The following is a 288358-nucleotide window of genomic DNA, read 5'->3' as shown; positions in this document are numbered from 1 at the left end:
TCAAGCCTGTGGCTGAATTGCACAATTGTTCAATCCCAGCTTTCCAATTTGGCTAAATTGTGTGATACTGAGCAATTAATTCAATTGACTGGGCTTTCTTTTTCTTGATCATCACATTTTAAAGAACTCCAAGATAATTCACTTCAGAATGTGGGCTACACCAAACCTCTCACATATATAATTTCAGAGACTGTCATATTGTTTCACCTGTGTTCACAATATCCACCAAACACAGGAGAAACATATCAAATGACTTGCTGCTTGGGTTACTAATGGTCATCAGGGTAGAGGGGACTGTTGACAGACGTTTCTAACTTCATTATTAGATACTTCTGCGTCTAATAATTTGCCTCTAAATGCAGTGACAAAATCTAATCTACGAAAATGTAATGCTTCCAAATGTCTATAGAGATGCCACTTTTTTAATTTTGAAGACCCTCTATATAGAGTATGCACAACATGTGTTGCTTTGCGCTCTGGATTTCAGAGCCACGTCACACTCTTGACTCCATTCTCCCTATTAGTGTGCTGCGTTGTATGCCTGTAGTAAGTAATACAAGGCTCCTGGGCAGTGTTTAATTTGAGCCGGTGGTTTCAGGTGCTCAGCACCAGCACTTAATTGCCGCAACCTGCATTTATGACAGCTGCCACATGGTGGTGCTGTTTGTGTAATTTAAAGATGAGCAGAAAAACAGTGGTATGTTAATTTAATATGCATTAAAAACAACTAATGCCTGCCACCCAAGCCAATCTTATAGGTTTTGTGACCTCGAACAGTCTGAATTGTCACACTTGTAGCAGTCTGAAGGTTAGTAGTTGTGTAAGTACAGTGGCAATGTGCGGCGCAAACTGCGGTGGCCTCCTGACGAGGTCCTTGGCACTTGTTTTTTTTGCAAACAAAGGACTGCTCTTGGGCCTTAACAAACCCATTAGGCTTAAGAAAAACCTGGATAGTTGTTGAGTGTTGCACATTATGCTGTTGGCAATCACTTCTCTTTCTTTCTTTCTTGATGCATGAGCACTGCTCTGACTGTATGCTTAAAATGTGCAAAAATATTAATCAATAAAAAGATTTAAACAAAAAAAGAAAAAACCGGGATAGTTAAAGAGTTTCTGATTTTGGTGATGATTCTCATGTTTTCCTTATAACTGCGGCTCCAAGTGTGCTTATAATAATGAATCAGCTTTCCACACTGCAACACTGTGCCTACATGCGACCATACACAACTGTACTCTTGGACCACTGGAATTATGGGATTTTGCCGCTGCAGCATATTTTGAATAATTATTTATTTACCATGTAATTCATCATCTGCCACATAATCTGCAGATTTTAGGGGGAAAAATTGCTTCTAGCTCAAAAGGATCAACATATACTAAAAAAACACGGCAGCATGTGTCTCCCTACAGTGGAAGGCCCTTTGCGAAGTTCGACTGGGCCCCTTTCTGTTGCCTTTTGATATGTATTTTAGTGCTAAACTGGCAGTAATGAGGTAAAACCTTTGCCCAGACGCTTTTAACCTGCTTAAAAATGACAGAAAAATGAAGTAATACTATCACAAAATGTGTCGCATTATGCTGCATAATTGGGATTTTCCTGCCACATAATTTAATCAACCCTGTCGCATACTGTGGCCCTCCTCTGTCACTTAATTCCTGTGGCCCTGCTGTACGCTCACCACCTGCCAACAACTACACACCTTCACAGCAAAGGCGTGTGAGCCGTGTCTCCGCTTTCTCTATTTGTCACCAAAGGTGTTTTGAGGTTATTTGCTCACAGGAAGTAGTTTGTGTGATGAAGGTGCAGGCTGTGCGTCGATCCTAGGCCTTGCATGGGAAATGGGCCCTCCCACCGAAGAGACAGCCGGTGCCAAGCATTGACTTTTCAATGTCCCCTGCGCGTTCAGCCTTTGCTGTTTCTGCAGTTGTGAAGTGAGAGATGAAAAGGAAGCATTTCCAAACCCTCCCTGGCACAAGAAACGCGACTGGAACATTTCAGGGTTTAGGAACAGGAAACCTCCCTAAATGAAAAAAGCTGGCTGAGTGAGCTAGCTGGGACCCGGATTATCCACACTGTGTGTGTGTGTGTGTGTGTGAGCATTGGCAAATGTACTTCGCCTCCTGGTAATAATGAGTCATGGAAGCCTGTGGTTACTTTCTGGAAGGGGCTGGGCGAGGCTGGGGAGGAGACGGGAGGGGCAGAGTGCAACCCTATGTGCTACTTTAAAAAAAAAGTCAGTTGGTTGTAAACTGTTAGTATTCGAAACAAAACAGGGTGGGGCTGAGCTCACAGCTACTCTTGTGGAAAGGCGGGACAGTGACAGTGAGCTGCCTCGTGCCTCTGCTATGGTACGGTCCATGTAGGCAGCCCGTCAGAGGGAAATGGCTATATTTACTTCAAAGTGCGCAATTAGAGTCACTGAAAATGACACCATGGCACCCATGATTACACTGTCATTGAAAGATTTGTATTTTATTTTACTCTGCAATTAATGTTGACAGGGATGTTTTGCCAGTGTATGGAAAAAGTCCGGCATCACTGTTTTTCAGCTCCCTAGACTGTGACACTGGTCTGGAGTCCCTTTCAGTGCGCGTGCTGGGTGGCGTTTTTAACTTGCACATGTGGCAAAGCACCGATTAAATGCTCCTATAGGGTGCCCACATTTTCAGACCTAAATAAACAGAAGGTCATGGGGATAGAAAAGGGGCTCTGTTTGCTGCACAGCCCGCCATGGTTAGTATGTATATATTATATATATATATATATATATATATTTATTCACTGAAAAAACAAAGGTTAAATTGACGTTATATTTTGGAATTGTAATAATAATTGTAATACGATCTTACTTGACATTAAAAAAAAAAAAATCACAAAAAAACCCAAAGGTTAAAGGATGCTATAGTTAGGTGAACATGTCAGTTAACACATACCATTTAAAAAAACATAAAGCCACTGAAATTGTATTGTATTGTTTTGTAATTGCATTTGTATGGCGCTTACTACCCCTGACGAGGCGTCAAAGCGCTTTTTTGACGAGTAGCACACTACTCTGGGACCCATAGAGGATTAGTGTTGAATTAGTATAGTGAAACATGCAAGTACATTTTAAGTGCTGGATAGGTTAGTCAGTTATTTAGATTCGGAATGATAGCAGAAGAATAGAAGAGGAAAAAAGGTTAGTATTTATATAGCGCTTGTTACGCCTGATGTGGTGTTGAAGCACGCTACTCCGGAAACCCATAAAGGATTAGTGGTGAATTAGTATGGTGAAATATGAAAGTAATTTGAGTGGTGGATATTAGTCAGTTATTTGGAGTGAGAAGGATAGCGGAGGGAGAGAAGGGGAAGAAAGGTTTGCATTCATATAGCACCCGTTACCCCTGGTGGGTGTTGAAGCGCTTTTCTGGCGAGTAGCATGCTGCTCCGGAATCCATAAAGGCTTAGTGTTGAAAATTAGTATAGTGAAATATGAAGTAATTTCAGTCGTGGATATATTATTCAATTATTTGGATAGAGAAGGGTAGTTGGCGGGGTAGAAGAGGGAAAGAGGTATTTATATAGCGCTTGCTACCCCTGATGGGGTTTTGAAGCGCTTTTTTGGCGAGTAGCACGCTGCTCTGGAACCCATAAGGATTAGTATTGAATTAGTATGGCGAAACATGAAATTAATTTGAGTGGTGGATATTTTAGACAGTTATTTGGATTGAGAAGGGTTGGGGAGGGGTAGAAAGGGAAAAAGGTTTGCATTTATATAGCGCTTGAAAACCTGATGGGGTGTTGAAACGCTTTATTGGCAAGTAGCACGCTACTCTGAAACCCATAAAGGATTAGTGGTGAATTAGCATAGTGGAATATGGAATTTGAGAAGTGAACATGTTAGTCTGTGTGTGTGCTTGTGTTGCCGGTCTGACTGTAAATCCTCTTTTTTCCCGTGTACCCCGTACGTGTTCCCCCTGAGTGCCGTGTGCCCCCTCTCGCCGTTCTTCTTTTTTCAGCCCCCTCCCTCTTAGGGTTTTCTAGGCCTTCTCGCCACTTTTCCAGGCCACCTCGCCGCCCTTTTTTGCCGCCTTTTTTCCAGGCCTCCTCGCCGCTCTTTTTTCCCGCCTTCGGATTCCCCCGCCTACCCGCCCGCCTCCTGCCTCCCAGCTGACCCCTCCTCCCCGGCTACCCTTAAATGGCGGCCGCTGCGAGGCAGACGTAGCAACCCTTGACCCTCGGGTAGGTCGCTCCCCTGCTCACGCAGCGCCACCAGTCCCTGACTGCCCTCCTCACTGTTCTCCTCCTGTGAGTGTGTGTGAGTGTGCTCCCTCTTTTCCCGTGTACCCCGAGTGCTAGTGTTGCCGGTCTGACTGTAATCCTCTTTTTCCCGTGTACCCCGAGTGCTTGTGTTGCCGGTCTGACTGTAAATCCTCTTTTTTCCCGTGTACCCCGTACGTGTGCCCCCTGAGTGCCGTGTGCCCCCTCTCGCCGTTCTTCTTTTTTCAGCCCCCTCCCTCTTAGGGTTTTCTAGGCCTTCTCGCCACTTTTCCAGGCCACCTCGCCGTCCTTTTTGCCGCCTTTTTTACAGGCCTCCTCGACGCTCTTTTTTCCCGCCTTCGGATTCCCCCGCCTACCCGCCCGCCTCCCGCCTCCCAGCTGACCCCTCCTCCCCGGCTACCCTTAAATGGCGGCCGCTGCGAGGCAGAGGTAGCAACCCTTGACCCTCGGGTAGGTCGCTCCCCTGCTCACGCAGCGCCACCAGTCCCTGACTGCTCTCCTCACTGTTCTCCTCCTGTGAGTGTGTGTGAGTGTGCTCCCTCTTTTCCCGTGTACCCCGAGTGCTTGTGTTGCCGGTCTGACTGTAATCCTCTTTTTCCCGTGTACCCCGAGTGCTTGTGTTGCCGGTCTGACTGTAAATCCTCTTTTTTCCCGTGTACCCCGTACGTGTGCCCCCTGAGTGCCGTGTGCCCCCTCTCGCCGTTCTTCTTTTTTCAGCCCCCTCCCTCTTAGGGTTTTCTAGGCCTTCTCGCCACTTTTCCAGGCCACCTCGCCGTCCTTTTTGCCGCCTTTTTTACAGGCCTCCTCGACGCTCTTTTTTCCCGCCTTCGGATTCCCCCGCCTACCCGCCCGCCTCCCGCCTACCAGCTGACCCCTCCTCCCCGGCTACCCTTAAATGGCGGCCGCTGCGAGGCAGAGGTAGCAACCCTTGACCCTCGGGTAGGTCGCTCCCCTGCTCACGCAGCGCCACCAGTCCCTGACTGCTCTCCTCACTGTTCTCCTCCTGTGAGTGTGTGTGAGTGTGCTCCCTCTTTTCCCGTGTACCCCGAGTGCTTGTGTTGCCGGTCTGACCGTAAATCCTCTTTTTTCCCGTGTACCCCGTACGTGTGCCCCCTGAGTGCCGTGTGCCCCCTCTCGCCGTTCTTCTTTTTTCAGCCCCCTCCCTCTTAGGGTTTTCTAGGCCTTCTCGCCACTTTTCCAGGCCACCTCGCCGTCCTTTTTGCCGCCTTTTTTCCAGGCCTCCTCGCCGCTCTTTTTTCCCGCCTTCAGATTCCCCCGCCTACCCGCCCGCCTCCCGCCTCCCAGCTGACCCCTCCTCCCCGGCTACCCTTAAATGGCGGCCGCTGCGAGGCCGCGCAGCGGACGCGCGCAGCGGACGCGCGCAGCGGGCGCGCGGCTGGCGCGCCGAAGGCGCGCCTAAGGCAAGCCCGTCTGCGCCCGTCCGCGCCTGGACCGCGCCCAGTGCCACAACCCCTGGCCCCTGCGACCTCCACCTCCCCCGCCGCCCCCACCTGACCTACGACTCCGCCGTCCTCACCGCTCTCAACCCTGGCCACACGCCGGGCTGCTGCCACGCCACCCCAAAGCGGACCCACGGACCCTTCACCTGCCGCAACTGACATTTCACCTGCCTACGAACTCACATCGCACCCAACAGGAACGACTCGCCCGGAAACAACCTCGACTGCATCCTGGTCAACACCCGATCCGCCCACAGGCACGCCATCGAACTGTGGAACCTCATCGACTCTACAAACCCGGACATCGCCTTCCTCACCGAGACCTGGATGAACCCCTCCTCGGCACCCGACATCGCCATAGCCATCCCCGACGGCTACAAAATCATCAGGAAAGACCGCACCAACCGCACCGGAGGAGGCATCGCCATCGCCCACAAGAGCTCCATCCGCATCGCTACCTACACCGACGACTCACTCCCCGACGCCGAGCACCTCCACTTCTCAATCCACAGCGACCCCAAGACCACCCTCAGAGGCACCCTCATATACAGACCACCAGGACCACGCACAAAGTTCAGCGAAGACATCGTAGACTTCATCAGCCCACACGCACTCCCGTCCACCGACTACATCCTCCTAGGGGACCTCAACTTCCACCTGGAGAACCGCACCGACAACAACACCACCGCCTTATTGGACAACCTCACCAACCTGGGACTGAAACAACTAGTCAACACCCCCACCCACTACGCCGGACACACGCTCGACCCCATCTTCTCCTCCAGCAAACACATCTCGTTCAGCCACACCACTGAACTCTCCTGGACAGACCACAGCTGTGTCCACTTCAGCTTCAAGAAGACCAACGTACACCACCACGCCCAACAACCACCAAGAAGACAGTGGAACCGAATCACCACGGAACAACTCGCATCAACCCTCTCTCAGAACCCACCCACCAGCACTACAGACCCCAACGAAGCCGCCAACAACCTCACGAGCTGGATCTCAGACTGCGCCAACCTCCTGGCCCCCCTGAAGACCCAAGCAAACAAAAACAACCACAAGAAAAACTCCTGGTTCACCCCCGACCTCAAGGACTCCAAAAAAGAATGCCGCACCCTCGAGAAGGCCTGGCGCCTCAACCAAACCGACGAGAACATGTCTGCCCTCAAGAACGCCACCCGCAAACACCACCAACTCCTCCGCGCCGCACGAAAATCAGCCTTCCAGAACAGACTAGACAACAACGCCCACAACAGCAAGGAACTATTTGGCATCGTCAAAGAGCTCTCCAACCCCGACGCCGAAAACAACTCCATCCCTCCCTCACAGGACCTCTGCGACTCCCTCGCAGCCTTCTTCCACCACAAGATCACCGACATCTACAACAGCTTCACCACAACCAACACGAGCCCTCCACCGGAACCCGCCACCGACAACACCACCATCCACACCTGGAACCCAACCACCACCGAGGAAACCACCCGCGTCATGAACTCCATCCACTCAGGATCACCATCCGACCCCTGCCCGCACCACATCTTCAACAAAGCCAACAACATCATCGCACCCCACCTCCGAGACGTCATCAACACATCTTTTACCACCACCACCTTCCCGGAGAACTGGAAACACGCCGAACTGAACGCCCTCCTAAAGAAACCAACAGCAGACCCCACCGAACTCAAAAACTTCCGGCCCATCTCGCTCCTACCGTTCCCCGCCAAAGTGATTGAGAAAATCGTCAACGCTCAACTCACCACCGCCCTGGAAACCAATGACTCACTCGACCCCTCACAGTTCGGCTTCAGAGCTAACCACAGCACCGAGACCGCCATCATCGCAGCCACGGACGACATCAGATCCCTGACCGACAAAGGAGAAACCGTGGCCCTCATACTCCTGGACCTCTCTGCAGCATTCGACACGGTCTGCCACCGTACCCTGATACGTCGCCTCAACAACGCCGGCATCAGAGGCAAGGCCCTGGAATGGATCATCTCCTTCCTCTCCGGAAGAACTCAGAGAGTCCGCCTCCCCCCCTTCAGATCCACAGCTACGGAGATCATCTGCGGCGTCCCCCAAGGATCCTCCCTCAGCCCTACCCTCTTCAACATCTACATGACCCCCCTGGCGAACATCGCACGTAAACACGGACTCAACCTCATATCCTACGCAGACGACACCCAGCTCATCCTATCCCTCACCAACAACCCCACCTCAGCAAGAACCAGACTACACGAAGGCATGAAGGAAGTAGCGAACTGGATGACAGACAGCCGGCTTAAACTGAACACAGAGAAGACGGAGGTCCTCATCCTCGGCCCTACACTCACCGCCTGGGACGACTCCTGGTGGCCCCCCGCCCTAGGCAGCACTCCCCAACCCACCGACCACGCACGCAACCTCGGCTTCATCCTGGACTCATCCCTCTCCATGACCAGACAGGTCAACGCGGTGACCTCGGCATGCTTCAACACTCTCCGCATGCTCCGCAAGATCTTCCGCTGGATCCCCACCGATACCAGGAAGACCGTCACCCACGCCCTCGTCACCAGTCGCTTGGACTATGGGAACACTCTGTACGCCGGCATCACCACCAAGCTGTAGAGGAAACTTCAACGAATCCAGAACGCGGCCGCACGACTCATCCTGAACATACCCCGCCACTACCACATCTCCGGACACCTGAAGAAACTCCACTGGCTCCCAGTCAACAAGAGGATCACCTTCAGACTCCTCACCCACGCACACAAAGCCCTGCACAACCTCGGACCAAAACTCATCAACCACCTCGTCTCCTTCTACACTCCTCCTCGCACCCTACGCTCGAGCGGACAAGCCCTGGCAGCCGTACCTCGCATTCGCAAAGCCACCGCCGGAGGCAGGTCTTTCTCTTACCTAGCAGCGAAGACCTGGAACTCTCTTCCCAGCTACCTTCGCGCCATACAAGACCACCTCCCCTTCAGAAGGCAGCTCAAGACCTGGCTCTTCGAGCACTGACCCCCCCCCCCCCAGTGCCTTGAGACCCGTACGGGTGAGTAGCGCGCTTTATAAATGCAATTGATTAATTGATTGATTGATAGTGGATAGATAGAAGATTGAAGGATTTTTTTTTCTTCTTTTTTTTAGGCCATAGCAGTAGGAGGAGGCTTTTGGATGAGTAAAAAGGGGTTTTGGAGGGGGAAGAGTCAGAGGGAAGAGTTTAGAAAGGTTTGTTTTGGGGGATGGGTATTGTAAAAGAGTTGTCAGATGATGCAAGGAGGGGTAGAGTAGGAGAGAGTCTAGACATGGTTATTTTGGTGATCATAGTAGTGGTATGGGGTTTGGGATAAATGAGAGAGTGGATGTAGAGGGTATAGTGATGGATGTATAGGGTGAGAGATAGGGTAGTGCATTTGAAAGAGTAGTAGAAAGATGTTTGAGATGAGTCATAAAGTTGGGCTAGAAGATATATTGAGAAAAGTTTAGGCTGAGAAATAGGGTAGTGCATTGGAAATGCCAAATTAGAAGAAAGTGATAAATATATAGATCCATAAGTACATTGAAAGTATATAGATTCATAAAGGAGTTAAGTATATGTAGATTAAAGTTATTGGTAAAGGTACAGGATGAGAAATAGGGTAGTGCATTGGATATGCTTTTTCATATGAGGGAAAATTTGTTGCAGCGTTTTTATAGTGACAAAGCTTGATCTTTCTAGTTTGTCCACTTGGGCATTTATCAACAGGTTGGAGTCCATGGTCATTCCGAGGTTTCTTACTTCCTTTGATACTTAAGACGGTGATCCCAGTTCATCTGAGCAGGTCGCAAGCGGGTCATAATGTTTCCAATCGCCACACGGGAGTATTTCCGTTTTGGAAGCATTCAATTTCAGATGGCTCCAAGTCATCCACTGATCCACGGCTCTGAGACAACTGAAAATTAGGAATTTTCCAATGTCTTTGGGGAATTCCAGTTGAAGGAGAATTTGTGTGTCATCTGCATAGTTATAGCACGTGAGGTGAAATTGATTGATCAGTTCCGGTAATGACTTCATGTAGATGTTGAAAAGCATGGGCAAGATGATAGAGCCTTGAGCGACCCCTGCTTTTGTGGAGTATGGTTTGGACGAGAAAGGTGGGGTATGGATGACATTAGTTTTGTTTCGAAGATAGGACACGATCCAGTCTAGAGCAGTTCCCTTTATGCCGGTTTCATATAGTCTTTGTTTCAGAGTGTCATGGTCAACTGTGTCAAAGGCAGCCGAGAGGTCCAAGAGGAGTAGCGTAGCAACCCTGTTGCGGTCTACTGCATTCTTCAGGTCATCCCAGATGGCAAGGAGGGCAAATTCAGTGCCTCTTCCCGGACGGAATCCTGTTTTGGAAGTCTAAAAATATATCATTGACTTCAATGAATTGTGACATCTGGGTGAATGCTGCTCTTTCTATCAGTTTGCCCAGGAAACGTCCATTTGTAATGGGTCTGTAGTTGTCAGGGTTCAGCGAGTCCAAGTTTGTTTTCTTCAGTAAAGGCGCGTATGTGTGACTTTTTGAGTTCATCTGGAAATATTCCGGTAGTTAAGGAATCGTCGATGTTTCTTACTGGAGTGGCAGCAGAGGTTGTTAAAAGAATTGTCTTGAACGTTTGTGGTGGACAGGGGTCAGAAGGGCTGCCGGCAGGCCTGCTTGCTTTGACTAGGTCCATAAATTAATCGTGTGAGATGTGTTGGAAAGAATGGAGAGGCTGGGTTAGAGTATTCTTGGATTGTTGTTTTGTACAAGGGTTAGTGCTGGTGCTTTGTTTCTGTTTTAAGTACGAGTCCAAAGTGTCTGCTTTGTCCTTGTAATGATTTTCCAGTTTGTGTGTGAAATCTTGAGTAACAGGATAAGTTCCTTCTAGGCAATTTGGTTTGCGAAATTCATTTAGTATTTTATAGAGCTCTTTATTTGTACATTTAGCATTTTGAATTCTGTCTGAATAATACCTTTACTTAGATTTTTTGATAGCTGACTTGTATAATCTGTTAATTGTCTGTAGGTGAAATTTGTCTTGTTTGGCGTGTGTTTTGAGCCAAGTACGTTGCAGCTTTCTAATTTGTTGTTTTATGTCTTTTATTTCTATTTTTCTCCAAGGCGCATTTTTTATTTTGTTCTGTTGTGTGGTTTTGAGTGGTATTAGGATGTCAAAAGCTTCCTGTAGCCACACATATAGATTTTGAACAGAATGTATTGTTTCCAGATTTGTACTGCATGTTAGTTGTGTTTCTAAGTGTTCCAAATTGAGTTTGTTCCACGGCCGATAGGTGGATGGATATAAGGTATTTTTAGGTGAGTCGCTTAGTGTTGTTTTATTTTGGAAAGCAAGTGGTAGTCTGACCATGTGAGTGGAGTTATAGTTTGAAAGGTAACTAGTTCAGTATTAGCAAAAATGACATCTAGGATATGTCCAGCGATGTGTGTGGGTTTGTGGACAATCTGATGCAGGTTCAGTGCGTCTAGGCCAGTGATTATTGTTTTTGGATGGGTCATCTTGGGTTTGTCAAACCAAATGTTGAGGTCACCCAGAACGCATAGGTTGGAGTGTATTGTTATCAGGTTTGATACTGTGTCTAGAAGTACGTCTGGGAATGTCGCCTTGCTAGGTGGAGGTCTGTAAAGGAGCAGGAAGTTAAAGGAGGAAGACAGTGTAGTATTGCATCTTGTTAGAAGAGCCTCACAATTCTATATGGAGATGTCGTCAACATTAGTGATATGTAATGTTTGCCTGAACACAACAGCTAGACCACCTTCTTTTTTGCCTATACGATTTTGGGTGGTCGTTTGATAGCCTAGAGGAACGGCTTCATGCATGAATGAAGCCATATCATCTCCCAACCATGAGTCAGTTATGAATAGTATGTCTGATTTTGTATCTGTGAGAAAGTCGTAGATGTGATGCTTATTTTTAGAGAGGAATCGAGCATTTATTAGTAGACAGTTTAGAGAATGGCCTTTGGTGATAGTGAGACTTTGTTTTGTACAAGAGTGATCAGTATTGTGTGGGTTTGCAGCAGGTGTGTTTTTAGTGTTGGCATTAGTGTGTGTATGTGGTGGAGATGGTGTTTGAGAGGGAGTTGTTGTGCAGTGTTGTTTTCATGCTGTAACATAGTTGTGCAGTAGACATGGGGAAGCGAAGTTGTGAGGTGTGGCACGCTGCTTATAGTGTTTGCGTGTGTTTAGGGCAGAAGGTGTATGAGTCAAGGGTGGTGGTGCAGCATGTGGGTCATGTAGTAAGGTTCAAAATTGTCCAATGGATGAGAGGCAGCTAGAAGAGAGTTGCTGTGTTGCTGTATCTGTGGTAGGTGTGGTGGAAGAGAAAGAGAAACTTGGCATTGAAGTTTGTTCCTTTGTGTGGTTTGAAAGGTGGGTGTATGTTTGTATTTTGTGATGGTAAGTATTATGAGGTGTTGCGCTATGAAGATCTTGTTGTGCTGGTGTGTGATATGTTTTATTTTTTAGGAGAAGTGAAAAGGGGTGCTGGTGTATTTGTTTCATGCAATGGATTTGGTTGTATAGTATTGTTTGTGAGAGGAGGTTGTAAGGTAGAGGGGGTGGTGATGTGTTTATGAGTAGTGTATGTTGTGTGTAGGATGGAATTAAGTAGAGGTAAGAGTGTTTATCTTCGACTAGTTTGTTGCAAGAGTTAAAAAGTGTGGTGGTGTGCAGTGTATGTGTTGTGCGTTAGGGTTATTATGGTAGAGGGAAGAGGAGGGTGTTGGTTGTACAAATGATAGAAGGCTGATTATATGTTTGTTAGTGATAAAAGGTCGTCAATTCAATTCAGTATTTTTTTATTAAAGATTTGGAACTCCAAGAAGGTCCACATAAAAAATGCATGCATATTATTACACGTAATAAAACATAACAGTAGCTCCTGATTCGTATACAAAATAAAGTCAAAGTTCAATTTCGGCTAGAAGATCAATTTGGAATTAGCGGCAAGAAGAAGGAAATAACAGAACATCTCCTAAAATGTGCAAAGGGCAGAATGTATCAGCCAGTTCATATGCAAAACAGAGTCCAAAGTTCAATTTTGACTAAAAAGTTCGATTTGGAATTAGCAGCAAGAAAAAGGAATAACTAAGCATATCCAAACCTGTGCAAAAAGCAATTCAGTAGCAGCCAGTTCATATGCAAAATACATCCAAACTCCCACTTCAATTAAGTTTTCAAATTAACAACAAGAACAGAGTGGGAAACAAACGCAACATATCCCTATTGTGCAAAATAGAATGAATAGCAGCCAATCAGCATGCAAAATGCAATTTTAGAAAGGACGAAATACTAATACTTTGTAGAAAGTTGACAGATAAGGGGGTTGATTATCCAATTAAAAATATATAAAAGATTTAAAATATATACATAAACTCCTTAAAATAATTAAAAAGTTTTACGCACACTGCTTCATTTTTTGAACAAAAGAGATAATCTCAGGCTGATGCAACATTTTTTAATGCAATTTTGTAAGAACATAGGCCGAAGCCAACGATGACGACTCGAAGCCAATACTGGACAAACAAACCTAACATGGTCCAGGGTCTGAATGCTCAGCTTACACAAGTTACAAGTTTTTCCATTATTCAAATTCTGGGACCAGTTTGCTGTTAAGTCGTTTAGAGGTAAAAGATTAATGCGACATAAAATGAGCAAATGTCGAAATCTGTGTTCTAAATTCCAAAATTGGTAATTTTGTGCATTTCTCTGTGAGTTTGTCCAGGATATTAGCTTTAATCTTTCTTTAGAATTGCAAAATGTAATGTCTCAATTAAAGCTAATTTTTCCACTTAAGGTTTTTAGGAGAGATTTAAATCCTAATGGCGGGAGTGTGAACACTGGTTCTTCTTGTATACCAAAGATTTTTTGTGCAAATGAGAAATCATGGTAAAAAGAGTAATTACCAGCCTTAACATTGAAGATTTCATGACACATAAGGCCTCTTAGTGAATCTGGCTCGCTATTTTTTAACTGATATCCCCAGCGTAGAACCCTAGTTAGACCTGGGATATAGGAGCTTATCAAGCCGAATTCCAGTCTAATTGCTGCAGTTGGAACTGACGTGTTAAAATTCCTTATTTTACGTGTTATTTGACCTTCAATCCTATCTAAAAAACTCCAGTCCTTAACAGGGATTGATTCAATCGCATAGAGCAAGGTTGGGGGAATCTTTGCCTTAAAAACCATCAGTAGATGTAAAAAGTGTCTTCTGCCCATAGCACTGTAAAAAATACGCACACCATTTGCGTGGGATGTAGCTTTACAAGTGCTATGTTCAATATGAGGTTTGTTCTTCGTACTGCCTGTTAAAAGTTTCCCTAAATAAAGGTGTGAGTCTACCACCTCCAGCTTTTCAGGACCAATTCGCCACTTAAAATTACATGATTGTATTTTTTTAATATTTTTCATAATTAAAATTTTACTTTTAGAGATATTTATTTTCAAAAAGGGTTCCACTGTATATTTCTGTAGTGATACCAACTTTATATTCAACCCAATAGGGGTTAGATCCATTACTACTATATCATCTGCATATAAAAGACATGCAAAAGGCCGGGTACTTATCTTTGGTGCATCTCCCTCAGTTTGAGCAAAACAATCAGGTAAGTCTGCTATGTGTAGAGAAAATAGCAACGGTGCTAACAAGCAGCCTTGTTTCAAACCATTTTCTGTAGGGATTATATCTGATAAACCTTGATTTCCACCCATTAGTATCTGGCACCAAGTTTGCGAATGAAGTGCAATAATTAAGGATAGCAGGGGTGAAGGCAAACCCATTTTTTGCAATTTTCTCCATAATAGGGGTCGATCTACCTTATCGAAGGCTGTAGAAAAGTCTATGAAAGCCATGTATACATTTGAGTTACAAGAAATTGTGTATTTCTCATCAATTAATTTCAACATAGAGATATTATCTAGAGTAGAATGATTTTTTTCTAAAACCCGCTTGTTCTATTGGGAGGACTTTCTTCTCCGTCACCCATTCCGTAAGGTGATCGAGGATACTACGTGCAAATATTTTCCCCACCGCATCCAGTAAGGCTATTTGCCGATAATTGTCTGGGTGTGTTCTAGAACCCTTTTTGTACGGAGGTATTAAAATACTTCCCGACCAAGATGGTGGTGTCTTCCCCTGGGAGTAACAAAGATTAAATATTGGAGCAAGATAGGTAGCCCACAAAAGTGGCTCCTTTTTAATTAACGTCATGGGAATTTCATCAGGACCCATTGCTCCCTGAGGATCTCATTTTTTTAATAGCTCCGGCCACTTCATCGATTGAATGTAGGCAATTGGATACAGAAGTATTAGACTGATCGGGTGCCGCATTATTTAATCTAAAGGAATTAAGATTTGCAGAATACAATTCTAGCAAGTGTAGTTTCCATTCCTCTTCTTTTATGGGTATAGGGAGAGATTTTACTCTAGTGCCACAGCAGTCGGCAATTCATTCCCAATACCTTTTGGAATTATTTTTAAAGGCTGCCTCTTTTAGCTGTATCCAAACACCATATTCCTTTATTTGTCTTAGGGAGCATTTTTTCCTCAGTCTTTTCCTCTTTAATAGGTTTATTAAATTACTCACACAAAAAATTCAGGAACTTGGCCCTCACTAATTTATTCATTTCCCTATTTATAGTAAGCAATGGATTAGAATATGATCTCCGTTTAACTGGAGCATGTGTCAATTCGCAAGATTTAGCCAGGAGACCTATCTTATGGGAAAAGGCTACAAGTAGATCAGGTTGGATAGAGTCACACTCGACCGATATTAAGTGCGGCTGGTCTCTTATTAGTGTCGCTAAGTGCGCTTTTAATTTAGCAGTCGCTCGAGTGTTCCAATGAATTCTGCCATTTGTTACATTGAACCCTACTGTGTCACCTTTAAAATTCCAGGGCATATCTTAGTACAAGTAAAATCAAATTTAAAGCAAATCAGCATATGGTCACTGAAAACATTTCCCAGGACATCCATATTTGTAAGTTTACGGAAAAAATCTGCAGAAACAATTAAATAATCTATAATCGAGCTCCCATTTGGCGCCTTATGAGTGTAGTTTGCGGGAATATCTTTTTCTAGCCTCCCATTAGCAATTATGAGATCTAAACTTTTCAAACCTTCAAGTAATAAAACTCCTCTTTTATCTGTCCTGCTATTATTCAGAAATTGGGCAGTGGGCTATTTAAGGCTTCATTTTTTTCGGTGTTAGAAAATACCCTTATACTATGAGATGAAACTTTGGAGTTCAAATCTCGAACTAATAAAAAGGACGTGCAGTCTTCGATTTCTAGGGTAGAGGAGATAAAAAGGAATAGATCTTTTAATAGATAAGAATGCGATGCGTCGGGAGGTAAATATGCATTTATGATCAAAAGGGAGTCCAAGTGAACCTGGCCATCCTTATGATCTAACTTAATCGCTTGAATTAGGTTAGAGGCATGAAAAATGTCTTTAAATGACCAACTAAGGCTTGTACTTAACAAAATAGCAATACCTCCTTTAGCGTGACCTCTATTCACAGGGAGCGCAGGCCGGCTCAGCACTGTATCATCTTCGGTGGACCAGTTCTTTGTGATCCAAGTCTCTTGTAGACAAATTATATCGGCATTCTGCTCTTTTAAAAATAAGAGTTTGTTTTTATTAATGCTTAAGCCGGCTGCGTTCCAAGATATCACGTTAATATCCTTGCTAGGAAGAGATCCCACATTTTAGGCCTAAGGGTCTATTTGAATTAAGAGCGCCTGCAACCCAACTCCATTTCTTATCTTCCTCCTCTACGGGAAGCACATGCTGAATATTTTTCTCTGTGAGAAATGAAACCCTCCTACCTTCTTTACTGAGGAAAACCTGCAAAATACTCTCTTTCTCCATCATAGGTATGCCTCTTGCGGAGGTTTCTAGATCAATGTTAGGCAGCTTATTTTGGGCCACCTTTTTTAATGATAGCTCCACTTCTGGTAATAGAACATCAATGCCACAACAACGTAATTTATCGCTGTGTGCCATTATCAAATGGGAGATAGCTTTGGATGCAAATGTTACTCTTGCACCCCTAGGATTGTTGTATTTTTGAGCCTCCACCAGAGCTATGTCATTACTTTCAATCATCTGTAGGCCCGAAATTTCAGAAAAGCAACCCAACAGAAAGTTTCTATTCATATATAGCTCATGGTCAAAAATAAACAGAAAATCCAGGCTATATGGGGCAGGCTGGGAGTTAATACCTAGGCTAGTTACCTCAGAGGAATTATAAATGACATTATTACCAAGAGAGGAAGCAAATAGAGAAGCATCGGGGTTCAAAATACTCTGAACAATAGGTGTAACACTTCCATCTAATGTCACTGCATCTTTGGTAGACTTAATAGGTACACTTGAATTCAGCGAGGAGGAACAAGGACCCAATGGATTGTACTCTGTTTGTCCATCTTCTTTCTTCAGAACATTTAAATCCAGCTTTGGTGATATATTAAGGATATGGTTGGGGTCGAAGCATAACCGTAGTGACATTTTTTTATTTATCCTTCAGCGTTTTTCCCTCTTTTCCTTCGTCTTTTTCTTACAGGCGTTATTACTTTTGTTCTTGATAACATTTTCCTTAGAGGAACTTCCAACTTTAGGACCTTCCTCTATATGCCGCTTGAGGAATTTACACCAGTTTTTAGGAAAATAGGGAAAAACTTTTGAATTGTATTTGTATTTTCCGTATTAGTTTGCGGGCGGAACGAAGGTACGACCACTGTAGCTGAAGACTCAGAGTCGAAGAGCTGCTGTAGAGTAGTAAAGTGTAACTTATCAAATATATCTTCGTTTTCTTTCATTTTAGTTTTATTATTTCTACTAAAGTAAGGCTTACCAGCCTGGATGCCAAAGTCCCGCCGATTAACATGTGGAAAAGAGTCTATTTGAGTAGAGGTTAGCTTGTCACGGTCTTCCTTCGAAAGAAGGGGAATGGAAGATCCCTTCCCTGAATTAGACATACTGGGGGAAAGTACGCTAGCTTTAACTGGCAATAGTTTTTGATCAGAGGCTATAAACTTTGTCAGGGCCAAAACAGCGTCCAAAATAGAGTCGGAGTTACTTACTGATTTCTCCATTAGCGCTAGGATAGAAGCCAGCACTCTTTCTAGGCAAAGTAATGATTACGACATCAACATTTTTGACTCTTGAAGAAAGGTCGGGGATAATTCAGGAGTTAAGAAACCCCATGAGTCTAATAAGCTTGTTCCACTGGGTGTACTACTGAACAGTTGCAGTTTCACAGGATGATCCTGGGAGTAAAATTATGTGGCAGAAATAAGAGTCCTAGACGATTCTAGATTATGAGCGTGGGGCATTTTATGAGACTGATCTAGATTAATGTCAGGTAACGTAAAGTCTTACATTATGTGTTCTCCCGCTTTTGGGTCTGGTAGTGAAACTCTTTCAGGTTCAAAGATTCCATTTGCCAAGGAGTGAATAGTTAAATTTGCCAGCAAAGAGTCAGCCACCCTAGATTCCGAGTGTAGGACAGGGGGTCACCAGGCCCTGTGGGGGTAGCGTGACTCAAGCAGGTAGGCATCCAAGGGCTTACGTGTAAAGTGACCATACAGCACACACATCCACTGAGACAGGAAACGCACGCAATAATTGACACCACACAGTAGTTTGAATAAAACCAATCAGTTTTATCTAGATCAAGCTTAGGATCAAAAGCATTTCATTATGAATTGATTAGCAGTTCATTATGAATAGATTAGCAGTTCATTCCAACATCAAAACCTGGCCTTGAATCAAAGCGCGACACCTGGTGATCCTGGGGAGCGTCAAACACAGCGTTTACGCAAAGCGCTGCACATAGCGATTCAATAGCGCTTCTAAAACCTGGCATCTAATATAGCGCTGCACATAGCAAGGCAATAGCGCTTTAAAGCATGGCATTTGACATAGCGCTGCACATAGCAAATCATTAGCACTTTAAAACATGGCATTTGGCATAGCGCTGCACATAGCAAATCAATAGCGCCTTAAAACATGGCATTTTACATAGCGCTGCACATAGCAAATCAATAGCGCTTTAAAACATGGCATTTGACATAGCGCTGCACATAGTAAATCAATAGCGCCTTAAAACATGGCATTTCCTTCAAGCGTCAGAAATTGCAGTCCATTTTAGTGCTGCCCAGGGCATATTACTGAGTAGGAAATCACAGCGCTACTGGCAAGTATACTAGGCACTAAACGGGGCACTCAGTCTAAGGCGAGGTCCTGGGGCCCCAAAGTACCTTCTCCTGGGGCCCTTCAGAGGGCGAGAGGTGCTGGTGACAAAGGTCCCGGGTCCGGGGGAGTGCCGTGGCTCACTGGGCCTAATGAGGAATCTCCCCAGGGAGGGGCGAACTCTGGGCCTCTCTACGGCCTTCCGCCCGCCTCCCCCAGGGGTTACCTTGCTCTTCGGCCTTCTCTCGGCCCTTGCGCCGGGTTCTCCGTTAGGAGGGGATCCCCCCTCCTCACGTGCCTCTCGCTAGTCAGCGCTCTGCCCGGCGGGGAACTCGTGGCGGAATCTCCGGCCTCCCGGCAATGTCCGGGCCGAGGGCCTCCCCAGCAGCGGTGGGCCGGCGAGGTGGTGGGGGTTGAGGTGCGGGGCTCCCGGCCGGGCCAGACGTGGCCGGGGAGCTCCGCGGGGATGGAGACGGCTCCAGGGGGATTTCCTTCAGGCTTCAGAGGCCCGCTCCCACAGCCGCCAATTGCAGTGCGGCCTGCGGGGGCGCGGCCCAGTTGGCGAATCACACAGCGGCGGGGGCGTCGTCGCGCAGTCCGCCCCCGTCACATGATGGTGGAGGGCAGCTTCACGGCCTACCAAGGCCTTCCCCGAATTCCGGCGGCGTTCCTCAGGCTGTGACGGCAGCGGCGGGGCCCCGGGCTTCTCCGCGGGCCCCGGCGACAACGGGGGCAATCTTTCCGGCCCTGGGCCGTAGCGGTGAGTGCTCCTCAGGTCCCCTCAACGGAGGGGGGGTTGGAAATTAAGGGGGTGGCCTGCAGCTCGGGGGGCCCCCTTTTTCCCTCAGCGACGCCCCAGCTCGGGGCAGGTAGGCAGGTTGAGCAGGGGCAGGCCACACGCCCGTGGCAGAACTGGATAGGGGGGACCCAGGCAAAGTCAGGGAGCGCAGGGGCGTCACAGCGTTAGTACCTGGTCGATCCCCCAGCAGTTCAGTAGTAAGTTTCTGTAGTAAGTTTCAGTTGTAGGTTTCTGTGGTGAGTTTCTCTGTCCTTTTGGCGCTTGCTGGTTCTGACGCCCTTGGTAGGTTGGTTCCTGGGGGGGGGGGGGGTAGATTGAGTTGGTGACTAGATAGTTCCTAGTCAGGCTTGGTATGTTGCCCCTGGGTTACCCTCCCGCTGGGCCAGATCAGTGGGCTAGTTCAGGATCCCTCACTCAACTTGAAAGGCAGCACCTAAGCCCTGTCACTTTCAGTGGCATAAGTCCCTGACTAGGCCCTACCGCCTAAAACTCCCCCGGGTCTGCGTCGCCCCAACTGACTAAAAAATGTTCCCTCCTTTCCTTAAGTAGCCCTAGGTCAGGTGACCACCCTCTAAGGCGGCAAAAGCAAAACCCCACCCTTCTTCTAGAAGGTTCCAGCAAGTTCCAGGAGCTTCCCCACTCTAGCTATAGGACAAAAAGGCGGGCTGGTGTCGCAACATTGTTGTAGGGTCCCAACCAGCTCCTGGCAACTAGGGTGCTACTAAAAAGGCCACTCCGCAGTAGCAGGGGCCTGTGGCAGCCATCTTGGGGAAAGAGAGCACCTGCACCTTAACACTGATTAGCAGTGAAAAGGCGCTTGGAGACCTAAGGCCAACGAAAAAGGGGGTGGGAAAAATGAGGCAAGGGCAAAAATACAGGGAAGACCACCCTAGGGCTGACTGGTCTAACACCGAGTGTTGATGATCTGTAGGCCATGATCCCCTGATTCTGGCAGTAGTATGAAGGATACTATTGGTAATGGTTTTCCAGGAATCACTTTAGCCTCTACATGATCTTCATATTCTTTTTGGAAAGACTCTGGTATCCCTACTGATTTTAAACTTGTTTCTTTTTTAGGAAAAAAGGAAGGGATGATGTTGAAACTCTTCAAAAAATGTATTTGCCGTGAATTGTTCCGTAAGGGATTAGCACTAGTCTTTTTGCAAGCTTTTGTGTACACCAATCTACCAGAGCGTAATGTTTTATGGTCATATCTTTGTTCTTATATTTCAAGTTCCTTAACCAGGCCGGCCAGCTCAGCCAGAGAGATATGGTTCAAATGGCTCCAATGCGCTATTGCGCCGATGCGCCGCTTATGCTACACCGAGCGCTGAGCGCCGAGTTTCCACTCTCAGAGGGCACCTTTTAGCTCCTGCGTACCTCCAGTAAATCTTTTTACCATGGACAAATTACAGTTGAAGATTTTGAAGAAACCAATGACTGATAGGAACTTAGCGAGGTTGTAGCAAAATTGTAGTGGGGTTAGACAGGATCCTTGGTCCTTAGTTGGTTGGTTGCTTGAATGCTTAGCAGTTGGATGGCCTGAATGTTTTTGGGGTCTTGGAGGCCTTGGAGGTATTAAGAGGCTTGGAGTCCTTGAGAGTCTTGGAGGTCTTGGAGGCCTTGAGAGGCTTAAGATGCATAAAAAGTGCATAAAATGCTTGGAGTGCTTAGAGTACAAAAAACAAACTGGGCAAAAACAAGACGAAAAAAGGCAAAAACCAAGGCTAAAAACCAAGGCTAAGCCACAAGGGTGGGGGTGGGACAACATGCTTTACAATATCTCCTATGCACCCCGAGCCCGTCAGCCCCCTCTACCACTCCACCTCTCCGCTTCAGGCTCTGCTTTCACTTTTTTCACTCTTTCACTCTGCAGTTCCACGCAGCTCCACTGCTCCACTGCTATCTTCTAATTCATTTTAAAGTGACTTGGTGGTTTGCTGAGTGTTGAGTGTTCTCCTTGCCACCGCACTCCGCACATGCCCCGCCGCCAGCTGCACCAACCGCATTTCTCACTTTGCTCTCCGCAAACCAGCACCCACAGGGATCAGGACTGCCTGCAGCGGTGGCGATGGCAGCCCTTGGCGTCCCTTGGCCCTCAACTCTCAGCCTCCACGGCTCGGCGGCAGGCCCGCGGGCAATATAGGGCAGATATTGGGCAGTTTTCTGAATGTTTGTGGCCTTTACGGCGGCGGCGGGCTGTGACTGCGGCTTCGGCTGCGGTTGCTGCTCCTCCTCCTCCTCGTCACAGCGTCACAACGTCCCGTTACACCGTATCCGGACCTGCGTTTAAGGTATCAAATCAGAAATCTGCAGCCAACATGATCATGCACTAAAGGCAGGTCTGTTAGGAGTAATTAGAGCAGGGTGTGTGTGTCTGGATGGGATGTAGTTATGTATGGTGTTGAATGGTGTTGTGTTAATGATGAGTGGATTGGTTAGTAATATAGGATAGAGTTGGGTACTGTTTGTGGGTGATGCTAGGTATGTGTGATAGTTGGGATAGAAGGTGTATAGATGTGGTTTGGTTGGTTTTGTAGTGTATGCTGGTACATTGGTTTGTCATAGGGTTGTGTGTAGTGTACATTTGGTGTAAGTGTGTTACTATGTTTGTGGATGTGGATGGTGTGGGCTGGGTATTACTGAATGGGAACATGGGCAGCATTTCTGGCCCTGGTCCTCACCAGTCTCGACCAGGCTCAAACAGGCAACTGCCCTTGTCCTCTCCGCCCTCAGCCTCGACGCCCAGGATGAGACGCCCTAAGCGTTGGCCTTTTATAGCCCTAGTAATCAGGTGACCCTTTCAGACAATGGGAACCCTAGCCCTAACACTATCCAATCACAACACTACCCCTAAAATCTAGAACCAGTAGGAGCCCAGGACCTTACAGCCAATCTTAGCCCTAGTCCAAGCACCCAATCAGTTTAAAAACCCTGATCTCTACGTCCAATAGAGGCCCTAGCCCTACCAGTAGGGCCCAACCCAAGTCCGAGCAACCAATGGCACAGTAAGCCCTAGTCCCTACTTCCAATAGAAAGCCTAACCCTACTCTTAGTCCCACACCTAGTCCAGCAACCAATCACACCAGAAGCCCTAATTGCTACTTCCAATTAAAAGCCTAACCCTAACCCTAGTCCAACCCTAGTCCCAACAACCAATAACACAGGAAGCCCTAGTCCCTACTTCCAATAGAAATCCTAACCCTAGCCCTAGTCCCAACCCTACATTGACTGAATCACATACCCAGAAACCAATCAGAACCCTCAAATACCCAACCAATGAGGATGCCAACCCTAATCCAATAGAAACACCAGATACAACCACCAATCAGTGGACACATGTACCAAACAATAGCAGACTATGTAAGGTCCCAGCTACCTCAGACAAGGTTTGCTGTTATATAGTTATCTAGAGTAAATATAACTTGTGCCCTAAAGTAACAATAACTCGCACCCCTATCATGCATAGTGTGGTCATCAATGATGTCATTTCAGATATTGCCGTGAGATTATCAATTATGTCATAGATCATGTCATGAGGAATGTAAAATGTGATGTAATTAGCAAAGCATGGCGAGAGCGTGGGTTAAAGTTACTTTTGGGAATGAGTTATCATTGCTTGAGATAACTATGTGTATTTCAAAGCTTTTGTTTGTTTAAAATTAGGTGTTTAACTGACATTTTCACCAATTTCAAGCTTTAACTGTTTTTTTCAGTGAATTTCTAAGTTTTTTTTATATAAAGTGAGATAATATTACACTTCCTAACTATAACGTGACTTTAAACAAAAACATATCAGAAAATTCTATTTTTTAAACGTAACGATGTCGATTGCCATGCATGGTGTGGGTGAGATGCAGGTCATGGCCGTTGGGCGCACAACCCCCTACCCCCGTGCCTGGCTATGTAATGTAACAATGTAAAGGGTCTCATGTTAAGTAAGGCAGACCAACGGGCTTTGTCAAATACAAAAAGCAGGAGGTTTATTGGCTTTATCATGGGGTCAGCACATCAACATAGATAAAGCAGACCTATAGTCTCTGTCACAAAGTCACCAATAACTATATTCAAATGTATATTTTATAAATTTACATATTGCAATGTTTAATAAAAGTGATTGTCATCAAATATTTTCAATAAATTATTTTTAAAAAAGAACATATCTTTGAGTCTTATTTTAACAGTTTTCAGGCCCCAAAGTACAGCCAAAGAACCAACCACATGGAGGCCCTGCACTCCAGCGGAAGAGCATACTGCTCCAGCTCACAGCAGCGGCATAGCTAGACCTACTGCCACCTGGGGAAGCCCTTAAGTTTGCCACCCGGTGCAGGTAAGTGTGGGGGTGGAGGGGTGGTGGCCGACAGATGGCTTGTTCCAGAGGGGGGATGGGGTGGTGGCCGACGGGCGACTTGCTCGCGGGGGATGGTGGTAGTCGACAGACACGACCTCCTCACCTCTGCCACCCCTAAAGAGTGCTGCCTGTGGCGGACCTCCCTCCGACCCCTCCTAGCTACGCCACTGGCTTGAAGTGCTTTATAAAATATGGTAAGCTCTCCTAGGATCATGGATTCAATGACCCACAAGACTTACTGTGGTTTTCTAATGTTGCTGGAGTGGTTGCTGCACTACCTGCAGCCCCCAACACATTAAGTAATAAAGACTTGTGGTGTGCCTGCCCTTTCTAGGGGCATCACCAGGAATTAAAAAAGCACTAGGGCAGTATGGGGCACACCCATGCTGGAGCAGTAAATGTGAAATGAGAGACTACTCATTTTCATTTGTTCTTATACGGGGGAGGAGGCATGTGGTCCTCTCCCAAGCCTTCTATTGGCTCTGGGGACCCCATCCCACAGTTCTTCCATCCCAAGGTGCAGACATTTTATTTTAGCTTTTTTAAAGGTGAGGACGGTCTAGTTTCTTGGGGCTCACAGGGATAACATCCTCGGCCAATTTTTATTTTTATAAATAGAGGGGGAGAGGGTGGGGGAGCAACTCAAGGCCCCCCGTGACCCCATCCCCAGGAACAATTTTTCTTTTTTGAGGCGTGGGTATGCGACCCCCTCCCACCCTCCCAGACCCTCTCAAGGGCCCCAGGGGCCACATCCTGTCAGGCCAATAGAAGCAGTGTCTTGGGAACCACAAGCAGCAGGACACTACATTTACCAGCCTGCAAGAGCACGGGCAGGGAGAACTTAAACTCCCTGCAAATGCTCTTGCTGGCATAGAAATGCTGCTCCCATTTGGCAGGAACAAAGAGATGGGGACGGCTCTCATAGCACCACAAACAGTGCATGCTGAGGAGCCGACACTGGCTGCAGGGCCCTGGGGCTCCCACATAGGCCCCATGCCCACCAATTGCTGTGGGTGTCCCAGGTGGCACCGCAGCGCCCACAGAAACTGTTGTAAGGGGTAACCTCCCCTTACCAATTAATCTGGCCCCAGTTGATGGAGTCCTTGCACCCCTCCACTAAAAAACAGAATGCGGCCCGGGGGATGGGGTCCCTGGGGCCGAGGAAAAGTCTTTGAAAGAAAGGTGTGTATTCAACTTTTTTAATTTACAGACAAATCTGACTTGAATTTAGTCCAAACGTCTGGCTTCAGACAAGCCAGAGGCACAGAATCAGCCATCATAACCATTTGAGATGACCTCTGTGTCAAGTGGACAAGGACAGCGTGAGCGCCCTATTGCTCCTGGATATATGAGCAGCGTTGACAGTGTCCATTATCACACACTACTAAAATGACTTTGTGATCTTCGAATATGTGAAAATGTTCCAAAATAAATTGCTTCTCACCTCAGAGTCAGAGAAAGCATTGTATACCTACTAACTTTCACAAAAGCTCCTCTCACCGAACACTGTGGCATCCCTTAGGGGTCCATCTTTTTCCTCTATTATTCAACATTTACCAAACCTGATTAAATCATTCAACCTCACCTGTAGCAACTACGCAGATGACACACAAATCAATCTAAATCATTTTGCAAGAAGACCTCCATAACTCAAAGCTTGACACCAGTCTTCATGTGATAAACACATCAACGATGACTAACTACTGAAGTTCAACACCATATGGCCCAAGGAACATGAGACCGGTCCAACAACATCAAAAGAAGTCGGAAAGCTAGGCGTAACCATGGATTCAAACCTATGCTTGATAATACATTCCAACACAGTCACACAGAGAGCCTTCTACTCAATTAAAGCTCTGTGTCACATCTTCCCATACCTTAGATACCAATAAAAACTACAAGCTATCCTCGCACTCATAATCTCCAAGCTTGACTATGCTAACAAACTATACCTTGACACACACAGTCTCATCATTCACAAAATACAACCAATCCAATTTACAACCGCAAAACTCCCTCTCTGCCGTCCCCCAGGAAAACATGTCCTGCAATCACTTCACTGGCTAGCCATTGTCAGAAGAGCAGTGTTTAAGGCACGTCACTCTGCATTGTCCAGAGCGCCTCCCAAGGAAAAAGGACCACAACAACTACTATGAATGAAATCACCCAGTGGAAGAAGACCAACTATCTAAAGCTGAACACCACCAAGACCGAAATAGATCTTCGTGAGGAGCACATCACTGTGGGACTCCACCTGGTGGCCAACAGAGCCAGGACCAACACCCATCCCCACCACCCATGCCAAGGACCTTGGGATCATCATCAACAGAAAACATGACATGACCACACAAATTAATGGCATCACCGCCTCAAACTTCGATATCTTGAAGATGCTGAGGAAGATTTTCAAATGGCATCCAATCAGCACCCAAAACCCCAACATGCATGTCCTGGTCACAAGCAATGTCTTTGAGTCCTATAGAGGGTGTTCTAATAGTGCAAGCTGCACTATGAGAACACCCTCTATGACAGGATCAACAAAAAACTCACCAGAAGGCTGCAGGCCATTCCGAACTCAGCAGCCAAAATCACTGTAAAACCTCCTTCACCGAACTCTCATCACACCACACTTGAAGGAGCAGCACTGGCACCCCATTCACACTTTCATGGCACCACATAGCACTGGCCTAGCATACCTTCACAATCGCATCTTCTGCCACAAACTGTCCATAAACCTCAGTTTATCCTACTTGCACAAATCCCACGAATATGAAAAATCAGATCTGGCAGTCGAGCCTTGTCCCACATCACTCCTAAAGCATGGAACGACCGACCACTACATATTAGAGCCTCCTCCTCACTTCTTGAATTCCGCTAGAGCCTGAAGACCTGGCTTTTCAAGTGGTGCCACTAAGCTCTCGGTGTGCCTAGACTCACACCTGCTCAGCACCAGGATACTTCCCGGGTGATAGGGCGCTCTAAAAATCTGCATAAGATAACATAACAACATAACATACCAGTTAAATTCAAACAATACAGTTTACTGCGTCAAGATTGAACCACAAAATATCATACCATCTTACTATAAGAAACCTATAGGAGGTACTGCTTTCTCAATACAAACCGCAAAGCTCTGGCCCTCGCTGACAGTTAGCATTCAAAGGATTCTGGGCATACACACTTAAAAGAAAATTGAAAACACTGCCCGCTTCAGTACCATCATCATCATCAAATAACTTTATTTTCTATCACAAAGATCTTACAAAGTGCAAAGTGCAACATGAACATAAATCAACACAAGCAACAAAAAAACATTTTACCCGGTACAGAACGCGGCAATAATTAAAACAACAAAGAATTCAAAGTCATTGTACAGGACGTGAGCCTGAATTAGGTATGTACAGATTTTAAAACGTGAAAAAGACAGCTCATATAATACATCTAAAACGTTTGATCCATAGTGCATGCCAGAATCTGGACAGACCAAAAACGACCACCCTGCGGGTGTCAATGGCTAAAATTCTAAAAACCTCTAGGTAATGGCCAGGTCCAATTAGTTTACACAACGGAACAATCCACTTGCCCATCAAGCTTCTATAATGGGGGCAAAAAAAGAACAAGTGGACTATTGATTCGAAATTAGCCCTGCACGCTGGACACTGATCATCAGAGGGGATCTTACTACACCACTTTTTGTAGAAATGTTTGGTGGGTAGAGTTTTAAAGGGAAATTGTATAAATAGTTGACGTGCCAGGGGTGGGACAATTTTATCAATACTTTCCTCATAAAATGAAACAAATGTAAAACTCATAAAATCCTGGGTCAGTGTACCCACCGGTTTAGCCATCTCCCTTACCATAATGGTATCCCAGTATATCTCCTTGACCCTGCATTTTGCAATATGGGACAGTCCTTCGGGGGTGGACCAAAACTCCCCCATCCTGAGTCTCTTGAGTAGATTTTTCAAGGAGCTAAACCATGGAATTGAGTTTGCCTGGGATTGCTTCAGGAGATCAATCGTTGCTGCTCTATAAGGAGAAAGCTCATCAACCGACCACAGGCGATGCCAAAACATTAGCTGCTTGTAGGCCAACTTGTGAGCCAGTAGTTTTTGGCCCAGATCCAAAAACATAGTAGTCAAGGGGGTACTACTGGGAAGATTTAAGAGTGATCGAAGAAAACGGTTTTCTGAAGAAGTGAGAGAGTTTGTGTTCCGAATGCCCCACAATTCGGCCCCATAAAGAGCCCCCCCCCAATATTTTGGTATTGTAAATTTCCAGTGCTGGGGCCACTTTCCTAGACACTGTATTTTTATGCAGTTTACTTCAATGGGCAGTTTTCTGGATTAATGACAGTGGAACCTTTTCAACGTGTGACGTCCAATTTAGCTTTGAGGTTAAATGGATACCCAGATAATCAAAGGCAGAAACTTGCTGTAAGGGGCTACTTCCTACATACATTGGTCTTTTGGATGGTTTAGTATTTCCCTTTGAGAAGATCATATATTTCATTTTAGCCTTGTTTAGTACCAGGCCGTACTCCTTACAAAACCCAGTGAAATCATTCAACAACTGTTGCAGTCCAAAGGGGGATTTAGAAATGTGTAGGGTGTCAGCCATAAAGAGTAGGGCTGGTACTCTTCTCTCCCCTACTTTCAAAGCATCACATCCATCCCTATCTAAATATTCTACCACCCCATTTATAAAGATAGAGAATAACATGCATCCTTGTCTCACTCCACGTTTAACAGGGAATTGCTCAGTGAGTTGGTTGTTATCCCCCCACCTAACTTGAGCTGTGTTTGAGGAATGCAACTTAATTAAGATTTCTAATAAATTATGAGGTAGGGCCATCTCTGCCACTACTCTCCACAACTTGGCTATCGGTACTAGTTTGAATGCAGTGCACAGATCTACAAAGGCAACATATAGCTTACCCCCTCTAATACTGACCTCCCTCCAGTCAATACACAAAAAACAGAAGACCTGGTCCAATGTGCTGATGTTTGCACGGAAGCCTGCTTGAAAGTCACTCGGAATATGGTGCTCTGAGATCCAATCCTGGACCCGTAGCAACACCTGTTAGCAGAAAGTTTTCTGCACTGAGTCAATTAGATTTATAGGTCTAAAACTGGCTGGGTTGGCTCTATCACCCTTCTTGTAGAGGGGAATTATTTCCGCTATGTCCCACAAGGGGGGAATATTCATGCCTGTGGTGATGGCATTTGTTATCATATTAATAAAAGGGGCCCAGACAATTAAGTCTTCTTTATACAGATCGCTTGGAATTCGGTCGGGCCGGGAGCTCTAGAAGGGGTGCTAGAATGAATCGCCACCTGAGTTTCTTCCATGGAGAACACCAGGTCCTCCGTTGTGTTGTGCCAATTTTCCCCTGATGCTCCAAGTGGAGCCTCGACCTCAGTACTGTCTAGCGCGTAAAGACCTCCAAAGTGAGTCACCCACTCCTCTGGCTGAAACTGTAAATACCAATTTGGGCTTTCTACCGTTTAGCCAGTGAGCCGCTTGTTTCCAAAAGGATTTAGAGTCCTTGGCTATTGATGTTTTTTGTAGGGAGGACAAAAGTTATCTTTCCCATTTCTTCTTGGCTAACTCTAGTGCTTTCCTATAGCGTCTTCTACAAGCCACCAGATCAAAGTGAACATTAGTTTTTGCTGCCCTTACAAGATTGGCCTTGGCTTTCCTGCAGTCCTGATCGTACCAAACTGCCTGGTGTTCTTACTTAGGCTGGATCCTACTATAACCTTGTTTCTGCTCCCTGCATGGTTTGGCCAACAGATCTCTAATCTCGTTAAATAAAATGTCATGCCATGTAGTCAGTTCCTCAGCTATCGTCTCTTTAGGAAATTTAGACATCTCTTCCACCTCCAGGCGCACTTTACCTTTAACTGTTTCTAGAGGCTCTGGATGTTCCTCCACCCAATCCCATCTAATCGATCTTAAATTATTTGTGATGGACAATTCTCCCATATCCTTCTTCCCCCTGCTGCCCATTTCTGTTGCATTGCTACCCTGGTCTATTATGGAAAGGATCAGGGCGTTGTGGTCGCTATCTAGACGATTAGCCACTGCCATATCATGAACCAAAGGCCAAAGACTAAGAGCAACCAGACAATAGTCAATCCTGCTGGCAGAGCCATGTCTATTAAAAGTTAGCTCCCCTTGTTGGTCTGATTTTGTTCTGCCATTAGTGGCTCTCATATCATGTTGCAATGTTAGGGCCACCACCTGGCTGCCTCTCTTTGTCCACCTAACTGGGGGGAGATCCAGCTGTGGGACCTGCCAAACGCTGTTCCACTCCTCGGTCAGGTCTCGGGGGTCAGGGCAAAAGGTTCAAACATGCAATTCAAATCCCCCGCTACCAAAATTGGAGCACTATCAATCAATTCAGATAATGCATGATTTAGAACTTTGATGGTGGGGCGTGGCTTGGACGCCGACGGGAATGGCCGCCTGACTTTGGAGCTCCGCAACGCCGGGACGAACTCTCAACATGTACGGAGGCGTTCCTGCATTGTTTCCGTTTCTTCTTTCACTCCCAAACATCGGAACATAATGTGCACCTGGTGAGGTCTGGGGGCTCGCTCATTTGTCAAGAAATGCCTCATTTTCGGCGATTTTACTAATCACCTCAGCGCGTCCGCCATTTTGTGGTGATTTCACGATTCCACCGCGTTTGAGGGGAATGCTTCTTCTGTGGCTTGCTGCTATTCCCTGACCCTGTCAAGTCTGTCACATCTCCCTCAACGCTCCTGAGAGGTGAATTAAATTGCTTTTTACATAATGGTGGCGCATAAAGATAGATTCTGCACCAGAGACTCTCTTGCTGTGACATTTATACATCTTTAATGAAACATTGCAGAATTTGTTTTCTTCAGTCAAATCTCACGTGGCGCTAAACCTACTATTGGGCAATGTTATTTAATCGCCACTCCTGTATGTATTGTTTCTGGTGGCTGCGTCAAGGGGATATGTCATCTGGCTCCATGTGGTCTCTTTATTAATGCCGGCTTCTGAGACTTCCTGTGGCTCCTGTAAATGGATAGCTTCGTCCTGAAGACGTGATTGCCTGACTTCGCTTCCCTGCAGTTGCAATGTCTGCGCGCCGCTGAGGTGATTCCTGCTCTTTCTTCAGTCACTAGACTTTACTCTAGGCAACTAAAGACCTCTCCTCTGTGTTTTGCGCCCTGTCAGTGCGCTATCCTTCCAGCTCACTCCTCATGTTGGTGCTCCGCTCTATGTGACCTTTGCCTTCATGCCTGCCACATACACTGTGCTCCTCAGTGATGACTTACCTCAGTTCCAAGGCGTAAGACTCATTTTTCCGTATTTGTGCCAGTTCCTTTTTGCAATTATGCTCACCAAGTCTTAGTGCGCATGGCTTTCGTGCCCACTGGTGATCTCCTGGTTAGGATTGGAAACACCTCCTAACATCTGCTGGCATTACCTCTGGTCTGGGGTATCCTTATGATTTTTCCAAGTGTCCTTCACTACTCCTGCTGGTTGCTGGGCTCTTCAGATCGGATATATTGACATTTTCTGCTTTTGAGTGCTGGTTGTTGTGTTGGTTTGCTTCTTTGCCTCCTGTCACTGTCACAGGCACGTTTAGGTTTCTATGGGCAAACTACGCAACCCAAAGTTTGTCTTTGTGCCTTCGAAGACTTCACCGTCCTCCGCCTCTTCCTCACCAACAGTTCACTCTCCTCATCCTCCTTCCACAGATCAAATGGCGACAACAGCCTCCACCCGCTCTTCTCCATCACAACTTACCTCCAGTAAGTCTTCTCCTCCTGCCTCCTTACCCAAGCGCTTGAAGCAGGACTCCTCTCCTCCTCCATCCGAGTCATCTCCACCCTCTATATCTATGGAGTTGATACTTGAGGAGATTCGCGCTTTGCGCCCGTTCGTGGAGGAGACTAATACTAAGATGCAGCTTTTTGAGGCCAAATGGTCAACTATGGAGGCTCGTGTCTCTTCTGTGGAGCAGCAGGTTCCAGAGATTCAGTCAAATTCTCAACGTATCTCCTCTCTAGAAAAGTCTCTTCTTGCCCTTCAGCAACACACTGAAGACTTGGAAAACAGGAACAGGAGGAATAACCTACGCGTTTATGGCCTGCCAGAATCCTTGGAAGGAGATGATCCTGTCACGTTTTTCTCTTCTTTCCTTCTGAAACTACTGGACCTTCCCGCCACTACCTCTCTCAGCATCCAACGAGCCCACAGACTTGGCCCTCGCTCCTCCTCCTCAACCAAACCGCGAGGGTTCATCATCCTCTTCCTCAAATTTACTGATCTCCTTCTGGTCCTCTCTACAGCTCGAGCGAAGCGCCAAGTGTCCTGGATGGGTCAAAGAGTTTTTCTCTCTCAGGATGTCTCTAATGTCACTGCTGCCAGAAGAAAAGAATTCTTATCTCTTCGTCCCCCTCTGCGCTCTATGGGAGCCAGATATGGCCTCTTCCACCCCTGTACCTTCAAGGTAACTCACCAAAACAACACCTGGACTTTCCAAGATCCGGCTGAACTTAAGAATTTCATTCACATTCAAACTAATGCTGGCATGGACACATCCAATCCCCCTACTGGTTGATCATATATCTATTTGGTATCTTTTTCCCTACAGGTTCCTGCTGGAATTTTTTCCCGCCTTTGTTTGACTCTTCTCCTGCTTGATGTGATTGTATAATGGTTGTTGTTTGGGTTTCCTATTTTGTATACAATGTCTGTTTTTTGTACTGTTTTTCCTCCCCATGACTTCTGCATAACATGTTTCTTTTTCCCTCCCTTAGATTTTCCACTCGATAACCCTCTCATGTCCCTCTTCATGTCATACGGTCCGTCTTCCTCATATTCCGTCCTGGTGCGGTGTATTGCTCTCCGGCTTGGGGAGCTGTTCTTGTCGAATCCTCCCATACCCCATCGTCATCTTGTCATCTCCCTTCCCCCTTCAGGTATGTTTTCCTCAGTCATCCGTTTTGGATATGTACTGTCTCTCCTTCTGCTCCTCTTTTCCTCCCTTTTCCTTTCTTTCCTTTCTCTTTGCTCTTCTCTTGCTATGTCTCCTCACTTTCTTTTGTCTTGCTCTTTTCTCACACTCACTTGTTATTCTCCTTTATGGCGTTTTTGGTTCTATGTCTTTCCTATGTTCTTTGCACATTTTATTGTTATTTAATTCAAAGTAATCTCATGGAATGTGAAATGTTTTGTTAGCCCTATTAAACGGCAGAGAGTGCTTTCCCATCTAGCCTCTTATACTCCTGACTTAGTTCTTTTACAAGAGACTCACCTTTCTGAGGCGGAGTCTCTTAAGTTAAAAAGAGGCTGGGTGGGAACGGTTTTATTTTCTCCTACGTCTAACAAGAAGAACGGTGTGGCCATTTTGTGTCACAAGAAGCTCAAGTGTAAAGTTCTTCTTCAAGAAAATGATACTGAGGGTCGTTGGGTCTTAGTTAAACTGTTAATCAATTCAGTATCCTTGACTGTTTTTAATGTATATGGCCCTACTCATCCGGATTGTAATTTTTGGCCTCTAATAACTTCTAAGTGTTTTCAATACAGTGATTCTCTGTTCATTCTGGGTGGGGATTGTAATCAAATTGTTGACCCGTTTCTTGATCGCAAATCCTCTGCCCGCTTTACCCCCCACAAATCACATACACAGTTCCTTGACACTATTTCCAAATCTCACCTTCTTGACTCATGGAGACTGTCCCATCCTGACTCTTTGGACTATTCTTTCTTTTCACCTCCTCATGCCTCTTTCTCTCGGATTGACTACATCTTCCTTTCTCAGTCTCTTTCTCAAAATCTTCTTTCCTCATCTATAGAGCCGATAGTTATCTCAGACCATGCCCCCATTGTCACTGTTCTTGACCTTCTTCCTCCTCATCCCAAATCCTCCCGCTGGCGCTTCAATAATTCTCTCCTCCTGGATCCCCTCTTTTCTTCTTCTTTTCTTTCCTTCGCTACGGAATTTTTCCTACTCAATTCTGATCCTTCTTTACCCCCTCATGTTATTTGGGACTCTTTTAAGGCTACTGCTCGCGGTTTTGTGATTGACTTTGTCTCGAAGAAAAAGAAATCTTATCTTAAAAAACAGGAAGACCTTCTCTCCCATATTAAATCCCTGGAACATAAATTCTACACCTCTTCTACTAAATTGGTTTTACCAGATCTTATACGCGCCAAACTTGATTTTAACAAAATCTCCACTGACAACGCTTCCTCAATGTTACTCCGCAGTAGCGCCCGCTACTACGGTGGTCGCAACAAGTCAGGTAAACTTTTGGCCAACTACCTTAAGTCTCGCAAGGAGCGTAACCTGATTGATTCAATATACTCCGCCGATAATCTTCTCTTGCACAAGGAGCAGGATATACTCGCCCAATTTCAACAGTTCTACCAATCCCTTTATACTCCTGAGTCCCCCCCTTCGGCTGCTCTTATTCAATCCTACTTGGATAAAATTCCTGCCCCCTCCACTTCTCATCTCAACTTCCCTGATCTTGAACTTGATCTTTCCATTACCGAACTGGATAGCGCCTTAACATCTCTAACCAAAGGTAAATCTCCAGGTCCGGACGGTTTCTCGGTGGAATTTTATCTACATTTTTCAGATCTCTTGCTTCCTAAACTTCTCTCCCTCTTCCAATCCTTCTTTACCTCTGGCACAGCTGCCGGTACCTTTCACGAGGCTACGATCTGTCTAATTCCCAAAGAGGGTCGCGACCCGCAATTCTGTAAAAACTACCGCCCAATATCCCTTGTCAATGTAGACTATAAATTATTTGCTAAACTTCTTGCCCGACGCTTAGATCCTTTCCTCCCACATCTCATAGGTAAGGAACAATGTGGATTCGTAAAAGGCAGACTCACTTCAGATAACTCCCGCCTTTTTCTCAATGTTCTCAATAAGGTACCTTCTCTCAACTTCTCTCTAGCTGCCATCTCGGTTGATGCTGAGAAGGCTTTTGATAGAGTAGATTGGTCCTTTCTCTTTGCCTCCCTTCGTTGGCACGGTTTTGGTCCTAATTTTATTTCCCTTGTTTCTTTACTTTATTCCTCCCCTAAAGCGTCTGTTTTAGTCAATGGCCAGCTATCCCCTTATTTTCCCTTGCAGCGTGGCGTCCGTCAGGGCTGTCCTTTGTCCCCTTTACTTTTTGTCCTAGCTTTAGAGCCATTTCTTACGTCTATTAGAAACAACAGTTCTATTTCTGGCTTCCCTTATGACAAGACTCATTTGAAACTCTCTGCGTATGCGGATGACATTCTTTTGTTCATTTCTGATCCTGACCAATCTATTCCGGCCTTACTACTTGAGTTTAACTCCTTTTCCCAAGTTTCTGGTTACAAGATCAACTCTGATAAAACTGAGATCCTTCCTCTTACTAAATTTTGTCTTCCTCATCAGTTTTCGACCACTGGTTTTGCATGGAACTCCTCTAAAATTAAGTACCTTGGAATTTTGTTCTCTAATTCCATCTCTTCATCTATTCGGTTGAACATGTCTGCTGTACTATCCCGTATGGATAAGTTGTTCTCTTCTTGGAATCCCCTCTTTCTTTCATGGTGGGGTCGGCTGGACTCGATCAAAATGATGATATCTCCTATTCTTATATACATCTTTTCCATGCTCCCCATTCATATCCCTGACATCTATTTCAAACGCATTGATTCCTGTCTTTCTAAGTTTCTCTGGAATCATAAAAAGTCGAGAGTTGCGCTAGCTGTTCTCCGGAAACCGAAGTCCAATGGCGGAGTCAACTTTCCGGATTTCCGTCTCTATCATAAATCTTTTGCTCTCCGTCAGGCTTCTAATTGGCTTGTTCTTGCGCCCTCCCCTCTTGCTCCTCTTTGGCTTTCTATTGAACGCTCACTCCTCTCCCCTTTCTCTCTATCTGAAATCGTACATTTCACTGCTAAGAATTTAACCACTCCTCTACCCCTGTTCAAGCATACTTCTTCTCTTTTACATGCTCTGGTCCGTCCTGATCCGATCTCTCGTGAATCCTTTTTGGCCTCCCCTATCTGGTACAATTCGCTTATTCTTCTCAACAATCGTCCCATTTGTTGGACTGTGTGGAGAACAAAGGGTCTGATGTGGGTTAACCAACTCTTCGATGGTGTTCTTCCATGTTCTTTCCCTCGATTCCGACTTCTGTTTCACTGTCCCCAATCCTTTTTCCGCAGATTCTCTGTCCTTATGGCCATCATACTTGATGTTTATTATTCACTTCCCTTGTCATCCTCTCCCGTATCTCATTCCCCACTTCTTCAGATCCTGTCTACTCTCCCTAAAGCCTCTCTTATCTATAAGTTCTTCTCCTCCCCCAATCCGACCCGCTCGAAATCTAAATTGGAACTTGCCTGGGAGCTAGACTTGGGCTGCGACTGGTCTATAGCTATTTGGGATAAAGTTTGGGCCAGGTCTTTAAAAATTTCCCGTTCCGCCTCACTAACTCAATCCTTGTTCTTTCTATATCATAGACTTTATCTCTCTCCTGTTTCCATTTCTCGTTTTTCTCCTGATAAGGACTCTGCCTGTTGGACCTGCTCTGCTCCTAATGCTGATCTTTTCCATTTACTCTTTCTGTGCCCTTCTGCTCTCGCACTTTGGGATCAGGTGTGGTCCTATATCTCTCGTCTATTTTCTATCTCTATCCCATACTCTGTCCCTCTTCTTTTTTTAGGTAGTATCTCTGACACTCTTAATATTCCTTCTCGCTCCTCTGGTCTATTAGATCTTATGTTGGCTCTGGCTTTTCAACACATTTCTTCTAATTGGAAGGATCTCTCTAAGCTCTCTATACAGTGTTGGTGGAATTCTCTCTGTCACTATCACAGGCTTGATGTTCGTTTTGCTGCTGCCTCCACTCCTACCCTTAATAGAGATTTATTCTGGTTGCCTCTTACAGTATATCTTGACCGCATGGCTCTGAAATCGAAATCTATCTCTCCTTTATCCTCTGAGAATTTCAAACCCCCATAAGTGACCTTTCCTCTGTCCCTCTTCTTCCTTTCCTCTTCTCTACCCCTCTTATATCTTTTACATTTACATTTTACTTCTTTCCTGCCTTTCAACTATTCCCTACCCTTGGCTTATTTGCTCTTTCTATTCTACCTACTTTCTCTCTGATCTCTTCATTTATTCTTCTCCTAACGCCTCATACTTACTTTTCTCTTTCTCCTCTCTCTTCCTTCCCTTCTCCTCCTTTTTTCTCCCCTTTCCCCCTCTCCCTCCTGGTTGCCTTTAAAAATTTTACAAAATGCTTTTTAATTTTCCCTCAGGTTTCTTATGTTTAACACATGATGACCCTCTAATGTTTTTTCTCTTTTTGATTCTGTATGACAATGTTCTTTATATGACCTGCATTTTGTTGCTCACTATACTTTTTCTTCAATAAAGCATTTCAAACACAAAAAAAGAACTTTGATGGTGTTAGCATCTTCAAGGTCCCTGTTGTAAACATTATAGATCCTAATTTTGGGGTCACTGCATGTCTCCACATCTATAGCTAGGATATCGGGAGAATCTACATAGACTGGCTTTATTTTTAGGCCAAGAGCATTTTTGACCCAAATCTCCATGCCTTCCGATGGTCTCCCTTTCTCTTTCCTTGTAGCGTTTAGACGATAGGTGGAGAATCCACTCCTATAGGGGGTGTGTAGACTCCACGTTTCTTGGAAGAGTATCACATTGTGTGAGTCCACAAAAGAACCCCAATCAGAGTCAGCTAAAAGTTTGGTAATCCCTGCCACATTCCAGACCAAGACTCTTATGTGTCTGAGGTGAGCATTAGTATGGATATGGAGGATACTACTCTCAGCAGATGCTCCCCCTTACTCAATATTGGGGAGACCGCTGACCCCTACTCCTCTTAAGTCCACATTCAAATACTCAAAATTTTTCTTAACGTTTACAAACAGCCCTATTTCTACGGGGACGTGCACTTAGGACCCGGTCAGACTTTGGCAAGGAGGGGTTACATATTCATCTAGGGGCGGCAGTACTCCTCTCTACAGTCATATCTGTTCTCCTGCACCATTTGTTTTGGATGGGGACCCCCTTCTCATTGCAGACCTAGATGACCTTAATGGTTCTTGGTCCATTCCTGCCGTCAGTCTATATCTAATTAAAATGGAGGTGTTAACAATGGGGATGGTGCAAGAGTCAATTGACATTAGACCATCAACAGGGGCCATACAAAATAACGAGACTTTAACTATATCCTTTTGTGACCCCGGGACTGCTACTCGTTCGACATACTTGATGTCAACTCTCATGATTGAATAGCACTGCCGGGTGTCCCTGAACCAATAGCTAACCTTATTTTTGAGTGTGTCATTGTCTTCGTAGCCATCCTTTGGGAGTTTGGGTACCTCTGTTAGATATACTACTGGATTGTTATCCTGGTACTGAGGTCTAAATTAAAACCTGTCCGTTATTTTCCCTTTTCCTAATAGTCCCCCCCGAGGGGTCGGTTGCCCTTCTACTGTGGAAGTTTTACCCCCCCCCCACTGTCACCCCTACCTCCTCCCCACCCTGAAACATGCACTGAGGGCCCATCTGCTTGTTGAAAATTTGCATTGCTTCGGAAGCCTTTTTTGGGGCAGGTAGAACGATTTGGAATGATCCTGGAGGGGGGCATAGTGTGTTGTGTATAAACTAGAATGAGCAAATCCGCCTCCCTCCACCCCTAGTGACCCCAGTCATATAGATGATGGGCTCTTAGAGGTTGTAAGTGGGAATTCAGGGTCGGCCTCACGAACAGTGTGCTCGTCAGTGTTGCCCCTCCCTGATAGCTCGTTAACTTCCTTCCTCAAAGGCGCTACCTCATCTCTCAGGGAATAATCCAACCAGCACATTTTTTACGTCGCCTTGGCCAGCCATACCACCCCCCGTTTCACCATTAATCCCTGCTGTAAAAACCTCAAACCTGTTGGGACACTCTATTTGGGGTAAATACCCCTCCTCATTGGAGTCCTGCGAGTCACTAGAGGGGGGGTTAGATTTAATTGTGGCACAATGCCATGGGAGCTACTTCTAGTCCTCTTCCCTTTCTGAGGATTCTTAAACATCAAGGGAATTTGTCAAGCTACTTTTTTTGTGGGAGGTGGCATGGTAGGGGGTTCCTGCTGGGTTCTAGGGTTGGTCTCAGAGCTAACAGAATTTAATAGTTGGGAGGGAGGCAAAGGAGCGCCTGGACTGACTATCTCCTGGCACTCAGTGAGAAGGGACTCGATCCTATCCATCGCCTCGTGGCAGACTGCACCTGTACGCCTCTTTTTAGAGCGGGTCGCGCCCTGCACTTTGACCTGGCCTTTTCTTTTGCCCATCATGGACCCTCCAGGGTCGCCACTTGTTGCAGCAAAGATCAGGGATAAGTATGTAGAGAATGTGAAAAAAAGCACTGTCAGTATATATCTACTGAACACAATATCACAATATCTCAGTATGTACCCCCATATTACTCGTGCCCTCCCTCTACAGGTTCCCCTGATGTTCCACAAATGGCAACTTCCAGCCAAAATAGCAACAGGGAGGGGACAAAATAGCAGCATACTCTACGTGGTTGAAACAGTGTCTTGTCAACCGTCGGCTCTTCGGGATAACAGGCAGAGGTTTGAAGGGTACTCGACTTCCAGAACATCCACAGCCACAACCAAGGGGCAGCAGAAGCCCTGTGCTGCTTTTAAAGCGACTCCTGGCACTCTGGTGACTTACGGCGTTGTTGGCGGCGTGCGAGCTGCAGGGAAGGCTGGGAGTTGTAGGCACTGGCTCCCCCTATTTGGCAAAGACGGGCTCCGCATCAATACATGTCGACCCTTGTATGATACATCCCCGTACAGGAGAAAACAAACTAGATAATGGTAAAACCCTGTAATTGATAACACCATCTAGGGATAAGAACCATGTGAGGATACAACAATGACTATGAATGAAAACTGATGATTTAACTGGCCAGATTGGGCAATCTAGAACAAAAGCCGAGAACTGTACAGTAAAGGACCCTACACCCTAAGGGATATGACATGAAATGTTTTCCTTTTTGATGATGTGTCAGATAACCTTAAGTGTACTTGGTTGTGTTTTTAATATATTGAAATAATAATTCTTAGAAAATAGTGTAATGGTGTTAAATTAAAAATTTTAAAAATGAATATGCATAAAAATAAAAAAACAGTGTACTGTCAAAGAAAGTTGCTCTATACTGAATAAATAGAACTTTCACAATGAGACCCAATGCGGGCTAAAAAAGGTGGAGAGAAATTCTCTATGTGATTACGAGTAGTTCTGGTCAGTTACCACCGGCCCGCTATTAACAAACAACTAGAGCCATCCTTTCCAAGTGACCTGCAACTCTAGGGAATCTGTCTAACGCCGCTCTTATACCACTGCCAATCGCTGATGTCCCTTCCTAGAGAGTGGGGATTGGCATCTTAGGCCACTGTGCGACTGCATGTCACAGAGACGGGCAAAATAAAGCAGATTTGCGTGGGTAACATAGTGCCAATATCGGCAACACTCCTCAGTTCTCATACAGCTACATACATAAATAAACCACAAGACACTGTGTTAGTGGAGAAAATTGCTGCAGGTTTATTTGCATAACAAATATGCCAACATGGTGGGTAGCCTTGGCAGTACTCAGTTTCATTTAAAAAGGCTCTGAACAGAGATCAATTAGCATCTTCATCAAAAAGCATTGGCAACGCTAAAAGGCGAGACCCGTGGCTTTGTCAATGCCTGTTTCTTAAATAAGTTCAGGCTGGAAGAGCTTGCGGAATAAAATGTGTCGACAAATGTCCAGAGGGAAGGCACAAGGAGAGAAAAGGAACTCGTTGCCAGCCAGCTGCCGGGCAAGCAGCTGATGGTTGTGGCCTTTTTGAGATGAATGGGAAGCGCAGCCTGAAGGCATTAACAACCAATGTGAAAGGGACAATTGTTAATCCTATCACATGTTATGTGGAGTTTTGGAGTTCTCCATATTATATTATTTTTTTATTAAGTATATGCCACTAGGGGAAAAAAACAAGACTTGGTCGATGGATGGACAAAGTTTTCCATGTGATTCTGTGATTCAGGTTCTAGAACTAGGTGCAAATCAGTTTGACATCTTGACTTGTAAAAGCAAAACTTAGTTCACTATTTGATAATAGGTTTCAATGCAAATATGTCATTAAAGAGTGTACAAATTCAGTCAAATGTTCAGGTTTGCTGCAGTTCAGTTGCACCTTTTGGAGAAGTAGAGCATGGTCCTGGGGAAAGAGTGGTACAACTGAGGTGGGCGCCCAAAGAGCTGTAGCTTGAGAAATGATCTCAGTACCTTTTCCCTCACATTTATCTGCACTTTGAAACTTACACCCAAACTGGCCAGACATAAGTGTTGCAATAACCATGATAAAGTGCCCAAGAATACTCTTTCTTTCCAGATATTTTGAGGAAAGGGCTGTTTTGTACACTGAACATGTGGTATCCACATTGTCAAAGACGAATTTACAAGCCAACTTGTGCAGAATTCAGCTGGAAAAACCGGGCAATACTCTTGTAGCCACCCTAAAGCAATGAAGGAAATGGGCAGGTTGTGGTGTCAGAAAGTATGAAGCTGCTATAAGAGAGCAAGGATAATATTTCGCCGCGAGTTCACTAGACTGCGACAGTTTGAAGAAGGACTTTCAGAGAACTAAGTGCAGCCAGGAGTTCATGTTCACAGATTTCAAAGACAACCTGGAGGTAAACCAACCTATTGAGTATTGAATATACTGTACAAGTGGATATCAGCCATTGCAAGCACGTCCTTCTGTACTCATACACGACAGCCACTTGTATCTCAACATATACCAAAGTATTGACACTTGCTATGGCAATAAGGACACCAGTGAAGGGGTTTGTGGCTGAATTCTAGAGGGTAAGACCAGAAGGTAGCCTCCCAGCTTGATATAGTGCGTTGTTTGGTATTGTGGCATATCTTTAGCACTATCCTTCCTCTTGACGTGGCTACAAAGCGCTTTCTAGAAAGATGTGATAAGTAACCAGTACACTGTAGTGCATAGATGGAAGAAGGGTGCTGGTAGTAGTCAAATCTATTAGTGGTGACATTTGGTGTTATATGTGAGGTCCAGAGAAGGCCGAGGAGCATCGCCCCACTAACCAAATTGTCCCCAGAGATGGAGAAAAAAAAATGCTTTTTTTTCAAAAACCCGAGCCTAGAGTCGGGGGTAGGCTTTCTAGCAGTGATGAACAGGGCACTTTAGGTTTAAAGTGTGCATGTCTTTTTGGCCGGCTGCCTTGTGTCGGCCAACCAGACATGCACCGTTCAAACCTCCCTAACCCAGCTGGGATTGAGACAGCCTAGGGCTCCAGTGTCCACAGAAGCGCCGAAGGAGTCCGCTCCCTCCAATCCTAGCACATCTTTCATGCTTCATGAAAGAAGCACCAGGGTTGGCTACTGCAGTGCCGAAGGTGTCCGCTCCCTCCAATCCTGGCACATCTTCATGCTTCATGAAAGAAGCACCAGGGTTGGTTACTGCAGTGCCGAAGGAGTCCGCTCCCTCCAATCCTGGCACATCTTTCATGCTTCATAAAAGAAGCACCAGGGTTGGTTACTGCAGTGCCGAAGGTGTCTGCTCCCTCCAATCCTGGCACATCTTCATGCTTCATGAAAGAAGCACCAGGGTTGGTTACTGCAGTTTCCTCGTCCCACGTTGGAGCCTGCCTGCCTGGAGAAGACTCCAGTGAGGAGAACGTCGCGCCAGGATTGAAGGTAAGTGTAATTAAAAAAAAAAAATGTATTTATAACTTTTTTGTTTTTCCCTCCCGCCTCACCCACCCTCCTCATGCCAGCCGCCACAGTCCAGAACAAAGTTAAAAATTCTTCCATAAGGAACTTCCTTCATATTGTGTTGCTTGAAAATCCGGTCCCAAATTAATAAAATAAGAAACACTGATTTATTTCAATTCTAGTAGAGCGTGGCTGCTTTTACTCTGAATCCCCGAAGTCGTGCTCTCCTCCCCTCCCTGCACCCCTTCAGCTGCTCCCCTGACACCGCTTATGGTCCTTGGCACCACTCCTTAACTTTTATTAGCAGCAACTTTTCCTTTGAATGCCAACAACACTTTTTTAATCCTCACGTTTTTCCTGCCAGACTGTTTCTTGGCAAAAAAACAACCTCTAAATCGCATGCAAGCATTTCCTGTGCTTCTCTCGTTTGGATTTGCCGAAAAAATAAACTGACGATTGATTTGAATGAAAACAGTTGTTCGACAGTACCATTTTTTTGTCGTTTCACTAACGGCTCACCGGGTTGCTGCCACGCCCCATGGGACGAGCTAAAACAGAGGGGATACAAAAATCAAGTTAAACCAGACACTGCTGGGAATTAAAAAGGCTTCGTCCCAGACCCAGAGCTGTATTCGGTGCCAGAGAGTGTCGACAGAAGCGCTACTGTCGGAAACCGTTGTGTTTTCCTGTGGAGGACTTTAATGCGACATTGTTCTCTGCACAGTATAAGGCTCGTGGTGGCCTGCCAAGACTGGGCTGTACCATTTACACAACAGTGAGGGGACTGGAAGGCACAGCTGTGGTCACATAATCATGTGGTATTTTTCCTCATTGAAGCTCATCTTAAAGAAAAATATACATAATGTAAACTCGAATAACAATTTTTAATGCTGCCCATATTCTTTTTTTTCCTGCACACGACACACATTTTGCACATTTTTGGATGTTAACATCTTATATGTTTAGTATCGACGCCTTTCCCTGCTTATCGTATCTGCTTCTATGTACAGCGCTCTGATACCCTTATGGGTCAAGTCAAGTCAAGTCAAGTCAAAAGCTTTATTCGGTATGTAAAATACAACCATATAAGCAAGGCATGTAATAAATACAATATTAAAATACATAGCGGGCAAAAATATCTTATACAATAAGCACTATACATTTATGTATACAAATTCACCATTGCTGTACCAATCTGGTAGTCCGTTAAAATTATTATAGTAGATGAGAAAAATCAGCATTGGGTAACAAGTATATTATAACTATGCACAAAATTTTTTGTGCAAAAAAAGGCAATATTAAAGTGCAATGTGTATCCCTAAACAACTCAAGATAAAAGGGGCATAAGAGGGTTACGGACAGTACTACGTTAGAATAGAATGACAAAGTGCAAATTCTGCATAAAGTGACAAGTACATTATAACCGTGCAAAAGGTGCTGAATAGAGGGGCAATTTTGAAAAGCGTTAAACATCCATGGAGAACACAGAATTTAAAATGCATAAATGGTATAAGCGGTACATACTTAATGTGCAAAATACGCAAAACAATGGAAGCTAAGCAGAACAAATTATAGACTTCCTTATGTTTATACACTTTAACACATATAGTGCAACGCAAAAACAAATGTCAGGGCTTTCCAAAAACATTAAAAGCTTCATTGCTAATTTAGTGGTTCTAACATTATATTTTAAAAAGATAGGTTTAAGATAAAACTTCCTAAAATTACAATAAAATTTACAAAACAATAAAAAGTGACAGCAGCTTTGCTTTGAAATGTTATCACAAGGGCACAATGTATTAGATTTGATTTTCATGTGCGGGAATGAAACTAAGTGATGAACAATCCCGAGCCTTAAACGGGTTAGGACAAATTGATGAGAATTTCTTGTTACGAACGTAAGGTAAGCCTGAAAACCTTTCCTCAAGTTCAAATCATTATAAGATACTACGGTTATTAAATTACTGGACTGTCTCTCTCTGGCCGCATTCTTGTATGCTAGAAACCTCAGTTTTAGATCTTTCTTTGGTATCAATGCAGCTACTTCTGGGTTCAGATAAATATTACAGTCATATAGGACATTGAACCAGTAGTAAATATAGCTTAACCATGGTATACGTAATAAGTTGTCAAGCCTCAAGCAATCTTTAATAATTGATTGTGTGAATATCATCTCAGTTTTAGACCAGATGGAGCGCCAAAGTAATAGTGGACGTAATGCGGCTAAGTCAGTAATGAAGTCGATACCGACTTCCATGTGAGTTAATAAAGTCGAGGCTGAGGGGGGGGGCACTTAATAACTTTTTCAAAAACTTGTTTTCGTCATTCTATAAACAATTCACCTGATGGTGGCCCCACACTCCCGCCCCGTACAGTGCCGATGATACGCACCTGGCATTATAAATGGCCAACATTTCTTATATCCTTCTCTGCCCCAGTTTAGCTGCAAATCTAAAAATGCTACTGGTATTTCTATTCATCTTTAGTCTCACATTCTCATCCTCATGTGTCCATTTCCCATCTCCAGAGAATGTTATCCCCAGATAGCAGAATCTAGTAACCGTTTGCATCTTATCTTTATCAATGTAGAAGGTAGATTTGGATTTTACCTTCCTACCGCAAATCATGGCAAATGTCTTAGTTTTGTTGACTACTAGTTTCCTATCTTTAATAAATAACACAAATCTGTCTATAAGGCATTGTAAACCGATCTGTGTGCGTGATAAAAGTACCGCGTCATCTGCGTATAATAAAATTGGGATGGGATTACCTTCGATCATAGGGGCATCTGAAGATAATTTACTTAAAATTGAATCAATTTGGTTAATAAATAATGAGAATAAAAATGGTGCCAGTACACAACCCTGTCGGATACCTCTGGCCACTTTAAAAAAGGGTGTACATTCCCCCAAAGGACCATAACGAACTTTGCAAGATAAACCAGAATAAAGCCGTGCCAAAAAATAAATGCACTCCGTTGGGGCACCAAGTTCCAGAAGGATATCCCACAGGATTTTATGATCTACAAGATCAAAGGCACTACTCAGGTCTGCGAAACAAAGGAACAGGTTACCTTCCTTAGCAACAGTATATTTGTGAATAAGGAGGTCAAGATTAACCCACTGTTCCATTGTCCCCAGACCTTTTCTGAAGCCATATTGTGCCCTTGACAAAATCTAATTATCCGTGGCCCAAGTTTCAAGTCTTTTTAAAATGATTCTACTCATTATTTTTATCGAGGAATCTAGTAGGGAAATGGGGCGGTAATTGCTTGCCTCAGACTTGGAGCCTTTTTTGAAAAGGGGAATAATCAAAGACTGGCCCCAAGAAATAGGTAGCTGACCCTCCGCAGTAGCATTAAAAAATCTACTCAAAATGGGGGCCCACAAATGTAATTCAGATTTATATAAATCCAATATAAATCCAACGGGACCCCATCCGGACCGCCTTTACTATTACTTAGACCCTCGTAGACCTCATCCAAACTTATGTCTAAGGGTAATCTTGGCCATATATGATCGTGATCCTGTAAAAAATCTAAAACTAACCTATCAGGATTAAAAATATTTAAAAAGTGTTGCATCCATGAATTGCAGTCTACATGCGAGGTTATTTCAGGCACATTATTATTTTTCAAGAAAGGGCTATTTATAGTTTCCCAATACAGTTTACTATCTTTTGTGTCTGCCGCTAGGTTGAGGTTGTTCCAGGCCTCTTCTTGTAATGCTCTTTTCCTCTTGACGAGGGATGTTTTATAGTTGGCACGACAGTTTTTTATTCTAGTGGGGTTTTGTGGTTTAGTACTCAGAGCTTGTTTTAAATCATGCAAGGCATGAGTACAACTCTTATCAAACCATCCCATATTAATTTCTCTTTTCCCCTTATATGTCTTAGTAAGAAGACTGTCTATTGTTTCATTAATTATATGTAACTTATTAAGTATATTATGCGAATTCACCTCCTCGCCAAGACAATAATCTATCTCCTGTTTGCATTTCCTTAATACCTCCTGCAATAATTTATGTGGAACAATCCTAGACCACCTTATCCTCATTCCATTTGGTCTTACGGCTTCAACATGGTTAATATGGTTGTTAATGACCATTTGTTTGTTGCCCCAACAGTGTAATAGTATAGAAATACTATTGTGATCGCTTAATGTTTGCTCGTTAACCCATAAATTGGAATAAGCAGTGTTATTGGAAAGCAGAATGTGATCAATATGGGAATTAGCACCTCTTCCTGTGAAAGTTGGACAATTAATGTTTTCCCTATTTTTCATACAGCTTAACATGTCCAAATCAAACTTGGCTAACATCTTGTTTAAAGCCATACCATATGTACAGTGTGGAAAGTGTAAAAAATCAACGTCCTCCTTATTTCCACACTCCCTTCTTAACCCACACAAATTACTCATGGCATGAGGACATGGATTTATGGTAAAATCGCCCAGCCAAAGAATAATAGACTGGCAGCCAGATAGTACCTGAGTCCTCTCAATTTCTTTTTCCAACTGAATCAAAATTTTACCTCTATCAGCAGTAAAAACATTGTTATAAAAATTTATCAGTATTAAATCTTTGCCCTTATCAAACTCCAGACGCAATACCTGAGAGTAAACATCCACTGGGACGCAACTCTTAATTTTACATTGGTTGAGTTTAGTGGATACCAGAAGCAAAAGGCCTCCCTTAGCCCTTCCAGCAATTGAGCTGACCGCATTCAAACAGTATGATAAATATCCCTCAACAAAAATAGGTTCCTCGCACCAGGTTTCTTGAAGGCATATTATATCATAGCCTATATTAATGAAATCCTTCCAAAAAGGAGTGTCCAATTTTCTGTTCAAACCCGCAATATTCCATGTGACAACACTGTAGCCTAAAGTAAAGTCGCAATTAGCTACTACGCAGCCATTTGACACAACCACAGTAGAATCTAGATTTAAAAAAGTATCTACCGCAGATAGCTTTACTATGGTCCCGGTGGAATTGGGTCCCTCAGTTGCGTTATCTACTTCTGCTATGTTAAATTCAGAAGTAGGGGGGACTTGGGCAGCTACTATGTTAGGTGAATAACAAATGTCCTTATTACCGCGGGTCTTTTCTCCCTTCCGTTCATTAGGTTCAACACTTAATATAGGCCTTGTAGGGTAATTGGCCTATGCTGGGTTATTTGACAAAATGTGTCAATCAATGTCCTCCAGGGATTCGAGAATCTTAAATCTGTTGAATGTTGGGATACAAAAATTATGACGAGGTCTCAATGTTTGTACAAAACCGGTGTTACTTGGGTAGCTGGGTTCCAATAAATGCCTATAAAAATAGCCTAATGGTAATAAGGTAGTGTTAAATTCCCAGGCTGATGGTAATGGCGCATTCATAAGCGTGTTTTTGGCCCACAAACAAGTTTTAAAATTTATTATGATGCAGTCACCCTCAAAGTTTTTTCCAAGGGGACCTACCCATCCCACTCTCTGCGCTAGTATAATCTGGCTGGCCCCTACCATGGGAAAATTACAATTATTAGACAACCAGTGGAGAATTTTATTCTTCAATTGATCATGGTTCTCCACTTGCCCATCTTTTAATTTAGGGATATTAACCAGCACTGCTACATATGCGCTGCATTCCGGTGGTAAATTAATACAAGGAGGGGTCTTGCTGATGTTTGATGGAATTGTATATGCTCCCTTATCCTTGTGTGTTTGTTCTATTGGTAAGGTGCATGTATTAGGGTGGCCACCCTGTTGCTCTCTTATTATTGTGTTCCCTTCCGAAGGTGACTGTGAGCTTATGACTGGGTCGCCCCGAAGCTGGCTATTAGCGGGCTTACTTATGGGCACATTAGTTATTGGCGCATTAGTTATACCAGCATCCCTAACAGCAGTACCCTCTGATAAAGTTAGACTTTCTATACCTTTTGTCTTTAAGTCTCGAATCCCAATTTTGTCAATAGATCCTTTCAGTTTGTGAACCTCCCTGGTCAAATTATCCACTTTATCATGCAGTGGCCTAATAAGCTCGACTAATTTATCAAAAATTGCTTCCAGACTAGGGGTTTCCAACATATTTTGTTTAGCCCTTGTACGTGTGGTAACCTTGTTCTCTATTAAAGGCAATTTTTTTCCCTTTTTCTTTGGCATAGTACTCTGTCCTACACTTTTTTTCCGTGCCCCTTTTTGGTTTATCAAGGGTGATAATAATGGCTCAGGGCTATCTTCTAAGGCCGATAATCTGGGAGTGTTTGAAAGTATCGACTGAGTACTAACATTTACATCCTCTCTTTCTAAATTAATCAAGGCTGTAGGTATTTCGGCGTTGCGAGTGGTAGTATCGCTAAGATTGCCTTGGTTAATTGGTAGTAGTGCGCTTGAACTCATGGATAGTCTTTTTTCAGTCCTATCTATTTCTTGAGTAAGAGCACTCACTAACTGCTTTTACTAAGTAGGTGTCAATGGTGTTACATGCTGAATCAGCTGAAGCTTTGGCTCCCCGCCTAACCATGACCAGAAAAGGTGTAGGGGAACTTCTATCAGCACAGTATCACGAGCAACACGATACACTGATTGTAACTACTTGTAATTTGCAACTGGGATTAACTCAATACTTTACATGTCCAGTAGACTCAAACAACCAATCCAAGAGAGTTGGCCCGGCCCGACCTCTTTCGTCCTCTGACGGCCTCAGACGGCCCGCCCTTCAGACGGCCCGCCCTTTGCCCGGGCTTAGCCCGGCGCCGCCCGCGTGCGGTCCCGCGACGCCGGGAGTGTCCTCTCAATTTAAACGCCTCCTGGCGCGAAATAGGTGTTGGCAATGACGGCTTCCTGCCGCAAGGGATCGTGGGGCTTGTAGTCCCTCCCTCTCTGCGGCCGCGCCGATGGAAAGGAACGCGACGGCGGGGACAGATCCTCAAGGCACCAAGAGCACAGAGCAGCAGTGAACACACCAGTCAGGTAGGATCCCAGGATTATTTCAGCAGCACGCCTGCTCAGCCGGGAGTGTCCTCTCAATTTAAACGCCTCCTGGCGCGAAATAGGTGTTGGCAAGGACGGCTTCCTGCCGCAAGGGATCGTGGGGCTTGTAGTCCCTCTCTCTCTGCGGCCGCGCCGATGGAAAGGAACGCGGCGGCGGGGACAGATCCTCAAGGCACCAAGAGCACAGAGCAGCAGTGAACACACCAGTCAGGTAGGATCCCAGGATTATTTCAGCAGCACGCCCGCTCAGCCGGGAGTGTCCTCTCAATTTAAACGCCTCCTGGCGCGAAATAGGTGTTGGCAATGACGGCTTCCTGCCGCAAGGGATCGTGGGGCTTGTAGTCCCTCCCTCTCTGCGGCCGCGCCGATGGAAAGGAACGCGGCGGCGGGGACAGATCCTCAAGGCACCAAGAGCACAGAGCAGCAGTGAACACACCAGTCAGGTAGGATCCCAGGATTATTTCAGCAGCACTTATGGGTCATGTTCGTGCTATATAAAACCTTTCAAATAAATAAACAAAATACCTCCAACAAATCTCGAGGAAAAAAAAATTGCTCCAAACACAATGAGCTAGATACATAAAGTACACATACATCTCATTTCAACATAACACTTGCACATGGCTTAATTTACAAGAGCAAAGTTTACTTTTGCCAGGGACAAAATGTTAATTTGTGTGCGTACAAATGACTTACAAACACATAACTTTATACCATTGAGTTTTCAGTAATCATGGCGCCTCAGTGTAAGGGTCCATTGATGTTCAAACAGTATCAAACATTTTATTGTCACAGCCAAAGGCTGTGCTTGAATTATTAGCTTGGAAAATTAGATTTGCCCCTAATAAGCTGATCCCCGTAAAACATGTTCACACTGTACACAACTAGGATTTGTGAAAAAAATTCAAGTACATTAGCAAATTTGATTTACAAATATTTCTTTTAGTGACCTTCACTCCATATATATATTTTATGTGAGCAAGGCCACCCACAGCGGACTGACAGAGACATTTACTTCTCTCTGAGGCAAGACCTACTCCTAAACTAGGGAGGGAGCACCTCAAAATTGGTGGCGATGTCAAAAAAGGAGCTTCCACTGGAATAATACTTTCTCTATAAATAAAAAACATTGCCCAAACTGACTTTTGCTAAGTATTTACCTAAACATCACTAAACACCATGTAGATTTACGCATGTGGAACTGCTTACAATAGTCAAAGTGCTTAAATCTTCCAACTGTTGCGGCTTCTCCAGGGTACTTCTCTAATTCTAGGAGACGGCTCCTTCATTAGGGCGGAGGAGCGTCGCCCCACTGCTTTCTCGCAGTGTGAGAATCAGAAACATAAAATGGTAATAACTACCATTTTATGTTTCTGCTTCTCGCACTGCGAGAAAGCAGAACAAAAGGGTTTGGTTGGGGGCGGGTGGGGCTGCTCTGTGAGCAGGGCTGGTCAGGGGAGGAGTGGTGTGCCCACACCTGAGCGTGCATAACTGGTTTGGTTGGCCCTCTGCGGCTGCCCAAAGCAGTCATGCGCACTCTGCCCTTTCTCCATGCAGGCTGCAAAGCAGCCTACATGGAGAAAATGGCCTGCCCTTAAGCCCCTGGCTGGGCGGCGTCCCCACCATCACCAACGCTGCCATTGCAGTATTGTGATTGGCTTAGGGGAGGGGAGGGGAGGGCGGCTGCCTGCTTCCTGTTCCTGGCAGGAGAGCAGGAGCAGTGCAGGACCGGCGCCGAAAAAACACAGGACCCGGCCGGCGGACAGGTATGTTTTTTATTTATTTGTAAATTAAACAACCCCCCCACCTGCTATTAATGCCGGCGGCGACCTTTTCCAAAGGATGCAAGTCTATTTCAAACACAGCTGTTTTGTTTGTGAATCAAACCAAATTTACCTGTATCCTGTGCTCACTGTTCATCTGCCTTGGTTGTCTAAATTCCCAGTCTCTGAGGTAGCAGTATGAAAGTTGCAAAATCTGAAAAACTCAAAACCCCTTCCTGTATTAGTGTAAATGTAACCTGTTTCAGCCATATTTTCTTGCTTAAGCTAGCATTGCCCACAGGAAGCGTGTGTTTCTGACCTTGAATGCTTCTGTGTTTTGGCTGTGGTGTGAAAGGAGCTTGGTCATCCGAAAACTGTTTACATTTTTCTTACTAGTGAAGGTCATTTTTCTCTTCTCAAAAACTCAGCTAGGCATCTGCTGGGATTCTTTGTGAGAATTGTATCATACATTAAAAATGTGTGTATGTCGGGACACAGGTATATTTCCAGGAAGGAAGAGCTGAGGAGGCTGAAAAGAGCTGAGGTTGATGGACTTTTTTTGTGAAAGGTTCATGAAGATTCGTCAAACGGCGCCAAAGTTGTTCGCAAAACAAAAGACACTTTTCCTATGGAAACTTTGATCTAACTATACACAGTGGTGTCAGCCACTGTGTAATATACATACATATGTGTGTGTGTGTGTGTGTGAGTGTGTGTGTGTGAGTGTGATAGATAGATAGACAGACAGACAGACAGACAGATAGATAGATAGATAGATAGATAGATAGATAGATAGATAGATAGATAGATAGATAGATAGATAGATAGATAGATAGATAGATAGATAGATAACTAATTTAATTAACTTAACAGTACTTCCTATGAGGTGTTATTTTAATTCCCTGCCTCCATTGTTTTTTAGAGTAGTGTGCTGTAGTATACCAGAGGTTGGACAGATGTGGTGCTTGACTAACTTTAAAGCTCGACTGAGGTGCATTTCAGCCCACTGTAATACATTTAGGGCTGTAGTAATTTTCAAAGTGTATTTTGTGAATTGCAATGGTCTACTCTTGTGTGTGTGTGCTTTCTGTTAGCCTGTCCCTGCCAAATGACTCCTTTACTGTCCCTTAACCCCACCCATTTTTGAATTTTTATTTTCATTATTCTGAATACTCTGCTGATCCCTCCCACATTTACTACAAAGTAGTATACTAAGGTGCGTGGACACCGCCACCACCGTGGCAGAGATCTCCACTTAGAAAAGATTAGAGAGGCATAGGTCTCTGGCTGTAGGTTTGTGAATTGCATTTTGTAGCATGGGAGAAGTACTCGACTAGTACTGCTATACATACTAAAAAATCCAGTTTGTGAGCCAGCCTGACCTTTGCATCTCAGTGCTAGGGTGCTGGTTCATACAATGGTGCTTAATCGTTCAATGTTTCGGTTCACCAGCAGTGGACTGACTCTAGTGTGGGAGAGAAGCATTTCAATACTGGAGCTGAAATACAATGCAGCTGTATGCTTGTTTCTTAATCACTTACAGAAGGAATTTAAATTCACACAGTGTGTCTCAGATGTTGGAACAAACCTTTTCTGTTTTGTTAGTAGCTGTTTGTGAAGGTCGAGACTTAAAAGGATAAGTTTGGTGGATTGCGATGCTAAAAACCAAGAGTCCTACCTTTAAGAGTGACCCTAATCTGACAGCCAGTAGCTTTGATCACATACTCAAGATTAGTAGAAAATAGTGCCACGGGTTAGAGAAATACAGGAGGAGTTTTCAGTGGTTTCATAGCAGCTTTGCATGCATTGATGGAGCTTCACGCACAGGTCTCCATACACAAGCACTGCCAGAACTGTCTAGATAAAAGGACATCGCGGATAGTAATACAAGGCTGAACAACCTCTAGCAACAACCCCACTCCATTCTAGGACTTACCAGGTTCTGAGTAAGGAAGTGCGGTTCCATGCCAAGAGTACCGATAAACCTCTGGCAACTCAGAGAGCCTGAGGACTGGGAAGTGGATGTGTCAAGGTGACCCAGCGATGAAGCCAGAGGAATGTCATGGGAAGAAGCCCCGGAGGTACAAACCAGGTAGTTTCAGTCGCAACTGGTGCGGTTAGACAGCCGATGAAGGAGTGAGCAAGCCAAGTAAGGTAGACACTGCAGGGGGGTTGGGGACAAGGAAGGGAAGAGAGAAAACAAAATGGTACAACCAAACAACGGCGTAACAAAACTTAAGGCCCACCCCTGCAAAGTACATGGGGGGGCCCAAGCTCCGGACCCAGTCAGGAGCTATCAGGCCAGGGTCCCGCTGCCCATGCACAGTGTCGAAGGGGGCCCCCTGGAGCTCAGGCCCCACTGTACCACACGGGGCTGTGGGAACTATTGTTACGCCACTGCAGCAAAGGAAAAAAAAAAGTGAACAGGCTGATTTTGAGCCCTTTTATACAACATTCAGATAGCAGATAAAAGAATGAAGATAGAAAGAAAGTGTCAATTGTAACGTTTACTCAACCAATTTGACATAGTACAAAACAGTGATATAGATAGCGGTTTAAAACCAAAATCTAGGTTCACACCTGCTTTTAATTATCATTCTAACTTAGATGTTTTCTATGATAGAGTATGTAAGGATTTGTACAAACTGGAAACAAAGAAAGGATCAGCGTCACGTATTAATCACAACATTACCGCCAATGAACGAAAGGCTCTGAATAGACTTAAATCTGACAATACTATCGTCATAAAAGAGGCAGATAAGGGCGGTAATGTTGTGGTTATGAATCATAGTGACTACATGTCTGAAATCGCGCGACAACTTAGCGATACTGGTTGCTATCAGCAAGTTACAACTAATCCGATCAAGAATATCACTATGTTGATCGACACAAAACTATGCGGGTGGAGAGACACTGGGCTAATATCTGAGGATGAATTTAGATATTTGAGAATTGAGAAACCCAAGTACCCCTGCATCTATATACTACCCAAAATTCACAAGGGTGGTAATTTCCCCCCAGGCCGCCCAATCATCTCTGGGATTGATTCTCCCAATGAAAAACTTTCCGAATTCGTGGATCGGAAACTTCAGAAATATGTCCTAGACCTTCCCTCATATATTAGGGATAGCAAGGACATTCTGGGTAAATTCAATAACTTCCAGTGGTCAGATGAATTATGTTTTGTCACCATGGATGTGGTAAGCCTATATACATGTATTCATAAGAGCTTTGGCATGTTGGCTGTTCGATCGTTTCTAGATAGGGAATCTGCTGACCATCATGATTCCAATGAAATGATACTTGATATGATACACATCATCTTGAGTAACAATTTTTTCATACATGACAGGACCTGGTTCCACCAAATACTCGGGACTGCCATGGGTTCAAAATTTGCTCCCTCTTACGCCTGCCTCTTTATGGGGTGGTTTGAGAGGGAGTATGCCTGGCATAGACGTGCCTCCCCCTGGATGGAATACATCGTGTTCTGGGGGAGGTATATCGACGACATCATCATGATATGGACTGGACCCATGGAATCACTTCATGATTATCTAAACTACTTGAATGACAACCCCTTCAATGTGAAGCTCACTATGACATATAGTAAAGAAAGGATCAACTTTCTTGATATTGAGTTTTACATTAAAGAGGGAATGATACAAAGCTCCTTATACAGAAAGGAAACGGCTTGCAATGCGGTACTGCATGCTGACAGCGCTCATGCCGTTTCGGTCATCAATAACATCCCCTTTGGGGAGATGACCAGGATAAGGAGAAACTGTAGTGAGGAGGTCATATATCAGAAATACGTTTTGAAATCCAAACAACGATTTCTAAAACGTGGATATGACAGGAGGCTCCTTGAGAAGGCCAATAATAGAGCACAACGACTTAAGAGGGAAGACACCCTCCGAAACAAACCCATTACACTGACCCAAAAGAAAAAAGAGGGAATAATTAGGTTTACCACTCGGTATAACAGTAACAGTGGCCAAGTGTATAAGATCATAAAGAAGAATTGGAGCCTGCTTAAGGACATCCCGGGCCTTGAGGGACATTTGCCCAATGGACCGGCCATTGCTTATCGCAGAGGAAGATCCTTACGGGATATCCTTTGCACGAGCCATGTGACCAACACACTGACGACTTGGTTGCCATCCAAACCAAAAGGTTTTTTCACCTGCGGTTCATGCAGTATTTGTGTATTTGGAAAACATAAAATTACCAGTTTTACCTATAACACACCTAAATTACACACAATTACACATTTCATTAATTGCAATACAACCCATGTGGTCTATGTTTTGGGACGTAAATGCAATGTTAACTATGTAGGGAGCACAGTGCGTCCTTTAAAAATTCGTATTCAGGAGCACCGTAGAGCTATACTTAATGGAGATACCCGTTATCCCTTTAGTGAACATTATATGAAAGCTCATCCCGGTGACATGTCATTTTGGTTCCATGGTATTGACCATGTACCAATTAATATCAGGGGTGGTGACCGAGAGCTTCAAGTGAGGCAGATGGAGGCAAGATGGATTTGCCGTCTGAGAGCCACGCTTATGGGCCACAATACAGATAGGGAGTTTCATTACTTCCTGGGATAATGTACAGTGAAACAACATGTGACTCTAGGGCTATACTATGATATATTAATGTTTTCTGAAAGAAGTATACAAGAAGTATTGCGTCAAGTATCTGTTCACTTATGTCTTGATAATGTCTTGCTAATATATAGATGTTTTTATTTATTTATTATTTATTATTTGTTATTTTATTTATATTTTTTCTTATTCTTTTCTGGTACATACTTTTTCCCTCTTTTCTTCCCTTTGGCGACTATAATCTCTTAGATCTGAATCGAAAAATTGCATGGGAAGTACTAAATTTCATGTGAGGATACATTATGATATTCAAACTTTTCCTGGTTGTTATCCCTGCAATCCTTTGCATACTTTTCTGGCAGAGGCATCTATGACTTGGGGTGCTTGTTGGATTGGTTGTGGGGTTGGCTAGTTTATATGTCACTGGGTGAGTTACTTGCCGGTGTATGTCTGCCCTCGTGGTACAGTTGGTCTTGGATGATGTCTGCGATCGGGCTTTATTGACTGTTCGCTCCAGTATGGCCACCATTTTGGTGGGGTTAAAATTTTGGATTTTCTCTTGTTCATGCTTACTAGATGCAAACGACGTGATATGTGGTCATTTGACCGAGGGAGTACTTTCTTCTTCGATGGAGGATGTTCTTATTATATTTCTTCATTAATAATAAATAATAATGATTTTCTATTTTATTTTTCCTTTTTATGTAATTCATACAGCTATCGAACTGTGTCATATTATGTTTGTGGATCTTTGCATTATGAACCATGCCATTCCAATATGGCCACCACTGTGGTATAAAAACTGTTAGAACTACTCTTTGTTTATTTCCATGAAAACGTATGTGACGTGAAACGCGGTCACATGACTGATGGAGCGCGTCCTTTTAAATTCGATGGAGGACGATCTTCCTCCTTATGAAGATTAAGCAGCTATCGAACTGTGTTGCATGCAGACTGTCCTATATAGGTAAGTGTGAAGCGATGGACTTTGCCGGCACTCCATTATATTAAACGAGTACTACGTATCCTAGGCACGGGCATGGTTTTTTTTTAATTTAGCGTCCTGTGTTATTTTCTTTTAATTTTAATAGATATGCCATGAGGACTTCACCGTTACTCGAACCCTGCAATATTTAAGCAGTGTAATACGGGAGATTTATTGGATATATATTAAGGTGAGATCTTGGGTAGGAGTCTACCACTTAATTGGTGGGTGCATGTATCTCAACTTAAATTACACGTTATGGTAATTTTACATGAGTACAGAAACCGCACTTGTGGGTGTCTGTCTTTTTAACATTTAACTGTGGGTTTCATATATAATCAACTACTATTACGATTAGCCCGTCTTTTTCGTCTTTTCGCAGGTCTATTTCAATTATAACTTGATTTACATTTGACCTAATGAGAATCGCATAATATATTGTGTTCCCGATATAGGGACTTCTAAATAATCATCCTTATTTGGGTGTGATACCCATTGAACTCTCATTTTAAAGTGTTTTTTTCTTCACATCTCACTTCTATGTGTTTCTATTTAAATGGGCGGCTTCACATTTTCTATGTTTTCCCAGAACCATACGCACTGATGTTGTTTATATAAGATTATACTCTTGTCGGACATCCCTATTTGATGTTCTAGTGCACACCTTAGAAACTTGTAGTGAGGTAAGGACGACTCCATTTTGCTTGTTTGGCTATATTCCTTCCTTCATCGGATGGTTTAATCACGTTTGGTGCTTCCGTTGCTCGTGACGTTTCACTTTTTTTTATTGCACAACACTATGGCCCTTTCCTGGTTTTGTCTTTAAGGACTTTTTGGATTCACGTGTCTCATTGGAGAGGCTGGTCACAACAAGCTCTTTGTGTTTCCAGTTCTTTGTGGTCCAATTGTGGCTATTTCCCTCCCCCCCCCTTTTCCCGCTTTCTCCTGTTTATCCACTTTTCTCATTCTTCTGTCACGTTTGTTCATTTATTATTCTGAATTATCCTGCATCTATACTGTTTTCTGTTTTTCGACAATGTGATCTGTGTTTAATCACTGTGCATTGTTACATGTATTGCAAGTAGTCTACAATATTTATGATCGTATATTGGTTATGTCATATGTTGGCTTTCTTGTGGTTTCACTGCGAACAGGCGTTTATCACATTGAAATGGCAAAAACCTTGTTTGTGTTTTTGATTAATACTTGGGATTCATTGGTTACTGTTTGTGTCTTCTATACAACTTTCTGAGTCTGCCATGGTCTTTAAAGAATGTCGTTTTATTCCTCATATAATTGTTAGTGATGTTTATACGTTGTAGATTGTGATTTATATATGTATTTTATATATGTATTTTATATGTGTATATTTATGTGGGTGTTTCTGTAATTATGACAGCCCTGACGAAGTTCCCAAGGCAAAGGGGAACGAAACGCGTTGGCTGTGTGCCTGTCTTTTAAACAAGACTACGAATAAAGAAGAAACTTTTTCTACTACAAGTGTTGGTCCTTGCATTACTCGTGATAGAGTGCACCTTCCTTCTTTTGTGGATCAATTTTAACGTTTGTCTGAAACCAGACGATGTATATACATTTGAACCTCATACCACAAAATACCTGGGAGGAAGAGAAGCTTCATAATGTGTGAGCAATGACTCATGGAGACATTTAGTGAATCATTAGAAGCAGGATTTGTAAATATAGGGAGAACTTTGATGTGTATCTGCAGTGTTTAACGAAGGATAAAAAGTGGAGAGCTCTAAAAGGGGTGTTGCCTAAATAGTTAGTGCATCTCATAAACCTCCGCGAGAGGAGAGTGATATATAACAAAAGGTGTGGCCTGGTAAACATAAAGTAGAATCCTGTGCTTGACATATTCATACATGGAGTGTTACTGGACAGAGAATAACCAAAGCCGACAGGAAACAACATTGAGCAATAAGACAAGGCATATCCAGTGCTCAATTTGAGCCGGTGGTTGCCGGTGGGGGCCACCGGCACTCATTTTTTGGGACCAGCGCTTATTTATCTACTTGAGACATTTACAGGTAGATAAAAAGAGAAAAACAAACAAAACAGAAACATGGAGGAAGTTATAAGGAAAAGGGCATCATAAAGGGAGAAAGCATGAACCGGCAAGAGTGAGATAAAGGGACAGGGAGTGTGTGGCTGTGGATGAAAGAGGCAAGAGGTGGACTAAAGTCCACACAGCCTTGGTATGGGGCATGCCAACATTAAATTGCACTGGCCACGGGTTTCTGAGCAGAGGTTTGAGAAACAACTCCTATTCTTTTACAAAGTAAGCACTGGCACATATTTAAAAGTAAGCAATTATAACTTGATTATTCAGATATGATGAGATAGCATCATAGGAACTTGTACACCAATTGTAAACAACAGTGTCCACTGTGCTTCTTTATCCCTCCTGTCAAAAGTGGACCTCCTGTTACTTTGCATTTCGACTTCAACAAGTGACGGCAGGCACAGTCTTTATTTCCGCAACCAAAGACAAATATAAGGGCCCCAATAGGCTCTGATCCAGTGCTCTTTTTATGTTGCACCTACCCGACATCTCAAACATCTTTTAGCGTACTTACTGTTGCTTCCCCACGCCCACTCCTTCTTTGCTCCCCCAGCCCTCAGGGTCCTTAAAATACATACTTTTCCATTTTTTGGAGGGCCTGACATCAACAACACACATTTGCTACCAGGCTGCCCCACTTTCACAAATGCACTTTTGCACAAGTGAAAATCAATCTTTTTATGTACCGCTCCAAGTAGCGTCCTCCATCTTGGATCGCTAAATAAAAAATAAATAATATAGAGCCCTTGTCATTCAAAAGGTGTACATATGTGTGGTGATGCATGCTGCTTGATGATGGCTGTTGTTAGGTACATTAGTGGTGATCCAGGTTAAGGTGGACCTGAATAATCCACTAACTTCTGTTAGATGAGACACCTGTCTCATTCTTTCAGTATTTCAAAGGCTACTAATAGGTCTAAGGGGGTCGTGTGGCAGCTTCCAGTTTCTTCTAATCCACCGTTCTTACCCAACCTCTGATAAAAATTCTACATAACCAATCTGGGGGGAAAAAGTAAAATGTGAATGCTAGTCATTCAGTAAATCCAAAGATGTAGGACTTGCCTTGCACCCTCCTGTACAATATTTGCCGTGTACAGGGAATTAAAGTAAATATGTAGCTGTATGAGAGCCTGATGAAGGACATTGTTTGAAATTTGCGAACCACAATAAAAAAATAAAGTCAAAGTTGGCATTTCAGCTATCTTATACAATGAAACAAATATCACCTCCAGGGCCAAAGATCTTAGAAGGCAAAAGGTTCGAGTTATCTTTGAGTCACAAAAGTTGATTCCCTTCTTCCCCAGTCATATGATTGCCTAATGCCCTTTGACCTGTCATTTTCTGCACTGACTGATCTGCCTTTTTGTTCCAGCCCAATGGAATGCCCCCAAAATGTCCTTTTGTTTTATTTTCCAAGTAAATTTAAACTTCTGGGGCATCGGTGTGAAGCTCAAGGTGGCTATAGTCTGCTGGATATCAAAATAGAGTTTTTCTCTTCTTAAACACAGCTAGATTCTATATGAGCCCCTGTTATGAAGCTGGGAAATTCAGTGCCCATGGAATGGACAGACAAAATACGATGAGAGGGATCAAATCCTATTAGAAGGGTGCTGGACAAATGTTGAATGTGATCTGAGCGCATAAGACCAAATAGGGTATTCTACCGGCTTCCACTGTTACAGAACTCTGGCATACTCTTCTGTTTGTATTTGTATGAGTATCATTTCTACAGAACCTGAACCCAGAGCTATCAAAGTGCCTTTACCTTCTTTTCTTTTGTCTTTGATTGGTCATTTTATTCATGTTGACAATATTTCAAGTGTAGTTTAAGTATGTGGCATTGTAGGAGGTTCTGCATAACAAGCAGTAGATCTTGGATCTCATAGTGAATTTAAGACCACTATTGTACTAGATTAGAATCAGGATGGTACAGGAATTGGAACCATATAGCGTATCATTGCAAGATTTGATTGGACAGGGCAAACCCTGCATTATTTCCTGGCTTAGCCGTATCAAAGTTTGGTTATTGAAGTTAGACCTTGAGGAGCTTTGGGATTGTCCAGAAACCATCACAACTGATTTTAGATCAAAGGTAAAGGAGCACTACAGGAAATATCTTATGGTGAAAATGTATAATGACCTGGGTGAAGGAGGTTTGATAGATACATTTGTACCTCATATCACTGCTTTTGCTTTTGATGTTGAACCGTAACAAGCTTGTCACTAATTGGGCAAATTGATTACTTGGTTCTGAAAGAGTCAGTTAGATTCTAATTTGGATTGAAATTGTGTTTTCTTTTTTCTGTTTTGTGAACTGTTTAGAAAATATTTACTGCTTTCCTGATATACTGCTGTGATTGACATAGGTGGCTGACTAGGTCAGACCTGAGGACCAAGCCATCGTAAGATGTCTTTCCTTTCAAAATAGAAGACTTCTCTTTAGCAGTCGATGTCCTAAAGTCATGGTTTCAAATAGCATCATTTTAAGGATGACTAATCAGAAGAAACCAACGACAGAAAGTGAGACCTTCATATGCTATCACAGACCAAAGTGTTCCATGATCAAATTAATGTAGCTTCATAAAGCCAACGCCGTTCAAGCTACCCTGGCTGAAGAGGGCTGTTAGCCCTAAACCGGTCTCAGGATGCTTGTTTCCAGTTCAGGGAAGACCTGGCTTGGCAGTTTGGGCTGGCCTGTTCCCATGAGGCTCAGGGTAAAGACTGATTTACATATAGCTGTGTCTGAACCTGGGGTGGCAAAGTGAGCTAAAGAACGATGATGGATTCAACCCAGATCTGTGACTGGGGGTGAGTGCTCCGTCCATCATCTCCTTGTGTTTGTTTTGTGCATCTTCAGCATGCTATCATGTGATCTGGAAAAAAACACTTGCAAAGCGATTGCAATGCCAGCGTCTTAAACCTCAAGTCACCAGTGGCATAAAATGTATGTTAAAGACATTGCATCCATCCACATAAAAAAGAAGCAAACATTGTTAAGTAATGCGTAAATAAAGTCCTCAGAAGCAGGCACTCATCTCTGTCTACCTATAGTCCTTTTCAATCTTATCTTAAATCATATCATCCTACATCCTCCACACGCACATCTCCAGAGCTTCCTAATCCTTAGCAGGCCTCTTGATTTTTCTCGATGCACAGGTTTGGCATATTGGTTGGTTTTTAGGTCTCGCCTACCAGACAGCTTTAAGCTGTCTTTATGCAGAAGTCTCTTGTGGACCAAACCAAAAACTCACAGTGTGCTTACAGTGGCTGGCTTGACTGGCACTCTCATTTGCTTGCTTCTTATTCTTTGATGTGCATGTCTCTTCTTGTATTTGTCCTTTCCCTAGAGCACTGCCTTGTTACCGTTCTTTTGATTGGCTAACCTGTATCTATTCACTGCTCACATTTAGGGAACTATTTTGTGGGTTTCATTAAGCACTTCTCAACCTGCACCTCCACTGTTCCTCTACCCCTCAGTTGTATTTTTGGGAGGTCCCAGAAGTTGCCATTTGCTACTGGATGCTCCACACCGCAAGTAGTGCTTAGGTGCGCCTCCATTGTTCCCTCCGCCCACCCAATTTGCAGTCCGTTCCTCCATTGGCAGCCCTTACACACTCACCCACTCTAACAATCGTTTATTTGACTTTTTTTGTCCGAATTTGACAGCAACCATTTGCAGGTGGCCCACTCCATTATAATGAAAGTGCTTTTAAAAAAAAATATATATATATATATATAATTTACTGATCTACTTGGCTTTCTCCATCTCACAATGATAAATGTCAAATGTTCTTGTTAAGTGCACATATCACCGGGGAAGGTCTCATGGAGCTAGCAAAGCTTCAGCAAGATGGACAGTGTGATAGAAAAATTACTGGATAAAAACCCAAGTTTTTAATTCTCTTTGAAAGTGTTTGTGATCAGCTATGGATGGAAGATGCGTTGGCAGCTTATTCCAAAGCTTGGGGGCCTGATAAGAAAATGACCGACCTCCATTTCGGGCCGTTCGAATGCGTGGTAGAACAAGGTTGAATTTAGTGCTGGATCTTAGGGGTCTGCCAGGCTTGTACCATTGGAGTTTCTTGGCTAGGTATCTAGGGCCGGTATCGTACAGAATCTTGTGTGTGAGGCACAAGACTTTGAAATGGCCTCTCTGTCTCACCGGAAGCCAATGGAGAGTTTTGAGGCTGGGGACTGAAGTCGATCTGGGTGGAAGATTTAGAATAAGTCTGGCAGCAGTGTTTTGAAGAATTTGGAGTTTGGAGAGCAGATCTTCATTTAATGCACCGAGCAGTGCATTTCCATAATCCAAGCGGCTGATAATAAGACATTGCACCATAGGTTTCCTGGCTTCTACGGGTAACCATTTAAAAATTCTGCGGGGATTCCGCATGATCCCATAGCAAGTGCCGAGTACTGTGTTAACGTGAGCTTTCATGAACAGTGTGTTACCAATAGTTACTCCGAGATTACGCACTGCTTGTTTGGCTGATGGACATGGACCCAATTCCAAGGGCCACCGGTCTTTGGACCAGTGTTCCTCCGCTCTACCAAACAAAATGATCTCGTTCTTGCTGCCATTAAGTTGCAATTTGTGCCTGCTCATCCAATCATTTACATGAACCATACAGTTCTTGAAACGGGATTTTGTGTCCGCTTAGTCTGGACCAAAGGTGATAAGTAACTGAGTGTCATCAGTGTATGACACTGTTTCAAAACCATATGACCTGATGATACCTGCCAGCGGTGTTAGGTAGAGATTAAAAAGCATGGGGCTAAGGATGTAATGCTGTGGGACACCTGCGCTTACTAGTCGACTTCACGAAGATATAGAGTCAATATGGACGGTTGTTGTGCGGTCCATTAGATAGTTCTCGAGCCATTCAAGGGCCATCCCCCTGATTCCCACCTCCCACTGATAGAAATGGGGATCTCATTGTTCTGTAGACACATGCATGGTGCTCTGACTGTATAGCGCAAGCCACACTGGGGCTGGACTCTCTCTCCCATAACCAACCAGGACACCTGACACCTAATATCAATCAGGGAAAGGCCTACTATAGGCCACAGCCAAAGAAAGGAAGTGTCTCAGCAACTTCCTTTGTACACAAGGTGACGTGCCAAGACTGCTCCGATTTGACGAAAGGTGCTTCTGCATTCCCGCCTTGACTGTTTAGGTATTTAGGTTTTGCACTGACTTGTTCAGGTTTCTGCTTTACTCTATTTCCCTTGTTTCCTCTTCCTTCAGCAACATACCCAACTCCTTCCCTCTCCTAGTTTGACTGATTCACTCCTGTTTCTGTGAAGCAATCCTTTGGTTGGGGTGGGGGCCTCTTACTCGTACTTATTTCGGCTTCTTATAACTTTTCAGAGGCATTTATCACCACTTCTCTGACGTTGCTACTGGCAACTCAGATTATCAGAAGCAGTTCATTCTGGCCTAGGTAATTCACTCAGGAAGTCTGATAGTGAGTGGGGAGTATTATTTAGAGCATAGGCACTTATTGGACTGAGGACACCCTAATGCTTACAGCCCTTGTCGCGTTTCAGATGCATTCATATCACTATTATCTGTTTTCTTACCCCTTTAGGGTGCCTCTCGCTGCCCTGTCTAATATGCTGTCAAGTGGTCCACTAAGAGAGGTAGTGAGACACCTCTTTGGATCACCTCCTGAGGGTTCAACTGTCTCCTTCTGCCAGACATGGACACTCTTCTGATCTCAATTAAGGAAATTTGTAGCATGCAAAATGTTGGACCCCCAGGTTTTGCTAGCCCTGGTCTTATCAGCCAGCTTGTTCTTCAATCTGTGAATATTGTGAATGCATTTGGAACAGTAGATGATATACCAATTCAGAAGCGGGATCATAACACTCAATTATTTGAGAATTTAAGTAGGTGTTCTAGGTTTAGTGCCAATGTGTGGATTTTTGGCCTGTTGAACATGAAAGGTATTCAGTTGTGGGAACTGGCAGATGACCTGGATTTTGCAAAGGTTACAGTAGTAAAATTGTGAAGTGGAAAATGGGTGATACATATTAGATGTTTATGAAAGTACACTTGTACATTAACAGTATTATGTTTGTCATGGTGGCACTTTACTTACTCTCTTGACTAACATGTATATTGGCAGAAGAGAGGCATGCAGATTCACTGTCCCTTACATTTTGCCCTCCATTCAAAAAGTGCATCATGCCACAGTCTCGTGGGGTGCGAGCAGGCAAACGGATCTTCTTGCATGCAGATTGATGGTGCCTTCCTGTGACTGGATGAAGTCGTAATTGATTTTTTAAGAACCAATGATGTTTAGAAGTGGCTCCTCAGGTTGGCGTGATGAAAAGGCAGGGCAAAGGGCCAGATGTATGAATATCTGTTCAAAATACGGGTTGAAAAATGCAGCCAGTATATTTGTGACAAAAGGCCAGTTCTTAAAAATCAAAATCTTAGTGGGTTGGAATCTGACTAGCCTCATGAATATCAATGAGGTAGGTTGCAAATTGCGACACAACATGTTTGGATGCGTGTTGTGTTGCCTGAGGCGACACGCGCTCAGCAACAGGCTAATGCAGGTCGCGGGTGTGAAACGCGGTAGCCCAATAACGACTCGGGAGCCAGGTTATGTTACGCAATGGTCTCGCCATCGTAGCCCTACCTGCTTACGTACGTGCGCGACCACATTTATTAACTTGAGGTCACATGACCTCCACGTTGTGCGCCTTTTGCGTCACAGGCGCAACACAACACCCCTCCCCAACAAACATTGAAACCAAACAGTCAACAAGGTTCTGAGCGACCTTTTACGAATTGCTACCCAACAATGTTCAGCAAAGATAACATAAAACGGTCTTACGTAAAGTAGTCCTTCAGGCGGCAGGAGGGCGCTGGGTTACCCCGCAGTTGATGCTGAGATAGTCCCCTGTTTTGGGACTCACGGCCACCGGCATCCGGGGCCTCTTCACCATGCTGGGTCTCGGGACGGTGGTCACTGTCATTCAACGCTATCCCTGTGGCGACTCTGCCCGGGCTTGACACGGGACTCGGGGATTCCCAGATGTCTTCAGTGGCCAATGCGCCTGACGCCCCGCTAGAGCTGGACTCCGCCACTGGTGCTCTCTGGGAGACGTCCTCACACTGAACTGGTGAAGGCCCCGATCGCTCGGGTTGGTACCTCTTGAAGTGTGAGACGTTCCGGGTTATGGTTTCTCTCACTCGCGTAGCAATGATTCGTGTTCCTTTAGACATTGACTACAGTCCATGGGTCCTTTTCATATGTCAGCCTAAACTTGCCACTGGTGATTTGATTCTTGAGTAGCACCACATCGCCTGTTTGCAGATGTGGCACTTGGGCCCTCTGCCTATGACTGACCTGTGCATGGGCCTTGTGGCACCGGGCATCGATTTGGATGTCATCCAGGGTCTCCGGCTGCCACTTGGGGTGATGGGGAATCGAGTCCGTGACCACTCGCCCCATGAGAAGATGGGCCGGGGCTATGCCAGTAGTGGTGTGGGGTGTTTGGCGATAGCTCCTTAAAAAGGTAAAGATGGCCAGCTCAATGGACTGTCCTTTGTCATGCGCAATCCGGATTACTTTTTTAAAAGTCAGCATGAATCTCTCCGCCTCGCCGTTTGCTTGCGGCCACCGGCGTGTGATTCTTCGGTGATGGATACTGAGAGACTTCAAATAAGAGGCAAATTCTTGCCCTTGAAAGGGGGGTCCATTGTCTGTCCTCAGCTCTTGTATGAGACCATGGGTAGCCATGATTTTCTCCAGCTTGGGTATTACCTCCGCAGCGCTGGGCGCAGATATGATCTTGACTTCGGGTTACTTAGAGTGGTCATCAATAGCCACAAATGTGTGACGTCCATCAGGAAGGCTACCAAAGTCTAAGCTGACGCGAGACCACGGAGTTGTCGGCCGAGGTTCAACCATGATTGGCGCAGGTCGGGGTGTTTTCCCTGTCACTTGACAGGCCGCACATGACCGGATGGTGGCTTCCACAAGTTCGTCCATTAGCGGGAACCACACCTTGGTTCGAAGTCTGGACTTAGTCTTGACCATGCCCTGATGTCCGATGTGTGCCAGACGGACAACCTGTTTGGTTAACGACGTCGGCATTACCAGCCTGTGTCTCCTTAGGAGGCACCCCGTGTCATCTTCAGTCAGCTCATCTCTGACGTGATGTACGCTGTCCATGACCCGCTGTGCATTGGCCATCAGAACTCTCTATTCTTCCGTGGCCTTGTGCCAGTTGCCGCTTTGTAGAGCCGCTCTGGCTCGCTGTAGGCATTCATCTTTGCTGGTGGCTTCGCGAAGGCTCTCCATGGAGAGAGGTAGTGGGCAGGAGCGAGCGGTGACGCACCAAACATATTCTTCTGTGTCGGCCGCGTCCTCCGTTTCTTGGACCGTGGCTGCCCAGGGATGTCAAGACAGGTAGTCAGCCGGATTCCAAGAGCCGGGTTGATATTCCACTTTGTAGTTATAATTCTGGAGCTGCAGCATCCACTTCTCGATCCGAGGCGGAGGCTTGTTGGATGTCCCTGAGAAAAGCGCTACCAGTGGCTTGTGGTCCGTTGCTACCACGAAGGGTTTTCCATATATGTACAGGTGAAAATGGCGGCACCCCCAATGAATGGCAATGGCTTCTTTCTCGATTTGGAAGTATCGTTGCTCCGTCTCGTTGAGGGATCGGCTGGCAAAAGCCACCGGGGCCCAGTTCTCCTCCGGGGTCCGTCTCTGCAACAGCACAGCCCCTAAGCCCATGGGGCTGGCATCCACTGCAACCAGTGTCAGTTTTCTGGGGTCAAAGAAGGCGAGTGTGGTGGCTTCGGAGAGGGCCTCTTTGATTTCCACGAATGCCTTGGCTTGGTCCGGACCCCACTTCCAGGGGGTGGAATCCTTGGTAAGCTCTCTCAAGGGTAGGGTCAAGTTGGCAAGATCCCGGATGAACCTCCCGCAATAATTTACCATGCCGAGGAAGCTGCGGACCTTGGTGACGTTTGTGGGGGCGACGGCATCTTTTATGTCTTTGACCTTTTCGGGGTCGGGGTTGACTCCTTCCGTGGAGAACGTGTATCCTAAGAATTGTAGCTTTCTCCATAGGAACTCACATTTTTCGCGATGCAAGGTGAGGCCTGCATCCCGCAATCGACGAAGTACTTGGGTGAGGCGAGTGTTATGTTCGGGAATTGTTTTTGCATGTATCATGATGTCATCACTGACATCTGCGATGAGTTCTTCTATAATGTTCTGGAATACTTCCGCCGCGCTGGACACTCCGAAGCTTAACTGGGTATATCTCCGGAGCCCCACATGTGTCGAGAATGTTGTAATATTGCGAGACGCCTCATCTAGCACCAACTGATGGTATCCAGACCTCAGATCTAACTTGGAAAACCAGGAGGCTCCGGTCATTTCCCCAATCAGATCGTCTATTGTGGGGGTGATGTGGTGTTCCCTCTTGATGGCGACATTGGGGAGCCTCATATCGACACAAATCCTCACCGCGCCTGGCTGTTTGGGTTTTCGGGTGGCAACGATCGGGGACACCCACGGTGTGGGGCCAGTCACTTTTTCGATTATACCAGCGGCCTCCAACTTCTTGAGCTCTTCCTCGACCGTGGGACGCAGGTGGAAGGCTATCCGCCGGTGCCGCAGGGCCACTGGTTGGACGGTGGGGTCAATGTGGAGGTGTATCCCTTTCCCCTTGAACCTCCCAATCTCCTGGAATACTTCCGAGAATTCAGATAGGAGATGCTGGATGGACTCCTGGTGTACCCCGAAGGCGAACGTCACCACCCCCATGTCTTCAGCGGCTCTGCACCCAAGAGCATTCCCTGCCCATCTTCTGTGACATAAACGTTGGTCGAGATGGATTGGGTACCATGTGATATGGACGTTCGGAATCGGCCTCGTATCTTCAGAGGTGTGTCTTGACCGTATGCGAACACTGTGATGGTCAAGTGGTAGAGGACTGGCATGGGATTCATGGTGCGATGTAGGGTCGACGCCATGATGTTGATGGTAGCACCGGTGTCGACTACTGCCATTACCTCTTGGGACCCCACTCGAACGCTGCACTGGGGCAGCCGTCGCACCTTCCGTGTTGAGGTGCCGATCATGTGGACTTTGTGCACAACCCGCTGTTCCTCCTCATCGTCATCCATATCACTGGGTCCTCTTCTCCTTCGGGCAGGGCATTCACCACTTGGCAGGGTTTGCGGTATGTCTTGGACCTGCAGACTTTCTCGAAGTGGTTAAACCTTCCGCACCCTGAGCATCTCTTGCCTTTGGCGGGGCACTCCGCTGACGGATGGGGTGAACCTCCGCAGTATCCGCAGGCTTTGGGTTGTCCTGATGTGGATGTCCCGGGTCCCTTCTTGGCCCACCTTGTCCAGGGTTTGGTTGTTACGGCGTTCACTGGTTCGGCCTTCACAGGCACTTGGAGGGCTGCTTCCATGTGTGCTGCCCATGCTTTTGACAATTCTTTGTTCCGCCCCAGGGTCAATATGTCCGCGAGAGACTTTCCAGATTCCTCAAGTATCCTTTCCCAGAGCTTGGTAGATGCGCAGCCTTGAATTATCTGTCCCCGAATTTCTTCTATCTCATCCAGGAATCCGCATGTGGATGCTAGGTTTTTAAGTCTGGCATGGTACGTGTCCAACGATTCTTCTGGGAGCTGACGCGCTTGCCGAAATATGAACCTTTCGTAATCTTGATTGGCCATGGGTTCAAAATGTCTGTTGAGGGCATTTATCAGTGTGTGGTGGCTCTTGGGTGTTGCTTCCACCAGCGTTTTGGCGATGTTATGGATGTCCTTCCGCCCCAGGTGCAACAGCATTGCTCTTTTCTGGTCCTTATGGACCTTGGTGGCCTCAAAGAATATGAGTAGGCGATCCACCCAGTCCTTCCACTTTGGCGCCAGCGGTGAGGGCGATCCCTCCACAATAAATGGCTCTATAGGGGGTATCGTAGCCATGTTTGCCGCCTTGACTGGTGACTACATCGTTGCCCGGGCCTCCCACACAGATTTACAGCCTCTCCTGGATTTGATTTTTCCTTGAGCATGTGATTGTGCTAGTGACTTGCTTTTGCCAGTGCTTATTGAGCTGGTGCTTGTTGGCTTGCTTTTGCCAATGTTTGATGTTTTACTTTGTCTTATTTCTCAGACTCCCAGCACTCTACTGGGCTGCAGCTGGTTACTCTCCTCTTATTGGAGGGGCAGGGGCTTGGGCTCTTAGTGGAGATTCACACCTCCATATGATTGGTAACTTCACTGCAGTTGGCCATGTGGTGAGGCTCCTTCATCTCCCTTCAGTGTTTCTGCCCAGTGAAGGATGCCTGATCGCTGTGGGGTACCTGGGTGTCTCCTTGTGCAGCCTGGGCTGCACTGTATTGGGCCTAGACCACGTGGCCAGGAGTTCAGGGCCTTACATGCAGCAGCGTGCTGAACGGGGGAGGGGCAGCGCTACTTCTCACCTCTGGGGGGTGGCACCAACGTTCCTGCACTCCGCTTGCTTCGCGCCGATGAAGAGGCGCACCGGAGACCACGCCGCTCTCGGGGCGGCAGCACACACGCGCCGGGGCACGAGCGCCGCGAGCCGATGGCAGAACTCGCGGCCGCCACACCAGCGTTCGACGAACCACGAGGATACGCCCACCCTCGTCGCCAGTTGTTGTGTTTGTTGCCTGAGGCGACACGCGCTCGACAACAGGCTAATGCAGGTCGCGGGTGTGAAACGCGGTAGCCCAATAACGACTCGGGAGCCAGGTTATGTTACGCACTCGTCTCGCTGTCGTAGCCCTACTGGTTTACGTAGATGCGCGACCACCTTTATTAACTTGAGGTCACATGACCTCCATGTTGTGCGCCTGTTGCGTCACAGGCGCAACACAACAGATGCCATCACAGGGATTAAGGGATAAAGGCCTGCTGAGGGCTGCAGACCACCAAGTCTGTGATCACATCTCAATAAAGTAAACTTTTTTTTAAAAAATGAAGTCAATTTTCCTTACAGGAAACCGACTGTGCTTAAAAACAAAAGTTTACTTTTTTTTTTCGGTTTGTTTTATAGTTTTCAGTGGTTCCGTGGACCACTGCCTACCACCAAACAAACATTTAATCGTCTCAAGGTGCTAGAGGGTGGCTCCGTTGAGTGCTGGTTTCATCCAAAGAGCCAGGCCTTGAGGTCTTTCCTCAACTGGGGCAATGTGGGAGCTTGCCGGAGGTGGAGGGGGAGGTCGTTCCAGACCTTGGCTACGAGGTAGGAGAAGGACTTTCCTCTCATTCTGGTCTTGTAAATGGATGGGACGGTTGCCAGAGAGAGCTTGGCTGATCGGAGGTGTCTTTTGGGTGCGTGGAAGGAGAGGCGTTTGTTCAGGTATGTGGGCCCAGTGCTGTGAAGGACCTTGTATGCGTGTGTGAGGAGTTTGAAAGGGTATTCTTCTTTCGACTGGGAGCCAGTGGAGTTCGCAGAGGTGTTGGGTGATATGACTGCGATGGGGGATGTCGAGGATCAGTCTGGCTGAGGTGTTTTGGACGGTCTGGAGTTTGTGAAGGAGTTTCTTGTTGATTCCGGCATAGAGAGTGTCGCCGTAGTCCATTCTACTGCTGATGACAGTTTTTCTGGATTCACATGGGATCCATCTGAACATCTTTCGAAGCATACGGAGGTTGTTGAAGCAGTTCGAGGATACGGCATTGATCTGGCGGTTCATTGGGAGCGATGAGACTAGTATGATGCCGCGGTTTCGTGCATGGTCTGCCGGGTGGGGGGATTTCCGAGGGCATGGGGCCACCAGGAGTCATTCCACATGAGGGGGGGAGCCAAGGACGATGACTTCTGCCTTCTCTGAGTTGAGTTTCAGGCAGCTGTTCTTCATCCAGGTGGCGATGGCTTCATCCGTTCTTGGAAGTTGTGTTTGGTGGTGTTGGGTGTCATTGGCGTAGGAGACAATGTTCAGCCTGTAGTTCCTGATCATGGTTGTGAGGGGGGCCATCTAATGTTGAAGAGGGTGGGGCTGATGGAGGGCACTCCCCAGTTGGTCTCTGTCGGTTCCGAGAGGTAGGGAGGGAGTCTGACCAGCTGAGTTCTGCCGGTGAGGGAGGAGCATATCCAGTCGAGGGCCTTGCCATGGATGCCGGCGTCATGGAGTCTGGTGGCTAGGGCGTGGTGGGAGACAGTGTCGAAGGCAGTCGAGAGGTCCCAGAGGAAGAGGGCTGCCATCAGGACAACTTCATTCTGTAATCTAATACAGGTTAAAGGAATCAGAGCAATTTAATTCTGCAATCTAATGCAAGATAAAGCAATGACAAAATCTCCATCTGTAATCCAGTAAAGGATTAACTCAACTCGGTAATCTAATTCTCTCTTGAAATACACATACACGGTGTTGTGCTTACAGTAAAATCATTCTGTACTTTACAGTTAGATCATGTTGTACTTTAGTGCTGGATAAATAATGTGTATAGTCTCCACTGAATTTATGCTTGCCAAATTAATCAGAACAATCGGCTTCTCTAAAGCTTTGGAGGATAAAGTTATCAGAATGTTCTGCGTGTGTGGAGGGAGGCGGGTAAGCACACGTGCAGGCACAACTTCCAACACCAAAAGTAAAAAAATTGGATTCAACCTGCAAGGAAGTCTGGTGTTTGATCAAACCTTGTTACACTTTTTTCTTTCCTCTGCCAATGTAACTATTTTACAAAAGACACGTGTTGCGTCACTTTTCAGGCAGTACTCCTATTATAACAAATATTTTAGAATATCCTCTTTGACATTCCACAGCTTGAAGTGCATCCTTAATTGCACTGCAAGAATGTTTGTATAGAATTCCCATGGCTTCAAGTTTTAAATCAATGTTTGGTGATTTGAGCAAATGAATAAAAAAAAATTAAATAATGTGTTTTTTTGTGGAACTAAGGCAAATATGTGAAGCACCTTCTATTCTACCGCATGTGAGCAGCCAATACTATCTTTTATGCTACAAGTAGTGAAATGATTGGGCCTGATCCCTTTGTGCTTCAAACAGACTAGTTATACAGCAATATTTATTTCAAAACAACAGAATGCAGGCGGGTCACTCGCAAGCCTTGGCATTCAATCTCATTATCTAGAGCCACGGAAACTGCCTTCCAATGATGAGTTTGGTAAATGAAAAGGATTTTTAGAGAAATTACCTTCACAATATTCATGTTATCAAATGTGGTTACTGTATAAAAGCCTTTTCTGAAGACCAATGGGCTGTAGGAACAATAAGATAGTGTTCTTTGCAAAGGGTGACATTATTGGACTGTAAAATGATGCTAAAACAGCGGTACATAGTATTAAGAGAAAGATGCAGGCTTTTGAGCCATCGTTAGAAAATAAACTTTTTGAGGGGGTAACATATGAACTCAGTCAAAATATTGACAATATTTCGGACAACTGTGATCATATTAAACATAGGATCCATCACATTACCATCTTAGACCCACTCCTGCAGCTTGTTTTCACTGGAGTTCCAGCTGTGCCCTTAGCTTGACTAGTACTGGTCAACATTAAGCTGTCTGTGTCTGAGCTGGAAGAGTAAATATCCTCTTCATGACTCTGGTGAGTGTGTGCTCCTGTCCTGAGTTCATCATAGCAAGTTTTCTAGGTTTTGACTTTCCCATCAGCACACTTGGCAAAGATGCTTGTGCGCTGAGGGCTTCCAGTGGCACAGATTGCGGCTCATAGCGGGGTCTCTGTCGTCTAGAGGGCCACTCTATGCGCCCACTCTGTTTAACGGAGCTGGACTACTGTCACCTCACTGGATTGCTGAGAGTGGTGACAGCGACAAAAGTAGAGTGGTAGGACAGGCGTGCCAAGGAGACTCGCCAACTAGCCTCTCCTGTGTTTTCAAATAAGTCTCCCATTGCCTTGCAGTCAGGTCCTTTGCTTCATCCATCTGGACATGGATGATGCTTGAGTATGGCTTACTTCTAAGCGTAGGGGTCATGCATGGAGTGTGTCTCTGAGGCTTTTGCCACACAGGAATGCATTTTGATGTCCTAAATCTAAGTCCTACGACGGTAGAGTAGAGGAAGTCCAAGACCACAAAGTGAATTGCAGGACCTCTCCACATCCATTATAGTGCATCCATCACTAGGATGTGGAAGAGAGGAGACCGGGGTCTTTTTGAAGCTCAGGGATATATCTCTGAGTTTTTGTGCTCCTTTATTCACTAGGTTGGCTACCCCTCCCCCTCCCATGGGCAATTGTGAGACTGTGAGGGATGGGAGTCATCACTCTATTGGAACTAAATTAATCCCATTCCTAGGTAAATGCTAACTCCGATTGCTACTGGCACCACAGGAACTGTTTCCCTAGTAATTGCATGAGAGGAGGAAAGATCTATTTGTGCATTGAATTACAGACTGAAACTAGGCCTGGGTGGGAAATTCCGCTTTGCTCACAGAGTTTGTCCCACTCTCCGCTCTGTGTAGAGTGTAGAGTTCCGATGAACTCCACGTAGTGGTGCAGAGTTTTTTCTCTCTCGCGGCTCACCAACAATAAGTTGGCAAGCGCAATTGAGAAAAAACGTATTCCACACTTGATCTTATCCAAAAGGCCAAGAAGAGATGAGAAAAAACTTATTCCAGACCACTTCCCAGTGAGATTTCTTTACACGGCGGTTGTGGCTGGTCGCTACCACTCGTGTTAAGAAACCTTCCGTTCGCGTTGAGGAAACTGCAGCTTGATTAGTACATCTATTCGAGCTGCAAAAAGTAGCAGCGCCCTCTTGCGTAAGCACATATCCTTGGGCTGCTCTATTTCATTACATTGGGGATCAAGTGTTAAAGGGGTGCACTTGGTGGTCTTTGAGTGAACTCAATAGCACGGTTAAGAGCCACTCAATGGTGAAAGGTCGAGTCGGCCCTGAGATTCCTGAAAAGGTTCCCAAAGTCTGCTATCGAAATCAATATGTCTAATGGCATTTGATGCGGAAGAGAGACAGTGGGAGATGTGTCACCAACACCAAATCCAAGTGGAATGTTTATCAAGTAGTGGGAAATCCAAAAGGTTTGGTGTTTTATCTAGGCCTGGGCAAAGGTCATGAAAAACTCTGCCAAGCTATACTGAGTTTCACGAGCGGCAGAGTGCATTAACTCACGCCGTTCACACTCATTTTTTGCACCGGGTGTTTGTCCCCCGCTGTAAAATCAGCACAAATGGCATCAATCGCAGTGCAAGAGGGCGCTGCTTCTTTCTGTTGCTTGAGTAGAAGTTCTACTTCAGCGGCAGCTTCCCAATGCGAACAGAAGGTTTCTCAACGTGAGTGGTAGCGACTATCCGCAACTGCCCACAGTGAGTAATCTTGCTGTAAAGCAGTGTAGCGTTGGATTTTCCTCACTCACGCTTACCGTGGGCGAGCGAGGAGAAAACGACGGAACGTAAGTGGAGCTTTTTGGAACTCCACGAGCTCCGCTGAGCGCAGAGTGCGAAAAACTCTGCAAACTCATAGAATGGAGCAGAGTTCACCGCCCAGACCTAGATTTCTCACCGACTCTGACAGTTTGTTGTGTTGTGTAAATGGGTGTCCATCACAAGCAGATGCTGAAAGGAGCAGATTGAACTGTGTAGAGCATCTCTATCCAGGTGAAGAGCTCAATGTAGGGAAAGACAAAGCCACAGAGTATTATTTTACTTTTTTGCAGTTTTATAGGGCACACACATAGCCGCAGGGTATTAGAGCAATTTACAGCAGCACCGGATTACATTATACATTTTTTATTTTGCTTTTTAGGCATGGGGTGATTGGGTCGCTACTGCTGAGTACCACAAGATTTTGAGCTGTGGCTGGGACTTGAACATGGACCCCAGTTCCAAAGTCAGCAGCTCTGGCCCGAAGGCCACATCCCCTCCTGAGAGAGTACACATTTATCCAGGAACTACTTGATGCTCATTCGTTTTTGCTTCAGGAAAGTAGGTCGATCAGTAATAATTGTCATGTTGAGCTCTCTCCATCACTGGCTGGCAACTCAATCCATGTTGATAAGCTGATCATCCTGCTTTCCAGACAATCTCCAACTGAACTAAGTGATAACAATAAAAGTGATACAGTCTTGAGAAGGTTCTAAGCATGATGGGCCAAACAGATTGAAAAATGTCAGCTATTTTGTTGTACTATTTAATAGTTTTGATTGAACTACAAAACATTGGACTCATTATTTGAGAAAATAAAATACGCACCAAACAAAGGGCCAGACGTACTAAGCATTTTTACAGTCACAAACGTTCCAATTCGGCTTTTCTGACCGTAAAAATGAATTTCATATGTACTTTTTAAGAATCAGAAAAGTTTTTCTGAGTTATAAAATGGGATTGATAATGGATACCGATTTCGTATCTGGAAAGGAAGTGTTGCCCCTTTCAAACACGTGGCACGGCTCCATTTCCGAATGCACATCATGGAGTCCCTTCCAAATGTGTGGTGTCCCTTCCAAATACTGAATTGTTATGCCATGTATCGATGTTTTGTGACCAAGATCTGGTCGCAAAACATTCAAAAGTTACAGAGACCTCTAAGATTGTGGTAATCCATTTGGAAAAGGTAACCGGGTTCTCTTGGGATGACTTTCCCTTTGTGAATTAAAAAAAAGCATTAATGGGGAATAGGCAGTACCACTACCAAGTCTCTCCCCCCAACATCTTTTTTTTTTTAAATGCAGCCTAATTTCTGTTAAGGAAAACAAAACAGGTTGTTTTTATTCAAAACCATTACAGAGATGATGATCTTTTGACCCCAGCGGGCCACCATCTTTGTGATGGTCTCCAATCATAAAGAGTCAAATTTACGACCCATCTCGTTAATATTTATGAGCTATATCAGAGTGCGACCAATATTTTACAACCCACAATTTGTACATCTGCCCAAAAGTTTGCTTTGATTATTAAGAAAATGCAAGAATAAGTGACGCATCAACATTTTAATTAAGAAAACCAAGTCTTAGATATAGTATGTCCTTCACTTCTCTACAAGAAGTGAAATTAATTACTTGTACAGGGCAAACCCAGGAGACGTAGGATGCTACATCAACCTATAACATGTGATAGTTGCAAATAGGGCATTTCATGGCTCACGTGACTCCATCATATTGACCCTGAGAGCTGTCCAAATCCATTTCAGCAAAGGTTGATAGAAGGCAAAAAATATAAATTTATCATATGAAAATAACATAACAGACCATTGATAGTAAATTTACAGCTAGCGAGAGTGATTACACTGTCTGTCTCATGCTGTTGAAACCTACTTCCCAATAACTCAATGTCTCTTAGAATACAGCAAGTCCCACACCGGCACAAGATGGTGGCCAGCTTCAAAATCTGAGATTTTGTAACCATTTGTCTTTATTGTGTGATACTTGAAAAACGGCAAAGTTCGGAGGCTCTGGGGGTGGGCGGTAACGTGGGCTAGTGGGATACTTAAATGTCTTTTAGGTCTCGCCTAGCGATGCAGCGCATATGCTGCTCGCTTGGAAAGATCTATTGCCGTCGATTTTTCTTCCGAAGGGGGCAGGAGATGTGCACGCACCCGGACAGGAGTTGTGCATGCGTATGGTGTGCGGGCACGGCGCGCTTACGTCAGCTGCTTTTATTTACCAGCTTGTGAACGGACAGCATTCCACTCGTTGCTGCTTGTCACACTAAACCCCCATCCTGCTTTAACTATTTTGTCACTAAGCTCTCATGTTTTCAAAACCATGGTGATTTCCCAGCGGCCAGGCTTCTCACACGCGGTTCGTTTCCCGCGTTTGCCGTTCATAACTTTACTTAACCAGAAAATGTGTGTTGAGACTGTCGAGAAATGTGAGCGCTGGTCGGGCCTGGGGGCGTGGCCCCTCCGCTCTCTCCTATCCCGCGGACAGATGGAGAGTTGGTTTCATCTTGTTATCTGTGCTATTAATTCGTTTTCTTTCTCCCTGCCACCCTGGACTGTACTTCCCTTGACCAAAGTGTAAGAAAGGAAATTTTCGGTGAGGAGACTCGGTTTAAGCAGGGGGTGCTTCGGTAAAATCCGCTAATCTGCCGCATTGCCGACCTTCGTCTATTTGTTTGCGTTCTTTATCCTTCTCTGTAGGATGTTGCATGTTTCAGCACACCTTCCCCCACCCCTATACTGATGAAGTATTATGTTTCCAGTATTCCACTAAGCGCTAAGCAAAGGCATGAATCTGGCTAGATGTTTTCCCAGAGTTTTTGTTGTCTGTGACCAGTCCATCCGGCTCGGCTCTGTGTAAAATGGCAGAGCCTTGGTGTCAGCAGACACGGCTCGTTCGATGGACCTGACATATGTCAGATCTGCACACACATAAGGGTTGGGAGACGGAGTCTGTCTGTATTTTCTTGCAGTTTCAAAAGGAGCTGTTTTGCCCACGTCTAGTGCCGCTCGTGGCACAATGCTAGCAGACCACCTTTATTATATGTATTCTTGCTGAACTTTCAAAAGAACATACAGGGTGTCTCTGTAGGTACTGTGTGTGGACAGCAGGGGGACAAAGCACATTTTGTTATCCTCACTGATCTATCTAGATCCCAGCATGGAAACTGTATCCCCCCACCCGATGTGCAGCGGGAAAATTGCGCCCCTCCCAGTGCTCGCACTCCTGTTTGACGATCACACTAGCTGGCTACTAAGTGAAATATGTGTCACAGCTTTTGTGGGTGTGCTGGCCCGCCCAGCCCGTGTAACTGTGCTACTTCTAACTACAGAGAAAAAAAAAGTCACGACGCGTCTCTTTCCCTCCCCTGCCTCTTGCGCTCTCGCGGACTCCAATGCATGTGTCTGGCACCTCACAGCAGAGCAGAGGCTGACGCAGGCAAGATGTGCCCCAACCCCCGCTCTGCTGTGGCCAGCAGGAAACCCCGCACTCTCCCCTCCGAGCATTCAAATGCATTTTATAAGGCATTTTGTTCCCCATCTTTTCTCCTGCAGAGACCAGCGCCGTGTGTCCAATGGCGCACAATAGAGCTGCCAATAATGACGGTCTTTAGTGCCGGCGCACGAGACGCACACTCTATCCATGAATTAAACCTCTTCACAAGTGTGCAGAGCTTTGGGCTGCTGAGCCCCAACGCCGGAGAGCCAACCCGTTCAATCTGCTGTTCGGAAACACCACAGCCAACTGCCCACCTATAGTCAGCAATCCTAGCGAATAAACTGCCTTGCGCACACCCAAAAAAGCACAACAATTCGGAAGGATGGGCTTCGAGAGCACAGGGAAGGTGCATATAATGCAATTCCATAAGCATCGTGTCTATTCTTTTAAACAAATAGAGGTTTCCGTCAAGGCGTAACTTGCGACCAGTTAACCTAAATGTCTTCCGAACATTAAGAGCCTTTGTTAATCCGATTTTTTGTAACATCTTTGGCTTTCTCTGCCAGAGTATGTGCGTGATTAATTATTCATGCAAGGAAATAGTTCCAGTGCCACTTACTAAAATATTAAAAATGTGTAAATAAATACACACCCATATGGTGCAAGCTGTGGGGGCTGCTATGTTATTCGGGGAAGGGTGGCTGCGTTCTCGCCCCTTGTAGCGCTGCAGAACTTTGCTCTCCTGTCCTTGTTTCTGCTGACTACTTTCACCAGGAGAGGAAAGTGACTCTAGCCCTCAGAGCCACTTAAAGCAAACTCCCGCACCCATTCACCAGGTTCAGAAACACTTCCGCGGATGGCGCGCTTCTTTGATCTAAAGGGAAGTACTGAGTCGATCGGTGCAAGGTAACGCAAGACTTCTTGAGCCCAGGTAGCATCTCTAAGAAGCAAATGGTGTCCCTTCTGCCCTGGATCACTCTGAATCTACTGGAATATCTTACAGTTACGCCACCGTTCGAAGCCCCCCTCCCCCGCCTCAAATAAAGTACGTCTCTTCCCTGTCTGTCCAGCAGTCTAACATTGTCATTGCACTGTCGCTTCAAAAGTGAAGTGTTCTCTGCTTGAATGTAATATCTGAATTAGGGACTGTCGGTTGCTTCTGTGAGTAACATTTCTGTATAATTGGCAATTACAATGCCAATAGCTCAAACTCTCGCAAATGCGAGACCTATTGCATTGCAAATGCTTGCTTTAAAAGGGGATTTCTCCTTAAAAGTGAAGTATTAACGGACTGCCGCTGCCCGCGTCCCACGCAGTGGGACATCAGCAGGGCAGCTCTCTAGTGGCCGCCCGTCGCAGCCTTCCCCCTCCCCCTCTTCTGCCTCGCGCGCGAGGCCACGCCCAGGGAGGAGATCTCCCAATAAGCGTGTAGGTGGAGGCGGGCCGTTGGGGGGGGGCAAGGCCAGCCCCCCTACTTAGGCGTCCCTCTCGCCCAGCTCCTCCTCTGCTTCCTGCGTGCCGCTCCTGCTCGGACACGCGTATTTCCTGCCGTCTGCACCACGGTACTTTAATCGGGGCCCCCTCCAGCATCGTCGTGCCTTTCGGGATATCATCAACGTTCGGTGAGTCTTGCTAACCTCTCCCACCCCGGCCCTGTCCCTGGGCATGACCAGGTGGACAGGGCCCTGTGGCCCGGATGGCCATGGGTGTGGGGGGCGCAAGCAGTGGCCCGTGTCCCTGCGGGGCAATGCGGGTGTTGCTGGGGGGGTCATTTGTCGTGGCGCGATTGCGGGGTGGCAGGGCGAGGGGAGGTCCAGTATCGGACCGGGCGGATGCGGATGGTTGCGAGTCGTAGCGGCCAGGCGCGTTTCCCGTCCAATTATACGCGTGCTTGTAGGCACCGCCGCCCCCCCCCCCGCAGCATGCGCGGCCATTGTTTCCTTGGGTCCATCGCGTTCGAAAGTTACAAGGCCTAGGAGGGTATGCGTGTCACGGCGCGAGTCGGGCCGATTCCGGGCAGCAGGAAGCATCGCGGGTAGAGTGTCGGGGCCCCTCGCAACATGGCGAGCCTCGGGGGTGTCGGGGATCGGTGTGGGCGTCGCGTCCACTGATAGATTTGGCGCGTCGAGAGCAGACGCTCGCATTGCAGCAGCATGCCGAATCCCAGTGTGGCAGTATGTACCTTTATCCTGCCCACTGACTTAACCCCCCCGCCCGTCTCAGTCTGTGTAATGCGAAGGCGCGGTAGTGCAATCGATCCGTTACGGGGGTTTGAATCGCTTCTATACGCTACGCAACATAATTAAGAGTGCCCCCTTTGTCCCGCGAAATATACGCGGGTCATCGAACGATGTGGCGCGTTTACGGGCCGCGGGGGTTGTGAGGCTGTATGACGTCGTGTCCCATCCTGTGATTTTGGGCAAATAATTTGACCCTTTCCCCGTGGCCTGAATTTGTAATGTAATTACGGGGACCGTGTGAACCGCTCCAACATCCCGGGTGGAGTCGTGCTAGATAACAAAACGCAATAACACTAACAATGCAGGCCCCCTGGCGCGGCAAAAGCTACACAGGCCAGCGGATGTTGTGGCGCGTGAACAGACCGTGAGAGGGGGGGTTAGTTTGACCGTCGCGTCCACATCGAGGGATTTCTAGCCAATAACTTGCCCCCCCTTCCCAGCACCTGAACGTGTAATGCAGGTACGGTGATAGCTTAAAGCGTGCTAATCTCGGCAGGTTAGGCTCACGCGGTATAATCACTACGCGAATGCAATAAGAATGCTCGTTCTTCCACGTTAAGCTACACGGGCCACCAGCGATGTGGCGCGTTTAAATAGACATGGGGGGTTGTGTGTTGGTTTGAACGTCGCGTTTACATCCGGTGTGCCGGGCCAACAACGTGATCCCTTCCCGTAGCTGTATGTGCGTAACGTAAATAGGTTTATCGGGCTAAGCGCGCCATTACCGGCGGGTTGGCCGCACGCGTGTCATTCGTATGCAACAACAATAAGAATGCTCCTGTTTCCCGTTAAAGCTACATGGCCCATCAACGTTGTGGCGCGTCTTAATTGACCTCGGGAGGGGTTGTGTGTTGGTTTGGACGTCGCGTTCACACCCTGTGTTGCGGGACATTACGTGCACGCTTCCAGTAACTGAATGTGTTAAAGTAATTCGGTGATCGTGTACAGCGCGCCATGACCGGCGGGTTGGGTCCACGCGATAAATATATTACACGCAACAATAGTAAGAATGCTCCTTTTTCCACGTGAAAGTTGCACGGGCCATCATGAATGGGGCGCGTTTACATAGACCGCGGGGGTTGTGCGTTGGTTTGAACGTCGGGCCACACCCCGTGTTGCGGGACAATACGCGAGCCATCCCAGTGCCTGAATGGTTGGGCCGCTGGGGGGAGTGCAATTACTGTCTTAATTCCATGGGTACGGCCAACAAACCCGGTCGGACATAGGCCAGGCTGCGCATAGGGTGTTCACGGATGCGGTTACCTTGGTACCTTGAGAGGGCAGTTTTGCGACGCGAGTGGACACAGGCTACGACGCGCACATGAGTGTGTCGGGTTACCAGCGATGTGGTTATGGGTATATTTAGTGCATTGCTTCCCTGTCGTTCTAACTTCGCTCCTTTCCCCAATTACAGATCCGGTGAGGGACAGCCCGCGAACGTAGGGCCAGGATCCAAGGAGAAGGCGCAAATGGGACGCGCGCTAGCTGTAATTTCGGAGTAGCCCACCCGCAATGGAGAATATCGGGACACCGGGTCCACTGTTCTCCCAAGAGACGTCGGTCGAGGAGACGCAGTCGAGCGCACCACAGGAAGGGGTTTGGGCGGACTTTATGGCGTTCGCCCGTGAGAAGGGCACGGCGTGGGCCCAAGGTTTTCTGGAGGGTCGCAGGGTGGAGGATTCGGGCGTGGTCGTAACCCCCCCCCCATCCGAGGGCGCCCCAGGCCTTTCGGGGTCAGAGCCCTGGAGGTCCACCTGGGTGCGTAAGCCCACATCTAAAGACATGCCGGAGGCCCTGCCGGCCAGGAAACGCCAGGCGACCGCAACACGTACCGTCCTCCCGGCAGTCGCAACAACACCGGTGCACGACTCTGCCACAGGACTCACTGACATGGCCCAGATGGGCAAAGCCATAGACCAGATGCTTGGCCTCATGTCTGTCTTCCAGAGCCGCCTGGACGCATTGGCTGCACCGCCACAATTGCCCACAGCGTCGGGCTCCGCACCAGCCCAGGCACCCGTGCTCCAAGTCTGGGCTGGGCAGAGTACAACCGTGGAACAGCGCAATGGTGAGCCTGGGGGAGCCCCGGGATGTCACCTCCAGGGGACACAGGTCCCTCCACAAGTAATGCAGCGAGTACTTCCACGGCTAGCGCGTTGGCGTCCCCGCCACCCACACCGGCGGTTGCTACGCCCTCCACCCCTGCTGCTGCTGAGTCTACGCCCGCCGTGGCATCGGGTGGTGCTGCGTCAGGAGGGGAGGGCTTGGCCCAGGTTCCTAAGCCCCTGGTCACCCAAGCGCCATTGGCATCAGGCCGCTGTTCCCTGGCATGGTTGGTGCCACAGGCCGCTAAAGAAGGGATATGGAGGCGAGAGTATATAGACATCCTGACATTACTTATGCATGGGTCGGCAGGGGTGGACACGAGAAAGATGGGGCGCAAGGAAGAGGAAAGGGTCAGGTATCAGCGATGGCCGGACAAGACGATCGAAAATTGGACATCTGCATTTAATATATTGGCAGCTGTCGTAGTGCAGAAATTTCCAGAACAGAGTGAGGCCCTAATGCAGTATGCCAGCACGATCCAAGAAGAGGCGAGGCTCTCTGGGGGGTTGGGTTGGTTCTATTACGACCAGGATTTCAGGAAAAGAATGGCCATATGCCCGGACCTGGGGTGGGATCAGAAGGAGATTCAGCTTTGGGTAGAACACATGTGCCGACCCACCAGGGATAAGAAGGATCAGGCATATAAAGGGCAAGGGGAGGCAGTCGACAGAAAGAGGGATCAGTTTCCCAGGCGCCCCTTTAAGCAGCCTTTTCGGGGTGGCAGGGGGCGGGGGCAGCGGCAGGGCAAGCGATTCAATTCAGGGACATGCCGCCTTTACAACGGGGGAAACTGCACCTGGGGGAGGTCATGTAAATTCGCACACAGCTGCAGCAAGTGCGGCGCACAACACCCTGCCACTTCTTGCCCCCCCAGCCAGAGCGCACCACAGCCTGCTGCACCCAACAGGACGGACTCCCAACGCCTATGAGACCACACAGGTGCCACCCCCTCCGTCAGTCCTCCCCGCCAACTGTACCGTCCCCTCCATTTCTGGGTTCACCACAGAGCGCCCCGGCCCCGTTAAGGGTCCTTCACCCATCATCCTGGAATATATCCTCCCCCTAATTAGGCGTTATCCACTGCTTCAGGACAGGACCCTTCTGGCGGGTGGGTTCATTGATGGCTTTAGGATTCCCTACAAGGGGCCGCTGGAGTCCAGGGATGCACAGAACCTGAAGTCAGCTAGGGACATGCCCGGGGTGGTGGACCAAAAGGTACGAAAGGAGTTGTCAGCAGGAAGGGTCGCTGGGCCTTTTAGCAGCCCGCCCATGGACCATTTCTTGGTGTCACCACTGGGAGTGGTACCAAAAAAACAACAGGGCGCATACCGCTTAATTCACCACCTTTCGTACCCTGAAGGAAATTCTGTGAACCACTGGCTGGACGAGGGGATTTGTTCCGTGGCATACTGCTCCCTGGACATGGCCATTGACATGGTCAGGAGAGTAGGGAAGGGGGCGTGGTTGGCGAAGGCGGACATTGAATCCGCGTTCCGCCTGCTGCCGGTGCATCCAGCTAGTCAGCATCTGCTAGGCTTCAAGTGGGCGGGACAGTTCTTTTATGATCGCTGCATGCCGATGGGTTGTGCAGTCTCCTGCGCCTACTTCGAAGCCTTCAGCTCGTTCCTTCAGTGGGCCTTGGGGGACCTTCACGGGATCACGCAGGTGACCCACTATCTGGATGACTTCCTATTCTTCGGTCCGGGTGGGACGGACGAGTGTGCGATAGGCTTGAGTCGGTTTGAGGAGCTGGCAGAGTTTCTAGGAGTTCCCCTTGCCCCAGGTAAGACCGAGGGGCCGGCACAGGTCTTGACCTTTCTTGGCGTGGAGCTAGATACGGTAAAAGGCGAGTCGAGGCTCCCCGCCGATAAGGTACTGGGCTTGTTGCAGGATATCCAGGCGCTGTTGGGCAAGGACAAAGCGACCCTAGGGGCTGTCCAGAGCTTGATTGGCAAATTGAACTTTGCAGCAAGAGTGATTCCAGCGGGCAGGGTGTTCTCGAGGAGGCTGGCAGGGGCCACGGCAAATGTAACTCAGAAGCACCATTTTGTACGACTGACCGCCGGTTTGAAGGCTGATCTCGCCATGTGGGCAGAATTCCTCATTGGTTTTAATGGGACGGTGATTTGGAGGGCCCCGTGGATAGCCAGCCAGGAGCTTTGCTTGTTTTCAGATGCGTCTGGAAGGGAAGGTTTTGGTGTGATCCTGGGGGAAGAGTGGTGCGCTATGCGGTGGCCTAATGCGTGGCGAAAAAAGAAGGTGACACAGAACATTGCAGTGTTGGAACTCTTCCCAATTATAGTAGCGCTGCATCTCTGGCGGGCCACACTGAGCAACATGAAGGTGGTCTTCTGGTCAGACAACATGACGGTGGTGCACGCCATCAACGGCCTTACTGCCTCGTGCCCGCTAGTCCTGAGTCTGCTGAGGGAGTTAGTCAAGGAGGGTCTGCGCAGCAATGTCGAGTTTAGGGCGCGGCACATCGCGGGTGTACGGAATGTGGCAGCTGACGCTCTTTCTCGCTTTCAGTGGCTCCGGTTCCGAGAGGCCTGGCCGCGGGCAAGGGCGGAGATGACACCATTCCCGGACCACCTCTGGCGCTTGCTTCGGTGGGGGAAAGACTGAGGAAGATGGGGGAGAGGTCCTTGGCGCCAGCGACGCGGAGGAAGTACGACTCACAGTTAGCAACGTTCAGAGCAGTAGTGGAGGCGCTGGGTTGCTCAGCCTTGGGGGCAGGGGAACAGGTAGAGGCTTTTGTGGTGAGGGCCAAGGAGGACGGCAGATAGCACTCATGGATTTGTGGTCACCTGGCGGCCGTGCGCCATGACGCCAGGTTGGATGGGAGTGTCGACCCAACGGGGTCATCCAAGATTAGGGCGGCCTTGAAGGTCTGGGCCAGGGAGGAGGTTAGACAACCTGACACCAGGGCACCCATTGAATTCATAGACCTTCAGCTCCTCCTGGACACGGTACCCCTGATCACTTTCTCCCCGTTCGAAGCTAGGCTGTTTTCAACGGCTTTCTGCCTGGCATTCTTTGGCGCATTTAGGGTCAGCGAGCTAGTGGCAAAATCTAAGGCTGACCTGTCTGACTCAGCGCTGGGGATTGCGGATGTGGCCCTCAATGCATCGCTGGAGCTACGGATTCGCAGATCAAAGACAGACCAGGCGGGGAGGGGGAAGACAGTTGTGCTACAGACCCTAGGGGACAACAGGTACTGCCCGGTTCACATGGTCAGGGAATACCTGGCCTTGCGTCCAGCGTCCCCGGGCCCCTTCCTGATTCATGCAGATGGATCCCCCCTCACCAAGTTTCAGTTCGACCGTATTCTGGGTGCCACCCTGTCCAAGGCTGGCCTATCGGGGAGTGGGCGCAGATTCTCCTCGCACTCCTTCAGAATTGGTGCTGCCACTTCAGCGGTGAAAGCCGGCCTGGGCCCAGAGGGGGTAAAAGGGGTGGGGCGTTGGGAGTCGGATTGTTTTGAGAGGTATGTTCGCCCTTGATGCTGTATGTGCAGATCCGACTATTCCCGCCCTGGGTTTCTTGTTCCTTTGGATGAACGTATCGAATTTTGTGTGTAATAAAGATACGACTACCTAAAAGCTGCTTCATCGTTTCATTGACAGGTCACCAGGTTTGGTTGCTGGGACACTCCTACATCACGAGGCTGGAACGCTGGGCAGCACACAGGAACTGGTCGCAGAATTTTGCTAACACACAGTTCGTGTGGTTGGGTTCCCCGGGAATGAAATGGAGTGAAGCCCGGGGCATAATTGAACAGCGCCTGGCTGTTGTGGGGGTTCTGCCATCCATTATTATCTTACACCTAGGGGGTAATGATCTGGTTTCCAGGGGAAGGAGGGCCCTGCTCATGTCCATGCAAACTGACTTGCCGGCCATTAGCCAGGTTGGGGGGGTCATGCGAAGTCTGGTGGTCTGAAATTGTACCCCGTAGGATTTGGAGAGGGGCCAGGTCCCCGGCAGCAGTAGAACGGTCGCGTAGAAGGGTCAATAGGTCCATGCAAAAATTTATGGAGCGTAGGGGCATGGGCTTCATCAGACATGCATTGATCCAAGAGAAGGTTGAGGGGTACTACGAGAAGGATGGAGTGCACCTGTCCAGGGTAGGGATGGACATGTTCCTGCTCGACGTACAAGAGGCGCTAGCTAGCAAGGGACATCAGTAACACCTATGGAGGGTAGGGGGGGCTCTGGCAGCGACGGTAGCCTCCCCAGAGCTGTGGCGGAGTTACAGGGCGATCTGGAGGCAGACGGGTACAGTAAGGGTACCTCTGCGACAGGCGGTACAGTAAGGGTACCCCTGTCCGGCACAGTAAGGGTGCCCGAGCCAAGGTCCAGGAGCCGAAGGGGGTTCTGGGAAGACCGCGACGGCGCCCCGTTAGTCCTTCGGGCGGTTGGGGGGCCTGACCAACCGGGGGTGTGCCACAACACGCTCCGCCCCTGTCAGAAGGGGCGGGAGTAGGAGACAGATCACGTGACCCAGTGGATGATCTGAAAATAAATATGTGCCACACTGCCGGGCATCGACCCACCGTGTGTGCTGGCTCACCAGGCGGGCGGAGCAGCTAGGGGCTGCTTGCCCTGCATCGCCCGTAAGATAACCCATTTATCGTCATACTTATGTTGTATGAAATAAACCTGCAGCAGTTCTTCACCCACAATGAAAGTGTCAGTGTTATTCTTGGGTGACGTCTGTGCATGCGTGTTGTTTGAAGCGGATGACGGTGTGGTCACTATGAAATGGCATAAAGAGCCAAAGACTGGTTCACCCAAAGACTTTCTCCATGCACAAAATGGAGGAATAAACAGCGTGGTGGGTGTGGCAACGCACATTATAGAGCGAAACGTGCTGCGCATGAAACCTTTGCCGACAACGGCATGTTCTGAAAACCGACGGAATCCTCTCTCCCTCTTTAGGCGCGGGCACCTCACAAGTCGCATTCTCCGAGCTACTCTGCAATGTCGTCTTTTCTCCGTTCTCTGCAAAGTGATTCAAGACAAAATAAACACTCGTCCTTTTTTGCAGGTCCTGAAATAACCACAGGAATTTGAAACCGGATCCCTGGGAGAGTAAACTATTAAAAGTGCAGTCTGTGTCTCCGGCTGGCACGCCCTGCGCTCCTCGTCAGGAGGGTTTGCTCAGTGAGCGCTGAGCTGTCTCCAAAATGTGTCCGAGACACAGCCCCTCTGTTCGTGGACACTCTCATCCCACGAGACCCCTCAACCAGACGGTTTGGCAAATTAGTGTCCTGCTCGAATGTGTAAATTATGTTACCTAAGGAAGGTACCCTGCTAACCTGATGGTTCTTTTGCTGGAGTTGGCAAGAACTATTGTTTCTGGCACTAAATTGACACTGAATACAGCTTTTTTTTTACACCGTAAAACTTGAAATATAAAAAAATAATAAAGAATGTTTATTATCGTTTTATTTTCTTCTACCTTGGAGTCTTGGGGGCGGGGCGAGGGGATGACAGGCACCAAGGGGGGAGTGGTGGGCACTGCTGTCAGTACACATGATGGTTATGTGCACTCAAGCTGTCTCCAACCCGAGCTGTTGCCAGGTTGGAGACAGTGGGCACGGGCTCCCAGTCTGCCTGGGAGCACAAATCGAGGGCGCTCCGGCCACTGACTCTGCGCTCATGCTGTGAGAGCTTCGTCAGGATTGGCCGCAGGGCAGTCTGGGAGCTTGTGCCTGCAGTGGAGCCAGAAGAGCGGTGATGCGGTGGGAATTCACATATTTTTTTCAAAGAAATTATTTTTGGTTTTGTGCCCCCGCCCGGTCACCTTGCTCCGACACCAGCTGCAACTGGAGGGAACATTGGGTCAGTTCCGTGCTCATGACTGGATAGCTTTGTTGACTCACTTCCCTGCACCTAATTTGATGTTTTTTCTCTCTATTCTTCTGCTTGTTCTACACAAGAGCATTTTGGTTGCACAGAGTTTCTTTGGTTGTTTTATCCTTTCACTTCTGACGTCAGACATTGTTTTGTTATGCCTGAGAGGAACTATTTACTCTCCTTCCCTCTCTCTCCTTCTTTCCCACTCCATCTCTTCCCACCTCCCTTCGTTGGGTGTCCTTCTGCCTCAAGGTTTCAAACATTTTTTGACCTTTTCAAACTCTGTGCCTTCCAGTGGTATATGCATGCTTGTGAATCGTTTTGTTTTAACTTATGCTATTCAAATATAGCTGCCCCAAATGTGCAGGCAGCTATTGGAGCCAATTTTGAATGTCATCCGTTGAAACATTACTAAATATTTTTAAACAAGGGCCACCAAGGAGGTTGTGCGCACATGCACGCCAACTATGTAAGTCAAATGAGCACTGACGAAGCCAATAGGTTGCACTGCGGAGACATACTGGTTTTGGCATTTTTAAATTAGCATTCTCCAGTGGCGGCTCCTCCGCAATGGCGGAGAAGCGTCACTCCACTGCCTGGCTCAGAGCCAGCAAATGTAAAATAAAACTATGTACTTGCATCGTTATATTTTGCATTTGCCGGCTTTTAGCCAGTGCTGTAGGGAGGGGCGGGGCCTAGGCGTGGGACTAAGGAGGAGGAGTGCAACATGCACTACACTCCCTAAGTTCTCACGTATGTTTGTTAGGCTGTCTCAGGTCGACCAAAACACACATGCACACTTAGGTTTTCTCCAATCCAGCTGCATTGAGCAGCCGAGCTGGAGAAACCCCCACAGACTCCCTGGTCTGAGCAGGGCGTCTTTTGAGCCCGCTCTGGCCTATCCCAGCGCTGCTCTGCAGCACAAATATTGGATGGGAGTCTGTCCCAGGGGCTGCTGGGACCCAGGAAGAGGAGAGGCGACGAATGCGACACGATGCCGGAGGTGGCCGGGGGCTAAAGGAAAGTTTTTTGTTTTTTTAAATATATTATTCCTAACCCCCCCTTCTGCATGACCCCCCCCCCCCCCACATGACCCTTCCCGCCTCACCACCCTTTATTTGTGGCAGCCGCTACTGGCATTATCCAAATAAACTAAACATTGCAGGGGAAAGGTTAAGTATATTATTTAGCGATGATCTCTTTAGGTGTAATACATTCCGTCCCCCAGCCACACTCTTACTAGCTTTTTAAAAAACCTGCGTCAAAGCCTTCCGCCTTTCTGGGTTTGGTTCTTTTGCATAGGCCTGGGCGGTGAACCCCGCCCAGGCCTATTGCACCATCACCAACTCTAATCACGGATGCTACATTTAAATTACCTTCAACTCCTCGTCAATTACAATCCGACTTACATCATCCGGGCACCTTTTCTTATCTTTCCTGCCATGCTCCTGCCAGGCAGGGCTCCCTAGACTAGGTCCGGGGTCTCTCTTTTCACACTCTTTCTTGCCAATATCTCCTTGTCCTAAGTATATTACTGTCACCCTTGTGCTGATGAAGCTCAGATTTATTTTTCCTTTCCATTAGAGCTGAGAACTCTGACTGTTCTACAGTCATTCATCATTAAGGCTCATTTTGACTTCCCCAGAAACAGGTGCAATGATATTGGAATCTTTGATTTTGTCAGGATCCCAGCATATATATCCAGGGATTACAAGGTATTTCTGCTGAAATAGGAGATAACATGCTGACCTGGGAGAAGGGGATCTATTTCTATGTGTTTTCTCTTCCTATGGTAAAATTTCACCCAAATCCACATATATTTACTAACTGCTTGAAGAAGGTGGTAAATGTATGGGAGATCTTTTCCCTCAGCCAGCATGCAGGAGGGGAGTGGTGGAACGAGGGCAGTGTGGGTTCTACTTCAGCTATACTGCAGTACGTGAGCGGGCGAAGGCTGGGCACAACAGCTGCCCGCAGCTACGCAGCTCCACCTGCAGTCCAGATCTGGTGTCTTCGGGCTTGGAATTATCAGGTCTTGAGTTTGTGGACCAGATAAATCCAGGCTCAGGGATGCTGGTAAACTCATAGCTGCCAAAGCATTATTACCCCATGTACCACTCGGGTACACTCTTAATGAGGCCGCAATGCCTCTCTGCTCAATTCCCCAATGACAGAATTTATCTATTTTACTGCATCGTCTCCTCCAATAACTCTGATCTCCCACATTGCTCCCCAATCCCATAGAACCGATCATCCTCCTCTCTGCCAGGTGCTAAAATCCTTTATCGTGTCCACCATCACTGTAGCGCAGTTCCACAATGGAGTCAATCTCCCACACTGCCAATCCCTCACTAAAACTCTAGTGAAGAGTATGCTGCACTTTTATAGTAGTTTGCCATTGAGACACACACAATGTTCATTCACCTCACCTAACAAAATAATAAGCTGGGCAAAGAAAGCACTGTATAATCTTCAGAAAAACACGCCCACTCTACTCAGCCGTCACTCAGCCGTCACCAAGGTGGTTGGCTGTCTACACACTACAGCATACAGCATTCATTTTGCTGCTCAAAATACTACACTCCTAAAAACCCTCAATCTTTCTTGACAGATCACATGATACTCCCACCTCAGCTCATGTGAGCGTGTATATGGGTTTGTATCTTGGTGCAAGCGAGCATTATAACTTTTAGGTACCCACCATTTTTTAGGGTAGTTTAAAGTGCTTCATGACTAGTTATGTGTTTGAGTTCCTGGGATGAGAAGTTAAAGCAAATGAATAGGTTATTTTAGGGTCAGTCTTCCGATGTCATCAGATGGCACAGAAGGGGCATTTAGTTCAATAAGGGAAAGACTACATAATTGGGCCACACCGATAAGTAAAGCTGGTATAACATAAGCAATGGGTTCAAGAGGGATGTCAATGTGTTCGCCCACACACCACCTCTACTTCTGGTCTCCAAGACAGGAAGAGTGGTGACGACCAATATAGGCTGCACTCTCAAGTGCAAAAACTTCAACCAATCCCCTTCAAGCTTAGATAAGGATTACAAAATCAGACAAATGCTCTAAGACAGGTAGGAATACATTGTGTAGGTGTCCACCGCTGTGTAGCACATCCCTTATTGAGGTGTATCCTCCATGATCGGGAAAGAAAATGAACTGGGAACTTGGAGCCAGTTGTACTAACCTTTTTTTACAGTTGCAAACACGGTGAATTGGAGTTTGTAACAGCATAAAAGTTGATTTCGTATATGTATTAATCCTGATTTACAAGTTAGTAAACTTCTCCTGACTCCTAAAATAGTACTGGGGCGGATCACAAATTCAGTATTTGGAAGGGGAAGTGTTTTGGTCATCCCTTCCAAACAATGAATCCCTAAGCCTGGTTGCAAACCACTGACAAGTTACTGACACCAAAGTTGGAGTGGTAACTCATTCACAAAAGTAAAGGGGTTCCCTTTCCAACCTCTTCCATTTTGTGAATTGTGGAAAGGTTTCTGATGGAGTAGGCAGCAGTCCAAGGAACCACTGCTGACTCTCAGAGAAACTTTATTTTTTAAATAAAATAAAAAAATCAAAGCAGCTTCATGTCTTTCAAGGTGATTGCATGCTTTAAAAATAGTTTCTTTATTTGAATTGCAATCAAAGACATAGGGCCTTATTACGATGTTAACATCGTAGCCGACTGGAACTGCCCGACCGTAGGTCTGTGGATCCGACTGCAGAATATGGATGCGACTGCCCTATGGGCTGTCGGAAACACCCATTATTCAATGGCAGCTTGTGCAGCGGGTGAAAAGGCCAGCATTACAATCTGCCATTGAAAAATGTATGTTTGTGAACATCCATGCACCGTGTGGCCGGCACCATGCGGTGCCTGCCACATTGTGTAGGGATATATAGGTGTCACCTTAGGTGCCCCCCAGGCCCCATAGCGGAGGGCGGGGGGAAGGAGATCCTGCTAGCGGTCACCCAATATCACTTTCGGACAGACTTCCCATGTCGGAAATGCCCACATAAAATGGCTGTTGGAAAGGGACATCATAATTCCGACGGCGCGGTCGAGGCTGGCTATGCCGTCATTATGGAATTATGAGTATTTCCGACACTCTGATGGGCTCAAGGAGCCTGTCGGAAGTGTAGTGGAATCCCCCTGTAGGTTTCCCTCCAACCGCCATTATTGTAATACAGCGGTCGGAATGAAACCATCGATGTCGGGCACAAAGCCTCCGACAAGCTGTCAGATCACTTTCTACCCGACATCAAAATCAGGCCCATAGTAGTCTGTTTACCCTTAAAGGACCTCCGTTAGCAGCTCTGAATCAGCTCGAGGTACCAACGGACAGAGCGGGCCCCCTTGTTCTGAGCTGTAGCCCGGTGAGGTGAGGCCAGCTTTCTCATGATTAAGGGTGTCACTTTCACTCTGTAATCCCTGGAGAAACAAGACTTAAGGTTGTCTTCATTCTAACCTTGTATGTCATTGTTTGCTATCCTTTTTCACATTTTCACAATTGTGCAGTAGCATCATACCATCTAGGTCCTGAAGAAAGCTGTGATTCCATAAAAATCAAGATGACTGAAACATGTAGACCCTGTTTCTGGACTCATGCAGTCATTTTTTTAACAAACTGCATCTGCACTGTTTTTAATCTGGACATCAGGGGATAGTGAATAAAACTTTTTTCTCCTGGTAGCCCATTTTATTTTCACTTCACTGCTCACACACATGCACTGCGCCCATCATTCTCACGTCTTCACTTCTGAAAGATTCTAATGATCCGTTATACTGACATTTACCCTAAAACATCCCTGAGCTCCTCCCTCACAGTGAGGGGTTGTAGCCCTTGGTTGCACTAGGATTTGCAACCAAGAGGAGATCCCAGATGATGAAGCATGTCACTTCGGTGAGTGATGGGATTCTGTCCTTTTAAAAGGACCCCCGGTAACATATTTAAGGTCTATACTTGTGCATCTTTTCTTCATACCTTTGCTAGGTATGACAGACCCGTGGATTTGTTTGTGTTTTCATGTTACATTTGGGGAAAATATCCGCGCCGGTCCCTAAAATGTTCCCTTAGACCCCCCACTATCCTCTGTATTTTTAAAATTTTTTAAATGTCTTTTTTTACCCTTAAAGGTCATTATCTCTGTGATTCAAAACAGTTTCATGTCCTTTAAGGGGATTGGATGCTTAAAAAAATAGCTTCTTTATTCAAATTGCAATCAAAGACACATTAGTCTGTTTACCCTTAAAGGTCACCATCCTTGTGATTAAATCAATCAGAGTGAGTCGCAATGTGCAACCAATTTAATTCAAATTAATTAGGTAGGTCATATTGTGACCCACTCCATTTCAGAATTTTACAAACCGACCTATTAGTGCACAGGTTGCTTCCCAAAATGCAATACTGCTTGCAAAAATACTGCTCGGAAATTGCAAACTATTTATTGCGACCACTATAATAATACATCTGGCCCATATGATGATGTCCGGGTGGTCAAATGTTGATTAGCAACCCGTTGATGTATACTGATTCATAAACCCAGGTGTGGATTAAGGACTTGCTTAGACATTAATGGATTTTGAGTTATGGGTTATGTACATGGTCTGTTAAACATGGGTTAGGGCCATGAGTAGTTGAATTGGTTGGATCTGAAAGACAATAGAATAAATTGGTATAGGAGAAGGTCTGTAGAACATATTCTGGCAGGGATACAACAGTCGATATTATGTTGCCCACTGTTGCTAAACCTTGTAAATTTGTTTACTGGGTTTATATATAGAATACTGAGGTCCGCGTGAGATTTGAGGCCACAGGTTTAAATCTCGTTCAGAAAACAAAGTGGGTAAACAAACATACTACAGCGATCTGAGTGTGACATGCTGGTCACAGGTTCCCATTAAAGTGAAGTAACTCAAGGGGCTAATGAACCTACAGCAGATATATTTGTATAATGTGTATGTTTCATATTCCATCACCAATAAGGTATTTTCTATCAGAATTGCCGAAGGAGTGCAAACCATGTATCAGCAGACATCTAAGACTAAAAAGCGAAAACTTTAAAACCTATGATCAAATTCCTCTTAAAATTAACCACTATCAAGCAAAGGGCACATCACACTCAAACCCACTAAACCCCTCCCATACGCCACCCATATTGCTCTCTTTCAAACTTGCATATGGGGACCTTTCTCTTACCTGAGGGCTTGGCAAGTACTCATGATTTATCTAGCACTGTTATCCCAACAGCCACTGCAGAGATCTCGAGTTTCCCAACTCCAGGTGTGCGTACCTCAAACAGTAGAGATTTCTCTCCTCTGCCTTCTGGGATTTGTAGTTGTTTCGATTCCACTACAAAATCAGGACTACAAAAAATACCTTGGATGGGTGAGCTACTCGCGGATGAATAAAGCTCTGGCCTACCCCTATGATTCCAATGCATCGTGCAGATTTCAGCAGCTTTTCTTCAGGTTCCACTTACGGTACAAAACTTGGACCCAAAACGTAATTCTGGTCAATATTTGCAGAGAGACATCCCTGCTGACATTTGCAAACTGTGGGCGTGGACTACGTCATAATTATGGTTCTCCTCAGCCCAAATGCTATCACAACACAGGGTGGGGCACTTTTTGTTCAAACATCTTTATAGATATTAAGACTTAACAAAAAGTGATTTCTTTTTGTAAAATATAAATTATATATATATAAGAATAAATAAGAATGAACATAATAGAAATTAATAAACAGGAATAAAAATACATACAATAAAGTATAAAACGTGATAAAGAATAAATGAGAATAAAAAAAAAAAAGTCTTTTAACTAACCCATCCTCTTTACATTTCTGCTCCAGCACTGAACTAATCCTAGGACTTTCAATAAAGGGATAATATTGCCTCTTTTGTAGCATCTTGGAAATAGCAGTGTGACTGTGCAAAAGCTTCATACCAGAGGGAGTAGGTTAGTTAAATAAAGAGTAGCAAGTTAACCAATATACCTAGGGTGTTGAGTAGCGAACAACTCATGGACATAGAGTGCTCGCTGTAAGATCAAAGATCATCTCAATATTGTTTTTAAGGAGATTGAAGTTTCTACTTTTAGTCTTCAAGTGATCTAAGAGATTGTTCTCCAAGGTTCTGGCCTGTGGTAAGAAGGGATGTAAGTAGCCACATATTTCCAAGATGGTGTTCAATGTTTTACTTTACTTTGTATGAAGATAAAAAGGTTATTCCAAAGGAGTCTGTCATTGTTGATGAGTGAGCACTACGCTTGGAACTGAGAGCTTCGCAGGGAGCATATCGTACCCTTTAGGTGTGAATGGACAAGTTGCTTGCTGCTTTCCACTCAGAGAGGATGGGCTTGGTTGCTAAAGCCAGCTTTAGATCCACCAGCCGCAGCTGTGATTTATCCAGTAACCTGTTGATGTATGCTATTGTTGGGTCAAGGTTTTCATTAATGTCGAAAAAGTTAGGAATGTATTAATAAATTTCTTTAGATGTTGTCAGTTCTGGCATGTTTCTATTGCAAGGGTAGCTAACTTATAGAGTTCCGTCAGAGTACAGTAAGCTCTACGTTGGGCAAAAAAAGCAAAATTAGGGCTGCGTTTGAGGGTATTTTAAATTTGAATGACAAGTACCCTATTTGTGATCTTTCTTTGGTCAATGAGTCCTTTGTTTATTGTGTTAGTGTCATTTTCTTTGTGTCTCTGTGTTTTCAGTCAGTCTAGTTCAGGTTGGAGAAAGTATTTTTACAGTTTTGTGACTACCTGTTGTCATTTTGAAGTTTTTCTCAACACTTCAAGCAGTTCCAGTTTGAACACAATGCCAAGTTTTAATTGAGATACTTTTAGTTCTAAAAAATTATAAAATTCGCACAGTGCACACAAGGCTATCTGTCTCCATGTGAAGCCGGTATCTGGTGCACCTACATCTTGTATACTTTCTTTATTCTGCTGTCCCATTAAATTAGGTTTCCTTGAATTTTGATGGGTTTATTATTCCATAGTGGCATTAAATAGGATTTATAAATCTATTTTTTATGTTTTTTGGATAATTTCAACAAAGCTGTTGCCTTATTGGCCAGCATACGATAGCAGTAAGGGGAATGTAATCTAAGAGAATTAAGGACAGATGTGATATGAGATGTGGCAATGAAACCTTCCTTAGTTGTAACCGTGCGGAACAAGACAATGAGTGTGGGCGTAACCTATCAGTGCTTTGATATATCAAAAAGGCTGTTCCATACTTATGGTAGTTAGCTAAATTGATTCCACTCAATTCTCTCTGTATTTGTACCTTTTTCAAAACATTCTAGCCCTTTGGATTTTCAAAAGAAAGTTGGGATTAGTGGTAAAGTCTCCTGAAGAATTGATATGACAGTCTAAAGTGAATCATGCCTGTAAGGTAGTTTGCAGTTGGAGTAGTTTTAATTTTGCTGATTTGAGCTTTTTCGAATCATGAAATGTATTTTGTGGACCATTCCTCGAGTGGGTCAGAGATTTTATTCAGAAATCATTTTTCTTTCTAAAGAATTTAATCGTGAGTTAGGGAATCATACATTGCTGAGACTAAAAGGGATTTAAATGAATGTTGTTTCTAAAAGACTGCATAGCAATCACACAGCAGCAACCGCTCAGTAAACACAGCGGAAGATACTTGGAAAGCGCCCCACCCAGAAGACCAATAGTAGTTCTTGGGTCACAGTACAAAGCAATTTCTCACTCAAGCCACTCCCCGAAGAGCACAGGCGGGACTGTGCAGGTGTGGCCGGTTTATCTTTTCCTGATTCGTTGCTGTCACACCTTTCTCCTGCGGTTTGGGAATCCACCCTGAGTCTTAGCCTTGCAAGTTCAGCACAACTGGTTAGTCTCACCGTGTGTGATCTCAAAAGGCAACAATAGGTGCCTGCAAATACTTTCACTTGGATGTGTTGTATAGTGTTCTCTGTTCCACTACCTGCAGCAGGATAAGTGAAAGGATCAGAGGGCAAACAGCTCCTTTTAGACTCTCCTGGCTCCCTCATTGGATGAAGAGAAGGGTGGTGGGAAAACTCAGAGGATAATTTGTAACATCTGAAATGAGACACTTTAGAATCAGACCAGCTCACTGGTGAATAAAACCTGCCACCATTTGGAGCCACCACCTTTAGTGGAAATTGTGAAATGTTTTGTGGAACTCAAGGCCTATTCACAATAAGTGTCATCACATTGGCTCTCAGAAGAGAGGCGCAGGACAGAATAAACACAGAACCTGAACTTCATTCCTGCTTCTTTGAAAGCATTCAGTCCAATGCGCCTAATCTAGCAGCTTTTAGAAGCACCACATTCAGTTTTAAAGTCATCTAAATACCCAGAATCAATTCATTTCGCCTTGTGCAGCACATGAACAAACCAATGACGGAGTTCAGCCTGTAAAGAGAAACAGCTACTCTAGGGCAGGTGCCATGAGGAGGGTCTCAGAAGACCAGATGAGAGACAGACTCAGGCACTGTGGAGTAATCAGAGATACTCCCTGGACAAGAGACAAATCTAATAATTCTTCATAAACAGGAGGTGATTTTCAATCAAAGGATCGAAGAAGCGGGGTTAGAGAAAACGCTCTGCCACTGAGGCGAGAGTACCTGAGTCATCACCAATGAACTGAGGGTTCAAGTTCGATAAGATTTAGAAGGAGATGGTGAAAAGAAAAGAGTTCCAGAATTATTGGGAGTTATTAAAGTGCCCTCACTCAGTAGTAAAAATAGTAGCTGTAAGGGCAGGACAGGCCAATCTTCCGCTGTTGCATTTCCCCAGGTGTTCAGAAGGCCAGAGGGCTCGGGCTGCTTCTAGAACAGGATGTGCTGCCATAGACCAACCACAGCCTGATGGTCTCTACTCTAGTCACAGAGTCCTACAGTGCGGGCTGGTTTTAACATATTTTTACTGGGCTGGCTCTGGTTTACTGTTGCAGAGCATGTGTGTTCAAGATACAAGCACTGTTTAGTTCTGTTGACTTCTCCAGTATGGTCCGGCTTCCCTTTTTTTTTTTTTAACTTTGTTTATTAATTTTATACAGGAATAAAAGTGGTTACAGTGCAGCATACATTAATACACATGTAGAATGCTATACATCATTCAGGTACGTTCAGACAATACCAAACCCAAGTGAATGACACCACACGTGGCAGCCGGTATGCATCACCTGCACTAGCATTTACAATGGGCACGTACCTCACCCCCTACCGAGTCCACTCACCCCCTCACAAGGGGCATGCTCATAAGTTGTGTGTTTGCTGGTGTAGCCGTGGCATCCGGAAGGACCCGAAGATACAGGTGTAGCGGTTGCCATATATCTAAGGGTCTCGCCGCGGGCGGCTGTAGTTGCGCATAAGTGTCACTGTTAGTGCTACAATATGTCATACTGCGCAGCCATAAGTTGATCGTTGTTGTACACCTACTATACCAGTTTATGGCCACCTCACGCTTAGCAATAAGCAGTGCAATGGCAGCAAAGCGCCGCTTGGATCTGGAAAGGTCGTGAATGTACCCAAGGAGCGCCATTAGGGGCGTGGGTGTAACTGTAAAGTCCATCATTTTGGGAGGTCCGGCTTCCTCTTTAGTACTATTGCACACAACTTTAATGTTGTTGAATAATGTTTTTAATCAATGTACAATAACAATAAAGGCACATATTATATCAGTTAAAAATGATCTATGATCATTCCTTCTCAAGATGTTTTCAGATGAACTTCTTTCACTTCTGTTGGCCAGCTTCATAAAATGAACAGCCAACGGTAAAAGAGAAAGGGCATTATTAACACACTGAGAGAGATGTTTGCCAGTGCAGACTGTGAACTGAACCACCGCTAAGGATTTGGGAGAATTTGGGAATTGATTTGTTACTGGGGAATCTTGATGGATACAGTTGAGTGGAACCTGATGTCCTCCCCAGCAGTGCTTTCTTCTCGTTCAAATTTTATTCTAGCTCCCTTTAACCAACTACCTTTTTTATGCACAGCATTCTACAAAAACAAGACTTATTCCCACTAAAGAACAAAAGTGATCACAATAAAAACTTGAAACAAAATGGGGATTTACATTGGTGTGGGCAAGAAAATAGGTGGAGCAAGAGGAGGGAGAGGGAGAAAGCATTGGAAAGGCAGTTTGGGAGATATCCCAGGATCAGACGTTTCTTTAAAAACTGAAACAACCATAATTGACAGTATGAGAGGGAAGTGATAAGAAAAAGAATGCATGGAACTCTTGCAGAAAAAAAACAGAAATCACTAATTTGCAAGATCAATGGCAATTTCAATACAAAACATTTAAATATTTGGTTTCTACCAAATGGTAATTGCCTTGAAAGTTTTGGTGAAATGATTTCTCAGGATCCATATTCTACTACTTTGTTTTCATCTAGAAAGTCACTCACAACCCTAGCCACAACTACTCTCAAAAAATAAATTTTGAATCAGGACTAGTTATTCGGGAGTAGTTTACATCTAAGGCAGGACTAAAATATATCTACTCCGACAGCAAGCTTTCAGAATCATGACCAAGAATAGAGCATTTGGAATGAGGGGATACACAAATTAAAGTTCAGCTAACAGTTTTCCTCCTCAAATGCAGCCAACATGCTTGTTGGAGATGGCTAATCGTCAGTGCTTAATTTGAGGCGGTGGTTTCCGGTGCTCAGCACGGGCACTTAATCATCAACACCGGCACCAACACCAGCATTTTTTATGACCACCAGTTAAGGACACATTCATTTATGATAGGCATGGGGAGATTAAGTGGTTTGCCTAGAATCAGAGGATGTTGAGACAACGCCAAAACCCGAACCTGGTTCCCCAGCTCCGAAGTCAGCAGCTCTGTCCATCAGCTATGTCCTCTCCCCACTTTCATGGTTAGTAGTTGGTTCTGTTTTAGGTGGCGCTAACAGGAGAAATGGGCTGGTGCGAGCTGCCTCCTGACGGGAGCCCCGGCACTTATGTTTTTTTACAAATTAACCACTGCTCATTGTTGAAGGTCTTGTCTGTTTCGAGACCACAACTGCAAGAAGAATCTCACCTCTGAAACACAATACTCACTCTCTTCTGTGTCATTTTTGCCACTTCGGTATTATAACAGAGTCCCAAAATACTCAAAAGGTGTCAACCTGATGCTGTTTAAAACAACAAAATATTTATTCCCAAAGTTACAGTATTGAAGGAGTAATCCTCCAACAAGTCAAAATGCTCACTCATGGCAACAGGCAACTGTGGCTTATTTTCAGTGCAGGATAAATTTCGGCCATTATGCCTTGATCACATGTGTATAGAAAGAAGCAGGCACTGCAGCCTAAGGAAGGAGACCTACCTATGTTATTAACTCTCACAACAGTCGAGCTCCTGGCTAAGATGCTCAAAGAAAATTGTGAGCACATTTTGGCAAATTGATGCAATTTCTAAAAATTATCCCAAGGCTGGTAAACCTGCAACTGGATTTGGGAGGGTTGGATGTAGTAGGCACATTACTAATGTACTGCAGTATTTTATGAAAGCACTTTCAAGACCTGTGGGTTTTAAAATATTTTTGTGTAAAATGTACTGTAAACTAGAACAATGTCCACCTTTATTCAAAATTGAAACAGCAATTCATTGGCAGTGTGGAAGGTCTTCTGCATCTTTCTGAGGATGGGTAACAGCTGTGGATGAAAAAAACCAGAAAGTTCTTTATCCCTTCAATCTTAATGCTCAATAAATGCCTAAGTGTCACATTCGGACACTCTCTAATACAACTTTGACCAAAAATCTGACCCATAAGCAGGGCCACTGGAATTATGCTCCTGGGAGGGTCAAATTATGCAGGTTTTATAGTATTGTTTTGTACTTTTTACACTTGTTAACACTGTCTGGGCATTGAGCGTCCCTCATTAGTATGTGCTTAACACCAAAATATAACAATAAGCAACAGAAAGAAGACCAGTCAACCTTTGCAAAAAGTCTTCCACTGCACAGCAACACATATTGCTGCGTTTTTAGTAACTTTTGACCCATTTGAGCTAGAAACAAAAATTGTGGGGGCTTAAAATCTGCAGATTATGCAGCGGATGAATTATGTGGCAAATGCAGCAAATCTATAAAAATCCGATAATTGCCTTGGCCGCAAAATCACATCATTTAAGTGGCCCTGCCCATAATCCACCAAAAAACCTGCCTCTAGTTTGGAGTGTGGTCACTTTTCTAGAAGGATTCATGTCCTGGAAATGTCAACAACTCTTTTGAAGACGTCTCTATTAACAGCTCTGTGATCAATGTCTCCTAAAATATGCATACATCGAACGTTTTGCAACCATAACATAATTTCACAAGGCGTCCTCTCTACCCTACTTTCTGTTCCCTCAGATAACTGGTTATTGGTGGCTGGGATCTTTTGTGGCAGATTAGAGCGCTGCTGTAAATTGGCAGCGCTCATGCCCCAGCAAACTTAGGGTTCCCTTGCTTTATTTAAAGTAGGTGGAAGCACCGGGTTTATACCAGCAAAGCATTAGCTGGCACCATTGGTATGAATCCATGCGCATGGCTGTAGGAAAGTGCCCTTTTTGACATGGTCATCCCCACTTTTTTCCTGGTATTTGATGTGATTTCGGCTGAAAGTGCATTGGGTTCCTGCTAACCAGGTTCCCTGTGCCAGATCGCTTTCCCAAAAACTGTGCATTCGAACGCCAATTGGCAATACCTTTAGCAGTCCCTTTCAGTCCCTAATAAGTGGTACCCGTGGTACCCAGGGCAAAGAGTCCAAAGAGGGACCTTAAGGCATGCAGCACAAATTGTGCCACCCTGAAGAACCTCTCACCAAACACATATAGACTGCCACTGCAGGCTGCGTGTCTTTGGGCAGACAAAATTGAAAACATGACATGGCCCACATCCCTGTGTGCCATGTCCACAGACACTGTATGCTGTATAGGTAAGTTATCACTATGGCAGGCTTTACAGTCCTAAGGCAGGGTGCCCTATACTACATGTGAGAACATCTGCACGAGCAAATACGCCCCTGTGCTGGTCAGCTCTATTGCTACAAGTGCAAATGAACAGGGAAGCCATTTTGAGTACATGCGCTGGACACTGATGGAAACAAGTTCCCCAGCTGCATGATGATTTCACTGAAAATAGGGATTTTTTATATCAGACATCTTGTATTAATAAACTCACATTGATTCCAGTGATGGATTTAGTAGTACATGCACCTACAGGGCACCTTACAGGTGTCCCCTGAAAACCTACCAACCACTGGTGTGCTGACTGACTGGCTTTCGCCAGCCTGCCACCAGACACACGTTTCTTACCCCAAAGGATGAGGGTTTTGGCTCCCAGGAGGCCAGAAACCAAGCCTGCTCAGGCCAAGGTGTTTACACCCCCACCCAAAGGATGACATGCAGATTAGCATTCCAAGGTAGGAGGGCTTCAAAGGGCCTCTCACAGGGGAGGAAGCCAACCCCATTTGCCCAGAGCCATTTGGCACCTGGACTGGCAGGAAAATTAGCTAGTCAGAAAGGTGTGTCCAACCTCAGGCCAGTAACACCCCTAAGGTGGGCTACCCAAAGTGGAAGTGACTTTTCAGAGTTAGCCATTTTGGTGATGGCAAACTTAGGAACTCTGGGACAGGGTTATGCCCACTTCCCACAGGGAGTGATCAGATAGGGGGCGTAGTGACCCCAGGGCTAGGTAGCCCATTGGCTACTACCCTACACTCCCTTAATGCCCCTAAATTCAGTATTTATTCTCTGACATCCAAAGATCAGATCCTGATGACCTACAAAGAAGAAGGACACTCAAGAGCCGCAAAAGCAGAAGACTGAAGAAGAGCAACTGACTTGCCACTAGCTCTGCAGACCTGTCTGCTGTTCCCCGTCGAACCTGCGCCAAAGAAGTCTCGTCCTGCATCTGTCATGCCTCCAAAGCCAGGGAAGATGACCTGCCTGCAATAAAGACTCAAGAACTCCTGTGGAGCAGTGGAATTTCTCCCCTGCATCCTGCAGGCACCCCAAAAAGTACTGTGAGGTCTCTGGAACTGCCAAAACCTGATGCTGCCAAGCACCGCTTCCCTCGTGCCCCCAAGCCCCAGTCGAAGTAGGCCAACAGTGTCAGCGTTGCCCCCAAGCCCTCAGGAGAGAGAGTCTCTTATGAACTCCCCGGTGTCGCCTGAAATCACAGTTCGCAGGTCCTTCTCAACAGCGACTGCTCCCAGACGAAGAAACCCAAAACCTCAAAGACCCTCTGCACCCGGCCGCCCCTGAGGAGAAGAGGACGATCAGTATCCCCACATTCCCAAACATCGCAAGACTAGAACCCTCCTGCTGGCCTCCCAGCGAAAACTTGCAGCTTCTTTTCACATAGACCAATACCCATTGATTGGGTACCAAACGCTGTATTGCACCACTGCACTGGCCTCCGTAGGTGACCTGATGATGCTGCCTCGAACCTGGCCCAATACTCACCTTAAGTCCTGGAGATTGGTCTTGTAAGCTGCTGTGCTGTACTCGTTTTTCTCCAATACGATAAAATGGCAACTGTTTAAACGCAAAAGTATTTCTTTTAAAGAACCTACTTACCTGATTGTTTCAATTCTGGTGCTCAAACATATATAAAGATACGTGTTATTTTTATAAATTGGTGTGGATCTCATTACTGAGTAATGTGCATCATTTGTTGACTATTGTGTGTATTTGCAGATGTCTCACACTCCTCTCTGATAAGCCTAAGGCTGCTCGACCACACTAGCCCCTAGAAGAGCCCCTTGGGATTGCTAGAGCAAGCCCTTTCCACTTATAAGGCAATACCGGACTCTTTGAACACTGTGCCTCTTTTTGGTATAGTATACAAAGAGCCTGCTTCCTACTATGAAGCACGTTTAACACTGGGATGCAAGGTCACAGCAGTGCCTGGCCCTTGCTATTTGCAGCATGGAAACCATCACTATTTTCAAAACCTGGGACAACCTAATGGCCACTTGGTGCATGAAGAAATCTCCCTAGCATATCAGGTTTATTGCTATTTTGTTTTCTGAAAACAAAAATGCACTTTGGAAATTTGTTTTCAGAAAACAAAAAACTTCATTGAGTGGGCGCATCAAATATTGCACCTGCTCAAAAACGTTTAGCACCTTCAATGGCAGTGCCAAGGTGGTAGCTCCACTCAAGGTATAGAGATGGCGTGCACCTGCCTGCAAGCTCTAAATATGGCAAGTGGCCCTTCGCAAATTAAATGGAAGCCATCATCTCTACTGACCCAACAGACTTACAGGACGATTACCAGTCTCAAAATTAGACCTTATCTTTAATATTGATAGAAGTTAAACACTTACATTATCAAGATTTAGTCTAGCCTCCAGTATATATATAGACATTTTAAAAAATCTAGTCATTTGTAGCTGTTAACTTGGTTAATTGATACTTTTTATCTCTAATCTGTTGAATATATTCATTTTCTACTATTTAATTAAGGAATTTCTAAATATATTCCATACCTTGTAGCGACTTTAGAGCCTATTCATAAAGGTACATTTACTTGTGTAGATTTACTCTTATGTACATTTAATACTGTCAGGGAGTAACATAATTATGTTTTGCTGGTCACCATTTTTTAGAGTAAAGTTACTCCTAGGTGCAGACTTTCATGTCTGTGGCCCCTGGTGGACCCTCCTACATCGGTATTTACAAGAGGAAATGTTACTACTCATAACTTCTCACAAATAGGTGGAGATCTCCCTATGATTATGTATAAGGAAAAATAATAAAAGTTAATAATTATTTAAAAATATATGAAATATTTAAAGTAAAACAAAAATGTAACTTATCTGAAAATAATTTCAATTGACCTCAAACTAAAAAATCAAGTGTTATAGTACATTAACGTGGCACATTAAAAATATAATACAAGTTAAATAATAATTTAATTAAAAAAATTTAATGTAATAGAACTTTCAACACCTGATATGGTGTGTTTAATTTTAAATTCAAAATAATTGTATTTATTTAACTTTATTTTATATGGGGTGTTTTTTAAGTCCTCCATTGTTTTCTATCGGAGCGTATTGCAGTACCTGTCAGTGGCCATGTGTGATGCTTGACTTACTCCAAGGTTTGGACTGAAGTATATTTACGATAGTCTTGAGACCTTTTTGACCGCAGTAAATTTAAAAGCTTGTAAAGGGCAATGGGCTTACTCTTTTGAGAGTGGGTGTTTGCATTTACATGCCACTCCCTAAACCCCTTCTTACCCCACCCTAATACTCTTCAATTTAGTTGTGAGTATTTACTACTTTCCTGCCACTTCCCACGTTCCTCACACATTTACCACTAAAATGTATAGTGTGTGGAGATATCAGCAGAGAAATGATAGGAGAGACAGAGGCCTCCACCCGCAGGTTTGTGAATACCATTTTGTTGTGCGTTAGTATTGTTGAAGTACTACAAAATGCAGTTTGTGAACCGGCCCTATGTCTCCAATTATTCATAGTAGGTTAAGTTCCATGTACTAGTGTTGCTTCTGAAATTTAAAAATATCTTTCATATTCACAGTTGTGTTAATAATTCAGGTATTCATTTTAAATGGCAAGATATTAGCAATTTTATTATAACTAAAAAAGATTAGGATTTAAATTGATATGCCCTATCCTACACTGTACTTCAAACTATTTTATCCTGCTCTATTATGTTATATGGACTCCGGAACAAATTCATAAATCTCTACATTCACTAACATGTAGGAGATGTATGGATCCAGATGGTTATTTGCCCCACAATTTTAATAGTAAAAAGGAAAGTTTCCCCATAAGACAATTTTTAGTGTTGCCACAGATGATATAAAAATTGAAAAGGTCTAACGTAATCTTTAAAGGTATAAAAACGAAAACTATTTGATGTAATGATTGTTTTAGGAATTAACTCGATTGCATCTAATTAGAAATTCTCAATTGGTTGGGAAAGGGGATATTCCACTTGGATAGCTTGGTGTGTTCCTTTCTTAATCAATGTTCTCCAATCTACTAACAGTTTCTATTAAATATGCTCTGTGTGCCTTTTATTGTTTTGCTGATCATTTCCTCAGTAAAAATGTTTCAATTTACAAAGAAAGGACCATCCTCTTGTCACATAATTGACAATATGGCACCTTCTTCCTTAAACAAAAATCATCAAACCCAGTGTTGAGACTGTTGGATATCCAGTGCTTAATGTGTACATTTAAGGTGCACCCCAAAGGTAGGATTAGCTTGTTAAGTGCCCAATTACTTGAGCTATCTGGAATTCTAATGCACAGCACACTTATGGTAGACCTCCACTCATTCTAGGGATCCTTTCACTGAACTAGTATAAACCTGCTCCAGGAAGTGATGCAACTGAACTATCACCATCATTGCTAAACCTTTAGCACCTCCCGTTACTGCCCCCAATGACAAATAACTGACATTTGTCTATTCGTAGAAGGTGCAAATATGTAAATCGTTATATTATATGGGGGGTGAAGCTCCTGGGGTTTACGCACAATCGGACAGGTCCCTAGGTATTGATTCATTGGCAAGACAACCAGGTGGTTCGACCCCAATGGTCCACCAGACTGCAAGAAGTAACTGTAGAAAAGACGGGTTGTGCAGAACATATATGATTTGATTCTTGGAATAAATGTCCCGATATCCAAAGGTTATGTGTGTTTTTCTGATTTTATTTCAAGCCACATAACAAAAAACAGCTGACACGTGTTTCACCCATATGGCTGACACGCCAAGGGCTTTTTCAAGGCAAGTATCACAACGACAGTTCCAATCATCATCCTGTGCAGTTCGGCAAACACGGAAAGAAAGTATCTGCGGTCAGTATTGCTACTCTCGAATGCCAGATAAAAAAGTATTGAAGCAAATAGTGCCATATATGGGGCAGTACAGTGGCAGAACCTTTGTAAAAGTTAACTGGTCTACTTTCAGTTCCAAACTGCTGTATTCGGATGTTAAACTGGTCCTACTAAGGTGACATTTTTGCCCAGAAAGCATAATGTGGTATAAAAAGTCAAATAAAATGATCCTGGCACAAACGATACCACAAAATCTGTCTTTTCATTCCTCATAATTTAGTCATTCCTGCTGCATACACCATTTCTCAGTTCCTGAGTAATTCAGTAGCAATAGTTATAAGCAGGACATCTGAAATTATGCTTTTAATAGGCTGCCGCATTTTCTGCATTGCTATGAATTTGCCATACTCACCGCATAGTCCATATTCTTCTGCATAATTTGCAGACTTTAACAAAAAAAACTAGTTCTACCTCAAAAGGATCAAATGTATGGGTGTGTGACATTTGCCTTGGTGTAATTATTCCAAATTTCAGCAAAATTACACGTAATCCTGCGAAATGCAAATCTATGCCTTAATGCTATATTTTAGCGTCAAATCAGTCCTTGTGTCAATTTTTGGTGCAAGAATGCATTTCACACAAAAAAAAACAACAAACAACATAACAACAACATAAAACAAAAGCACCACAACCAACAAACGCTTGCGTTCTGCTCTAGTGCATTTGCAGTAAGTTTTTACCACGAATGTCACATTGTCTGTAAATTTTTACCAAGAATGGTGGGTAATTATGTAATGTGGACTAATGGCATTATTTCTGGAATTTTGTGTATCAGATTAAAGCAAAATTACGTAAATTACGCTGGCAAAATAAAAGTTTCGCCCAGGCCTAACCAACATGATGCCATGTAGTGGCAGGTATTTTGTCGTTCAGGGGCAAGTCACATTTTAGCATGAAGTTAAGACACTGACTGGCTTCTTTTGGTCACAGTGCTAAACAGTGTGCTGTTCTATGTGTGAAATTAGATATTGACCATTACCTCCTCGTCCATCTTCCTCGCCCCAGTCCGTGCTGAGTAAAAACTGCAATCTTGCGTTCAGAAATGGTTCCTTCCTTTGCAGAAATAAAAAATTCTACCACGATGGCCAACTTCCCCTTTCTGTCACTATAAAAAGAAGGAGTCTTCTCCCTAAACTGTCTTTAAAAAAAAATAGATTGCTCTATTTGTATATTGAAACTACGCTAAACGAATCTCAACAGTCATTTGCCCTGTGTATCCTTATCCATTATGGCCTTCCTGAGTGGGCCACAGCCATGGAGTTGATTCACCGTATGATACAGTCTACCATCATTGAAAGAGCTTGTGGTGCTTGAGAACCTCTCCTCCTTAAATTGCCCAGGTGCCCTTTGTGTAGAAGATTGTGGTGATGATGAGCAGGAGCAGTTCAATGGATGTTTGGTTCGAGATTCTGAGCTTACAGAGGTTCTGCAGCATGTCAGAGAAAACCTTGCTTTGCTAGCAGCAATAGAGGAGTCTCAAGAAGAGGACGTCTCAAGTCAATATCACCAGAAATAGCCTGATTCGCTCCCCCTGCAGTCACCAAATTGAAAAGATTGTGATGCATGAGTGAGAAAATGTAGAAAAACAATCATTTTCCAGATTTTTGTCAAGACATCTGATTTAGAAGTTTACCAAACAGTTTCATCTTCTAGTTAAGGTGGTTTCCCTCATGGCGGATCAGTCTTCCCGGGGCATGCTGGTGTCAGATGACGCTTCACCGGCAGATCCAGTGGATAAAAATGGGTAGTCTGCCATTAAAACAGCGTATGCAGCAGTGAATTTTGGGATTACATCTAGGGGCTCATTACGATGTTGGGCGGAAAGTCTCTGCCCGACACCGTCTCAGATTTGGATCCGACTGACATGCCGTCGGCACTTCTGACCGCAGGATTACAATGTGACTGAACACTGTTTGGTTGGATTCCCATTGTTTCCCATGGGACCTTTTGTTTCGCTTGAGAACCGGCTGTAACACAGGCTCCTATGGGGAAATGGAGTGTGTGTGTAAAACCTTGCACCCTGTCGCAAGCACCCCATGGTGTCTGCCATGCAGTGCAAGGTTTTACAGGGCGGTATCATAGGTATCACCTTGGCCAATAACCATAGGCCGTGGGGGCAAGGAGGCCCTGCTAGTGGCCCCAAAAGTCACTTTCCGACAGCCTTTCCGTGTCGGACAGGCTGACGTAGAAAGGCTGTTGGAAAGCAACATCGTAACCCCAATAGCATAAACGCCATCCATAGGGGGTTACAGTGCAGTTCTGACCGACAGAAATGCTCCGTGAGTCGGTCGGAACCGAGTCGGAATGACCGGGTGGTTTACGTTCCGACCGCGAACATCGTCATCGGGCGGTCGGACTGTAAACCGACCGTGTCGCTTGGATGGGCTCCAACGCGGTCGTGAAGATTCTGACTGTTGGGCGGAGGCTTTCCGCCCGAAATCGTAATGAGCCCCCTAGTATTTCTACTAGATATGCAATCCAATCTTTCTAGAAGGGTTCCCAAACTTTGCCTGATAAAATCTAGCAAGGTCGTGACATTTCTGAGACTCTCTCCATAATGGAGCAGTAAGAGAGATTTTTTTGCGGATGTAGCCTTTGATTCATTGGGTGCGGCTGCAGCTTCATATGGTGCAACGATTCCAAGGAAGAGACACCTATGATTGAGATTATGAAATGGCGCAAAGAAATGTGCCTTTTTTTGGGATCTAAAGCTTTTGGTCAGCAATTGGAATTCATGATCAAAAAGTCTTCAGAAGAAAGGCAGTTATTGACACCAATCAGATCCCCTGGAAGGAGCGGAGGCTTAGAGTTCAGAAAAGCATTTTGTTTAGCTACTGTCTCTAGGACTTTTTACCCCTTTTGAGGCAGGGCTCTGGGCTGAGTGCACCTGAAACACAAAACTCTGGTTCATGTCTGCCTCAACCTCTCCTGCACCTCAACTCCTCAAAGTAGGACTATGTTCATGGTGCTCCTGTTCAAAGAGGAGGGTCAAGGAAAAATAAATTTGTGTGTGTGGCAGGAAGAAATTGGAGGCAGATTGGCAGTTGAGGTAATTCAAGAAGGTTTTTTTTATTAGCTTCTCTGACTCCCCAGAGGTTTTATGTTGTACTCCACTTCCAAAAGATCCTCTGTGACGTTCAGCTTTGTCTGAAGAAACTCAAGGACTTCTCTCCACATCTGCCATAACCCCTGTTCCACATGCAGAGGGAAAGCAGACATGTTATTCCATCCTATTCTTAGTTCAGAAACTATCGGGGACTTTCAGGCCAGTGTTGGGTCTCACGTGAGTGACCGGTTTATTCCCTATCAGAGATTCAAAATGTTGACTCTGAATGCAATTCCACCTCTTTTGAAAAAGGACGATTTCTTAACCTCCATAGATCCAAAGAACGGCTAATTGTACTTCCTAATTTACAGAAGGTTAAAAAGATTCTCGTGTTTCTGCTTAGATTACAGTTTTGGTCTTGCAACAGCTCCAAGGTCACATAGGAACTGGCACCTGTGGTGGGAAGAAAGCATGCAGAAGAATACTAAGATTATTCCCTTACTTATATGATTGGTTGGCTACTTTTTATTCTTTATCTAAAGCATCAGAACATTTCCAGAAGACCTTCCATGCTCTATCCATGTTGGGTTTCCTAGTGAACCGGGAGAAATCCAGTCTAGTCCAATCAAAGACAATGCAGTTTATTGGGATTTATTTGAAAACATCAGTAGGAAAGATTTTTCTACCCAACCACAGAAAAAAGAAGCTTCAATGTCATCTATTATTCTTGCTAGCAAAACTACAGGCTCCAGTCAGGGAATGGCTTGTAGTTCAAAGGGACATGAACTCTACAGTATCAATCGTTCCTTGGGCTCGTCCTCCCTGGTTTGTCACCTGTTGCGATTTTAGGCACCGATGACACAGGTAACACAGGATCCATAATGGCGGTTTCAAAAAGATTCACTGAGCAAGAGATCTTCCGTTCTTCCCTTCTTTCCCGGACTAATTACTATGGTTACCGGTGGAGGGGTTCAGGATGACCCATTAGATCCACCACGTTCAGGAGAGATCAACTCTGTTGCAGGTTTGGATGTCTTCAAACTGGGAAGAGTTAGAGGCAGCGCATTTAGCACTGGTTCATTTTGTGCTGATGATTCTCAATCAGCCAATTCTAATTTGTGCAGAGAGTCAGGAGGTCAAGAGCTATCTTCAAACCCGGGGGAGAGGACCTTCGGTCCTAGCTCAGCTAATCCGGGTTATTTGTCTTTGCACAGAGCAGCACGTTTTCCTGGGTGAGAGAACTTTCTTGCATACAATCTAGGGCAGTCGTTTCCCTCACCAATATTGATGGTTCTGCATCCAACGGTTTTCCATCTGTTAACTTGAAAGATTGGAAATCTTTGGCTGGACCTCTTTGCCACCAAGGAGACTTGCCAAGTTCCAAATGTTTGCAGTTTTTTCCAGCCCCAAGGGTTTGAGCAGTAGCTTCATTTCAGAGACCGAGGCCCTGGGCTCTTCTTCTATATACATTTGCCCCCATTTCTTCGATTTCCAGGGTAATCCGGAAGATATCAGATCAGGGTCAGATTTTGCTACTTGTTCTGTTCTGGCCGGGGGGAAATGGTTCCCTCTTCTTTTGCAACCACCAGTAGCTCCCCGTTTGCCTCTTCCTCTGGAGCAGTCACTTCTGTTTGCTCCAATCCTCCACAAATCATCTCTGGGGATGCTTCACCTGGCAACTTGTAACTGGAGAGGTTAAAACTTCAAACTCTGGGTTGTTCTGAATAAACTGCTTGCGCAATTTGGCAGCCCAGTCTACCTGCTACCTTTAAGGGTTATGCTAGGCACTGGAGGTCTTTTGCTACTTGGGGTATTTCAAAGTCCATCTCCCCTATTGTGTGTGGCCTGACGAGGATTCATGAATTAACACAGGATGTGTTTAGTTTGGGATTCATAGTTTCAACACTTTACAGTCAATAGACAGCTAACAGAACCGTGAGGAAAAACAAAGTAGAGATATTAGATCCAGTGGAATCCAGACTGTTAAGAGATTATTCTCGTAAACACCAAGTATTTTATTGACCTGTTCCTACATGGGATCTTCCATTTGTATTTAGAGCTTTGCAATTTCCGCCTTTTGAAACATTACGCTCAGTAGATCACAAGTTTCTCTCTTATAAGGTCTCTCTCCAGGTTGCTATTTGTTCAGGGTGAAAAATTGGGGAATTAGTGGCATTGCTTTGTTTTGACCCTTTTCTTTGTTGCTTTACAGACAAGGTTATCTTGAGACTGACGCCTTCTATTGTGCCTGAAGTTCCATCAGACTTCCATGTGTCCCAAAATGTGGTTCTTCTGGTTTATTTCCCAAGTCCTTCCATTCCTGAAGAAGACAAGTTATACATTCTATATTTATATACAGCGCTACCTGTTTAAGTTTCACGGTCAGCATCTTTCTGGGAGGGGCGGTATCTTTCTGTTACATTTGCCTTGTCTGGCCAGGGATCACAGTCTGCTTCTGCTGCAAATAGTAGGTGGCTAAAGCAATCTCCTGTCCTGGCTTATGAGAAGTCTGGGATGTCTTTATCAGGTCCAGTCTAGGGGAGGTCGTCAAGAGGTGTGTTGACTTCCCAGGCTACGTTGAAGAGAGCTTCCATCAAGGATATCTGTAGGGTACCCACTTTGGCCTCATTCAAACATTTATGAACCATTTTAGGTTGAACGTAGGAGGAGGGTTTTCAACGGTTTTTGGTGCGATGATATGGTCCACCTCATTTGTAAATAAATGTGCACCTTGTATTTTATTTGGTTATTTGTGTATTATTCTAGGTGCATAGTAGCCATGTTACCCATTATAAACATAAATATTACTCAGTGTATAAAACATGATGGTGCACCATGTCTGGTGGACACTTCCAGGTGGAGTGACTCATAAGATACTAGGCCTGGGCTAAAAATCCATTCCGCTCGCGGAAATTGCGATAATTTGACATTTTCGCGTTCCGTGGAGAGCGCGAAAATGTCATAATTTCCGCAATCTGCATTTTACCGGAAATTTTTTGCTTGCTCGCGCTGTAAAATAATACATTCTTGCGTGCGCCCGATCGCCTTACCTGAATCCCCGCGTTCGCCGACAAGTTTTCCCGATCCGGTCGCGTTCTCCACGAGATGTTGGATTGTTGGTAGCCATTTGCGCTGTCTCGCGACAGTTCGCGCCCGCAGTAACATCATTCGTCGCGCGATCACGTCTTTCTTCTCGCGATCATGCACCGCGAGACAAGTGAAAACAAGATGGCCGCGCCCGCGAGCAACCGCATGGGTAAGTTGGCGAGCCGCGACCACGCAGAACATACCGCGAACGGGCGGGAAAAAAACTTCTGCATCTTCGCGATATTTCCGCGTGTTTGCGGAGATTTTTAACATTTTCGCGATAATTTGCAAAAGTGAATTTCGCAACTTCCGCCCACCTCTATAAGATACATAGAAATGTGGGTTTCGTTATCTTCACTTTCATGGTGTGAGACGGTTTGCCTCACCTGTCTCCATTGGCGGACTTACCTTACTTCTTGTTTCCAGGACCAGCACTTGCCACCTGCAATTTTGTAGTGCTATTGGCTGCTGCAGGTGCATTTCGTCATAGCTGCTGTACTGAATCTGGTACAGTAGGGACACTTCTCAGCAGGACTGTGGTACTGAATCCGGTTCTGTGAAATATCAACATTGCAGCCCTCTCAACTGATATCATTTTAATGAATGGACGTATCTCAGTGCTGTAGATGAGTGCCGGCACTTTTGTGATATTTAAGGTGTAATTAAAGGTTGGCTCGCGCACGGCAGAGCTGATTTCATAACTTGATAACCTATGTTGAGCGCTTCAGTCGATTTAAGTCTGTTGCCATTTCTATTGGCCAATTTACTGGTACTCAAGTCATGACCTTAAAAGAAGGAAGGACTTTGTTGGTCGTGCCGGGAGTAGAGCTCTTAGCCTGTGATCACCTCAGGTGTCTGCATTGACGGTTATATCGCTGAGCCTCCCTGCAAACATGAAGGCACAGTATTAGCATTTCTCAGCAGGGCTTTTTACTTGTAAATATTGACAGTACTACAGTCCTCCACAGCGCTGCGACACCCTCAGTGAGTGGACAGTGTCTGCATCTCTTACCGGGGCAGCAACACCTTAGGCAAAAAAGCACTAGCACTTCTCACCAGGGCGGCCAGCCCTTATACAGAACAGTACCAGCAGTTCTCACCAGCACTGCCACCCCTCAAACAGTACTGTACCAGCACTTCTCACCAGGGCTACCACACCTTAAACAGGACATTACCAGCACTTCTCACCAGGACTGACACTTCTTACACAGAAAAGCACCAGCACAGCACTTCCCACCACGGCTGCCAGGCCTTATACAGAACAGTCCCGGCACATCTTACTAGGGCTGCCACACGTTATAAAGTACAGTGCCGGCACTTCTCACCAGAGCTGCCACGCCTTATAAAGAACAGTCCCGGCACTTCTCACTGGGGCTGCCACACCTTAGAACGGTACCGGTCTTTCCCTTCAATGTCTGCCACCCCGCATATACTTAACATTTAGCCTTATCGAGGTCAGAGCAATTTTGTCAAGGTGGGGATGGGAAAGGTACACTGTCAAAATTACTTGGGGTGTCTGAAAATGAATTTCTTTTTCCCCAACCCAGGGACTTATATAAGACACATAACCTGCCATCCAAAGACCAAACTCAGTCTAATGGCACCACCACACCAGATAACGTAGTCACCCAGAAGGGGCAGGAATGTGTGGCTTGAGAGGAACGCTTCACCCATGGCTGCAACAGAAAGGTTGTGGAGAACTGGGCAAAGAAACTCAACTGTTTTTGTTTTGGTTTGAGTGGACTTAGTGAATGGTGTGTGCTAAGGCTTGAGCAGTTATAGTTGGTGTGTGTTTACTTGCTTTGCTCTGCCCCATGGCATTTCCCTTGGTCACTGGGATGGACAACATATAACTGGGGATTGGCTCAGCTGTGCTCCCAGCTAAATATTCCAGACACTGCCACTGGCACTCTTACATGTAACAGCAATGGCAACAACTTCTGTAGGATAATTATATGGTCGTTGGACCTAGGAATACCAACCAACAAAACACCATCTCAGCATCACCCGAGTATCATTCCACATCACCTACGCACCAGCACACCGCCACCTCAGCACCACCTCAGCATCCCTAAGCACCACCTCACCATCACTAAGCACCACCTCAGCATCACTCAGCACCGTCTAAGCATCACTCAGCACCACCTGAGTATCATTCAGCATCACCTAAGCATCACCTCCGCACCAGCACACTGCCACCTCAGCATCACTCAGCACCATCTAAGTATCATTCAGCATCACCTGAGCATCACCTCTGCACCAGCACACCGTCACCTCAGCCTCACTCAGCACCACCTCAGCATCACTCAGCAACACCTGAGTATCATTCAGCATCAACTGAGCATCACCTCTGCACCAGCACACCGCCACCTCAGCACCACCTTAGCATCACTCAGCACCACCTCAGCATCACTAAGCACCACCTCAGCATCACTCAGCACCACCTTAGCATCACTCAGCACCACCTTAGCATCACTCAGCACCACCTCAACATCTCTCAGCACCACAGCATCACTCAGCACCACTTCGGCATCACTCAGAACCACCTGAATATCATTCAGCATCACCTCCACACCTGCACACCGCCACCTCAGCACCACCGCATCACTCAGCACCACCTCAGCATCACTAAGCACCACCTCAGCATCACTAAGCACCACCTTAGCATCACTCCGCACCACCTCAACATCACTCAGCACCACAGCATCACTCAGCACCACTTCGGCATCACTCAGAACCACCCGAATATCATTCAGCATCACCTCCACACCAGCACACCGCCACCTCAGCACCACCGCATCACTCAGCACCACCTCAGAATCCCTTAGCACCACAGCATCACTCAACACCACCTCAGCATCACTCAGCAACACCTATCATTCAGCATCACCTGAGCATCACCTCCGCACCAGCACACCGCCACCTCAGCACCACCTCACCATCACTCAGCACCACCTCAGTACCACTTAGCACCACCTCAGCATCACTCAGCACCACCTCAGCATCACTCAGCACCACCTCAGTATCATTCAGCACCAGTTAAGCATCACTCAGCACCAACTCAGTATCACTTAGCACCACCTAAGCATCACTCAGCACCACCTGAGTATCATTCAGCATCACCTGAGCATCACCACCGCACCAGCACACCACCACCTCATAATCACTCAGCAACACAGCATCACTCAGCACCACTGAGCACCACAGCATCACTCAGCACCACCTCAGCACCACTGAGCACCACAGCATCACTCAGCACCACAGCATCACTCAGCACCACCTCAGCATCCCTTAGTACCACAGCATCACTCAGCACCACCTCAGCATCACCTGAGTATCATTCAGCATCACCTGAGCATCACCTACCCACCAGCACCTCAGCACCACCTCTGAATCTGGAATCTGCTGACTGTGTTGTAATTCAGGGACTAGTTCCCAACCTCCACCTTCGGATTGTTTATGTCAGCCTCCTGCATTAAAAAAGCTATAACAATGCATTAAAACAGGCATCACAAGCATCCATCTTGTGAAACAATGTGGGTTAAAGGCAGGTTATAGTTCAAGATCGCAACAGAATGGGATGGGATATTGGGTACTAAGGGGCCGATTTACAAGCCCCTAGCGACACTTTTGTGCCACTGTGGCGTCACTTTTGTGACGCAGAGGCGGCATAAAAAATGCGGCCAACTTACAACGTGATGCATCTAAGGAGATGCGTTCTGTTGTAGAGCCCTGCATCACATTATACCTGCGTCATAATGTATGCAGGGTGGGCATTTCCTCGCAAAAAAGCCTCGTAGAAGGGACGCAGTGCAATCTTCTAGATTTCACTGCGTCACTTCTAAGACGCCACTGCGTCAAAACCAGGCGTAAGGAGTGACGCAGAGTAGTGCGAATAGGCCTCAAAATGCATTGCTGGAGTTACGTCGTGCTTGCGACACGACTCCAGCAATGTGTGACTTTTGCCCCAAAAGATCCGTCAGAATCTCTGACGCATCTGTCAATCCTTGCGCCGTATTGTAAATACGGCGCATCCATGGTGGCGCAAGGGTTTCTCAGGGTGGCGCAGGGAAAGTGACGCATCTCTACAGATGCGTCACTTTATTGTAACCTGCCCCTAAGAATTTCCATTTGGATATGCACATTTTATTAACTTTACTCCCAGGTAGCAGAAAGAAAGCAGGAATAAACAAATTGGCCCCATTTTCATTTAAAAGCCATCGCCAAAACAGTATTGTTTTTAAGGGTCTCTAATACATGTGCCAACCTCAAGGGCTCAACCACGGGTGCCTTTTTTTTGTTTTTCAAAGAGATTTCTGCTAAAATTATAAATTACAAACAGATACATTCAGGGATTAATAAACAAGCCTTACAAAAATCTGGAATGCCGATCCCAGCAATGCTACTTATCCGTAACCCTATGAAAGTTTCAAAAAACAACAACTCTGCCGTAGCTTTTTTCTCTCTCCAGTTTTAAATAGTTACAGATCTCTCCCTGTTAAAAGATCTTGGACTTGAAAAAAAAACATGAAGTGTGTAAGTGGAGGGTGGGGCCGGCGGAGTCAGCACGCTCCTCCCTGGGCCTGGCCGGGATATGTGAGCTGGAGTGGGAGCTGCGGGCACAGTGACAGCCAGCGGCACCGACGAGCACAGCCAGCCAGCCTGCTGCTCTCACCAGACCCCGCACGGACACCGAGCGAGCCTCTCCCTCCCTGCCGCCATGGAGACCCCCGGCCAGAAGCGCAGCGGCCGCGGCGGCGTCGCCACCCCGCTCTCGCCCACCCGCATCACGCGCCTGCAGGAGAAGGAGGACCTGCAGGAGCTCAACGACCGGCTCGCCGTCTACATCGACAAGGTGCGCTCGCTCGAGAACGAGAACGCCGGACTGCGCCTGCGCATCACCGAGTCCGAGGAGGTGGTGAACCGCGAGGTGACGGGCATCAAGTCGGCCTACGAGGGGGAGCTGTCGGACGCGCGCAAGACCCTCGACTCCGTGGCCAAGGAGCGCGCGCGCCTGCAGCTCGAGCTCAGCAAGGTGCGCGAGGACTACAAGGAGTTAAAGGCCAGGTAAGGCGACGGCCGCGCTCGCGAGGGCTTCTGCTTTATATAGCCCCCTCCCCTTTTTATCCACCCCTGAAAGATGAAAGGCTGAAGCATGGGAGTCAGGACTCGAGTTTGCGAGATATACTGATATTTTTTTATTTATTTTTTTGGTTTTTGAGGAGTCATTACTCGTAAGAGTCATTTTATAGCTAATAATGTTAACAAAATAATATTTTTAATTAGCAGTACTAATAATGCCACGTCTTATACATGTCATGGAGAAATGGTAGACAGCACACTTACAATGTTAACCAAACAGCAATAGCTGCCATTCTTTAAAAAAATCTAAAAGGGTTTTCATATTCTCGCTTTTGGAATGATGAAAGTCTGAGTCATCTCTGACACGCGGGAGGATGAATGAATGAGGCGTCGCACGCTTCGGGCTTCTCACACACTGGTATTTTCGAGAACGCATTACTCTACTGCGCCATTTTTCTAGATTAAAGAAGACTAATAAGTGATAATAATTATAAGAAATAATATTCCTAATCATTAGGGCTGACTCATATCGTTCACATATTATGGCATATACCACACCCTCGTTGTCTGTTAACCAACAGCCAAAGCTGCCCTTCATAAAAAAAGATCAATGGTTTATGTTTTATTGACTTTGAAATGATGAAAGGGTGGGTCTCGGTTTGCAGAGAGTTCTCTGCAGCAGGTGCATCAACTGACGGAGCTATCTAACTTTCCATTTTGTGGTTCATATTAAAAACTCCCTGCCTGCTAAATGGTCATCGGAGGTGTAAGAGAAACTCCAAAAGACAACATTTTAAAAAATTGCACGATATAATTAATTATAGTCTATAGACCACCCCTGGATGTAGCTTTAGCGGGCTGGTGCTTCCTGTCACTTACACGTGCTAGAAATAAAATCCCGCCGTCCTGGTCACCAGAGCGAATCCTGACAGGAGACGATTCTGAAGCAGTCGCGCTCCACAATACGCGGGGTCACCCACTCACTACTGCGCCCCGTTTTAAAGTTTCTGGGCGATTCATTGCTTTTTTCTCCAGGACCACGAAAGACCCGTGTATGACGACCTTTCGGGAATACTGTATTAGCATTCGGCAGTTTATGGGGCGCGATTTACCGACATTAGTAGGATCGAGGCCGGGGCGTGACTCGACGGGATGCCAACTCATGCCATCCCAAGCATCTCGTTTTCAGCGGCGAGTGTTCAGCTCGCTGAGCGATCCTACCGGATGCACCTCAGATCCGTGACTTTGTTTTTTGATGCACTCTAGTAACCTCCTGTTCTGTGCGCCCCATTCATTTTCTTTAAGAAAAATATGACAATATTTTTTTACAGGAATACTTTAGTTTGTGTATTTGAATAACACCATTAGCACGACCATAAACCTAATATGGAAATCTGTGAAAGGGCCGCCTCTCTCGGAGAAACAGCCAAGTAAGTTACACGTCGCGTTGTTGTACGAGACGTCGCAGACGCTGACATTTCTCGTGCGTGAGACGGTTTACGTTCACACTTCTGTGAAGTTGTGTTGTGAAGGAAGGTTCCGTTAAAAGTGGCGTGGTCCGACACCGTCGCCACCCAAAAAAAGTGATGGGTGGTATGCTTGAATTAGTCACAGCCGCTTGTATTCACAACTCCCCACATTCCAATCCAGCGATTTTTAGCTCGTTTGTGCCAGTTCTGGCAGGGAAAAAACCCATATGCAAGACACTGTTCTGACATCTGTGTAGAACAAATAGACGAACAATTTGTCTTGAGCAAAAATGTGCCCAGCCACGTCTGCATGTTCCCTAATTTCGAGGTGACTGGTATACATACGTCCAGGCCTTCATTCAGTCGATGCAGTGTGAATGGCCGCGAGGAATGAGTCTTTTTCAGTGCTCAAAGAGTAAGCAGTCAGAGAGCACAGCATTCCAAGCTCTTTTGTATGTATTTTAGTGTTTATATTATGGCAACGTGTCACTACTTGGCATCTTGGTAGCACTTCGCATTCCTAAAGCGGCTAAAAAAGAAGGTAGGAACTATAGCCGCGTTACAGTGCTGCCGGCTAGGGTTACTGTAGTTCAGTCAGATAGTCAGGTGAGGTTAGGGGTCATCACACAATTCGGCGAAGGGCACACAAGAAGTCTGGATTGGTAGGGTTAAGCGGTTAGACCTGTGGTTTCTGAGTTTTGGGATAGATTTGTGGAGAAAGAAAAGGCCGAAAAAGGAACGCAAATGCTTGTTACACCTTTTACCCAGAGGGTTTCTGTAAGCTTTGCAGACTGTGGGGGAGACGGCACAGACACCAGGGGATATTTTTAGCACCTCGCCTGAGCCTGCCTTGGGCTGTATTACATGTGAACATTCACAGCGGGAGTTCTTCCTTAACCTCCCAGGACTGCTGGGCTACATACCTCAAATATGTCACTACTTGGTAAATACAAAAAAAAAGTGCGAATTTCTTTCTCCCGTCCACAAACAACCCGAAGCATTAACAACACATTATACATTTTTCTTAATTTAATTTTTCGAGATTATGCAAATGGTTTAAGGGGTGGAGATTTTAGCTCAGGTTTGTCATCCAAAATGTTCAAGAATCGAGGGAGGCGGCGATTACGAAATACCTCCCCCGCCTATTCTGGAGGCCTGTGGTTAAAGGGGCAGGCCCATGACGTGCTTCTGTCTGGCTTCTCCTTAGTGGACACACATCAGTTTTAAAAAACTCATTTTTTCCCCCACACGCGTTCATTTTCCGCTTAGCGATGCCACAAAATCCTGCTATCCACTCTCCTTCCTTAACCTCACTGAGACACATTTTCCAGCTTCCACGACCATCACGATAGGTTATTTTTGTATGTAGAGTTTGTCGCTACACTCTTGAGGCTTCTTACTGCTGTAAATAGGTGAGGTCACTGTTCCTCAGTTCAGTCACATTCATTTGAAGGATCTGGGGGGCGAGGGGGGTGATATTGCAGGAGTCGGATGCTTTGGGATACCAACCTGTGACTCTTAGATTGCCCAAATATATGCCTCTTTTCTGAAATAAGCAACTTACTTCAAAGTTACGTCTATCAGCCAGTTGCACCAGTTGGGCAATCCCAAAGAAATTAACCCAGAAATTAAACCGTACAAGAATCCCACCCAATCCCACTCTTCTGCAAACACCCATACTGTGGACAATGTCTCCTCCTGTCCCCCTAGCTGTTTATTTCACCTCTTCTACGGCAACCTAATTTGATAACATAATTATTGTATTCATGTTGCTTCCCCAAAATGTTGGTGTATTCTGATTCTCTTGGATTTCCAATCCTCTGTGTTCAGAAAAAACTGGTTATGAAGAGGAAATTGCCATAGTCCTGTCTTGAGAGGCCTAAGGTGAACTTTGACCTTGCAATCCTACTGTAGGATAAAATGTATAGAGCAAAAATAGGAGTCTCAATTGAAATGGACATTGTTGTCCATGCCATTCACATGGGAATCGAAGAGTCAGTCAATTCTTCAAAGTGTTGGCAAGCAATTTTATACAAGCGATGAGCAAAGGTTTACACCCGAGAATGTCTCGCTAGCAGTGTACAGAGATTTTGGAGTGTTTAAAGATGTTAGGAAAGCCTCTGCTTTTAGAGGGTTAGATTTGAGGTGAAGTAGAGTCAATAGAGTATTAGCTGGATAAAAGATGTTTTAGGTGTGGACATCATGAGCTCTCAAAAAGCACACATTGGCTTAGTAGCACTGAAGCCAGTTACTTTGTGTGTGGACATGCTCCTTGTTAAAGGAAGGAATGACACTACTCACAGGAAGATAGCCAATGGCTGTAGTGGGCGGGAGAAAAATGTGAATGGCACAATATCAGATCAATGGATGAAGAGAGCCAGATGAAAACCCCTTTAAGAATAATATAGTATATTCGTTTTCTAAAATTAAAAGGTCTTGGCTAACGTCCGACCTAAAAAGTGAACTAGTTGGGTCGCGTGTCAAGGATAAAGAGAAGGGAGATATGATAAAGGTTTTAATGTAATAGATTTTCTATTTTTTATGATACATTAAGCTGTTCATTTACAAAGCCTGACCAGTCTTTAAGACTAGTAGAGTAGCTAGTGGTTATTTGTGATAAAAAATATTTCCTCTCATTAAACCATCGTTGGGATTCCGAGGTGGAGGGGAATACGATCATTGGTCCTTTTCAGTGCCAACAGTCACCGTTACATAGTCCTTCACCCACAACATTACAGCTAACCAAACTTAGGCCCTTATTACGATGGCGGTCAGTCGTACCGCCAACTGCCATAGTTTTGGGTAGGTGACCGTCCAACAACGTGTCGGTGGTCCCACCTGCCCAATTAGGTTAAGACCACCATGCAGGAAAAGGGCCGCAGCATAAGCTACAGTAGAAAAAGGCACTTTGTGCACATCCATGGGACATGGTGCATGCATGTGTGGAGGGGCCCTACATGTCCCTGCTTGGGACCCCCAAAGTTCATTTCCCTCTGCCTGTTCAAACAGGCTGTTGGAAAGGGATGTCTCAATCCCTATGGCGTTGCCTGCACAGGCACCAACTCCATTGTAGGGTTAGGAATCCAACCAGCGCCCGTATGGGATCTTTGATCCAGTCGGAGGCGGTGGTCCTACCCCCAGATCTATGCCTTCCGACCGGCTGCATTGTAATGTAGCAGTCGGACCGATGCCCTGGATGATGGGCGGACCACCACCGATGGGCTGTCGGTGGCAGTACATCCTTCATCGTAATGAGGGCCAAAGAGTGCATAGCTGAGTACTAGACCTTGGCCAGTAACAGCACCGAGTAGTTCTTCTATATGCAAACAATCAACAATATTCATTGTAGGAGGGTGTCTATGGTCCTTCTTCTCTTTCATTAAAACAAGCAACCTAAGTAGTCTCTTTTAAGTTGCTGCAGCTTGAGGCATTCAAAGTGGTCTCATCTGGGGAGAACAACCTATGGGTGTTATCAAAAAAATGAATGAATGAATAATAACTTAAGGTGACCACCATATTTGACAAGGTCTCAAATGTTACCATCCTTACATCACCCCCGCTCATGCAGTGGTGGGTGCTCTGCTAAAGGCGGAGTAGCGTTGCCCCCCTGCTTTTAAGCAGCGTTACTACAGGAAACAAAATAATAACTCTAAGTTATTATCATTTTCTTTTTTCCTTGTTGCGGCACCTTTGCGGGTCGGATAGGACAGGGGAGGCGAGGAGTGGTTTGCACTCCCTAACGTGCGCATGAATGTTAGACCGTTCCTCCGGGTCGGCCAAACATTCATGCACACTTTGCATGTTCTCCATGCAGGCTGCATTACAGCCTGCATGGAGAACATGCACAGTTTCCCATTCTCTGGCTGAGCGCTGATCCGCGGCTCTCAGACCAATCACAACAATACATTGCAGCCCTGTGATTGGATAGTGCAGCGTTGTGATTGGCTACCGAGAGGCTAGGAGCGGGTGCATCCTGCTTCCTACCCTGGAAGCAGGGAAGAAGATGAACCGAGAGAAGGCTGCGGCAGTGACGGCAGGAGGCAGCGTCAGACAGGTAAGTGTGTATTTGTAAAAAAAAAAAATCCCCTCCTATCCCGCGACCCGCCCCCCCAACATCTTCAAATACCAGCCACCACTGAGCTCAAGGCATAAAACGATTGGCCCAAATGGTATTTTTATGCTCCCCGGCGCCTCAATGACTTTAGCGAAGGAAGGTAACATGAAAGTCAGGACACTGGAATTAGAATAACGCTGCAGTGGGGAAGCCTAAAAAAGAAACGCCACCCTGCTTCAAACTTACAACCCTGCTTGAAAAATTGGGAAGGGTCATTCATTCTTCCAAATAAGGCCTTCCTGCTGGGCGCCTCTTGTAGACCCAGCTGCTGACTGTCAGAGTTTTGTGGTATTTGAGAATCTTGGAAAAAATGGAACATTTTGAATAAGCTAAAGGGTGACTACTTTATATCGGAGCGCACATCCCATAGCACAAATCAAATTTCCTGCCTGGACTTGCTCATTTGGGTGACTGTTGATTTTAACTTATATAAATATTGAAAATGTTCTTATGTATCCTAACCCATGCAACTGTTCTTTTTTTAAACTGCTTCTATGCAGTAGCAACTGTAAACATTAGACGTTGCTGTTACTCAGTTCGGTCATATTCATTCAGTAAGTGTAACTAAAGTGCTCAGAAACCCGCCTGCTATTTGTTTGCGCTATATAAACTTTTCAATTAAACAAACAAGCCTATACAAATCCTGACAATACAGTGCCTCCAAGAGGCATTGGCCTTTAAGGAAGGGTTGTTGCATACAAGGCCTGGCCTCGTTGCAAACTGTACCCTCCAGCTGTCTAAAGAGACAGCTGTTCGGAATGCTCAGAATGCCCTTGGAGATTGAAAGGCACTTTGCTGATTTTGCTAGTTGATTTACGCCTGTCATCAACAGATAAACAAGGTTTTATTATTACAGCTTTCTCTTCCACAAGCTTGCAGAGTCCACAGTGGTGAATCCCACGCAAACTGTGGGATGTTGGAGGAACTAGGCGCAGTCTGCTTTGTAAGATTGTGAAACCCCACAAACATGACGATTTGGGTGCAGTCACAAACTGAAATCGACTCAGTTCTGAAAATAGTTAGCGATGGACTGAAGTAACTTCCCTTTCAGGGTGGGAAGGAGGGCAGATCCCACCTAGAACTGGTGTGTGTCAAGGGCTTTCTCTAAGGGTCAAAAATAAAACCTTGTAGCGAAAGTGCTCTTTTCACACTTGTCAGCCCTCCCCCTGTGCGGAATTGTACACTGCCTACAACTCTATATGGGAAGAATAGGCAGCCTAAAAATGCCCCCATTACAAGTTTACTGGAATCCTAGGCTTGGCGAGGTTCTTCATGCTTTCTGTTAGGTAAACAAGCATACTTGGTTTGCAAATTTGAAGACAAAAAAGTATAAAACTACTTTCAAGCCAGGTTACAAAACTCCTCCTGCACTTCTACACTTTTGTATTTGAATCAGGCCTTAACCCATTAGAAGGGTCCCTTTCAGCCAAGGCCCGTCCTATGTTTGTGAGCAAAGAACCTTACTGAATTTGAAGGGGGCGCTTTTCAATTCTTGTAGGAGAATCTACATTTTTTTGTTACCGCCGGTCACAAATTTACCTTCTTTTGTTCCTGCAGAGGCGCATTTCTCACATGAACTGTTGCAAAACCTGAAGTAAACATTGTGGCCCTTTTAAATTATTTTTTAACGATGAACTCTGGGGTTGAACCCGCTGCACAGGATTTTTTTGGTTCAATGAGTGACTGGTAAAGCAGAGGTTTCCAGTCAATCACCCTCATTTCAATTATTAGTGCTGCAGGTGCATCTTATTGTGCTTGGCGTTATTTTTAGGTGGAGCCTACCAGACAACGCAAGAGGTCTGGTTGCGGAAGATCTATTGTGAGCTTACAGTGGGCCTTCGGCTCACCTGTTGCTTACCATTGGTCGGCTTTACTGTGTCTCTCATTTGATTGCTTCTTATTTGGTGGCATTCCTTCCTGGTTTTGTACCCTGGAGCATAGCATCTCTACAATTATTTTCATTGGTTGACTTGTATCCTTCCACTGCTCACATTTAAGGATTTTTTTCTTTCTTTCCCACTCAGCACTCCATAAGAGTGAATGTGTATGTTAGATTTCCCCCTCTTGTGCTGCTTTACCTCTCAAATACCCCCTTCCCACACTGCGTTGCTCCACCCGTTTCTGTGTAAACACGCAGAAAGAGGGATATTTTTGCTCGGGTATAGCTGAGAAGCAGGAGTAGAGCAACCACGACGGCAGACTACGGAAGTTGATTTCTACCTGGTCGGCGAGGTGACGGCTTGCTGCAGACTCGCAGCATTTTTGACGGGCAATCAAGCCCGTAGCCTTTTGATGGGCCATGAAAGCAGTAATGTCCCTTTGAAGTTTGTCCTTTCGGGTCGTGAAGGAGCAATCTATTGGGAACAATTTTTTTCCATATGAAGCCTGTTGAAGTTACCTGGACAATCCGGTGATATACTATTCCAAAGCCCTGATGAAGTTCAGGTTTTAACTGAACGAAACGTGTTGGCTGGATGTTGTGTATGGACTTGAAAAATGGGAATTGAAAAAAGAAAGAATAAAAAGGAATATCTGTACTTGCGTCTACTCTCTTCTGTTGTGGATAAGAAGTTTATTGGTGGACCATTCCAAAGTAAATTCACATAGCTGAGAAGCTGACTTTTGTTTCATCAACTGCATTCCATATATTGCTTGAAAGCACAAGCCTTGGCACACAAAGAATTTTATGGTGCAGGGGGAAGGGTAGTCTGCGGCACTCACTCTGCTGGCCCCTCAGATATAAGGTGTAGCTAGCATAGCACTTCTCCTCAAGGCCCATACATCTGCTTCCTAGGCCAGTGCAGGGGAGAAAATGGCTGAATCTTGTGAAAAGTCGATTAGGCCTTTGCAAGCAAATCCATTTACATTCTGACACTTCCTTATTCTTTTTAAATTCTCTTCACAGTTTCCTTAGATCAAAAGTATTTGAAAAATAAAAATGCCAGTTATAAACATTTAAAATATCCAATTCAATGTATAGTTTTGAGATACTATTAGATATGTGTTTGCTCTTCCTTCAGTATTTTGAAATGTTTTTTCCTTTTACTGCTTGTAAACAATGCTTTATAAACAAACATTTGCAAATCCAACAGCGTTCAACTCGCATTATAAAGTTAAGGCTTATTGGCTTTGCCAGTGCTTGCTGTATATAGTGCTCTGCTGCTATGGTCTGGTAGATTCGGAGCACTGAGGGCACCAAGCATGAACCATTCTCAACTGTATTAATTGTATCAACCTCAGAAGGATGAGAGGCTAAGGAGCACCCTAATAGGAATTTGAATGTCTACCTAGATGCCAAGCACAGATAACATCAGAGGCATTACCCGCCGAGATGTCACACTGGTGTGTCCTTTGCACTGAGCTGGTGCCTATTCTTTTTAAGTGAAATTTCCTTTTCCTCTATGAACTTTACAACCTGAGCTGTTATCACCAGTAAAGTTTATGGCCCGATGACAGAGAGCTCGGATCTGAGGCGGTACCACCAGGTGACACGGCCTCTAGAATTTCAAGAAGTGGGTCCCGAGCAGCTCTGATCACCTGACGGGTGAGAATCAAGACCCCCAAAATAACAGTTTTTGATGTTTTGAGTTATGACGTATATCCGTAATATATACGCGAAATAGAGTGAATAGGCCACCCCGCCCTAATGGTGTCATCTACCGCTGGAGGGAGGAGTGGGGGAAGGGGAGTGGCTTTTAATCCCACGGTTCTAAGCTCTTCTGACTGAATGAGGTCAGTTTTTTTTTAAATTCACAAAAGAGGATGATGTATCTGTTTGCTGCCCTGGGCACTAAACATGGCACGTCTGTGGCGCAAGACTCTCTGCACAGGAAATACTTTACGTACATGCTCATATACTCCTGTGTATATGTATTACCAAGAAACGACTTTTAACCAAAATATTTAGTAATGAAAAATAAATTGCACATGACATCATTACAATTTTGTATTATTTGTTATTGATTTCATTTATTTTTTAAGGGAAAGTGTGTGTGTGTGTGTGTATATATATATATATATATATATCTCAAAAAGCAGCACATTTTAGTTGGTCCACCGTGCAGCATGCAGTGGCACAAACTGTGAAAGGTGATCCGAGACTCTCCAGGATGTTTGACAAGATATATATATATATATATATATATATATATATATATATATATATAACCGTCCTCTACTGTTTTTGTATTTTTCCCTATGGTTTAATATAATTGCACGTACTTGAAAACCATCTGAACGTGGTGCGGTGATCCTTCATTGGCTCTAACTGGGACAGAGGAACGGAGGGATTTCGAATATATATATATATATATATATATATATATATATATATAAAATACGGGCAGATTTAAACTGCCTGTGTTGCTGTACAATCACTCCATAGATAGGATCTCCACTTAAAGACTGGGAACAGCCCAGAGTCCCCTCTTCAAGTTTTGCACAATGTACACATATACGCTTGCAAGGGGCTAGTATATCTATATATATATATATATATGTGTGTGTGTGTGTGTGTGTGTATATATACACACACCGAGAGAGAGACAGTAAGGTGTGTGCCATGTAATATGCTATCCAGTACCATCGCTGAGTGTGGGGAGGCGCCATGATTCACAAGCGGTGCAGCCCTGACTGGGTCACGCCGACCCTCCCCGCGTTTAACAATGGTAATAAATAGCGTATTGCACTCTGCAGATCTGCATGTATGGCTTATGCCACTTTAATTATAAGCAGCAGTGTTCAACCAGAACACAATGGATTTGATCTGTGTGCTGCGATAAATTCACAAAGAGCGGGATTTGTGAGGACGGTCCAAGTTGTTTTCTCCTGTAAAGCGATGTTAGAATGGAGGCATTAAGCATTTTTTCTCAAGCCATCTACGCTCTACTGTGGTAATAATCCCTTTGCACTGTAGTATAAAATGTGAATCTGTTTATTAGTATACTTGTTTGAAACACCATGATAAATTGGGCCACATTTATTTTTACTGGCATGGCACAAACATGTATAAATGTGTATGTATGCAGATGCTCGGGGGTGATATGTTACTTATTACCACTGTTGAGCATGGCGAGGGACCTTGACTTACGAGAGGTGAATGACTTGATTTGTTCGGGCTTCAGTCCCTTTGGAGATGCTACATGCACACTATGCGCTCCGTAAGCTTTCTAGAATGGATCATGGTGTGAATGGAAGGAGTGTCGCTGTAAGAGACATTTAGGGAGGGACAGACGCACACTCCAGTTTGGAAGGCAGTCTGGGCCAAGGAATGGAATGAGACCGCTTGCAAAGACGAATGATCGACCAAATTCCCATTACATATGCTTACAAAGTTGCTCTTCTTCTCAACACACCAGTAACAAAAGCAGGAATATACCCACAGGGCTGTCCTTCCTTAGCTTGCACAGGTTGGGAGTGATGTACATACTCTGGGAACTCACCATTTGAGATATTGTTGCATGTATGTACATGGTATTGGTGTAGCGTGAACCTAGCTGGAGCACCACCGAGTGCTGAATAGCGTCTGTGAGCCCTAGGATACGATTTATGGCCGCTACCTTCTTCTTCCCTCAGATTTTTGCTGCGATAAAACTCTGATATTGAACTAAGCTGTGTAAAATATATATGTGGGTTATTTCAGGTTTATTGCCAGTGGGTTCCCCTCCTTGTCCAAGTCTCCATGTAATAAAAATAGAGGAATGACTCTGAAGGCGTGGAGTTGGCGGCGTAATGACCCCTCCCTTGGCTTGTCCTGGTTATGTGAGCTGGAACTAGAGAGGAGGGTGCATTGACTGCCAGCAGCAGAGACGCGGAGAGTCCAGCTGTCGGTTGCTCCCTTGCCTCCCCGACAACGGATTCTGTCTGGACACTGACGAAACCTCCACCCGACGTCTGCTGCTATGGAGACCCCGGGCAAGAAGCGCGGAACCCGGAGTGGAGGTGCCCCAGTGCAGTCTCCCACCCGAATCACCCGGCTACAGGAGAAGGAGGAACTGCAGGACCTCAATGACAGACTTGCGATCTACATCGACAAGGTGCGCTCGCTCGAGTCCGAGAACGCTGGACTGCGACTGCGCATCACTGAATGTGAAGAGACAGTAAACCGTGAGGTAACGGGCATCAAGTCAGCTTACGAGGTGGAGCTTGGAGATGCGCGCAAGACCCTGGATTCTGTGGCTAAGGAGCGCGCGCGCCTGCAGCTCGAGCTCAGCAAAGTGCGCGAGGACTACAAGGAGTTGAAGGCCAGGTAAGGCGACTGTCAAGCTTGCAGGATAGGACAGGCTGTTAATACTACTGTGCTTTTCCCTGGTGGCCTGAAGCCCTTGGAAGTCAAAGCTCAGGGCCACTCCTGGTGTCTCTGAGACTTTCCTCAGCTCTGCAGGGTTCATTGCAGCTGCCATAGGGAGGCTCCAAGAGACAGAGAAAGAGAGGAAGGTAGAGAGAAGAGAGAAGAGACAGAGGAAAAAAGGATAGAGAGAAGGGGTGGCTGGAAAGAGAGTGCTTGGGCGAGGAAACTAAGAGACAGGGGCATGTTTGAGTCATTTTGCCAAGGCTGATTTTGGGTCCCTCGTCTGGGGCTAGCAACATCTTCTGTTTCTTGTGGCTCTTGGCACTGCACATGTTGCAGGTTGCCAGTGCAATAATTAACTTATTACCACCCACACATACTCATTTTATCGATCGCCCACGAAGGAACGGCTGGATCAGTGGTGCCGGGATCTGGCGTGTGACCTTGAGCTCACACAGACCGCTTTGAAGAGACATTAATCTGCGGACTCACTTTGCAATTACTACTACTAATTATTATTATTGCTGTTATTAATATTTCAATATTAATAACCCATTCAATAATATTATCTGTACATTGGTTAAAAAATTACTAGTATCAATATAATCATTTATGTGCACAGTCTTGAAGAGACATTAAACTGCTGAGTCATTTTGAAGTTATTATTATGAGAATATTAATAATTCCAATATTAGTAGTAGCTCTAATCATGATAATATAATCAGCAGTATTAATGTAATCATTTATGTGCCATACATTGTGGGACAAACTAAACAGTCAGTCTGTTAACCGGGTCTGACAGCTGCCAGTCACCGTCAAATTGTTCCTGAAATGATGACATGCTGAGGCATCTCGAGGGGCTGCACATTTTGGGCATGTGTAAATTAGCGTAGTTGGGGTGTGTAAAAGGCGCATGCGTGGATTAGGTCGGTGAGTACAATACTGAAACTTCAAAATATTTGAAATATAAAGTGGATATTCGACAAAACTTGAAAAAAGCAATAAAAACACGAGTTTGGCAATCCCATCATTCACCAGGGTGGAAGGAAGTCATTCTAAAACTCCTGTGATGTGCATGCAAGTCTGAACAGAACCTAAGGATTGCTGGTGGATTTTGGATTTTGCCTTTCGAGGTCCTACCCTAGGCTAATCTCTTCCTATTGTACTTCCTTTTTCGAGTTTTGTCATCTGTTGACTATTTTAATATCACTGCTGCCACTCCCTTTCATGTACCGCTGGGAAACCCCGTTGGGGTGGCCATGCACTCTACACATTTATTTATCATTTCCCAAAAAATGTGAGTTAATAGGGAATGTCCCAAAAATGTCTTGAACCTGAGGAGTTTAGATTGCAGCCAGAAATTTACAGCAGGTAACTGAGCAAGCTAGCCATCGCCCATTTCTTTCATTTAGTTCTGAGTAAAAACCTGCTTTCTGAGAAGAGATCACTTGATAAGTGTAAAAAAAAAAAACACTAAATTGGGAAGGGCCGGTGACCTATGTGCAAGGCCCTGCAGCCTTACATTTTTGGGCTTTCTGGGTCTCCTTCAACATTGCTAGTCCTGCACCTTCAATTTGCTTCATTCCTAACATTCATTGTAACATGGCTCCTGATAGAGTAACTATGCACAGGGTGCGCCCATTACCATATGCGCACGTGGCACCCAGTGCTTTAAATGGGCAGGTAACCTCCGGTATTGAGTACCTGCACTACTTAAATGTTCGAGTGGAGAGTGCCTGCACCTCTCAGCAGGGATGCATTACTTTTAATGGGGAGTACACTTCTCAGCAGGGATGCATTACTTTTAATGGAGAGTACCAGTACTTCTCAGCAGCAAAGAGGGACACTGGGAGGGTGAGTACTGTTACTGCAGATCTGCCAACTCGCACAGTGCCACTGTGTGTCACACGATATCGACTCTCTTCACACGGTCACGCGCCGAAACATGTTGGCAGGGAAAATGAGCTGAAAAGCACAGCAAAGAATGCTCGTCTTTGAAGGCTTTGAACAGCCGATGTCTGCAAGTGACCACACCCCAGCATGGTTGCATCATCCTCATTAAGCTTCTTTTTTGGGGGGTATAGGGGTTCATTGGGGTGGAGGAAGTAAATGCGCCTCAAGTACTTCTTGGTGCGAGGCCCTGCCCCCACCAAGGCACAGCCCCCTCCTCACATGGTGACTCTTCTTTATTTAGTTGAGAGTTCTGGTACGAAGATGGTGGGGCGCTCTTACAAATATATACATTTAAAGCACCGCTTGCACTCAATTACAAGCTTTAAACCTCCGGAATGAGGAATAATGTGCTCAGCACACATTATTCTCCATTCCAAAGTGCATTAACAGCGCATGCCCACTGTTTTTCCCCCATAGTTGTAATCCTGTCCTAGACAACAAATGGGAGTTGGAGCCCAAAACTTGGAATACCCCCCTCATCAGGAAGGTATCCCTGGTTTCCACGGTGCGTGTTGATGAATCATATAGATGACCACCATTCTTCATAGTGCAGAATTTTTTACTTATTTCCCTATCTTCAGGGCCACTGGCATTATGGACTGCTGCAGAATTTCCATAATCGCGAATATGCTGCACTTGCTACATAATCTGTCATCTTCCGCATAATTTGCAGATGTAAAAAAATAAGTCTAGCTCAACCAGGATCAAAAAATACTAAAAAATCTACCACAGGCCTTTTGTCATGCAGTGTCAGATCACCTTTCAGTTGCTAATTGCTGTCTTCAGGTGTTAAACGGATACTGATAGGCTGAAACCTTTGCCCATTTAGTGTTAGCATGTGTACAAATGACAAAGAACAAATTGTAGGGTCAGGAATCAAGATGTAGTTGCTGTCCCAATGCAGTGATGGCCTTTCACACCTCACTACTAAAAAATGTCAAGGAGTGGGGAAAAGAAAAAAATGCAAGCACCACATCCCAAAATGTCCATGCGCAATGCCGCGTTTTACCTCCCTGTGTAATTTGAACCATAAAAAGACATTCTAAATAAACATGTACCGCTTTGCTAATTGAACTAAAAATGTTTTTGTGTCGAAATGTTTTTGTGTCGAAATGTTTTCCAGTGACTTTGGGAATTTAACGGGGATTGGAGGGAGAAAGAGGGTTATGAAATACTTGCCACGCCCTTCTGGAAGCCGCAGGCGTGAAGGGCCGGCTCACGCAGTGGTTCGGTCTCTGCTTCTTGGCTCCACTGCTTCTTGGCTCCATGCCCCCGCCCCATCACAAATAAAGTCCTAATTTGAAAAATGCTGACTTTTTTTTTTTTTATCCAATGGAAGTTGCACAGTGATTATGTGTCATGTTATCCTTGGACCCAACCACACTCAGACACACTTTCTATCTCCTGCTATATTCATGGTAACTTTTTTTGTTTAGGGCCTGATGCCAAAGCCCTAAGGCTTCTTAGCGCTGCGAGTAGTAGATGTTGCTGTCACCCAATTCTTTAATACTTATTTTATCGACCTGAAAACTGCAGCCTGTGAGTTTACTCCACCAAGATCCCAACCAGAGACCTCTAGTGTGTCCACAGATTTCTGTTGCAGGTGCATTAACCGAATAAGCTATCCTGCCCGCAAGTTCATCATCTCACCTTTTCTCTGAAATAAAAAACGAATTGCACAGTTACAGGTATCACAATTTGGACAGCTGCTACAAGCCTACCAGCTCTTGCCCCTCACTACTCTTAAAACCTAATATCTTGCTATACTTGCCAGATAGGCCTCATCTCCGAAATATTGCCCTGTTCTGGTTTTTCTAGGCTTCCCCATCACTGTGGAAAGGGCATAATTTGCACTTTTGTTTTTCTTTATGCTCTGTGCCTTTAAAGAGAGAGAACAACGGCTAGTCTTTTGTCCACGGCCCTATTTTTTGTTATAAAGTCCATGGGGCATTAGAGTAGCAAGGATGCATGGGCCGGGTGCAAGAAAGGAAACCGGCCCCTTTGCTGTTGAGGTGGTAAAATGCAACCATTATCAAGGTTCAATGAGCCCTTCGAGGATCTGTGTCCTGGTGCCACTGCACCTGCTGCATCTGTTATAGCTCCGCCACGGCATGGTGGCCTTCACCAGGTTCTGTTTGCTTGGGGAACAATGGTGCAGGAGTACAAAAAGCACGCACGCGGAATAAAATAAAACTTTATGCCAACTGTGTATTTTAATAGCAGTGGAAGTTTGTAAACTATCAGTTCTAGATTTTGATGATGTCACCTACAATCTATAACTTAACACTTAAATGTGTGTTCTGTAATTAAACTCATGTTGCTTCTGGTGGGAAATGGAAGGCCCAGGATTTATTTTTTCCGCCCCACAGACTCTCTGGTGAAAGAAGCGTAGAAAAAAACGAAAATTAGCCCTTTGCAGATGGATTAAAGACGAAGTCAGAAAGCCTAAAAAGGAATGCAGCCCTGCAACTAAGTGTTTTACGCTATGGAGGCAGAATAAGCAGATCTGGGCTCGTGCTTCCAAATAAGGCCTCGTGCTCGGGTTTAGGAGAGTTTCCTGTGCGGTGTCTGCCTCGGCCCTAGTCTGTGTGGGGCCTGACCGTCACATTCCTGTAGTATCCGAGGGTTTGGGAAATGTCTGCGACACATTCTGATTGTGCCTGTGAGGAGCTGGCTGGCAGTTCTGAGGTGCGTTTGTCCTACGTCGGGCTCGACGACGCCCGCCGTGCGTCTAGTGCGTCACCGGCCTCTCCATGCTGGGTACAGTTGGGAAGTCTTTGAAGTTCCCGGCCATCCCTTCCCTGCTTGGGCCTATGGGTAGCTGGAGCGGGAACAGAGCAAGGCTGGCAATAGCCACACCGGGGCAGGCCGGGAAGGCTGAATGAATGCCCAGTAATGCAAAATTCGGCCTAAAATGGCCTTCTGAATAGCCTACGATGCTGTAACGCTGTCAGGAGGTACCCAACTCACTCGGCGGTAGCTCTGGGCCTGTATGTGGGTAACCATAGTGAAAATGTAGGGGGTCCTCCATTATTTTTCGTGGAGACCTCAACATTTTGCACTGCCCCCCTGACTATTGGTGCTTGGGTTTTGCTGCTGCCTCCAAGTGCTGCGCCTGGGCCTGGACTATGCATGCAGCACCGGTCTCATTCATTCTCAATGTGGCTGCGTGAGGGACCCTACGGCCGACCACGGCAGCCGTGTAAGAGATGGGACTTACTGTCCATGCGCTTGGTTGGTGCAACATGAGCCTGGTAAACAGAGCACTTCAGGGAAATCAATGGATGAACCACTGGGGTGGGGGAAGCTGTCTCCAGGAAAGAGGCATGTATCCAAGGGCCGGTGCAGCCCCATAGAGTGCACTTTTAAACGTGTTGCACCAGGGCATGGTTTCATGTATTAACATCAATTTCACAATGTGACATAATCCAAGGAGTTATTAACATAATCATTTTCAGGATGGCCAGCTTTCCATTATCATTTTGAGGGACACTTTGCGTGTCCGCGGATACCCCATAAGACGTCTATGCCAAGTGACTATGAGTTATGGGTAGGGCTCCCGGTTTTATGGTATTTATTTTTTCAACATTTCCGTCTGTATTTATCCATATTTATTTTTTGCTCAGTTTATCTGTATTTATCCATTTTTATTTTGTGTTTTCTGTAAAAATGAAGCTGCAATGTGTATTTTTCCACATTTATTTAACTGATAAATATATACTCGCATTTGAATGTCAAAAAGGTTTTAGCAGTATACAGTGCAATAACATTATCTGAAAACACCTGTATTGCAGAATAGCATAAAAAAACTGTAGATCTGCACTTACTTAAGCTTAATTAGGAAATCTATTATCTTTTTTCATCTCTCCTACCTCTGTCTGAACACCTACTGACCTGGCACTCATGACTGGTAGTAGAAAACAATCATTCGAAGAAGGCCTATTTTGCGTATTTTTCTGTATTTAAAAATAAATACAGACAGGAAAATTAATAGTTTTCTGTCTGTATTTATCTGTAAAAATCAGTAAAAACGGAAAACTTGGAGCCCTAGTTATGGGGTGCAATTTTGGGGTTTCCTACCGTAACTACTGCCTCTAAATTAGTGCCTTTTAAAATATAGAACTGTCAGATATTGAACTTGTCGAGTTTTTATCTGTGCCGTACTACACTTCACTTCCAATCGTCTTTTAAAGGCATAAGCCTGCTCGTCACAGAATGTCTAACTTTCTCAATTGTCCAATCTGACTCTGGGCTTTGCCTGCTCGAGCGGTTTATATTTCACCCCTAACCAAGACTTCTGTGTTAGTATTTTTATTTTCAATTATTTGTTTTTTCAGGTCTGGTCAAGAGCCTCATGTTTTCTAAAAAAAAAAAAACTCAAAATAAAAATACATACATATATTCACATAGACGGGCTTTCAGTCAACTCTCTTCATCCATTGGTCTTCTCAAGTGTCATTCAGATTTTGCTTCCGCCCACCACATCCTGGGGAAAGGAGTCAATTCACTTTAGGGCCTGTCTTCATGGTACCTTCTAGGCACATGTGCACATCTGCCTAGAAGGTAGTTTAGTTGAGAGCCAGGGCTGGGAGACCAACCGTAGCTTACATTTCTGCTGTCAGTTCATGCTTTTTTTGGACAATGCCTTACTTTTTTCCAAATATATTACTTTTTATTACGTTTACTATTTTCATATTAATTGTTTATGTAAAAAACATAGAAACAAAACGTTGCTGGCTTGCCATGGCCACACTGAGAGGCTTTGTCAATGCTGGTCATAAAGTCTAGCTGCCACTTGGCTGGTGTTTAGTAGCCACAGAAACGCGTTTTGAATATCCCGATTGAGTTATGTTCCCTTAATGGAGCCTCTTCGGTGTGCACTGCTCCTCGCCCAGTCTAGCGTGACAGCTGTCGCTCGGCGCTAGTCCAGCGCCGGTTGTGCAGTGCACGTCATTCAGGGCTCTAGTGCTGCGAACCGTGCCAAGTCTGGCGTCCTGAGCTCGGTCTCGTCAGGCGCTTCGAGGGTTTGAAAGGCGAGCCGTGCCCTAGCGCGAGCACACGTGCCCTTCCAGAACATTCCGGAAATTACAGGACAGACACTGCTGCCTTCCGGAACGCCCCCGAGACCTCGAACGGAGGGGATTGGTGGGCAGTTTAAAGTGACGACAGGTCATTGCAAGACATTCGCCTGCCTCCTTTTCTCTCGTTTTGTAACGTCTGACGTTATCCAAGATCTTTTTGATTTTAGTAAGATGATATGTATTCTATGCTTATTTTTAGGGGGGTTTCAGCCGGCCAAATTCTTCTGCCGTTCTGTGATTGTGTCATTTACATTTTTATTCTGTTCATTAGAGTATACAGCATGGGGCAATAGACAGCCAACTTTAGCCATCGGTTATCTGTTCTGTGAGTGCGACATCCTTCCATTTCTCAAGGAGCACATCCACCCACAAATCAGTTCCCTTCAGTACCAGGCACTACTATGACAATGTGTGCTTTTTGAGACCAAACAATATTTTGCTTTTAGCCAATGTTGTCTTTTAAAGTAATGATTGCTGGGTAGCTTCCCCATCAAAAATGTTTGGTAACAATCTTGACAAACAAAACCAGCAATGACAGAGCAAAAACGCTGGCACCCAACAACCGAACTATTGACTTTGCTAATGCTTGTTTGAGATGTTCTTGCCAGCCTGTTAAGCAAGCCAAGTGACTAAAACCTTCATTTTTACTGCCCAGCCGACATTTGCTGCCTCCTAACACCCTCAAACATGTCCTGCCCAATGCAAATTATACATGTTAACAAGACGTGCAACTTTTTAAAATCTCCAAAAGCCATTTTTGAAACAATATGAAAATAACATTCCCTGTGCCATGATATCATCTTTTGCTATCCCAGTAACTCAAAGTTGTGCTTATATTTGAATGCTTCACAACCAAAGAAAACCATTCAATGCTTAGTTAAGGTATGCCAGTGCTTAATTTGTGCCAATGGTATCATATGATGGGCACCGTCTCTCATTTTTGGGGATGAGAGCTTACATTTCATTATCAGACTTTGACCGAGAGTAAGAGATAGAAAGCAACAAAGAAAGGAGAAGGGAGAGAAAGAGAAGAAAGCAGTAACAAACAGAGAAAGAAGGAATGGAAAAGATTCTGCAAGAGTGAGATAAATAGTCAACAAATTAAGGAGGTGGGAGAAAGAAGCATGTGGTCAAGTGAGTCAAAGCTAGGCAGCCTCGGCATTCAGCAACCAAGGAGTGTGCGCGTGTGTGACTGTACAGGCTATCTGGGACAACAACTTCAGGCCTAGTTTGTGGTTCTCTGTGTTTGCCCAACAGGTACTGTACAGACGCTCCCATCCGATTGAGTAACACAGGCAAGGTTCCCTTGTTGGTGCATGTCAGTCTTACTGTCTGGGTTCCTTGGGAAGGCAATTAAATCCTGCACATCCAACCATGGCTCAGCAGGCCCAGATTACCTTATGTGATTGAGGAGAGCAAGGTATGTCTCACTGGTCACGTGATGCCCCTGTCCCATCAGTCTGCTTGGGATCCAATCATGACTCCTGCACTAGGAAGTGAGCACGCCCTTCTTGATGGCTCATGTCCTGCTCCACCTCCCCACTGCTCCGGCCCACGCCTGGCAGGCGTACAAGGGTTCGGTAATGCATGGGTGAGGACACCGCAGCTGTTGCTTTGGAAACACTTGTAGAGTCTCAAATAAGAGATTTACAAGGACTTTTTCAGGCGAGAAGATTTCTTTTTTTGTAGCACTGCACTCTTGGCATTTAGCAATCACTGTATCTTTAACTGCATGCCATGACAGATCCAAGACAATGGAGAATTGACAAAAGCTTCTTTAGTTTATCTTGAAACACATTTAAAGTGTCTGGCTGTGCAGGTGTTGATGCGTAGATAGCCTGAGCACTGGACAGAAATTTACAGAGGTGGGATGAAGAAACTTTTTAAGCAGACATTTTCTTTGAATTATTTTTGCACGGTAGCCATCTTGGATGCAATGCAGTATTCAACTTTCTACAAGCTCACTCGGATAGGTTCAGAATTATTGTTTCCGCTGTGCAAGAATGTTAATTTCTCACACTCCTTCAATTGTTAGTGCTGAACATTGTCAGTAAGATACTTTTCTATGTCAATTATTAGATGAACATGATCAATAAGATACCTTTCTCTGACCATTATTAGTGCAGAGCATTGTCAGTAAGCTCCTTTCTATGACAATTATTAGTGCTGAGCATTGTCAGTAAGCTCCTTTCTATGACCATTATTAGTGCTGAGCATTGTCAGTAAGCTCCTTTCTATGACAATTATTAGTGCTGAGCATTGTCAGTAAGCTCCTTTCTATGACAATTATTAGTGCTGAACATTGTCAGTAAGCTCCTTTCTATGACCATTATTAGTGCTGAGCATTGTCAGTAAGCTCCTTTCTATGACAATTATTAGTGCTGAGCATTGTCAGTAAGCTCCTTTCTATGACAATTATTAGTGCTGAGCATTGTCAGTAAGCTCCTTTCTATGACAATTATTAGTGCTGAGCATTGTCAGTAAGCTCCTTTCTATGACCATTATTAGTGCTGAGCATTGTCAGTAAGCTCCTTTCTATGACAATTATTAGTGCTGAGCATTGTCAGTAAGCTCCTTTCTATGACAATTATTAGTGCTGAACATTGTCAGTAAGCTCCTTTCCATGACCATTATAAGTGCTGAACATTGTCAGTAAGCTTCTTTCTATGACCATTATTAGTGCTGAACATTGTCAGTAAGCTCCGGTCTATGACAATTATTAGTGCTGAACATTGTCAGTAAGCTCCTTTCTATGACAATTATTAGTGCTGAACGTTGTCAGTAAGCTCCTTTCTATGACAATTATTAATGCTGAACATTGTCAGTAAGATCCTTTCTATGACCATTATTAGTGCTGAACATTGTCAGTAAGCTCCGGTCTATGACAATTATTAGTGCTGAACATTGTCAGTAAGCTTCTTTCTATGACAATTATTAGTGCTGAACATTGTCAGTAAGCTCCTTTCTATGACCATTATTAGTGCTGAACATTGTCAGTAAGCTCCGGTCTATGACAATTATTAGTGCTGAACATTGTCAGTAAGCTCCTTTCTATGACAATTATTAGTGCTGAACATTGTCAGTAAGCTCCTTTCTATGACAATTATTAATGCTGAACATTGTCAGTAAGATCCTTTCTATGACCATTATTAGTGCTGAACATTGTCCATAAGATACCTTTCTTTGACAATTATTACTGCTAAACATTGTTAGTAAAATACCCTTGTATGACAATTATTAATGCTGAACATTGTCACTAATTTACCTTTCTATGACAATTATTAGTGCTGAACATTGTCAGTAAGATAGTTTTCTATGACAATTATTGGTGCTGAGGATTATCAGTAAGATACCTTTCTACGACAATTCTTAATGCTGAATATTGTCATTAAGATACCTTTCTACTACATTTATTAGTGCTGAACATTGCACGATCCTTTTCTATGACAGTTAATAGTGCTGAGCATTGTCAGTAAGATACCTTTCGATGTTAGGGCACCATTGTCAAGACAAAGGGCCTTATTTAGGGTTTGGTGCATGGGATACTTAACTAGAAATGTGACGGATGTCCCGTACACCATACTGCAAGTGCGTTATAGCCTACGGAACTTGTAATATGTTGGGTAGTATATCCCCCAAAGTTTTGATGGAGTATCCCATTTGCCAAATTCTACATAAGGCCCATAGTGTCCCAAATGCTATCATTTCTTCATTCTTGCTGATTAATGGTAAATTTCTTCTTTTCTGTGCATTCCTTCTAAGTGGTTCAGTTCTTTATTATTTTATTAATTTTGTTTTATAGGCTGATTAACTGCACGATGATGGTCTCTCTTATTTTTAATCAAGCACTTAAGTCCAAGTGGTGTTAGTTATTATCCTTCCCTGACTTTATTTCTGATACAGTAAATAAAAAGTTCCTAGCTTTTGCTTCTGAAAGTTTGTTTTATTAAGGTGAGTATTGTTGTGCTATAGAATTAGGTTGACTCCTAACAATTCCACTCTAAATCCCAGAGAATATGTTGTCTGGTCGTTCAGCTACGTCGTTGGCTGGATGGATGGATGGAAGGCCATTAATTTACCATCAATTTGTGCTCAGGCAGCCAGCTTTTTATTTAAGTTTCTGTATTTTGCATCACAAAACTGACATCTCTCGCTAGCATTTGCCCTCCTTCCAATCAAAATCCCTACCGACTGCCACAGATTAGAGTTAAAAGGGTGGGCGTGGATGTCTTATTCTGGAGAAAAAGTGTAATCGGCGTAGTAGTAGTGGGTAAAGGTCGACATTTGGAATCACCCCATCCTGCTGGAGACGGCCTTGTGTCATCTGCTTGTTGTGGCTGGCTATCCTTCCAAATAAAGAGTGTCCGAGATTAAAAACTATACGAGACTGTCTGTGGTATCACGCACAGTCGCTGCAGCTTCTTTAAGGAGGCGGGTAAAGAATCCAGAGTCAACCAAGTGGGGCCTTTTGTAACCAGCTCACTGATTGGGAGTTGACTTAACCTTTATAACTGCACGTCTATCATGTACGTAAAACATCAGTGCGTGCATACGCATACATTCAAGTGCTGGTATACAGAAGCAAACAAGCATTGGCAAAGCCATTAGTATTCATCTATTGTCTTTGTCAATGTTTTACTTTAGATGTTACACAGCAGTGTGAGCCAGCATTGGCTGCGCCATAGCACTTTTTTTTCTCTTTACGTTAAGCTACATTGCACAGCAGCATGTGTGCATCATGTAAAAAACATTGAGAAAACCAATAGATCTCATTTGAGCGAAACCTATTGGCTTTGCTAATGCTTGTTTTTACTCATCTTGGCATGGAGGTGTTTTACTATTTGCTTCCTTTCCCCGAGCTACTCGACAAATACCAATCACATCCCAAAGAGAAGAAATGAATAGGGTGAAATGTGTCAGTCATTAATAGGGATTTTTGAGGAGGTATCATTTTGTTGGCAAAGTCACAATTAAAGTGGCACTGCCTATAAAATTATTTACATAGGCCAAACAATTTTTTGGAGGATACTTGTTTTAGCGAAACCAATAGGTCTCAGCAATGCACAAGCTAATGGCCTTGTCAATGTGAATGGCGTCTGCTATTCAGCATGGCTGAAAGTCACTGAAAGCCCAGAGTCACAGGATGTTGAGCAAACACCGAGTCTCTTTGCCCCCCATGCTGAGTTATAGTCCTGTCCCTCCTAACACAAAAAAGCGCTATGACGTGGCCTGCGCTGGCCGCATCATAGTGCTTTTTTCAGTGACATTCAGCCATGCTGAACAGCAAATCTGCTGCTAGACAACATGGCTAAACGAGACTCACATTGTCAAGCCCAATAGCTCAGGCATTGCCGTGATCTATTGGCTTTGCCAATGCTTGCTCGATGTTTACAGGGTCTTGCTGAACAAATGTAAAAATGATAGTAAGAAACAGTTGGGGAGCTTTGCAGTGAAGGATGTGGTGAAATAGCCAGAGCTGCTGATAGGGGAACTGGTGAACCAGGTTCCAACCTTGAGTTTGCGATTCTGGGCAAATCACTTACGCTTCCCCCGTGCATGACAATGAATGTGGCATTGCGTAATGTAACTGGTGAGCACTTAAATCGCTCCAAAAGCATCGGCTGGTGTTAGCACTATAGCAAGATGGAGGATGGAACAAGCGCTCCAATCCCATCGGATAGTGCAAATAAAATAAAAGCAGCAGCGATGATGGAGCTAGTGGGGGGGTGGGTTAAGCAGAGAAGCAGAAGGGGACAAGGAGATGGGCAAGCGACGACAAGAGAGGACAGGAGGAAGCAACAATGAACAGGGGAAAAGATACCTTAAGTGAAGCAGGATTAGTGCCAAAAATGTATGTCATTGTGGAATGTAACGAGCTCATGTTTGCACTATGGGAAGACGGAGGATGGACCGAGTGCTCCAATACTATTGGATCGTGCAAAAAAAATAAACCAGTGCTGTTCATGTTTTTAACAACTTTTTAAGAAATGCATTCGCTTATGTACACCTGTGTACATTTACGTGGTATGTGTAATGGGAGGTAGCCTGAAACAACATAAGTACTCCCATAGAGTGCTTAAAAATAAAGTAAAAATAGCTGCGCAAACCAGGAGCAGTGTAAGTAAACATCTACTTGGTTTATGTGCTATGGTAGGCCCAAACACAAGAAGAGGGCATGGTGCCCGCATGCCATGAAGAATGGCATCAAAGAAAATGAGAAGGACGCTGAAGTTTACCAATGATAGGAGATGGGTGGCCTGTAAGCCCACAGATAGAACCCAAAACATCTCTTCGAAACACCATGTGCACTGTCTAGCCGAGACTTGAAAACAATAGATTTCACACACAGTGGCGGCTCCTCCGCTAAGGCGGAGGAGCGTCGCCCCACTGCTCTGCAGCAGTAAAAGAAAGGGAAAAATAAAATAATGTAATGTTATTATCATTTTAATTTGTCCTCCTGCTACGGCAGTTTTGCGTGAGGAGGTGGGACAGGGCTGCAGAGCAGGAGAGGAGTGGTTTGCCCTCTCCTAAGTGCGCAATGACTGTTTGGCCCAAAACAGTCATGCGCACTTACCTATTCTCCATGCAGGCTGCATTACAGCCTGCATGGAGAACATGCCCACCCCTCCAGCCCCTGTCTGAGTGCCGTATCACGGCACTCAGACCAATCACAATGCTTCATTTCTGCATTGTGATTGGTTTAGGGGAGGGAGCCTGGCTGTCTGCTTCCTGCTCCTGGAGTCGGAGGCAGGAGAGCAGGAGCAGGGACGCGGGACCCAGCGACAAGGTAAGTGTTTCTGTTTTACATTGTAACCTGCGCGCCCCCCCACCTGGTGCTCATGTAAAGTTCTCCAACACCTCGGTGTTGTTTGGCACTATATAAAACTGCACAAAAAAAGTAACTGGTGCTAATGTAAAGTGCTCCAATACCTTTGGGTGGTGTTGGCACAATATAAACCTGCACACAAACAAATGCAACTAGCAGAGCCGGGGAGGAGATGATTTGTACAACGGAGCTCAGTGGTGCAAGCAGCGACGGGTGAGAGGTGGACAGGCAACCAACAGCAAATGCAGGCTGCCACAGGGAGTTTAAGTGATTTGGCCATAATCACAAAATGTGGAGCCTAGGCTAGTGAGATTATGTGGCGTCCTCTTGGGAGAGGATGTGTGGTAAGGGCCAGACCTACCGACTATGGAGCTGGGAAACCAGGTTTTAGTTTCGGCATGGGCTTAATCTCTCCGTGCCTATAAACATGAATGTGTCCTTGTGTAAAGAGCTGATGCTAATGTAAAGCGCTCCAATACCTTCAGGTGGTGCAGTTGCCAAACGCGCTTAATCGCAAAGAAGAAATTAGCACCATAAAAGGAGGGGGGGAAAGTTCAAAGGGAGCACATGGTCCAAGCTCCACTGATAAGAAAACACACAAAGAGAAAGTCAAAAACAACAGGAAATAGCAAGCTGCAACCAACATCAAGCGTGGAAAACAGCTTGACAAGCATGCAAACAAATGGAGAGTAAGGGTGGGCTGTAAGCCCCTCTTAGGATGTTTTATTTAATACAAAAGATTTACAAGGTCAGTGCAAGTGCTGGGCAGGCAAAACCTAAAAATAGAGGTGCAATTTCGATTTTAAATTCCAGCACTCTGAAGGGCACAGGTTCCTGCAGGTCACGGCCTGCAGTCTGTGCCATTTTGCTCTATATTATATAATTATAGTTTATTCAGGATATACAGCTGACTCTGTGAAGCCCTGGGGTTTAATTACAAAGTAATTTTCTGTCACTAATCCAAAACGTGTGATTCTGTGCAAATCATTTTTATCTCTCTGTTCATTTGTTTTCTTGGCTACTTAAAAAACGATAAATGAGTCCAACTCTCAAAACTAAGCATAACATGAAGAACTAGTCTTTTTCACCTCAATCATAGACACTAAAAAATCCAGACCAGTAAATTCATTTATATTATTTTGTATCCAGCCTTCAAGGAAATGCACCGGAAAACAGATATCCCAGCCCTTGCCTTCGACGGGAAGGGGCCTCAAGACTCTTCTAATTTTGTCTGATTGCTAAAATGCTATGGAGAGTGAGTTTCTGAAGTTTTCTTTCATGTCTGAGTACAGTGGAGCCTGTGATGAAAGGCTTTGTATGGTGGCTTTCAGACCAGGGTATTACTAGGGTGGGTGAGGTGATCCACAGCCTGCACTGAGGACTGTAGACCCAGCACAGACACAGAGGCTCAGTGACAGAAAACTAAATATGGATGGGCCTTCTCTTAAGCAACACTTCCCATATGATTGCAGCAGTGCTTAATTTGGAAAGAAAGAAAGAAAGAAAGAAAGAAAGAAAGAAAGAAAGAAAGAAAGAAAGGAAAAGAAGAAAAAATATATATATATAAGCGTCCCCCCAGAAATTTCTCAGTGGTCCACTGACTGTTCCAAGGTTGTCTAGTTTAGCTTCTTTCTTCCACCGCCCGACACTGTCCTGTCTCTTTATCTCACTTGTGCAACTTCCTTTTAATTCATCCTTTGTCCCTTTGTCCATATTTTCCTATGTTTCTCATGTGCCTCCATTTTCTGCCTTCTCTCTCTGTTGCCCTCGGTCAAAGTCTGCTGATGAAAAATAAGTAACCCCGGGCAGGTAACTACGCTCCGCCAGCGGAGTTTGCGGAGTTTTGCCTACTCCGTATTCCGCTGCGAACGCAGAGTTCAGGCAAAACTACGACTCCGTGGTGAAGCGTAGTTAGCCGGCCCCTCCACCCTGCCAAAGTTATTAAAAATAATTAAAAAGGCACTTACCTGCCGTGTCTGCCTCGGCTGCCTCCTCCTTGCAATGGCTGCTCTCTCTGCCTCCTCCTTGTACTGAATAACCCCTACGTCGTACGTCTTGCGAATGTGCATGCACACACGCAAGACGTACAATGTAGGGGTTATTCAGTGCGAGGAGGAGGCAAGAGAGGGAGCAGCCCAGGGATGAAAATAAGCCACAAAAACGAGCACCAGTACTTACCACCCGCAACCACTGGCACAAATTAAGCACTGCCTTCCTGCCAGGCCACAGTGTATTGTTTATACAATAGTTCACTCCACCACCTTCACAGAGAGGAGGTACTCTTAACTGGTAGGTTAGACCTTGACTGAGGTGTGATTTTTTTGCAGCACATGTCACACCAAAAGCAGGCAGGATTATAGTGAATTCGGACTGGCCCCACTCGTAGAATCATTCACATCCTGTCTATCATTGGAGGCTTTCTAGAGCTTGCAGAGACCCTGGGTTTCTCTGCGCTACTTGTGTAATTACTACACTAAAGAGGCCTAGTAAGCAATCTAGCCAGACAATAAATGCAAAGTTTCACATGCAAATACATTGTAAGCCTGGGGGTGACACAAGGTAAAAAACCTTTAAAAACGTGCACTCTTCTAGTCCAAGCAGGACATTTTTGTGAAAGACTCGAGAACGAATAAATGTTGAATAAAGCCCATTAAAAAGCTTAGCGAAAAAAAAAAACTTGCACCTGCCACGTTCAACTTCCTAATCTGTATTTACATATCTGTGATAGGAGATTGTTGTGTTTCAAACAGGGAGCTTGAAATCGTAAAACCTGCTGGGTGACCGGGTGTCGCCGGCTCCCCTGAGTGCACATGCCAGTCTGGGAGGCAGAAGTGACCAACGCCCTCTTGTGCACACAGGTGTAGACAGTCTAGCGGTGTGCCTTGAAACCACCCTACAAAAGAGACACGAATGATGGACGGAATGTGGGACAAATCAAACATTCACCCCCGTCAAAAGATCTGGGTTAAATCCATCATTCTTTTGCTCATCATGCCACCCCAGTTTAGACCTGGCCATATGCAAATCAGTCTTGACCCTGTGCTTCATGGGAATAGTCCAGACCGAACTGCTAAGCCAGGTGCTCCCCGGGCCCGAAACAAGTATCCCGGGACCGATAAAAACACCTTGCACCTGCCACATTTTACTCCCTAATTTGTATTTACATAGTTGTGATGGGAAATTATGTTTCATACAAGGAGCTTGAAATCGCAAAACCTGCTCGCCTGTATAGCCGGCTCCACTGATCTCAGGGCAGGTGTGCATGCCTGTCTGAGGCAGAAGTGACCAACGCCCTCTTGTGCACACAGGTGTAGACAGTCTAGCGGTGTGCCTTGAAACCACCCTGCAAAAGAGACACAAATGATGGATGGAATGCGGGGCAAATCAAACATTCACCCCCGTCAAAAGATCTGGGTTAAATCCATCATTCTTTTGCTCATCATGCCACCCCAGTTTAGACCTGGCCATATGCAAATCAGTCTTGACCCTGTGCTTCATGGGAATAGTCCAGACCGAACTGCTAAGCCAGGTGCTCCCCGGGCCCGAAACAAGTATCCCGGGACCGATAAAAACACCTTGCACCTGCCACATTTTACTCCCTAATTTGTATTTACATAGTTGTGATGGAAAATTATGTTTCATACAGGGAGCTTGAAATCGCAAAACCTGCTCGCCTGTATCGCCGGCTCCACTGATCTCAGGGCAGGTGCGCATGCCTGTCTGAGGCAGAAGTGGCCACCGCCCTCTTGTGCACACAGAGGTAGACAGTCTTGCGGTGTGCCCAAAAACCACCCTGAACTGGTGAAGGGCCCCATGGCCCGCTTGGCTGCTTTGTGTCAGTGAATTGGATGTGACCCGCACCAATGCCTATCTGTAAATCGTTTTGTATGAAAATATTTTTGGTGTAACAGTAGAATTACATTGATTTTTCTGTTTTTTTCAGTGTATTGTAAGAAACCGAATAATCAGTCTGTGAATAAAAGGCGCCTGGCCAAAAAAAAAAAGGGGAAAAATGTGTTCAGCTATTCTCGACCGTGAATACTTGAGTCAGGCAGTCTCAATTTGTAGAACTACAAAAAATGCCATGTAGAATTATGTTGCAGTGTAGGGCCAAACTATGTAGCAGGTTTTACTTACAAATGCAACAAGGTATGCAAAAGTATGTGGCTTTGTCATTTTAGCCCACACACTGTCTGGGCTAAAGTGTCCTCTCATTCACACCAGTTTAATACCTGAAAACAGCAATCAAACTCAGAAAATTTACCAGTTTATGTTTACCAATCATCTGCAATTGCCTGCACATGAATTCTTTTTTTATGCTACTTTTGATGATTTGAGCTAGAACTATTTTTTTGTTGAAAACTGAAAATTATGCAACTGATCTATGGCAAGTTAAGTGTGTCCATAATTAAGTGTTGTGTAGGGCAAATAGATATTGTTGCTACCACCGCAAGCCTGGGGATTTAATAATGACACGCGGGACACTTGCATGGATAGTACTCCGTCCGCCGCCATAGCCGTTCTGGCTTACGTGCGTGCGTGACGACATATTTATTAAACTAGTCATCACGTGACCTGACGCGTACGCATCTGCGTATCGCGTCAGTGTCACGACATTACATTCCTCCCCAACACACAAAACTTAAACAAACAACAACCCATCTTCTCGCATTTTGGACCTGGACAAAATTACCCACATTACTACCGGCCCCGCTTCAAACACTTGCTAAACTGATCAGCTTAAATCAAAACAGTCTTACTTGACATAGTCCTTGAGGCGACGGGAGGGCTCAGGGTGTTGTCTCAAATTGTATCGCGGTTCCCCACTGTCCGGCATAACACCCAAGCCCCTACTCACAGAATCGCCGTTGACATCATCACCTCCAACATCTGGCGCGTCGAACTCCCCTGGCTGCGCCACCTCTGGCAGTCGCACCGGCTGCGGTACGTCAGCTCCCTGAACTTGGGAGTCAGGTCTTCCACTCGCAACGTCCATAGATTCAGCTTGCTCCAGAAACCTCTCCACTCTTTGCGGGCGCCTCTGGGGTGCGCCTTGATGTCTGTTTCCCATTCCGAGGGACAATGGAACCTTCTTGAAATATGAAACGTTCCTCGTTATTTTTTCTCCGCTTCGCCTTGCTGTCACACACGTGCCCTTGACTTCTTCCACAGTCCATGGTTCTGGCTCAAAACTCAAACGGAACTTGCTGCCGGGCATCCGATTTCTGATTAGCACCGTATCACCCGGGGCTATATTCGGTGCAACCGCCCGTCGTCGGATGTCAACATGAGCATAGGCTCCACGGCGTCTAGTATCAATGGCACTGTCATCGGGAGCTTCAGGCCTCCACTCTGGATGATGGGGTATTGTGTCTGTTACGACCCGTCCCATTAGCAGATGTGCTGGGGCAGTTCCAGTGGTAGAGTGGGGTGTCTGGCGATAGCTTCGGAGGAAAGTAAAGATCGCGAGCTCTACAGACTGGCTTTTCTCATGAGCAATTCGTGTCACTTTATTGAGGGTCCTCATGAAACGTTCAGCTTCTCCGTTTGCTTGAGGCCAGCGGGGCGTGATTCGCCGATGATGAATGCCTAATGCCTGTAGATATGCAGCGAATTCTTGACTCTGAAACGGGGATCCGTTATCCGTTCTGATTTCCTTCGCTAGACCATGGGTTGCCATAATTTTCTCTATTTTCGGGATCACCTCACTGGCGCTCAAAGCTGCTAGTATTTCCACTTCGGGATATTTTGAGTGGTCATCAATAGCGACTAGAGTGTGCCTTCCGTCCGGCAGACTGCCAAAGTCCACACTTATCTTGGACCACGGCCTTCTGGGTCGAGGTTCCATGATGATGGGAGCTGGCCGGGGTGCTTCTCCAGTTACCTGGCAGGCATGGCACGCCCGAACCGTGACCTCTACCAACTCGTCCATGAGAGGGAACCACACTTTAGTGCGGAGCCTCGGCTTGGTCTTCACCATGCCTTGGTGGACAATGTGAGCTAGATCCACCACTCTCTGGGTTAAGGACGTCGGGATGACCAGTCTGTGTCCTCTCAGTAAACACCCAGTGTCGTCTTCGGTTAGTTCCTCTCTGACATTGTATAGACTGTCCATTATCTGTTTCACCCGGGGTGTCAGGCTCTTCCACTCCTCTCTGGCTCTGTTCCAGTTGTTGTTTTGGACCGCAAACCTAGCTCTCTGCAGGCATTCATCTTCACTGGTAGCTCGCAACAGGCTGGCCATGGATACTGGTCTGGGACACGATCGAGCAGTGACACATCGTACATACTCCTCTGTGTCCGCCGCCTCGGCCATCTCTTGTGGGGTTGCCTTGCGAGGATGGCGAGATAAGTAATCCGCAGGATTTCGTGCCCCCGGCTGATACTCTATCTTGCAGTTGTAATTTTGCAGTTGCAGCATCCACTTCTCAATTCTCGGTGGTGGTTTCGTGGATGTGCCTGCGAACAGGGCTACCAGAGGCTTGTGGTCTGTTGCCACAACGAACGGTTTGCCATACACATATAAGTGGAAATGGTGACAACCCCAGTGAATGGCAATTGCCTCCTTCTCTATCTGTGAGTATCTTTGCTCAGTCTCCGTGAGTGACCTGCTGGCGAACGCCACCGGAGTCCATTCGTCTGCGCTCGTTTTCCTTTGTAGCAGGACTGCGCCCAATCTGACTGGACCGGCGTCCACGGCAATTAGTGTGAGCTTGGCTGGGTCAAAAATCAAGCGTTGTCGCTTCTGAGAGTGCCTGTTTGATCTCCTCAAATGCTCGAGCATGCTCGCTGCTCCATGTCCAAGGGGTAGCCTCCTTAGTGAGTTCTCTCAGGGGCGCTGTTAAGTTGGCCAGGTCTTTGATGAATCTACCGCAGTAGTTGACCATTCCTAAGAAGCTTCGTACTTCCGTGATATTTGTGGGAGCAGCCGCTTCTTTGATATCTTTTACTTTGTCCGGATCCGGGTTTACTCCTTCCGCTGAGAAAGTGTATCCAAAGAATTGGAGCTTGTTGCACAGAAACTCGCACTTTTCACGATGCAGTGTAAGACCTGCGTCTCTTATCCGTCGTAGCACTTGTACCAACCGCTCATTGTGTTCCGCAACTGTCGTGGCGTGCACCATAATGTCGTCGCTGACATTGATTGCTCCTGGAATCCCAGCAATAAGCTCTTGTATTACGTTCTGGAACACCTCGGCGGCGCTCGACACTCCAAAACTCAACCGTGTGTAGCGCCTTAGCCCCACGTGTGTCGAGAACGTGGTGATGTTCCGGGATGCTTCGTCCAGTACTAGTTGGTGATAACCTGATCGTAGATCCAACTTCGAGAACCACTTGGCACCCGCCATCTCTCCGATGAGGTCGTCGATAGTGGGAGTAATATGGCGCTCCCTCTTGATGGCAACATTCGGGAGCCGCATATCGACGCATATTCTGACAGCGCCTGGCTGTTTGGGTTTCCTTGCCACGACTATGGGAGACACCCACGGGGTCGGCCCAGATACCTTCTCGATTATTCCAGCCGCTTCTAGCTTCTTCAACTCAGCCTCCACCAACGGCCTGAGATGGAATGCTATGCGGCGATGTCGTAGGGCTATTGGTTGGACGGTGTGATCGATGTGTAAGTGGATTTCCTTGCCGCGGAACTTGCCTATCCCCTGGAATATCTCTTCAAACTCCTCCAGGATGTGGTGCATCGACTCTTGGTGCACACCGAACGCGAATGTCACTACTCCCAGATCCTCCGCGGCTCTGCAGCCTAGGAGCATGCCTTGTCCGTCCTCCGTAACATAGATGTTTGACATGACTGATCGCGTTCCATGAGATATCGTAGTCTTGAACTTTCCACACACTTTTAACGGTTCCTCCTGTCCATATGCGAATACTGTTATCGTTGATGGGTGTAGTACGGGCTTCGGATGCATGGAGTTGTGCAGCGCAGCAGCCATGATGTTAATGCTAGCCCCTGTGTCTACTACAGTGGTAATTTCTTGCGACCCTACCCAGACGTTGCACTGCGGCAGTCGTCTTGTCCTGCGTGCTGCGGTGCCTATCATGTGTATCCGGTGTATCACCTTCTCTTCTTCTCCATCGTCATCCATGTCGCTGGCCACCGGCTCACCTTCCTCCACGGCGTTCACTGTTTGGCGGGGTTTGCGGAATCTCTTCGAGCGGCACACTTTCTCGAAGTGGTTGAAACGCCCACACCCCAGGCACTTCCTCCCTCGTGCGGGACACTCCGCCGCAGTGTGTGGCGAACCACCACAGTACCCGCATGACTTTGATTGGTCCTGAGCGGCCGGACCTGTTCCCCTTTTGGGCCACCTCTGTTTCGGTCTGACCGCCACTGCATTGACTGGCTCTACCTTTACAGGTACCTGCAGGGCTGCTTCCATGTGCGCAGCACGTGCTTTCGACAGTTCCTTCGTCCGACCCATTGTCAATATTTCTGCTAGGGGTTTGCCAGATTCCTCCAGTATCCTCTCCCTCAGCTTGACTGACGCACACCCTTGTATTATCTGGCCTCTTATATCCTCTGTCTCGTCTCGAAACCCGCAGGTGGCTGCTAGATTTTTTAGGCGGGCGTGGAACTTGTCTAACGACTCCTCGGGCAGCTGGCGCGCTTGGCGGAATATGAATCTCTCATAATCGCGGTTTGCCATTGGTTCAAAGTGTTCGTTTAGCGCCGCTATCAGTGTCATGTGCATTTTGGGGGTGTTCTCCACGAGCGTCTTGACTATGTTGTGGATTTCCTTCCCTCCGAGGTGGATTATCATCGCACGTTTTTGGTCTCTCTGAACTTTCGTGGCCTCAAAGAAGATGCGTACTCTATCTTCCCAGTCTCTCCATCGGGCTGCTACTGCTGATGGGGACCCCTCTACTGAGAACGACTCAATTGGTGGAATGTTGGTCATGTTGCGCGTGAACTGCCTGCGCTAGGCGAGACCTTTTTTTTTTCCACTTGAATGTAACTGCTTTCGATATCCCTGTCCCTCTCCCTCGTGGCAGATGGAGGCCTTCCTGTCAGGCAGAGTCAGAGCTTCCCTCCTTTACTCCCTGGGCAGTTCAATTATGTGGGGGCCTTCTGTGCCCACCAACCAGTATCCCTCCTGAATCTCCCTCAGGCAGCACCCCTCCAGTCACACATGGGGGCCAGGCACAGTACTCACGGGCAGGAATGGCAGAAAGGTGTTGGATGCAGCACAGCTCCCAGCCAGCACGTGGCAGCGCTGGTGAACCACTTCAGGGAGGCCACCAAACACGTGGCGCTTAGCGCGCTGGGGACACCCAAGCGAGGCTTTCCCTCACGCTCACTAGTTTCAGAAGAGGCAGCGCGTGGTGCGCGGTGTACATGCAATCGGAAGCGCGCTTTTGAAATCGCGCGACTCCCCGCTCCGACCTTGCTTCAGGGGCCGACCAGAACCAGCTGATCACCGCAGGGGCACGAGCACCGAGAGCGGAGCACACTCGACGGCCGCCACACCTACGGGAGCTGGAACGCACGAGGGCACGCCCACCCTCGTCGCCACTTTGTTGTGTAGGGCAAATAGATATTGTTGCTACCACCGCAAGCCTGAGGATTTAATAATGACACGCGGGACACTTGCATGGATAGTACTCCGTCCGCCGCCGTAGCCGTTCTGGCTTACGTGCATGCGTGACGACATATTTATTAAACTAATCATCACGTGACCCGACGCGTACGCATCTGCGTATCGCGTCAGTGTCACGACATTACAATTAAGCGTAAAAAACTGCTGCCACAGAGTTGCAGATTTCCATTAGTCATGAACTCTAGACATTTTATAATATAGCGAACACACAGAACTCTAAAGGCATAACTGATCAGCGGATCTATTATCAACCTTCCCCGTGCACTTAATTTGTCAACCTTGGAAGGAAGAACAGACGAGACTGGCAAGCCAGCACAGGCCTGAAGGGTACCCACACATCTCTGTAACAGGCACTCCACCTGCCCATTTATCCTACCAATTTAGTTTGAGGTGAATCGAGGAGATATTACCCAATTTGCATTCTTTCAAATAGCATCTTTGTTTATCTGTAAACCTGTTAGATTTAGCGTGACTGTTGATAGAAAATAAAAAATGTCATACTTTCCTATCATTATATTTGTGGCAGTTGTGCCTAATCCAGGAGCTTTTGGGGTGCAGATTGTTACTAACAACACAATATTAGGCCTAAAAGAACGGCGCTTACATGAGGTAAGGAGCACTAACTCGCCAAGTGTAGCAGGCCGAAATCTAGAGCCGCCATCTTGAAAAGACAGGCATTCTCCTTTCTTTAGATGATTTGCAGGTTGTGGGCCTCGGGGCGAGCACCTCTTCTGACCCCGCATAGCTGCAGAGACAAAGAATGCGCCCTTTACGGCGCTCGTGGCCGCTTCCGGTTACAGGTTTCTGCAAAGTGGCAGAGCTCGGTTGCTCGACCCCTCCCTTCCCGTCATGCCCTGCGGCCGAAGGTCAATAGGGTACACCGCTCGAGCATTACTTTTGCCCACAATTGCGTTACCAGTCGGAGGGGTCCATTATATCTGGATTTTGTCTCCCAGCATGTTGTACACAGAGCTGCTGCGGCCGAAGGTCACTGCCGCAGTTATCTTTGCCGATGGCCTTCAGATAACGGAGGAATCTGTTTGAACTTGAGCAGTCCCAGACCGCTGTAAAAACATCTCACGTTTGGATTTTGTTAGGGGAAGGGAGTTTCTCGCAACGGGGCGAGTCGTGGCTGGTGCGTGTCATCGACCACAGCCTTAAAAACTGGGAGTGGCAGGTTAGCGTCCTGGCTCATTCCCACACTTGGTGTGATCTTGGAGCAGTGTTTATGACACTTAGCAGATTTTTTTCTCATCTGTCACTACTTCCTATTGTGTGCCGGTCCTGTCAGTGTGAAAACGAGATCGTTTCAAACGTAGAGGTGGCCTCTTGTAGCTTGCACGTCTAAGGTTATGTCGTGTGCTATTCGAAGAACCTTATTCTCTGATCCATAATTTTATCGACTTGAGAAGCATGAACTGCCGGGATCGAAACACTCGATTTGCGTATTACGGTGAGATCTCGAAAGTAGTAATGGTTGAACCCACTGAGCTATTTGTCAGGCTTTTGAATGTTCTAAACTCCCCCGCTCACCACAGTCTGGGCAGGAAGGTTTTCACGGATGAAAAATTAGCAGCAGTTGCTGGACTGGTTTGGTGTTTGCAGACAGTATTCGTACCTGGATGTTTCACTTGGCACGAGGGCCAATTAATTCCCTGAATGTGACTAAAATGTCACGGCAGGCGGCAGCCCCGTTTTGACTGTGTGGAAGGCAAGATTTGATTTCTTTTTTTATTTCATTGTTCAGATAAAACGAATTCCTCTGTGCCCCCTCGATGCCAGGCTCGGCGAGGGTGGTGTCCAGCCACCGGTGGGTGCACACGCAGACCTGGCACATGTTGGCAGAGGCGGGCATGCATCCACCAGAGATCACCACCCTTTTCCTGCCAAGTGCAGTTTCCCGTTTCCAGGGCGGTGCCCGGTAAATATTATTAATTTACGCACCTACCAAGGACAGAACTTTGGACCTAAGGGAAACTGAACAATCACAGACCGCATCGGCCTTCATCCTGAGCCAGCAGCTTCAAGGTCACGCGGGGTGAATTCTTACAGGGCCGGCCAGCTGTGGCAGGACTGGGAACAGAAATATATATTCATAAACACAGAGCAGTGCAGAGTACGCTCACCCCACCAACAAGGGCAAACGTCATACCCTGCATCAGAGACCCTATTACTGGCCAAACTATACTCAGCAGCAGCCTACTGAACCTGCACGCCAACGCCAACGAGGCAGATGTGAATCGGAGCGCTTCCACGCCTCATCAGTGGAATGAAGCGCTATATACATTCTGCAATCCATTGCATTGCACAACCTTAAGCTGTGGAATACACCAATCCCCGCTCAGAGGTGTGCGGTGCAGTACCCTGAAAAGGGCCAGTCTGGGATGTCGGCAGCACGGGGGGGGGGGGGGGGGGCAGTTCAGTTACTAATCCCACCTCGGGTTACTCCCACACGCTTAGTTGGTCTGGCACAAAAATTGACTTTGCTTCCCACTGATGACGTGGATGGCTGTGAGGGACAGTGCTGCAGCACAGTGCATGTCATGCCAACTCTGGGATAGCAACCATATTAGTTTCAGGTGTGCATTGTATTGTCTCTGGCAAGGAAGACTGTTCTGGATAGTAGAGCGACGGATCTTTGAATGAGTAGGGGACTAACCCGGGATAGTAGAGTGATGCAACGTTCAATGAATAGCATACCGACCTGGGATAGTAGAGTGATGCGACATTCAATGAGTAGCATACCGACCTGGGATAGTAGAGAGATGCGACTTTCAATGAGTAGCATACCGACCTGGGATAGTAGAGAGATGCGACTTTCAATGAGTAGCATACCGACCTGGGATAGTAGAGTGATGCGACTTTCAATGAGTAGCATACCGACCTGGGATAGTAGAGTGATGCAACTTTCAATGAGTAGCAGACCGACCCGGGATAGTAGAGTGATGCGACTTTCAATGAGTAGCAGACCGACCCGGGATAGTAGAGAGATGCGACTTTCAATGAGTAGCATACCGACCTGGGATAGTAGAGTGATGCGACTTTCAATGAGTAGCAGACCGACCCGGGATAGTAGAGTGATGCGACTTTCAATGAGTAGCAGACCGACCCGGGATAGTAGAGTGATGCGACATTCAATGAGTAGCATACCGACCTGGGATAGTAGAGTGATGCGACTTTCAATGAGTAGCAAACCGACCTGGGATAGTAGAGTGATGCGACTTTCAATGAGTAGCAGACCCACCCGGGATAGGAGAGTGATGCGACCTTCAATGAGCAATGGACTGACCCGGGATAGGAGAGTGATGCGACGTTCAATGAGCAATGGACTGACCCGGTATAGTAGAGTGATGCGACAATGAGTAGCATACCGACCTGGGATAGTAGAGTGATGCGACTTTCAATGAGAAGCAGACCGACCCGGGATAGGAGAGTGATGCGACCTTCAATGAGCAATGGACTGACCCGGGATAGGAGAGTGATGTGACGTTCAATGAGCAATGGACTGACCCGGTATAGTAGAGTAATGCGACAATGAGTAGCATACCGACCTGGGATAGTAGAGTGATGCGTCTTTCAATGAGTAATGGACCGACCCGGGATAGTAGAGTTATGCGACCTTCAATGAGCAATGGACTGACCTGGGATAGTAGAGTGAAGCGACATTCAATGAGTAGCATACCGACCTGGGATAGTAGAGTGATGCGACTTTCAATGAGTTGTGGACCGACCCAGGATAGTAGAGTGATGCGACCTTCAATGAGCAAAGGACTGACCCGGGATAGTAGAGTGATGCGACAATGAGTAGCATACCGACCTGGGATAGTAGAGTGATGCGTCTTTCAATGAGTAATGGACTGACCCGGGATGGTAGAGTGATGCGACCTTCAATGAGCAAAGGACTGACCCGGGATAGTAGAGTGATGCAACGTTCAATGAATAGCGGACCGACCCAGTGTAGTAGAGTGATGCAACTTTCAATGAGTAATGGACTGACCCGGGATAGTAGAGTGATGCTGCTTTCAATGAGTAGTGGACCGATTTGGGATAGTAGAGAAATTCAACCTTCAATGAGTAGCAGACCGACCCGGGATAGTAGAGTGATGCGACTTTCAATGAGTAATGGACCAACCTGGGATAGGAGAGTGATGCGACAATGAGTAGCATACCGACCTGGGATAGTAGAGTGATGCGACTTTCAATGAGTAGTGTACCTACCTAGAATAAAAAAGTGATGCGACCTTCAATGAGTAGTAGATCCACTCTGGATATGAAAGAGATGCAACCTTCAATGAGTAGTGGACTGACCCGGGATAGTAGAGCGATGTGACCTTCAATGAGCAATGGACTGACCCGGGATAGTAGAGTGATGCGACCTTCAGTGAGTAGCGGATCAACCGGGGATAGTAGAGAAATGCAAGCTTCAATGAGTAGCAGACCGACCCGGGATAGTAGAGTGATGCGTCTTTCAATGAGTAATGGACCAACCTGGGATAGGAGAGTGATGCGACCTTCAATGAGCAATGGACTGACCCGGGATAGTAGAGTGAAGCAACAATGAGTAGCATACCGACCTGGGATAGTAGAGTGATGCGACTTTCAATGGGTAGTGGACCGACCCGGGATAGTAGAGTGATGCAACCTTTAATGAGCAATGGACTGACCCGAGATAGTAGAGTGATGCGACGTTCAATGAATAGCGGACCGACCCAGTGTAGTAGAGTGATGCAACTTTCAATGAGTAATGGACTGACCCGGGATAGTAGAGTGATGCTGCTTTCAATGAGTAGTGGAGCGACTTGTGATAGTAGAGAAATGCAACCTTCAATGAGTAGCAGACCGACCCGGGATAGTAGAGTGATGCGACTTTCAATGAGTAATGGACCGACCTGGGATAGGTGAGTGATGCAACCTTCAATGAGTAGCGGACCAACCAGGGATAGTAGATGGATGCGACTTTCAATGAGTAATGGACTGACCTGGTATAGTAGAGTGGTGCGACTTTCAGTGAGTTGTGGACCTACCCAGAATAAAAAAGTGATACGACCTTCAATGAGTAGTAGATCCACTCTGGATAGGAAAGAGATGCAACCTTCAATGAGTAGCGGACTGACCTGGGATAGTAGAGTGATGCGACCTGCAATGAGTCCTGGATCGACCCAGGAAAGTAGAGTGATGCGACCTTCAATGAGTAGTGGACCGACCCGGGATAGTAGAGTGATTGGACCTTCAATGAGTTGTGTACCAACCCTGGATAGCAGAGTGATGTGACCTTCAATGATTAGCGGACTGACCGGGGATAGTAGAGTGATTCGACTTTCAATGAGTAGCAGACTGACCTGGAATAGTAGAGTGATGCGACCTTCAATGAGTAGCGGATTGACTTGGGATAGTAGAGTGATGTGACCTTCATTGAGTAGTGGACCTACCTCGCATAGTAGAGTGATGCGACCTCCAATGACTAATGGACCGACCCGGGATAGTAGAGTGATACGACCTCCAATGAGTAATGGACCGACCCGGGATAGAAGAGTGATACAACCTTCAATAAATAGGGTACTATCCCAGGACAATTAAGTGACACAACCTTCAGTAAGCAGTGGACCTACCCTGGATAGTAGAGTAATGTGACCTTCATTAAGTAGGGCACGGCCCATGGAAGTAGAGTTATACAACCTTCACTAAGCAGGGTACCAACCCAGGACTGTAGAGTGACGCACCCCTCGATGAGTGGGAGACCGACCCTAGATAGACGAGTGATACTACTTTCAATGAGAGTGGGACTGACCTGACACAGTAGACTGATGCATTCTTGAATGAGTAGGGTACTGACCCTTCATAGTAGGGAGTTTGCAAGCTTCAATGAGCAGTGTACCAACTTGGGATTCTTTGAGACTGGTGGCTGACTGGGCATTTCCCAGATGAGGTTAATCTTAGTTACCGAAACAACTACAAATGCACCTTTTGGGTGTTTTGTTTCTGAGTTTGGTACTTTGCCTATCAATGAGGTTGTTAGTGGTTGAGTTTTTGTTGTAGAAATTTTAGGAAAAACTGATCTTGGAGTTGCACCGCTTGTCTCATTTGAGGACATGAATGAAGGTTTTTACTCTCCTTCTTTTGAAAAAGATTGCTTCCGATTAGGACTACTGGAATTATGTGATTCTGCGACCGGTGACTTTTCCGCATAATTATGGGTGTTCCACAAGTGCCACCTAATCTATCATCTGCTGCAAAATTTGCAGAGTTCAGCAAAAACCTTGACTTTGAGTTCAAACGAATCCAAAGTTACAACAAATGCTACACATGGTGCAGTGCATAGCAGACCCCTTAGTAAAGTTTAACTGGTCAACTTTCATTTGCTGATTGCTGTATCTGGTTATTAAACTGGTGCTAATGCAGTGAAAACCTTACCCACATGCTATTGAAGCGTGTTAAAATGACACGACAAAACAACAAATATTGCCATAGAACATGACACAGAAAAGCACATCATTGGCCTTTCCTTGTTGTATAATTTGGTCAATCCAACTGCATGGTTTAGTCCCCCATTGCAACATCATTCCACTGGCTAGACATTTGTTAGTCCATTTTTTGCTTCTTTATGGATCCACCCAGTTGGACCGTGCAACAATTAGTCGAAATCTAAAAGACATCACCTCATGGACTTTGTTAATCGTTTGAGCTTTAACACAAGGATCTGATTAAGCCTGTTCTGGATGCTCAATTTCTGAAATTGTTCCACATTCCTCAGGATGGAAGATATAGGATTCCTGTAGACAACATATTTCATTTGGATTTTGGATTTCTTGATGTTGTGCAGACCACTTTCTCTTCCTAGCCTTCAGTACCCTCACCTGCCAATAGTGGGAGTGCTTAGAAGTAGGCTAGTTTTGCAGTGGGCATGGGACTCGCCCATTGGTCTAGAGGCTATACAAGAGCGCCCTGTGTTGAGCACTTGGACCTTTGCAGTTTTCATATATTGTGTACTCCTTGATCAGTGCGCAACAATGTGAGTAGATGTTTGGGCGCGCATCCACCCCCAACCTAGTGTCAATGCCCTGAAGCAATTTCAAAATACAAAGGGAGTTTTTGCTCTCCAAATACAGCACTTTTGCACAATAATTCGGTTTGCAAAAGTACATTACCCTCAGAACAATGGTTCAATCAGCTGAACGACACCGTATAACTGTGCCCGCACCGCATATGCAGTCGAAATCACCGAGTTGCACATGTTTGGAATCCGAATTACTCTGGACCTTCTCCTGATGGAGGCCCTACTCACTTTACAGGCTGCTTGCTCTACCGCATCGCCCCTATGGGCTAATGATGTAGAACGGGTGTTGGCGCCACCGCCGCGGCCCAGGGGTGTAACCTTCGGGAGCTGCCGCAGGACCTACTGCCAAAGGCCTTCATCTTCACTCGCTGGAGACTCCAGGCAGCATTCTGCGTGTTATGCCACCACTGCCCCACTGGCTAATGAAGTTCTGTGGATGTCTGCACTACCAGCGCAGCCTGTTGAGCAGCAGCAGACCCAGACCCCAAAGGCCTTATGGGTAGCAGGCAGCATGCCTCTTGTTCTGTGACATCTCCCACATTGGGTAGTGCAGAAGTACAGATGTCAGCCCAGGACTTGGACAATGAGGAGCTGACGCAAGGCCACATCCTCAGGATTCCTATAGTGAGGACAGTAGGCATGCATGTAGCATGCCCCGTTGGTTAATGCATGAGTATATTTGTCGGCACCACCACTGCAGCCGAAGGATGCCGCAGGACCAGATCCCCTCGCTTTCTAACACTGGAGATAGTAGGCGTGGAGGCAGCGTGCTGCAAATTCAGCAACACCTCCCCTGTTTGAGAATGAACCAGTACTTCTGTGTGGACGCCAGCGGCAGCCGAATGATGCTGCAGGACCATAGCCCCTGGTTTCCTAGCGATGGAGGCACAAATGGCCTGGAGACAGCATCCTGCATGGTCAGCCACATATACCCTGTTAATGACTGAACCAGTGCTTTAGTGTGCACCAGCACCAGCACCACTGCAGCCCAAGGAAGCCATAGGACTCGACCCTTTGGTTTTCTAACGATGGAGACGGTAGGCATGGAGGCAGCGTGCTGCATCTTCAGCCACATATACCCTGTAAGTGACTGAAATTCCTGTAAGTGACTGAACCAGTGCTTCAATGTGCACCAGCACCACTACAGCCCAAGGAAGCCATAGGCAGGCCCTTTGTTTTTATAACCATGGAGACGGTAGGCAAGGAGGCAGCAGGCTGCATGTTCAGCCACATATACCCAGTAAGTGACTGAAATCCCTGTAAGTGACTGAACCAGTGCTTCAGTGTGCACCAGCACCACTGCGGCCCAAGGAAGCCATAGGCAGACCCTTTGGTTTGCTAACAATGGAGACGGTAGGCATGGAGGCAGCGGGCTGCATGTTCAGCCACATATACCCTGTTAGTGACTGAAATCCCTGTAAGTGACTGAACCAGTACTTCAGTGTGCACCACCACCACTGCAGCCATAGGAAGCCGTAGGACATACCCTTTGTTTTTCTTACCATGGAGACGGTAGGCATGGAGGCAGCGTGCTGCATCTTCAGCCACATATACCCTGTAAGTGACTGAAATTCCTGTAAGTGACTGAACCAGTGCTTCAGTGTGCACCACCACCACTGAAGCCCAAGGAAGCCATAGGACTAGACCCTTTTTTTTCTCTAACGATGGAGTTGGTAGGCATGGAGGCAGCGGGCTGCATGTTCAGCCACATATACCCTGTAAGTGACTGAAATCCCTGTAAGTGGCTGAACCAGTACTTCAGTGTGCACCACCACCACTGCAGCTCAAGGAAGCCGTAGGACAGACCCTTTGTTTTTCTAACCATGGAGACGGTAGGCATGGAGGCAGCGTGCTGCATCTTCAGCCACATATACCCATACCCTGTAAGTGACTGAAATTCCTGTAAGTGACTGAACCAGTGCTTCAGTGTGCACCAGCACCACTGCAGCCCAAGGAAACCATAGGCAGACCCTTTGGTTTTCTAACGATGGACGGTAGTCATGGAGGCAGCGGGCTGCATGTTCAGCCACATCACCCAGTTGCTTAATGAGAAAATATGAATGGCTATCCTTAGAGAACATCCATTGCAGAACAGACTCTCGCAGTAAATCCGGTTAGCCCTTCAATTCAGGAAGTAATAACAGAGGTGACGCGTCCCAAAAGCAAACAGTGGTTCCTGTTTCCAAAGCGGCATCCTCCAAGCCTTCAATCAAACAGACCCAGCCTTTGGTGGCCATGTTCTGTGGGCGCTTCTTACATAAGCATGTGGCGAAATACGCAAGATGTCTGCCAGGAATGGTCAGCATGGAGACAGGCATGTGATGGGCAGGCAAAAACGTATTCGTTTCTGTACCACAAGACTGAAACCAAGCACCAACCCTGCTGAGGCGTCATGGGGTTGGAGATGGGGTAGCGCTGGAGACTCCGCACGTGTGCAGGCGCTCTAACAGATGGGGAGCTGTGGACTGGTGGTTATCTTGTGGCCGCGCAATGTAGGTCCACGAAATGGCGGATCCACGTTAGACTTTCAAAATAACCACAGAAAATACATCTAAAGAGACCTTTCTACACCATCAGTGGTTCTAACCTAAAGCGGGCATGGATCAGCCCTCCTGAACCTACCCTCCTCAATTGGCTAGATGGTTGAGTGTGGAAACAGGAGATCAGAGTTCTAACTCCACTTCATTTTTTTAATACAATGTGTGATCCCTGGCAAATCATCTACCCTTGACTTAAACGCCTCGTCTGCCAAAATAGGTCAATATCCACCTTTCGGGGTTGCTTACAACTGAAGATTTCCGGTTCGTAGGGGATTGGACATTCCTGATGGAGTTGTTGGCCTTTTTTTCTGTCACGGCTTAGAGATTGGAAGTATTTCCTGTGGCCCTTGTTGTTGAAGTTCAGCCTTGGCTCAAAGGCTTTGACACTTGGTTGGCTCCTTATGACCCACATCACATGGTTGGTATCCAAAATCTGCTTGAGCCAATGGAATGGAACCTTACCTGAGTGATCTAGTGGGGCATCGTGGGATGAGGGAGCTTCAAGCCTCGGTGCCGCCTGAAGCCATAGAGAGGTGTATGGTGGCTGTGCCCAGTATACCCCATATAAAATATGGACGAAAATAGGTTCCACAATGAAGTTGCTTCTTGTGCTGTCATATAAGATCTGTCATGGAGAGAACAGGGGAAATAAAATGTTATTGTAAATGTATAGGGAATGATGGTGTTTTGGACTGAAATTTACCTGTGCCTATTTCTATTTCTTGTTAAACTTGAATTAGAAAAAAAAAAATTGTCGTGGATAGACTGAGATGCATGTCTTTTGCTTGGACCCAGATTAACTGAAAACCATGGAGCATTGCGTGAAATTCTACTGGTGTCCACCGCAGAAATAGTAAAAATTGTGCAGCAAGACATTTACTACATCAAACAGCACAGACGCCATTGGCTACGGTCACGATGGAAAGGCTGTGTTTGCGCAGTGCTCTACGCGATTTTGCATAATGCCACAGCAGAGAGGCGAGCTAGCAGTGTCCTGCGTGAGTTGTGTACTCGAAGCACACACTGCTAAACAAATCTCTATGTTCAGAGGGTGAGCCACTTGATATAAAGGGGCGAGGATGTAGCCTTACGGCTAGAGCTGCCGACTTTGGAGCTGGGGAACCGGGTTTGAGCCTCGGCATCGGCTCAACATCCTGTGATTCCGGGCAAATCACTAAATCTCCCCGTGCATACTAAATAATGAATGTGTCCTTGTGTAACGTAACAGGTGCTCATGTTAAGCGCTCCATTACCTTTGGGTCGAGTTTGCGCTATATAAATCTGCAACAAAAAAAGGAAATAATGTGTTGGGTGTGGAGCTATCATGCAGTCTTACTCATACTCGTTGTTTTCACGTGATTTGATTTGATGTCACCATTCCTCGGAAAGCCAGAAGTTATTACTCCGAGTGACTTTAGTAGATCTGGCTCAGCCAGGTGGTGTTACGGGAAAAAGCCTTTACATCGCGGCTCGAACCACGCAGTGCCTTAAAAATGCGTTCCGAACCATGAATGCGTCTTTACAATACATTTCTTTACCATGCAAATCGTTACAGCGGTATGCCGTAAGGAAAGTGTTGCGGGGCTGATGCTGGAATTTAAGTCCAACACTTTCCTTACTGTTGTGCAGACTGGAGTGGGAATAGTCAGTTATACTATTCCAAGGTCCAGTGCTTTCCCTAAGGCAAGCCATTGTAATGACTTGCGTGGTAAAGGAATGCGTTGGAAAGACGCATTCGTGGTTCAGGCTGTGTTGTTAAGAAAGGGGTGGTAAATTCCTGCGGGGTTTTAACATACATTCGGTATTACTTTGGGTGACGTTAGTTGATCTGGATAAGCCAGGGGTATTACTTTGGGTGACGTTAGTACATCTGCCGCTACGTGCAATATCCGTGATGTTTGCATTGTTTCCGCCCCATTCTGTCCTCTTTGACTAGAGTGTGAGGGGTTTGGCGCTACACGATGCAATAGCAGTTGGTGCCTCAAGCATCCCAGCTTTCTACACAACAAATCATTTTACGTGTGAAAGTTGACAAGTGCCACCTTTTGCACCATTTTTCATGCCAGCACCGAACTTTAGTAAAAGTGGGTTCTGGAGTGTAAAAAAGGCTCCATTATTTTGCTATACCATAAGAACGAATTCTGGAGCCCTGGATGGTAGAAATCTCGGTACATTCCCAGGGAGCGTGGGTATAAATGGTGTCGCTAGTTCCAAGGCCATGCTCATCTACCTGAGGTACATCCAGTCATCCAGAGATGTTTCTGGGTGTGCATTGAGTAGCTAGAGCTGCGGTTCTTAACCTTTGACTTCTGTGGACACCAACTGAATCATTACTGGAACCTGGGGACCCCCACTGAGTCACTACTGGAAACCGGAGACCCCATCCTAAGCAATTTCTATGATGTAAAAATCAAAATATTGCACAAAAATCCATAAAAGAGTATAGATCAAACAAATGCAAAAATTCATCACATATTTAATTCACAAGCGTACTTGTATTTATACTTCATTATTCTGCAAATGTTATTCGATTTTCAAAACGGTGTGGACCCCTTGAACAGGCATCACGGAACCCCAGGGGTCCACGGACCACTGGCTAAAAACCACTGGTCTAGAGGATCACAATGTGGGTGGTAACTCCATCTTCCAAACACTTGAGGAGATCATGGACTGTGAAAGAACAGCCCCAGGCAGAGGAGAAAATGGATCCTTATGTGCGTCCCCTTTGTTGGAGAGCTTTTCATTGAGGATGAGCTAGCGTTGGCCTTTTTGGAGCAAGGCCAGACCGGATTATGGCTGATTGCTTCAAGATGCGTCTGGAGGGAACATCTGCTGTCCCCGAAGGGAGCTGCCGCTTTCTACTGGTTACGGGAGCCTCTAGCTAGAATGGGGTGTGGAGTAATAGACTTTCAAGAAGTCAATGTCCAGCAGAATCTGCCGCATGGACGGAAAGAGGTGGTACCGTACCATTTTATGGCAGGTGCCTGGACCAAGCTAAGACATGTCTAAAGCAACTGACTAATTGCATCTGGACCCAGCTTAGACGTTTCAGGATCAGCTCATTAATAATAGCCTGGTCCAAGTAAAGCTGTCGTTATGAGCTGACATGAATAACCACATTTCTTCTGTCCCCAGAATTACTAGTACCGGACCCTTTGTGATTATGGGCCACTTCTAATGAGGGACCTAATGTGGTGGTAATGCTGTCTCTGTGCTCTCTTTATAAATCATTTGAACCCAATGAGGAGTGGTTGTGCCTGTTTTAACATATCACTTGCACAGCACCATATTCTTTATTGTTTCGTTTTTTTTCTGTGTCTCACTTTTGCCATATTATTTTCTTTGGCCTGTCTTTCTTCTTTGTTTATCTTTACTCCTTCCTTCTCTACTTTCATTCTTTCCTTGCTACTCTTTCTCCCTTTAATCCTTCCCTATTTCCATTGCTTCCTTAATGTTTGTCTCCCACCTTTATCTCTCTTCCTTGCAGTTTGCCTTTATTCTCATGCTTACTTTCTACCTTTCTTCGCTCATTTCATTCTTTGTTACCTCCCTCATCCTTCCTACTTCTTTCCCTTCCCCTCTTCCTTCCTGTCTTATCTCTCACCCTTCCTTCTCCCTTCTTTCCTTCTTTCCTTCCCCATTCTTGCTACTTACCTTCCTCCTCTTCCCGCGTTCATTCACTTCCTCTCTTCCTTCACATGTAGTGGGCTTTGGCTCCACCCACATAAGTATTACTGTTTCACTACCTGCTATTGACCACTGAGTGTATCATTCCACCTTCTAAAAAAGAGCTTCTGTTGGAATTATTGACGGTCTCTTTCCCATCTGGACAGTACATTCAATCACCGCACCAGTTGTCGCTACATGCATTTTCTACAGAAGCAATCCTTTTCACCTACTTTTCGCCCCCAGCATGGGCATAGGCAATAAGGAGGGCTTTGATGGGATACACTGCATTTGTTCATGCAACAAATGTAAACAATATTTGTGAATGCCTGTGCGTACGCGTTACAGCCAGATCTGTGGGCAACGCCATTGCTTTGGCTTTCTCTTACTATATTGTCTTCAATTCTCTCCACCCCTCTTCTTTCCTTATTTCGACTCCGCCTTGCTTCTTTACTGCCTCCTTTCTTTTTCATTCCTTTTTTGTCTCCCTCATTCGCAAACAATTTTCCATCTATCATTTCTTCCACGCCTCCCCTTTCCTCTTCCTTTTTAATTAAATCTCCCTTGCCAAGCCTCATATGATGCATACCAGATGTGTATTTGTAGCCCCTCCCCCTTGTGCTCAACTAGAGACAAGCCTGTAATTCTGTGGCAGGCCTTTTGAAGGGGCTGTAATGAAACCCATGCCTACTACTCAAAGGCCAATCAACGGTCTGGAAAATTGTGTCCAACCTTCCTCTAAAAGTGACCAGTTTCTCAGATTTAATCCACGAAACTCAGACACTGATCCTGTTTAAATCGTTTTTGAAAGGTTCCACGCACACGCGGGGGGGAGGAGGGATGGAGGGAGACAGATAGGGAGAGGGCGAGAGGAGAGAGAGAGATATATATATATATATATATAATATACCATGGCTAAAGTAAATGGACGTGAATCGTCTGTAACTTCAACACCAGAAATAAACAGCATCACAAAAATATTTGTTCACAAAAAGCACAAAGAGGTGAACCTATTGTGTGCAGATCCTTAGGAACATCCACAAACCCAATCTCCTCCCACAGACTCACCCCCAAAGTGATGCTGATCTAGGAGACCAATGACTAAGTCCCTCCCAAACTCAACCTTTCATCCCATTCTGTAATTAAAGCAAGCATTAGCAAAACTAATAGATCTGTTGTAGATTTTTAGGCATTAATAATATATTATTTAAAAAAAGCGTGCTGTGGTAACAAAGCAAAAAAACAAACAAAATAGATGACTTCCTCTACACAGTGCGTCATTGCGATAAGGAATTGACAGTGTGATGACTAGATTTTTTTTTGAGATGTAAAATAGTCCCGAATGCATTGCACACCAGGCACTCCATGGGAGGTGGAAGGATGTATGACGTTACAACGCACACTTTTACAACGCATGCACTTACAACGCATTTTTTACAACGCATAATCCATTACAACGCATGACATTACATCGCATGACACTACAACGCATTTTTAAAAACTACCTTTACAACGCATTTCCATTACAACGCATAATACCTTTACAACGCATACCATTACAACGCATAATATTAAATTGCATTTAAGGTAAGTATTAGATAGTATAGGGGTAAAAGTTACTTTTCTAACTCCAGGGGGTGCAACAGTAGGGTAAGTGTTGGATAGTATAGGGGTAAAAATTACTATTCTAACTCCAGGGGGTGCAACAGTAGGGTAAGTGTTGGATAGTATAGGGGTAAAAATTGCTATTCTAACTCCAGGGGGTGCAACAGTAGGGTAAGTGTTGGATAGTATAGGGGTAAAAATTACTATTCTAACTCCAGGGGGTGCAACAGTGGGGTAAGTGTTGGATAGTATAGGGGTAAAAATTACTATTCTAACTCCAGGGGGTGCAACAGTAGGGTAAGTGTTGGATAGTATAGGGGTAAAAATTACTATTCTAACTCCAGGGGGTGCAACAGTAGGGTAAGTGTTGGATAGTATAGGGGTAAAAATTACTATTCTAACTCCAGGGGGTGCAACAGTAGGGTAAGTGTTGGATAGTATAGGGGTAAAAATTACTATTCTAACTCCAGGGGGTGCAACAGTAGGGTAAGTGTTGGATAGTATAGGGGTAAAAATTACTATTCTAACTCCAGGGGGTGCAACAGTAGGGTAAGTGTTGGATACTATAGGGGTAAAAATTACTATTCTAACTCCAGGGGGTGCAACAGTAGGGTAAGTGTTGGATAGTATAGGGGTAAAAATTACTATTCTAACTCCAGGGGGTGCAACAGTAGGGTAAGTGTTGGATAGTGTAGTGTAATATTATGCGTTGTAATGGTATGCGTTGTAATGGTAGTGTGCGTTGTAATGGAATGCGTTGTAAAGGTAGTTTTTAAAAATGCGTTGTAGTGTCATGCGTTGTAATGTCATGCGTTGTAATGGATTATGCGTTGTAAAAAATGCGTTGTAAAGGTAGTGCGTTGTAAAAGTTGCGTTGTAAAGGTTGTTCCCCGAGGTGGAAGGATATATCAAACAGCTAATGGCACGAAGGAAGAGGGAAACCCTCCTCTGCACGAGCCAAAGACCACACTATGTATGTATTTTTTTTAAGTTTGGCAACAATAGGTATTGCGGACAGTTGTGCTATCGAGCAGATACAAAAGACGTAGAAAGGGAACTGGGGCTGCTCACTGTGGCTGGGCTTAAGCAGTGAGTAGCTATCCCCTTAAATGCCACTCTGCCCCACAACAGGCGTCTTTCCAAGCAGTGTTCATCGCCAAGAACACTTCCCACATGTCTAGACTTGTTCCCTGCACGCTTTTACGTTGCCCTTTTTGACGCCCACCCTGCTGATGGTCCAGTTTATTCTATTGTCCAATGATTTTAATTGGTGCAAATGTGTGGTTATGTCACATGTTATCTTCTTGCCATGTGGTTCAATGCTTCTCTTTTCTGTGTTTTTACTTGTGCTGCATGTGGGGTGGTACTTTCTAACGTTCGTAGTCTGTTGTTTCATACTGTATCTGTGCTGGAGGAAATTCAGTCAAGTTCTTTAACTCCTTTTCAAATTTGCCCCAGAAATTGGTGTATTTTCAGTCGCCTCTAAATTCTAAATGAGGCCCACTGTATCTCTTGCACTGTTGTTACCTAAAGAGTATTTCAATCAGAAATGTTGTCTCCCAGTTTTCAGTTTAATTGATTTTTACTGTTAAATACATACAGAAATCAATCTATTTCTCTGTTTGTATTTATTTAAAATATATTTAAAAAAATATATAGATCTCCTTTTGAGTGAACTTTGATGCTGGCTTTTATGACTGTCTGGCTAATAGCCGAACAGTTACTTACATACACAAGAGTTAAGAAAAAAACAGGGACAAGTTTTACTAGTTATGCCTTAAAAAGTTTAAGATGTGCATGCGTTAGTGCTAAAATGCTAACGTCAACTGAGGGTTTGCACATGCATCATGCATTATGTACGGCTTCTCATAGCAGTGGGCATCCCCACAAGTGCCCCTTGACGGATTAAAAATGTGGAAATATACTGCTTTCAGGTTAATTGCTTCACAAACCACAAAATCAGAACGGCTAAATACAGATAAAAAGAGCGAAAAAATAAATATGTATAATTACAATTGTATATGTCTAAAAAATGAATGCAATAAGTGAAAATAATGAAAATAAGAAGAACGGGGTTGCCTCTGTCCACAGCTTATGTTTCTGGGGATGCTACAGTTCAGTGGAGGTCCCATCACTCAATGGTGACTGTGGTGGGCGCAGGGGCCCCGCCTTGGATGGCTGAATGGCGGCAGTGTTGGCGTTTGTCGACAGTTGTTGGCGAGCAGCTGCCCAGCACAACTGCAGAACAGATGGACGGATCTTTCTATCTCATAAAAACTGCGTGGCCATTTTCAGGAGCTCATCCGCCAGCAGCTGTCAGGTGCCCACAAAGCTCCCTCACAGCGAGGTGCCGACTGCTATGTTAGGGTATTTGGCGGAGCCCGCCTTTACGAAAGACTCCTACAATCCCACAGGCCCAGGAGAGTAACATAGGTGTCTATAGGCGTTAGAGAGGAGAACCACCCTATAGCGGTGCACCTGTACAGCCAACGGGCTGCGTAAGTCTCTGAGATGCCAGAACTCCCCAACCCCTCCATTTTGCTGGGGACCACCACATTTTGCTATGCACCGCCGAGGCGCGCCAGATTTGGACTGAACCCATATAACCATTCACAGGCGTAGGATTTATCAAGTACCTCGCTTGAATGGGCAGGGAGATGGAGGTAGGCCTTCAGTGTGCTCTGCAGCACATTGACGGAATTAATGAATACGAACCCTTTTGCATAAGGCAAGTCGAAAACGTTTCCGCAGTAATTGTGCCCAGGAATTGCATCCATAAGGCCAAGGAACTTCAGCTGCAAAACATAAGCACTGAAACTGCGAGTTGCAGACTTTGAAGATCGACATGCCAAAATTGCAGCTATGCGTGCATCCTAACAACAGCAGCTCTCCAGAATAGCTGAATGGCAGCTCGCCAGCCCAATCACTGCATCTCAGTCTTCCAATAACTGCAGCTTAGGGCCCCATATTGCACCTCCAGGGTTTGTAGCTCCATCTCCCAGACTTTGCAAGTCACCATGCCAGGAGATGTGGTGCCACATTTTGTACTACAATTGACGCACAGCCTGTAGCATACAGACACGCCTGTGGCATACCCACAATTTGAACCAAACAAAATAGGCAGCCCACCTGTACTACCATAAATACAGGCGTGTGTCAACGAATGATACATCCCTGTATAATTCTTTGAGGTCTGCTTATTTTGCAGCACTTAGTCAACCCAAAATTCACTTTCTCAGATGCTTCCTACTTTTGGTCTTCTTAGCCACTTTTTCGGACATCTAAGAAGTCGGGCAGCTTCAGGACTAGGAGTGGGTAAATTATTCCATTCCGCATGCAGATTTGGTGGCATTTTGGTGACTCTGTGTTACACTTGTGAGGCGAAGTTCAGGCCAAATTCTGCCAATCGCCGCATGGCGGAATATTTTCTGGCGCACCATAGTGGTTAGTTGGCAAGCGCAAGCGAGATTTGGCATTCCCTAGCACGATTTTTGGTCTCTAGGAGGACATCTGGCAATATGTTTCCAATGCGGGGGTCTCGCCTGTTTATGGTCAAAAGGCCGCCCCTCGAGTCGAGAATATACTCAAGCGGCATTAAAATCAACTCGAATAGCTGCACCCTCTGGCTTGCCACATGGTGTCGTTTGTGCTGTTTGTTCAGCGTTGAACAGGCCCCGGTGCTAAATATCAGCACGAGCAGCACAATGTGTCTATTTCCGTCTATTGGCTGACCTCTACGGAAGCTCGTGGAGTTGTTTTGTAACTTCACAGAATTCTGTGGAATCTAATGCCGTGAGTCCTGCCCACCCCTATCCAGGACATCAATGAGGTTACAGACCACTATATTTTATATAATGAATGAAGGAAATGCCTATAGGGCTTGCCACTCCCCTTTACAGTCATTTTACTCAATATTGAAGCGGAATGTCCACTTCAGTCGTGGTGGGAGGAATTAGGTTTGTGACCAAAGCGTTGCAAATGGCATCTCCCCTTCAGGTGCAGAATTACCATTGGTGGAAGCACCAAGCCGAATCCATCACGCTTTCCTATTCCATTTGCAGCAGTGCACATCTAAACTGCTTCTACTAAAGTGAAAATGTATTTGAAAAATGCTCCTCAAAGCTAGGTCTGCACTATATGAAATACAAAAATGAATCAGATCTGAAGAGTATTTCCTCATTAATGGTGGAGTTATATCAAAAATCTTGTGTTGCCCTTTCCACCATGCACGATGAAATGACTGCTAATGGCTTATAGTCTTGTCAGTCCTATAATTTAAGGCATAGGGGTGCCCTTTCAGGGGCATTAAGGATCATCAGGAATTTGGCTTTCAGGTGGAAGGAGACCCACCCGAATTCTTGAAGAGACCGCGACACTGGTGGTTAATGTGTCTCTCATTTGTCCTTGACAACACAGTGGCTTTAACATGGTAGTACAAGCAAGCGGATTATTTGGCGCTCACCGACTAAAGGGTGTGGAATGCACGTGGGTGGGAGACAAAGGACCGCCCTTGTCTTATTCGTAGGGAAGTTGGCAGTGGTACATCTCTGGTTGGATCGCAATCATGTTTGAGGATGAAATGCACTGTGTGTTCTTCTTGCAGACGTGTTACACTTGGCACGGCTGCTTGTAGAGGTGGGTGTGGAAGGAAACAGTGAGTCGGACGTATTCTTATTGTTAAATAAAGTGATGGGTGACGCCATCAGACTGTCCTGCCAAAGATGTTAATAATTCACCCACTCGCTAGTCAGAAGAATCTTCTCGACTCCTTTCTCTTGTGAAGGCCTGTGCTGAGCATTAGATTCTGAGTTGAGTATCCCAAAGTATTACATCTTCCTGAGCGTCTGCAGCAGGGCTTAATTTGAGCCAGTGGTTTCCGGTGCTCAGCACTGGCACTTACGTGTCGACACCGGCAGTTATGACAGCTGCCACATGGTGGCGCTGTTTGTAAAATTTAAAGATGTTCATGAAAGCAATTGTTTATTAACTCAGTGTTTATTAAAAAACAAATAATACCTGCCGCCCAAGCTATTTTTGTAACTTTGGGGGCCTGGAATAGTCTGAACTGTCACACTTGTAGCGGTGTGCTGGTTAGTAGTTGTGTAGGTCCTGTCACTGGTAACACTGGCAGTGACAATGGGTTGTGTCAGCTGCGTCGGCCTCCTAACGAGAGCCCTGGCACTTATGTTTTTAACAAATTAAGCACATATCTGCGGCCTACACCGGTACAGGTTTGGATGGCAATGGTGTAATGGCCCTAGATCCTGTAGTGCTTAATTTTTGCAGGTGATGGGCACCTACATTAATTTTTTGAGACCAAGAATTATTTGTTATCACCAGCCTTTTGACCTAAAGCAAGAGAGAAAGACCAGGGTGAAGGAAGCAGTAAGGGAAAAATATTTAAAAAATGAAGACAAAAAGCAGGAACAAAACAGCCTGTAAGAGTGAGATAAAAAGGCAAAAAGTTTATGTTAGTGGAAGAAGCATGGCGTGGAATCAAAACGAGGCAGTCTTCTGATCAGGAACTCTGGGATTCTGCTGAAGCCTGTAATAGTCCCGGGCTCCTCATAAAAACGTTGGTCCTTGGAATGTTTTTTTCATACGGTTGGGTTTTCAGTGGTTGCCTTTCCCTGTTGACCCCAGATCTAGGGAGCATGACTGACTTTCTTTTGTTGTCTCCCTGCTCAAAGGTTTCAGTGTTGTGTTGTTGTACCAAACAGTGTTAATATTGTGGCAAACAAGCGCAGTGGGAGGAAACGTCCATGGTGGTGTAAAACATTATGAAAATATTCCGTCTGATCATTCACAGGCCTTTGTGTAACATTTTCACCCTAAAATCAAGAGACGAGCAGAAAATTGTACTGAGAGCCAAAGAGGAAATGCGCCCCGTGGGTGCACAAAATAATCATTGAAAAGAGGAACATGTCTGTGCACACCGTGCACTATATGTACCATGGATAGGAGAAAACGAGAACACAGGATATGATTAGTCTGAATAATAATGGGTGAAGATTGTAAGAAGATAAATTAGCCTAAGACTTTGTTGTATCCATCCGGCGCAATAGAGTAAATTGCTTGATTTTATATAAATTTGTATTTTGAGGGGATTTGGATCTCACTTTTATATCTTCTTTCGCCTGGAAAAAGCAAGATGTCTGTCGAAACACGTGGCGGCTTGATTAGTGACCATGGATAGGAGAACAGGAGAACACAGGATATGATATGTCTTACTAATAATGGGTGAAGATTGTAAGAAGATAAATTTTAAGAATTGTAAGAAGATAAATTAGCCTAAAATAAAATAATGGGTGAAGATTGTAAGAAGATAAATTGTAAGAAGATAAATTAGCCTAAAATAAAATAATGGGTGAAGATTGTAAGAAGATAAATTGTAAGAAGATAAATTAGCCTAAAATAAATGTGCCTAAAATGTTGTTGTATCGATCTGGCGCAATAGAGTAAATTGCTTGATTTTTATATAAATTTGTATTTTGAGGGGATTTGGATCTCACTTTTATATCTTCTTTCGCCTGGAAAAAGCAAGATGTCTGTCGAAACACGTGGCGGCTTGATTAGTGACCATGGATAGGAGAACAGGAGAACACAGGATATGATATGTCTTACTAATAATGGGTGAAGATTGTAAGAAGATAAATTTTAAGAATTGTAAGAAGATAAATTAGCCTAAAATAAAATAATGGGTGAAGATTGTAAGAAGATAAATTGTAAGAAGATAAATTAGCCTAAAATAAAATAATGGGTGAAGATTGTAAGAAGATAAATTGTAAGAAGATAAATTAGCCTAAAATAAATGTGCCTAAAATGTTGTTGTATCGATCTGGCGCAATAGAGTAAATTGCTTGGTTTTATATTAATTTGTATTTTGAGGGGATTTGGATCTCACTTTTATATCTTCTTTCGCCTGGAAAAAGCAAGATGTCTGTCGAAACACGTGTCGGCTATATTAATGACCATAAGGATTCATATATGAAATAATGGACAACTGAGCACATGAGAGAATAAAAAATATATATATTAATAGTAAATGCCTGTATTAAGTAAATAGGTTTGTAATTTGGCTTCCTTTTTGACAAACTACATTGCAGCCTTTCCAAGGGACCTTTCTCCCATTGTTGGTGTAAGTTATGTATTGTTCTAAATCCATTGATCACATGTTGCTGGAAAGACTGGTTAAGGTATAAACTGAGTTTAGGCCAGTTAGTTGCCATACCACTGTTGCAGTTTTAATCTTAAATCCTTAGTGCAGGGTTCTCCAAAGTCAGTCCTGGAGGGCCGGATCCATGCCAGATTTTTAAGATAACTACATTTATCTAAATGGGATATGATAAAAAAAAAACGGCCTCTAGGTCCGACTTTGGAGAACCCTGCCTTAGTTTGTGCAGAAGATTGCGTACAACACTATCCGGGTGTTATACTCATTCTTGTGCGTGGTTAAAGAGGGTTAATCTGTGTGTAATTCCCTACTGTAGGCCTCATTGTTGTAATTTTAATGTAACAGTTTCCACTAGAGGCTTAAAAGAACCACTATGCCTAAATCTTCAACCTCGCCTTCGTAAAGCACATTTAAATTGCGCATCCTAACTTCACTGGTGGACTACTACAGCTTTGCAACTGACTGGTCGGAAATGCAACAAAACTCTGGTAAAGTTTTCTATGGGGTCATGTGCCCAATGCCCTATTTACACGCTGGCAGCTGCCATTGCCTCTTATTCGCATCAATTGCTCTCGCACACCCTGGGTGGAAACTCATAGTTTTGTCCAGCAGTTAATTTGTAAAGAAATAAGTGCCGGGGCTCTCAACAGGAGGCGGCTTGCACCCGCCCATTTCTACTGTTTAACGCCACCTAAAACAGAACCAACCACTAACCATGAAAGTGGGCGGCGGGTGTGGCATAATGGGCAGAGCTGCCGACTTTGGAGCTGGGGAAGCAGGTTCAAGTTTTGTCATCGGTTCGACATCCTGTCAGTCTGGGCAAATCACTCTGTAAATGAATGTGTCCTTAACTGGTGCTCACGAAAAAGTGCCGGCGTTAATGATTAAATGTCGGTGCCGAGCACTGGTTTTGTCATTATAATCTCAGTGTTCTAAACGAAATTCAGAAATGGGGACTTGCCTCAAAAGCCACACAGCTAATATTAGCTGATCATGTGCAGATACTGTGCCTTGTGTTCGGAACACAAAACTGCAGTGGATAAGTTAGCTTCAATTCACAGTCCTTATCTCAACTTGTGATTAGCAGCACACCTGTACACAGTGCTTTTCAGCAATGGTGTCCAGCACACAAAGAGCAGTCTTTGCATGACCTTGCCCTGATATTGGCCTGGAAGCAGGTGTGGCCCTGAGTAAGTACATGGGTGAGAAGTTGGCAAACTTTGGGCGGGTGTTTCTCTTTCTTCTGAACTCCAGTGTCTTTTGTTTGTACATCTCAGGGATTAAGGATACACAAGAGCCTGCAATTTTAGGGGATTCTGCCTGTGTACCACTCGACAGGGAGTCTGAGGGCTGACTTCCAGTGACAGGTCAGTTGCAGAGATATTCAGCAATAACCAGAATTTCTAAGGGTCTCACAGGCGTCAGTTGCCTTTGGTGAGACTGATACAGCTCTGATAAAAATCTCTTAAATGGGCTGTCTCCCTTTCTGCTACTTTTTCACTTGTGAGACACATACACCTGCCTGCATATTGTCATGGAGCCTTAAGACCTGCCTGGTTTAATACTGGTTCCAAGCTGGCCATCGGCAGTGTCTATTTTAGTTTTTCCTGGAGTTTTCTTCACCCATACAGATGGTGCTGGAGTGCAGCATTGTGCAAGTTGATCAGACACCAAAATGCCATGTAGCGCAGTGGTTCTTAACCAGTGATTCACAGACCCCTGTGGGTCAGTGAAGCCTACTCAAGGGGCGCGCACGACTGCTTCAAAAATTAAATATTATTAGCAGATTAATAAAGTTCAAACGAACATATAAAAATCACAATTGAATGTTTTAAAACATTCTGTAATGTGAAGATACCTAGGGGCACATGCATCAAGCTAGGCAATTGCGATTTCTTAATAGCCATTATTAAGGAATCGCTATTAAGAAATCGCAATTGCCTATGCATATAGGTTTTGCAAAAAAATTTGCGATTCCTACACATTCCTTAATTGTGAATTGCAAATTGCGATTTACAATTAAGGAATAGCTTCCCATTCATTCCTATGGGCCTAGAGGCCCATAGGAATGAATGGGAAGCCATTCGCAAATTGCGAAATGCAGTTGATGGTAATTAGCGTTTCCTACATGCAAAGTCGCATTTAGGAAAGGTTTTGATGCATCCCAAATAGGGAATTGCAGTTTGTGATTCCCTGAAAGCATTCACAATTTAGGTAATCGCAAAATTTGCGATTACGTATTTTGCAAATGGGTTTTGGGTTGATGCATCCCAATTGCCTAAATACCTGTCGCAAAAGGGCCGATTTAGCAAGTCGGCCCATTTGCGATCGGTATTTAGGTTGATGCATGTGCCCTTTTGAGATTAGGTTGGTATCTTTAGCTTGACAACGCAAGTGCAGCAAATGGAATTTAGTATAGATGACTGGTGGCGTCAATCGAAGCACTGGTATAGGCCGACTGAAAGAGAGCGTGCATTAAGAGCTGAAAAGATTATAATAATATGCTAGAATTTAGCATTTTACTTTGTCTTCTGAAAAGCAACAACATTTTGACAAGCTCCAATCTTATCATTAGAATTAAAATCAAAATGTTCACATATTTTTGTTTTATTACTTAAATAACATATTTCATCATTTGTGTATTTGTTTGATTTGTAGATGTTTATGTATTTATGTGCAAAGTTTTCAGGTACTAATAGTAGAAAATTGGCGGTCCCCAATTTCCAGTTCTGATTCAGTAGGGTTTCACAGAAGTCTAAAGGTTAAGAACTGCTGGTCTAGATTTGGACTTCTGTCACCTTTTAGTTTTGGTCAAGAACTTAGTGTTAGACCCCAGACATATTTCTGATTGGAGCTCGTAAGATCCGACGTTACCTTCTTCTGGGGCCATACGCCAGCTCCGAGAGTCGGGCGGATGATGCTACACAAATTGTTCTTCTTCATATACCCCATGCAGTTGCCCAATTTTCACCTCCTCTCATTTCTGACTACTCAGAATGCTATTATCTAAAATCGTGCACGTTCTACTTACAAAGAGTCTGAAGTCGGGTGACCCGATGGCGCCACCAGGAAAAAACCTTTAACAGGCCTGTGCTTTCCTTTTACAAGTAATTGTTTGTAGGAGTATTTGTCCAAATGGAAATGGAAGAAGTTTCTTCCACCTCTATGGTGCCCCCCTTGCAATACCACATACCTCTTCTTTCCAACACCCCATCTGTTATTGAACCCATGACTTTAAAAGGTCTTGCATGGAGAACCACCAATCTGGTCTGCTCAATTACTAAGGCAGAAGGCATCACCAAATGAGTAAGGTGCACCATAGAAGTGTTTTCATTTCTTCATTCATTCATTGAACCCAGATGGACTGACTTCTGTTCAATTGCTGATCAATGGAAGAGCTCACACTGAGTCCTCCCTTGCCCATACACAAATGCCCATTCCAGATCCAGGAAACAAGTCAAGGGCATAGAACATACATTTGCTACATGGATATCGCTGAGCTCTGGAGCAAGAGCCCTGTGCATGAACTAAGCTCTGTGGCCACTTGTCTGCTCTGGACAGGCCCGATGAAAGTCAGATTTCAACCTTGAACCCTACTCTTGAGAGGCCACATCTTATAGGAAGTCATTGAGCCAATCAAAGGTGACCATTGCACCATCCATGTAAGTCAAGTAATTCACCAGGGACCATATTAACAGTTAATGGGGATTTACAGCTCTTCTCAAAATGTATTGCTATATCCAACATTGATCACCTCTTGACACCTGAAGCCAAGACACTGCACATTACACTTTACTAGGGAAGCACTGGTGCAGGTTGTTCTAGCCTTGGTTATTTCCCACATAGACTACACCAATTCTTTGTAGTTTGGGTTGCCAATGTATCTAGTCAAGAAACTGCAGCTGGTGCAGAATCAGGCAGCTAGACTGATTTTCCATCAACAGAGATGACAACATGCCTCTCCTCTTATGCGGCAGCCACATTGGCTCCCGATATGACAACGCTGTGCTGACAACGTTGTGCCTTTAAAATTGGGTGTCTCATTTTTAAGTCTTTACAGAGTGCTGGCCCAAAATTCGTCTCCAATCTCATCAAGAGACATAAACCCACTCGCAATTTGCGTTCTGCCCACATGACTCTACTGGTCATACCACCCCATAAACGGAAGAGACTAGGTGGCAGCAGGTTTGGGGTGTTGGTTCCCCATTTTTGGAATGCCCGCCCCTATGGTATTAGATCATGTTAGACCTACTTATATTCAGGAGACTCCTTAAGATATGGCTCTTTGTTCAGGCATTTGAATAGTCTCACCAGGGCTCAGCTACTCCTATACTTAGCGCAAAGAAACCAATCGGTGTACGTGCGCTCTAGAAATAATTTTAACATAGCGTAACATTGGACAGTATAAAGCCACCGGCTGCTGTATCCTGGGCTGCCTCCAATTTGATCACACCTTTCTGGGCAGCGTCCAATGGGAGCACACCTTCCTGGACAGCCTCCAATTGGATCACCACTTGCTGGGCTGCCTCCAATCGGGTCACGCCTTGGTGGACTGTGGTAGTACTCTTGCCAGCGTTCTAGGCCACGTGACTGGGGATGTAAACCTGGTCTGGCTGCTTGGTAGCGGGCCGCTGCCAGCCCCTGCATTCTACCCCGATGAGGCAGTAAGCGTCTGTGCACTTCAAGGGGCTTTAACATCCACTTCATTTTCCTTCCCTTCTTCTAGACCTCCAAGCTTGGCTCTTGTGGGAGTGCTGTCGGCCCCCGTGTGGTTTCTTCTGCAGCAGCACAAGGCGGGATTACAATGCCACGTTTATACAGAGAGCGGCAGCTGAGCCCGGCTGGGAGGAGCGAGCGAGGTGACTCATCAGCCATCTCTGACTCTGTTCTCCAACAGGCCCAGCCCCTGTCTGGCGGCCAAGACAGGATCTGCCCAGGCTCACTCCTCACTGCCACTTTTGTTCATTTACTCTAAACAAATGTCTCCTCCTCGTTAAACTCAGGGTCCTCGGATTAGGAGCTGGCGCCAAATGAGAGATCTTGCTACTAACACAATATGATGAGATGAAGGCATGAGAAGGGAAGGCGGTATTAAAAATGTGCTTTTTGCTTTCGCAGACGTTGGCTCGCTCTGGTGCACTTGAGCCAGCAACGGCTGCTAATGTTCCACGCAATGTGCAAGTCTTCCTGGGCATTTTCCAAGCACTTTTTCTCAGCTCAGTGACTTGGAATCTCTGTTTAAATCCCATAAGAGAGAAAAAATATTTGTCTCTAATCGTGCAGTTCACAGTTTTGGTTTCTCTTAGTTGCGTGTGATGACTGATGAGAGTTTTGATTGATACGGATCTTTCTTTCAAACCACTCGTTAATACCACTGCAGCTACCTGCCTCCGTCTGTTAAAATCCCTAAGGAAGGTCCTAAAAAAATCTTCCCTTAGAAATTCACAAGGGGATTGTACACGCACTAATCACCGCCAGGTTGGACTATGCCAATGCACTTTGCCTCGCTGCTCCTCAGATCCTGCTGTCCCGACTTCGGCGTGTACAAAATGCCGCAGCCAGAATCCTATTGAATATCCCCAAACGTCAATCTATCCGACAAGGGTAAAAAAAGACCTCCACTGGCTATGAATCAAATCTAAGATCAAATCTAAAACACTTATGATCACACACAGAGCACTTCACCAGAAGGGTCCCAGCTACATCCAAGACACGCTCAAACTCAATTCTCCGGTAAGAGCTCTCCTCTCTTCTAATCGTAATCCTACTATATATTCCTCAATTCTGCAAAGCCACATCCGGGGGTAGGTCTTTCTCTTTCCTGACTCCCACTTTCTGGAACTCCCTTCCACCTTTCCTTCCATCCATTGGGAAGGAAAGCTAGTTCAAAGCTCAGCTGAAAATACTGCTATGTAGGGAGCTGTAATCCCAATTGTTGCACTCTACAAATATCCTTTCATGCGTTCATTCATTCATGAGTTGCCCTCTCCTACATCTGCCCAACAATGAGACCGCAGCTTTCTGTTTCTGACCTGCCCTCTATCCCAACTCTGCCAATCTCTCTCTTCTTTCCGAAAGTCTAAAAGAACTTCTCTGTAGATTCTACCCATTTACCACTGCTTTTTAATTCTGATAGTGGACTATTTTCCCTCTCTACTTCTCCAGTAGGATAGTCAGTTTTTCATATACACGGATCAGTGCTTAATTTGAGCCGGTGGTTTCCGCTGCTGAGCACCGGCACTTAATCATCAACACCGGCGCTATAGTTTCATGAGCACCAGTTAAGAACACACTAATTTTTGGTAGGCACGGGAGAACGAGTGATTGGGGATGTTGAGCCGACGCCCAGACTCGACCTTGTTCCCTAGCTCCGAAGTTCCGAAGGTCAGCAGCTCTGGCCATTACACCACATTCTCTCCCCACTTCATGGTTAGTAGTTGGTTCTGTTTTAGGCGGCACTAACAGGAGAAATGGGCTGGTGCAAGCTGCCTCCTGACGAGAGCCCCAGCACTTATCTTTTTTTACAAATTAACCACCGACACGGATGTTGCAAATAATCATGTTAAATTGAATCTTGGCATTAAACATCCCTGTATTTGGAGCACAGATTTTTTTTTTTGATGAGGACGCCAAGGTACTGAAGGCGCACATTTTCAAATCATATTCCCGCTTGGAAGATGAGATTATGTCTCGCGCGGGCTGCTTGCGATTCTCACCGTACCCCATGCCAGAATTGTGTGTCGTCCTATTTCTAGTCTCCTCCTCTACATATCCGGATAGAGATGAATTACATACATGAAAGTTGCTCAAGACGTGCTAGTGTGACCAGTAACTGCACCAGCCATTGCTTTCACTATGCCGGTCTATAGCGCAAAGAACCCTCGCAGGCAGAATGAGAGCACTTTGTAAGAAACCCAACATAGCATACCAATCTGCCCTCCTTTCTCGAACAAAGCTGAGCAGATCTTTATAGCAGGTTTAGTTTTCCAACACAGCAGGCTTCTTGGCACTATAAACCGAAATGGCGAAAACAAGATTCTGGTTCCTTTCTCTCTCCGGCTTGCAGAATACAAAGCTCCTATTCTCTCTGAGTTGTGCTCTGCCCAGTACTCTGTCTGAATTGTAATCTCATTTTGTCTAATGAGTGTTCTCCCTCTGCCTGTTTCTTCATTAAGCACTTTTGGGCTCCTTCCAACACAGGAGAAAGGAAGCATGCCAGATGAGCATTCGCCCACCACCACCACCTCCAATCACCATCCAACCCCTCTCTGAGTGTCCGCTCCCATTGCCTGGTGCAGAGCTTAATTTGTGGGGGGGGGGGGGGGAATGAATGAGTACAGGGGCAAAAGGTTTTCTGCTGACTACCAAGGCTCCATGGTCTTGTCCCACCTCATGCTTCTTTCCCCCACTAGCCAACACTTCCTGTCTCTTTATCTCACTCTCTCAGGCCTGTTTCATCCCGGCTTTCTCATTTTGTGCTGTTATATTTTTTTCCTCCTCCATTTCTGCCTTTTTCTCTCTTGCTTTGAGTCAAAGTCTAATGATGAAAAATAAGCCCAGGTCCCCTAATGAAAAGTACTGGTACACGTTCAAATTCTGCACTTGGTTTACGTCACACCCGCATCTGTCAGCGCAAGCAAGATACAGCGCCCGCACTCTTGAAAGGAAGCGCACACGTGCTTCTTCCTGAAGATAGGCTGACTACATCCGCTGGACGTGTGTTCTTATGAACACTTGTTATGGGTTATTGCATGCGACTCTATGTGCAGTTTCCTGACCAGAGAGAACTAATGATAGCCGTGCGTGCTCATAAGCTACATTAACTTGAGTTACCCTTTCAAAAAAATTCTACCCCCAATTCTCAAGTATCTAGATTCAACTGGATGTCTGTTCTCAAAAATCATAAAAATGTTCATTTACATCAAATGGGCATGAGCCGTGCCGTTTTAATACTTGGGCACGCTGGGCAGTTGCCCGGGGGCCCCTCGAGTATTGCGCCCCATGCAGACCATAATTTAACACAATTTTCCGTTAAACATTTTTATTCCTGCGAGTGGTTGTGTAGGCAGCGCTCAGTGCACTGCTTTGCCCGGGGGCCTATAATGCTGTTAAGATGGCGCTGGGCATGAGGAAACATTTGGAAGGTTTTTGTACACGGCGGACAGGGGTGACTGCACAAGACAGCACTGGTAATGCAGTGGCGCTATCGCTGCACTTGACTATTGCATGATACTTTGACGTGTCTACCTCCGCTGGTAGAAACTTCGGTGACTTCAATGCACTTCACCTCTTTTCATCTTTATCGACAAGGGTTTGGAGCACATTGTGTCAATTTTGAGATTCTTGTGTTCGTTCCAAGTCAAACAGCATATCAACTTCCAAACACTTTTCCTCACTCCTGAAGCAATTAATGACCAAGTACTTTCCTACGTTGCTGGCGCCGTGCAGTGCAACTGGCTAACCCGACACCTATGGTCGGCTTCCCAAACCTACTGTTTGTCAGATTAAATATGGTTTATGTCACTACATCCAGGGAGGCAATATCGACCTACAATGATGTCATATCCACTGCATCAACCTCCGACTTGGCTAAGGCCTCCTTACTTGTAGCTTCTCAATTCTGATTTCCAGTGCGAGCCATTACCGGTCCTCAGTGGCGGCTCATCTACTAAGGCAGAGGAGTCTTGCCCCACTGCACATAAAGGAAAACTAAATGACAATAACATATTGTTATTATCATTTTATTTTTCCTATTGCATGCAGTCAGTAGCCTGTGTGTAGTGTGGGGCGGGCAGGGCTGGCCAGGGGAGGTGTGGTTTGCAGTCCCAAAGTGCGCATGAACTGTTTGGCCGGCCCTCTTGGGCCGGCCAAACAGTTCATGTGCACTTTGCATGTTTCCCACCAGGCTGCATTACACAGCCTGGTGAGGAACATGCACAGGCACCCTGTTCAGTCTAAGGGCCGATCCATGGCGCTCAGACCAATCGCAACACTGCATTGCAGCATTGTGATTGGCTCAGGGGAACCTGTGTGCCGGGTGCTTCCTGCTGCTGGCTGGACTGCAGAAAGGAAGGAGGAAGAGGACGCAGGGGAGGCGGCGGCCGACCAGCCGTTCCAAGGTAAGTGGGTTTTTTTGTTAATTAACCCCCGCACCCACCACCCCTGCCTGGTAGCAGCCGCTACTGCCGGTCCTATCGAAATTTTAAGATCAGCTGGAACTCTATTTACTTTCACTTGGAGGTTTTGGCTGCTGAAATTATAGTCCTGGAAGCATTTATCTAGACCTGCTATTACTGTTTCCACCCAATAATTCCTTGTTTCTTAGTGGACCCGCAGAGTCCAGCTCATAATGGACCCGATTTTCCCACCTCTGGAGTTATCAGTACTCCTAAGATTGGCAACGCTGGAGAAGGGGAAATCCCAGCCCACTAATAATAAGGACCTAGTTTGTAACGTAAGTACATATTTACCATTTTAACCCCACCTCACAGGCACCCAGATGTATTTATTAAAAAAACAAATGTCTCTCCTCCTACTTGAACTGTATCACAGAATAGCAAGGAGGGGGAAAGACTGGGCCGGCCAAACCCTAACTTTTAGCCGAAAAGCTGGGAAAAAATAACAAAAGTTACGTGGTAAGAAATAAAAAGGATGATTTGTATGGTGGGCGTTTTAGTGACGTAAGAAGCTTGGTGGGGAGTTAAACGGCTGGGTGGGATCGCCCCTTTAAGGAACAGGTTTATTTCCAAGCTGTACTGCACATCTCCGTCACGGGCAGTGCTTTCAATGGAAATATAGAAGTGCAGGTACTCTTTGCCTTAGCCTGTTTGCTGCTGAGAAGTGCAAATACAACAGTTGATGGACAGAATGCAGAACAATGTCATACATTCACCCCAGTACAGAGATCTGGGCCTAAATCCATCGTTTTTTGGCTCACCATGCCATTCCAGTTTGAACCCAGCCATATGCAAATCAGTCTTGACCCTGTGCCTCATGGGAACAGTCCAGCCCGAACTGCCAAGCCAGGTCCTCCCTGGACTGGAACCAAGCATCCTAGGACCGGTTTCGGGGTTTCACCCCTCTTCAGCCAGGATAGCTTGATTCCAGTGGCATGGAGAGCACGGGACTCCCGTCTGAGCATACCCGTCCCACTCGGGATGACAAATGCAAAAACAGTTGATGGACAGAATGCAGAACAATGTCATACATTCACCCCAGTACAGAGATCTGGGCCTAAATCTATCGTTTTTTTGCTCACCATGCCTTTCCAGTTTGAACCCAGCCATATGCAAATCAGTCTTGACCCTGTGCCTCATGGGAACAGTCCAGCCCGAACTGCCAAGCCAGGTCCTCCCTGGACTGGAAACAAGCATCCTAGGATCGGTATCGGGGTTTCACCCCTCTTCAGCCAGGATAGCTTGATTCCAGTGGCATGGAGAGCACGGGACCCACGTCTGGGCATACCCTTCCCACTCGGGGTGCTGCTGAGAAGTGCCAGTACTCTTCCATTAAAAGCATGGGGAGAGTGCTGAGAAGTGCCTGTACTATCATTTCTGAATTAAAGGAGGTCAGGTACTAAGTACCTGATAGCACCTGCTCATTTGAAGCACTGTTCGTGGATGTCTTGTTGCAAATGCAGACTCGCCTGCATAGGCCACGAGTTTAAGCTGTATAGTGCTGGTGATGTAGTTTAGCCATTCATCACACAGCCCCCCTCCCCCCTCCCAAGATTACTAAAGGATGTGTCACACAGCCCCCCTCCCCCCTCCCAAGATTACTAAAGGATGTGTGCTGGAGTATCCTTATCAATCCAACTCACAGACTCACGTGTCCACCCCTCAAATGAATTTCATATACTAATTTCTCACTAATCCTGTTTGGGTTCTGGAGTAGCGTGCTACACGACGAAAAACACTTGGACACCTCATCAGGGGTAGCAAGCGCTATATAAATGCAACCCTTCCACTATCCTTTGTCAACCTAAATAACAGACTCGCATGTCCAACGCTCAATTCAATTTTTATATGTCCCTATACTAATTCAACACTAGTCCTCTTTGGGTTCTGGAGTAGCGGACTACTCACGGAAAAGCAACGCGACAGCACGTCCAGGGTAGTAAGCGCTATATAAATCCAATTACAATACAATCCAAGCCCACACACACCCACCCCCGCCACCGCTTCAATAAAAGCAGCAGTGTTTAGACTTCCAGACGAGGGCTGTGTGTGTGGGCGGCAGGCCCGGCATTGACGTGCGTCTCCTATAAACAGTCCCGGCATAGCTTTGGCATTACTCATGCGGGGGCGGGTGCTGCCCCCACCCCAGCTCAGAACCGCTATCGTTTCTGCACCAGTTCCCCTTGACTCACTTCTCCCAGAACCTTCTGCTATTTATAGGCCGAGGTTCCCCTCCCCGCCGGCCGCCGTGTCCCCCCAGTTTGTAGGAGAGGGGGGACACCGGCGCTGAAGCGCTATTCCAGGCCGAGCCTCGTTGCCATGGAGACAGCCACCAAACAGCAGCAGACTCGCGTCATTTAAGGTTTTACTTCTCGTCTCCGGACGCAGGCGGGAGTTTCTGTCCGTGACTCATCGGCACTGGGGACAGGCTGTTCCTTACCTTATTCAAAACCCCACCCGAGTCAACTTCACCTATATTCATTGATTGTGGCCCTTCGAGGCGCTTTATACTATAAGAACTTTGAACAGTGAACACATACAACGCCCAAAACATGTCTGACGTGTTTATAAAATCAATTGCTGCCCTAAACATAATAAAACATAGCATGACATTTCAAGCACTTACATGCAAGAAACTCGCAGAAACTCCAGTTCACTCACGCGCCAACAAACCATCCGGTCAATGAACAAAGTTAAATAAACCCCTTACACCCAGGCATGGGGTGAGTGCTCGAGCCGCACCCGACAGGCTTCTATAAACAACACAACAGCAAATATGCGCACACGGCTGCAGCCTACAACTGTGCGCGACACCAGACTCCATTTAACGATGATATATGGTAGATTCTGTCTTTGTAATTGTAACCGCATTATTATAGTGCTTACTACCCATGACAAGGCGCTGAAGCGAGCGTGAACGTCCCATACTGGAGTGGCGCTGAAAGGCCACACCAATGACAGAATGCACACCACTGTGATACAACTAGCCCGTTTTATGAATGCTTCAAAGTTTTGGGAGTCAAGGGCAACGAGATGTAAAGCCATCTGCCCAGGATCACACAATTTCATCAGTTTTATCAGCTGAGGAAGCCAGGATTGGCAGTCCATCTCAGGCAGGCGCGCAACACCCATTGGACTCACAGGGCTTCAGCCCCCCCACCGTCATGTGTGGCAGCCCGGGGTGAGACAGCTTTCCGGGTACACACTAGGCCTGGGCTAAAATTTCGTTCCGTTCGCGGAAATTGCGATAATTTGACATTTTCGCGTTCCGCGGAGAGCGCGAAAATGTCAAAATCTCCGCTTTCCGCAGCTTGGCGATAATTTGTTTCTTGCTCGCGCTGTAAAATAATACATTCTCGCGCGCTTTCCGCAGCTTGGCGATAATTTGTTTCTTGCTTGCGCTGTAAAATAATACATTCTCGCGCGCGCCTTACCTGAATCCCTGCGTTCGCCGACAAGTTTTCTTGATCCGGTCGCGTTCTCCATGAGATGTTGTATTGTTTTTAGCCATTTGCGCTGTCTCGCGACAGTTCGCGCCCGCAGTGACGTCATGCGTCGCGCGATCGCGTCTTTCTTCTCGCGATCATGCACCGCGAGACAACTCAAAACAAGATGGCCGCACCCGCGAGCAACCAGATGGGTAAGTTGGCGACCCGCAACCATGCAGAAAATCTTGCGAACATGCGGGAAAAAACTTCTGCATCTTCGCGATATTTCTGCTTGTTTGCGATAATTTTAAACATTTTCGCGATAATTTGCGAAAGTGGATTTCGCAAATTCCGCCCACCCCTAGTACACACACAGCCGCACCCGAGCACTTCACAGGTCTTTAAAAGACCATTTGCATGTTAATGAGCCCTCGCTGTTGTTTCACCCATTCTAAGAGCCCCTGCAGCTCCACTCTGCCTATTGCTTAAAGATTCAGCCCCCCCCAAATTATTTTCTTAGCCCCCCTCCCCCGAAATTTGGCTCTAGTTGCGCCTCTCAGGGGTGTAACGAAAGCTCCTGCTGCGCATTGGGGGGGAGCTTGAAGAGGACCCACACTCACCAGGGGGGCCCTATTCAGCTAAAGGCCAATGAATATCTGTAATATATAGGAGACCCTAAGCCCATCACCCCATCCTGCGCGCGGGAAGGGGGGGGGGGGGTATTGAGTCACGTTATTTTGAGTTACACCACTGCTCAGTCTTCTGGTTTTGCAGCCACTGTGCCTGGACTAGAGTCGCGCCGCAATGCCAGAGATTTATTAGGACATTTTGGTTTAAATCCCCACTGGAACTAGGCACATGTTCAAAAGCTTGGACTTTCTTTTCAGTTTTTTTTTCTTTTTCATCTCTTATGTTTTTAAGTGAAAGGATTCAAGACAGAGGCTGACCTAAGAGCCTGACAGACGAGTTACTCCCTCTTAAGGGATATCCACCTGCATATTACCAGTACCAACAGGGCCGGACTGAGAGCCCAAAGCCTCCCTGGTAATTTTGTCGGACAGCTTTTGTTCCTGGGGGCCGATATTGCAGCACCACTGCAAAACCGTCCGTCCCCCAGTAACAAAACCGCCCCCACCTTTCCAGCCTCCCGGGAAAACGTCCGATGCCTGCTACGGCCAGTCCGGCCCGGAGTACCACAAACTATAATGAACTTGTAATATGGCGGACAGGATATCCGTCGCGTTTGTGACGGAGTAACGTGCCTTCCACACTCTAAATCCGGCCCTTAGTTCTGCGTGGTAAACCGCCGGCGCGAGTGCCTGAGTGAGAAGAGCAAGTGGCGGAATCTGTAATCAGCCAGCAAAGCTCTGCGGGGTGTGTGTAATTTTAAAATGCCCCAAAGAGAAATAAACCCTACCTTTGTGCGCACATTAAACAATCTTGTGCACATAAGCTCGCGTAGCTTCCTTAGGCTAGTTCAGTTTTGTTTTCTCCCTTTCTTAGGGTGTTCTTATGTAAATGGCCCTTACATTTGTGTGTTGAGGTGTGTACTTTATACTTGCCAGACACCAGTGTATGAAAAGAAGTCTTCAAAGAGAACTTTTCTCCATATGATTATAATCAGCAATGTCCCATGCAGGTAAGAGCAATGGGGCCAGGTGTGTGTGTGTGTGGGAGGGGCGGATTATTTAATTTTCCCTTGTGGTCGTCTGTCGAATCCCCCTCCAACCCGGCCCCAATGCCTCACCGCCCTTACCTGGACGGGCCGCTGCTGATTATAATTGTGACCTGCTTCACTAGAGATGCTTTAAACTGGGGCAGCTGGCACCTGTGAAAACTGCCTCGTGTGTACCGCAAAACCCTTCAGACAGACTTGGGCGGCTAAAATGACGCACCGTTTTGTGCAAATGTTTGGGAGAAACCGACAGCTTTAACAGCCATGGCATTGAATGACGTTATATCGCGGTCGTACAGTATCGGACATCCAAAATATTGCGCCCACAACATCACCTAACACCACAAAATCATTGTATTAACATTAATTGTTCTTACCTCCACAGCTACCTGCCCTGACTTACTTTGCAATGTGGAGGTTATGTCGATGTAGTGGAAATGCTATATTTCTCATGCCATATAATGCACTTCGTTGGCGACCACCACATCACGGTGCAGTAAGGGGCAACTTCTGTCCCGTAATCCAGTTCCCCCTCCTTCTACTCAGTGACTTTATTTTTGTCTTTGATGTGGTGCAGCACTCCGCTCCTTCTGGCTATATTCTTGCTATATAAATACCACATACATACATACAGAATGCGTGCAATATTGGGGCTACTCCGGTGAAAGTCTCCTGTAGTTCCTACAGTACCGTTTTTTACTTGTACATTTTTTAAAAATATATCTTAGTTCCCAATTTCAAGGTATAGTCACCTGGAAACAGCTGTATAGTCAAGAATCTATTTTCTTTATTTTGGGGGGGGGGGGGCTAAATGAAAAGGTATTTTTGTGAGGACCACAGAGGCACCGGACAGTGAAGGCTGAGGTCCAGCTCACCGGCCCATGTTAGCACCAAACACATATTTTCCAAATTCCTGGTTTCAAAGGCCAACTCTTCCACTGATTTTGCCCATCTGAGTTCACTGATTCTTTCCGCTTCAAGGTTTCTTGGTTGTTAGCTTGTTTTAACTATCAGCCGACACTGCATGACTTACGCACCCCTTACCCGAGTAAGCTTAGTACAAAGCATCAATTTGCCTCTGTGTGCTTTAAGGGAGACCCGGGTGTTGAATGACCTTCAAGGAAGCGACTGGTTTTGAATGATCCCTACAAATCTCTTAATTGTCTTTACCTGGTCTTCAAACTCTTCATGCAGTGGATAGGCTATCGGTATCCTTAAATTATTTTAAATATTTTTTGCATGTAACAATGTGTCTCCTAATAGTAACTGTCAATGGTGGGGGTGGCTAACACATCAAAAATGTAAAGTCATTAAAGTGTACATCGAGCGAAAAAACAAAACAATCAAGTTTTCTTGACTCAACACAACATCACCAACGATAACGGATCCAGAAAATCTCTTCGTCGTTAGATGGGTCATTAGGCTTCGACACTGATATGTTATATTAGTCCCAAGACGGCCCCTTGCAAATGCAAAGTTCAGATCTCATGTACAATTTGTGTATGAAAGCAAAGACCTACATCAATTTCCTGCAATAACTGGTGTATTAAAGTATTTTATCGGGAAAATTAGCCGTTGAGTGTAGATGGTTGGGTGTAGCGTTGCCGCCTACATTGACAGATAGTATTTTCAGGAAGCAACTGTCTCCTAGTGCAATGGATTGCAGTGCATTGTCTGTGCGATGTTGGACTTCCCCCGGTGCTAACATCATTCGTTCCTACCACTTGTGGGCTCCATATTGTTCATGTTGACTTTCACGTAAACAATCTTCAACTATATTGACGTTCGTATAAATAAGAGCACTCGCTCTGTATGCCGTCGCCGCGTTCCCTTCCTAGCTACCGGCTTGTTTATATTTTGTATACAAGTGTCAAACCTGGGAGTTGTCAAATGAGTCATTTAGGCCCAGAAGGGAGTGTGTGCAGGATTGTCACCCAATCTGTGATCCGGCTTTGTTAAAGTTTCTCAGATCTTCCCTTCCTGACCCTCCTCCTAACAGGATGCTGCTGTGCCTAAAATAATCCCTTCTTGGGCATGACTTACTGGCTATGCCTTGCCAACAGGATCCCATAATAATTGTGACGTGGAAGGACTCATTGTTCTGCTGCCATACCCGACAGGAACAAGGAAATATAGAATGGATTATAGGAAAAACAGGATAATTCTATGGGATCTGCTGCTCCAGGCGTGATTCCCTTACAAGTAGGACGTATCGAACATCGCGGGATTATATGCATGGGGTAGCAGCAATCCATAGCAGACTCACTGAGATCCCCATCCTAGAAAGCGTTGAGTGTAATCTGCAGGATGCCGTCCCATTTTAGCTTCTTAGCTGGCGCTCCTCCGAATACACCTTCCATTGCCGTTGCTGTTCCAGACACCCCACAGACAGGTAGTTCAGAGGCTTCACTCAAGCATTTTCTTCTCATTGTCTGGAGCATTTTTCTCCTCAATTCCACTCTTGTGTTGTGATCCATTGCTTGGAGATTGTAGACATCAAATTTCAAATGTAAGATATTTACCCCCTCCATGTTCACTGTCTCAACATCTTTAACCTTAAATTTCTTTGCAGTGGGACAATAATCTCTATAAATTGTGGCCCCTAACCCTGGCTCGTTCAACTGTTGGGCCCCTATCGAAACGTACGCATGATGCAGTCCACCTGCCCCTACTCTGTGACCTTCGCATTCTCACCCTCTGTCTCATTTCAAATGCGCCATATTGCACCTTCGTTCCAAAAAGAGGGATGTCCATGTACTGCTCAAGCATAAAATCTAATTTTTTAAACCTTTCCCCCTTTTTCTCTCTTCATGTTGGAGCAGCAATGTATCTTAGACCTTGACACAATCTACGTAGGACTCGCTCCCCCTCTATCTCTTGGATATCCCGTCCCACGCTTCTTCTCACTGACCAGAACGGGTGAACAAATTGATCCTTGTGGTACCATACATAAGTCTTCTCATCACTCTAAAGGTCTGTGCTAGGTCCCACCTTTGGCAAATCCCTCCTAGTATTGAGAGAATTTCACTAGGCCACACATGTCCTGGCTTCTAAAGGCGTCTTTGACTGTCGCTTCATTTCCAGAGGCGGTACGTGCTATAGACCCATCCTCCTGATCTACCCCGATGCATCAGTTTCAGCTCATTCTGAAAAGGGAACCACTCATTCTTCACACATTGCCATGAATCAGTAGACGCTCTCCGTCATAGACTTCCCTTCGTGCAGTATTGCTGGGTGTGTTATTTTGTGTCTCTTTTCTCCTTGACGCCCGGGCTTCCCCTATTGTTCATCTCAGGATGTGGTTTATCGCATTTGATCAGAATAGAGAATCTGTAGGTTTGAGAAAAAAGGTCGCGTGATTCAGAAAGGAATCAAAATGTGTAATACACGCAGACCGAAAGTCTGGGTAACCACATCTAGTACCGCTACTGGTATTTCTGTGCGACATACAGTATAACTGGAAGTTTACCAAAAGGTTACCTGATGCCGTCAGCGGCAGCTCTAGCACTAACGCGTACTCAACTACTGGGGCTTTCAGCCTGCCTTCTTCATCCATTGGTCTGTTGTTGTGTCATTCACAAACTTTCACCACCCACAACAGCACACATCAACCATTGGCTAACATTATTGTGAGTGCCTGACATGAAGCTCTTTCACAAGACACACATCCACATACAAAGTAGTTTCCATTAGTGGCAGCAACTACTGTGACAATGTGTGCTTTTGGAGACCAACGAAATATTTTTGCCTTTAGACACATTTTTGGGGTATTGTTGAAGGCCCTGCTTCTCCTCCTACAGTAAAGTTCAACAAAAACCGTGGCAAAACAAAACAAGCATTGACAAATCCAAAAGACTGACTGCTAGTGCCATACCTAGTGGCTTTGCTAGTGCTTGATCCTTCATGTCATCAGTAAGCATCTCATTGGCCATGTCCATGTGGACTTCTAGCTCAGTCACCTGTCCTTGGTACCAGAGTCATTTTGTGCTGTGCTCACAGAGGGCCATATTGTCTCCTGGTGCTGTGTAAAGAGCAATAACTTTCCTCATCAGCAGGGGGCAGTCCTGTCCTCTTGCTGAGAAGAGAATGAGCTGGCTATTGGGATGAGAAGGAGTGTTTGCTGTCGAGGGAGCACGTGCATCACCACACCGCCTGTGTGCACCGTGATGGATACTAAATGCACCATTTTGCAATCCATGCTGAACCAGTTCACAACATTCATTCAGGTTGCTTGACACTTTCTGTTATACCAACATGATTGTACACAATTAGTGCTGGTCTCTAGGAAAAATGAAAAAAGCAAAAAGTTCTACAATATAGATTTTTCCAGCCCTTCTCTTTCCTGCCTGTCTCTTATTTCTCCATCTTCACTTTCCTTTAAAAGCAAGAGTCCTGGATTATAACCCTGGACAAGTCCCTGCAGGTCCCTTCCACTCCCCAGTGATCTGTCAAGTAGGGTGATTCATTTTTGAACATATCATTAAGAAAACATTTTGAGCCCCTGACTAGACACATTTGTTCAGTTTGTAATAACTATTACCGCCGTTGAGCGGCTTACGCGCCTCGGGCACGCAGAGTACAAACCATCAATTTGCTCCTGCGCGCTTTACTTCTTTTCATGAGCAGTTTTCACTTTTTTTGTTAAATTGTTTTCCTTTTCAGCTAAAGGATACTAGAAACATGTATCAATCAAAGGGCTCCTAACTTGACACACAACATAAAATAACATTTTCTTGGCCCACAATGTTCCATATTATGGCCAGGCAATCTGTCTGAGATCTGAAGAGGATGTGATCATTTCCTTGGGAGGTTCCAAAGGATACATTTTTAAAATTGTTTTTAAAATCCTAAATTTCCACTGATCCTACCACGGAATCTGCAAAGTGGATCGTACTCGATAGCAACATCTTTTAATATCTTATTTATGTTTACAAGATCTAGGTATGAAACTTGTGCTTTACATTAAATACCAAAGTCAGGGGGAAGGAGAAAAAAATTAACTTCTACATGAGTAAAAACTCAATGCCTAAGACATAGAAACACAAATGTGAAATTAACTTCACCTCAATATAGTGTTTCGGGCTACATCACACTCTGGTGGTCAGTGAGAACTCGCTCTTTTCTTGGAAAGTATTGTGAACTGGAAGAATGTGCAATATAAAAGTGCCATTAACGAAACATAAAATTGATGTTTTTTTAATGCATGAATACTTTAGTTGTAATTTACACAGGATTCTTTATAGACAAAAATCCACGTAAATGAAAAAAAAAATGCTGCATGTGACTGTTTTAGTCTCATAAAGGTATGATGACGTGACCCTCAGCCTGCACCGACAAAAAAAAGAAAAACAATGACTGGGTTAAAATGTAGATTTAAGAGCCCTATGCCTGCCCCTCCTTCTCGAACACCGACTTTTCGGACTTTTTATGATACTAGTAGATAAAATAAGTGGAAAGTGTACAGCCAGATTTCTATTCATAGGTGTCCCTTTAGCGTCGGCAGAGCTGGTAAATTTAACCAATACAAACGACTCCGCCAATATTTCGAGACTTTGAAGTTTCTCTGGCACCAAAGTGGGGTTCGATAAGCCCTTGACCGTGGCTCAGCCAGAGCGCTCCTTCGTCCCCTTCGACTCCGCCATGGCCTCTGTGGCATTGCTAAACCATTGACCTCCCTGTGGTCAGATGTTAGCCTCATGTGGAGGAAAAGTTTTCCTATATGTGGTGTTTTTATTGTGCATCTCAGTTCCAACTCTGTGAGGCGGCGTTGAGAGTTCGGTCGTAGACTTCTGGTCTGGCGGCACTGTGTAAAATAGTCCTAGCTGCAAAGTTTCCCAAGCCCATTGCTGACTTGTTGGTCCAGTCCTGTTTTTTCCTAGCATTTTGGGACTTGTAGTCCTAGTGTTATGCTGGGTCAAATAAGACTACAAATCCCAGAATTGTAAGGAAAAGCATTGAACTGGGAAACGTGTCCGCTAAGGAAAAGATGTTTCTTACATTATCACATTTGCTGCAACTAACGGACATGCAAAGGCAAGGTTATTATGCTGATCAAATGTCAAAATACCTTCTATGGAGATCACGCATGACCAGCTGCTTCAGTCCATGTTTTCTCTTTGCATTCTGGGACTTGTAGTCTTGATATTCTAACAGAATAAAACAAGGGTATGATCATATGTGAATTATACATGCAAAACAAATGGGAGAACTGCTGAGGCATATTTATAGTTTCAGGACTGTCCCATTGCTGCCAAGTTTATCCAGTCCATATGTGACAAGATAGGCCAGCCCAGGCTTTTCTTTGAATTATAGGACTTGTTTTCTTAGTAGATCCAGTATAATACCAGAGCTACAAGTCCCAGAATTCTACTAAAATAAACGGCCAGGACAGTGGACTAACAAGTCATGCAAGGACCTGACCAACTTGATTGCTATAAATAGTTAAGAAAGCAAGCCATTCTGTGTCCTGCAAAGCCATGTGTACCAGGCAGAGGATTTTGCTTGGTTGATAGGCAGTAGAATGATTTTAAAGCGGAGTGAAGCAGGATGGGACTGGAACAGAAAACCGGCTTGCGCACCAAATAAAAGTGGCCCCAATAGCAGGGCCGGACTGGCCGTAGCGAGCACTGGGTGCTTCCCCGGTGGGTCGCCAGGCTGGGGGCCGGTTTTGGATCCCCTGTGGGTTTGGAGCATAGCTGCAATATCTCCCTCCCGTAACAAAATCATCCGAAACCGGCCCTAGCAAACAGCTCGTCCGCACCCCTCTCCCCCCCTCGAGTGCCAGCCGAGCAGAGTGCCAGGGCCGGTTTCGGTTCTCAGTCCAGCCCTGCCCAATAGTGATTTAGATAGCCAAAAGTGTCCCATGCTTGCAAAATTGGGACAGTTTTGAACTTGCAAAGTCAGGCCGTATAGGTGTTTTGCAAGGTATGGAAGATTGCATGGATTTGAGCTTGCTGCAGGCAATATTTTTGATAAACTCAGAGAAATCAACAGTAAAAACCGTCCCAGCAGACCATAAAACCGTCCCACAAAGACCCAAAAAACCATCCCTCACACTCACCTAACAGACCAGCTCATCGGGCACTGCCTGATTCCCCTATAGGTCAGTCCAATACTTGGGTAAAGCGACTTGAAACGGGGCATGAGGCGGGTGGTGAAAGCTTGGACTATTACAGTGTCCTTATGACGTTGGCCGGAAGGCCTACGTAAACTCCGCAGCAGTATTGTGGATTGTGAGGGGCGTCGCAGGATAGGGCAGTGTGGTTTGGAGTTTGTTCAATGGAGGATGGGGGAATTCACGAATTCACTGGCGCTCGAGGACGTGAAACGTGTTCTTAGTCGCTGTGCTGAATTTATTACACATTTAATGTATATTTAGGGCCAGATGTATCGCAGGGTTTTACCCATTCTGTGTCTATGGAAAAATGTGTTTTTACATCTGGCCTTTAACGAATAAAACAGAACGGAATGTGCTATAGAAACGCAAGAAGAAACGAGTCGAGCTTAGAGTAGGATCTTGGAACAGAGTGAGTGCTTTTAAACCGAAAAACTGGCCCAGCCGGACCATCCAGGAGGAATCTCTGCTGTGTAAATACAGAAACATCTGGTTGGAAACTTTCTCCTTTAAGTAATGGAAACTTGGACGAGATTTACAGCTCCGCATAAACCTTGGACCTGCTCCCGAAGCAGCCCCCTTTTAACGGAGATTTCTAAAGCAGCAGAAACGAAATATATGGACATGTGTTTACTTTCAGCACTTTCACAGGGAGCCACCCAATAAAAACTATAATTATCTTTCTGAAGACCCGGGAATTCCTATTTGTTCATAAAGATCACAGGAATCACGTGACGTAACACACACATAATATATATATATATGTGTGTATATATATGTATATATATATGTGTGTGTGTGTGTGTGTGTGTGTATATATATATATATATATATGTGAGTGTCTGTATATGTATAATATATTTTTTATCAGGGATCTAAAAAGTGGTACATGATTTTCTCACATGTGCATCCCAGTGAGCTACGACTTTGTTATTTTAAACAGAACTGGACAGTGAATTTCTCTGATAACAATCAAGGTTGTTCTATGAAACTGTCTCAGTCATGAACTCCCAAGGAAGCTGGTTACCTTCAGTTCAGGATCCGCCTGGTTTACTGCCCAAAAAATGAAAAATAATGTGTGGCTCAGAATAATCCATTATGGCACAATTTCTCAAATATAATGGCTATTAAGCTCTTTTTTTAACAGGTGGCTTTGAAACAAACTCTTCAAGTATGCAGATAGGTAGGGCTCGGGCATTGAAACCAGAAGCATTAACTATCTAGAACCTCAAATCATGAGGGTGCCCACAGGAGCGTTGTCCACTTCTTCTTAGGGCTGCTTTCAGAGCTAAATGAATGGGTCAAGAGTGCGCTGTTTCTAGGTGTACCAAGATTTCCCCACTTTTCCTGTGCTCTTTTTGTCTGGTCCAGCTTGGCCCATGGTACATGTGAACGGGCATTATTGAAGTGTTAGAACCTGCAGCCAAGGGCTCTACCATTTGTTAATGCCCGCTCCCCGTGTTATCCAATTGAGACAAATGCAAGGGTTCAAAGCATGGGGCGGGGCCTATAACACCTGCTATACCCCAAGGCAATGGGTCTTCAATGCCATGTGAACAGTTTGCCCACTGAGGGTAGAGTGTTCTAAATTGACAAGGGAAAAACTGAAGGAAAAAAGCAGTGGAAATTTGGAGCAGCCCGCCTACACCAGCCGTTGTTGTCCCTCTGTCTTCAATGAAGCTGCCAGCATTACATTGTTTTTATTATTTTTTACGCTTGTGTTAAGATGGAGCGCATTTTTTCCCAGATCACTTTTGTTTATCTTCCTGCTTGCCGGCTCGCCTTAGTCAAAAATCTTACGTCTGCTTTTTTACATGGCACCATATGGAGGCTGAAGTAAGCAAAGATTAGGGAAATATGTAGAATTGGGATCACATTATTCAAAGCAACTTTGGAGCAGAACAATTGGGTGCAAACAGAACACCACTGCGCTGTTTTACAACCGCCCACTGTAAATGAGATTGAAGAAAGATGTAGTGGAAATTAATAAAAAATGTTTTGTAGAATTACCAGACTAGTTGGAAAAAAAGTTTTCCCATTGGTCAAAGACAATTCCGTATCATTCACACATCAGTGATACCCAGCCAACCAAAAACTTCTTAATGTTCACTATGAATATATTAAAGCTCTTATGAAGCCAATTTATAAAAAAGATATGTCTTTTTAATCATAAAAGTCTGTCTAGTTGTACAATTTATATCATGACAAGGAAATATTAAAAACGTTTTTTTTAAAACATATGCTACCAGAGACACAGTTCACAATAAATGTGATATCCCTAAAGGAGAACAAACATAGACAACAAACTCTGTCATTTATACGTTAATCTGGATCCATTATATACAGCAGATAGCATGGGTCTTAATTTCCTGTCTTTTTTACACTGCTGAATTGTCCAAATCTAATGAAAAGAATAGGCGTCAATGCGTTTCAGTGGTATGTTCTCAATTAAACCCCCTTCATCAGGACAAGTAAAGATATTTTCTCCTTAAGCTTGGCTTTACTCTTGCTTTAATTAAAATGCAAACTGTTCTTACTCTTGCTTTAATTAAAAAGCAAACTGTTCCCAATGTCCGGGTGATCTATTTAGTTTCAATTGGATAACGTTTTCGCTCTTGAGATTAATAGAGGAATGTTGCACTCTGAAGTCTTTTATCAATTAGACTCAAAGGGGATTTTGTTCTTCTGCATCTACCGTAAATCAGACTACGTACCGGGGAAAATAAGCCGTCGGAACTGATGGCCGCGAAAAATACTACCCCGCAATTGAAGGGATGTGAATGCCGGAATCTCGGCTTCGATATACAAATGAATCTAATTTGAAGAACAAAATCCTCTTTGAGTCTAATTGATAAAAGACTCCAGAGTGCAACATTCCTCTATTAATCTCGAGAGCGAAAACGTTATCCAATTGAAACTAAATAGATCACCCGGACATTGGGAACAGTTTGCTTTTTAATTAAAGCAAGAGTAAAGCCAAGCTTAAGGAGAAAATATCTTTACCTGTCCTGATGAAGGTGGTTTAATTGAGAACATACCACTGAAACGCATCAACGCCTATTCTTTTCGTTAGATTTGGACAATTCAGCAGTGTAAAAAAGACAGGAAATTAAGACCCATGCTATCTGCTGTATATAATGGATCCGGATTAACGTATAAATGACAGAGTGTATTGTCTATGTTTGTTCTCCTTTAGGGATATCACATTTATTGTGAACTGTGTCTCTGGTAGCATATGTGTTTTTAAAAAAAAGTTTTTAATATTTCCTAGTCATGATATAAATTGTACAACTAGACAGACTTTTATGATTAAAAATACATATCTTTTTTATAAATTGGCTTCATAAGTGCTTTAATATATTCATAGTGAACATTAAGAAGTTTTTGGTTGGCTGGGTATCACAGATGTGTGAACGATACGGAATTGTCTTTGACCAAAGGGAAAACTTTTTTTCTAACTTGATGGTTATTGGGAGCTCTATCCCTTTGGTGTCGAGAGCCCCCTCTCTTTGATTTTGAGGGAATTACCAGACTGCCATATATGCAAGGCCTGAAAAGTATCGGCTGCTCATAATCAATTGTTAACAAAGGACCAAAAAAGGGCAAGCTGAGTGGCAGCTCACTAAGCTTCTCTGGAAATGTATGGATTGTTGTCCCATGCTTGGTACTTGAGATATTCTGATTGGCTGTAGAAGAGTCCAAAGACACTACTGTTCAAAGATGTTAGAGATGAGACCTTGAGATGGGTCAAGATGTTTTTAGTGAAAGGACATAGTTAAAAGTCTTTTAATTGAACGTTTGTGATCGTATCACTTTAGATTAAACGTATGCCTCGTATATTACCTAATCATTCTGCCAGCATTAATTTTGACTTGATAAATAACTCTATCGCCTTCCCTGGAATAGTGCTAGGATTCTTTTTCAACCAAATGCTTTCTGGAGAAAAAATTAAACCTATTCGATCAATTTTTTTCAAACGGTTTGTTTTTCTAACAGTAGTTTCAGCAAGGTACCTCCTATGCTTGCGTTAATCTGCTCTTGAGTTTCCAGAGATCTTTGCATTCAGCTACTGGAACTGTACCTTTGAGATGCACTCTGCAACGCCTCGCTTCCACTTTCCCTCATCTCCCCGACCTTGCCATCTTAATTCGTGACCACTTGAAAGGCGCTTTTTCTGAAATAATGCTATATAAATAACTAACTATTGTGTAAATGGCAATGTCAGCTTTAATTTAGAGTTCTTCTTGAAACAGAAATCGAGGTCAGACAACCTGGGAGAGTTTTATCACAATATTTACTAGCAGGCAAGGCAGACATATATCAAATATATACTTGCATAGGCTGGTTTGCGACTAAAAGAGCTATCTGGCAATCACAAAATCCCATGTTACTATTTTTAAGCTCAGCACAGATGGCAGAGGAAGAAGACAGGCGTGGAAATTTAAGAAACAAATGTAAAACAGATGTTATACAAGCGTTTATTTACATTATGCTCTGAGAGGTTGATGAAGGAGACTTGTGTCCGGAAAGGAAATGTTGGTGGGAGGTGAAAAGCGCATGTCCAAAAAGGAATAGATCCAAGTGTCCATCTGTGTCTTGCCCTCTGCGAAGAAAGACACATCTCTCTATTCTTCCATAGCATGAACTTTCCATTCACTGATATAAATCAATATTTTGCATGGAAAGGAGAAGAAAAGTTTTAACATTGAAAATGTCGGTCAGTTAAAATACGGTTCTACGCCTGTCGTGAGGGCTAGTTCAATCTTCTTGCCACTATCAATGGAGCCACCATTTTGATCTTTCTTTGCCTTATCCGGCTCATGATAGCACAGACAGCTTGGGCTACAGATATGAACCACCAGTCCTGTTATGTCTGTCCACTTCTCCTCTGTACATCAATTTAGTATGCTGTTCAGAATCTAGAGCACTGTCTGCTGGACATGTGTGGCAATGGAGGCCTAAACCATGGAGCAGTGTTGACCACATTATGTGGGAGGAAAGGGCAACTCATTCAGTGCAATTGGCACATTCTATGTCAGTGTTATTCCACAGAATGTGTTATTTTAGCATACACCATACTCTCTACGCAAAAGTGTCCGCTCCACCTCATTAATTCTAGTTTATAACCTGGCTGCAGCAACCTGCGGCTAAAAGCTGAGCAGCTATCCTTCTCAAGGGGGCTGACAAGGTACAAGAACATGTGTGGTGCTTTAAAAAAAAATAACTGTTGGTCCCTTTGAGCTAAAAATGTTTCATTTGTTGAAATCAGCAGATTATGCAAAAGTTTGTGGATTATCTGGCGAGTGGTGTAAATTCACAACTATGCAGATATTGGTGCAGCAGTAGAATTGAATAATGTATGTGTTGACAACTTCACTGTGTCTTTATTAATTCTGTTACTGTTGCTGTAGCCTCCATGTCTGTTGGATAGTGTGCATATACATTCGGTTTCTTCTATACAAGGACTTGCACATGTTACTCTAAGGCCTCAACCTGGCTGATCTTATGAGATATGAGGTCAAGCAGACTAGATGGTTAAGATATCCAACCTGCCCGACCAGTGTTCGGTGCTTTTGAGAACCAGTCCGGTGGGACTACAAGTACTGAATTCAGAGAACCGACATACACATTTCCAAATGGACCCCATTCTCACCTTGAGCATCTCAGTCAATGCCTTAAGGAATATTCGATGCTTCTCTTCCACATACGGAAGTGGATACCCTGTAAACAACTTGCATTGGCTTAATGCTTGTTTTGCTTTGACATCTTTTTTGGAAAACTTTATTATTGTGGGAGTTTCTGGTCTTATGGTTTTCTTAAAAAGAAAAGCAGTCACTAAAAGTAAATATATTTCTGGGTCTCAAAAAGTATGCATTGCAATAGAAGTCTTTTGCACCGACGGGGCCTACTTTGTTTCTGTATGTGCTCCTTGTGAAAGTACACAATACTGTCACTCTCAGGGAAGTTAGCCAATGGTCGAGTTGGGCTGACCGATGCCCAGTGGTGTCTGCTGTGGTTGGCAGAAGAAAAACGTCAATTACCCAACAACTGACGAATGGATGAAGAGGGCTGGCTGAAAGCCCCCATAAATAAGTGTATATCTAATTGCAGTAAAGTCAAAAGGTCTTGGCTTATTCGTACCATAAAAATATATCACACAAAAGATATCACCCCAATGCAAAGCAGTTGGATTCGTTATCTTGAGAGAGTGGTGGTGTGTCACCAGCTGACATGCGCATTGACCGCTGTATTTCGAACCTTAAAGTGTGCATCCCTTTGGGAGATGTCCACACATAATACCAATAATTTCCTTTTATGCGCTGCTATCTCAGTAGAAGAATCAATAAGTGTAATGAAATTGCATAACAATACCACTCTCAACTGTGCCCATTTATTTGGCATCCAGAAGATCAAACGACCAAGGTCCAGGGGATATACACGTTTTACATGGTTCTCTGCAGTTAGTAGCAACCCCCTTGTGCCATTGTACCAGCTGCCTGTTCCTGATATGTATACACAGCACGATTGGCGCAGCATTTTTATGAAAACTGCGTCCTTCACATCACAACTCTAAGCTATTTTTTTTAAAATCACAGTTACAGTCTGCACCCTCAACTTCTGCCCCCCCTTGAGTATTTTTCCAGTTACACTGAATTCTTGTGTAAATTTGTTTTTTTTAAGTAAGATGCCAACTAATGCGTCTTATCACTTTGGCAATAGGCATACAACATAACAATACGTTAATATTACATCAAGGAACACAAGTACATGAAACAGAAAGACACGTATCTACTCGCTGTCAAGGTGATTAAAAATAAGAGTACTGATGAGCATTGCTTTTTATTTTTTGCAAGTACATGTACACCTTGTGTCTATCATAATACTGCATTTTCTTGGGAGTTCAGTTATGGTCCTGCATGCTCAATGTTATGTGAGGGAGCCATTGAGTTTATTTGCCAAGTAAAGCTAAAGGTGGCAGCGACTACAGGAAATCTAAACTTGTTATAACATCTCTCTGTACTGATTGAACGTAATGCAGGATTAACAGTCCTAGAATAAAAGAAGGAAAAAAGAAATTAGAAGAAAAATATAGCACACGCGTTCCCGCTTTTTTGGGTGTGTTTTTATTTGCCAAGTAAAGCTAAAGGTGGCAGCGACTACAGGAAATCTAAACTTTTTATAACCTCTCTCTGTACTGATTGAACGTAATGCAGGATTAACAGTCCTAGAATAAAAGAAGGAAAAAAGAAATTAGAAGAAAAATATAGCACACGCGTTCCCGCTTTTTTGGGTGTGTTTTCGATGGCCGGTGCCTAGAGACTATTTTATAGTAGTGCAAGATTGGAGGTGTCTTCATTCCATACCACACCCCATCATACTCTATCATAATGGTGTACCATACAAATGTGGTATTTATGAACATAGCATGTCATAACACACCATAATATACCGTACCACACTTTACAAGTTCCCATACATAAAATAAAGAGATTGTACATGACACCGGGGAGGCAGGAGACCTATACCGATACCCATAGCCTCTATAGTCACTCAACTTCTTGCTGCCTTACAACATTCTTATTCCCCATGGCCAGGTGTACTTTATCCAGTATATTTTTCCTTGTGCTCAGAATTTACAGTGCAGAACAATTACAGGAGCTTCCGTCGGACATTTATGTGCAAGTGCAGGTTAAATATTTCTTAGGAAGCAAGATATATTGTTTAAAGAGTAAGCTGAATGTATATGGTTTGTTGTGTAGTTGCAGAATCACTATGGCAATGGACTTGAACCAACCCTCAAGGTTTCATTCCTGATAAGGTACTTGCAGGAAGGGGTCATTAAAGGAGATGCAGTGATAATGCAAGGCCTTCGTTCCAGATTGACGGCTATTTCATCTCCATGGTTTAGTGAGCGTTGGTGTCACAACAAGGCTTAGTAACAGATGTAGTCTTAGCAAAAGCAGAAGAAAGTGTTGACTGGATGCCTGCAGTGCTAATGTCGATTAGATTGCCCGTAAAAAATCAAAGATGAAAATTTGAGAATTCTTTTCTATAGATTATTCGGGATAAGTCCACAAATAGGGCTCTTACAGACTTGTGTTGTAAATGAATCGCCTCAATTGCGAATTTGATTACAATTTTCACACAGTTATGGAGTTAGTAAATAAAACGTCACCACCTTCACATGTGCGGGAGGATTCGGCGCCCTTTTTAATCTCAATATAATCAGATTGAATCTGGTGTACAGCTAAGAGAGGGGCATTTTTTAAGTCTAGTGCTTCCTGTGATCCACAGTACTTTGTGTATGAGACTAGATACAATCAGACCCCAAATTGTACAAACCTTACTCATTTCCCTAATAAAAACATACCTGATCATTTCTTTGAATTCAGTACTTTTTTTCTTACCGGCATAACTCTTTTTAGATTATATGAAATCATATGAAAGCATAGCTACTTCTCTTTTAGTGCAATCTGTAAATTCAGTGCATTGTGTATTTCTCTAATGCCGTGCTTCAAATTCTGTGGTTGAGTGATGGTTTTCCTATCCTTGAACATTTAAAGCACATTGGTAAAAGGGGTTTAGATCAGTATCCCACATGAGGCGTAGGCAAGATTCCCCTTTTGCTTTCCCCGGTAGGTTAATATCCGCAGACATAATACAACACAAAGAACGAGAATAACGTTAAAGATGTCAAACTAATGATAAAATAGCGGATCCTCACTAAATTGTAGCAAATGTAAATCTCATTACGATGGAAACAGTAATAACAATATGAATTTCTAATAGTGAAATTCTTAATGGGTGTTCTTTCCAGGATGTTAATCCCCTCTGTGAATCCTCTCTGGGATTTAGTGCTTCTTAAAAATGTGTTTTTGGTCCTCAACTGTTAACTTTAGGCCATGCCCCTCTTGTTTCTAAGAAGTCGATGAAAACACAGCTGAACCAAAGCATCGTAAGTATAAAGCCAGCAAGCCACCTAGGATAAGCCCAACAAGCAAGCATAGAAAGTCATCACAAAATCAGCACGGATCCATCTTTGCATTTGTCCAAGAGCCCCTGTCCTGATAGTCGCAAATCATCTGGGGAGAATTTGTAAAGTTGTAAGTTGGAATGCGGTTGTCCCTGCATGTCTCTTTCAGTTCTCGACCCTACCCTTCGATCATCTTGTGATACTTACTAAACCAACATCACCGTCTGTAAAAACTGTTTCACTGCGGTCACAGGCATTTTAGAGGTGGTCTAGCCTTTAGGTCAATCAGATTTCTCTACAGTCTTGATGGCTGAACTGATTTTATTAGGCTTGAGTCTGGCATACTGCTGACTCTGGTCCCACCCTTACACGTCTCACCGAGGCACCGTGCTGGCCGAAGATCAAATAGACGGCTACCTGTACTAGACCGATACATTCAATATAGGCCATTCCCGTCAACCCAAGATGTCTCACTTAGTTTGCCTGCAAATAGTTACCATTTAAATTAGGACGAAAGAGCTGGGCTTGAAAGGTGACAATGCTTAACATAATTCATGCAGACCGTGTTGGCTCATTTACAAACGCCTTTAGTTGCAAAGAGGAAATCGTCCTCTCTGCAGCTTTCTGAGTGTCACACTCATTATTTTCCTGCACGCACAGTTGATTTCCATTTTTACGGGGATCCATTTTTTCACCATTTTAAAGAACTCCTGAAGAGGGCAAACTTATTTTTGTGTCAATTGCCTTGAAAATATCATCACTGTAGATTGATCACCAGACACCAGTTCTGCACTTTATGCCTCATTCTGCCCTTGGAAACTCAGAACGGGGTAAATACCTAAGAGCAGCTGCCCCCACCCTCTGGGGGTCCACACCGATGACTATTATGTCTTTCTAAGTCTCTACCGTCCAGTGTCAGTTACATGGTTTCTGGCTCTTACTGGTACCTGCCCTATATGCTACCACAATCCTACTATTGTATCTGAACTTACAGTGCTGTGAAGCTACCTAGTGGTGGCCTGCAGCGCTTCACGAAAACCTCCAATAAATAGAATCATGAAACTAACCCGCAACGGGGAAAAACACGCAAAGCGTGTTACTGGTATTTCCAGAAGTAGAGTTACCTTCTCGACATACAAGGTTGCTCAAATGAGGACCTGGGAAGAAGCAAGGAAATGGGCCACTGACACAATATCTACCGACATTCTCTGGGTATATCTTTGTTAATTTTAGATTAGGAGTAGAGGCGTTGTGGAGCAGGAGGAGGGGGTTGTGGGCTGAGGATTGGTGTCTGTGCTTAGAAAGGGTTTAACATAAGTTTGGGAAAAAATCCTTGAAAGTAGCACATAGGTAAAAGAATGTGGCCTTAGCTGACACTGTATTTGTGGGCCGTGCGCCTCCTTCATCGTGTTGCCCTGGTGTTGCATACCCTGGGAGGCCTTACTACAAACAGTAACTTGGTTGACTTTCAGTTCTGGCTTGTCAGTGCATGGTCTACTTGACCTATTGTTACAATTCCATAAACTACAATAGAATAATTTCTGAGTCCTTCCAGAGAAGTGTTTGCCTCTCAACTCATGGTCTTTGGTCTATCATTCCGCCTCCTGTGGCGAGCTCGCATTGTCCTGCAAGAGGAATTTTTTGCATCTCAACAGCATTTTCTACTTTTCACTGTAGAAGTTTTTTTATGTGTTAACCAGGACAAAGCTTCCAACTGTCCCATTTTTGCCAGGTCAGTTCCAGAAAGTTGGAGACTGTCCCGAGAAATTCAGTATCCCAGGACAGTCCCGGCCATAAGGGCGTACTCAATAAAGAGAGAATTGCTAGGAAGTGTGATGAGAATTTCAAAATTTAGCCCAAATTAGCCAAGTTGGAAAAATTCTCCAATGCAGCTGAATGGGTGAATTTTTCCAACTCAGCTACTTTGGCCTTAAGTTTGAAATTCCTGTCTCAATTCCCTGCAATTGTCTCTAAGAGTAGACCCTATAATCTGCACTTTGATAAGTAGGTGCAGTTAAATTATGCTAATTATGTGGGTTGGGTGGAGTGGGCGGGGCTTTGGGGCAGTGGGTGTGGTACATTTTCAAGTAAGTAATTGATAGCTGTGCTGCGGCAAAGTGTCCCTGGAACTTGTTTTCAAATGTTGGCAACTATGCCAGGGCTGAAAATGCAAGTGGAACCAATTGGCCTGCCGCTGCTTGTTTGTACTCTATCAGTTTTATCAAGCAGCCGACAGATGTGTTTGAAGTGTAAGAATTATGGCTGTACATAGACTCCGTCCCAAACACTTCCTACTACACAATCAATGTTAGCACAAAGACCTTTCAACGGATGCAGCCAACCGGCATCTGTTATCAGCATAATCCGCAAGCAAATACATGTCTTCCACATGCCCTGTCCTGCTAAATATTGAATAAACACAAAAAAAACCTGGCACCAATTCATCCCTGGTAACTGAAAAGCACGGTATATGCAGCTGTGTGCATTTCCGTCACTGCAAAAAGATGAGAGAAGTTGTCTGTGGTCTGTCGAGGCCTTGTGCGTGATACAATTATCAAGATGGGCTGGGTACCAATCGAGGCTGGGCTCTGAAAACAAAAATCGTAGTGATGATCTAAAGGGTGGTGGTTCGAGGAGAGCCGAGGGGGGCCTTACAAAGACATGTAACTAAGGGCGCGGCCTACCACGTGTACATACAGTCCTGCATTGTGTTAATTCATAAATAGCCTTCTTTTACAAAAATAACTGAAATCATCAAGTAACAATCTATGCATTTAGCAAATGATGCTGCTCCCTTAGCTTGGAACTTTAGCAATAACTAAGTTTCTTTGGTGCCTGTAAGATGGAAGAGGCAGAGTAAGCTCAAACTATTAACAGTTAGTGTTAGGTGAGTTGGCCATTGGAATGATTGCCACTTGATTCAAGCTAGCCTGGCTGATGAGGGGTGATGCCCCGAAAGTGGTCCCAGGATGCTTGTTTCCGGTCCAGGAAAGACCTGGCTTGGCAGTTCGGGCTGGACTGTTCCCATGAGGCACAGGGTCAAGACTGATTTGCATATGGCTGGGTCTGAACTGAGGTGGCGAAGTGAGCTAAAGAACGATGATGGATTCAACCCAGATCTGTGACTGGGGGTGAGTGTCTGAACAGTTTCAGCCCTCCGTCCATCATCTCCTTGTGTTTGCTTTGTTGGCCTTTAGAATGATGCAATTCTGCGGCTGAGGCAGTTTCCGTATGATTATGGATTTGTCGCCCTTGCTGCATTATTCACCACCTTCTGCATAATTTGCAGATTTTGAGAAAACAAAATGTTTCTACCTTAAACTCTGAATGCTACCACAGTAGTGGCCATTTTGTCTCATTCAGGCAGGTCACGTTTTAGTTGTTCATTACTATATTTGGATGTTAAACTGATATTTATACGATGAACCCTTTGACTACGCACTGTTAAAATGTGTAAAAATGTCAGATTAGCGAAGTAATACGACTTCCTAATGAGCAGCATTATTTATCATTTTTTTTAGCCGATCCTGCCATATAATTTGGTCCCCCCTGCCGCACAATTCCGGTGGCCCTGGTCTGAGGTGTTTGAGTGTTTTAAGTTTAAGGAGGAGAGGCAACTCTTGAGGCCCAAGCTTGGGTAAGGCCTGCCATACCAAAATCATACGGCCACACTCATTGGCTTTTACAAAGCCGCCTTATCGAGAAGATGACCAGAACATGGAACGCAATACAAGTCGTCACAAAATACATCAGACTCCAGGCCCTGATGATAACTCCTGAACTACAGGGCAGATTTATGGGTTGGCGGCTTTGCTGGGCACTATAAGAATGGCCCAACATACATGATGCAAATGTGGGAACATAACAAAATAAGAGGGGTGAATGCTGCCTGTCCACCTTTAACTCCTTGAAGCCATCCTCAGTTGGCACTACACTGCGACACCTGTGTCTCTTTTTCTCTGGTGTTTCTAACCCCACCCTCTACTGTCTGCTTCTGTGTAACTGCATGTGTCTCGGTCCATGCCACTAAACATGTCCTTGAGTGGGTCTCCATGCCGCTGAAGGGCTGCTACAGGCTTCTCTGCCCACACCAGTACATTTTCTGTGCCACACTGTGATGATCTGTCTGTGCCTTGTACGTGCCGCTGTTTGTGCCTCTGTCTCTGTATGTGCTGCGTGTAACTCTGTCCTTCTTTCTGTATGTACCTCTACATATGCTTCCGTCCATGTCTCTGTATGTGTCACTACTGGCTTCTCCATACATGCCTGTGCTAATGCCCTTGCATGCTTGCCGATCCTGGCTTGAGCCTCTGTTCATATCTCTCCATGTGCCACTGCAAGCGCCTTTGTCCATGTTCCTCTATGTACTCCTACACATGCCTCTCCCATGTCTTTGCACATGCCATTGCATGTTCCCTTCTATGATTCTCTGCCCATGTCTTTGCATGTGCCACTACATATGACCCTCTATGTCTTTGTTGTTACAGGTGCCTCTGTTCAGGTCTTTGTGCATGCCACTGCATGTGCCCCTGTCTCTTTATTTGCCGCTGCATGCGCCTTTGTCCATGTCTTTTTGTGTGCCCCATTCCATGACACTGCATTTGTCTCGGTACACACCTATTCCCTCTGTATGTCCATCTGTCCCTGTCTTTTTTGTGTCTCTGTTCACTTCTCTGCATGTGTTGCTTCATGTGTCATCAATGTCTCCGTATGTGTCACTACTTGCTTCTCTGTCCTGCATGCGCCTCAGTTTGTGTCCCACTTCCTGCAGGCGCCTCAGTTTGTGTCCCACTCCCTGCATGCGCCTCAGTTTGTGTCCCACTCCCTGCATGCGCCTCTGTTTTTCCCACTCCTGCCTGCGCCTCAGTTTTTGTCCCACTCCCTGCATGCGCCTCAGTTTGTCCCACTCCCTGCATGCGCCTCAGTTTGTGTCCCACTCCCTGCATGCACCTCAGTTTTTGTCCCACTTCCTGCATGCGCCTCCCTTTGTATCCCACTTCTTGCATGCGCCTCAATTTGTGTCCCACTTCCTGCATGCGCCTCAGTTTGTGTCCCACTTCCTGCATGCGCCTCAGTTTGCGTCCCACTCCCTGCTTGCACCTCAGTTTGCATCCCACTCCCTGCATGCACCTCAGTTTGTGTCCCACTCACTGCATTCGCCTCAGTTTGTGTCCCACTCGCTGCATGCACCTCTGTTTGGGTTCGACTCCCTGCATGTGGCTCAGTTTGTGTTCCACTCCCTGAATGCGCCTCTGTTTGTCCCGCTCCTGCATGTGCCTCAGTTTTTTGTCCCACTCCTGCATGTGCCTCAGTTTGTGTCCCACTTCCTGCATGCGCCTCAGTTTGTGTCCCACTCCCTGCTTGCGCCTCAGTTTGCGTCCCACTCCCTGCATGCACCTCAGTTTGTGTCCCACTCACTGCATTCGCCTCAGTTTGTGTTCCACTTGCTGCATGCGCCTCGGTTTGTGTTTCACTCCCTGCATGCAACTCTGTTTGTTTCCCACTCCCTGCATGCTCCTCAGTTTGTATCCCACTCCCTGCATGCTCCTCAGTTTGTATTCCATTCCCTGCTTGCGCCTCGGTCCATAGCGCTCCATGTGCCTCTATCCCTAGGTCTGTATGTTCTGCTCCCTTTGCCACTGTCCATGCATCTGTCCACGCCTCCTCGTGACCACCGAAAAATAAAATGGCTGAATGTGGAAGAAGCATTAGCTTAAAGAACACAGCCCCATTTTGAAGCTTAATAAAATAACTATTCTGATTAAATATCATCCTTTATTCGGTTCATATGAACCATAAAAGGTACATACATATGCACAAATCGAACCATAAAATACATGAACAAGATCACATGTGTATTAATAAAGACAATAAAAACATTAAAATCGGACTATTCCAGGTCCGCAAAGCTATAGGATTGGCTTGGGCGGCAGGTAATAGATATTTTTAATGTATATTAAAATAATAATTTGCAAACAAATATAGAAACTGCAGCTGATTAAACATTCAGCACCTCAATCATAATGCCCATATAGTGAAAAAGTCCCGTGCAATCAGCCTTAGAGACCTGCCGCAGTTGGGTCTTACTGGAAATCCAGAAACATGAATTGAAAAGAAGATGAAGGTAGCACCAGAGATGAAGTCATGCTCGAGTCAATATGGTCTTTTCAATGTTCTTTATTCTTCTTTAAGATAGTGTGTGACAGGACAACAGCCAACATGTTTCGTTCCTTTTAAAGGAACTTCATCAGAGCAAAAAATCTTGTAACAGGGTCCGACTGTATACGTCAAGGGAATAGTCAATCCCACAATGCGAACAAACTTATAATGAGTTCCGGCCTGAGAGATCTGAATATGTCCACGTTCTACGTCTCACGCATAATTCACAAAACGGGCGACCACGCTTCCATTTAGCCCATTAAATAGCTGTTGCATCCTGTCCGGGCGGCTTGTATTCTAGAATGGCCGCCCGTTTTGTCAACTATGCGTGAGACGTAGAACGTGGACGTATTCAGATTGCTCAGGCCGGAACTCATATAAGTTTGTTCACATCCTGGGATTGACTATTCCCTTGACGTATACAGTCAGACCTTGTTTTTACAAGATTTTTTGCCGTGATGAAGTTCCTTTAAAAGGAACAAAACGCGTTGGCTGTTGTCTTGTCACACACTATCTTAAAGAAGAATAAAGAACATTGAAAAGACCATATTGACTCGAGCGTGACTTCGTCCTCATTTTAATTAAAATAATAATTGACTGTTGTTGTGGTCATCTCTAAATCAGCCAGACAACGCCACCTTGTGACAGACTGTCACAAGCACAGGTGTTGAATTTAGTGCTGGTGCCGAGCACCGGAAACCCCCAGCTCAAATTAAGCACTGCTTCTGCTTCATCTCCTTACTTTGCTAGCGCCTATCCGGAGTCTTTGGTCCCATGTCCTGTGTCTCTTGAACCAGAGTTTGTGTTCTCATGTGTCAACATCAGTTTCTCCTGGTCGCATTGTCAGTGTCTAGCGACACACGAGTTTTGTTCATGCATTATTGCAATAGAGTTCGATCCCCACCCCCGATAATACCACAGAATTGGATGGTTTCGTCTTATAAGCTTCTCTTATCCTTGCAATATAGCATCAGCATTTTTGTATCAGTCACCTTTAATGTGACTCCAATGAAATAAAATATTAATCGTGTATCAGTCTTCTGCATTGCCAGTTAGTTTTTGTCTGCTGAAAGCGGAAAATGAACGAATGAGGGTGGCTTGAGCTCACTAGCGACAGACGAGTGTGGCTCTTGGACCTGTGGCTATTTTTAAACATTTACAGTAGCAGAGATTAGAATCTGCAACGATTCTGAGAACACTATGTACAGCAGACACTATGTACAGCAGAGCGAGATGTGGACCTGAGATAAATGAATGTGAGCCCCATGCGGGTTATAAGAGGCGAGACACAAGTGCTTGGAGCAACACTATGATCGACAGATTTCAAATCCTTGCTTCTACTAGCTTTTTTGACAGTCTGATCCAGAGAGGAAGTAAGACGATTTTTTTATATCAGTGACAACTCAGATATGTAGTACATACCCATAAGGAACTACAGGGGAACATCCATTAAAATGCAATGCCTTTACAACGCGGTCAATACAACGCAGGATCCATTACAAGGCATGCCATTACAACGCATATCCCTCACCGACCAGCATCTTTCCTGAGGTAAGCACTCGGCGGTGTTAGAATTGTAATTATCGTTGTGATGGAATATGCGTTGTAATGGCTTGTGTTGTGATGGCATGCACTGTAATAGTTTAGCACCCAAATACAGCAATAAAAAACTGAAAGGCCCCTGTCGACCTTGGCACAGGGCCTTTCACTGCACAGCAGCACGTGTCACCTCATTTTTTGTGACTGTTGATCTGTTTGGTGAAATCTGCAAATTATGCAGCAAATGATGGGTTACATGGCAAATGCAGCAAAACCAAGATTGTCCACAAAATGCAGCAGAATCTCATATTTTCATTGGCCCTGGTTATAGGCAGTGGCGCAACATGTGCACAGTATAAGGAGAGGATGTGGCTTAAAGGCTAGGGCGGTCGACCTCAAATCTGGGGAACCCTGTTCGAGTCTTGGCAACGACGCTCAACATCCTGTTATTCTGGGCAATTCACTTAAGCTTCCCGTACCTAACAAAAATGCACGTGTCCTTGTGTAACGCAACTGGTGCTTATGTACCTTGGGTTAAGTTCGACCTATATAAAACTCATGAAAAAAAAAAAGGATGGCTTGCATGGTGGCCAAGACGGTCAGTGAACGAATCCAGGTCATGACCACCTTGTTAAATAGTAAGGGAGTAAATGGAGCAGACATTTATCAGGGAAACACAGACATTGTCTAATGATTTTGCTCAGGCATGTACAATCTGCGATAGGAGTAAAGGCTTTGTGTAACGTGGCATCCTAGGAAATATTGACCATGAGCTTTAAACACTTGTACGATGGAAGTGGAGAGAAATGTCCTATATGTTACCTAAGGAATATCATCCACAGTCTGACATGGTCTGGTAGGGTTTACCGTCTACACGTTGTACAGTATTTTGGGGGTTATGTGGGCTGTGCGCTTGTGGGGTTTCGGCCTTGCTGATCACTTGTACAAGTATATCCGACACACAGGACCATGCAAGCCATGGACAGAAGACAGGCTGGAAATGGTACCCTATTTGCTCAGACGCCAAGGAAGAGAAGTTTTCTGGCCTTTCAGGAACAGGAGAGGACTAAAGATGGAAATGAGGCGTGGACAGAGAGCGCATGCAGCAGAGAAGCATCAACTTGGAGTTCGTAGACAACAAAGCACACAGAGATTGGACGAATACTGTGGCCATGTTGTGACATTTTTGAGAGGCAGATATAGTGGTGTAGGTCAGAGCAAAAGGTGGAAAAACAAAGATGCTGAAGGCGACATTAAAACCAGCTGAAGCCGCAACTCTCAAAAGACAGGGATCTACCCCCAAAATCCCATATATTTATCTTTAGAGAGGAAGATCCTCCAACTCTAGAAAAGCCTCAAACAGAGGGTATTGCCACTAGAAAAGTTGAAATGTGTACCCCCGGCCTATCACCCATCCTGCTAGCCCACCCTTCCCCAGATTTTATCATACTTAGTAGCTGTGTCAGTGGAATGAACAATAGGTCTCTTGCATTCTTGCACATTTTTACACGTGGGTCAGTAGGTTGATTTTTAAGTTGTGTAGATGAGTCAGAGTTAATTAAGTGGGAAGGAAGGGGGCGGGTTAAAGGGTGCGCCGGTTACCTGCATGATTGAGTGGGTTGGGTTGCCGTGTCTTTACCTGAATTCCTTAGCTCCGCGGGTGGGACACATTCCATTGCTAATGTGAAACATTCCATATAGAAACATGAATTGCTTCCCTTCATGCACAATTAAGTTTGCAAGAACTGTAAAATGTTTGCAGTGTTGTACTATTGAGTCAGTTACAAAAAAATGCAGACCATTTTTATGCATTGTGGATACTTTGGTAGGCCAGGTTCTGTAATTCTTTTTCAATATTTCATAGACTTTTCTCGCTCTCTTTCTTCTTTCTTTCTCATCCTTTCACTTTTCTTTCCTTCGTCTCTTTTTATATTGTTTGATCTTCTCTGACTATGTGTCCTAAAACTCTAAGGCCTTACCTTCAAATCTCACAGAAAATGGGCCGGTGGCCACCATTTGTTCCTCATTCATTTGCCTTATATCTCCCACTGCGTTTTATTAAACCCCCTCCAAATTCCCACGATAAAAATGACTTACATTTTTGCATAACATATTAAAATAACCTGGCAGAGTGCTTGGCTTGAAGGTGTGGTTTAGTCGTTTATCGTCTCATTGGCGTGAGGTGTTCAGTTGCTAGGGATGTTGTTGAGTGATGGGATGTTGGTGTGGCGGTTGGATGAGTGGCTTAGCGGGGCTGTCGTCTGATGCGACGAGGAGTGCGGTCTAGTAACAGGTAGTGATTTCTGGCAGTAGGAGTGGTGGTCTGATGTCATGTGGTCTTGCATCAATCGGAGTGGTGTAGTGTTTGCACGTACAGCGATATATTCGGAAATGCTTTCTAGCGATAGAAGGGACAGTTCAGCGACTGGAGATGTATAGAGGCAGGGATGCTCTCTGATGCCTGGTGGTGTTCAAGGATGGCCCGCGGTGTGGTCTACCTGCAGATGTGGGATGCCCCACCACAGTATCATGTTTTAAATATCATACTGCCATAAGAGCCTGTCCAGGATTTCGCCGTACGGAATATCATGAAGGTAAGTATATATAGATGCACCTATCCTAACTTTACATCTGTATCCAGGAGGAGTCAATATAGATAGATATAGAGTTAAGAATAGTAAATCTATACTCGCCTTTAAATACTTACATTCCCATTAGTGCCGTAGTGGATACACTACAATCGTAATGAGATGTCGATGTGTCACCAAGGACGCAATGCTTCAGTCCTGGGCTGTTTTATAGGAATGGGTGTGGCGCGGGAAGAGGTGTGGTGCCGCGGCCAGGGCGACTGACTCCGGAATCTTGGGATCACGGTTCGATCCCCGGCGCCGGAGGCAGTTTAGCCCAGCACCATGTGACTCTGGGCAATAGCTTGCTTAATCTTCCCGACGGCCCCCAGCGCCTAGAGACCTTTACGGGTGATTGATTGCGCTTTACAAATGTGGATTATTATTATTGAGTTAAGGTGTGTTAGAATAACTCCGGCAAAGCAGGACTACAGCCCCCAGAATGCACTGGTTGATAAACGAAATACCAGACTAGAGAAAAGTCAGCTCCCAGAACTGCACCAGGTTGTAAAACCAAAGTCCCTAACTAGGCCACAGCGTCTTTGGTGATGTGGAGGCATCTTGTAACTTCAGAGGTGGGTGAAGAAAGCCAACCAAAGTCCCTAACTAGGCCACAGCGTCTCTGGTGATGTGGAGGCCTCTTGTAACTTCAGAGGTGGGTGAAGAAAGCCACAGTCCTGTTGGGTAGTGGCGGTGCAGTAAAAACAAACACTCCAAGCAACTCGACACTGTCAATCAAAACGGTGCTGTGTAAGCTGTGAGTATTTTGCAAAATAGATCATTAAATAAAATCGCAAGCTTGTCGAGTACCAAGGCCTGGTTCTGATTCTGCCTCATGCCTCTTTCTCCACCATCCTACACGTTTGGCCCCTTTAATCTGTCGCATGTAGGTCCTTAACCCTACATTCTCACTGTTAGCCACTATTTTTCTGTTTTCCTCTCCCCACTTCTTTCTCTCTTTTTTTTCTTGCTCCGGGTCATAGGTTGAGGATATAAAAATATGTCCTGGACTCAAAAAAGTAGTGCGGGTGCCCCCCCCCAGCACAAATTAAGCAATCTGCGTTAAACATAGACCTATCAATATTATGGCCCCCGTTGAATACCAGTACCAGGCACGCAAGGAAAGAGTTAAATAAAAACAAAAAGAGGAATCAAAAAGTGAAGAATGATAACGGCTTCAAACAAAGTCTAGAATTCAAAAGGAGGGCGGTTGATGAAAGCTGTGCGCTCAGATCCCGTGGACGGAGGCGCCTCGAGGCAGGAACGAGGCTCGCGCCGGCTGAGCCTGGCAGGACCGTTGCATTTTCAGAGTTTTCATTTCCAGGGCGGGGGAGGCCGCCAACCGCCCGGTCCCCTCTGGTGGGGTATATTTTCCTATGTGAGTCACAGCCGCGCGCTGTAGAAATTAAAATCAGATTCTTTGCAAAATGGCATCCTTTTGTGTTGGTTTTGGACCCGCGGGCGCGGGCGGAGCCAGCCTTGGCCGGTGTCCCGTGACAGCCGTTATTACGGCTGTAAAGGGCTCCGATGACGCACTTCTAGCCTTTGAGGGAGGTGGCAGAAAAATAGGACGATTTCCCACCAGGACAGAACTCTCAAGTTTCCCATGTTCGTGCGCGTTTGGCTCTCCAAGTCCATGGTTATGCTTTGCATAATGGGACTTGGTTCTCCCAATATAAAACCAGGACTACAAGACCCAGAATGCGCATAGAAAACTTGACAGGATGAGCTCACAGACTGAGCCAGGAAGCTTGTGAGTTTCGCCTGAGAGGCCTTTCCACGAGTGGCTATCCGCACAACTCCAGATATGTACAAATGTGCTAGAATGCACAAGGGAATTTCACAACTCCCTCGCTTCCAAAGTCCAAGCATGCAAAATCTGCCCATGTTTGCCCTTGCATGCTGTGACTTGTGATAATGTAACGGGGCAGGCACTGCAAAGGAAAACTGTGGCCTGAGTGAGCTACGCACACATGCTTTGCAGGACCTGGGAACCAACCGCACCCCAGAAAAAAACAACCCCCTCCTTCGCCTTCTTGCGCTGTCAATGTCTTTCAATTTCTCCAATCTCTACTCTCTTAGTTCTTTCCACATCCAATCGCTCCAGTGGCGGCTGCTGCCTATTTAAAGTAGTAGGGCAGCCTGGGCGGAAAGGGGGGTGTAGTAAAATACAAATAAAAAGACTTACCTGCTGCTCCGCTTCCGCTGATGCAGCCGGCCACCCTGTTGCTCCTCTTGGAAGTGGATGGACCTCAAAGCACAAGCTCGCCACCCAATCCAGACAGTGCTCTCATGTAGCATGATAGAAACACCAGGATTGGTCAGAGCGGCCTCATTTGCCACTCAGATAGTGCCTGGGAGCCTGTTGCTTTTCTCCAAACTGGCTGTGCAATACAGCTGGGTTGGAGAAACATAAGTGCGCATGTGTGTTTGGTCGGCCTGAGAGGTCCAACCAAACTGACATGCGCACTTATAAGTGCACACTACTCCTCCCTGCCATGCCTGGCCTGGCCCGGCCCTATACTCATTGCTTTGATCGCAGCTCAGACAGCAATAAATAATATGATAACATTGTGTTATTATCATTTTATTTATCATCTGACGGCTCTGGGCAGTGGGGCGAAGCTACTCCGCCATTACTGAGGAGCCGCCTCTGGATCGCTCCCTCCCTTTCTCTCTCTTGGAGTCTCCCCATGGCTGCTGTAATTAACCCCGGGAGATAGGGAAAGTGACAGAGGCACTAGAAGCGCTCACGGCTTTCAATTCCATCCTACCAGGTCTCCAGCCCACTGGGGAAATGCCCTGCGGAATAGAAAGCATGCCCTGCCCTGCACACACAGACCTGGCAAACTTGAGAAATTTGGGATTTGCACACCTACATAGAACTTCGATGTGCAGGGACCACATTTTAAGTATAAAATCACATTTAAAATCTAAATTTATATCCATCAATTACTCACGGCAGGAGATTTTTTGAAGGCCAGTACCAACCAGGAGCGGCCCGTACAGGTAAAAGTGGTAGGGCCAGGTTTTGGGGGGTGGGAGGGATTCGACAGACTACCACGAGGGAAAATTAAATAAAAAATTAATTGTCGTATGTTAGAATCCACTGCGACCCTATTGCCCTACTGCTATTAGCTGCACGGGCTGCTACTGGTACCAACTCTATTGGTAATACTGTACGAAGGTGTGAGATCCGGTGTGGTGGGTCTGGTAACTCTTGGATGTGGTGTTACTGTACCATTACAAGCTGTAGCCCAGGAATGAGGAATAACCGCTGGAATCATTATTTGCACATTGACTCCCCATGTTACTATCCATTCCACAGCTTTCCCCCGCAGAATCTAAAGGTTGATGTTTTCCCAGTGAAGTCATTATCCTGATTCAGCTGAAACTCCAGTTTCCAGCAGAAACTGGAATAATGTTGTACTCGGATTGAGGTGCTAAATATTAGAATAATAGGGTGGAATATTGCATATGCTCTAGATTTGCTCCAGGGAGTGGGCTGTGGGCGTCCCGGGATGGGACACCCTGCTGGAGAAGTGGAAACCCACAAACCCGAGAGCTTGTGAGATTCACAAATGTTTGTAAGGCACGTTAGTTCTCTAGATATGGCGCACAACTTCCTTCTGTGAAAGGCAGGAGTAAATCTGTATGAAGGGTGGGAAGGGAACAGACACATAATGAGAGGGGATCTAGATGAAGTGGTTTCTCTACTGTTCACCACAGAGAAAAAGTCATGAAAAAAGTTAGAAAGTGCATTTGAATACTTGAGTACGCGTGTCTTAGGTGGTCAGTGGAGACAGAGTTGCAGAGGGATGGATATTATGTGTCAACAAGGCATCTGATAGGATGTTAGTAGCTGTCCTTCAAAATCAGGGGTCTCCAACCCTTCCAGAAAGAAGAGCTGCTTATGTTGAATGAAAACCATCCAGAGCGACTAATATCTAAGGGTTGTAAGAGTGACCGCATCAGACAAGATTATGTTAGTGTCCGCCCGATGCAGGGTTACTAGCTGGGATGACCTCAGTGCATCTGGCAGGGTTACCGAAGTGATGTAAAGGTATCTACATGGGTAATGTATAACAGCGAAAGGTGCAACCTCAACACCAAGTCATTCATATTAGTTGGTAATAAGTCTCCCCAACACTGCATGATTTATCACTCAAGTATCAGCCTTAAATATATTTTGGAAAGTCATACATTTTACTCCAAACATCAGTTTATGAGTTGGGAAAAGACACACATTTACATCACGAATACACACTTTCCCATTTTGATACACATGTATCAATTCACCAAGGAAGAGCCTATACTTGAATAGGCTGCACACAGGATCTACTTGCAGGTGACTGGAGCACTACCAGTGGCTCAAGGGCTACTCTTTGGAGAAGCCTGTTCTAAATCCGCCTTGAAGACTTACAGCAAGTTACAGCATTTTTATATCAAGGAGATATTTTATGAACATGACAGTGAAGCAGCTTTTATTGCTTTCTTCAGAGGGCTGTAGGTGTTTCACTGTTGGCTGGTTAGAATAACTCTGTGCTGAGCCACTTGACAGAGGAGTCTGGTTTTAGTTCCAGTAGGAACCGGCTCCCATCCCTGAACTATTCCCAGTGGTATTTTTAGCTTTGATTGCATTTTTTGCTGCTGAGGTCTCAAAGGCAGGGCAATCCTCAGCCAGGACTGGTAAAATTAGCACTGCTTGGGCACGCAGTTTGTTTCATCAGCAGCCCCAATCACTTTGAACTTTTAAGAATGCCATCGGCCTTCATGATAAGTGATTATCAGGAAAGCAAACACAAGAGTATTGTGGAGTTTATTTTTTAATGTAGCGCTCCCTGCGGACAAGCAGCATCTAGGCGCTGCAAAAAGATTCGAAGACCCGAGGATAGACTAATTAGAAATTTAGCAGAATACCCTGTAATTCATTGTTGCTGGTTTTTGCAGATGGCGGCCGGGCACTCATTTTTGGGGCCAGGCCTGATTTTTACATCCTCAGACTTTGCCACAGCGGCAGTGGCGTGGCTAGGCCTTTTGTGCTGCCCCTGGCAGTTGAGGTTCACCCAAATTTGGCAAACCCACAATTTCTCCCTGGCTAGGTTCTTATAATCCATTATTTATGGATTTTTTTGCTGTATACTAAGAGAATATACCAGAGTGTTTTCACATTCAAAAATCAGTTTTTCGGTCTCGCCTGCCAAATGTCTGGCCACTGGAAAGACACCAATTCATTGACCGAATGCAGAACAATGTCATACATTCACCCCAGTACAGAGATCTGGGCCTAAATCCATCATTTTTTGCTCACCATGCCATTCCAGTTAAGACACAGCCATATGCAAATCAGTCTTGACCCTGTGCCCAATGAGAACAGTCCAGCCCGCACTGCCAGGCCAGGTCCTCCCTGGACTGGAAACAAGCATCCTAGGACCGGTTTCGGGGTTTCACCCCTCTTCAGCCAGGATAGCTTGACTCCAGTGGCATGGAGAGCACGGGACCCACTTCTGGGCATACCTGTCCCACTCGGGTGACAAATGCAAAAACAACAATTGATGGACAGAATGCAGAACAATGTCACACATTCACCCCAGTATAGAGATCTAGACCTAAAAACTTCATAATTTTTTTGCTCACTATGCCATTCCAGTTTGAACCCCGCCATATGCAAACATCATAAAAGTAGGTCCACATTCTCTTTTGTCACCACCCGACATCTGCTTGTCGCTTGCTCCCAGCCCCTCCCCGTCCTAGTCTTGTTTAGTTAAGATTTTTTTTATTATTAAGGCCTGGCAGCTGCAAACAACTTCTGAGCACGACCTTTAATTTTTGCGCTTCTGCGCACCTTATCTTTCTTTACATTGACATTCTCAAATCAGCATCTACCTTGATAGAATGGAGAACTAGAAATAAAGAATTGTTAAAGCCAATGGACAACTTGTGTCTTTTTAAGGCGCGGCCTGTTGGTTTTGCCAAAGCTTATTGGATCAATTGACAAGTTCTTTGAGGGGGTGTCGTGCCATATTTTGCATAGGCCTGTGGCCCATCTGGAGGAGGGCCTACACCACATCTGGAAGTCTTGTTGCAGATGCAAATGGCACTGGATGGGCAGCAGCACTGTGTGGCAAGTAGGTGGGTGGTCTCCGGCAATTACTTGCTGTGGCTGGTGGAGGCGGGGCCAGTAGGCGGAGCCTAACTCTTGGCAGTGTACAATGAGACCTGAAAACTATATTAACGCGTGCGTCGTGAATACTTGTCTCAGAGAGTCATCACAAAGAGAAAACATGTTTTGGTAAAAGGAAGACAGAGACAGAAAGAGATGGAGATTGCTGGAATATATGTCTTAGAAAAAGAGTAAAATATCCCACAGCACTGCCCGACCCTTCGCCAGGGGACGAGCCCTTGCAGAGATTTTTCTGGCACAGTCTTTTCAAACCACTCTTGCCCCCAGCAAGGCACTGGTGGCTGTAGCTCCTCTCCTGATCGAAAGGTGAGACACTGAACTGTGGCAGCCCACTTGAGGCCACCCTCTTGCTAGATCCATGGACACCTTGTAACTGCCATCACTTAGCTAACCCTTTAAATGTTCCAGCTCCAACAAAATGGCGGCACCTTAAACAGTGTCTCTGCCATGGTGCGGTCCCCTCAAATCTGAAACGGATGGCGAGTCTACAGAAAGGCGAGCTGCAAACTGGAGCATAAATGACGGCATCTATACAGTAGGGTTGGGCGGAATTTTTCATTCCACCCACGGAATTAGGAGAATATGGCGACTCTGCTTTACTATTGTAACACGGAGTTCCGGCCAAATCCCACCCGATCGCCGCACAACGGAACTTCTTCCCATGAGGCTCCAGAAATCCGCCAGAAAAACTTAGACCATGATTCCGTGATTTGGAGGAGAATTCTGGGTCCTGCACAGGCAGGAGTTTGCATTCAGAACACCATTTGTTTTTGCTGTAAATGCCATTTCTCAGCAATTTTGTCCTTGGCATTTTTTGGGCAGGTCAAACCTGCTGAAATATATCAAAGACATACCCAGAACAAACGCAAAACACGCAGGATTTGGAGAGTTAAATTCACATTCCACATATGCCTTATTTCCATGCCGAAAACTCTGTATAGGAAATGCTTACTGCACCAAATAAATAACTTCCCCTGATGAAATGTTAATTACCAGGTGTAAAAAAAATACCACTTATATTCCGAAAATTAGTTTTTGAAACAATAGGAGTAAATCAGCATGTGAAGGCACAAACCATGTGACTGCACGCCTCTACTCAAGGCCGCCTTTAGCACTGATGGTGCCCGGCGTGACTGTTTCTTATGCCCTCCCCCATTATCTCCTTCTCCACTAACTCCCTCTTTACCCCTCTCTAACAGTGCCCCTCGTCTCTCCATAGACCCCCTCTCACATGCATGTAATTTTTTGCAAAGCGCTACTCATTGTTCATTCACACTCAGTTCTGTGATCTGCACCGGGAGCCGCGGTGCAGGTAGGAGCCTAGGGGCGTGGTTGGGGAGTCGACAGAGGACCACAAGGGAAAATTAAATAAATAAATCATTTTCCCTCGTCATCGTCCATCGAAATCTGCCCCTAAGGCTCTCGCCTGCACGGGCCGCGGCTGATTTGCACAATGCACATTCTTTGCAGCAGGCACATTATCCCACTGTGCTACTTCATGATGCGTAAAAACTGCCACTAGACAACATTTCGATCCATCACCAGCAGGAACATTAATCACCAGAGTTATCTTGACATTTTTGTTGTTTCCTGAAAATTGCCGGATGCTCAAGAAAGTTCCAGTACTTTTAAACCCATAAATTGTTTTTAAACACAGCGCCCCCTGCCCCCATCAAAGACAGCGCCAGGTGCAGCTGCACCGCTTGCACCGTCCTGACAGCCAGCCCTGCCCATACTTGCAGCAGCTGTGGTGTGAACTTTCCCACACGCTGATCTCACGCCAGTGGGTTTAGTTCTGATTTCATTTTGTTATAACCTCGTGCGTTCCCCGTGTGTGAGTCGGTGAAGGATTACCGTGTGAAGGTGGAGCTCGTCAGGGTGTTGCTGCCTGTGGGCGCTGGCAGTCCGTGACTGAAGCTGGGAGCGTTAGACCTTTTGATTCAACGTGTCTGTCATCTCGACAATGGAGTAAACAAAGTAACCTGCTGTACAACTGGCTCAGGGGTCACATAGTAACGTTGGTGCTGTCAGTTTCATTTTGACCGATCTCGTCTGCTTGTCGTACCATTTCTTTGCTCTTGTACACCCCGCAAGAGTAGTATGTTCGAAATTCCCCCCGAAGCTGGGATTTCTCACAGTTTCACCCGGACATTGTGGGTGCTTTGAACTGCCAACGAGTCTGGTGGTATACACGCCAGGCCCATGAGATTTACCGTAAATCTTGTAATTCCACTGGAGCCAGAAACTCCTACATTCGGACCCAACGGGGCCCGCTGGCCTGTGATGAGTCTGTGAGTCTCCAGTCCAAGCCTTAGCGCCTGTTGGTTCAGGAGGTTAACTCCCACTGCTGATGGCGCCCACACTACTTACTCATACAGCAAGACGGGGCCGTTCAGTGCTTGAAATGGAAAAACAGAAGTGCAGGGACTCTGTACCAGAGTACCTGCTTGTTTCTGAGAAGTGCCGGAACTCTTCGATTAAAAGTATTAAGTTTTTCTTGAAGTGCAGGTACTCTCCCTCGCAAAATAAAAAAGTGTTGGTACTCAGTACCGGCCCATATAAAGCACTGTACCGCTACACAAAGCAGGGCCGTTCCGCCGTTCCAACATTTTATTCACAAATAAGATATATACGCCGGAACGGGGCAAGGATTTTCAGAAATCCCGGCAAAATAGGACTGCTTATTTATGGGTTTGTGCTTGTGTTAAGTGCTGGTGCAGGAGCACTTCCAGAGAAAGTCACAGCAAAGTCTTAGTGAATCGGACCCAAGATTTAGACTTTTAAAATGAATATTATTTTATAACTAGCAATGGATGTGAGTAAAAGTAGGCTTGCTTGCTCTTTACAATAGTGTTGGAGCGCTCTCTTGTGGTGGACTGCTGTAAGTGCTACCTCTTCCGAACAGACCCATTAATTAGAGTGGGTGGCAGGATGCTAATCTGGATTTTTATTTTTATTTCCTTCTGGGGGCAACTCTGCCCACTGTTTGGAATCTAACCGGCCATCAGCTATAGAAATCTGTTCAATGTCCTAGTTACCCTAGTTGAGGACGACCCTACCTTTCAGTCTCCATGCCCCGCACAACGAATACAGTTTTACTAGGTGATCACAAACCACGTACAGCTCTGCGAAGGTCACCTGTTACTACGAGCGCTATCCTTTAAGCGAACTATGATCAGTTCATCTAAACCAATCTTATGTACATAATCAAGGATACATGGCTGGTTTTCCTTTCGGATGCAACTTTATGCTGGCATCTCAACTAAAGTAACCTCTCAAATAGAGTTATCATGAGCTTCATTTGAATAAAAGCAAGTTTACATTTTTTTACATGGCACGTGCAATGGCTGTTTTATCTAGAATCTTTAGTACCAATATTGTTGTATTGGTATATTGTTTGCTTATGAATATGGTAGTGGCGACACCTAGTGGTGCATTGGATTTAAATCAATTTGCTTTCCCACCATTGCCTCCTGGGAAGACGGGGGTGTCCAGAGTAGGGCAAGGAAGGAATACATTATTTCTAACTAGAAGTCATTTACATAGTCAGTGTTTATCCTCAACATCTGGGGTGGGTCCGGCCCTCCCAGGCCTACCATGGATGCTCCTACAGCAAGCACACAGTTAGAGAACTCATTTCTACGACCCTCATTACGAGTGGCTGTTAGAATGCCCAGAATTAAAGTCACGGTTCCCAAGGGTGTCAGTATTTACGGTGGGGGGTGGAGGGGGCGGGGCGGGAGGGGTGTTGGGAATAACAGAGTATATAATCTTTTGGGATATAACATACTGGTATCGGTGTATCCCCCGCTAATTGCTACCTCTTTCACAGCTGTTTCCCAAGCAAAAACACTATAGGTTATGGGCCTGCTGACTCCACAACCAGGCCTATTGGAACTGGCCATACTGTGGGCCAATGACTCAGAATAGCTGACCTGCCAATGTGATAATAATTGTAACACACAAACATTACTCTGCACTGTATTGGCCCCTTTCTGCCTGATCGATCCCAATTTATCAATGATCTATTCCGATTTGAATTGGGATCTTTTCCATTTCATACTGTGAGTCCTCGCATCTTTCTCTTCGCGTCTAATGATGGTGACCTAGGAGTTAGTTTTCAGCAATCCTTGTAAGACACGTTTCCTCTTCATAACTAAGGCTCCCGGTTTTCCGTTTTTACGGATTTTTACAGACCGAAAACAATGTGTTTTTCTGTCTGCATTTATTTTTAAAAGTGGATAAATACAGATAATTGGGCTTCTTTTAAGTCACTCTGTGCTGCCTTTCATGAACTATATGCCAACACCTGAACAGATGGACAGCACAGGAAAGTAAAAAAAAAGATGCAATTTCATTAAATAATGCCATGTGTCAACATACATTTGGGGTATAATGCGAATATTTACCAGTGGATGTTTTGTTATCTAATATGCGGCAGCTGAAATAGCTAAAAAAGGCAGACCTCAAAGTATGTGTGCGCGTCTATCAGTTAAATAAATATGGAAATGTACAGTTTTACCACTTCATTTATCCGCAAAACACAAAATAAATATGGATAAATACAGATAAAGTGGGCAGAAAATAAATATGGATAAATACAGACCGAAATGCTAAAAAAATACATACCATAAAACCGGGAGTCCTATTCATAACCTTTGAGCAATGAACCCCACCTGCATCTGCAGGCCTCGCACCTGGGGAGCCATTTCCCCCAGAGATCCCTTTGAGGAGGTTGCAGTGCCTCTAGTGGCTATCCTTGGTACTGCACCAATAAAGTGACATTTGCAGAGGGAGGCGAATTTCAGACTGCACGTCCCCTGACAGAGGGTGAGGTTTAGAAGGTAGCTGTATTGTTTAAAATTCAGAAATGAGATAGAAGGGAATAGGATAAAGAACAGTTGTAAACTATTTTAGAGGTCCGCATTCTGATGGGTTGGTGTAAGGCATTCAAAAATGTAAACCCACGTTTTTCACTGTGTGAACTGACCTATTTAAAATATTTGGTTGTAAGGTATTTACATTGTTCTTTGCATACCCCATGCAAGTTCTAAACGCTTTAACAATAGCAGCTTTAAATGCCTCCACGCTTGGCTCCTGATTTTCAAATGTAAATTTCCAGGACAATGGTATAATCCGTTGCACCTTCGCTGCCTCCAGTAGATCGGCTTAAAAGTCCACATTGCTTCGTTGGTAGCCAGGGTCCAAGAGACCCCGAAGCAAGCTGCAGCCAGCGGTGCTGATCTCACGAGTCTCTGACTCACGACTGCGGCGAGAACCACAATAGCTGAGATTCTGGTTGTATGTGGTGTGTGCCTCTTTAGCTTAAGTTACTAACAGGAATGTGTATTTTGTACCCTAGGAACACAAAGAAGGAAGCTGACTTGCTGGCAGCACAGGCACGTCTGAAGGACCTCGAGTCGTTACTGAACTCCAAAGATGCTGGCCTGTCCACCGCCCTCGGCGAGAAGAGGAACCTGGAGAAGGAAGTCCGAGAGCTCAGGGAGCTGGTGGCCAAGGTACGATAAAGCTCTTGCGAGCGGTGACCACAGGTGTCCAGGCCTTGAGACTCCGCAGCGAGGGGGGGACCCGCATTCCTATCCCTGCTCAGCAGAGGACCTTGTGCATGTCTGTCAGGTGCCCGAAATGACAAGGGTGCATCTCCACATGTTTGGTACCCTACCCTCTGTGATACCCCTCGAGTTCACAGTTGCCTTCCTAGGTCTTCATTTTGCAGGAGTAGGCAACTTCAAATATACTGCAATGTGGGCTGGCATTGTCAGTCTACTAATCCACCCACTCTTCCTAAAGAGATGCGATGTAGGGATCCTGATTTTCATTCTTGGATAGCCGCGCAGCTCTGCGGTAGGGTTGTATTTTTTTACAAGTCAATATCACCTTTTCCAGACTCAGAGTCAGTGCCTTCTGGTGGTTCCATTAAAGAGAACCTCACCCTTATGTTATTGGAGGAACACAGGGCCGCCCTTCTCCAAATTAGACAGCGCCACAATGTTGGTTAGGTGGCCCGGCAACATGACCATGTACAGACTGGCGTGTTTTGATTATGACACTAGTGGCAGTTGTCGGAATATGTTATTTTTTTTGGTTCAATCTAAACTCTCTTTGTATTGGAATAGGGTGTGTTTGAAACCAGACGCCTCAAGTGCAATTTAGAAGAAAGCAGATTTGTAGGCATGTTTTTAGAATTTAGTTTGACACCACAAAATATGGAGAGTTCCATTTGTGAAGATTTGCCTGTTTATTGTAAGGGAAGCAATAGGTCTAGGTCTTACCACAGGTGTGAAATTTTTTGGGGTTCATACTGTTGTGCAGAATAATTTGTAAGGTGCATTTGGAAAATAATGCAAATAGTCTTGAAACACTTTTTGCATTTGTTACTCGCTTCAAATGTTCAATGTAATCTGTTTTGTTTTGGGTACCAAAGCTGCCATGCCCACCGATTTACCAGTACTGGGGATCGCCCACAAGTAAAGAATAAACCAGAAAGCATGTAGCGGAGACCCACATAGGTAGACAATGGGACTAATCTCCCTGAACATTTTCAAATACAACACCCCGTGGTCCCCCAACATGGCCTCGTTAGGTTTCAGTATGGATTCCCCACATTCACAAAAAGGAGGTAAGTATAAAGGGAGCCTGGTTAGGTTTAATCAATGTTTGACCTTCACGTGGCCTGAAGGTCACGCCATTTAGTATGAACTCTTGATGGAGGCCTTACCAGAGGAAACCGGATGTTGTAAAAGTGTGGCATCACTTCACATGGCCACTATCCTAGTAAAGAACTTGTGGGCAGATGCACCTTGTGCAAGACCCTGTGTGGAGCTAACATGTCACACATGTGATGACCTCAGCCCTTCATCTGCCCTCCTAACATGAGAACCCTGGTTTTGGATAACTGTGGTAGCTTTTGTTAGCGCCAAGAGGCAACTGGGGTTTTAGACTATGTTTTATGGTTCTTGTTTAATTTAACCTGTAAATAAAGTCTCAGATGCAATCTACATGTACTTTTGGAAGGCAGATTATTTGAGACGAGACAATACATCTATTGCAGGAAAGTTTGCATAGCTGCTTACATGTTGGCCTTAGTCCTAGAACTGGCATGGGGGGATTCAGTCACATGATAAATAAAAATTAGACCCCCCCAGCAAAATATATTAAGTGGCGGCGTAGGTGAGATGCAATGAGAGCAAATGCAAGTAAAATGGGCCCACCGCCCCTTCACTAGCATTACAATACAGCATAACTGGGGTACAGCAGGACACTCAAAGGCCTATGCTTTGGTGTCAGTGCACCTGCTGCACTAATGATACATGCGGCCCTCCTCATCGGTCTCCACGTCCCTCGTTTTGTCTTTCGTACTCTCTTCCCACTCTTTTCTCAGCTGTCTCTTCCCTTTCACACTTTCCTCCTTATCCCCTCCTTCTGTCTCTCTGCTCCCCTTTTCAGTACCCGCTGAACCATCCCTTTCTCTCTCCACCACATCTTTATTTCTTGCTCCTTTCTCTTCCTTTCCCGTTATGCTCTTCCTAATCTCCTTTCTCTGTATTTTCATCATTATCCCCTTTTCCCATTCTGTAATTTTTCTTCTCATTTCTATTTTTATTGCTCTTCCTTTTTTCATCCCTTTTCTCTGTCTCGTCTCAATTACTCACTTAGTATACTTAATATCTACTCTCCCCCCCCCCACCTTCCCCGAAGAGTAAGCAAACAGCTATGACCCAGGTAGGCCTATTTGTTTTGTCCCAATGCTCCCTATTGTTGCCATTAACAATATCCTGTTGATGACACACCACTGTTATACTGTGCAAGGTATGAACATTTTAGCCCCAGTTGATCACTGTAACTGGTGTCCTCCCTGCTCTACGTAGTTGGAAGCAAGCCTTGCCGATGCCAAGAAGCAGCTGCAGGATGAGATGCTTCGCCGCGTGGACGCTGAGAACCGGCTCCAGACCGTCAAAGAAGAACTTGATTTCCAGAAGAACATCTATTCCGAGGTGAGTCCTGGTGCACTTTACAACCCTGGTCCAGTGCCCAGCTGGTGAGCCACCCACCAGCTCCAAGGCCCTCCAAGAAGTGCGATCCGAGCATCTTCTCCGGGCATTGTCTTGCATACCCACAGCATGGCATATATTGGGAATTTCATGTGGACGGCGCCCGAACGGTTCTTTCAGCGATCGATTAGCATGTTAACAGCTGGGATTTGTGAAATCTGAAAGTCTCTAGATTTTGGCATTTTGGGTTGGGGTTAGTCATTTTCACTTCTGAATCCTTTGCTAGCTTGATTGGTGATTCTGAGATTTTTTTGTTGAATTTGGGAAATTCAAACCAGTATCATCAGAACACTAACAGCTTCCACCTGTCCCAAATTAGTACAACTTAGAACAGACTTTTAGTCTGATGGAGATAATAGATTTTTAGGCTGTCTGTCTCATGATCATAATCCCCATGCCAAAATCTGCAATAATAAATGAAGGCTGACTGCAAGAAGTTACCCCTTTCTCCTAAAGTCAAAAACCTAGTTTCAATTTCTGGTGTGTCCACCTTCTCACAGCAGTGTAATTCCCTGGCATATTTTTTAATAGAGGTGAAGTCCACTTTTTTATCACTTGGATCTGGGGTGCTTCATGAAAGTTGTGCTGCATGATTAGAAGTCACTATAATGAAGTCGATAATATCTCTCTACATCCGCATTGCCTCCACTACATCGGCTTAGCTGCTACATCGCAGAGTACGCATATCATTCCTATTTTTAACTCAACATTGACTTACCTAGATCTACCATGCATTGCAGTTATGTCAATGTAGTTGACGCAATATTATTTCATGAGATGTATGACAAGCAATCTAATGATAATATACATTGTCGGCTGCCAACGTCAAATGTTAAGTAAGGATCATAGGATGTTGTCAGTTTTATTTATTTAGGATAGGTGATTCCTGAAAACATTTAATAGGCAGCTTGATGAGGTTTGAAAACCACAGGGTTGCAAGTACAACAGTGAAAAAAGGCAGAGTGACTTGCCCTTCTGTGGTCTGGACACGTCAATGCCATGAATCTGTCTCCTCATCCCGCAGTCTTTTACCCCGCAGGGAATCACAACGCGGTCATTACAACGACCGCGTTGTGATTTCGCATACTATTACTCCACAAGTCGGAACAACGACTTGCCGAGGGGGGCGCTGGATGTTGGAATAGTATAATTTACTATTCCAACTCCAGTCTGTGCGGACACTAGGGAAGGTGTTGGATTTTAAATCCAACATCTTCCACCCCGCTCCTCAAGTTGTTGTTCCGACTTGTGGAGTAATGGTATGCGGGGACAAAGTTTCGCTGTAAACGTTGTTTACCCAATGCCATATATGGTAAAAGGCAGGAACATGACCAACACATCGCTCTCCTGCCCACGCTGAGCGGCCAGCTCCAGAAGTTCCATTGATGGACTTCCACTCTAAGCAGTATTGATCCACACACACACAAGTGTTCCACACACCACTAATCAATAAATATCTCCCATCTCCAGCCTCCCTGTATCCAAGTACGGTAGATTCAGAAAACATGTCAAACACTGACTCTTTTGGAAACTTTTTTTTTCTGGCTGGCTTTTCAGCACCAAGACAACCTCTTGCGGGGTAATCAATAGCGCTTTATAAATTCTAAATAAATAAGTATACACGCTACGTTATTTGTCCTTAATATTAATAAGCATCCTTAAATAAGCCACATAAATTGAAACAATTAATATTGCAATCTTAGACTACACAGTTACAGACAAACACTCAACAATCATGAATACAATTGTTTGCAGAGTTGTTGTAGATGGGGGACCCAATTCTTGTAAAAGTCCAATTGACCAAGGTTTCGGGAAAGGCCAACACATTCCCTTGGGCGAGGCCCGTGTAAAGAACTTTTAAAAGAATTGAGAAAATTGGGCTATAACTTTCTTTGTCCGTTTAGTTTATTGCTGGGGTTTGTGACTGAGTTATCCTGATTTTCACAGGAAATCCGCGAGACAAAGCGGCGGCACGACACCCGCCTCGTGGAGATCGACAGTGGACGCCAGCGGGAATTTGAGAGCAAACTGTCGGACGCCTTGCGGGAAATGCGTGCCCAACACGAAGATCAAATTAAGCAGTACAAGGACGATTTGGAGAAGACCTACCATGCCAAGGTACTTTTGGGAAGATCCGTTTTTAACAAATGCATTAATTAGGTAAATTGCTAAACAGGGAAAGCTCCTCCGTGATGGCGGAGGAGCGTCACCCCCCCCCCCCACCCCCCCCCTCTGAAAGCCTGCAGAGGCAAAGGACAAAAATAAAATGATAATAAAAATTGCAACTGCAAGCCGAGGGAGGGGCGTGGCCACCTACATTGACGCTGCAGTTGCAGCACCGGGTAGGGGGGGGCAGTTGGGGGCACTGCCAAGTGCTCATGATGGTTTGGCCGGCCAATGTCATGCGCACTTGGCCTTTCTCCTCCTAGCTGCGTTGTACAGCTGGGTGGAGAAACCAACACAGGCTCCCAGTCTATGTTTGAGCACCGAACCAAGGCGCTCAGACCAATTACAGCGCTGCTCACATGCTGGGAATAGTATTCCCAGCATGTGAGCAGCGCTGGGATTGGGAGTTGGGAGTTGGGAGTCTGCGCTGTAGTTCCTGGTCGTCCGGGCGGCGAGGATCTGGAGGAAGGCGGCGGCCGTCGGAGCAGGTAAGTGCGTTTTTCTTTCTTTCATTATAATAAATGTTTTTGTTTGTTTCCTCTCTCCCCTCTCCCTGGCCCATTACTTGACAATACGAGTGGCCGCTTCTGTTGCTAAAGTGTGTTTTTTGATAGGCCACATATTACTCGGCATTGCCAGACGCTTAGTCTGCTCTGTAACAGCCATCTTTCTAGCAAAATTGCATCCCTGGAATCCTTCTCAGATTCTTAAACATGCCTGTTGGGAATTTCTGTGGTCGGGAAACTCTAAAAGCTCTCATTGTTTTCAGAAATTTGAAATTCTGCTTAAGCTTACTTTTTTTTCTTCTTGTTAAGCTATTTTATTTATTTGTCAGAAGTTGTGAATATCTTTCAATTTTATTTTGATAAATATAGAATAAGGAGGCAGGCGCACTAAATCCAAAATGATTTTTTAACTGTTTGGACAGTTTGGCTGGGAAGATGATAACGTTGCTTTGAAGTGCCATGATTCTAGTGATGACTGGTGTGGCGCTATGTAAGAATAACATGAACAAAGTAGAATGGTGAGCTTTGTAAGGAGGTTAAAAAAAAGCAGAGTCAGTCTTGTAATTTCTTGGTCAAATAACCCTGTTAACGCTCATAAGACGTCCATTACTGCAATGGAGGGTACAAGGCTCACTTGTTGTTTGTTTGCTCGTTAATTGTACTTGTTGGAATTCTAGGGTCTAATGCTTCAGTGAAGTGCCCTAATGTGCCCTGTCTCTCCCAGGCTTCCTCTGATCCATCACAGACCTTTACTTCTCTTTGACTGACTCTGGGTATGTTTCCTCTCTTCGTCTTTCCACCCCTAGCTGGAGAACGCCAAGCAGTCGGCGGACAGGAACAGCCACCTGGTCGGGGAAGCTCACGAGGAGATCTCGCAGACCAGGATCCGCCTCGACAGTCTGTCTGCGCAGGTCAGCCAGCTACAGAAACAGGTGAGACAACCACTGTAAGGCACAATCCTACCAGCCCGCCAGCTGCTTTCAGCGTGAACTTGGAAGCCAAGCCCTGATCAGCGGGTTTGATGAGGGTTTTGAGGAGGAACCTAGCTTGCGGCATTTCTCAAAGGAGGTATGTGACAGCCTCACACAGTGTTTTTCCTTGAATGTGAAAAGAGATGACTCTTCATCTCCGCATCCCTTAGTAAATTCCATCTCTGCGGGTTCCGCTAACGGAATCCATACTCCACACCCAACAACGCTGTATTACTAACGGCTACTTCCTATAAGTGACTAAACATTTGCATCATCCACCGCAAGGTGATGAGACGTGCTGAGTAATACACATTCGCAGGTCTCTTCATACTTCAGTATTATTGGATCCTGAAGGAAAACCTTTCCTTATATCCCGTTAATAGCACGGAAAATAGTGGTTCTTGCCAAGATTTCATCGAAGATCGATAATTGCAATGCGCTTTATTTAGCTATCAATAAATTGTCTTTGAGAAAACTGCAAACTGTCTAAAATACTGCAGCCCGCCTTATTTTTCACATTCCTTAATATCAGTAAGTTTCAGGAGAACTTTCTAAATTCCATGGGCTTCCAGTTAGGAAGCAAATTATTTTGAAATCCCTCTGTATTGCTCATAAAGCCTTATACTGATCAGGACCTCGGCTCAATGGATCAAAATTTCCTTGGTACTCGCCAACCAGGCCACTTCTTATGCTAAACACATTTCTGAAATTTCAGCAGGTGAGGGGGGAGGTAGATCCTTCTCAGTGGCCACAGCTAAACTGCAGAACACTCTCCCCTGCCTTTTAACAGCTATGGAGAATCGGCTGACCTTTAGAAAGGGTCTTACAACCTAGCACCTTATCTGGTAGGAACCTACAGTCCTCCTGTTTTTTGGTTGTTGTTGATTGTCTTAGGTTAGTTGGTTTTTAGTGGTTACAATGCCTTGAAGCCTTTTGGTATATGCACACTTTATAACTTTGTTTTTCATTTCATTTTATTTCATTTAGACACCTTCAAAAACTATGACAGAAGTGCCCAACCTTATTATGTCTTTGACCTGTGCCCCGGGTGCTGAGGGTGAGGGGTCCATCCACTGCCTGATTAAAGCTCCACCTGTAGTTTAGTTGGCACTACAGAATGACCAAACTGCAACACCACTGATTCACATAGATCAGTTTCTTTAATGATCAGTTTCTTTAATGCCCAAGTATCAGAGTATAATCATGCAACAACGCTCCCCCACTGGTTATCCTGGTGCCCTTCTGTTCAAGCCATAAATGTACTCATTGGTCTAGAAAGTTGTAAATCTTTGTAAAGTGCTGTTTTAAGAAGACCCTTGAAAACCAGTGACTTGAGTCTCTTGCAGTGAACTCTGTGGTGGCCATCAGGTCACAAGTTCGAATCCAGCAAGGAAAACTCAGACTTCCATTCCTTTGAGGTCGGTTAAACTGGGCAACAGTGTATAAAGTGTTATTTTGCAACCTCTAAAGAGGCCAGAGGAGCATTATGAAGTGTTATCCAACACTATGCGATTAACACGGATGTCTGTGGACAGTGGAAATTTGACACGGGTGGACAAATGTAGATTTTGGGTAAAGATGCCTACTGCTGTTGGCGGCTGATGGAAAGCCGAGAGAGCATAGAGCAGTTCTTTACCAGACGATGACCATCTCTACAGCATGGGGGGGGAGGGCTGGATTAGATGTTTCCTCATCTGAGGTTATACAGCAATATGTCTATAGACCTAAGAGAATAAAAAGAAAGCATCCATGCCACACCATGAGCTTTACTGTCTCATCTTCTAGAGCCAGTGGTTTTGGTAGGTGGTTGAACCCATAAGATGGGGCAAGAGAATTTGTTGTCCTTGGTCTGCTACAGTTGATGCTTGAGTTGTTTGTGAAAGCTACTGTTTTTTTTTTATTATAATGCCTTGTATTATTTTCTATTCCAATCGGCAGCTGGCTGCAAGGGAAGCGCAGCTGCGCGACATGGAGGAGCAACTCGCCAGGGAACGGGACAACAACCGGCGCCTGCTGTCGGAGAAGGACCGGGAGATGGCAGAGATGCGGGCCAGGATGCAGAAGCAGCTGGATGAATACCAAGAGCTGCTGGACGTCAAACTGGCTCTTGACATGGAGATCCACGCCTATCGCAAGCTGCTGGAAGGAGAGGAGGAAAGGTGAGTGACTGTCTTTCAAGGTGGACCTAGAAAGCTGGGACACGGTGGACAGTAGACCGCGAGGATGTCTTGGTGAACTTAAGCACGTTCTTCCACATCTTTCCTTTATTGAACTAAGAACAGTAAATAGATTATTTTATCTGGAGGTAAATTGGGAGATAAACAATGCCTATAGTAAAAGTCACAAGAAGCTATTTTTGAGTGAAATTATGAGAAAGACTTTGGAGAAAGGCGAGGGGTTTCATCTCTCTGGTGCAGTTTGTCGGGTGTTACCTGTTAGAAGTCAATACCGATTGTGGGAGACTTTGGTGATTATTGGAGTGTACGCTTTAATTAGTCTTGATTGCTCTTGTGCATGCTTGAGGTTGGCCTCCATCTGGTGTAGATGAAGATTCTGTTTGACTGACTCTTTCTGCAGTAATTTACATCATAGGCTTTAGAGGAGCAGGCTGTAAAGAGTGTATAAGGCATCGGAGTAGTATTTACGGGTAGGCTAGCCCAGTGTGAGATGAGCCGGCGCTGTCTAATGCATATCGCCTTCAGTGAGAAAGGGTGGGGGGTCCGCACACTAGGTCCAAATTAGTTTGTTGACCTTGATGCTGGTGAGCATGTATTGTGGACTGTAGAAACATAGTTAATAATAATTCTACGAGTCTACGACATGTGCAGTCCACACTGGAGGCTATTAGCAAGCAGTGTGTGTAGCTTTGAGGCGTATTTGAGAGTGGGCTGTGTGCTGTGCAGGTGACATTAGTGACCTGAAAGTGGATGGTATGTAAGATCTGAGTGCTCTAGTTGGTATTTTTGGGAAGAATCTTTGCAGTTGACCGCGGAGCAGTTAGCCTGTTAATGCTGTTGCTAGTTGGGTTGATGTGGTGCGATACGCCATCTGTTTGAGATGCGAGTTGGTTTTGTTGGGGTATGATCGGGTTGTCTGTGATGGGGTGATATTGTACCGGCTCCTTCTTGTTCTGGTAGCACTGTTGGGTTGGCGACCGGTGAGTGAGTAATGGTTGACGCAATAGAACCCTGTTCTGATTCCACCCTTTCCACTTCTCAGGTTGAGGCTGTCTCCAAGCCCTTCTTCTCAGAAGAGAGTGATCTCCAGGACCAGTACGGCTCATTCTACCTCACATGGCTCCTCCAAAAAGAGGAAACTGGAGGACGGAGAGGGCCGGGGCACCAGCTTCTCCCAGCATGCCAGGACCAGCGGGCGCATCGCCGTAGAGGAAGTGGATCTTGAAGGAAAGTTTGTCCGTCTCAGGAACAAGTCTAATGAGGTATGTTCATGGTAGAAAAGGTGAATGTCTTACACCGATTAGGTTCTTTCCTTCTAGAAGGTTGGTGTTTCCGGTATAGGCCTTAGCCCGCCCAGTAAAGTTGTTCAGTTGGTTTCTAACTTTTTTGGATCGTTAGTAAATACGACGCAACAGCGCCACCTGCTGACCAATGCAAGAATAGCACCACAGACTTCCGGCATTGACACTAGGCTTTGACGAAATGTTAATTACGTCGCGAAAATTCCTGGATTTCGCGGTCCTGTAATTACGCATTACCTAAAAGTGGTGACTGGCACGCTTGCAAAAGTCTCAGGTGCTGGCTTTCAGTCGGCTGCAATCCAGTCGATCTTTTTTTGTAGTGCACTTCCCCTGCTAGGTGTAAAGGAGTGATATGGGCTTATTGGAAGCCCACACATATTGGGCCCTACTATATATTTTCTGGCAGTGACAGCTCGTATAGTGAATGGCACTGCACAAATTAGTGGGTGAGCGCAGTTCGCCGCGAGCACGGGCTGCACGTTTATTTATACCTTCTGGTCCGCGCCCGACCCAGAACGTTGCAAGGGGATACATTGTCCGGTAGCGGCTGGGTGGCTCCCTACCCTAGGGACCAGCCATTTGCAAATCATACTTGGTCCTATCACTGCAGGATCAGTCACGCCTGAACTTGCAGGTAAGGGTCCTTCTAGAAGGGAGCACCAGTAAGCCTGCGCTGATTCAGATATTATGAGACCCTCTCCATTGCGGTGCATCTTGTGTCCTGTGGCATAGCAAGCACAGAGCCCAGGTCTGGGTATATTTGTGTTTTTTAACACAACCACATGTAGAGGCGATGGGGTGGAATGCTTTTATGAGTCTCATCTTCTAATATATCATTTCTGCCCACTTTTCCCCTCTAGACTTAGGCCCTGATTATGAGTGGTCCAGTAACCTGACCGGCTGCCAACAGAAGTTACCAGTGATTCTGGGGTAGAGAGTACAAAGGGAACACTGAGGGTCTACTTAGAGATGAGATGAGATCAGGGATCAGGTGATTCTGGGTCTGAGTTCCCCGGTAACAATTTATTTTGCCCATAGTCTCTACCGTATTCACACAAATCTCATTATTCCCTTTGGGGTAGTAACTGCCATTAATGCCCCCATCAGAAATTCAGTGCCACTTATAATTAGGGCCCTAGCATGTGGTGGCACAGTGGGCAAAAAAATAAAATAATTGAATGCGGCCCAAGAAATTACGTTTAAGTTAGACCTTTGCAAGTTTCACACCCATCAACCTTTCTCTTACGGCTTCCATGTGTCCAAGACATCATTTTCAGTACATTCTAAAGTACATTTGAGACCGATAAGGTGCTACGGTGACTTTGAGGCCATTGATGAAAGTGTTCCAAGACCCTGTCTCAGATTCTTGCTGCAAACTATTATTGTTCTACCAATTTTGCAGCCTGTGATTGGATATAGATTCTCACGGATCCCACCCAACTGGCTGGGAGAGAGTGGTGTGGTAAAAAAAAATGAGATGGTGAGCTTAACACAACCACTCAACTGAAAAAGTCTGAAAATGAATGGAATCTTGGTAGGTTCCTTTACATGCCAACAGACATGATTCAGGTGGGAAACTCCAGATTTTTTTAAAGCCAGAAATGGCGTTATTTTGGCTCCACCTGAAATTGCGTCTGCTTCAGTAGAAGTCAATAGGGGAAATACATTCTCCTGATTATTTTGATAAAAATCTCCTACTTTCTGATTCTAAAATGTTGACATGTATAGATTTCTGCCAGTGACCTACTGTTCTGCTTACAGACCTCCCACAGACTCCAACAATCTGTATTTTATTTTCTCATTAGTTTAAAGTTGTTCCTTACTTGGTCACTAATGACAGGAGTAAGCAAAACATGTGACTGATGCAGAAAAGGTTTAAAAAACACTTTTAAGACATTTGTGTGAACACTCCCCATGCCATATGATTTCATTACTTACATATTCTAGTTTCTGTCTCCAGAAATACATTACAAATCAAATTCCCAAGTCATTACATATGAATTAATATTCGAACATTGCATATGTCAGTTTACAGATTACATTTTAAAACGCATGTACCATTTCATATCAGAATTTGCACCATCCACATGCCTTTCTCTATAATGCATTACATCCCTAAATTGTTTTATTAGTTTCAATGTATTTGCACTCTTTCTCTCTCCCTCTCTGGCTCTCTCTTTCTCTCTCTCTCTCTCTCTCTCGCTCGCTCGCTCGCTCTCTCTCTCTCTCTCTCCTCTCTCTCCTCTCTTTCTCTCTCTCTCTTTGTCTGTTTCCCTCTTTAAGTATAAACTACACCCCAATTGTCTCCTCCCCCAAGACAAATTAACCAGCTTGATGCTGCCTGTGTTAATTTGTTTTGGGGGTTGTAATAAAGGCAGCCATTATGAATTCTTGCAGGTTGTTTTATGAACTTCCCATGAAGCATCCTTATGCAATAACCTTACTCAAACCAACTCTGCCTCCTCTTACTCGCTCACCTTTTACCCGTCATTGGCCACATACAGTGCTCCACTGCCTTTTGGCTATGTTCACGCTATAGAAATACTGTATACATACATACAGGGTGGTAGAATTTGTTTGCCTCAAATAGGGAACATGGGAATTGTGGGCACGTTTCAGTCAAGATTGATCAACAATAAAACTTCAACTGGTCACAACAGTTCTGGAAAGAAAAAGTGGGAAAATGTTCTATCTGATTCATGGAAAAAACAAATACATTTATGACAAAAATGTACCATTTTCTATCAAGAAAATCTGATTTTCCCATAAATGAATGCAAATGTCTTTCTCGAATCTGAGCTGCATGAAAAGTTACCTTATTTTGAACAATGGTGATTCAGCTAATTTGTAAAGTTTGGGCTCTAAATAGGGGTCTCCTTTTGTAATCCACATTTTCCACCATCTTGATGTAGACCAATCCCCTCCGCAATCTTGTGCATGTTCTGATGAACCGCTCAGCGCGTGTCTTCGTTTGTTGTGCTCTAGATGCCATTGACCCCCGCGGTTGTGTTCTTGTTTCACTTTGCAGGACCAGACAATGGGGAACTGGCAGATTAAGCGCCAGATTGGAGAGGAAACCCCGATTGTTTACAGGTTCCCGCCTAAATTCCTCATGAAGGCGGGACAGATTACCACGGTGAGAAGCTCACTCTTGTTCTGTGGTTCGGTGTGGACTCCGTTAAAAAAGAAACAAAATATCAGTGCATGATGTTGCTGTACACCCAAAGAAGACCTCACTTTGAGATTCTTTAAAGACATGGGGCATTAGGTGTGAGATTGCAGTTTTATAAAGTTGTCTTCTTGTTACCAAATAAATACCAAGAAAGGTCCATAGGAGCAGCACAAAGAGACACACTTAGAAGTTTGTCTCTCTTTATTAGGTAAGCTATATTGCTGCCTTTTAACAGCAACTAACAACATTCTACTGAGGGCAGTAACCAACATTAGTTGCCCAGGTGGCATATAACAGTCAATATCCCTGTTTCAGACTTTCACTGAACTTAGTGTAGGCATGAAATAGTTGTGAATTCCAGGATTGTACGTTTTCACCAATAAAATGGCGCATAACATGATGAATCGTTTTTTTACCACCCACAAATGCCACATGTTGTCCTTTTTTCTGAGTCTCAGCCGCCAAAAAAATGTTGTCAGGCGGGTAAACCGCGTTTAGTTCGCATGCTAAACAACGCATGCCATAACAACACGGTCGTTACAACGACCGTGTTCTTATTTCGCATACCGTTACAACGCAAGTTGGAACAACGACTTGCGTTAGGGGGCAGAAGGTGTTGGATTTAAAATCCAACACCATCCATAGTGTCCGCAAAGACTGGAGTTGGAATTGTAAATTATACTATTCCAACATCCAGCATCGTTGTAACGACCACGTTGTTATGGCATGCGTTGTAAACGCATGCGGAAAAACGTCATATATTCGTCAGGCATAACCTGCCAGGATTTTTCAGGAGAAAACTGGCAGGGTGTAATAATTATCACACTACTTGCATTTCTGATCCCTGAGCAAATTCATGTTTGCACGGGGATCAGAATTTAGCCCTTAAATTATGTTGAGGGCCTTCTGAATGGAGAAGCCGATCCATGGCATTCTAAAAAGCTGTTCAATTCTATTTCACTAGAGTAACATAGGAAGTAGAGTTGATGTTTTAAATGCAGTAAATATATACAAAATGGAGGGTGATTTCAAGCTTCTACTCATGCAAGGCATTCCCGCTGGTGGTCCAGGGGAAACAATGTCCTTACATCTGTGCTGTTAATAACTTAAATTATTTAAAGCATCATTGTTGGAAACTTCCTGGTTCTGGATGGAATCATCGAAGACAGAAACAAATATTGAAAGGTCCAGATTAAGATCCTGTCCTTAGTTTTAGAGCTATTTGTAAATCTAGAAATAGTCTGTAATAACAGAGACTGTATTTTAGTCCCTGTCCATTTGAATGTTTGAGAAGGGCACACATTTTGACATGTATTTCGTGTTACAGATCTGGGCATCTGGAGCTGGTGCCACCCACAACCCTCCAAGTGACCTGGTATGGAAAGCCCAGTCCTCCTGGGGCTCTGGGGACAGCATTCGTACAGCCTTGATCACTGCTAACGGAGAGGTAAGCGTCATTCATTGTCAACGCCTGTAAGTCATGCTAGTTATAATTAACTATGCCGTAGCCCTAATGGTCATTGAGGATTCCCAGGCTGACAGAAAATACTAGGCCTAATACCGGCCACTCCACCTCTGTGGAATCTCTATCCCCTCGACTGTGTATCCTCGTTACTCCTGTCAATTGGTCTACCTCACTCCCAGCGTCTTCATCTGCATGTTGTCTCCTTTTTGACTCTCACACATTATTTAAGACCAAGTTCATCTTTGAGAAGTTAACAGAATGGAATGCCAGATGATTTATGGATTGAAAATGATGATCCGTCAAATGCGTTTTGTATTTCGCCTTGCCCGAGTGCTTCCTCGTTTGAGTACAGTTGGATATCATCCTGGATTTAGGATCCCTATTTTCAAACGCAGCTAAATACCCTGACGTATGCATGCCATTTGGGAGTTCCATCCTCAAGAAATTAGCTTTTGTTGGAAGGTTTCTCCTGATCTTGTGGACTCAAGTTCCTTTCTGCAGAAAAACATTACATGCCTTAGTATCCACTACCTCACCTGACACGCTAATTGGCAGTTCCATGTCTTCATTTTACTCAACCAATAAGGTCCCGGACATTGTTTGGGATATTTTTCTAGAAATGTTTACCCATTACAATAAAAAACTCTTAACAAGCATTAGCAATGCCCGAAGGTCTGACATTTGAATGAAAGCGCCTCCTCAGTCAATGATGGGTTTAGGCATTCAATAAGTCATCATATATGCGATCCGTGACTCATCATAGCACTCATGCATCCATTCATCGACCTACGTACTCATTTGTGCATTCACCCACAATAAAGTCACACCCAAACTCAAAAACATATGCAAAGTAAAGAAAAAGAATAAAAGTAGAAAAAAAAATAAGCTGCGGCCTAAACACGGCAGAATATACAGAACAAAGGGTCCCATAGGACTTAATTCGCAGTAATACTATTGAGATCAATCTCTGGTATTTGAGTGTATCATTTGTGTTTTAATTCATGAATAAAGCAAAGCAAGTAAAGTAATCTGGTCCTTCTCTAGTCTTCTTGTAAAGATGTTTTTTTTTATAGAGGCAAAAAATCCTGTACATTAGGTAGGATAGTGCAGACGGCGCAGTGCTCAAACGTTTTATAATATGTGCAAAATCATACAAACGAACTATTCTAGCCCAAGGTTTACTATTTTAGTCTAAACAAATCGGAATCCCATCATAAAAAAGGTTTCTGAAGTATCCTTAAGAGTAATTCCAAATAACAACCAAAGCTTAAAGTGTTGAGACGTTTTGACCAACAGTGTATTTGCAGTTCTCATCATGACAGTGGCCATCTGCTGATGCACCTTCATGTAGCATCCACGGTATGAGTCTTCAAGTCAGGCACCAATGTTATTCCATGTCCGCCTGATGTGTAAATCATTTCCTCCAATATGTGGTCCGTCAACATGTTGCATTTCTCAACGATAGAAATTTTGCATCGGGACACAATGAAACAATTGTTGTTGCAACAACCATGACCATAATCTAGTCTTGAGCTTGCACCAGCCCTTATTCTCTGAAAGCAGTAGGAGCGCAGCTGCCTAGTTACCGGTGTCTCTCCCATGGACGTAAAGCCTTTCCATCCATACTAAACTCACACACAAACTCAGCAACATATGCAAGCTAAATTAAAAGAATACAACTAGAAAAAGAAAACAAGCTGCCACCTAAACAGGGCAGGCATATGCTTGCAACTACTAATAAAATTAAACATAGAAGCTGGTGGCCGTCTTTTACTGGTGTTGTACTTGGTGTTTCATTGTTTGAAGTTCCAGCATGGCTACCACATTTACAGACGTGAGGGGTCCCAGCAGGTGAGCCGACAGTGCCCGACGGATCTTGGAAGTGTCCCCCAGAGAAGTCAGGACTTTCCCTCACGCCTATGGAGTAGTATTCCATACTCCCTAGGGTGGAGAACATTGTCTGGTTTAAAACTCTGGGACCGGGCCCCTACCTCATTCGGTCATCCCCTATGAGCGGGGAGACACCTCGCCCTATCGGGACTATTCACCAATCACTCTGGTCCTGAAGAAGTGCCACCCGATGGTTGGGCACCCATGGCATGAAACATGTTGACCACACACTTTTGATGCTATATTGGTACCTTAGGACCACTAGATAGCACCACTGTTTTTAACTAGTCCCGGTCCCATACATTCGAATAAACGTACTTCTTCCTGGGATCCGGTACCTTTTTTTAATCACTTTTTCACATTTTCGCAATCACTGCATCTCTGCTCCACTGACTTCACATACGGCATCCTCAGATCAGAAGATATCCGCCAAAGTAGCCCCCAGGCCCGTCGGACATTGCAGCGCCGGTCTGACAAGGAGGGACCTATGATGATGCATGACACCCTAACAGGTGTGTGAGGGCATTATGATCTGAAAACTCAGATCCCCCAGCGACATAACCTTAGCCAGGTAGCACTAAGTAGTGCACTGACTTTTGAGGGGAACTAACTCCTTCCCGTGGTATATATGCAACTCCTACCTGAAGGAGCACAGGAGTAGGACCTCGTAAAATAACTTGCTCTTCCGTCCCCCCTTCGTTGATTTCACGATACCACATTTACAACCATTTTGAAATGGTAAAACCGTGAAATTATAGATAATACTATTCCATGATGATGGCCTGGTCTCGAGGCTGTGGGCTTGTGGAATGCAGCTCACTGCAGATAAAATGTATGACAAGCAAGCAGCCTATTAGCACTGCCTGTGGAACTGTAGCATGCTCTAACAATAATGAAGATAAAATGATGAGAAGGAATAAAACAAGGGTGTAAAGATATAACTTAAGGATGGGCCTACCAAAAATAGTGTTACTCATAGAGCAATAGAGCAAATGTCTGAAGTGGCTGATCCATTGTTTCATGCGGAGTGTTATCATGGAATGCTAAGCGGAATGCTAAGCGGAATGCTAAGCGGAATGCTAAGTGGAACGCTTCAGCCATTGGTTGTATTGCCCCGTGAGTGATGGCAGCATGTTTCTCATCTCATTTCCCCCCCCCTCTTATATCCAATATATATGTTTTATATTATAAGATCCAGGTTTCTCAAACCTTCAGAAGATATTCTAGTTATTCTTGTTACAGCACAAACCTTCTACACCACGAGTTTGTCAATTTGTAATTAACACCAAAATTCTTGCATGCAAAGGTAACCTGTGTGATTTTGTGTAACAAAGTAAGTCTGCAGGCTTAACATAAAAAATTACCACCCTTAAATGCGTATTGAATTTAAAATATAGGTTTCATGAATAAATACATGAGGCCTATTGCCTTGGTTGTAACTTTTATACAAATAGATCAGAACTATGGCATCTGGCATAATTAATACCAATGAAACGGGGCCTATAGCCTTTGTCATCTGCCTGTCATCATAACCAACACAGACCTACTTTATTGGGCATGAGCTTTCCTACAAGGCAGCCATCAGGTGGTAGACAGTAATAAAATAATAAATATGTAAAAATGAGTTATAAAAAACATATAAAATCCCTCAAATGATGGCCTAATAAGGAATATGATGGAAGAGGTGTGGTGCAGCGGCCAGGGCAGCGATTCCGGAACACGTGGCTCACGGTTCGATCCCTGGCGGCAGGGTAGCTCAGCACCATGTGACTCTGGACAGTAGCACGCTTAATCTTCACGACGGCCCCCAGCGCCTTGAGATCATTAGGGGTGATTGGTTCGCGCTTTACAAATACCGGATTACTAATCTATCCCAGGGTATTTTCGAGTAGGTCATAAGCACCAAACCCTTGCCTACTCTGGTAATCCGAGATTCCAGTTAAGAAAATACCTTCTTACAACCTTTAATCAGAGTTTAATAACAATCTACCATTGAAATCCTCCTGATTTTCACAATAAGGCAGCAAGGCCCACTGGTCTTTAAAGCCAATTGACGGTAACATATCCTTTGGCCAATAAATATGTCAGGCCCATATACTTTATCGTAACTTTTCATTTTAGTGTATGTTTTCACAAATCGCAACCAGAAAAGAGTAAATACCATAATTCATAACCTAGGAGAAACTTTTTAGGATGCAGAGGCATTTGTGTAACCTGAAAGGAAAGGCTCCATCCATTACAGTGGCTTGAGTGTGACCAAAAGGTCAAACACAATAGCTCTGCTTGGTAAAGACCCTGGATAGCACAATGATCACATCTGCTTGGAGGGTAACAGCTGTTTCTGCAGAAGCACACATTTTTTGTCAAGCTAGACCCAAAAAGCTTTTAAAGCAGGACCTATTAGCAACATAAATGAAAACATGAGAAACGTAATTCTAATAATATGTTCGAGGCATATGAGCTGCAGATTACACATTGTGCAAAGATCGCCATCTGGTGTTGGGCCCAGATGTTTGCACTTGTTTTTGTCTTGGAAAGTCTTTGGAAGTCACAAGGTATGTGACTCCTCCTTTGGATGATAGTGCCCATGGGCATCGGCTCCATCCTCAGATTGTTTTTTTCCGCCATCGGGCTATTTTTCTCCAATGAAACTTTAAACTAAGTACCTTGATTGGAATGGAAGGGTTTGCTTCTATTCTATTTGTCACCTATGGGCTAGTGCTGTGGTATGACACCTTCACCCATCTCTGAAGTTTAAAAAAATATTTATTGTGTTTCAATTGTACTGGTTTTGTGCAATAAAATAAAAAATACAGCAGCTTTACATGCAACCCTCAATGGCCAGGGGTGCTCCTTACTGACAATTTCGAAGGCGCATGTGTCCTACATGGAATTTCAGCAGTAGTGTTTGGTACCAACTGTGTATCTGAGGCCATGAAGTTCTTCATGTGAAGATCAGCCATCACATAAATTTTCTGGCTTGGGTGTGCAAAGCTGAGAAGACCTTTGACTGTGAAGTTTGCAAATTATTTGCTACATTTTTTGAGCTTTGGAGAGTGCACGTAGTTTAAAAAAGAGACAGTTCAGGAGGCCCTTTGCAGAAACAAGTAGCCATTCCTGTTGCTACGAAGCATTAGTTTCCCTACACGTGTTCCTGGTCTCCAAATGCAGACTGCTTATCGCCCAACAACCTTCCTCACCCGTCCATGATGCACTGTTGATTCCCGCCGCCCGACCTGTAATCTCCAAAGTTAAATAAAGATTCCTGACTAAGCCAACTTTGCAGGCCTAGTTTAAAACTTTGCCCATCCCTTGTTCTGAATGTACAGCTCCAGGTTAAAGTGTGGTTCTGTGTATGATTCTCAGTTGCCATGTGTTCATCTGAGGCATGGTTTTGATTATGTTTTTTAGATGCAATTTGTGCATCTTCCTTCCATTTTTAGAAGCTGTGTGTATATTTCTCAGTAAATTTAAAATGCAACATCTCACTTTCACTGAATCTAAGACCCGTATAAGGTATACATTTATTTGCATAGTTAATTAAAACCGTTGCAAAGAGCCAACATATTCATAAAGCAAAATAAATTCATATACTACAAAATCCCTCATGGATGTTATGTTAAAAATTTCTAAAAAAACTAAATCCTGGTCAAACATCTTTACAGTTGAAATGTCTGTTTTCCGTCCGCGTGTTGCAGGCAGCACCCCAGGCTGTCAGCAAATTTCACACCCCCTGTTTGACGACCTTCTCACCTTGGCAGTTAACCCCCGTATTGAAGTACCGTCGGCTCCATGTGGCGTGTTCTCTACTGCTGTGGAGTCCGACTACCTTGTGCGTCCGAAATGAGGTTCTTTTGAGTAGGGAGAATTTCTTCGCTGCGCCTTCGGAAATCGCTCATATGTTTGCTGCCTGGTTTCCTTAGATCAGCGTTTCCGGCATTTTACTTTCACATAGCCTCAGGTACTTCATAAAGCAGCGGTTAAGTTGTGTTGCGTCCGAAATGAGTTTCTTTTAAGTAGAACAATTTCTTCGCTGCGCCTTGGGGAATCGCTCATATATTTGCCGCTTGGTTTCCTTAGATCTACGATACCATGTTTGATTCCTCCGACACGTCTGAATTCAATGGATATGGGGTTGTCCAATCTCACATTTGAGTAGCAGGGAGCTTTAAACACACGCGTCTACCTTACAGCACTTCGCTTACCTCACAGTTTCAACAGAAAATACAATTCTGTTCTTCTTCCCCTTTAGGAAACAGCGATGCGCAAGCTGGTCCGCACTGTGGTCGTGAATGATGAGGACGACGATGATGAGGACGATGATGAAGTTATTATCCAGCACCACCACCATGTAAGTTTACAAGCAACTGCATCCCTAACAATGAAAAGGGCTGGCAAACAGATGATGAAGTTCCTCTTAGGAGTTCACCTGCAGTAGGTTTTCTGGTGACTCTTGCACCTCCTCCTCCATACTGGGCTACTCGGTGTTCCTGGATCTCAGAGCAACCTCGGAAGGAATACATGCCCAAGCCATTCCGATTGGCTTCCCAGTGTCCACTTAAAATGACCTGAACACAGGGATCAATTTTGATCGGTCGAAAGGCCGCCAGTCAAAATGGCTGACACAACTTAGTGAAACAAGTATGTCTTGTACAGTATGCACCTTTCCTCTAAGAAGTATGCCTCATTTCACTCATAAGACTTCCACTAAATGATTCCTGTGTTTAGTGTATGACCAGAGCTAAGATGCCATACAGAATAGTCAACTTCCAAATCCGTAATCCACAATCGCATCAAAATTCATTTTTGTTAAGTGGGTTGAGTCGCGTGGTTCCGATGCAAACCAGTGTGATTCAGTGCAATTCCTTGCTTTAAGTGCTTTATTCCCACCAAATATAAAATTCATGAATGAAAACTTTAACTTAAAATGTGAATCGTCACTTTACTACATCCTACATTGATGGTCAGGGTTGGAACAAAAGATTTGGCAAAAAATCATGCAGTTAAAAGCTCACCCATGCTTTTTCTGCAACTCTATATACAATTGTTCTCTGAATAACCTCTCCCCCCCCCCCTCCAACAAAGAGAAATTGATTTAGCATATTGTCTTACATTGATGACATCATACTTAGTTTTCTGCATTGAGCCCAAAAAATCAATAAACTCTCCAGTTGATAAATATTGTCTTCTGGCTTGAGACATTTGCTGCCTCTGTGAAAGCAGATGTTGCTGACATGCAAATTTCCACTGTGATCCATTTGCTTTTCAACTTTGATTCCAAACAAAAGCTCTGATTAATGCCTTATTGTCACTACATTCTCACTTTGAACATGGCTGCTCCAAGTGCCTCGATTCTGGCTTGAACCCTGTCAACAAAGCCAGAATGTTTGTTGTGCAGTTTTCTACAGTCCGTAGACACTTTTCTGCACTTTCTTCACTATGATGCTTTCAAATGAGTTTCTTTTCTGTACTGTCTTTTTGCTGCCTCTACTGTTTCTTCATTGTGGATCCTGGCATCTCCTCACAGCATCTTCTCCCTCTCTGACTCTGTAGGGAGCTCACTGCACTAATAACTCTGGCGACCCAGGGGAATACAACCTTCGTTCTCGCACCATCGTCTGCGGCTCTTGCGGACAGCCGGCCGAGAAAGCTGCTGGTGTCACCCAGACCGGCGCCACCGGATCCGTCTCCTCTGGATCCACGGCCTCCAGTGTGACTGTGACCCGCACCTACCGCAGTATGGGGGGCACCACTGGTGGCACTTCCCTGGGGGAGAGCTTGGTGACCAGGTCCTACGTCCTTGGCGACACCAAGCAACGTGCTCAGGTGAGTTCCCAAAAGGTTTCCTGCACAAGACTTGTGAGAAGTCATGTGGGTTGAGGAGAGGGCTGCAGGGGGTGATTCAAAGGTTTTGTCGGGACTCCTTGTCTGGACACTCCTATGCTTTGGAATGCAGAAAAAGTATGGCTAACATGCAAATGTTCATGTGATAAACATCCAGTTTTTGCTTTCAGCTTGCTGTCTTATGTGCCTTTTTACATGGATGTGTGCAGTGATTTTAGCTCAATAAAACCAACAGCAACTGTGGGGGAATCGCAGTGTAGAGAGATTACCTAAGAGGGTGAGGAGTCAGATGGGCCTGTAGTGAAACCCCAGCACTTTGCTGCTGGTCATCACCTCAGAAAAGCCTATACAGCAGGCGAGAGCTAGTCTCACGAGCCAACCCATTCTGTGCCCCAGCTCTGGACACAAGCCATGAAAGCTTAGTGGGCAATGCAATATTTTTGGCAGGACTCAATTTTTCTTTTTTTAAATGCACTGTATACATAATGCATCCTTGTGACCACAGTATCAGGCTTAAAGTGATATCAGACAAACGAAAACTAACGAATCAAAGATCTTTCCAAATCTCCTTGTTGTCGTTGTCAACTGATGGCAGATACTTTCGAAGATGGTGCACAGTATCACTGAAGCATCAGAGCACTTGATGTGTTGGGGCGAGGGATATAGATCTCGGTGGAGGTGGAAATCAAAGATCACCAGATATGAAATCTTGCCGGGCCGAGAACTCTCTCCTATCAGTGGAACTGAGGAACCAGCAGTTTGCTGTTTGCTGACAGGGAGGACCACCTAAGAGTCAGCATCACGAACATCTTGGGCGAAAATGAATCTTTTGACTTCTGATAGAACAAGGTCAAATATTTGTGATTGAAGGGAAATTAATTTAGAAAAGGGCGGGATTATTTGGTTTTAGCCTCCATTTTCAATACCACGTGCTTCTAGATGTTGATTACATTAACCATTACCTCAACGTATTCTGTTGTAGTTGGAGGGCTGGGCCTTCATAAGAGTGTTGTGCCTCTCATGGAGGAGGTACCTTTTTGCACATTAACAGTCATAGGCAATTTGCTGTTTCTATGTATGCTGCACAAGACACAACACATGAAAACAGCAAACGAGGACAAATACAGCATTTCTCCTCATTTCGCCTGTTTAAGAACAGGTTTTCCCTGGTCTTAATTTTGGTGCTGACTTCTATTTATACATCCCTTGTAAATAGGAGGCAGCGTCAAAATCAATGGGTATTGAAGTGTTGCTAAATACAGCGTGAAAGGGTGCCTTATTTACGAGGCAGCTTTAAGTGGCTTAACCCTGCCTTGTAAATAAGGCAAGGCCCCTATCGCCATCATAGCGTCACTGAAAGTGACGCTCCTGTGGCGATCGGGGCTTGTAAATATAACCCGTAGAATGCTATTCACGGTCACAAAACTGAAAAGTCCTCATCAGGCAGGCCGATTTAAGTGTGGGAGGCTCAGCACTGGGAGACCATGTCCATGACAAAGAAAATCAACCAAACCTTACAGGACCCGGGAAAACCCAGATGATAAGCCTCTTTCAAGGCCCATGGACCCAACCACTCAGTCACTGAGACTGACCACTAACTCAAAACGGGACTGGCTCCCACTGTGTGAAATTCAAACTGCACAAAGATCAACTAAAAAACCTTGCTTGATCTACCCAAATGCCAGAGACTTCCATTTGTGCAGGAACGGGTTTAGTCGTATCTTGTAATGCCGTCTGAGCTACTAGTCACTTCTTGTCACAAGCCAGAACATTACTAAATAAACATATATGAATCGACTCAAATTGCTGGCACAGTCTACGTTTATCATCGGACACTGTTATCCCCCTTCCAGTATCCTCCTGCTAACAGCTAATAGTTAATTCTGATAGATAGATAAAAACCTCAAATACAGTGCTTTGCTACATAAAGAATTGGACAAATTTCACTGTGATCCTTGTTATTATGGAGATGGCCTCTGGCTTCATGGTCAAGCTTTCTGTCTCTGTCATGCATGAGCTCTGGGCCTCCAGTCCAAAAGAACTCCAGACCACTGTGCATGAAGGAAGCGATTAGTGGATCACTGGTTTATGGCATTATAAAGGACTTGGATTTAGGAATGTGCTTTTTTGACTAGCCTCTCAAGTTAAAGACTCAAGAAGAACCAGGGATTTATCCCTTTTCTCAGGCTTAAATAGATACCGGCCATCACAAAACCAGCCGTGGTTCATCTGCATGAATGTTAATGGTTCTTCTGGTTTTTAAACATTTTTTAGTCACTGGTAGGCTACAGTAGCAAATTAGAAACAACAAGTTTGTTAGCACACTGATGAAAAGGTACCGTAGGGACAACTGAAAGCATGCAATGCATGGCGAAAACCCATTACTGCATGCAACTTATATGTTAGTTGCATGAAGTATTTACAGGAAACAAAATATCGAGAAGTGGGCTTACACACCATCTCTGCACTGAAAACGTGCCAGGGCTGGACACCCTGTAGGACTGATGTGTCGTGGCCTCCAAAAATGTTTGGAGATCTCTCATATTTCTAGATAATTGATATAGTCAGTCAATCTGTTTATTTCGGATACACAATCCAAAAAGCATACAAATAAAACAAATGCAATTCATATCCTCATAATCAAATAAAACACAATACAAATCTCAACAATAAAGACAGCATATAACAATGCACTGGCACAATACATAAACCAAAGTGCGTAGGTGCAAAAGTGCAAACTGTAGAATACAAAGACACCTCCCTTGACTTCATGTCAAGTGTGTGCAAGAATAGTCCTAAAGCTTGCCCCTATTACCAAATCTAACACACGCATAGGTATTTGCATGAAGTCTAAATAGGACTGACAAAATGTTGTCTGGAACCCCCCACGTGACCTAAAACACCCCAAAGTTTTGATATAGTGTCGGCCTTGCTCCTAGGAGCTGTAGAGTACTTGCAGAAAGCATGTTTATTTAACAGGGCTATCTCACAAACATTAGACTTTGTACATACAGCAGTATGTATGTCTGGTTGAAACCAAGTTACAGGTATCACGATGTATGGGGGCACCAGCCCATCACATACTCAACAACATACTGTGCAATTGTCTTTTACTTCTTTGCGTTACAAATATTTCCAATTTAAGTTTCAGGAAAATACTGTGATGTTTTCTAGGTTGGTGGTCAAATGTCTAAGCTGGGATTTGCATCTAGGATTTGTGTTTAGCTGTCCCAGCACTTGATCACATCGTCCCTCTTGTAAGGCAGCTTCTCTTGTGTCTCTTACTAGCTGTCACCATCCCATGGTCCCAAAGTGTCAATCCTCCCGCTGTTGGGTAAGCGGCCTGTCAGTCGAAGAAATCTGTCTTTCTCCTTGGGAACTGAAAACCTGGGGTTCGCATGCCCTATCTCCAGGGGTGAGCTTGAGCACAATCTTGACATCTTGAAACAGAATGAGCATGGTGACGTCATTGATGACATGAGTGAATCTTCACTTTGTCCTAGTATTTGCTGTGCCCAGCACTGGTCCATTGGCTTTAGACATATGTATCAATTACATAATAGCATGAGTGATCTATACTCCTCGAATGGTAGCTCGTAACAAGGGAAAGTACTCACAGTATAAAAAAGAGGAATGTATATGGTAAAGACTAGAGAATAGCTGTACAACCAGGGCTCCAAGGTTTCTAAAATTGTCACTGTAAACATATATGGGGTTCCGAATGGCTTCTTGCTATGTAGGCAGGCTAAAAAGTCAAGCACCAGCCCATGTCAATCAATGCTGCTTTGCATGCCTACTAAGTTACACGGAACTCAAGCACACACTTCACTGGAGCTTGTATTGTATTGTATTGTATATTGCTTTTATATAGCGCGGCTGTCACCCAACGGGTATCCTGGCGCTTGGAGACAAGATGATAAAAACATAATACGTGTTCAGTCAGCTAGACAGAAAAAAAGGTGCTATCTGTTCTTGGCGAAAAGCCAGGTCTTGAGGCCCTTTCTGAAGCCCAACAAGGATCCGGCCAGTCTCAATTCACGAGGGATCTTATTCCAAAGGCATGCGGCTGCCGTGCTGAAGGCCCTGCCACCCATTCTCGCTAGTTTAGTTTTGGCGACGGAGACTAGTCCTTGATTGGATGAACGAAGAAGTCTTTTAGGTTCATACCAAGAGAAACGCTCTTGCAAGGGTAACGGCCCTGTATTGTGTAAAGCTTTATGGACCAGAACCAGGGATTTAAAGCTGATTCTGTCTTTTACGGGCAGCCAATGTAAATCCTTTAATGCCTGCTGCGCCGAGGAATCACGTTGTCGGTTCAGTGCCAGTTTGGCTGCCGAAGATTGGATTCGTTGCAGCCCCTGTACAATATATTGGGGAGCACCCAAATACAAGGAGTTACAATAATCCAATCTGCTTAGAATTACACTCTGGACCACCAAAGGCCTTGCCTCACTGGGTAGGAGTGGAAGAATTTGACGGAGGGCTCTTAGCAGGGAAACGCAGGTGCTAATTGGTTTGTTGGCCTGGGTTTGCATCTGGAGGTTCTCATCCATCATAACCCCCAGATTGCGAACTTTTTTAGCTGCTACTATGGGGGGATCCCCTGGACGGAGCTGCTACTATGGGGGGATCCCCTGGACGGAGCCTGAACTCGCCCTGGAGAGGGTTGGATATTCTAGCAGCATGACAGAACAGCAACTCCGTTTTCTCAGCATTCAGCTGTAGGGAGTTCGCTTTCAGCCAATCTGCCACCTGCCCCATGCATTCTTGAAAAGAACTCATGGGGACCGCGTCATCACCTTCAAAGGAGAAGAGCAGTTGAATATCGTCCGCATAATTGACCACTTCGATCCCGAAGGATTTAATGAGGGGGATCAGTGGGCCTGAGATATGAAAGCCCCCATGGTGTGACTGCCTTATGGGTCACCGACATCACCCAACCTACTTCTTTTAAGTGGAATATAAGAGAATGGACAGAATGCACTTGTCAGTGGTGGTGGCCCATCTTTCCAGTGGGAGACAATTAAATGGATGAATCAAAAAATATTGGTGATTGTTAGGTCAACTTCGATCCTGCAAGAGCCACACATACAAAGGAGGGTGTCGCACCTGAAAGGAAAGCACCTAAAAAAACATGGTGGCAGGAATGTTCTACTATCAAAATGTTTCAGTGACACAAATACTGTATGCTGATGTCAGAAGACACCCACAAGTCACTAGTTTAAAACCAACCAAGGCAACATCAGCCTTCAGTCCATTCACAGTCAGAAAACTGAATGCGCATTAAATTGGAGGATTCAAAGCAGCATTTAGAATATAAACAGTAAGTAGGGAGTTATTTAAAAAGGGAGTTAAGATTTGAAATTTGGAAAAAAGATTTATTAAATTTAAAATGCAATACAAGAAATAGGAAAATGCTCCTGCGGCAGTAAACTCATTAAATCAATAAAGATCCATAGCAATTAATGACATAAATTCAGAAAAAAGGCAGTATTAAGCAAAATCTGGAAAAAAAACTAGGTCTCAGATGTGCAACAAATCAATAGAGAATCGGACAGCATCTCTAATAAACCTCAAAGTCTCAAAGAGTCTCTCTTGCTCATCCCCAAATCCTGAGGTTTTGATAGCTAATGTCAGAATAGGAAATGATGGAAACTGCTAAGTCAGCATGGTGCGAGCAAAAGTATAAATAGTTCAACAAGTTATACTGCAATATTCTAAAGCATCATATAACCCTACCATCTTAGCACTATTCCACTATATGAATGTTTATTTGCCCAGATTACCTAATTTTATCTGGAGGTGTCAGAACAAACTACTTACATAAACAACATATAACAATCGTGAATGGATGCAATACAGAATGCTAGCAGAAGGAGCCTTGGAAAGTAGCAAAAAGACATCTAGTTCTGCAAGAACAATATGTTATACAAATTAAACAGTGCACATCTAGCTGGTTGTAGTGTCAAGCAAGAACTAAAAACACAATGAACATCATGGCACGGCAGACATATTTGAAAAAATTGAGTTGAGACCTAACTAAGGTCTAGTTTTAATCTAAGCCAAGAAAATATTGTTAAAACACATCATAACTATTTTGTGTCAATTGCAATTGCTTTTATTAGTACACATATAAGAATTCAAATGGGGACTAACTAATGTTAATGCAGGTATATCATTCCAATTGTGGAATAACATTCAGAGTACTACACTATGGTATTACTAAGAAGATGTCTTGTCCTCTGCAACAGGATTTCTGAACTGAGAGTAGACATGTAGTATGTCTGCAGTGGCTTTTGTTTTCATAATGTGTACATCCTATAATCACCATAGTCATTAGCAGATTAACTGTATTATCAGCTTTACCACTTTCTGTTTCCTAGATAATAAAGTGGAGCTATTTCTAAAAAAAAAACATATTCCATGCCGTGGTGCTAAAATCTAATTTCCTCCACATATTTTGCAGTTGTAGCTGTTTTGATTAAACATTTAGGTTTTCTAAGTATTCTAAGATCCTTATAGTTCACACTAGAAATGGCATTTTCTTTAAAAACAAAATTACTTTTTCATATTAGGATAAATTTGTAGCCTAGATGGTTAGAAAACCATGTTTAAAAATATATCCAAGTTACAATTATCTGTTACTCTGTACTATTGGGGGATATGGTAAGGTGCGTAATACATATTTTTGATTAAAAAGAATAATTGGATTTGTTGTATTCTAGCATTTGTATAATTATTGTTTTGCTCTGCTCTTCAACCAAATGAATGAAAATGTATTTAAAAACTAAACTGTGGGAATGCTGAAAGATGACTTCTTGAAATTCATTTTCTCCTTGAGTTAAAAAAATCTTAAAAGTAATTTTTGCCAACTACTGTTGGCCACACAAACTAACACTGTTCTGCCAGTCTTTAGAATTCCCGCTCTTTCATTAATTTCTCCTATTTTTTTATTCTTTTAAAAAAAATATAATTGTATTTAATCCGTCTTACTTTTTTATGTCTCCAGGTTCCACAGAATTGCAGCATCATGTAAACCAGCAGGATTCTGGCTGACGCACCTGATGTACCAAAGTCCATCCCACAGCAAAGATGCTTTTTTGTTCTTTTAAAGAAATGTATTTTCTATAATGGGAATTTTATACGAAAAGCCAGTGGAATGCCAACATTAAGGCATTGCTACTTTTTTTTTTATTTTATATGATACTTCTAACTGTGTAAGACATACATTCTTTCTTTATTCTCTTCATCAACTAAAACAATGCTGAACCAAAGCAAGGATAGTATCAGGACAAGGCTGTAGTTGCTTAATATGTATGGGAATGCTGCGAGGACTTTGAGGGCGGAAGGCACAAGGCTGAGGTTTTCTTCATTTTGGTACAGATGCTCACCTGTAGCAGCAAAATAGTCTTGCCCTGTTCATTATACATATATACATATATATATATGTGTGTTTGTTTTTGAAAAACCTTTACGTACTGTGGTTGCTCATGTTGCATTTGGTGAAGGAAGCTGGACCGCTATATTTGTTGCTAGTTCCTGTAGGGTCTGGTGGCTTAGAGGACTAATGCACCCATAGCTGGGAGTTGTGTTTAGGCCTATGGTCTAAGGTTCGGTTCCCAGTGGGTCATTTCACAATTCATCTCACCAAAGTAAAACCAATGATGACTGTTAAGTAATAACAAAAATGTGTTACTTCGAAGCAAGAAACCTCTTGTGATGAATTTGGCTTTATACATACACACATTATGTACCTTATAGGCATTAAGGGAATGGATGGGCTCACAAGATACTACCATAGTGTGTAAAAGAGATGTCTAAAGCAAAACAAATAACATTTGGGACAGGAAGTGTGCAAATAGGTGGAGATTCTGATTAACTATAACTGTATGAAAGCCAATGAAAGATCCTACCACTAGTGGATCACCCAAGAATACTTTCAACGTAAAAGACCACCTCAGTTTGCTCAGGTAAATAATGGGGCATAATTCCTCATTTTCTCATTAGTTTTTACTTTTGCGAACAAGTGAACTTTGCAATATTTTGTCCTAAAATCCTCTGGTTATCCTTTCTTGAGCTGTCTTGGTTTTCCATATACGTCATCTTGATTACATGGCCTAACTCCTAATACCTCAATTTCCCCAACTTCCAAGACCTCAGCTTGTTATGTGTCAAGATGTAAACTGTCTTAAACAAAATGGCCTTGAGTCATTATACTTTGACCTTAATTTACATTGCTCTTAAATTGTTTGTCAGTGCCTTGATCCATTGTCCTCTCACAGCAAGGAGTTTCTGCATTCTTTATGCCTTAAGCTGTGCAGATTTAAGCGCCTTGAGCTTCTTTGCTTTAAGTGCCTTCCATCCATTTCCTTGAATTCTGGACTCTAAATTGTCAATATAGGGCCTTCAGTTCTCAAGCGGTATAGGCCTTCAGTTATTGTGCTTTCCAAGTTATGCCCACAACACGTTTTCTCCCAAACCTTACAGCGGCCCTTCACAAAAGACCTCAGGTTAATTGCACTCAAGCCTTGAGCTTTCATTCTAAAAAAATCACCCAGATATCTCATTCTCTAGGCCATCTGAAGTCTTTTTTCTCAAGAGTTAAAGTTATTGTTCCCTCAGGGTCATAGGTTGCCTGCTCCCAGAGCCTTCATGTAAATACCTTGAGAGTTATTGCTCACTACACATTGAGTTGTTTTGCTCCCAGTGCCTTGTTTTGATTCATTGTTGTTTTGCCTGTGATACTTACAGTTACAGTGCATGTTTTATAAGCCTACAGTTGTCTTGCTTCTAAGTGCCTTGTTGTAGATTTTGCCAGTTGCAATACTTTAGATTCTTTATTATTTTGCTTTTGTTGCTCCTGTGTTGTATATTGTTTGAGTTGAACTCCACTAAGTGCCTTATTGTCAGTTCATTGAGTTGTATTTCTGTAGAATCTTTCCTTTGACATCTTTAGATATATTGCTGCATATGCTTCAAGCTGTCTTATTCTAAGTGGCTTGCTGTAGATTTGGGTAATTGTTTGCTGTAGATTCTTTCAATGCTTTGTGGCAGGTTGCTGTGTAGGCCATGAGTTGCCTTGTCCTTGACATTGATGATTTGGGTTGTTTTGCTGTAATTGTACTGAATAATCCTGCTCTGAATGACTTAACCACTCTCCCCATATCATTTTGCACTCCTAATCTGTAGACTACTGTGCCTCCCGGACTCTGTCTGATCTTACGACTGATGTTGCTAGGAAACTCATGGTGCACTTATCCAAATAAAATCTGTATAGTCACCCACAAGCAATCGGAGCTATGTCACTATTGCATTGAATTCGAAAATTGTTTTATCTTGTATGGAAGCGCCCTAGCTCTCGATTTTTGATTTTGCCTCATGTGCCGAAAGTCCTCTTGCTGCTCCCGATCTATCACTTGCGCTAACGTTTACTGAGATCATATCCACTACAACGGTGTAGTATTGGTAGAGTCCAAAGCCTCTGCCATACATTTGCACCCGCATTATTCTTACTATGAGTTTAACAAGTAGTATAGTCTGTAGATGTATTTCCCAAATAAAGTCTATGTGTAAATAATCAGTGTGAGCACTCTTTATGCTAAAGGGTTCATCTATCAACTTTCTCAGTTGTCCAGTGCTGAATTTGGATGGCCTTTGCTGATACAAAGGGCTTTGGAAATAAGTGAATGCAATTTCCAATCTCAAACTAGTGCATGATTAGGATTTTGTTTTAATTTAATAAAAGATTTCCAGCTAGCGCCTAGAAACCTGCACAGTTGCAGATTTCCTGGTGTACGCTTATAAAACTTTATTAAGTTCCATTTTGGCATGCTAGAATACACAGGTGTATATTTTTGCATGTACAAAAACATGTAAGTATAACTCTAGTTGATAACATTTGTCCTTGTCTTTCATCGAAAGTGAGAATATTTTCTCTCTGGAGAAACCCTTCCCAATTTGGGTTTTTTTCTTCTCCTTCTGGTCGATGAAGGAGATATATATTTATTCTCATAGGAGTAAATCTCTCCCTTTTCTAGGTTGGGAAGTGGTTGAATGCTAGTTTATGAATACATACAAGCGTGTGAGTTAGTGGGTGTTCACAAATTTATAGGGCATTCCTACCTCTTTAAGGCCAACTTCCCATCACCGCGTGCCCCCATCTTAGATGGGTCCAAAGAAAAATCTTTATGTGCCAAAGTACCTTTATTAGTGAAACAATTAGTTTTGAAACTCATGTGAGGAGTTCCAATGATTAAAAAAAAAAGCCTGTTTGTGCATTTAATTTAAAATAAGATATGGCAAATCTTTTGTTTAAAAACCAGGAAAAATACCAACTTGTTCATTAAGAATCCCTTGTAATTTTGTGACCTCTGCTAAAACACCTGTTTGCGGGACTGTTGCAAATACACAATGAGCAGCATTTACCACTCAGATAATTACCCGATGTGATAAAGTCTGCGCTCTGATTTTTTTCTCAGGTGGATAATCGACCAGTCAAACCTAACCGATGCTTATCTGGAGACAATACCCAGTGAATACTGGTACAAGCAGATGTTGATACGGAAAGCACCAAAGTACACATGTTTTGCCCCATTGTGCAAAGCTAAACTCTTAATTGAAGAAATGTATTACCCCAAATAAATACCGATCCCCTCATTATCAGTTAGTACCCTTCTTGGGCTCCTGTAATCAAGGCCTAAGATTTAATTTTGCCTAAGTTTATCTCCGGATATGACATTTATAAGCATGCTTTTTAAATATCATTCTATCACACTCATCAACATTTGAACTACAATTTAAAAATCTGAATATCAAACGTTGACATCAGTATACTCCTTCCACTAAGTCATTAAACATATATATCACTTTACAAACATTAAAATCAATTACTCTGCCACCTGTTTTTGAAAAACTCTTCTCCAGCGCAAGATGATTCTGGTATTAAATATTTATAATTCAGACGTGATGGCAAATACTAATTTGCACACTTGAAAAGATTCATGCAGTTTGCTTTTGATGCATGTATTCTGAACTACATTTTGTAGACCCTGAGTAATGTCACTTATGATGGGATTGTGAACTGCAGCACTTCGTGGCAATGAATACAACCCAATACAGCCAATGTGATATTGGTACTTCGGCTTCGTCTTCTTGCATTAGAAGATACATTTTTCGATGATCATTATAATATTTAACTGGTTAAAATTATTTTTAAAGTAATAATCAGACAGTCTTATTGTTTGCATAAAGGTAAAACACAGACATAATATTGATGGATCTGTTTACATTTTTTAAGTCTCCATATTGAAATATTACATACGCGTTTGCGGCGATCAGGACACAAAAAAGTTGAGTATGCTATCCTAGTTAGATACCTGCTATTCAAATTGTACCATTTAATAGCAGCAGCAGTACTCATTTAGCTTCAGAGGAATCTACAGTATATTCCCTCCTCTAAGTAAATGCGGAGAAAATAGTTATCGAGTAGGGAGTGGCTTGTAGAATGTCGGTCTTATTTCAGAAAGGAACGGTTGGGGAGGGTTGAAGGCCTTTGGATGATATGGTCTTAGATCTGGAAGTAGAAGAGTTGAAGGAACGCGTATTGTTTAGTAATGGTAAACGGCTTTGTTTTTTGGGTTTCTTAGGGACCGGTCGTGGGTCGATGTGCAAATGCCCATGTTTTTCTGCATGTTAAGAGGTGTTTTGGTCAGTAGCGCAGATGATGTTCACAGCTTGTAGATAACTTTATGTCCCACATGCACGTTTAGGATGGTTTATGACGTCGTAGTGTTTAACGCTAATATCAGTACACTTCTTAGTTGCTATTGCACTTGCGTTTGGAGCGCTTCAGTGATTATGTCTTTGTGTGAAATTTTCCACAAATATTTCGCAAACGGGCCACAATGCCACACAAATGACTCCAGAGCAGAGGAGAACCTCACCAAAGATAAAACCACAAACCACTGCCTTCCTTGTTCTGTGCCTTGATTTCTGGAGGATTCGGTCAGGCCTAGTCTTGCATCTCTCTCAGCCTCAAGTGCATTCCTGCTGTGCTAGTTGCTTTCTGCTGCCAGTACCATAGATGTGTATTACCAGCTAAGCTATGTGAAAACAGTACTATGATGTAATTGTTGTTTTACTGAACCAATACATTTGGAACTAAACCAAACAGAACCTGTCTTGTGTCGTTCTTTAAGTCTTCGTCCCTGTTGTAAAACCAGTGATAAGCGGGCGGGTGTATGGGTGAGTGATGAAACATTTCTCATGAGTTGTGTGGAACGAGCAGTCTCTAGGCACTATGGGAACACCTGCTGATAACCGAGCCATCAAAGACCCTAGGTCTGAACTAATGCTTTTTATCGCTGCAGATGACGACATGGCATCCATATATCATGGGTGGAATAGTTCTTTTACCAGACAAGGTCTGTTGATGACTATTCCGTATTTTAGGCATCCTAGATGAAGAAATGTTCTTCCCCTATAATCCCTAGACTACAACCAGAAGGTGGGGAAGAGGTAGTCAAGATCATCCGTTCAGTGAACCGGTGAATTCCAGATGTAATATTTGGTACTGATGATTTTAGGCCATGTCTCAGACATACTCGAAGACTACGCAAGCGATCTTAAATTAAACTACGAGCCCCCGTGAGCAGACCTAGAAAAAGGGCCCAAATGGCCTTAAACCACACCCCCACAAGATCAGAAAGCAAACACAAAGGACGTAAACTTCTTGTATACTATGTCTTATTTTCTCTCCCTTATTTTCTATCCTTTCCCTTTTCACTCATTCTTAGTAAACTTCTTGTATAACATGTCTTATTTTCTCTCCCTTATTTTCTATCCTTTCCCTTTTCACTCATTCTTATTCTCTTAGCGGGACAGTGGAAAGGGGGACAGTCAAACATACATACTGTGTAACTGTATCCTCAACAAACACAGCCAGTTTGGGCTGCTACACTGTAACGACAAAGCGTTGATGACTATGTGTAAAAATCAATAAAATATGTTGAAATTAAACTTTCTCTGACCGCAGAAACTGGGTTGCTCCTTTATGAGCCCCAAAGACGTGACCTGTCACCAGGGCTAGACTGGGAACTCAAAGCAGCCCTGGTCATTTTGTCGGACCAGTCGCCAGGGGAAGGGGGGTGCAAGTGGGAAGCAACTGCTGCTTTTGTTACTGGGGACTGATATTGGAGCACAGCTGCAAAACCGCCCCACCCCCGCTACAAAACCGGCCCCTACCCTTCCAGCCTCCAGCGGAAATGCCTGATATGGCCAGTCCGGCCCCCTGACTGTCACTCCTGCCTTCTATAAAGTAACTTTCCACAGTTTGCACTGCATGTAGCCGCCATATGGATCACCCTGGTAATTTTGCATGTAGGCCCAAGCGGCCTCATAATGACTTCTCAACACTTTAAAGTTTTTTAAAGGGCGAAATGTTGACTGAAAACTAGCAGAATCCGACCATTTCAGCATATCAGGTGTGATACAGAACGAAAGTGCTTTCCAAACATGGATTTCATCTTTCAGATTTCGGATTTCATGAAACAATCTTCATATTGACGCACATCGAGTCAGCAGATTTTTTAAAAATGGCTTCCATCCATCCATATCTATGGGAACGTTCTTTTTGAATTCTGGCTCAAGACAGCTTTTGCAGCCTCCTGCATGATGCTAGCACTAATAGGACAGGCTAAAAGTATGTTGACATTGATCATAGCAGCTCGAACATACACCATAGTAGCAAAGTAACACAGATTGGGGTACTGCATAGTATGGTCAAAGACTGTTAAAAACATGTTTGTCCCTGAAATAGTGCTTTTTAGGAATATACATCTCCAGGGATGGGTGAGTAGGGTTGCATCATGGGAGCGGACAATCCTAGTCCACGCTCGGCTCAGTGATATTCGTGATATAGAAACTTTCTTGAAGTGTCCGAACCATCTATCACTTATTGTCCTAGGTGTAGGCACAACAAACACCAAAAATGTAATTGGGAGTACAGATTCTGTACACATCCAAAAATTGATCTCTCAATGGAGATTGTGGTCATCTTTTGGTATGATACTATTATAGCTACCGAAGGCCTCTCAAGAAATTCTGGGATGTACCAATAAAAGTAGGTTATCCCTGTTGAGATGTCTCATCACAGGTTTAGTAGCTCTAAAATACGGGTGATTGAACCCTTATACATATTGCATATAAGCAATGCTGGTCAGACAAAATTGGTCAGCTTTTTTTGTCACTTGGACATTTCCATCGGAAAAAAGCACCTTGGTTTAGCAGTTCTGCATAGCAATTTTTTTTCCATGTCAAAGTCTGCTATAGTCACTAAGGAAGTCACTACGCAGGAATCCCAGCCAAACACCTACGACGACTACAACGCATCCAAAACGCCTCAGCCCGATTATTCGTCAATGTACCCCGCCGCAGCCACATCACGCCCCACCTGAGAGACCTACACTGGCTACCCGTCAACAAGAGGATCACCTTCAAACTCCTCACCCACGCACACAAGGCACTCCAAAATGCCGGACCAGCCTACCTGAACACCAGACTCCGCTTCTACACCCCCACCCGCCGGCTCCGCTCTGCCAGCCTCGCCCTCGCCGATGTCCCCCGCATCCAACGAACAACCTCCGGCGGCAGATCCTTCTACCTCGCCGCCAAAACCTGGAACACCCTCCCTACCCACCTACGGCAGACCCAAGACCTACTCGCCTTCAGAAAACTCCTCAAGACCTGGCTTTCGAACAGTAGCGGCACCCCCCCCCCCTCAGTACCTTGAGACCCTCATGGGTAAGTAGCGCGCTTTATAAATGCACTGATTGATTGAAGGGTATTGGTAGCGCTAGACATGCTAACATAGGCATGTGCAAGGAGCAATGTAGTTTTGGGTCTGCGTATGGAACCCAATGGATGAGGGTATAAGCATTGCTCTCCTGGTGGAAGTGCTACTGCTGAGAAGTTCTGCTACTGTTCCCTTGATAGTTTTGCCAGGAAATGCTGGTACTCCCACAATTACAATGATAGCCGCCCGATCAGAATGGCCAATATTGGCCTATTAAATGCTTGGCACCCTACCGAGAGGTAGCAAATCTGCCCTACTACAGTTTGACAGCCCTCCGGAGAAGTATGAATACTGCCCTATTAAAATTTGCAAAAGAAACAATTGATGGATGGACTGCTGGACAATGCAAACATTCACCCCCAGTCACAAGGATCTGGGTTAAATCCATCATTCTTTTGCTCACCAGACTACCCAAGTTTGGACCCAGCCATATGCAAATCAGTCTTGACCCTGTTCCTTTTGGGAACAGTCCAGCCCGAACTGCAGAGTCAGGTCCTCAATTGTTCTTTTTGCATTTGTCACCCCAAGTGGGACGGGTATGCCCAGATGTGGGTCCCACACTCTCCATGGCTGATGAGGGGTGAAACCCCGAAACCGGTCCTAGAATGCTTGTTTCCAGTCCAGGGAGGACCTGGCTTGGCAGTTCGGGCTGGACTTTTCCTATTGGGCGCAGGCTCAAGACTGATTTGCATATGGATGGGTTCAAACTGGAATGGCATGGGGAGCAAAAAAACGATGGATTTAGGCCCAGATCTCTGTACTAGGGTGAATGTATGACATTGTTCTGCATTCTGTCCATCAATTATTCCTTTTTGCTCTTAAAATTTGGCAGCCCTACTGAGAAGTTCTAATACTATTCTATTAAAGTTTGCGAGTTTTACTGATAAGTATCAGTGCTGTTCTATTAAAAGTTTGGCATCCCTCCTGAGAAGTATCGATACTGTCCTATTAATAGTATGGCAGGCCTACTGAAAAGTATAGAGACTGTCCTATTAAATGTTTTGCAGCCTACTGAGAAGTATACATTCTGTCCTACTAAACGTTTGGCAGCCCTACTGAGAAGTACAGATTCTGTCCTATTAAATGTTTGGCAGCTCTACAGTGCGGTATCAGTTCTGTCCTATTTAAAAGTTTGGAAGCCCTACCAGTGGCGGCCCCTCCATAGGGGCGTTTGGGCATCGCCCCACTGCTTTCTCGCAGTGCGAGAAGGCAGAAACATAAAATGGTAAAAACAACCATTTTATGTTTCTGCTTCTCGCAATGAGAGAAAGCAGAAGTGCCTGGTTGGGGGCGGGAGGATGGACGGTCGTGCTCGAGGGCAGGGGGGAGTGGCTTACCCACTGTTGTGGGTACTGACTGTTTGGTCGGCTCCTGGAGCCGACCAAACAGTCAGTACCCACAACAGGAGGTAAGCCGCTCCCCCCCTGCCCTCGAGCACGGCCGCCCACTTTCCCTTTTTAGGTCTCGCCTGAGCCAGCGCTTTAGCGCTGCTCTGGCGAGAGCTATAGAAAACGGGGATTTGGAAGTGCAAACGAGTGCTTTTCAGGCCCCCAACTACAATGCATGTGCGCCGGCGTGCGCACCATTTGGCAGCCTGCTTGTACATTTCGCGGGCGCTTTGATGTTCTCAGTGAGCCGGGCGGCCACTGCGAACATCAAAGCACCCGTGAAATGATTACTTTCACTTTAACGTTCGCACCTACTTGGCAGACTGGTTCTCTGTTGCTCTTTCCTCCTCTGCTCTCTCTCCTCAGAGTCCGTCCCTCCCCCTGTTGCAGCAGCTGGCATTACACGGGGGAGGGTGGCTCTTCGTGCCTACCAAAAAACAAGCATTGCCATAGCCAATAGGTCTCGCTTTTGGGACCTTATAAGTATTTAGTTATGGAACTGTTGCATAGTTAAACACTTATAAGGTCCCAAAAGCGAGACCTATTAGCTATGCCAATGCTTGTTCTCAATGCAGCAGAAAATGGCGCTTTCCCCTGCGCCTCACTAATCACAACGCTGCCATTGCAGCATTGTGATTGGTTTAGGGTAGGGGAGGGAGGCTGCCTGCTGGCTGCTTCCTGTGTTCCAACTTCCTCCAGGATTCAGAAAATGCGGGAGCGGCGTGGGAGCTGCGCAATACCGGCGGTAAGGTAGGTAACTATATTTTTATTCTCCCCCCGCACCTCCCCTCTCCCTCCTGTGAGCATGTTTCCTCAAAACAAAGATGCCTGTCCTGCTTTTTGCTCCGTGATCTATTTGTATAGACTATCTCCAGCGCCGCTCCAGGTATTACGTGGAGTAGCCAGAATCAGTGAAGGGGGCTGCTGCAGACACACTGTAGGATGTGCTTTCAGGCCCTGCGGCTTGGAGGTGGGGTAGTGGGAGTTCATCCCAATGAATCCCCACAGGCTTAGGTTCAAGGGAGGTGAGGGGAGAGCTCAGGCAGAGGGAGACTGGAAGCGATGGGGGAGAACTGAGGGAAGACAGATGGGGTAGAGAAGACACGGAGAGAGCGTTGGTGAAGGGAGAGATGGATGGAAGGAGAGAGCCCCGGCTATGAGGGAGGAGGGGAGAGGGAATAGGGCAGGTGGAGTGCACCTTGCTTTTCCGTCTTGCCTTGTCCGCTAAGGAAAAAGCACAGTGGTGAAAGGAGCTGAATTAATGCAGCTCGTGCACAGCTTTCCAAAGAAACTGGGTCCGGAGCACAGGACCCCGCCCTAAAGCCCCATAAATATCACAGCAACTCCACCATAGAGCTCCTGCCTCAACTCGCCATACAGTCAGTGTGCCTTGGTGCCTCTCTGCTGACATCCTCTGATTTATGTTCGCAATCCCAGTCTGTTATGTAGATTTAAAACAGTTACCGTTCCTTGTAAATATATCTTACAGCCTTTTCATGCCCACTGCTGGCAGGTGCATTGTGCTCGCACAGGACGAGAGAAGCCACTGCCACCAACCCGCATCCTTGTCTGGCTCGCCTCTTCCATTTATTGTGTTGTTTTTGGCCTGAAAAAACATCTTGGTTTCATGGGGTCACGCTAAAAACAATCCTTGTGTTAGCTCATGCTTTCTTTTGTATTTTCACATAGAGGTGTATTACTAAAACTAACAGAATACACGTTATCGACCTCGGAAAGATGAAATAAAAATGACAGGATTGAAACTTTTGGCCAGATGTGAGCTGGGCCACCTAACGATTCTACTATGTCAACCGAGTCCCCTTTCCGGATTTTTAATGTAGTAAAGCAAGCGGGATTCTTATGTGAGTGTAGGATGAGTGAAGCAGTGTGCTCCTGTGAGTGAAGCAGTGTGTCTGTGTGAGTGCAGGCTGAGTGATGTGTCACTCTGCATGAGTTAGGTTTTGCGAGTTTATTTGCACCTTTTTTTTCAACCACCCCCTCAGTGTTTAATGAAGGTCGCATGCACTTTATAGTCAACTCAAACCTTTCTGCCACACCACTTTTAAAATGCACCAGCCACCACTGAGCCCTACTCTATCAGTACTGTCCTGTGAAAAGTACGGCAGCACTCTGAGTATCAATACTGTCCACGAACTAACGTACAACCTGTGTTCATAAGGATAGGACAAGACGTGCAGAGAGGATTTACAGAGCTCACCAACACTCTTGTGCAAGACCTCAGTTGTGCAGACACTCGGTGGTTCTTTTCCTGTTAACAAATCGCAAGAAACACTGGAACACTTTAAACAAAAAGCCTCTTTTTCTTTGCGGGTGGTAATGGGACATCTGACAAAAATTGGTTAAGGCCCTTCTGTGAGAAGGAGGCAAGGAGAGTCCACCTACAGGGTAAAGATTCAAGACTGTGGATTCTTCAGGTTACAAGTAAGGTAAGGAGCAAAGGACATGCGTGAGCAGACCAACCAAAGAGCTTCCGGTATTAACCGGTCCATCTTCTTTAGAACCACACAAAGTGGAACCTTCCAGCTCCATTATCCACCCACGCATCCACCTTGTACATTCAATTTGCCACATTTTACCTTCACCTGCAGCAGCACACGGTACATTCCTCCTTTGCCTCAGATTCTCTGCAGCATTTGGATTGCAAAGAAGCATGTTTTTCTTGACAAGGGAGCTAGTCACTGGCCGTACCATCTGGAAGACCCTTTTAGACTGGAAGGGAGCCCATTATATCCTGGAGTGCTCTGCAGTGCCGGTGGTTTCCGGTCCTCTGTGTTATGACCTGCTGGACACTAGTCTAGAGTTCCGATGTACCAGCCACTCCCAGAGGGTTGGCTTACACCCCATCCAGCACAGGCATCACAGGACGTGTGACCCTGTCAATAAAAGGGTCTAGGCCAGTTCTACTAAGTAAGTAACTCTGTCTGTGTCATCATTATGTCTGCATGAGGGCCTAGGGCCCTACAACATTACATTGGCAACGAGCGGGACCTGCCCGAGTGTGCAGCCGCCTTGTTTGGTGGTTGAGGGGTAGAGTGCTGCCTGTGTCGAGGGCACCCCCAGGAGCAGGGGCAAGTGAAAAGCCCCCGGGGTGAAGGTGATTGGGAGCCCACCCCGCACCTGGTATGCCTGCAAGCGCATGGCGGCACCAACAAATAAACACGTTCAGAGACACGTGGTGATGGGAATTTCTGCCCTGTACCCCCCACTTCCCACCCACAGAGATTTACCCCCCCAGGGGTACTCTACTTCCATGTGCATAAACTGCCTTTCGAGTGTGGAACTGAATTCTGTCAATTGTAAAACCGGTTTGCACTTGTAAACAAAAATACAGCGGCATCTAAATGAGGCTTACCACTGCCTGATTTGTTATTTCTAGCACCTATTTAAAGGGCGATAATTTTACTGTGTTGAGTAAAATGAGAGATATCAAATGCTTGCTGTGATTCATGCTGGGAGGGACGGGGAGGGACCATCCAATCCACATTCCTATCTAGACAGAGGGAGGAAATAAGGAACGGACGGACTAGTGGGTGGGGGAGGGGTCTACTACAGCTTGCATAGGACAAAGCTGTAGCCGGTAGTTGGCATTGTCTGTATAGCGCTCAGCTGCCACTTTTATGGCCTTGTGATGCAAACCCCATGTTAGTGTTCTTTGACCTTTAAAATAAAATTTATTTGAAATATTGTCTGGGCTGTGTCATGGCTTCATGTGCCTTTTACTTGCCGCTGTTTAACATCAGCTCAGCCCCGGGCTAGAGAATAGTGCTTCATGCAATTAAAGCCAGCTTCAATGAGCAATGCAATATGTCCCGTAACTGTTCCTTCTATGTAGCAGCGGAGCTCACGAAAGCAGGGCATCTGACGACCGGTGCTCAGAAAGGCATGTTGTTGTAACACCGTCGGTGCTGTCACTTTTAAGGAACAGTGCCACACACCCCAGAGGAGGGGGCACACTCAAAACACAAGCAGTGGCAAAGCCAATAAGACTCACTAATGGACGAGTTTGCTAGCTTTGATAAATCAGGTGGCGGTGGGTGATTTTAAATAAGCGCTATAAAACGGCCATCGCTGGCTGCTTCATAGCACTTTTGAGGCCGAGATTGAAGAGACGGGCTGGTGGGAGGGGGAGACGAACGAGAACGGGCTGAGATGAAATCGAGAGGGAGGGGTGGGTAGTAAAACAAAAGCAGAACAGGTACTCCCTGATTGGTGGAGACCAACCATCCTCTCCCCCATTCCAAGGTTACCCTAGCCCACCACATCTCACCTGTGTCAGGAGAAACATGCGCGGAGCTGATAAAAACAAAAGTGTTGCGTTTAAATACAGCTGCCTTCTTTCTGCTTCCAAAAAAAAAGGTTTATTTAATTGATTTTCAACGGCGAACCTGAGCATGTCTCGTTCTAACTCAGCTATCAACCAATAATGTTTTTTTCATGTTTACCACACCATACGAATTTAAATAAAGACAATCCCGGCGGAGCGTGGTGCGCGCACTTGGCGGGGGAGCGCATTCCAGGCGGGGGAGCGGACCCTTTGAAGTGCGATGCCAAACGGATTGCATGGCGGCACGATGTGCGTGATTGTGCGCGTGCTCACCATGCAATCCGCTTTTCGGAGCACTTTTCGGAGCCCCTTACAATAGTCTCGCTTTGCATTCGCTTACGCGATAGCAAGGCGAGACCTAAAAAAGAGAGACAGTAAAAACTTACAGCAAAGGAGTGGAAGTCCTCCTGTGGAGTCCGGCAGCCTGTATGTATCCCGGGTGGTGGCTCTCTGAGAATGGGCACCACCATGAGACTCCGGAGCGCAACTGGCAGCACGGGGAATATTGTGGAAGTGCTGCTGCTGGGTAGAGACTTGCTGCTGGGCCACGCTTGTGCGAGGGCCTGAAGGTGCTTGTGGTGGCAGATAGCAGAGGTGTTGACATCGCCCCCGCAGCAAAGAAGACTCCGGGATAGCAAGGAGAGAGCGACCGGAGCTAGAACAAGCATTGGCATAGCCAATAGGTCTCGCCTTTGGGGCCTTATAAGTGTTTAGCCAATGATATTGACTTTGCCAATGTCTTTAAGCTATGCTGTAGAGAAGTGTGACTGCTGTGCAGCATGCTGAAAAGTTATGATAAAAAAGTGTCAGAAGCAGTTTTGTTACCTTATATATGACCAAGAAATCATTATGTACAACTGAACGTTAATATTTAAAAAAGTATTTACAGTAAAAAATGTCTTCAGTTTTGTTTTGTCCTTGCAATTCTGGCAACTTCGTTCTGCCTGTTCCAATGGTTGTTTGTTATAGCTTTTTTGTAATGGGCCGGGGGGACATAAACAACAGGAGGGTGAAGGTTGGGAAATAGTACCTTTATTACAACACTAGCAGCAGACGGACGCTAGGGGAGAATCAACAGATGCCAGATTCCAAGGGCAGACTGAGGTGGTGCTGAGTGATGCTTAGGTGGTGGTGGTGGTGACTGGTGCAGCGGTACAGAGGTGATGCTCAGGTGATGCTGAATGATACTCCGGTCTTGTTGAGTGATGCTGAGGGGTTGGTGTACTGGTGCAGAGGGGATGCTGAGTGATACTGAGATGGTGCTGAGTGATGCTGTGGTGCTGAGTGATGCTGTGGTGGTATTGAGTGATGCTGTGGTGGTATTGAGTGATGCTGAGGTGGTGCTGAGTGATGCTGTGGTGGCGCTGAGTGATGCTGAGGTGGAGAGCAGAGCATGTGGAACCACACAGGCTCTGCTCTCTGATCCCTATATGTCATGAGAATGTATATGCACATTCAACCCTATTGGTGGTGGTCCATAGGGTATTGCTAGAACCATCTCCAGGCATTAACAGACAGTTTTTAACTTCAGTTGCAAAGAAAATAGAACTTGGTTTGCAGCATCGGAAAAAATAAGAGATGTAGGTGGATAAGAGATGCTGGACACTTCCCTCATCTCTAACAACCATGAAATCATCTTTTACACTTTCCTTGCAATCGGTGTACTCATCGGAAGTGGCAGGGTAGGCTTTCAGATGAAGCTGGAATAGTTGTGGAAGGACAAAGTAAAATTGCAGCAGAGAGAAACTGTTGCCTGTTATCGCTCATGTGCGTGACGCACAAGGGAGGTGACTGTGTTTTTACATCAGTCCTTTGTAGATAACGCAGAAAAGGGATTTGCCATTCCAAGTGGTTGTTCCACTCCACATTAATAACAGAGGCCGGAATGGGATGATACCTCATCCCTCTGCAGCACACCTACACCAGACTGCTTTCTTACTGTTACTGAATGGTTAATTATACTGTATTAAAAATCTGTAATATTGGTTCTCTGGCACAGTGGTCTCCTTTAGAAGCTCATGGAGGGGATTTATATTGTGGGTGCCATGTGCTGTAGGGCAAAATGCATAGACTACTTTAAAGAAACAGCATCCAGTTCAAGAGCTTGGGTGCCTACTGCAGGCAGAGGGCATGTCTTGGCTTCTGGGCCTCCCTCCCAGGTGATGCTGTCTGTCACTGCACTGCCTTGGAAAGACTCCCGGGGGCCTGGGAGACCCACCTTGTTCTCTACCACTTACCCAGTGGTGTAGATACAAATTGTTTAGCAATTTGTGCTTCCCCCACTACATCTTCTGTAATGGGACATGCACCAGATTCCATTACATTAGGAAAGCCACATGCATATCAGATAATTTCTTCCCTGTCATGCAATGAGCCTTGAAGCACTCTCTTTACTTTCAAACTGCATCTGGTCCACAAAAAACATGTGCTTGCACCAGGTCGGTGCGACGCGCCCCTTTTACTATATGTCCCAGGTGTTCTAGTTGGTTCCAGCCCATCAGGTCTAGAACGCTACAAGCTCTTGGTTAAGAAAAGAACCAATCTTGAGGACAGGACAAATAGAAGGAAAATGTTTCACTAAGTGGCTGTCCTACTGGTACATTCTCTCTTTGGCCTCGGGGTGGGCTTCAGGGGATCTTACACAGTGACTTCGATGGAGCAGATGGATACCAACAAGGGGAGTTGGGCTCATCTATGACTATAGAATTAGTGTCAAGCAAACTGCCTGTAATATCATTTCTCATGGTGTATAGCTCATGATTATAAAATATTGAGGCATGGACAGATGGTTGAGTAGTAAGTAATGCTTTTTACCAGATCGAATTGACCCTTATAGAGTTTAGCTTAGATTATACTGAACTTTACACAGCTGATCAGACTGGTGGCCTCCTTCTTGCATACATGCATACCATACTTTAACCAGAGTGAAACAAACTCCTAGCTTTCTGCATAGTGTAGACAATGGACATATGAAGGGCAATGCAGCTATGGCATGGGTAATTTGGCCACTAAACTTGAATAATAGATTCTGGGATTTAGGGAATCTATACCTTGAGATTTAGGGTAAATGGCCGAGCAGGGTAGTCGGACCGTAATAGTAGCATAGGAAGGCCAGAGACAATCCATGATAATTGGAAAATGAGTGAGTGACGTCAGTGCGTTAAGGCGGGAGCTGATGTCTTCGTAGCTCCTTTGTATGATGCACCAAGAGAAATATTTGCAAAGAAAGCAGTCGCCGCAGCCTTCTCTTTTGTGCAAAGGTTTCTGAGAATATCGAAGAGATGCTTTACCCGCTGGCAGAGAAATATTTAATAATAGGAACTACGCGGAGACGGGCAGTGCCTGGATACACATTGATTCATGTATGAGAAAGGCACATGTGTAACAATGATTCGATTAGTTGTAAAATAAATATTTTTCTTAGCCAGATAGTTTCAATTATTGGTGAGTGCATTAGGCATTTTAATTATGCAAAGCCTGTTGGGACAGTTCTGACGCATTATTAAAATGGAAACAGAGCTAGGTGGATTGGCAAACATAGAATTATGAGTCAATCTTAGATATAACCCCACAGTGAATAAATAGAACTTTGCATCATCCTTCTGAAACGCCATAACCATAACGGATTCGTCACCAGCCGTGGGGGAAAGTAATGTTTCCTGTATACCCGCTGGCTGCATGCCTGTGTTTTGTTCCACAGGCACCAGTAACAAGCATTTGCAATGCAACAGGACTCACATTTACGCGAGACCTATTGCATTGCAAACGAGCGCGGAGGGCAGGGAGGCGAGAAGGCAAGAATAACGGGAGTGCGGGCGGGAGGGGGCGAGAAGGCACGTACTGCGGGAGGGGGGAGAAGGCAGAGCAGTAAGAAAACCTTATCAAAGAAAATAGTGCTCACAATCTAAATAACACATATTGTGCAACACTTGAAGTAAAGGGGCCTGTAGCCATGGAAGGATAAAAATGACGACATGGCCATAATAAGGAGGGACTAACAAGCCTCATAATCAGAAGGCAGCATTTATGAGAGACGATGACACGAGCCAATTAAAAACATGGGCGGAGAATGGGCGGAGCTTCCACTGCATACTTCATTACTGCATGCCTCGCAGAGCATGCACCCTGCCGCTATAGGCTCGACCTAAAAACATGCTGAATCAAAAAGAACACGGAATTAACCTAGCGTGAGAAAGAAAAGAGCAGCAGTGCCATCTAGTGGCCATTCTGCGGCACAGAGCTTGGGATTGATAATGCTTATTGTCGATAGGGCTGCAACATAAGGGAGATTTACTGATGTAGCCTGCAATCAGTGCCAAGAGGGTGGCAGCTAATGTCCTTTTCAAAAGAAGAACAGATGAATATAGTGGGAGGTCAACAGGTATGAGATGACACAAAGATACGCAGTGGAACAAAAGCAGTATGCAGTGAGCAAGACAGATGTGGCTGGCGAGTGATGCAGAAGGAGACACCAAGTGGTGTCAAACGAGCCAGGAAAGGGAACCACAAGAGGATAGGCTGCTGGGGATGGTGAGAAGGTATGCAATGAAGCCTAGTGGCCATAGGTGGTTACTGTAACAGCAAGGACACAGGAAAGAGCGCCACCAGGAGATCAAGTGTGGTTCAGGACCACAGCCCAAAGCAGTAAGTTCCTGGAGAACGGAAGAAGGTGCGCTGCATGCGCGCCCAGTGGTGAAAGGATGCCACGGCAAGTGGAAGAAATAAGTGTGCAAACCGCCCAACTCCCAAGACCATCAGATGAGGAAAGACCGCAAGGAGAGGATTTGCGCCAAATATGTACCCCAGACACGGATGGTACGGGTTGGATCCCGAGAGTGGGCGCCCTGCAAGGAAGGTGGTCACACAGCGTGACCCATCCTGTGAATCTGGCCCGAGTGGAGACTGCAAAGTGAGAGCCATGTCCGTGTGGCATTGAGGTGCCTGGAGTGTGCCGTCAGTCAGAAGTAATGAACGGAAGACGGTTGCAACGACAGGTCTGGTCACTGAATGAAGAGAATGCATTGTCCTAGGGGTAGAACAGGACCAGGGAGACCCATGTGAAGTGCACGTCACACGGAGAGGCCTGGTCAGTGAAGACGAGCTAGAAGATGGGACTAGACTGCGTCACAAAGTGAAAGAATAAGAAGGAGGAAACTGTGTGTCATGACGCCATAGCAAAGAAGTCTCAAGAAGAAGAGAGAAGAAGCATTGGCATAGCCAATAGGTCTCGCCTTTGGGACCTTATAAGTGTTTAGTTATCTAGCACAATATCCTTGGTGCAACAACATCAACTTGTGCATGGCTAAACACTTATAAGGTCCCAAAGGCAAGACCTATTGGCAATGCCAATGCTCTGCTGTCATATCCCAGAGTTACGAACATGTAACGAAATAGTGTGAAAAAACTTGAACATATCAAACTTGGGCATGGCTTTCTACCTCAGTATTATCAAAAGGTCTGCCTGCCAACAAAGCACACTGACCCACCTTTCCGGCTCCTTGCAACGGCACCTCTGGGGACAGAAATGCCCTGCGTCATGTCTGCATGATGAAGTGGAGGTGCTATTAGTCATACTTAACTGTTTATTTGTACATGAAGCTCGTCTTACTGGTGAATACATTGATGTTAGCTTCATGACAGTTACAAAAAAAGCCTATCACCAATGGTGAAGTATGTCGTCACGTTTCCCATAAGAAGAGTGCACAGCCGCCTTTGAACACGTACAGCAGACAGATTCACAAGAAGTGCATTTCATAGAAGCTTATGTCCCATTCCCTTTATGCCACATGACACCCCCTAATTCCTTACGCGGTATAAACCTTCTGGTGACTGAGAGACCATGTATTCTGAACCGTTATTACCGCATCAACAGACGAATGACCCAAATCAAAAGGTGTGGGTGTCTAGGGCATGTACAGTGGGCAGTACAATGTGAAGGGGGAACTTCATAAAGTGTAAAAACCCTAGGGTGGTAAAGGGCTGAATACTTTTGCAGTAATAAAACATGGATTAGGAAAGGATGGCAATAGGTTCACAAACGCAATTTAGTTCGAGTGCTCAATGGGAGGATTACAATAACAGAGCACTCAATACAACTTCAACAGCTAGAACATATGTAGCATGAGCATATTAGTTAGCAGAGTACGGAAGAGACCCCGTGGGAGAGCACGGAACAGAGCATGCAGGACGGCAAGGCAGAGTGTCCGTGGACCAACACAGAAGAGAGGCCATTGGAGAGAGCCCTCCGGAAGCACGGGAGTCCCAGCAGAGGGAGGGAGACAGTCTGAAAGGAGTCGGTCGCTGTCTGTCCGCCGGCATGACCGCCCAGGGCAATAATAGCATCGCAGGAGCGCTCAGCAATGACCAGGTACGGAGACAGGGACAGGCGCAGAGAACGGGAGAGACAGAGAAGAAAAGAAACAGACAGGAACAGACAGAGACACAGACAAACACAGAGCGACAGTGAGAGAGACACACGCGCAGGTGCAGAGCCGTATTATGAGCAAACGGAGATTTCAGACCAATAAGAAGACAAGCAAATGAAGATAGGCAAATGGTGGGATAAAGAGAGGGGGGCTTATTTACAAGCCCCTTGCGCCACTGATACTTCACTTTTTGGCATATTATAAGTGATGCGCCGGCTGCGCAAGGGACTTGTAAATAAGCCACAGGAGATGACACAGACAAGGGCAAACAAACATACGTAAAAATGTTTTACAAAAAGAGACAGCCTGGGGACGAGACACATCGCAACCTAGAGACAGGGACACAAAAAAACTAAAAGGTGCATATAGGACCATACCTAGCTAGCAACTGTAGGAGAGTAGGGTCTGCTATCCTATGGTCACCCCAAATTTTTGCTTTTTGCTTCACTGGTTTTTGACATATTGAGGCTCTGGGCCTGCTAATCAGACCCCCAGCCTGCTGTTCTCTCTAACTAAATTGACCCTATGCACCCTAGGTGCATAACCAATTGGAATTGGATCACCCTGTGAGCCCCTGTACCAGTGTACACTAGGTACCCAGGGCATTGGTGTATCTAAGGCCTACCAGGGGCTGAAGCATGTATTATGCCACCCCAGGCCTGGCCTAACAAATTTGACACAACTGGCTGATCACTCAGCTGGGGTAAGTTGGTGTAACCACCTCTTACTTAGGTGTAGTATACCTATACCTAACCTTAAATGGGACACCTGGTAACCTATAAGTCACTCCTATGGCAGGCCTTGACAATCCTGAAGGCAGAGTGCTTGGTTCCATGTGAGATGGTGCTCTGGCATGAGCTGAGCCTGTCTGCAGTGGTCGGAACAACTTCCTTCTACCGTTTCCAGATATCGTCATACCATATACTCTTAAGTGCATTATGAACCTCGCGGTTAAATGCTATCTTTGGTTTGGCTTTATCAAAACATGTCGAGTAAGGTGTCATATGAATTGGAATACTAACCCCTCGCCAATTCTGGCGACGGGGTTAGCATTCCACCCTTCTAGAGGGACACGACATGTACAGTACCTGAAACCCGGGTAAAATCAGACATAGCCTCAGCTCCACAAAATGGATGCTGCCACCACAGACACAAGTCTGCCCTCCTGCTGCTGGGAGTCCTTCCAGCTTGGGAGACGTGGACAAAGGGTTTCCTGCCAGGGGAGGTGCGTGCACCACCCCAGACCGGATTTTGTGTATTGGTCAGGTAGGGCTTGAATGGAATCAGACATGCCTGAGGCTCACAAGGATCCTCGGTGCATATGCCAGTTCAAACCGGTCCTGGGGCACACCAGCCCCGGACCTGGGGCGAGCTGGACAAAGGATTGGGGGTGTAACCACCCCCTTCCTGGTCCCACCCTTAGGGAGGGACCTAGCAGGTAGTCCGGCCCCTAGAATCCGCTTAAAGGTAGGAGCTGTGTCCTAAGACTTCAGACATCCTGGAATCAACTTAACTACAAGAAGAAGACGGGAACTTCGATGCTCTGCTGCACAGAGGACAGAAGGAAATCTCCCCTATGGTCAGGGAGTGACCATCTTGCTAACGCAAGCACCAACCAGCTATTCGACGTCTGCTTTGCCGCCGCCTCCCGCCGGAGCCCGAGCCCAGAGCCCAACAAGACCCAGACCTCCAGACCTTTCACAGCCCAATCCACAGTCCCTGCAAAGAAGGAACCCGTGGAGGCACCGAGACACGTGGAGCCAGCCATCTTGAAAGACCGACGACAAGCTGTAAGCGCGACAACAGAGGCTCCCTGCAAGTTGTGCTTTGGGTCCTGAGAAGCCCAACATCCGAGCAGCATCTGCACCAAAGGTGATCCCTCCAGCATCTCCACGATCTGCGTGGGGCCCTTCTGCATTTTGCATCTCAACGCGCCTGCCCGGTCCCTGGCCCGTTGGCTAGTGGCCATTTTGGCGACGAATCTTGAAATCTACGATGCTGGTCTGGTTGCTCCAGACTGGCCCCAGCTGCTCTCCAAAGGAGCAGCCCCTCTGACCTTGCCGGTCAGAACAATCAGCTTTCTTTACTTTCCACGACTCCTGCCTTTGCCAAGGCTTGTTTGCTTCTCTCGAGTTTCTGACACCGCCGACAGCGAGAGCCTGCGTGGGACAGCTCGTGAACCAACTCCTGGATGTCGTTGACCTTCAGGGACCACGTGGCTGCGGAGACAAGCTACACCTCATCACCTGTTTGCACCCGACATCGCCTGGTACCTACCTGGTGCCACGCCGGTCACTGGCTAGTGACTGTGAACACTGTCCCCTCTGCTTTCAGGTCTTCTACAACTCCGATCCACCCTTGGATCCACCGCATCTCTTCTGGACCGACCGCCTGCAGCATCTTTGTCATCAGGCTCCATTGAATCGATAGACGAAACCCGACGCACTTCGAGACCTATGCACCCGCTTCCTGTGGGTGAGGTAAAGCTGGCACTCCGGTGCCCAAGTGTAGAGAAACATCTCTAGTGTCTGTGTTTTGAATTTTAAATTCGTAGTCCATCCAGAAGACCCTTCTAGCAGTAACTTTTGAACTTTTACGCACCCATTGAAAACCTATGGGAGGACGCGTGTAACTTTCCTCACTGCACACGCGACCCGTGGACCTCCTGGTCACTAACTGAAGTTAGCTCCTTGTAGGCCCAGCGATTCTAGAGGCCCTAGGCCTTTTCCCTTTCCTGTTCGTGGTACTTATACCACTATTTTAGTATATGGTTTGATCGGCCACCAGGGCCTATCCATATAAAGTGCAACTTCTGTATATTGTGATACTTTCTTGTTTAACGATTTGTGCTCCTGTGCTCAAAAAGAGTCTAGGGGATACTTTGAGTAATAAATACATATATATTTTGAATATATATCTGTGTGGTGTCCTTTCATTGGTATAAAGGGGGGTTACATATGGTAAAACAGCTTGCTTAACACGCTTTAACGAGTTTAGCCTCAAAGACTGCTTAGCCTACGCTACCACTAGGGCAGCTAGTCCGAAAAGGTTGACTTACAACCACACCATAAGGGTTGCTTGGCATGGTACAAGGTGGTCACTTTAACTAGTGAACAGCATATACCAGGCCAACTTCTCACAGCAACAGAGAGAGGCTGGTGTGACAGACAGAGTGGGCACAAGCAAAGAGTCTAGTAGAGGGACAGCAACTGACACAGAGGGGAGAAGGCAGGGAAACAGGGTCCCAGACTGACGAATATGCACGTGAGGGCAGAGACGAGACATGCATGCAACTCAGAGGAAGAGAAGTGCATAGAGAAAAGCTCCACGCCTTGCAGACGGGCAGGCAGGCGTACGGCCAGCGAGGTATGTAAACACAGGCAGGAGCACGGTTGGTTCAGATGACCTCACTTCCGGGTTCGTTCCCCCTCTGTAACCTGGGGTTTGGTTGAGTTGAGACTTGCACGACTCCTGAGCCAGGTTTCAGAGTCACTGTAAAGACTACAAAGGCAGGGCACAGACGGGCAGACTAAAATACAAATAGCGATTCAGAGCGAGGAGAAGCAGAGGGGGCGACAGAAAGAGAAAAGGCAGAGAGGGAGACCCAAACTAATGAGGTAGAATCCAGAGAAACAAGGAGGGTCTGGCGGCTCATCAGCTAATGCAGCCCCTCCACCATTCTGTGTTTGGCCACATCCTCGGAGTTTTGTATCCTGACAAATGCAACCGTATTTTTATCCTTCTAAAGTCAATAAATAGAGCACCCGTGAATAAAGTGACAGTGGCTGTGCGATTCTGCTCCAAGAGGCCCAAGTGCGGATTTAGCACTCAGCCCCATCTTCCCAAGCTAATCACATAAAGTGCACGTGAGCATATGGCCAAAGTGAAAGCAGGGGTGTGCGCGCACGCGCCGGCAAACACGTGAGTGGTGCGCACGCAGCACCGCCAAAAGTGAAAGTAATCACGCGCCAGATGGCGTCTCGGGCGCTGAAAGCTGGCAGCTGTTTACGCTCGCGTGAACGCAAGCGTTAGGCCAGCAAAAGCCGGTGGTTAGCACTTTTGAAACCCACTTACTTAATGTCTCGCAGAGCAGGGCATGCATGCGCTGGCTCAACGAGACCTAAAAAGAGAAGAGTGTGTGATCTGCCAACTCGCACACCGGAAGACAAAGGTAACAAGTGCAAGAACATCCGACATGAAGCACAGTACCTGGAGAACATCGGTGGCACTTGGAGAAACTAGCTATCCATGAGTCTTCGGAACACCTGGTGATTGCAGAGGGGAGCAGGCTGGATCATTCGTGACATCCACCTTTAGGATCGCATGGGAAACTGGACAGTAAGACTGCTCGGACGTCCTGAAGAAGAGGATCCGACCACTCCACACCAGACAGTGGCGACCCAGGGGCAAAGGCCTCAGGGACGACGGTAAAAGCGGGTCCCACAACGAGAGACGAGTCTACAGCAGCCCTTCCGCAGGACCCAGGAAGATGAAGATCTCGTGCTAAGTGGCAGGAGTAAACAACTACCCTTCAGGTGGAGCTAAGGACTTGAAGGTGGGACTCATAATGCTTCCTCCACACACCTAGAGGGTGGCGTTGGAGCAACACAGCGAAGTGCACCCAGTCCAGTGCAAGCCTAGTGAAGAGGGCCTCCGCGACATCCTGTGAGAGGGAAACACCTGCGAGTGAAACATTCTGGTGAGAGGGATGTCTTGCAACTACTCCACCATTTCGTAGAGATAAGCAAAGCTGCCTGTGTGGAGATGCCACGACAACCAGGACTGATTGGTGAAAAGTAACATCTATCAGATCCACCATCACTCTACCTGCTCCGTCACCAAGAGAGTTATGCCTAGAAAGACATTGGTGTCATCTTCCATGCACAGAGTTGAAAGAGGACTGGACCCGCAGGGCACCAATGAACTGTGCCAAATAGAACTGGTGGTCCCAGCTGCTGTCGTACCACCGTCTTTGTTTTGCACGCAGCTAAAGAGACTCAGGGGAAGTGTCTGTTATTTTGTTTTATTCTCTACCACAAGTTGGACTTTATTGTTTCCAGTTTGAATAACGTTTTGGAGGGATGTAGTGACCTGCTGGTCACTGGTCTAGTGTTCCAATGTACCAGCCACTCCCCAAAGCTGGCTTACACCCCACCCCACACCCATCCAGCATAGGTGTCACAGGACATGTGACCCTGACAATTAAAGGGGCCGGGCACACATGCCCTGGGCCAGTTCTACTAAGTAACTAAATGTGTCTGTGTCATCATTATGTCTGCATGAGGGCCTAGGGCCCTACAATATTACACTTGGCACTTAATTACCAACACCGGCACTTATGACTTTCTGGCACATGGTGGAACTGTTTGTCTAATTTACAGATTAGCAGAGCAACAGTTGTTATACCTATCACCCAAGCTATTATTATAGCTTTGGGGGGCTGTAATAGTTTCAGTTGTCACACTTGAAGGTGTGTGATGGCAGTAGTTGTTATAGTATTGCCACTGAGAGGATGTGGTCTCACGGCTAGACTGCCGACTTTGGAGCTGGGAAACCAAGATTCAAGCCTCGGGGTCCACTCCACATCCTGTGATTTTGGGCAAATCACTTAATCTCCCTGTGCCTACCAAAAGAAAAATGAATGTGTCCTTGTGTAACGTAACAGGTGCTCATGTAAAGCTCTCCAATACCTTCGGGTTGAGTTCGCGCCATATAAATCTGTAAGAAAAAAAAAACTGGCAGCGTCAATGGGTGGGTGCAAGCTACAGTGAGGTTAAACCACCTGCAGTTCCCCTACCTATAGTCTCCGTCCACTCCCTACTGGGTGGTCAAGACCTGCCACCTCACATGCTGCCCCCGTGTGTCGCATAATATTGGCTCCCTTCATTTGGTCACCCAATTGGCAGAAAAATTTAGATGGAAACTACTGCAAATAATGTATTTGCAGCTCATCTTTGGAGGCTTTCTCCAGCCGCTGTCTATTAGGGGTATGAAAGCATCCCACAATTGGCACCAGCATCCAGCAAACCCCTCAAGGACCTTCCTCTCCTGACATGATAACGTTTGTTTAGGTTTGCAGGTCTGAGTGGTCTGGCTATGAAAATAAGTGATAAAGGTACCACACGACTTCGTGTCATGAACCACAGTTTCTTACCTTTCAGAAGTCGCACCCGCTAAAAATGCAGGAGTCATTTTGGACTAAAATCTCTGGAAAGCCACAGACAGCTTTACATTTGGAAACGTTTATTACAAGGGCACAGTCAACTCTGTACCAAGCATACAGTGGCCAGAAAGACAAACTTAAAATACCTCTTAAGAAATGTCAAGGCTTAAAGAGATCCTTCAAGCTGAATATTATAGCTATTCCAAACTTCTTCTGCCATACCATTAGTTTATGAGCACAGTTATTAGTGGCAAGGTCTCCTGGCTTGCTCGAGTAATGCCCCCATTAGAGGGATTTGTGTTGACCATGAGGACAGGCTCAACTCTAGGATTGTCCACCAAGGCTTTTTGGAAGTTGATAAAATGCATACCTTTCAGGTGGGAAGCAATAAACATCTGTTACCTGTATTTGACTCAAACAAACTTGTAGACCACTAAGGGAGTAAGAATGTGATGTCCCTCCCAAGAAGCATTTAACTTATATCTGAATCGAGCAATGGGCTTTGATGAGTCTGCATCATTAAGGAAATAAACTGATGCTATCAACCTTTTTAGATCTAGAATCAGCCAAGACTTTTTGATTTTACTAAAATTACAAGTATAATATATTTACTTATGGGGCTTTCAGCTAACCATATTCATCCATTGGTTTGCTATTTTGTCATTCACATTGTTCTTCCCCAACTACAGCATGCAGCATGGGCAATTCACTAGCCCATTTCAACCATTGGCTAACTTCATTGTGAGTGACGGAATTATTCCCTCTCACAAGGAGCACATCCACACACAAAGGGGTCGATTACGATCCGGGTCGGAAGGGCACCGAACGCGATACGGCCGGAAAAACTACGAGCCGTATGCGTGTTTCCCCCCCCCCGACTCGTACAGCTGTACGAGCGAGCAAGTACGATGTGAGCTATGTGAAATTCACCGACCGAGTCGTTTCCGGGTCCGAACCGCTCCGTACGTCTCGGCCGTAAGCTAACCGTGGCGTGCAATGGATGCAATTTATGACCGAGCCAGTAGGATGCACGCGTCGGACAGCCGGTGCGAGCCGGTGTGTCCAGCTCACACAACGTCTAGGAAGTTGCCTTTGGGGGTCCGCATCGGACCCCCTGTCACCCGCAGCCCTACGACTCAGACACAGGGGGAGACCCAAGGGTCTCCCCAACACAGGCATGTACGGTGCGGATGGCACCGACGTGTACCCACTGTATGGGGCGCCCTTGTGCGAGACATACCCATTCAGTCAATGGGAGCCCATGTACGTGTCGTACAACCGGCTCCCATTGACTTCTATGGGAATCTGACCGAACCGAGTCCGGCAGCATACGGCCGCATCATACTCGCTCGGTCGGACTGCAGGACTGCGGCTCGGTCGGAAAACACTCCGGATCTGGCTCAGTCGGAGAGCTTTCCGACCTGGATCGGAATCGACCACAAAGTAGTTCCCTTAGGTGCCAGGGATACCACGGCATTGTGTGTTTTTCAAGACCAAAAATATTTTTGCTTTGATGCATTTTGTTTTAATTGAGGAGGGCCTAGTCGCTTTCACAACTTTAAAAAACTTTAGAAAAACCTTGATATGCATTTTTCAATGCTCAGCAAAAGGACAATTTACAGCATTTGTAAGAGCAGAAACATGCTAGCATTAATGCTTATTAACAGATGAACTTTGCAGACCCACTATCAGTTTATAGGAGGCAAAGATTATGCTTCTTTACTTCACAATTCGTAGTTAGATTAATACACCCCTGACAAACGTACTGTCATTAACAATGACCTCATATAGCGAAAAAAACACTGGCTTCGGTATGGATCTTGCTTGCCTTGAAAGTGGTCTCGTTTAAGACGCAACTTCACCTGAAATTCTGATACCAAACTAACATTATCCACCGGAGGTTCGGAATAAAGAAGAACATAAAACAGCAAGTACCAAGATGCACTTTGACAACTCATCTGGGGGCCCACCAGGGGGCAATCACTATAAAGAGCGGTGATTAATTGACTTGCTGTTAAACCTCTGCCTCTCATGCAATGTTACCAGCTCACCTCTGACGAAGGTCAATGATGACGAAATATATTAGGACTTTTCGAGCTGTTTAAATTAAAGGATTTTAAAAGTTGCAGAGTGCTGCTGCCTCTCTAATGTAAGGGAGGTTTGGAAATGATGTTATACGGCGTGGTTCAGCCGTCAGCAAGCACCGCCAGCAAGAGCGCTGAATCTACCCGAAAACGAACAACCTTTGGGTGACCCGTGAAAGCGGAAGGGTAACGGCGCCGCCGAAGACTAGCTTCGGTTTGGATCTTACTTGCCTTGAAAGTGGGCTCGTTTAAGACGCAACTTCAACTGAAATTCTGATACCAAACTAACATTATCCACCGGAGGTTCGGAATAGAGAAGAACATAAAACAGCAAGTACCAAGATGCACTTTGACAACTCATCTGGGGGCAATCACTATAAAGAGCGGTGATCAATTGACTTGCTGTTAAACCTCTGCCTCTCATGCAATGTTACCAGCTCACCTCCGACGAAGGTCAATGATGACCGAAATATATTAGGACTTTTCGAGCTGTTTAAATTAAAGGATTTTAAAAGTTGCAGAGTGCTGCTGCCTCTCTAATGTAAGGGAGGTTTGGAAATGATGTTATACGGCGTGGTTCAGCCGTCAGCAAGCACCGCCAGCAAGAGCGCTGAATCTGCCCGAAAACGAACCACCTTTGGGAGACCCGTGAAAGCGGAAGGGTAACGGCGCCGCCGAAGACTGGCTTCGGTATGGATCTTACTTGCCTTGAAAGTGGGCTCGTTTAAGACGCTACTTCACCTGAAATTCTGATACCAAACTAACATTATCCACCGGAGGTTCGGAATAGAGAAGAACATGAAACAGCAAGTACCAAGATGCACTTCGACAACTCATCTGGGGGCCCACCAGGGGGCAATCACTATAAAGAGCGGTGATTAATTGACTTGCTGTTAAACCTCTGCCTCTCATGCAATGTTACCAGCTCACCTCTGATGAAGGTCAATGATGACCGAAATATATTAGGACTTTTCTAGCTGTTTAAATTAAAGGATTTTAAAAGTTGCGGAGTGCTGCTGCCTCTCTAATGTAAGGGAGGTTTGGAAATGATATATATATATATGCATTTTTTTTTAAAAGCTCTGACAACACAAATGTAGATTATTTCACGTCTTTGGTTGAAAAATTCCAAGTAAGAGGGAGGTGTGGTAGGCCATGGGAAAACATTTAGGGGCTTATTAGGATGGCGAGCATACGTAGCAGTGCTGGGACCATCCGCCAGCGGTGCTGCGGTACCGCACCACTAATTAGGATGCGACCGCCACCCTGGTGGTCGCATTCGCATCATTAACATTGCGGCGGATGGTGCTGTAGGCAGCACCCACCGCAATGCCAAAGAGGCACCTTGGGCATGGCAATGTAGGGGGGTACCATAGGTGCCCCCCAAGTGCAGCCTCCCACCCCCGGGGGCCTGCAACGGGCCCTGTGGCAAAAGACCGTATGCCTTTCCATGGCGGCATCGCCACCAGGGAAATGCTGCCTTTTACTGCCATCCTAATGTGGTGGACGGTGCCTGCTAGGCACCGCCACCATTTTGGGCTCCATGGGCAGTCCACCAGGCAATCGGGACGATTGCCAGTGGCGGACGATCTTTGCGTCCGCTATGGACGCATTCCTGTTCCCACCGCCATCGTAATCTGGCGGTGGGAAATATCCATTCGGTGGCCATCATAATCAGCCCCATAGTATGGACACTGCAGTACAATAGTTGGGATAGTTGGGGGAATGAACCTCTACCCATAGAAAGAAAAACATTGTTACAAATGGGAAGCAGTGTCTGCTGGGGGAGAGGATAAACAACATTAGCACATTGGAATGTTGGGAGCTCCATTGAAAACAATAGTGCTTC

At 45.2% G+C, this 288358-nt stretch overlaps 1 protein-coding gene across 2 annotated transcripts; it reads left to right on the top strand.

Moving 5' to 3' along the window:
* The first annotated feature begins 118949 nt into the window (after positions 1–118949).
* On the top strand, positions 118950–263422 carry LMNA (lamin A/C). Of its 2 annotated transcripts, none has more exons than XM_085639248.1 (12): positions 118950–119413; positions 229052–229208; positions 231579–231704; positions 233709–233879; positions 235240–235365; positions 237343–237563; positions 238624–238843; positions 241911–242018; positions 243382–243501; positions 249662–249760; positions 250963–251235; positions 258263–263422. In XM_085639248.1, exons 1-12 carry the CDS (start codon positions 119067–119069, stop codon positions 258287–258289), a joined length of 1995 nt encoding a protein of 664 aa, XP_085495374.1. In that variant the 5' UTR covers positions 118950–119066; the 3' UTR covers positions 258290–263422. The 2 variants fall into 2 exon arrangements, with proteins under 2 accessions (XP_085495374.1, XP_085495375.1); XM_085639249.1 differs by lacking the exon at positions 118950–119413 and adding an exon at positions 130797–131258.
* Positions 263423–288358: the final 24936 nt, after the last annotated feature.

This window comes from Triturus cristatus, chromosome 12 (genome assembly GCF_964204655.1).
Source record: "Triturus cristatus chromosome 12, aTriCri1.1, whole genome shotgun sequence".
In the NCBI taxonomy this organism is placed as follows: Eukaryota; Metazoa; Chordata; class Amphibia; order Caudata; family Salamandridae; genus Triturus; species Triturus cristatus.
Note: the sequence above shows the minus strand (reverse complement) of the source record. Positions and strands in the feature narration are given on the sequence as shown.

What these genes read in the sequence shown, in the direction of transcription:
- LMNA (XM_085639248.1), top strand. Translation starts at nt 119,067, where the DNA reads ATGGAGACCCCCGGCCAGAAGCGCAGCGGCCGCGGCGGCGTCGCCACC. An exon ending in TTATCCAGCACCACCACCAT is followed by an intron (nt 249,761 to 250,962) that starts GTAAGTTTACAA and finishes CTGACTCTGTAG; the next exon opens with GGAGCTCACTGCACTAATAA. An exon ending in ACACCAAGCAACGTGCTCAG is followed by an intron (nt 251,236 to 258,262) that starts GTGAGTTCCCAA and finishes TTATGTCTCCAG; the next exon opens with GTTCCACAGAATTGCAGCAT.